The following is a 288,358-nucleotide window of genomic DNA, read 5'->3' as shown; positions in this document are numbered from 1 at the left end:
AAATAATAATACCCACTTTGCAAGGAATGAAGTGGTTTACATATAAGAGCTTTGGAAACCACATACCCACATAGGTCAATTCAGTGTGTTAATTCAGTATATCTGTTTAGATCACATCTGCTGGGTGAGAAGTGCAAACCTTTGTTTTCTCCCTTTGGTTGAATTCTATTTGTGATATGGTGGTCTTAAATCATGTCCTAAAGGGATGGTAGTTTCAGATATTAGTCAGGCCTTATATAGACCGGTGCTTTGCAAACTTCATTGTCCACACAAATAAATGGAGATCTCCTTAGAATTCAGGTCTGGTGTAAGACCTGAGATCTGCTTGTCTAACCAGCTCCCAGGAAGCCTTGCTTGCTTCTTGATAACATTAGAGGCTGCTTCAATACTTCCATACACTGAGCACACATTATTTATTGGGTCAGAGCACAGAGTTGTAAGTGCTGCTGCTGATGTCATGTTTTTTCCTTCTTGATAAATACATCCTCTGAGAATGGTCGCAGCCAACAAAGAAAACTGTAAACTGAATGACAGGGTGAAGTGAGCAAGGGGAGAGTAGTCTGCGGAAGAATCTGCGGCTTCTCCCCCATGTCTTGGCTGTCACTCATGATGAATGGCTCTATGCAGAAAGGTTGGACTCAAGTGCAGTGGTGACTTGCAATTAAAGTCCCCATATATCCTTTGCCATGCCCTTCATTAGCATACTGTCCATAACACCTACCATAATTAAGGTCCATAATAAACACCATATCAAGGTGGAGACAAACCTTCATTTTGATAGCTTGTTACATATACGAGTTTATCGCTCTTATCAGGGAATTTAATTTTATATGTTAAAGTATAATTTTTGTCTCCAGAACACTAAGAGGAAGCAATATAAGAAATATGAATGCTAAATTTGAATGAAAAGTACAAAGACCAGTGTATCATCACTAAAGTCATTAATACACCATGATCTCCGTCATTTTATCAACTAGCTCAACCCAAAAAGTATTTATTGATATGCCAGATGTTGTGCTGGGACCTGGGATGAAGTAGTGAGTAAAACATACTCCCTCCCCTGATACAGCTTACAGTTTGTCTAAACAAATAAACATAGAACATGTCAGGCAGGGATAAACGGTATGGGGTGGAAGGGGAATCAAATAAAGTAAGGAAGAAAAGGAGAGCAGATGTGGGAGTTCTACTTCATCTAGGGGGGCTGACAAAGGCGGTGGTAGAGGGCAGAGAAGACCGAAAGGAAGTGAGAACAAGAGACGTGGAGGAATAGCTGAAGAGATAACCAGACAGAGTGAAAGAGAGGATCAAGAACTCCAAGATAGTTGCCCTGAGTAACTGCAAGGATCAAGTTGCCATTTTAATGAGGACCTTATGTGAGCATAAGGAACCGAGTATTAAAATACTCTGGGCACCCTTCTTCTAAATTCAATGTTAAATTCAATTTTAAACTGATGGGAAAAAGAGGAGAAAAATATGTTCATTGTTTTTACACAAAAGTCTGATAATAAGCAATTCTCTTTAAAATACATGCCAATTACTTTTTTTAGAACTGGAAAATAGTGTTTCATATAAACAACTTTTTGCATAACATAATTATTCTTTTTAAATACACATGTTTCTTTTTAAAATTTATCTAATTTGCATATACTCATAATCACATATAAAAAATTAGTACTATACAGTTATTTTATAAGATCTGTTAATGAGCAATAATATGCACATCATCTAGTCAAATCAATACATCAAAAAGTCAAAAAGAGGCCCTGGCCGGTTGGCTTAGCAGTAGAGCATCGGCCTGGCGTGTGGAAGTCCCGGGTTTGATTCCCACCAGGGCACACAGGAGAAGCGCCCATCTGCTTTTCCACCCTTCCTCCTCTCCTTCCTCTCTATCTCTCTCTCTTCCCCTCCCACAGCCAAGGCTCCGTTGGAGCAAAGTTGGCCCTGAGACTTAGGACGGCTTCATGGCCTCTGCCTCAGGCGCTAGAATGGCTCCAGCTGCAACAGAGCAATACCCCAGATGGGCAGAGCATCGCCCCCTGGTGGGCTTGCCAGGTGGGTCCCGGTCGAGTGCATGTGGGAGTCTGACTGCCTCCCTGCTTCTCACTTCAGAAAAATACAAAAAAGTAAAATAAATTTTAAAAAAGTCAAAAAGAAAGATCCTAGCTATAGATTTAGAAAAAGCTTCTGATAAAATTCAACACTAGGGAACTTCTGCTACAGAAGTATGGAATAAACATTTTCCCTATTCTTCCCATTAAGCACAACTAAAAACCCTGTATATTATATATTAACCAAATATAAGAAGACCCTGAAAAACAGAGAGAAGGAGGCAGACTGACTAAGGATCTTGGGACCCATAGTGGTGAATTCCTGGTTTTTATTTTTTATTTTTATTTATTATTATTATTTTTTTTGTATTTTTCTTAAGTTGGAAACGGGGAGGCAGTCAGACAGACTCCCGCATGTGCCCAACTGAAATCTACCCGGCTGCCCACCAGGGGGCAATGCTCTGCCCATCTGGGGCATCGCTCTGTTGCAATCAGAGCCATTCTAGTGCCTGGGGCAGAGGCCACAGAGCCATCCTCAGCACCCAGGCAAACTTTGCTCCAATGGAGCCTTAGCTGCAGGAGGGGAAGAGAGAGACAGAGAGAAAGGAGAGGGGGAGGGGTAGAGAAGCAGATGGGCGCTTCTCCTGTGTGCCCTGGCCGGGAATCGAACCTGGGACTCCCGCATGCCAGGCCAACGCTCTACCACTGAGCCAACCGGACAGGGCCACCTGGTGTTTTTTTGTTTGTTTGTTTGTTTGTTTTTACCTCATTCATTCCAGATTTAGAGCTGTTTACTATTAAACAAGAAACACCAAGGACAGAGATGGAATAAAAGCATCAATAACGCCAGCTCTTTCTGCCTAAAAGACCAGGAAAAGGGCAGTCTTAAAAGACAGAAATTTTTAGTCAATAACCAACCAAACATGGCAGAGAACACTGTAACCCATCCCTACCCCCACCAGCAAAGATCTGTGTGGGGGACCTAGATTTCCACACTTGTGAAACTATAGCAGACATCTCAATGCCCTGCTGTGGTGGTATCAGAGAAGGCCAAATAGGGTACTGGGACTTTCATCCCCACTGCTGATAACAAAGCCTTCCTCACATCTGCTATGTCCATGGAGACCAAATGGGGAGCCTAGACTTCTACCGCCACATGGCAGTAAAGAGGACATTTTTTTTCTCTCCTCAGTGGGGTGATGTCGGAGGACACTAGCAAGATTAGGGACTCTCACCATCGCCCAGCAGTAACAAGGCCACCCAGACAGTGGCTTTACAAGCCAGAACTCCTAGCCCCTCCCAGAAGTTACAAAGAATCTTTCCAACTCTGGTTATCATCAGAGGCTGAATGGAGCCTGACTTCTACCTTTATCTGACTGTAATGAGACATCACACTCAGAGAGAGTCTGAGTGAGTAGTGTCAAAGAAACTCAGCTGTAACAGAAGATGTAACTAAGATCCAGTCTTATAATATGAAAACGAACAGGTTTCAACTAAATGTCACCCATTACACCAAAAACTAAGAAGATCACAAAATGTATGAAAAGACAATCAATAGATGCGAACAGAGCTAGAATTATCTGACAAATATTTTTAAGTGGACATGATAAAAATGTATTAACAAGCAGTTATAAACATGCTTGAAATAAAGAAAACTAGAAAGCGGCAGGAAAGAAATAGAAGATATAAAGAAGAACCAAGTGGAAATTTTAGCAATGAAAATACAATAACTGAAATAAAAAAGCTCAGTGACTGAGCTTTGTAACAAATGGAGGACACAGAGGGGAAACATCAGCAAACTGAAGGAAACAACCACAGAAATTGTTCTGAAGAATAAAAAAAAATAGACTGGGGGAAAAGAGGAAGAGCCCCGGAAACCTATGAGACTAAAACAAAAGATCTAATATTATGTTATCAGAGTCCTGGAAGAAGAGAGGGAAAGAGGGGAGGGCTGAAAATATACTTGAAGAAGTAATAGCTGAAAACTTCACAAATTTGACAAGGGACATACACCTTCAGATTCAAGAGTTTAAGTGAGGGCCAAACAGGATAAACCCACAATAAGACACATTGTAATTAAGCTTCTGAAAACTAATGACAAAAATATATAAGATATATTTTAAAATCAGCCAGAGAAAACAACACTATGCCTACAGAGAAATTATACTTTTAAAAAGTAGAATTGTAGCATATTTCTCAATAGAAACAATGCAGGCTAGAAGTGTTATAATATTTTTCAGGGCTGAAAGAAAAAAAGACTGTCAATTCAGAAACTTATACTCAAAAGAAGTTCTGTAAACAAAGAAAAAAATATCTAAGAAGGAGCCTAAGAACATCAGTAAGAAAAAAAGAAAAGGAGACTTAGAAAGTGGAAGAAATTTGTGAGGAGTGAAGCCAGGTTTTGAACTCAGGAAGACTAATCTCAGAGGATCGCTTTTTAACCATTTTTTAAATAGTGTTTAGTTATAAGAAAGAATGAACAAGAGAGTTGTTAATTGATATGGATATTCCCAGATATCTTAATTCCCAGATGTACTAAGTAAAAAAAAAAAGAAAAGAAAAAAAGGAGTTAAAGATATATTTATTTTGGCCCGACTAGATGATAGTGCAGTGAATAGAGCCTCAACCTCGGATGCTTAGGACCCAGGTTTGAGAGCCAGAGGTCCTAGGCTTGAGCACAGGCTCACTGTCTTGAGTGTAGGTCACTGGCTGGAACAAGGGGGCTTAGCTGAAGCCCCCTGGTCAAGACACATATGAGAAAGCAATCAATGAACAACTAAAGTGCCACAACTGTAAGTTGATGCTTCTCATCTCTCTCCCTTTTTTTTTGTCTCTCTCTCTTGTGCTATATATATATATAACTACATTTTGTGTAAAAAATGAAAAGACAATATATTATTTTTAGTTTAAAAAAAGAAATATAAATATTAAACAAACTAATGAGCTTGGTTTCCTATAGGTAATAAATGGGAATGAAAAAAAATGAATAGAGATAAGAGCAAAAGGGTTTTTTTGTTTTGTTTTGTTTCACTTTTGACCCATATAAATGGTTTTATATTACTTTAAAATCAATTAAATTTTAAAATATAAAAAATAAGCTACTAACATTGAAAACAGAGTTTGACCATAAGTGAAATTGATAACTAAACAGAAGAAAGAATGAATTAAAATAAATTTTATATATGGAACTCTGGTTGAAACTCTTTAGTGAAATATGTTCTAAGAGCAAACATAATTACAAAGAAATCTTGCATTTGATTCAGTTGTGGTATTGGTAGAATAATTCCAAAAATTTTGTTTATGTATAAGATACAGTGAATGAGTAAATGTTATGGGGAACATGGTTTCATGATGTGAGAGAGATACAAATACAGGATATTAGGAACTCTGTAATGTTGGATTTGAATTGATAATATTAGTATAAATTGAGTTCCAATTGCAGTAAGCACACTTAGAGCCCAGAACTTGGCTTCTAAATACCTTCCTTATACAAAGGAACCAGGGCACCTTCGGGACATGGTCAATTCTTGATCTGGGAGAGTCTGTAACATCTTAAACCAAAAAGGAAGGAGGTACACAAAGAGTTAATGGGACAAGCAAAAAAAAAAAAAAATGCAGAAGCTAACTAGTCAAATTTGGGATGATTTAAGCATCAAAACCAATAATTTTAAAAAGAATTTGTTATATGACCCAGTAATACCCACTTTGGATATGGAGAGCTTTGGGGTATATATATCCAAAGGAAACAACATTATCTTGAAGAAGTATCTGCACTCCCATGCAGATATCAATATTATTTATAATAGCCAAGGTATAGAAACAACCTAAGTGTTCATCAATGGATGGATGAACAAAGAAAATGTGGTATATATACTTTATAAACTATTATTTGGCCTTAAGAAAAAGGAAATCCTATTATTTGCAACAAAATTAGAAGGCATTATGCTAAGTAAAATAAGCCAGATAAAGACAAACTACATGGTATCACATATATGTGGGATCTAAAAATTTTTTAACTTACCAGTCAAACTCATAGAAACAAAAAGTAGAAAAGTTATTGCCCAGGTTAGTAAAGGATACAAACTTTCAGTTTTAAGATGAACAAGTTCTGAGGAGCTAAAGTATAACACGCTGTAGTTGATAACACTGAATTGTATAATTCAAATCTGTTAAGAGAGCAGAACGTAAATGTTACACACACACACAACCAACAGGTAAACATGTGAGGTGCTAAATGTGTTAATTAAAACAGTGTGGAGAATTCTTTTACAATGTATATGTATTTCAAATCAAATCATCACATTATATACTTTAAATATCTTACAATTTTATTTATCAGCTACCTCTCAAAGAAGCTAAAAAGAAAAAGAATTAGTCTATAAGCAAAAAGGAGAGGTATGAGGTAAAGAATTTCTTTAGAGGAGAGTGCCAACTAGCATATGTAGAAATAAATGCAGAATTAGCAAACCACCATTATGCAACCACCTACATAATAACTAAGCCAAGCAAAGACCATGAAAGAATGCTAAAAACAAATTTGGTGAATGATTCTTAGGGAACAGGATATCCACACAGTCTCAAAGTATCATCCTACAGAGACCTTATTAATTGCAAAGGAAAATATACATGTATGTATCTTCACAGTGGAAAAATCTCATGCAAATCACCTTAATCAAATGATTAAACTTGTCATTATCAGTGATGGGAGAAACTGGCATTATGTGTCTTCTTGTATGATATAATGGAAAATGCATATCACTTCATGTTACACTCTTACCAAAAATGTTTCACCCTGAGTAATCTTGAGGAACTAATTTTACAAATCCAGATGGTTGGATTTTCTACAAGACAACTACTCTAAATTCCTCAAAAATATCTATACCATGAAAGGCAAAAAGGGCAGAGGCTTATTGCAATAGATTAAAACAAGACTAATGAAACACAACAATGACATGCTATGTGTAATTCTTGATTGGATACTATATTTTTTAAGCTACATAGTTTATACTATATATTGGATAATATTATTTTTATAAATTTTAAATATAATACTTTGGGAGTGATGATGCTATAGTATTATAAAGGATTATTTATGCTGAATTATTTAGAGGTGAAGTGCCATGGTATTTGCAAATTATCTTCAAATGATTGAGGAAAAGAGACAGTGCATGCAAATATAGCAAAATGTTAACAGTTGATGAATATGGGTGAAGAGTATTGAGGCATCCTCTATATACCAAACAAATCCAAAACCTAGTGGTTAAACAATTCTATTATATTTAATTATTTTGATAATCAGGAATTTGGAAAGGGCTTGGACAGATGATTGTTCTGCTCTATGTGGCATTACCTGTAGTCATTCTATATGGCTGTCAGCTTGGTGGATGAGCTATACAGGGAATCCAAAACTTGCTTGGTTCTTTGATGGAGATGGAAAAAAAAAACTGAATTAAATTGAAATTTTTTTTCACATGCCATGTAATCTCAAGGCCTCTACACCAGGGTAGGTAAATTTACATAGTGGCTCACTATTTCAAGAAACCATACCAGAAATTGCCAATCCACTAAAAGCAAGGTCCAGAAATGGTACAGGGTAGGTTTGACCATTTTTTACTGCTCAAAGAAGTTCAAAGGAAGGGGAAAGAGACCCTGTGTCTCAGTGGGAAGAGTATCAAACAATGTGTGCCCATTTCTAGTCTTCCTTAATAGGTTTCTGTAGTTTTAAATATTTTCAAAATAAAAACTTGAGGTGGGGTGGGGAAGCTTTAAACAAATATATTTAGTATATTTTTGCAAGTATGTCCATATCCTAAAATCCTAAAAATAGAATTACTTTTTATTTTGATGGATATTTGCAAGTTGTTCTCTCACTCTCTAAAAAGAGTGCACCCATGCATTTACCTAACCAAACTGTATGAGAATGACTGTATACTTTATACATTGTGGTAATTTTAAAAAATATTTATAATTTGAGAAAATATGGAGTTTAATTCTCCCATTTAATGAGGACCAGACTTGGTGAATCCTTTCTAAAGAATAGACTGTGACATCGTGTGGTGTGATGTTCAATGATAGGTCCTCAAAAAAACACAGCATCCACCAGGATCTTTCTCCCTTGGAACATGCCCTTTGGGAACCTTGAACTGATATGTAAGAACCATGACTAAGAGAGTGAACAACTTTTTAGAGAGCCAACCCAGATATTATACTAGACTAAAAGCAAAAACACCATAATAGCATAGTATGTAATAAGTAAGTATACTCCAGTGTGTCATTACTTCAACCTAAAAATATTTTAAAAATAGGTGTTAAGTTCTCCCAGGAAGAAATGCAAATGGCCAACAGATATATGAAAAGATGCTCATCTTCATTAGTTATTAGAGAAATGCAAATCAAAGCTACAATGAGATACCACCTCATACCTGGTAGATTAGCTAGTATCAACAAGACAGGTAATAGCAAATGCTGGAGAGGCTGTGGAGAAAAAGAAACCCTCATTCACTGTTGGTGGGACTGTAAAGTAGTACAATCATTATGGAAGAAAGTATGGTGGTTCCTCAAAAAACTGAAAATAGAACTACCTTATGACCTAGCAATCCCTCTACTGGGTATATACCCCAAAAACTCAGAAACATTGATATGTAAAGACACATGTAGCCCATGTTCATTGCAGCATTGTTCACAGTGGCCAAGACATGGAAACAACCAAAAAGCCCTTCAATAGAAGGCTGGATAAAGAAGATGTGGCACATATACACTATGGAATACTACTCAGCCATAAGAAATGATGACATCGGATCATTTACAACAAAATGGTGGGATCTTGATAACATTATACGGAGTGAAATAAATAAATCAGAAAAAAACAAGAACTACATGATTCCATACATTGGTGGGACATAAAAACGAGACTAAGAGACATGGACAAGAGTGTGGTGGTTAGGGGGGGGAAGCATGGGAGGGAAGGAGGAGAGTGAAAAGGGAAGGGGGAGGGGCACAAAGAAAACTAGATAGAGGGTGACGGAGGACAATCTGACTTTGGGTGATGGGTATGCAACATAATTGAATGACAAGATAACCTGGACAGGCTTTCTTTGAATATATGTACCCTGATTTATTGATGTCACCCCATTAACATTAATAAAAATTTATTTTAAAAAAAGAAAGCAATGACAATGTTAATAAAGACTTATTTACACAAGAGATAACTAAACCAGTTTTGGGAGGTTTTTGCTGGATACTCTGGGTAGTATTACCTGGAGTCACTTAACAGCAACTAAATTTCTGTTTTACAATAATCATTCACTCAGTGTTCATTCTCAATGTATAAATATTTTCAAAGTAGATGAGGACATGCTACTTACCTCATATTTTGAATATGTGTTTTTATTCTAAGCCAACATTTTCATATCTTTCCTGTGGCCAACACCAGTGACAGCCGTCTTGTGGGCATGTGTCTCCAGAAGCTGCTAGCTTTTTCCATTTCTATGAAGCCAAAAATCTCATTAAGTTGAGAAAACAGAAAATGACCAAACTTTTTCATTATGAAAATTTTAATACTACAGCTAAACAAATCACAGCCGCCTTTTAGCAGTGTCGTGTCAAGATGTACAGGATATTTAGCAAATAAGATCTATTCGTTTTCTTTGGTAAGAAGTTCATAGGTTGAATGGAATTTGCCAAAATATATATACATTTGTACAGACTGCCAGATATACAGAGATGAGTAACATCTAGTTTGTTTTTAGATAAAATAGAAACAATCCTTTACTAAACATTCTCTGCAGTTTTATTAAAATCTTTGTAGAAATAAAAAAAAACTATTTGAAACTCCATTTTTCACATCAAAGTAACATAGCTAGGAGGAATTTTTGTTGTGATTCAACATATTCATTTAGAATCTATAAAGGTGTTAGGAATTAGGTAAGGATTTTGATTTTTTTTTTAAAATTTATATTTGCCTGGCCAACTGTCTCAGTATAGTTTGCTTACTAATACATTTTTTACCGACTGTGATGACTTTGTACTCTGTCAACTTAGCCAAGCTAAACTGCGAATTGTTGCTTACCATTACCCTTTTCCGCAACAGAACAGTTACCTTTCTAAAACTTTCAGTTATTAAGCTTTAAAGATTTAGACAACACAGCGTTGAATCAGATGTTCATTAAACACTAACATTTTGCCATGTTTCTTTACCTTTGATACTTTAGCTATTTTAGTACTTATTAGCTACTTACAATCTTGAGGCACAATCTTCCAGCAGCAAACAGATTATGACTCACTGAAGCCTCAAGTAATGGTTAGCACTTTTTTTTAGCAATAAAGTATTTTTTTACTTAAGGTATGTACATTGTTTTTAAGTCTAATACATTGCACACTTAATAGACTACAGTATAGTAAAACATGACTTTTATAAGCACTGGGAAACCAAAGAATTTGTGTGACTTATTTTATAATGATACTCACTTTATTGTGGTGGTCTGGAACAGACTATAATGTCTCCAGGTTATACCTGTAAAAGGATTTGAACAAAGCAGATCAGTTGTAACACAGTCTGCCATGCAGTGGAGGCTCGATATTTGCCAGTTTGTTCATTTACTTGAATTTAGAGGAAAGATTTGTTGTTCAGAGAAGTTGAATATAATAGTGAATGAGAAATTTTGGTTTAGCTCTAGTTTTTGATTTTCTATTTTTTCTTTGTTTTGCATGATTATGGACATACCTAATTTAGATCTGGCTTCTTCACAAGTGACAATCGAAAACCTGAGTTTAAAACATTACATTTATTTCCAAGGCAACTAGTTTATTATCAGTAAGAAGAGATAGCTGTTGATGTGTTGGTTCAAGTGATGTAATTGTCACTCTCATCAAAGGAATTGCCTCTCATTAGACTTAGCCTCATTCTTGAATAAGACATCATCATAAATATGATATAGGATTCATTTCAAAAGATCAGACCTATTAAATCAGTACTGGAGACTGCTGGAAGATATAATTTTTAAGTACATTAAACACTCTTAAACACATGACCCTCCTTCCCCCAGATACCTCTGAGAAAATGTAATTAAAATGCAGTCTGTTTTGTGGTGTTTTTTAAAAGGAAAACTCATCAGACCTTTACAACATTAGAATATTGCATACCACAAGTGTTTGACTTTATTCCACTGGATTCAACAATAAGTGCATAGTACTTATCTCTGCTTATAATGGAGAACATGAAATGTGTGAAGACATGCTTCAAATGATGAAGAAAATGTAAATGCATCTAGTTTAAGGGGAAATAGACTATCAGCTAATTGCTTCAAGAATTGAGTGATTTGGAAGACCTCAGGAGAGGGTTCATTTCTCTGATTTGCATACACTTCGCTTATGCTACCTGGCTTACTACAGAGGCCTTGATGATGTGTGTGCGGAGTGTTCCTCATCAACACCAGAGATGGAGAAGCATCCAGTGGCTCTGGGGACCAGAGAGCTTCTTCCTGCTAAAGAAGCCACCCCTCAGTGATATCCAGCCCTTAGGAGGGCAGACTTCATGTTTGATAAATGATCTGGTTTTCTTATAATCCATTGTTACTATTATTTTTGCCCAAAATTAATTGGCTTAATTTTCATGGTGACTCCAGTGAGCTTATTAGTTAATGTGGCATTTTATGCTCTCATAGAGACTTCCTTGTAGTCTAACAAAAAGAGTAGAAAAGAAGTCATATTATAATTTTTATTCCCTTCTAGAGATTTTAACACCTAGTAGTGTAAATAATTGAGGATTCTTGAAACTATAAAAATCTAATGCAAAAATGGCTTACAGCCTGCCTGTTAGGCAGGAGAGGAATACGGACTCCATTGAGGGTGGTGAATGAATGGCCTGGGAAGGGTGGGAGAAGAATAGGACAAAATGGAGGATGGAAATGCTATGAATAATGTGTCTGTGGAAAATGGGGAAGAAGGACTGTGGGGAAAGAAAGAAAATGAGAATGGAGAAACAATTAAAAGAAGAGGGAATAAAACGTGCACAGAAATTAAAACAAAAAAAATAAGTAGGAGAGGGGGGAAGGGATAAAGGAAAAGAAAGAAAGAACTTAAAAAGAAGAGATATGTCACAGATAACACATTATAATCTGATATGGATTGTACATTGTTATACCACTGGGGGGGGGGAACCCAACAACAAAAATCTCCTTATTGACCACAGTTTATACTACGTAGACTTCAAAGGAAAATCTGCTCTTGTGGTTCTAATACATAATTTTTTGAACTTTATAAGCCTGGGCCTTCCATGTTTGAGTATTGTAGCAATGCTTGAGAGAATTAATGTAACCCTTTTCATAGCAGATAAAAAAAATTTTTTTAAACAAAGCCTCAAAGTAGCAGCTTCTAGATATAGAAGAGGATAATCAAACTGTTAGGATTTTTCATTTACCTTGAGTACACAACCATGATTTGAAACAGTATGAAGAGCTGAAAAGCATGTCAAGGATAAAATGCACTTTGAAAATTAAAAGATTCATAAGGTTAACTTTCAGGAAAATGTGCTTAATACGAATGTAAAAATGAATAAAATATAAGGTCATAGGCAGATGACCTTGTTTTCATGAACCTTGATCATACAATAGAAGTTACATTTGTTACTGAAATGTGATTGAAGATGGAATTCAAGATAAGGTATTAATCATAATTAGAATGACGATGACAGGTCTGTGGTGACAAATACTTAACAAGTAGTAAGAATGCTTATTCATAACAAACCTCTTAATTCATTAAATTTTTCATTAAAAGGGCAACCTCTTAATAAGTTCAACATAAAGTTGGTATAACATGCTATTTGCATTTTCTCTCTTTTTATTTCCATTTTAGGGGGTATATTGTTAACAAATTGAGATAAATCATTTAAAACATATAATTACTTGGATATAGTCGCAAAGTAATTCCCTAAGCAATTGCACGGTTATAAGTTGTCAGTGTGCATATTAATTTATCATACCCACCAGCCTCATCTTCATTGATTTGCTACTAGCTGTTAGAAAAACAGATTAAGAAGCACATGCTGCCCTTCTCTGAAAGTTTCATTGAGGCACAAGGAGGGCAAACACTGCTTTCCAATTAGAACCCTGCTGTTTGCCAAGACTTGACAATGACTAATTACAGTCCTAAATGACTTAATATGTTTGAATGCATGATTATTTATAAATACATTTTAAGATCTGCATAAAATAATCATTTCTGGTTTAAATATAAAAGGCTACTTTCTATGCAAAGAGCAAAGACCTGTTGAATACCTGAGGTGAGAGGTTTTAATGTTAAGGTTATAGTTTGCTTAGGCAACCATTACCTTACAAAGGAAAAACAAAAAGTGAGTTGTTTATTATAATAAATTTGCAAGAGAAGAAATGTTAGATTTAAGTCTTAGCTCCACTGACTATAAAACTTATTATCACCATAGGATTTTTGAAGGGCTTCACTGTTCTTAAAATATTTAATTGCCTCTTTAGGGTTGTAAGAATTAAACAGTAGTTAAAATGTGTACCGTACTTTGACCAGCACCTGGGATAGAATAAGCACTCAATAAATTTTAGTTTTTACTATTTTCTTCTATTTGAGGACAGTAGTAATCCTCGACTACATGACACATCCTGACAGTGTCAACCTGGGGTAGAATTTGTGGATATACAACTGATTTTGGAATTTTTAAAACACTTTAAGGAATTCATTTTATTACCCATCATTCACTGATCAACTTCAATGAGTCAGACAGTGTGGTAGGCATGAGAAATAAAATGAACACCATGCACAACCATTGAATTGGGTTCCATTGTGGTGCGAGTCAAATAGAAAATGAAAATAGAGCAAAGTGAAATGGTAAGTTGTTTTATAAATAAACTACTTTTGAACTTTAAAGTTTTTAAAATTTTTGTGAGTAGAGAAATTATGTTAAAAACCACATCTGCCCATCAAGGTTTAGCAATTGTTAACTTTTCCTATGTTTTTTATATACTTCTATAGAATATAGACCTAGCTAAGGTGGTCCCACTGAATTTCCACCTCCTGGTGTTCATCCCTTTGTGCAATCCCCTCCCTTCAGTGCAGGCAGGATCTGTGACTCACTTCTAACAAATAAGATATGATTATGCTGCTTCACATAAGATTCCATCTGAGCTGACTGAAGTAAGTGATGTTTCTTCCTGGCAGGATGAAGTAAAGAGTCATGTTGAGGAAGCCCACATGGCAGAGAACTTCAGTCAGCCTCTTTGACCTGGAAGCGACCACCAGCCAATAGCTAGAACAATACTGGAGCCCTCAGGTAAGACACCCACAGGAAAATAATTTCTGGTAACACCTGCATGAGCATGGAAAAAGATTCTTCCCAGTTGAGCTCAAAATGAGAACACAGCCCATCTGACACCTTGATTGCAGTCTTGTTAAACCCAGAATAGAGGATCCAACTAAGCGATGCCCATACTCCTGATCTGTGGAAATTGTGACTATAAATTTGTTATCTTATGGCACTAAGTTTGTGGTCATTTTGTTACATAACAATAGAAAAGGAATACAACTTTTAATGATATACAAATGATTCAAAAAACAAAGTGGTTCTTAATGTGGCTATACATTGGGAAAAAATTAGAACTTCAAAAAAGTTATTTAGTACAATACATCATTTTTATCTTCAAAAGGGGAAAGATTTTAATAAACCTCAGAGATATTTGTCAGTACAATGAGAAAAGGCCCAAGAGTTCTCCAAGGAATCATTCAAGTGTTTAATGTGTCTTGCTGACATAGATTATTATTCTGCCTAGTCTACAAAACTAATACCCATTTCATTATATTCCAGGATTAAAGAAAAAAAATTTAAACAGCTATTTTCTCATCTAGAAACTTAATATTCTGGAATTATTGTCAATCATTTTATCCTCTAGGATTAAGAATTCAAATTATTTCAATATTTTATGCTCCTTTTTATGATTTTCCCCATTTTCTCTGGAACTGTGTGTGCTGGATGTCTTCTTCCCTTTGCTCTTCCAGATTCACTCTTTCATCCTTCTTCATTCTACTACTCTGGGCCCCAGGAACTGACTTGTAAAGACTATAGCAATGGGTGGCCTTCCCCAATGATAATCATTTTAATTTCTTAAACTCTTTCTTCTAATATTTCAGTCTTTAGATACTATCTATTGATACCCTACAAATTTTGATTCTACTGTATACAGCTGCCACAGCACATACATATACTTTTATCCCCCTACCCAAACAAATTATGTATAACCCTGTTTTTATTAGATCAGTATTTAATGTTTACATGATTATTACTCTGTCAATATCATTCGCAGTGGAGTATATCAAATGCTTTGATTACTTTTCATGCTTATCCCCCTAGGCTTAATGATTATATTATTTTTGTCTATATTTTGTTCATTTTTATGAATCCAGCATCAGTTTATCCCCAAACACCACAAGGGGAAAAAAAAAATTTTGGATGTATTCAAATATATCAAATACATATAGTTTATCATATTTTTTTCTGGGATATGTCCTTCCTAGATTTCACTTCCCTCCTGCGTCCCTTGGGACTACTTTCTAGGCTTGTTGCAGAGCTGACATCCTGGGAATCTTCTTTTGCCATCATCCTGGGGATTTCTTTTACCCTTCTATATTTTGTATTCCCCATTTTTTAGATCCTATACTTTTTTCTCAGTTTTCTTTCTTGTTTTAGTGGAATACATTCTCTAAGAGCTTTTTGAGAATGGGTATATGATAATAAATTTGGGGGACCTTAAATATCTGCAGCCCTCTTATCTAATGGATCATTTTTCTGGGTATAGAAATATAAGTAGGAAATCTTTTTTCCTCAGAATTTTAAAGACATTCCTGTATTGTGTTCTAGTTTCCAATGTTGCAGTCATGAAATTTAATGCCATTCTAATTATTGATCTTTTGCAAGATGTTTTTGTTTGTTTACATTTAAAAGTTTTCAGAATCTTTTCTTTCTTTAGTGTACTGAAATATCGAAATTGTGTCCTTGAAGTGGGATATATGGGTCTTTCATCACTTTGCTGTGCTGGATCTTCAATAGACTTTTCAATCTAGATTTTTGTTTTTCTGTTCTAGAAATTTAGAGAATGTATTTCTTCAATGATTTTCTCCCATCTCTTTTCTTTATTCTTTCAAAAAGTTTTTAAAAATTATTTAAATATTGTACCACATGGACTGATGCTCTATATTTTTTCTTTTCTCTTTTATTCTATCATCTAAAATGTTTTCTTGGCTATACCTTCAAATTCTTTTTTGAATTTGTAATCTCTCCTATCCTTTTAATGTTTAATATTCTTGTTGACAGAATGCTTTCTTTTTATAGCTTCTTGTGCTTGTTTTATGGATTATCTTTCTTATTTATCTGAAATAAATGTATGTCTTTGAATGCTGTTTCTACCAAGACATTTTTTTATACTTTTTTTTTTTTTTTTTTTTTTTGGTCTCTGGCATTTACAATGAAACTTTCCTCAGTATTTGATGATTTCCTGCTGTCCAGCATGAGGCTTTACAATGCTAATTGTAATCTCTGTATGCGTGGGTGGAGCTTGTCAACTGATGGGTTTCACTGTCCAGTGATCAGGATTTGGGTAAATATAAGGACTCCCAAATATCAGTATGTGTAAGTTTTCCCTTGGCAAGTTTGTTCCCTTAGAAAAAAATTTGTCAGCATTCTGTATTGGGATATATACCTGTATTCTAGAGTTCACAGATCTAGTATTTAAAGGGGATTAAAGGGTTTTATTATTTCATATGCCAAATTTTTCTGAATCTCTCTATTTTTATTATAGCACTTCATTCCTGATCACAGTTGGCCTTGATGCTTCTAAATCCAGAGCTTTTCTGACTCAAATTCTTCATAGAACATGCTGTCTTCTGCCAGTATGATGGGGGAGTAGTTGTCTGGCTACTTGGGGCAGGTAAAAAATGTGATAAGTGGCCTGACCAGTGGTGGCACAGTGGATAAAGTGTCAACTTGAAATGCTGAGGTCACCAGTTTGAAACCCCAGGCTTGCCCAATCAAGGTACATACGGGAAACCACTACAAGTTGATGCTTCCTGCTCCTCTCCTCCACCTATTTCTCTCTCCTAGATCTAAAATGAATAAATAAATATCTTTTAAAAATTTTTTGAAAAAAAGATGTAATAAGTGAAATGAAAGGTGTCTAATCAGCCCTCTCTGGTAGAAAATAATTGGTACTACAAATCAGTTTCTTATGTCATTCTAAGTGTTCTAGCTACATTTTTAAAAGTTTTAAAATAAAATAAAATAAATGAATTTTGTCAATATATTTTATTTAACCTAATAAAAATTTGCCATTTTTATAATCAATATAAAAATGTTATTGCCTTCTCTTTTTCACATATTTTATACTTCTAGAATTTGTAGTACATTTCAATTTGGACTAGCCACATTTTAAGTGCTCAAGAACTACATGTGGCTAGTGACTACTATAATACACAGTCCAGTTCTAATGGGTATGATGTAAACTATAAAACCTTTAACAGAAAGCAGGACAAAATCTGTACAACATACACAAAGATTTTTCAGATAGGCAATACAATGCAAGTCCACCACCAACAAAAACAAAAACATGTAAATGAACCTCACCAAAATTTTAACCCTCTGTTCTTCAAAAGATGGAAATAAGAAAATGAAAAGGCAAGACACCCACTAGGACAAAATATTCACAACACATATTTTGACAAAAGGCCTGTTTCCAGAATATACAAAGAACTCTGTAGAACTCACTAAGAAGACAAACAACCCAATTAAAGTTTCCTGTTGCCTGTAGTTTCTGATCTTTACAGAGTTCTCTGCTGGTCTTGGCCTGCTTTGGGGAGGTTTCCATTCATTTAGTCTTAGGCTTCCACTTTTCCCTGGTCACCTAAATCATGTGTTATCTCTTCTATGTTTTTTCTTCCTCTTCTCTTTGTCCTTATGAGTTTATTCAGTCTTCACTCCTTTATTCTCATTTTCTTGAGGCTTCATGAGAGAGTGATATGATAAATGTACATGGTGAATTTACCATGTTTAACTGGAAGTCTTATCTTAGATGTAGCTTTAATAAAAGATTTGTCTATCTGTTTCCCCAACAGTTTGTGAACTCCTCAAGAGTAGTGATGATATCTCATTCTTCTTTCTACCTCTGGTATTCAACACAGAGTGGTTATATGATAAATGTTTGTTGATTTAATGAATTAATGTTCATTTAGTAAGCACATGTTTATTGTCCTCTTCTCCCTTTAAAATGTAAGATCTATGAGAGCAAGGACCTTGTAGTTCTAGCTCACCACAAAACCCCTGATGTCTAAAACACTGCCTGTTAATAGTAAATGCTAAAAAATAGTTGAAGGATGAATGAAAAAATGAATGAATAAATTCATATAATTTAATAAGCTTGAGCGCATATATTTATTTGTTCTATTATATTTTATCATTTTATATAGTAGGAATGTACACAGTATGCACAGCATATTTCTAGAGGTTTAAATTACATTACTTCATGCAATTTGCGGCTCAATGGCTGTGTTTGTATTTATGTGCATTGTTGGTTTGACTATTTAGAAATTATTGTGGTGCCCTCAATGACAGTAAAGTAGTCAATGCAATCAGTTCATTAACGTGATTCAAATAATTAGACATCAAATGATCAAGACAATTCAATTTTTACAGAAATCAAAAAAAGAAGAAAGGAAAAAAATCATTACATAGATATGGCCTTAGTTATTCTGAGGTACTGAAGGACACTTAAAGTCATATACTTACTTAAGACATTCAATTGCTATTTCAGCACCTACTACAGTGTAATAGAACACATCTTATCTCAGCTATACTAAATTTAATTCATCTAATTATTATTAAGAATTCCACCCCTCCACCAGCCGTTTTGCCACACCCAACTATGAGTTTCTTCTTTCAGTATCTCTCATATTGAGAAAAACTTCCAAGTATTGCAAATTCACATTTAATCTCATTCAGTTGTTTCTTTTGCAAATTAAAACCTTTTCATTTCATTTATTCACATATACAAATGCCAATTTTTTTTTCAAATGCCAATTTTTTATTTTATTTTATTTTATTTTATTTTTAATTTTTTTTTTTCCATTTTTCTGAAGTTCGAAGCAGGGAGAGACAGTCAGACAGACTCCCGCATGCACCCGACCGGGATCTGACTGGGATCCACCCGGCACGCCCACCAGGGGGCGACGCTCTGCCCACCAGGGGGCGATGCTCTGCCTATCCGGGGCGTCGCTATGTCGGGACCAGAGCCACTCTAGCGCCTGAGGCAGAGGCCACAGAGCCATCCCCAGCGCTCCGGCCATCTTTGCTCCAATGGAACCTTGGCTGCGGGAGGGGAAGAGAAAGACAGAGAGGAAGGAGAGGGGGAGGGGTGGAGAAGCAGATGTGCGCTTCTCCTGTGTGCCCTGGCCGGAATCGAACCTGGGACTTCTTCTGCACGCCAGGCCGACGCTCTACCACTGAGCCAACCGGCCAGGGCCACAAATGCCAATTTTTTTGATGATTTAAATATTGTCACTTAACTGTAACAAAAATTCCCAAATTTTTTTAATATGACTAAAATGACAAATAGTACATATTGTAAATAAACACTTAGAAGAGTACCTTTCAAACAGCAAAGGTATTCAGAATTTTGCTATTTTAAATTAGCATATGTACATAATTAGCATAAATTAAGCTCTAAAATCCCATAAGGTAAATTGGCCTGGTAGGTCAGGACAATTGAAGTTGCTATTATGTAGCATTTTGTTGGTTTTATTTCTCCTAAGAAACCAGTAATGTGGAACTTTTAAAAACATGGACCAGGGTATCTTAGAAACTTATTAAGATATTTCAAAGATTCCCAAGACTACTTTGGAAACTATTCTTCTCTTTCTTTATGGAATAATTTCTTCACTGAATTTGACTATGAAGTCATATATGATAAAATTTGATGAATTGCATTCAAAGAAGTTATCAATCAAAAGATGTTTTAGGAAAGCTGTTTCAAAACAAAGGTAATTTATAATCCCACAATATTGTAATTCTCACAATTTTGTCTTTGTTAGAAAATGGTCAAAATTGGCCGGGAATAGATTATACCTCTAAAGTGCTTCATTATCAACTCTAGTTACTTAGGATTTTAACTTTACTGGCAATTCTAGTAAATAAGAAAGCCTTCTAAATAGAATGTAGTCTATGGAAACACATTTCCTATAGTCTAGGGAGACACATCTGTACTTCAGTTAACAAATGGACCACAAAGATACATTCCTGGTCCTTTTCTTTACACAATTATTTAAATTTCAGTTTCTTCTTTCAAAGTGGGAGTTTTTGGTTTTGCAGCTTTGCTATGTGACTTCAAGAACCTAAGGTAGAAATGAGCAAGTTTGGCTTTGGTTGAAGGGGAGGAACCCCGAGTTTATATATGTCTCAGGTATTTCCAATAAATTGGAGGTCACCAGAAAAGATGTTAGGATAATAAATCTAGCTTCTAAGTATACACTCCCTTTACCCAGCGGGCAGCCTCCTGGGATCATTTGTCTGCTGTTCATTATCTTGTCTGCATTATTCAACAGCTCTGTTCTTGCTCAATGGGCTTCAGAGAGCTTTTAACAGCTGCAGCAACCTCCAATTTTTACTTATGGTAAGTTCTCATTCTCTTTGTAATAGAAAAAAAACTCTAAGAAAAGGAAAAGAAAGAAAACCTGTCTTTGATGCCCAAGACCTACCTACATAATTGAACCCAATGCAGAACTGAAATTGTTTACTTATTTCTCATTAACTGCATCAGTGTTATAATGTAATATTTGTGATGTCAAAGAGAATATTACAATCAAATATTAAGAACACGAGGGTTTAAAAAAATCACAAACCATCTACATGATTTAATGAAAGGCAAAAAATCAATTTCTTAGAGATACTGTTTAAGCTCTATTTTCAGAAAAATTCCCTTTTGCACATGACAAAGTAAGAAAGCCTTTTAAAATCACTAAAAAATTTATTACAACATTGGAAGAGAAAATAAACTCTGAAGGAAGGGAGGAGCCAGTTTATTAGCTTACTCAGGGAAAAGCCTCTGCATTTGATTGTTTTAACTAAGACATACTGAGCTGCTCAGGTAAGTTGATTTTCAGGAAGGTTGGCATTATTCATGATCATACTTTAACTGAATAAGACACTCTTTTTTTTTCTCCAAAGTTAGAAGCAGGGAGGCAGTCAGACAGACTCTTGCATGCACCTGACTGGGATCTACCTGGCGTGCCCATCAGGGGGCGATGCTCTGCATATCTGTGGTGTTGCTCCCTTGCTGCCAGGCCCATTCTAGCACCTGAGGCAGAGGCCATGGAGCCATCCTCAGTGCCCTGGCCAACTTTGCTCCAATGGAGCCTTGGCGGTGGAAAGGGAAGAGAGAGATAGAGACGAAGGAGAGGAAGGAAGGATAGAGAAGCAGATGGGCACTTCTCCTGTGTGCCCTGACCAGGAATCGAACCCAGGACTTCCACATGCCGGGCGGACGCTCTACTGCTGAGCCAACTGGCCACAGCCTGAATAAGACACTCTTAAACCAACTGAGACCTATTATAGTAAAATAGAGTATGGTATTGTGTTTATCAACCAGATGATGGGTAAGGTAAAAATACAGTAGTTTTTCCAATGACCAGAAGAAGGGCTTCTACTTGAAAATAATAACTGATAGCAAGAACTGCTAAAAAGAACTAGGAAAAATGGAAGCTAAGGAAGCACTTGAGGGACTTACCAAATGCTGACTGTTTCACTTAAGTTATGTGAGATTCAAAAGTCTCATGAATATTTTCTCACCAACACTGTAAAGACCCACTGTGATGTATTTGTCCAGGTCCCAACATCTAAAGGTAAAGAATATAAAAAGGCTGAAGTAAATGGAAAGTTTCTAAACAAGACAGCATTTAAAAATCAATCCACATTGTGTCATTTATAAGGAATTCTTTAGTTATCCAATGACAATGTGATTTGTGGTTAAAACTACACGAACCATCATTTTGCAATGTGGGCTATGCTTTGGACTAAAATGTGTTCGTTCAGGTTGGGAGTGGGAATAAGGAATACTTGTGGGCAAAATAAAGACAGTTAAGCTTGCTCCCGTGGCCCTGAGATTCTCTGATCTTCAGCAAGAGAATAAGGTCTGCAGAGGTGACAGTCAGTGCCCAGAATGGAATGTCTTGATCTATGTATGATTACAAGGGACTGCAATTTCCTAGCATTAGATCATTATGTTAAAAACCAAGGGAGCTTTTCAGTGCCACCATTTGATCAGATTAAGAACCTTAGTGTTGTACAAAACACAGCTCGTTAGCCACCCAAAGTCTGAAAGCATCTCTAAAGTGGCATAGAAATGCTAAGTAGTTTCAGACACCTGGACAATGCCTGACATCGGAGTGAATACCAAAGACCTCCTCAATTATCAGTATATTTGTTACTGAGAAAAATCTAGATAATAAGCTGACTCTGTGATTGGCAAATATGTATATAACTGCCTGAAACTTTTATCCAAATCCTTGGTGTAGTTTCATCTGGACCTCCCAAAGCACACTAAATACACTAAATACTATGAAAGCAAATATGACTTTTGTCACTTGTTTTATAAGATGTAAGAATAGCAGCACAGCAAAACTGTAAAAGCTATATACTGCTCCTCAAAATTATTTTCTGAATTATTAAATACTACAAATCTAAAGCTGCTTCCTTGAACCATTAGAATTTAATATGTAAAAGTAGCCCTTGTGAATATATTAGTTCCAATTTGGCATTTGCTTTGCTTTATATAGTAATTCCCTTTCTTCGACAAACTAGACAATCATACAATTCAGGACATTTGATTCACATCATCACCACCCTTTGTTACGCAGCCAGCACAAAATGAAAGGTTTAAAATGGGACATCATTAAAGCAGCTCCAGTGTCACAAGTGGGCACTCAAATGGTAAAAATAACTCCAATGACTTGTTTTGTTTTTGTTTCTGTTTTTAACTTCACCACTGCTAAAATCTCATGTTTCTACTCTTAGGGAAAAGAAAAATAATTAGTCAAGATTTTTTTTCAGCTGATTTCCATATTGTCTGCCAACCAATACAATTTACATTACAATAAAAAATAAAACAGACTCTCCCAAATGTATCATTTATATTCAAAATGTCTTTTTAGAAACTTCCAATGTTAGAAAAGGTCTGCTAATCAAATATATATTATTAAGGAGAAAAGAGGGCAGTAGGTAGTGTCACCGTTTCAGTATAAACAAGCCATATGATGTTCAACTAAATTTTCAGATTTATAAAATGCTCTCCAATCTTTATTGTTTGCTCTCTTTAAGAAGGTACACTGGCTTCAGGGTAACTGAAAACATCTTCATTCAGTTATAATATTCCTTATCATAGTGGTTTCTGCTTCACTCTGATTTCCAAATTAGTCCAAGAGAACCAAAGTGGTTTTTTTATTTTTGGAAAACTGAGGGTGGGAAATAAGGGGATGTCCCTGACACAATTCATACTTCCTTTTGCCTATTAACTTTGCCTGGATACTTTTCTGTGTGTGGAGAAATTGTTGATAAAAACAGACATCACTATGAGTAGAACAAAGCCCATCCCGGTGTCCCCAAACTCCAGCCCACGGGCTGCATGCGACCCCCTGAGGCCATTTATCCACCCCCGCCGCACTTCTGGAAAGGGCACCTCTTTCATTGGTGGTCAGTGTACTGGAGTACTGTATGTGGCGGCCCTCCAATGGTCTGAAGGACAGTGACCTGGCCCCCTGTGTAAAAAGTTTGGGGACCCTTGGATAGACCATGGGCATGAAGTGCTAGCTAAAGACTCTGTCCACATAGGTGGCTTATCCATGAGACATACTGTTTTCTAAGGGACACCAGCACTGCTATGGAGCATCTACCATGCATTATACTTGAGATCAGCAAACTACTGCCTATATACGTCAAATCTACCATATCATCTATTATATGTCACATGAACTAAGAATGATTATTTTTTTAAGTGAGAGGAGGGGAGATAGTGAGATAGACTACCGCATGTGCCCCAACAGGGCTCCACCAGGCAACCCCCACCTGGGGCTGATGCTCGAAACATCCCAGCTATTTTTAGCACTTGAGGCTGACACTCGGACCAACCAAGCTATCCTCAGTGCCCAGGCCAGGGCTGACGCTTGAACCAATCAAGCTACTGGCTGTGGGAGAGGAAGAGGGAAAGAAAGGGGAAAGGGACGGGGAAAAAAGCAGACGGTTGCTTCTCTTGTGCACCCTGACCAGGAATCGAACCCAGGAAGTCTGCATGCCAGACTGATGCTCTATCCACTGAGCAAACCAGCCAGGGCCTAAGAATGATTTTTTTTACATTTTTAAATAGTTTAAAAGAATTTTAAAATTTTGTGACAAAATAATATAACATTTAAATTTTAGGGTCCATAAGAAAAGTTTTATCAGGACACAGCCATGCTCACTCATTTACATATTGTCTATGTCATAGCAGTGCCAGAGTAGAGTATTTGCTGCAGACACCATCTGGTTGCAAAGCTGAAAATATTAACTCTCCAGCTCTTTACGGAAAAAGGGCTAGACTCTGTACTAGGGGTAATCCATACATTATTCCATTTAAACAACTACAGTTCCAAAACATTCCAGGAATTGAATTTATTCTTCACCACTTTTTAATAATTTGTATGTTTTCATTTCATATAAGGAACTCTTTTTCCTCTCAAAGAATAATATTGCCAACGTCCTTTTTGTTTTCTTAAATTTGGGATTGCTAGAATAGTAACACAAAGATCAGTGCCTTTTCTTTCCTTTCTTTTGTCTTAAAAGAATTTCTGTCTCTTTATCAATCACATAAATTGATCTTTATAAAAGTTTGAAAATTCCACAATCCTTAGACATAATAATAATAATAATAATATTAACAATAATAAGCCTAGCTTCTTCTCAGGCAGCGCTGAGAGTCCTGTAATATATACACTTCCCAAACAAGGCTGATAAAGTTGGCCACTGAAGCAGCTGTAAAAATGGAAATGCAATCACAGAAGGAGTTATCAGTCTTATGAATTGAGGTGTCTTGATACTACTTGACATTCATTCTCAATTACCAAGTTCAGGCTTCTTGCCTTCATTGAACAGCACTACAGAGCACCTCACGTAAATGAGTGGATTCTGGGTAGCCATGATAATGTAAGTAGCATGCTTCACTTCTTCAAAGGACTTGGGTCAGCCAACAAAGCACTAAGCATTAAATTATTTCTGACAGCAGCCACCGGCTATTAGAATGTAACCCGCCTCTCAGTTTCAGATGTTTATCTTTGAAGAAACCACTCACATCTTTATTGCAGTCATAAAGTCTGTTGTAATGATAAAAATAAAAGACATTTAACCTGTACCTACACACTGGAGCACTGCTCTGGATGTATTAATTGCCTCCTCTCACACTTTCTGAACTTTTAAGTTATAAGATAGGACTTGTGGAGAGTTCAAAATGGAGAGGGGTTGCTATGGAGTGAACAAGACAGGAGTCTGGGATATATCAGATAACTTGTCTCCCTAAGAATATGGATGGAAATGAATACAGAAAGCTAAGTTCTGTCCAGACATGTATGCTTTTGTTGCAAACTGTGTATAGCAACCTCAAGAATTGTAAGATACAGAAATATCTATAGTTTCTTTGGAATTTGACATTTCATAAAATTGTGCAATGTTAGAACTCAGGGGCACTTATATTTTATATATTCATCGTTTTCATATTGAGGTATAATTGACATATAACATTATAATAGTTTCAGGTGTGCAACAGAATGATTTGATATTTATATATTGCAAAATGATCACCACAATAAGTCTAGTTAACATCCCTCACCATATATATAGATTTTTTTGTGATAAGAGCTTTTAAGATGTACTCTCTAAACAACTTTCAAATATGCAATATAGTATTATTAAATATAGTCACCATGCTGTACATTACATTCCAATCACTAATTATTTTATAACTGAAAATTTGTATCTTTTGACCCCCTTCATCCACTTCCCCTATCCTTACTCCCCTATATACAGGGTTGGGGCAAAGTAGGTTTACAGCTGGAGTACGCAAAACAGTTTACTATTATATTATTTATAAGTTTTTGTATTATTTTCTATACAAACAACTGTAAACCTACTTTTCCCCACCTGTGTTCATCTCTTTATTGAGCATCTAGCATGTTTCAGACATTGTCTTAAACAAATGCATATATGACTGCCAGTCATGTTCAATGCTACTAACAGAAGGAACAGAATACGTTTAGAACCTAATGGAAGTGGTCTACATTAGGTGAGGGGATGAGTGTCAGGCAACGTGTCTCTGAGGTTAAAGTATTTAAACTGGAATGAGAAGGAAGAGAAAAAGCCAGGCAGGGAAAATGTTCCATGACTAAATGTCCATTAGTGTGAAGGAGTGTGGCCCTTTCAAGTATACAGGTCACTAAAGTTTTGAGATATGTTCCATAAATTTTATTCTATCAACATGAAAAACATGATGATTCTAACTTTCTTGGCAAGTTTACTGATTGAAATTGAAATTTTAATTTTTAGAATAAATATGTTATAATCTAAATTAATTTAATTTGTAATTATGTACTCAGTTTACTAAGTCATGTGGTTAGTAGAAAAATTAAAGTTCTAGAAAGTGCCTGACATGGAATCAGTGAATGTGTTTAATATCTGAATATTCTCAACTTTTTGGCATTATCCTAGTTATAATGAGATCTTGTAAAGTATCAGGATGGAAATTTCCTTCCTATCTGTGCCTGCACTACAATGATCAAGAGCTGTGATTTTAGAAACCATTTGCCCAGGACGTTGTACAAGACAACAGTCCCGGGGCAATGTTGCAACCTGTCTCCCATACAACCACATAAGGCAGGAGTCACTCCTTTCTTATATGTAAAGTATGACAGATAAATCTCTAAGAAAAAGTCTCATAATCTCACAGGAAAAAAGTGGATAAAGAATGTAAACAGGCAGTTTACAAGAAATATAGACAGCCTCAAACATGAAAAGATGTTCAACCCCCACTCTCAGTGAAAGAAATTCAAGTTAAAACTACACTGAGATATTTTCAATGACTCATGAACAAAGATGAAACCATCTGATGATGTAGAATCATGGCAAGCGTGTGGGGGATTTTTGCTTGCACTGTTGACCAGAGTGTAAACTGGTACTATCTATTTGTGGAACAATTAGCACTAGCTATTTAAACGAAACTTTCCATACCTCTTGACTGAACAGTTTTCATTCAAATGTACCTCATAGCTATCTCTCCACTTGTAAAAGAAAATATAATTATAAAGATATTATGGTATTGTTGTTTGTAAAAGAAATTAAAAGTGGAAGCAGCCAAACTGTTCAACAGTTGGGGTCAAGATAAGTAGTATACGCTATCTTTCTAGACAATGAAACACTATGCAGCCATTAAAAGAATGAGGTAGGTGTATCCTAGTTTGCGGATATGAAAACAACATCAGCATATAGTAAATGAAAAGAGCAAAGGACAGTGTGTTTAGTAAGCTTAATAAGTATTTTTCTAAGGTATATGCACAGATGTGTTATGGGCTGAATTGTGTCCCCCAAAATTCATATGTTGAAACCCAAAACTCCAGTCTCCCGGAATGTGACTGTATTGGGAGATAGAGCCTTTAAAGAGGTAATTAAGTTAAAATGAGGCTATGAGGGTGGGCCCTAATCCAATCTGTATAATGTCCTCATAAGGAGAGACTGGATATACAAAGAGACTCCGGGAATGTGCAGGTGCAGAGGAAAGACCTTGTGAAAACATGAAGACAGCCATCTGCTAGTCAAGGAGAGAGGCCTCAGGAGAAACTAAACCTGCTGACACCTCCATCTCTAGAACTGTGAGAAAATTATTTTCTGTTGTATAAGCCACCCAGCCTGTGGTGTGTTATTACAGCAACCCTAGCGGAATAATACAACATGTGTGTGCATGTATGTATGGTACATGGGACATTTATGGAGGTATACCCAAGAAACAGTTGATAGTATTTACCTTTGGAAAGGGAGACTAGAGGTCTGAGGAGACTGACTTGTACTGCTTAAACTTTTTTCTTTTTTAACACATCTGTATTGAATTTGATTTTAGGGATAATCAAGAGAAAGCCAGGACCACAAGATGGCACTATTGCACAACAAGCTTTACTGGGCAGAGCTGGGACAGGCTTGCACAGGAGAGGAAGTTGCTCACAACAGGAGACCTTCCCAAGACTGTGGTGCCCTAACCAGATGGGGCATTCTGGAGAGAAGGTGAAATAAAGAAGGGATTCACATGTCTAAGCAATGTTGCTCTGTTTGGGATGAGGAGTCTCTGGATGAGAGAGCTTCGATGGACAGCTGTAGTTCGAAGCGACAGATCTTGTCTTCCCTATGGCTAGCAGATGCCAGGTGCGGCTTCATAAGGTATGCACAGCAAACAGATTGTAAGTGCCTAAAAAATCTGCTTATTTGGGCTATATTTAAAGCAATTAGATATGTAAAACTTTGAGATTGGCATCAGCGGGCTTGAGCTAACAGTCCTAGCTTGCTATGAAAGAAACAACATAGGAACTAATACACTGGGACCATCTTTAACCCTTTAATGTAACATCATCATCATCATCATCATCATCATCATCATCATCACCAAGGCTTTAGTAGGAAAAGAGAGATCTCTCCATCTAGAAGTGTCATTTCTGAAATGTATTGATAAAATAACAGACATTTTCACTTCTAATCTTCTCTACTGGGAGACCTCAGACTAAAGATCCTGCCACCCATCTATCTTTCCCTTATTCTGAATACACAATGCCATGTCCTTTACCTAAAGCTGACAGTCTGGTGTGTTCTGAGCAGCAGGATTTTTATCTCTCTTGTGAAGTCATTTTACATTTTCTCAAAATGAGTTGATACACATTCATTGGTAATATCCAAGAGTCAATATGTCCAGTAAAGAAAATAATATCTGCCATATCTGGTTTATTCCATAAATAGAATATCTGTTTTCCCAAGCAGCAGAATTATCCCAACTAAGGCTTGCTGAGGAATATCAGTGAGTGGAATTTTGCATTGTATAATTTGACTAAGTGGTCTCTAAGTTTACTTAAAAAAAACTTATGATTGGCCCTGGCCAGTTGGCTCAGCAGTAGAGTGCCGGCCTGGCGTATGAAATTCCCAGGTTTGATTCCCGGCCAGGGCACACAGGAGAAGCGCCCATCTGCTTCTCCACCCATCCCCCTCTCCTTTTTCTCTGTCTCTCTCTTCCCCTCCTGCAGTCAAGGCTCCATGGTAGCAAAGTTGGCCAGGGAGGTGAGAATGGCTCCATGGCCTCTGCCTCAGGCACTAGAATGGCTCTGGTTACAGCAGAGCAATGCCCCAGATGGGCCAAGCATCGCCTCCTGGTGGGCATGCTGGCTGGATCCTGGTTGGGCACATGAGGGAGTCTGTCTGTCTGCCGCGCCCCCCACCTTCTCACTTCGGAAAAAAAAAAGTTATGATTTAGTACCAAACATGATGCCAGCAGTAACTGTAATAGTCCAAAATATAAAGATTAATGATAGCTGATATACAGTAAGTCCCTGAGTTACAAACATTTGACTTACATACAAGTCATATTTAGGAATGTAGCACCATAAGAGCTATTGGTAATCAACTGCAATTGGACATCAGTAAAAATGATGTAGAGTTACTCAACACCCATGGCAAAGAACTAACCAATGAAGATTTTACAGAACTAGAACAGCAGATGATATCATTTAGGGAAGAAAACACAGACTAGAAACTCCAGAACCAAAAAAGTTTTCTACAAAACAGTTAGCTGGTGTTTTCTGTCTCATTGAAGCAGGAATGGCAAAGTTAAAGGAGCAAGATCCTGATACAGAGAGGTTCACCAAAGTTTACCATCCAGTTACCCAATGCCTGAGATGCTACAGGGCCATTTATGATGAGAAGAAGAAAAATCTCTGTACTAACCTCCCTTGATGCCTCCTTCAAGAAACTCACTCCCACAGCAGAGTCAAACTCCAACTCTAACACCAGTCTCGTTCTCTCCAACAAGTCTATCTTCATCCAAGATTCTTTATAGTTGTATTTTAAAATGTTTAAGTATTTACATGGACAGAAAGGTAAAAATAAATATTGTGTTAAGACAAACATCTCTGTAAGTTGCATTTAATAGGTAAATGTACCTGTTCCAACTTACATACAAATTCAACTTAAGAACAAACTTACAGAATCTATCTCGTTCATAACCCGGGAACTGCCTGTAATAAGGATAGGGAACTCTCATAGAATTGTTAGGACTTGAGCTGAGCCTAGAAAGATGAAGGGCATTTGCATAAGAAGCAGAAAATGTGTAGCAAGAGAAACATAGAATCATAGTGCCAAGTTCCCACTTGGCAAGGTGAAGCTAGCAAGGGCATCAGCTCTAAGTGCTTCTGCCAAAGGTGCAAGGTCAGAGACCAGATGAGTGGCCATGACAAAATTTTTAGTCACGGAGGCCACAGCAAAGAATCAAGAGGGTAGCTGATCATTTGGAGGGAGACCAGAGTTAAAGCCAGAGAAGCAGATAAACATTTCAGGACTGAGAGATGAGGCAAAGCTATAAATAAAACAAATCATAAAGAATGCAAAGGAAATGGCATAATATTTGGGAAATGACATGCAAATCAATTTAAGATTAAAAGTTCAAAGGGAGGCCTGACCGGTGGTAGCACAGGATAAAGCGTAGACCTGGAAATGCTGAGGTCGCCGGTTCGAAACCCTGGGCTTGCCTGGTCAAGGCACATATGGGAGTTGATGCTTCCTGCTCCTCCCCTCCTTCTCTCTCTCTGTCTCTCTCTCCTCTCCCTCTCTCTCTCCTTTCTAAAATGAATAAAAAAAAAAAAGTTCAAAGGGAGGTCATGAAAATCTGAAGGTGCAGTAACCCCACTTTTACACAGTGCTCTGGGGCAGGCTCTCAGGAGTAAGGGGCTATGTGGGTAAAACAACATTTCCCAATCAAGTGAGGCCTTTTAGCAATTGTTTTACAGAAGAGAAGCTGATGCCCAGAGGCCGGCTTGCTCAATATCAAGCAACTTCTAGCCGACAGTTTACAGAGCAATAGCAAAGAAGATGGAATGATTAGTTTTGGTTTTTTTTGTTTGTTTTGAAAATTAAGAAAATTAGTAAGCATGTATAGAAAAACAAGGGGGGAAGTAAAGTGGTTCCTGACCATGAAAAATGGCAGAGGGCAGAGATCTGATGTTATAAGAAAATATCAATTACTTCGAGCCTAGAAGATGAATATATCTGTAAGAACAGATGGGAAGATATAGATACGACGTTGTGTTGTGTGTGTATGTGTACATTTTTTTTTTTTAACGAGAGACAGACAGATGAGAAGGGAGAGAGATGAGAAGCATCAACTTGTAGTTGTGGCACTTTAGTTGTTCAATGATTGCTTCTCATATGTGCCTCGACCTGGGGGCTCCAGCTGAGCGATTGATCCCTTGCTCAAGTCAGCAACCTTGGGGTCATGACTGATCCCACACTCAAGGTAGTGACCCTGCACTCAAGCTGGTGAGCCTGTGCTCAAGCTGGTGACCTTGGGGTTTCGAACCTGGGTACTTAGAGTCCCACAGGTCGACGCTCCATCCACTGCGCCACTGCCTGGTCAGGCCGTAATTATTTTTTGATATAGACAGTGCTGATATATTCACTGCCAGAGATAAACCCCTGAAGGGGGAATATGCAGAGGGTAGAAAATAGCCCCACCTTGATAATCATTTTCTTGAAAAATTGAATCATTTCAGATGATATGTATTATTAAAACTGCATTATTATGGTGTGTGTGAATATGCATAAATGATTTGGTACGTTTCAAAGAACACATAAAAATAAAAATTGTATGTGTATTTGGATCAAGATGGGTGATCTAATAGGTCTCTTTAATGTCATATTGCTTCAATGCTAGAAAAATAACAAATTCTTATGAAAAGAGCCACTTGAGGATGTAAAATATATATTTGCCCTAAGTAATAAATGAACTATAATTGACACAAATAATTTTTAAGTCGTAGGGTTTTTAGGACAATATTTTGTTGTTGATAAAATGCTTAGGGCAAGATTTGGTTTAATGGTTGGGACAAATAAACATTTTCTTTTTCCTCAGTCTTTATAGGGTATTCAAAAGTGTCTTTATTATTACAACTACTACTCTGTGCCCAGGACCATTACTATGTACATAATTCTATGCCTCCAACTAGAGATGATTTTTACCTTGTACTTTTTAAGTGTTGACACTGATAGTGTTTTATATAGTGAGATAAGAATTGTATGAGTTTCTGAACACTTGCTTAAGTAAGCTTTCTGAAATTTATCTCAGATATTTTATAACAAAGTTTAATAAAGTGCAAAAAATCTTTATGAAGATTTTGCCTGAACTACTGACCATTTACTTAAACAACATAACTTAAAACATTGGAAAGGAAATAAAAAGCATAAAAGTTTTTAGAAGTTTTAGAAAAATAAAAGTGCTTTATCTGTGTGTAAAAAACCCAGAGACTCTATTGTTGTTGTTTTTTTGTTTTTGTTTTTTTATTCATTTTAGAGAGGAGAGAGAAAAGGAGAGAGACAGAGAAGGAGAGAGAGAGGAGAGAGAAGGTGGGGAGGAGCTGGAAGCATCAACTCCCATATGTGCCTTGACCAGGCAAGCCCAGGATTTCGAACCGGCGACCTCAGCATTTCCAGGTTGACGCTTTATCCACTGCGCCACCACAGGTCAGGCCGAGACTCTATTGTTGACACGGCACAATGAAATATCATAGATGATGTCAAAACTGGAACTCCACTACAACATAGTGGGGCAGAAAACATTGAAGGAAGAAAAAAACGACTGGAAATTGGGAGGGGGGAGAGCAAAACTCCATCAGATTAATAAGGTATTGGCACTATTTATAAATATTCAGCAAAGTACAATCAACCCTACAAATCAACATAGGAAAATGTGTTAACTGTAAGCCTTGTGACAGTGTGTAACACACGCTTCTCAAATCGCAAATTCGGCTTTTGTCATTTAAAGAAAAACAACTTTCTATACATTTGGCAATTTCAATTATTATTCATAATTCACAAGGACCGGTTTTTGACTGGATCAGTGCTTATCATCTGAAACCTGTATTCTTTAGTCAGAATTCAATTACTGGACTTAATAAGTGATATAAGTTAGAACGAGATTGCCCATTGTGTCTACAATATGCAGGTAAATAAATAAAATGTGTTAATATTTTATTGATTACTGTAAATATCTCATGGATTCTACTGAGCTCTAAAATTTACAATGTTTTCCCAAATTTATTATCTTATCTTTTCAATGGTTTGTTTTTATTGATACAGGAAATCAGACTCACAGGGAGTTGACAAAGTTGGAACTATAACCTATGCTTCTCTTTGCAAACCATATGGGTTACTCATCAAACGATGTTGCTATCCAGAAATACAGAGTTCCTTCCGGCCTGTTCTAGAAGCACACCATCACTTCTGTCCAGTGGATATTCGGCCCTAACACTTGCGTGTGGCTGTGTCTGTTTTGCTTGTTGATTGTCTTTCCTCACTAATTTTTTTAAACATTTTAAATATCACCTTTGTTGCATCCACCTATTCAGGACCAAGATTATTGAGAATACAGGGAATAAATACAATCTGAAGATTAATTGCATAATACAAATATTTATGAAGTGACTATTACTGATTTTTTGTTTAATGAAAGTATAACTATTGAATTATTGAATAAACATTGGACTTCTGCTACTGTTTATATTTATTACACAGAAATTTTTAATGAGAAGGCACTATAATAACAAGATGAAGAAAAGTTTACCCTAAAAATAGAAGGTAGTTATTTTTATTGGGTTCTGTATATGAGCCTGAAATCATATTTTAGTGTTATGCTTTTTTCACTTTACATAGTTATAAATATTTTCTTGTCCCTACATAGTTTTTCTGATCATATTTCAATGGCTGCATATTGTGTTAATGTATATAGCTTTTATTTTAACTATGACATTATCATTTCCAGATTAAATGTAATGGTGGTAATGTTTTTGGCAAATTTCATATATTTGAACATATATGATTCTAGCCACTAAAAATATCTTTTTAGTTAGTTATTATTTTAATGACTCAGGCTTCCAAAAACATTGTCACTCTATGTTTTAAACTAACTTAATTCAACTTGGAAAATGTGCTAATGTAATTTAAAGGTACAAATTACTTTTATAGTAAATAATAAATGATTTTGATTTATTTAATATAAAATTTAAATCACTATGTTACATTCCTGCTTAGGAGATATCTCTATATATTATTTTTGTAGAAGATAAGGGAAGATATCAACTTTGGTAAAATTAGAATACAATGAATTTGGGATAAAGTGAATGGAGCCTTATTTGTTACCATTATGTTATTATAATATACTATCATAGTAACATATCTAAAAATACCACTTGGATATTCATGCTATCCTCATTGTTTAATACTTTGATTGCCACTTCTGCTTTGGTCCATACAACAGTGTAATTTATTTTGAGGACAAATACCATATAAACACAGTTTACCGAAGCAAATTTTCATTTCACCAAAGCATAACACATTCTGCCAAGCCTGTTAACACAAATGTAGTTTATTTAAGGTATAATGGGCTGCTACTGGCACTTGCAAAAGCTGTGACAAAAGCTATCAGCAATAAGCAGTATCTGGAAAGCCAAAGAGACAATTACATGCTGCAGAAGATAACTTGATTTGGGAAGGAAGGACATATAAATCCATCCAGCTCTTCTTCACTTCAAACATGTAGTGAGGAAGTTCATCCTCCCTCTTTTACAAAATGTGAGATGTTGGGGAGAGAGAAGACATTGACTTGACTAATTTAGGATGAAATCATTCAGAGTCTCCTGGTTAGAAGAGACAAATAAAAGAAAATATTCATTAAAGGGACCTAAAAACCACTCAGTATTAAGGGAGGATGAAAAATAACATTAACTTTAAATATATCATTCAACTGATAAATCAAGGAGAGTCAGAAAATCAGAAAGTAAATGGAAGAATAAAAGGAATAATGCAAGGGATGGCAGTGGGGGGGGGAATGCTTTAAAAAGAAAATACACCAGGTCCTGGCCGGTTGACTCAGTGGTAGAGTGTCAGCCCAGCATTTGGAATTCCTGGATTTGATTCTCAGCCAGGGTACACAAGAGAAGCACCCATCTGCTTCTCTACCCTTCCCCTTCTCTTTTCTCTTTATCTCTCTCTTCCCCTCCCACAGCCAAAGCTCCATTGGAGCAAAGTTGGCCCAGGCACTGAGTATGGCTCCATGGCCTCTGCCTCAGGAGCTAGAATGGCTCTGGTTGCAACAGAGCAATGCCCAGATGGGCAGAGTATCGCCCCCTAGTGGGCTTGCCAGGTGGATCTTAGTCAGGCGCATGCGGGAATCTTTCTGCCTCTTAGTTTCTCACTTCAGAAAAATGAAAAAAAGAAAAGAGAAAAATAAAAAAAGAAAAGAAAGTACACCAGGACCATTTGAGAAAATACAAAGATAAATAAAAACTATGACATAGATTATTTAAATGCTTTCTTTCTCTAATAATTAAATAAATGCAAAATAATATAACAATGATATATCATTTGCCTATCCCATTAACAAAATTTTAAAAATAAATATTAATATCTGATTGGGGCAAGTATATGGGAAACAGTCTCCTCACTATGAGTTGATATATTGTTTTAATTATTTATAAAAACAGAAACTGTGTGGAAATAACGGGAAAAATCTTATGTGATTAAATCTTATATTAAAATATTCATATGTGCCTGACCAGGCGGTGGCGCAGTGGATAGAGCGTCAGACTGGGATGCGGAAGGACCCAGGTTCGAGACCCCAAGGTTGCCGGCTTGAGCACCTGGCTCATCTGACTTGAACAAAAAGCTTACCAGCTTGGACCCAAGGTCACTGGCTCAAGCAAGAGGTTACTCAGTCTGCTGAAGGCCCGCGGTCAAGGCACATATGAGAAAGCAATCAATGAACAACTAAGGTGTCGCAACGAAAAACTGATGATTGATGCTTCTCATCTCTCTCCATTCCTGTCTGTCTGTCCCTATCTATCCCTCTCTCCGACTCTCTCTCTGTCCCTGTAAAAATAATAAATAAATAAATAAATAAATAAATAAATAAATAAATAAAATATTCATATATGTCAACTCAACAGTTCTTTTTATCAGAGACCTATACAAGTAGAAGGGTATATGCACAAGGCTATTCCCTGCGGGATTGTTTATGATCCTGAAAGACTGGCAGGTGAAGGGGAACTAAATGTGAGTAGGACATTGGTTAAATAAAGGACTAAACATTCATATAGTGAAATACTATGTATAAATGTAAAAGAATTAAGAAAACCTTATATTAACAGATTGTTCAATATATTAGGTAGAAATGCCTATAGTATTAGCAGTTTTGATAGCAGTAATAAGGAGAAGAAGGAAAAAAAAGTTGTTGATATTTATTGAGAACTTATTTTATTGTACTAAACCCTTTATAAGCATTACCTCATAATTCTCATAAGAACCTGATGATGTCGGTAGGATTTTTATCTGCCTTTAATGAATAAGAAGACCCAAGACTCAGAGAAGTTAAATAATTGACCCAAGGATGCTCATAAGAGTCAGAGCTGGGTTTCAAACCCAGCTAAGCCTGGCTTCCAAGTCCAGGCTCTTAGTCTAGACTCCCAAAGTATAGAATAATTCAATTTTTTCCCCAGAAAAAGTAACCTAGTAAACATAAGGAAAAAAAAGAACAGAATATTCACTAAATTATTTGTATTCTTTATCTACTTAGGGAATTATGAGGTTATATTACATTCTTTTTATTTCTACAATGTTTGCAGTTTTTAATAACATTTATTGTTTTATAATAATGAGACAAAGTCAGATTAATAAAGTGCTTGTTTATGGCAGTGAAGTACAAACTAGAACTCTAAAATCACTGAAAACGTCTTTAATCAATGTTGTCAGAACTTCCTAATCAAGGATTCCCAAATGCCAGTCTATGAACTGAACACATCACAATCAGCCATCCCTTGGCCCCAAATGGTGCATCCTACCCAGTTCAGTACGTCTGGGGTGGGGCTCTGGAATTTACATTTTCAAAAAGCTCCCCAGGTGATTCTGATACCCAGACAGGTTTGGGAATCACTGTCTGAGAGACTGTGATTTATGTAGATCAAAAGAGTAAAGAAAGTACATCATATGGTATGTTAACTATTTCTTTAATTTCATTTTAGAAGTGGTTTCACAGAGAAAGGGTTTCTAACTGACCAATATATATAATCCAGTACATACCTATAGCACTGAAAATATGCCAATATGACATATAATTTTCATCTCACCAAAGCATAACACATTCTGCCAAGTCTGAAATGTGACACCTGAAATATGACAACAATTTATACTTACAGTGGAATAGATGGAGGGGGGATATTTGACTTCCTTCTAACTTGTGTAACCTGATTTGCTCATTTGCTACATTCTTTTTTTGCTTCCTGAGTTATTGAGATATTAGTTTACATTGTATAAAACTTTGAACATAAGTGTAGAAATATTTTTCCTATAGACCTAATCTCCTCAGATACGTGATACTTGAATTACTTTATTGAGTATGTTTTTTTCTCCCCAAAGATATTTGCTTGGCCCTGGCCAGTTGGCTCAGTGGTAGAGCGTCGGCCTGGCATGCAGGAGTCCCGGGTTCGATTCCCGGCCAGGGCACACAGGAGAATCGTCCATCTGCTTCTCCACCCCTCCCCCTCTCCTTCCTCTCTGTCTCTCTCTTCCCCTCCTGCAGCCAGAGGCTCCATTGGAGCAAAGTTGGCCCGGGTGCTGAGGATGGCTCTGTGGCCTCTGCCTGAGGCACTAGAATGGCCCTGGTTGTAACAGAGCGACGCCCCAGATGGGCAGAGCATCGCCCCCTGGTGGGCATGCTGGGTGGATCCCTGTCGGGCGCATGCGGGAGTCTGTCTGACTGCCTCCCCATTTCCAACTTCAGAAAAATACACACACACACACAAAAAAAGATATTTGCTTATTCCATAATCACTGATGACAGAACAAACACTCTGAAAAATATTTACATTGCAACTCACAAAAAAAATGATACGATGAGAATTGAATTTAATGACAGGAGATTTTTCTAGTACATTTTCCTGACATATATCTCATTATTTGCATCTGAAGGTAATTAAAATAATGCAGTACATTTAAAAAGAGGTGGGTCTGCATAAATGTAAGTTATTCATAAAATAATAGTAACTATTTATCGTTTTGTTCATGTCCTGAAGTTATTGTATTCTATTTAAAAACATAAAGAAAAAAATATTTTTAGTCCTCTACAATAATCTTAAATAAAACCTTGTTTGGTGATATATATGAAGTTTTATATCCTTACATTATCAAGGAATAAATTAACCTTTGTTTCATTATTCCATATAGTCAAATTGTTACTACAACCCTTTCAAAAGATAAACCAGGTCTAAAATAAGGTGACCTTCTGCCTTCTCATTATGAGAGCTAGTATATGAGGCAAATGTAAATGACTTTCATTGTTTTTGTTGACACATGTCAAGGAAAATACATCAAAAATAACATTAAGTCTGAAGGTGTAAATTAGTGCCTAAGTCTGGTCAATATTTGCTGCCATCTTCTGGTCAAAGAGAAAGATGCAAGAAACGGACAAATGTGTGGAGGGAATTTGATCAGGTTTGTGCTTGTCAAAGTACTGCAGATCCTGGCTTCAGAGCCAGCCCTTCTGAATGGCAGAGGGAAAATGAAGGCCAGGTGGCTGATGGGCTGCCTGCCCACAGGACCAGTATTTGCCCTGGTCCACGGATCTGGTCATCTAAACCTTCATTACAAGCTCCTCCTCCCTCAACTTTGATTGCAAACCAGTGGAGTCTGTTTCTTATTGCATTAGACATTTCCTAAAATGTAGTCCACCCACTCCAGGATAAATAACTCTTTTTGGTCAGAGATTGCAAAGTGGAGACTAGATACAAATTACAAAATTTAGACATAGAATTTTATAAAAATGTGAGTGTTGCTTTTAAAATAGATAAATTCACATAAATATCTGGATTTCCAGCTTCCCTTGGAGAATTCGACCATCAGACCACACTGGACTCTATTCCCATCAAATTTTTAACACCTGGTATCCCAATTTTCTGATAAGTAGGGTTTACTATACTATTAACAGAAGGAGTATGCAAGTTAGCTCAATAAAATTCTCGTCAATGAATGCCTTTTGCTCCCTCTGGACAGATTCTGTCTTAGGTCAATTCTGGAAAACAGGAGTCTGAGGTGATTTGCATGCAGGACTTTCACAGGGAAGCTCTTGGGAAGAGTGGCTGTGAGGGAGTTGAGGAAACAGGACTGGGCAGAGAAGCTGTGTGGCAGAGCCGCTGCAGCAGACGGCTCAGCTGATCCTATAGACAAATCCGGAGCTGAGAAAGCCGTCTGGAAGATGTCCTCTATCGAGACAAGGGAACTGAGTCTTTGTAGCCCTACAGGAACCGCTCACTGGAGGTGGACTACCCCTGGAAAGGAGACATAAGCTTGCAGGGAATGTTCTCCTGACCATGCCAGTGTTCAGAGAGGGCTATGAACCATCAGCAAGCTATAATGTAAGGGAATGACCCATGGTTTTGAAGGGAGGCAGGAAGGTGGTGCCCTTACAGCCTCATATATATATGGATGTAATTCATGTACTTTAAGTTTTACATATACTCTTATTGGTTTCATTTCTCAATGAGTCAGAACTAAAAATATTCCTGCTCCTTCCTTGTGTATTCTTAGATCAAAGATAGGGCAGGTTTACAGCATTGCTAAGATTAGTGGCTGTGAACAGCCACGCTGAGTAATAAGTTCAATATGTTCCGTTCTTTCAGGTGAAGAGAATGCTGGCTGCTGGAGTGAATAAACAAAGATGATTCTAAGTATTGTATTGGAGGGGCAGGTGTTCAAGGCAAACAGATACCAGTAATAGGAAACAACCAGGGATAAAGGGGTAGGTCTTTTCTAGAGACAGGTGCCTCTGGAGTTTTACTAAGACCTTCCTAATCCTAGACTCGTCCCTTACCTCCCATCAGTGACGACTGGCATGGCGCCCCTCTGGCTCTCCCTGCAATGCTCTCAGCTGCTCTGCCGTCCCGCTGCCCTAATGATTCTGGCATCAAGATAAAAATCACTATTGACTTTCATTAGTTTTGAGATCAGAGCTAACAGAAGTAGCTTATTTTCTAATCAAGGTGAGCCTGTCTACCATATGGTGTTAATCACAGATCTGTGTTAGTTCACTGATTTAAAACAAGGGCAATTGAATATATCTATGCTTTCTGCTGATCCTACGCAATGCTCTTTAATTGCTTCCATAGACCTATTTAATGGCATCTGTAACGCTGAAAATAAACCTTTAAATAGGTCATCGGGGAAAACAGAAACTTTGAGAGGAAATTATCATTGAGTTCATAGTGATTAAGTACCCAGTTTCTTAAACCATATTGAAAAGGGAAATTTCAAAATAATTTATACATTAAAATATGTCTATACATATACAGACATATATGTGTGTATGTATATATATAATACACATAAGTTAACCCTTTACAAAGATTGAGCTCTAGTAAGACTGAAAAATAATCTTAGTTAATAGAGTTCCTTTATACTAACTAGGTGTAAGTGCCTTCTCAGATTCACGTGGTGTTGAATAAAATTTTAGAGGGAGAAAATATCCAGATGGGTTAAAATGTATTAAAATCATCATAATTCTGACAGCATGTTTTCTTTTTATTGGTTCCTTTTAGGTATTATTAAAAATATATAGGAATGTATGAGAGTTAAATGTGCAAAGATTATTGATTTTATAATCTGTCAGCCTTTTCTGACTAAGTGAAATCAGGGTAATACACCTCATAAAATTGAGTGAAAATGCTCCCTGAGAACAAGGACTACGATTTCTATACTCAGCACCCAGAACAGTTTCTGGTACATACATAACTGTAGGTAGCAAGAAGTATTTGTTGAATGAATAATAGATGGATGATGAAATCAGCTACATGGGGTCCAAAACACTTTGAAATATCTCATAGGGCTCAGATCACAGGAAGTCAGTGAAAGCTCAAAGCGAAGCTGGCTAATGAGATGCTATTTAGACACAAAGTACATGGAACTGAAGGAGCACCAAGGAGGCTCCAGGCACAGGGAAGGTTTCCTTTCCTGAGGATAGAGAGTCCTGGTCCCAAAGAAGAGTTCCTTGAATACTTCTGAGAGAGAAACATATTCACCAAGCAAGACTCAAAGAAGTCATACTTGAGTCTGCTCAGTTAATCCAGTCCTCAAGATAGAGCTTGCTTTTTATTCTTTAAGGACCTGACTTTCACATCCAAAAAACTTCCTAACATTGAGGGCAGGTTTCTCTCTATCTGGGCAGGATATCTCACGGCTGGAATCCCAGCGGAGTCCTTTTGTGCTTCCTTTGGTAGGGATCAAATCCCTTCTTGCCATTACCATTCACCCATGATACAACTACCAGCAGCATCAGCTATATGTGATTCTTATAATGCTGAAGAATGCCCAATTCTGACCAACCATCTATGAGAAATCACGTGGCAGAGATGTTTGTTTATATCTGTTCTTCCACAACCTGAGTCAACTCTGAGCCACTCCTGTGAACCCTTCCTGACTTCCCCAAGTAGTCATAGGAGCTCCTGCTCCTGGGTTTCTGTTACACATTGAATACACACCCATCATGACATATTGTAATATAATTGGTTGTGTTCCTTCCTCACCACAGAGTCAATGTTCTTAGATGAAAAAATGTGTCTTTCTTATCTACATACATAACTTGACACAATTGGTTCTTGGTATATAATTATTAAAGTAGAGATGAGTGGGTTTACTGGCTTTCTGGAGGATTCATGGACCTCAACATGCCTGCCAGTATTATGAGGGAATATTGGACATGTGAACCAGCACTTGTAGAAGTTACACAAAAATTCCTTTTCCATTAAAATACTTTACAAATCCCTTCCAGATCATCTTTCCTCACTCTGCCAATCAACCCACATTTCATTGTTTTAGCTGAACTCATGGATAATCAAGTATTTGGAGGGTCAATGGTATAATGTGGCTCAACACAATAGCATCAGGGAAGATAGGAGGTACATATAAACCTGTCAATTCACCTTACGTCTCCAGAGAGACCATCTCATCCTCTTGTGAGCTTTTGGTGTCTTCTAACATATAGCACCTTCCCCTCAGAACAGAAAAGTTTCCACATGTCTCAGGTTTCCTCAGCATCTTTGCACCAAGAACGTCACTTGTCAAATATCAGTAGATTACCAAGACTACAAGGCAGAAACATGAAGGATAAATATTCTGAAACAAGAAAAAATGCAGATTATCACTTTGTTGATTTGTTTAAAAGATAAAGAATTTGATTATGTCAGAGGTCTGCTACCATTCCTAATCCAATGAGCATATGTGGGAAAAATATTAATTAGTATTTTGACATTAGGTTATTATACAAAAACCAAAGTATTATGTATGAGTATCTTTATTTCAATCATCTATTTTATAATTTCTGACAATTATAATTTATTTTGCAATGAACTTAACTTGCAAAAAAGAGGAAGGAATAAAAACAGAAGAAGCAGCAGCAAGAATCTCTTTATTAAACAAATTTTAACTCTTCATTTGTGTTTAATGCAGCAGAGTAGCTGCTAGGACCCTTGAGAGAAAACCAATTCCACTAACATTTCTCTGAAATAACCAAATTGATAAGTGGCAAAGTCAAGCATGGAAATAACAAGTGTCTGTCTTATTCATGAACCTCAAAGACACATCCCTGTTACCAGAAGCTACATCCTGCAGAGAGTGGTAGTCAAAGCATGGGGCAGGACAAGAAGGTTTAGTGCCAGGACTTTGACAAACAAGTTGTCAAAGAGAGAGCTTGAGCCACCTAGGATCCTGCCAGGACCAAGGAGGCACTGATGTGCTGGGATATTGGGATTTAGCAGGAGAGGTCTCAAAGGAAACTATTGTCATTATAACCTTCATCCTTTGGACTGTGTCCATATTCAAGGAAGGAGGAAAATAAAGATGCATGAGTTATTTGTAAATCTATGAGAAAAATCAGAAGCCTCCTGTTGGCTTGTATTTCATTTTGTGGTCTTCTGAAATATTTCAAATATTTTGCAAACTAAATCATGACTACAAAGACTTTCTTAAAAAATCTTCAATAGTGAGCTGATGATCATCTTTGAAAACACTGTACTCTATTTAAAAAGGGAGAAGACTGAGGAAGATGGAAGCATAGCACACTCTCCTGGCTCGTGTATATCAAAACACCATGCGCACACTCCACTCACTTGTTTCTCAATGTACAAGATATTTCTCTCTCTCTCTCTCTCTCTCTCTCGGTGAAGCTTTCTTCTTTTTCTCTTTCTGTTTACAAAATAAATACTGCCCACTGAAACAAATTTAATAATTTTTTTTTTAAAAATCAAAGACTCAAAAATTGTCCCCTAATTCTATCACCAGTAGACAACCACTGTTACATTCTAGTAACAGTGAATAAAGATTCAGAATATCAGGAATCTTTATTCCAGGCTATTTTTTATGCAAATGCTTTTAAGAGTTGAACAAATATTTGAATGTAGCAAATGTTCAGAAAAGAGGCCAGCTATTTTTATGAACACTGTTCTACCAATCTTTTAAATTTAGCTACATATTATAAATGTATTTTCTTTCAAAATTTATATATTTGAGTAAATGCAATTTATTGAGTAATTCCACTATTAGTAAATAATGGATACTATAATATTATTTTATTATAAAATTTGCTATAAATATTCTTATTCTTATTCTTACAAATATGCATATATGCCCATTTTCTTCTAAAACTCTTATAGACTTATATGTAACTCCTATTCCAGCTGTTTGATCTCTGGCTTGTCACTTAAACTTTCTGTGTGTTAGTTTCCTCTTCTGCAAAAGCTGATAATAACATTTGCTTATATGGTTGTTGTAAGGATTAAATACTTATGTTTATAAAATGCTTACTATAGTGCCTGGTTCAAAGGTAGAATTCAATAAATGGTATATTTTATTAAAAGTAGCCCAAGTTTAAGTACAAGTTAAAGCCTTTTTATATACTTTATCAAGTGGCTGTCCAGTAAGATTACACCAATTTCTATTATCATCCTGGTATCTGAAGTTACCCATTCATCATTTCCTTCCAAACACAGGGTACCATCAGTATTTTTTAAATTTTTGTCAATTCTGTAGGTGAGGAGTATTTTTTCATTTTTCTTTTTTTTTTGTATTTATTTCTATTTTCTGGAATCTTGAAAATCTCATATACTTATAAGCCATCTACATTACTCCTTTCATGAATTGTCTATTCAAGTCACTTGTGCCCTTTTCTATTGGAGAGTTTCTTTATGTTAATAAGAGAATCATGTATTTTAACATCATGGCTTGAAAACTTTTATGTCACTTTATCAATTTCTTTTAATTTGCCTTGGAATGTTTGGTTTTAGTGTCATGCTTAGAAAATCCTCCAACATGCCAAGATTATTTGTTTATCTACATATCTGTTTGTATATCAGTGGTGGGATTCAGCCGGTTTGCACTGGTTCAGCAGAACCAATACCTAATTTTTTGTTGAGTTTGGCAGGCAAACTGGTTGTTAAAATGACGCCTGTAAAATCAGGATTCTCTCTAAGGTGGGCACCTGGGCAGTTGCTCAATGTGGATATCACAAATTTACATTCCTTACTTTTTTTTTTTTTTTTTTTTTGGTGACAGAGACAGAGAGACAAAAAGAGGGACAGAAAGGGACAGACAGGCAGGAAGGGAGAGAGATGAAAAGCATCAATTCTTCGTTTTGGCACCTCAGTTGTTCATTACCTTCTCATATGTGCCTTGACTGGAGGGCTACAGTAGAGCAGTGACCGCTTGCTCAAGCCAGGAACCTTGGGCTCAAGCCAGTTACCTTGGGCTTCAAGACAGAGACCTTTGGGCTCAAGCCAGCAACCATGGGGTTATGTCTATGATCCCATGCTCCAGCCAGCGACCCCGTGCTCAATCAAGCTGGTGAGCCCTCACTCAAGCCTGCGACCTCAGGGTTTTGAACCTGGTCCTCTGTGTCCCAGTCCAATGCTTTATCCACTGCACCACCGCCTGGTCAGGCTCCTTACTCTTTTTTAACATTCATCTGTGCAACAGCGTATTCTAAGCACACATAGTAATAATGTTCATTCTGTCCATAGGTGAAAAAAGTTTGGTGGAACTATGCTTGTACAATTTATTTATTCATTTCATAAACCTCATTATACCTTTAATGAAATATGACATTTTAATTCCTTCATGTTTGTTACTTCAGTAAAGAACATACAATGTAAAGAGAAAAAGTGCCAAACAACCAGGGGTGACAAGCAATCATTGGAAGTATCTTAAATAACAGTTTTATTGGTTTTTGTCACGTATTATTTAATTTTTTTTCATTAATATTTTAAAATCCTTTCCTGTAACATAATCTAGTTTGTATACCTCTTTTATTATTCTTATTTTAGTATTAAATGCATGAAATAATAAACTACCTTTCAATATATTGTGTTTATATATATACTTAAAACGGTCATTAGGGCAGTGAACTGGTTGTTAAAATATCTGAATCTCACCACTGTGCTTATGTGTAGATAGATAGATAGATAGATAGATAGATAGATAGATAGATGATAGATAGATAGATTTAACTATATAATCAATTTTCCCAATCATGATATAGATCTTCTGAATCTGTATTTCTGAGAGAAGTGTGTTAAAGGTTTTCATTCTGTTTATGGAAATGTCAATTTCTCCTTTATTTCAAACAGTTTATGTCTTATGATCCTATATGGTTTGGTGCATAAAGTTATATAACTGCTGAAACTTCTTTGTAGATTGTACTTTTTAATCAATATAAATACTTCTGTTTGTCCTATTAATTTTTTTACCTGACCTCTAGTTTATTTTACATTAATAGTAGCATCTTGATTTCTACTTCTGAGTTTTCTTATTTTAACTTTGCCTATCCTTTAATGCCAATCTTCTTTTGTCTTTTTTTGTTTAGAGGCATATCTTATAATACCGTATAACAGTTTTGTTCTTGGAGTCAATTTGAGTCTAATAAAAAGAAATTAATTCACTCACACTTATTATAATAACTGATATACTATTTTTAGTCTTGTTATTTCATATTTTGGCTTAGTAAGTTTTATTCTTTTAAAAATTCTATTTCCTTTGATATATTGCTCATTTGATTTCTTCACCTTTTACTTTTCTATAGAATAATTTATATATATTCTTTTTCTCTTATTTACTCTACTAATGGATACTTTAAGCTTTTTAAAAATATATTTGGCCCTATATTTCTTACTTCATTGCTATTATTGCTACAGAAACTAAATATGATCTTTCATATTCAGTGCAGTGTTTCTGGAATTAAGCAAACTAGAACAGATTTTTTTTTCTTAGAAACAATATTGTGGCCCTGCTGGTTGGCTCAGAGGTAGAGCACTGACTTGGTGTGTGGATGTCCCAGGTTAAATTCCCGGTCAGGGCACACAGGAGAGGTGACCATCTGCATCTCCCCTCTATACCTCCCCCTTCTCTGTCTCTCTCTTCCCCTCCTGCAGCCATGACTTGATTAGATTGAGCAAGTTGGCCCTGGGTACTGAAGATGGCTCCATGACCTTACCTCAAACACTAAAACAGCTCAGTTGAGGAGGAATGGAGCAACGGCCCCAGATGGGCAGAGCGTCACCCAGTAGAAGGCTTGCTAGGTGGATCCTCCCAGTCAGGTTACATGTGAGAATCTGTCTCTCTGCCTTCCTCACCTCTCACTTTATATATAAAGAAAAGAAAGAATATTGTAAATAGCAGTTTACCATAATGATAATAATAACAACTAATGTTTTTATAACATTTTCTAGATATCAGGCACTCTGCCAAGTACTTTACTCATTACGTCGTTTAGTCCTCAATAAAACCCTGTGAGATATATGCTATTACTGCCCTTATTTTATAGTTAAGGAGACAGAGATATGAAGAATTGTAATTCAAACCTATATATCCAGGTACACTATGAGACTAATTTGTATATCTATCTACTACTACTTAGATCATTTCTTTTTTGACAGTGATATTTTACTAATTTTTTGCATGCTTGGCAATTTTTAACTGGATGTTGGACATTGGATGTTATATTGTTGCATTTTAGTTTAGTTTTGTTTTTGTTTTTTTGTAATTTTAGAGTATTAGAGAGCCCAGAAATAGATCCACACAAACATGTTCAAATGCCTTTGACAAAAGTGCATATACTAGAACAAGAAGAGCTTAAATATTACAAAAATACAAAAAATAATGTGAACATTTATTGAATTAATGAACCCTCACTGACAATGAGTATCATGAATTTAATTTTCTAACAAAAAAGCATACTACTTATAAATGTAAGGTTCAAATTTGCTACTAATCCTTTGATATTAAAATCTCTTTTAAAATGACTTTGGTTAGGCATCTCTTAGTTGGTGAATCAAAAGACTTTGCAAGTTCTCCCTAGTAGCCACTTTGAATGACTTTTGTGAGTGTTTATCATTCTTGACATCTCTACAATTTTGATGTTGCTGACCACCTCCTATAAATCCTATGTCATCCCACTCTAAATACACTGACTACTGTACTGGCCTCTTCTCTCACATCCACTTGACTCTCCCCTAAATGAGAATGTTGCTTCACTGTTCAATCTTTGGTCTGCTTTTCTCTATATATATTCCTTTACTCCCAAGTGCTATCCACAGATGGAGTATGGATAATTGCTCCTTTGTACGGAACTCTCAAGAATTCCACCTCTTGTCCTAGACTCTCACTGCAACCTCATTTCTCAATTTTTATCATTAGACAAATTACACTGTGTTCTGAAATTTCCCCCTAGATTTCAAATCTCATGGATCCAATCCATATCTGACCTACTCTTCATCTCCTATAAAACTAATGCCTTGTTTTTCCATTCCAGTCACTATGAATGACATATTCTTGGGATTATTTTACTTATGTAATTAGTTTCCAAAGCTCATAAATTATACCTTTAAAAGGGCTCCACTTACATCAACTTTCACACTGATCAGTGCCTCCTATCTGCATGTGTCAGACTATTTGCATTAACAGATGGGTTGGGTAGAGTAGGTAAAACAGAGTGACCGGGGCTGGCCTGAGAAGTACACACTGAGATGTTCAATCTCTGTAGAAAGTCTTAATGGAAGTGCGCACAGGTGCACACACACACACATACACATACACATACACACAGTCCCACAGCCTTCATTTATGTCAGTGGTGCACCAAGAGAGGAAAGAGAATAGAAGCAGGAAATCAAGACAGTGGTCAATATTTAAAAGTTCAAATAGGCAGAGTTCATATCTGGGAGGACTTTCAAATTCCATCTAAATCAAGAGTGGCTCAGGAATTGGGAACTGAACTGAAGAAACAAGGAGGGGCTAGTATCAATGGATTCAGTTTGTAGTAAGCCACCTGACCCACTCTGCGCCACAGGACCATTAAGCACAGACCCCCAGCACGTCATATTGGTAGCCGATCTCCTGCACCCCTCATTGTGTGCATCTCACACTTTGCTTCCTGATCTGTTCCAGATTATCCCAGCCCTTGATCCTTGGACTCATTACCTATTTATAGACTACTGCTGCCAGTCCTGACACATAATTTGATCTCTGGCCCTGAGTCTGGCTTCTGTCCTCACCCACAATTCGCTTTTACTCCCTTTCATTCTCCTGCTTCCTTCCTCAGCCCAACATTTCACCTCACTCGTGCTGCTCATACTTAATCGCAGATCCTGACTCTGAGAGGGATAAGTACAAGCAAACTGCTAACACGGTATAAAGTTGCCAAGTAGTGAAAGAGTGAAAAAAAGAGTAAAATGAACTAACAAGCAAAATAGAGAAAGACAAATTGATAAAGAGCAGGCTGACAGTTATTGGGGGGGGGTCTAGGTAAGGGAGGGCATGGAGGAATTGAGCAAAAAAAGATTTAAAAAACCTCATGGACATGGACAACAGTGAGGTGACTGCTGGGGGTGGGGGAGGTGGAGGTGGGAATGGGGGGATAAATGGTGATGGACAAAGACTTGGAGGGGGATGAACACACACTACAGTGTACTACAGAAGATACATAGTAGCATTATGCAACTGAAACCTGTACTGTACACTTTGTTAAGCAGTGTCACTCTGTTGGTCAAATAAGTTTAAATATGATATATATGTTTGCTTGCTTATAGTTTGCATTGCATTGGATGTGGAAGACAGGCAGGGTCGCTATTGCCTGAGGCTTAGTTTTAAGACTAAGCTTTTCCCCACACCCTTGACTGATTGCATGATGTGGGGTGGTGCACTCTCATGAAGAATCCCATCATGCCTCAAATAAGTGTCTTTGTATCAGAGACTTTCTTATTTGTATATTGGAGCATTAAAGGTTTTGATTTCTACACTATAAAATGGGGGCAGACTGGGACCTTGCTCTCTTGGTTCCTGAGATTAGCATTAGAGAGGAGACCAGAGAAAGGCCACGTGGAGGAGGCCAGGAGAAGCAGCCAAGATGGTAGAGTGCTGAGGGAGAAGCCAGTTTGTGCAGAGTTTGTGCAGGGAGAAGGAAGGAGATAGGGAACAGAGGTGAATAAGTCTGGTGAGCTAGAAACCTTTGATTCTAGGAAACTGGATAAGTCAAGTAGCTTTGTGAGCGCTGAGTGAGTGGGTTATCGAGCCCAGTGTGTGTTTTTACTTGCCCGCCGAGTGCAAGCTAGGATTAAAGATGATGGCCCACCAGTTCTAGGTTCCATTGTTTTCATTACCGTCTGTCCGAATCCAATGCGAACCTACATGTATGTGAATGGCCACGATGGTGGCTCCTGGCCTTACACACCCCAATAAATTCAGTTGAAAAAAAGACAGTGAGAACTTTAATGTATTGCCCAGGTAGTTATTGCAGAAAGTGAATATAACTCCAAGGGTTGAATGAGCTAAGCGACAGACTTGGAAACTTAGAAGAGAAGTCCTTGGGCTGAAACTCAAACCTCTAAGGAGATGGCTGCTTGGCTGGGTGTCTCTATCAGGGGAGACGGTGATGTTGGTTCTGCTGTCTCTGAGATGGTACAGTGATGCTAATTGTGCAAGTTGGGGGAATGCAAGTCCGATTCAGGTGCTACTAAGGAACTGCGGATGTCTGGGTGGGTGCTGAGGTGCTGCTCACAATAAACGGAAGTAGACAGGAAAGCCCCAGAAGGAACAAACAGAAAGGAGCAAGTCCTTTCTTCCTTCTCCAGCCCCTTCACCACCCCCTCTTGTCAGAACCCAACTAGGAGCCAGCTGTGGAAGATGAATGTGAGCCCCAGCATCATAGAGCAGAATATATGTAGAAGGGTAAGTTTGGCGCTGAGCAACAATAATTCAGTACCCAGCTGGTATGCTTTTCCTGCCTTCCACAAATATGTGAGTGCTAACCATATTCTAGGATAGAACCATGAGTAAAACAATAATATTCATTTCTCTTTGAGTAGCTTACATTATATTATACACATTATAGTGGGGGGAGATAGATAAGAAAGAAATAAAAAACATAGCATGGTAGGTGGTAAGTGCTCTGAGGAAAGATAAAGCAGGGAAGGTGACAGTGCTCAGGGGTGGAGAGACAGCAGGTATCAATTTGAACCAGGCAGTTCAAGGAGGAGCTGAAAAAAAAACAAGAGAGCAAAGACAGAGGAAGTGAGTCATGCAAATTGAGGAAAGAGCATTCTAGATAAGGTTAGGGTAGAGGGAAAGGAGAGCCTTATCTACCATTGTCAAGGCTGTGCCCATTACCAGGGTGATGGGAGCAGTTCTAGAGCACAGAAGTGACGTGATCTGACATGTTTTTGAAGGATCCTTCTGGGTGCTCTTTTGAGATTAGACTGGCCTTCCTGGATTCACTCAGTCCTGCCAATGGGACTTTGATTCTGAATCTAGAGTCTTGCCTTCCACATGCACTGTTTCTCTCTCTCTGTACCTGCCTCTCACAGCACTGCAGTGGTAGGCTCCAGCCAAGGCTCCAATCCCTCTGCTCCTGGGGCTGGAACTTCACTCTACATTCACAGCCTCAGCTTTTTGCTTTGTTTTGTTTTTTGCACCTGATGAATAATCTCCCCTGGAATCAGTCTTGATATATTAATCTACTTATCTGGTGGTATGTTTGGTCTTCTGAGAGTTGAGGGTGCCTTCATATACAACATTTGTTCTTTCTTTCAACAGCTATGTGTTAAAAACCTACTATGTGTCAAGTGCTCATGTAGATACTGGAGCTACGACAGTGAACTAGACCCATTATTAGCTTCCTGTTCTAGAAGTGGCAGTGGGGGTTGACACAGAATTTATTTTTCTTCTTTTCCAAGTGAGAGGAGGGGAGACAGAGAGACAGACTCCCACATGTGCCCCGACCAGGATCCACCTGGAAACCCCTCTCTGGGGCTGATGCTCTACCTATCTGGGACTATGCTCGCAACCAAGCTATTTTTAGTGCCTGAGTCAGAGGCTCCACAAAGCCATCCTCAGCACCTAGGGCTGATGCGTTCAAACCAGTCAAGCCATGGCTGCAGGAGGGGAAGAGAGAGAGAAAGAGCCAAAAGAGGGGGAGGGCTGGAGAAGCAAATGGGTGCTTTTCCTATGTGCCCTGACTGGGAATCAAACCTGGGACATCCACATGCCAGGCAGATGCTCTATCAAGCTTGTGACTGAGCAAGCTATGACAGAAAATTTTAAAATCTATTTGGAATTTCACACAGTGATAAATGAGATGAAGATCATAAGGTGAATATGACAATGTGATTGCTGGCTGCTTGAGACTGAGAAGTCAGGGAAGAACTTTTTGATTAGGTGATATTTAGATAGAAACCTGAATGACAAGCAACCAGTAAATCTGGGATCAGCAAACACTGATGGACATCAGCATTTGGGACTCCTCTTTATGTGAGGAAGTTGCTTAGTCATTTTAGATACTTGGAGCCAGAGGAAGGTGCTTGAAAACTGCTTATTATATACATCTCTCTCACTTATAATTTACTGAGGATCACAGAGTAATTGATCTTTTAATATGTATGTTCTGATAAGGTATCACATACAGGTACCTCTTGAACATTTTACCAAGTATCATACACAGGGATATTAAAACATCATGTAGAATTTCAACTCTCAGGCTCATTTCATGCTCAGTGGCACCCACTATAAGGCCCCAAGTTAGAAGAACCTTTAAAAATTATTTAAAAATAACTATAGGTTTATAGAAAGTTATAAAAAAATTTTACAGGGAGATCCCATGTACCTTTAATCCAGTTTCCCCTAATAATAACACCTTGCATAACTATAGTGCAATATCAAAACTAGGACATAAAGAGATAGGTACCATCTATGGAGCTTATTCAAATTTTACCAATGTATATGCACTTATTTGTGTGTGTGTATAGTTTTATGCTTTTATGCAACCACTGCCACAATCGAGAAACAGAAGTGTTTCATAAACACAGGGCTCCTCCCTGCTATCCATTTGTAACTACAGCCATCCTTCCTCCCATACCTAACCATTGACAACTGCTAATGTTTTTTAATTCTATAAATTTATTTTAAGAATGTTTTATAAATAGAATCATACAGTTTTCACTCGGCATGAGGCCTATGATCCGCCTAAGTTGTTGTATGCATTGACAGTTCATTCCTTTTTATTGCTGAGTAATATTCCATGGTGTGGATGAATTATATACAGTTGGTTTAACTATTCATCTGTTCAAAAACATTTCGGTTTTTCCCAGTTTTTGCCTATTATGAATAAAGCCTCTATAAACATTCATGTGCAAGTTTTGTCTGTATACAAGTTTTCGGTTCTCTGGGATTTTCTTCAGGAATTCAATTGCTGGTTTTTATGGTAGATACATGTTTATTTATTTTAAAGAAACTGCCAAATTGTTTCTCAGAGTGAATGCCAAACCATTTCACATCCCCGTAGTGCATGAATCATCCAGTTGCTCTGCCTCTTCACCAGCATTTGGTGTTACCACTTTTCCTTTTTTAGCCATTTTGGCAGCTATGTAGTGATAGTGCTACCTCATATGTGGTTTATTCATGTCCTAAAATAGGTAATAATATTGACGATATTTTCATGTGCTTATGGCCATGTGTTTATCCCTTTTAGGAAATGTCTGTTCACGTGTTTTGGCAAACTTTTGAAAGTCCACAAACGTTTCTCTGTCAATTCTCCACCAAGGTTGGGACCTTGCTCACAAAGTTTAGTTAGCTCTAATTTTTGGTTGACCCTCTAACTCTGAATCTTAAGGAACTCTCTTTGGCATTTTTGATCAAAAATGAGTGCCACCTCAGATGAAAGGAAAAAGGCGTAGAATTGCAACCCCGAACTTTTCACGATATGCAGCCGTGTGCCCCAGCGCTGGAAAGGGGAGGGATTTCTACTCCTCGGGAAGAGGTGGGCTTTCCCTTGCTGGGCGTAACCGCCTGCCCCGCCCACGGTGCGGCCTAGACACCGGTCTCCAGGTGGGGGCGGGGTCAGAAAAATCCAGCCGCTCGGGACACTGGCCGCGTTGCCAGGTGATGGGGGACGAGGCGGGGCCCACCGGGAAAAAGAACCAGGCCCCGCACCAAAGGAGCGCGCGTTAACGGAGCGGTGGCGCAGCCCCTCTCGCTCCTTCTTGGGCTGGCGCGCCCGGGTCTGCGCCTCGCTCCGCCCCCACTGTCCGGGCCGAGCTGCGCACGCGTCAATCGAGCGGCCGCCTCCGCCCCTTGCCCGGCGGGAGGCGGGAGGCGGGGCGGTGCGTCCCGGACGGGTTGCGCTACTATCGGAGCCGCCCAGGGGCCGGTGAAGCCAGCGGTCTCGAGGGAGGCGTGCGGGAGGGCTAGCGCAAGAAGAAGGCGCGCGGGGTCCGCCCTCCGCGTTCACCGCGCGGCTGAGTAAAATGGTGTTCGAGTCGTTGGTCGTGGACGTGTTGAACCGGTTCTTGGGGGACTACGTGGTGAACCTGGACACGTCCCAGCTCACTCTGGGCATCTGGGGAGGTAACGAGACCGCGCTGTCCCTCAATCCTGACTCCCTCCAACCACTCATTGCCGGAGCCGGGCCCTGCCTTGCTGGGCCCAGCTTGCCTGGCGGAGCCACCTGCCACCGCCCCCCTCGGGGTCAAGTTACGTAAAGCCGGGCGGCCGTTCCAGGCCTCCGCCCGGCGGTTTATATTTTGGCAAGGGGATAGGCTATGTCTTGGGTGAAAAGGCCCCCTTTTCCCGAGCCTAGCAGCTGAGGATCCCTACTGGACTCTAAGGGTCTGGAGTTCAAATTCCTGCAATCATGGTTCGGCCTCGGACGTGCTGGGCGAGGGGCAGCGACAGGGCGCACCTGGGCTTGGCCTTATCCTTGTCATTTATCCCCCTTTGGGTTGAGAGCTCGCGGAGTGTCGCACGCTGCGTCGCACGTGAAGGCGAGACGCTGTGAGCGAAGACGCCCACTTCCTTCCCCAGCCTCTGGGTGCGGCTGGGCCGTGGTGCGAGCTCGGGCCGCAGGGCCACCCCACCTGGACCCCGGCTTGCTCGCCTGCATTCGGCTGATAACGGAAAGCGAAACTCCTGTGTGTAAGCAGTCAAACGGTTGACTGTGTTACCAACTCACAGCCCCAGCCAGGAATGTGTTGCATTTGTGAGGCTTTGGGGTTTTGTCGGTCAGAGTGAATTGCTGAAATTTTAAAGAAACGAGGTGCAGCTGTGTAGCATCGCGGACCTGCAAAAGACAGGGATGAACACGCGTTTAACATTGTTTAATAGTTTTAATACAAGGAGCGAAGCTTTACTTTGTATCTGTTTACTCTAGTGTTCTACCTTATTTGGAGCCTCATTTTTAGTGCTTCCGTTTTTGTATTATACTTTAAAATTTTTTTTAAAACACCCATTAGAAATTAGATTTCTTTTTTTCATGAAATGAATTTCCCAGGCCAAAGTTAAGGTTAATTTTTGTGTGTGTGAATAATATGTATATATGTATATGTGTGTGTATACCGCGCTGTTCCTCAATCCTGACTCCCTCCAACTACTCATTTATGAATACACACACATATACATAAATACGAAATAATTGAACTACTTTTGAATATGCATACACTGTCACAGTACTTCTAAAATATTTATTTTGTTTTTTTTTCTACTTTATGACACAGTATCAATAGGTAATTTAGTTGATGAAGAAGACCTCTTGTTACTTACTAATCTTGGTACCTAGTACCATGATTGAGAGTGCGACTACAAGAAGTAGGGACATAAGTGCCAGGTCAGCGTCTCTGACTAGTACCAGAAACTTGCATATTGTTTAAGCTGTGCTGCTGCTTATTTGCAAGGTTAAAATAATAAAACGTGTCTCCATGTCTGTCAGAAGGAAGCCTTGAGAACCTTTTGTGGTGTACTTTGGTTTATAGTGGAAGTTTGCTTGTACATACAAGGTGGAGGTTTGTGTGATTTATTCCAGAATTTGTTTTAAAATTTACCTAAGTGAAATTCACTCCAGCTGTCTTGACAAATGCAAAGAGGGGTGTGTCTACCATCACAGTAACCATACAGAAGCATTCCAATAAGACCCCTGAATTCCCTCTGCTGCCTCCTTGCAATCCATTCCACCCAGCTCCCACCCCTTTTCCCGGAAACCACTGATGATGTTTCCATCCCTACAGTGTTGCCTTTTGTAGAGTGCCATGTACGTGGAATTAAATAGTATGTAGCTTTTGTGGTCTGGTTTCTTTTATTTCGTTTCACTCCTTTCACTTCAGTTCTTACATAAAATTATTTTGAGTCACTGATGTGTTGCATATATCAGTATTTTATATATTTTTTTAGTGTTTCTGTTGTATGGTTGGACTATAAGTGTTTATCTGTTCAAGGGTTGAAGGCCATTTCAGTTTGGCAATTATGAAGAGCTGCTATCAACCTTCATGTACCGGATTTTGTGTGAACATACATTTTTATTTTATTGGGTAAACACCAAAGAGTGGGATTTCGAGGTCTTATGATAAGTGGTATTTAATTTATGTGAAGCAATGGAACTGATTTTCAAAATGGCTCTACCATTTCTCAATCTCACCAGCTTGTGTGGGTGCTAAGTTGCTCTGCACCTTCTCACTAGCACTTAGTATCCTCACTTAAAAACTTTTTTGGGGGCCATTCTAATAGGTATATAAAGATAAAATATTTATTTTCTTAGTTAATTTTAAAGATGTTGAACTTCATGTTCAGAATCTTTGCTGTTTGTGTATTTCCGTTGAAGTATCTGTTTAGATCTTTTGCTTATTTAAAAATTTTTCTTTTTCTATTGATATTTAATTCACATTAAATTCACCCTTTTAAAATGCTGTGTGTTTTTTTAGTATGGTTACAACATTGTGCAACTGTCAGTACTAATTCTAGAACATTTTCAACACCCCCAAGATAAACCTCAGACCCATTAACAGTCATGACAAATTTTCACTTAATATTTCTGTACCCCATCACCGCAGCCACTAAATTACTTTGTTTCTATGGATATGTCGGTTCCACACATTTCATTTGAGTGGAATTATACAATATACTTGGCCTTTCATTCCTGGTTTCTTTCACTTATTTTCGAAGTTCGTCCATGTGGTAGCATATATCCATATTCATTTTTATTACTGAACGATATTCCATTGTACAAATACATTCATTTTGTTTATATTTTATTCAGTTGATGGATATTTAAGTTATTCCTACTTTTTTGCTTTTATGAGTAATACTGCTATGAATGTTCATGTACAGGTCTTTTTGTGGGCATATGTTTTATTTATTTATTTTTTGTATTTTTCTGAAGTTAGAAGTGGGGTGGCAGTCAGACTCCCACATGCACCCCTGGGGGGGGGTGCTCTGTTGTGGCTGCAACCATTCTAGTGCCTGAGTCGGAGGCCATGGAACCATCCTCAGTGCCCAGGCCAACTTTGCTCCAATGGAGCCTTGGCTGCGGGAGGGGAAGAGAGAGAGAGGAAGGAGTGGGGGAAGGGTAGAGAAGCAGATGGGCGCTTCTCCTGTGTGCCCTGGCTGGGAATCGAGCCCGAGACTTCCACACACACCGGGTCGATGCTCTACCACTGAGCTAGCCGGCCAGGGCCCTATGGGCATATGTTTTAAATTACCTTGGGTATACAGTATACCTAGAAGTGGAATTATAGTCATATACCTTTTAAGGAACTGCCAGACTGTTTTCCAAGTCTTTTGTTCTATACACTGTTGAAACATCTTTAGATGTAAGGCCTTTGTCAAATATATGATTTGAAAATATGTTCTCCCACTCTTATCCAGTTTTGTCTTTGCAAAGCAAAAATTTTAAGTTTTGATCAAGTCCAGTTCATTAAAATTTTTTTGAGTCATGCTTTTGATGTTTTATCTATGAAATCTTTGCTTAACCTGAAATTACAAAGATTTTTCTCTGCTGTTTTATCCTAGAAGTTTATAATTTTGTTTTACATTTAGATTTTTTATCTATTTTTATATAAGCTGTGGAATACATTTTGTATAAGCTGTGGTTGACATTCATTTGTTTGCATGTAGATGCCAACGTTCAATTGTTCTAGCACCATTAAGTGAAGAGAATATCCTTGGTCCATTCAATATCTTTGCACTTCTGTAATATCAGTAGACTTCTCAGTGGATTTATTTTTGGAATGTACTCTGTTTCAGTGATCTTTGTGTCTATCTTTTTACCAATACCACACTCCATCTTGATAACTAGCTTTATAGTAAGTATTTAAATCAGTTACTGTAATTGATCCCTTTTACTGAAGTGTTTATCAGATTTTAAAATAGGTCAGTGTTTTATGTATAAAACTTGGTTATATTTTGACAAATAAAGCTTTAAACAATAGCTGGAAATTAAAACCTTTTGAGAACTTAAAAAGTAATGTTTTATAAGCTTAGAGGAGTTTTAAAAAACAGTCTTTGAAAATTAAAATAATAGAAACTAGATGCTGCATAGGAAAAATGCTAAGGTTATGGATGTAATATTTTATGGTCTAATGCAGAAAAAGCTATTAGTTTTAAACAGATGCTTTTGGTAAGCTTTTGTGTAATAATCCAGCTGATTTCACTGGTAGTATATTAATGGTGTTAATTAATATTCAGAGGTTATAGGGATGGTTTCACATTTAATAATGGATAGTGCTCTGAAAATTTGTTTTTGAGATGGTTCTTTGGGACTTAGAATTCATTTTCCTTAAAACCATTGTTATGTATGAGTTAAAAAAATTTTAAAAACTGTAATGTAGCAGAACAGTGTTACTATACTGAGTCCTATAGATTAAGTAGATTAAGTGCACCTAGCATCTATTTTGTGGGAGGGGAAAGAGAAATTGAGCTTCATCTTAACTCGGCAAATTTTGATATTGGTAAAGTATCCTTTTTCTATACTACTATTTACAAATCTTCACTTTTCTTATATATCAACTATTTAGAGTGGTGGTATTGCTTCATAGACTCATCTGAGATTCATCTTTTTTTTTTTTTTTTTTTTTTTTTTACAGAGACAGAGAGTCAGATAGACAGGAATGAAGAGAGATGAGAAGCATCAATCATTAGTTTTTCGTTGCAACACCTTAGTTGTTCATTGATTGCTTTCTCATATGTGCCTTGACTGTGGGGCCACAGCAGACCCCTTGCTCCAGCTAGCGACCTTGGGTCCAAGCTAGTGAGCTTTGCTCAAATCAGATGAGTCCGCGCTCAAGCTGGCGACCTCGGGATCTCGAACCTGGGTCCTCTGCATCCCAGTCTGTCACTCTATCCACTGCGCCACCGCCTGGTCAGGCTCATCTTTTAACTTTCCAAAGTGGTCTTAGAATTTCACGTTTCTTTCAAGAGCTAGTCTGCGTTAGAATCAGCCGCAGAGGCCTACAATTTGATAAATGTTGACATATGTATTAATCTGGGAAACTGTCATTATGATCAAGATAACGAACATATATGTCACACCCAAAAGTTTCCTTGCCCCTATCCCAGAAGCATTCAATATTCTAATTTTTTTCCTACCATATATACCCCTATTTCTGGTTTGCTGAGATATTTTTTCAAGATTGTTGAACTTTGTAAAGTGAATTTTTTGCATGTATTGATACGATTATCAGATTTTAGTCTTCAGCCATTGATATGATGGATTACATTAATTGATTTTTGATTAGCCTTTCATTTCTGATAATTTGTGTCTCTTATTTTTTTCCTTATTTAACCTGATTAGAGAGTTATAAATTTTGTTGATCTTTTCTTTCTTTCCTTTTCTTTTTTTTAATGAGAGGCAGAGAGGGAGAGTGCCAGACTCCCACATGCTCCCCGACCAAGATCCACCCAGCAACCCTGGTCTGGGGCTGATGTTCTATTGCTTGGCAACCGAGCTATTTTAGCACCTGAGGTAAGGCCTTGAAGCCATCCTCAGTGCCGGGGTCAACTTGCTTCAACTATTTGAGCCATGGCTATGGAAGGCAGGGAGAAAGGGGAAGGGAGAGGGAGAGGGAGAAAGAGAGAGAGAGGAGAGGTGGGGGAGGGATGAGAAGCAGATGGTCACTTTTTCTGTGTGCCCTGACCAGGAATTGAACCCAGGACTTCCACATGCTGGGCCGATGCTCTACTGCTGAGCCAACTGGCCAGGGCTCAATTTTATTGATCTTTTTAAAGAACTAGTATTTGGTGTCATTGATTTTTCTCTGTTGATATTCTGTATTGAATTTCATTTCATTGATTTGTGGTCTTTTTATTTTTCTTCTGTCTACTTTGAATTTAAGTTTCTCTTTTTCTAAAATCCTAAGGTGGAAGCTTTGATTATTGATTTTAGACTTTTTCTAATATATGCATTCAATAATGTAATTCTTCCTCTGAGCTCTGCTTTTGCTACATATCACAAATTTTGATAAGTTGTATTTTTATTTGATTCAAAATGTTTTAAGTTACTTTTGAGATGTCTTCCTTGACCTATGTATTATTTCAAATTAGTGTTTATTTAATAATCTTCACATATATTAGGATTGATCATGCTTTCTGTTACCAATTTCTAGTTTATTTCTGTTGTGGCCGAAAAGCAAACTTTGTATGACTTCTATTCTTTAAATTTGTTAGGATATGTTTTATGGCCCAGAGTATGGTACACTTTGGTGAATGCTTCATGTGAGCTTGAGAAGAATACATACTGTGCTGTTGTTGGATGAAATGCTCTATAAGTTTTAATTAGATCCCTTTGTTTTTAATTGTGTTTATTTTTAATGTAGGTTTCTTTTTTAAAAAATTTGGTTAACATGTATTTAATTTAATTTTTTTATGTATTTATTCATTTTAGAGAGGAGGGGGGGGGAGAGAGAGAGAGAGAGAGAGAGAGAGAGAGAGAGAAAGAGAAAAGTGTAGGAGCAGGAAGCATCAACTCCCATATGTGCCTTGACCAGACAAGTGCAGGGTTTCGAACTGGCAACCTCAGCATTCCAGGTCGACACTTTATCCACTGTGCCACCACAGGTCAGGATAATGTAGGTTTCTTGTAGACAACTTATAGTTGGCTTTTGTTTTCTTATCCACTCTGTCAAGTCTCTATTTCTTAATTGTTAATATTACAGGGAGAGTGACAAGAACTGGATTCTTTTAAGTTTTTTTTAAACATATTTATATTATATTTTATTTATTTATTTTAGAGAAAGGGGACAGAGAGAGAGAGAGAGACAGAGAGAGAAGGGGAGAGGAGCAGGAAGCATCAACTCCCATATGTGCCTTGACCAGGCAAGCCCAGGGTTTCAAACCGGCGACCTCAGCGTTTGAGGTCGACAATTGACCCATTGCATCACACAGGTCAGGCCAAGACCTTGATTCTGATCTTGAGAGAATTCAGTCAAGAGACAAAATGCAGCAAGGAAGAATTTATTGTCTGTGCAAGAAAAACGTTAAGAGAAAGGAATCTTGGAGACAGGTTCAGGGGGTTAGTCTGGGATGAGCTGTTGCTGCCCACTGCTTCCCTGGTTGCAAGTCTTGTGAGGTCCTTTAGAGTTAGGAGAAAGAGAAACACAAGAACAAACGTCCCTGGGAGGGAAGACGAGAAGAAGAAGGAGGAGGAAGGGAAAGGCATGGACTACCTGAAAGGAGAGAGCTCTGGAACCTCTGTCTTAAGGGATTTTAAGAGGAGGGATTTTAGGGGAGGTCCTAGGGGAGGATCTCAATAGGATATTCGTCAGTTTTCCAGGTGTGTTCTTTTTAAGGTCATGTTCTTCACCGACTGGAGGTCTCCACTGACTGGTCATTGATCAGTGTAGCTGGACCTGAGGTCAGCTATGGTTTTCCTTTGTTTGGTTTTGCTGCTTTTCTGGACCTGGAGCTAAAACACAACTGAGTCCCAGATTTTATCTCTAGGCCAGGGGTCCCCAAACTTTTTACACAGGGGGCCAGTTCACTGTCCCTCAGACCACTGGAGGGCTGGATTATAAAAAAAACTATGAACAAATCCCTATGCACACTGTACATATCTTATTTTAAAGTACAAAAACAAAACAGGTACAAATACAATATTTAAAATAAAGAACAAGTAAATTTAAATCGATAAACTGATCAGTATTTCAATGGGAACTATGCTCCTCTCACTGACCACCAATGAAAGAGGTGCCCCTTCTGGAAGTGCGGTGGGGGCCAGATAAATGGTCTTGGGCTGTAGTTTGGGGACCCCTGCTCTAGGCATTAATGCTTAAGTGCTCTTATCTGGTTTTCTTGTTTACTCCTCCTCTAAGTGGGTCTAAAGCCCACATGACTAGTGATATGCCAGGGTAGGAAAGGTCAGGGGAGGGTCCAACTTTCATGATCAGCCATATGAAATCCGGGGCTCCACACCTCATGACCAGCTACGGGAGGAAAGGTCACCTGGGGGTAAGGTCTTTGTTTTCCCAGTTTTTCCCATTGCTAGGCACCTGGAGCTTTGTGCTCTGCGGTCTTTTTGTGCCTGGCCTATCATCCTTGCTCTGCTCAGATCTAACTGCCTACCACATCAACACCATTAATATTTAAAGTGATTATTGATATATACTGCTCACAAAAATTAGGGGATATTTCAAAATGAGTGTGAAATGATAGAAAAAAAGCATTTGATTTTTATTAACATCAGAAAAGCAAACAAGTCAAAGAAAGTTGTTCGATTATGCAAATGAGTGGAAAACCAACTTTTATTTCATTGGTGAAAATACAAAAGGCTGGAAGTACTGTAGTATCTTCATGTTCCGTGAGCGCGTAATTTTTGTGAGTAGTGTAGTTAGGTTAATGGATTTAACCTACGATAGCTATCGTATCTTTAGCTCTTTTCGATTTGTATCGTTTGCTTTTTTAAATTAATTTTTAAAATTTATTGTGTTAACATGGATGTTTTATTTGCTTTCAAAATCCTTTTTTTTTGCCTTCTCTGGTTTTCATTGAGTATTTTGTATGATTTTCTCTTATAATATCAATTTCACTTTAAAAATATTTTTAATTGTTGCCAGAATTAAAGTATACTTTTAATGTAATTCTACTTTATTTATTTATTTATTTTTAGAGAGAGAGAGACAGACAGAAAAGGAATAGAGATGAGAAGCATCAAATCGTTGCGGCACTTTTGTTGTTCATTGATTGCTTTCTCGTACATGCCTTGACTGGGAGCTCAAGGCAAGCCAGTGCTCAATCCAGCGACCTTGGTGTTTCGAACCTGGGTCCTCAGTGTCCCAGGTCAACACTATCTACTGCACTACCACCTAGTCAGGTTAATTCTACTTCTAAATAACACTAGACTGCTTCATCCTTATAACAGAATATTGCAGTCTGTTCTTTCTGCCTGTTATAACGTTGCTTTCATTCATTTCACTTATCTGTAAACTGTATTCAGTGCACTGTTGCTATTATTGTTTTGAACAGTTTTTCACCCATTTTGAGTTAATTTTTGGATATGGTGTATGGCTTTGTATTGAATTAATATTGATTTTATAGATTGATTTTGGAAGTATTCCTTTCACTTCAAATTTTTGGAAGAGTTTGAGGAAGATTGGCATTTTTTTTTAAATGTTTGGTAGAATTCACAGTGAATCCGTGTGGTCCTGTGCTTTTTGTTGTTGCTAGGAGGTTTTTGATTACTGATGAAATCTCCTTGCTCATTTTAGGTCTGTTCATATTATCCAGGGGTAGTCAACCTTTTTATACCTACTGCCCACTTTTGTATCTCTGTTAGTAGTAAAATTGTCTAACCACCCACCGGTTCCACAGTAATGGTGATTTATAAAGTAGGGAAGTAACTTTATAAAATTTATAAAGCAGAGTTATAGCAAGTTAAAGCATATAATAATAATTACTTACCAAGTACTTTATGTTGGATTTTCACTAAGTTTGGCAGAATAAATCTTTATAAAACAACTTAACTATAGTTAAATCTATCTCTTTATTTATATATACTTTGGTTGCTTCGCTACCGCTCACCATGAAAGCTGGAATGCCCACTAGTGGGCGGTAGGGACCAGGTTGACTACCACTGATATTATCGGTATTTTATATTTTATTACTGTTAAGGTTGTGTTGCTAGGATTCTATCCATTTCATCTATGTTATTCAATTGTTGATATACAGTTGTTCATAGTACTCTCTTATAATCTTTTTTGTATATGTAAAGTGGATAGTATTGTCCAGTTCATTTATTATCTTAATTTGACTCTTCTTTCTTAGCCTAGCTATAGATTTATCAATTTTGTTGGGTTTTTTTTTTTTAATAACCAACCTGTGATTTCATTGATGTTCTCTATTGGTTATCTCTTCTATATTTTGATTATCTCTTCTAATCTTTATTATTTCAATGTCTGGTAGCTTTAGGTTTAATCTTTTCTATTTCTTTAAGGTGTAGATTTAAATTGTTAATTTGGCATATGTATTCCTTTTTAACGAAACATTTATACCTATAAATTTCTCAGGACTGCTTTTGCTACATCCCATAAATTTTGGTATATTGTGTTTTCATTTTAATTTTTAAAAGAAATTTTCTTGTGATTTCTTTAACTCATTGCTTGTTTAAAAGTATATTATTCTTTTTGGATTTTTCAGTTTCCTTTTGATTGATTTCTAGATTCACTCCATTATTATTAAAAACGATAGGGTTTTAACTTTTTAAAATTTATTCAGATTTGTTTTGTTGCCTAATATGTGACCTATCCTAGGAATGCTCCATGTGTACTTGAGAAAGTTGCATATTCTGCTATTGTTAGGTAGGATGTTTTGTATATTTATTAAATTCAGTTCATCTTTTTCCTTGTTAATATTCTGTCTGGTTTTTCTATCCATTAGTAAAGTTGGTTATTGAAGCCTTGTAGTATTGTAGAGCTATTTGTTTCTCAGTTCTATTGTATGTGTCACGTTTTTATGCTCTGATGGTTTGGTGGCTATATGTCTGCAATTATGTATTTTTCATGAATTGACCCTTTTATTATTACAATCATCCCTTGCTATATTGTGTTTCACTTTTTGTGGTCTCACTGTATTGTGGATTTTTAAATTGTGTATATCTAATTTCGTATTGCAGATTTTTTGCTATATTGTGGGATTTTTCAGTATATACGTATTTATATATATCATTTTAATTATTTCTGTGGTAAAATAAGCATTTTCTAGTCTAAAAATTAAAAAGTTTTATAAGAGTATGGGGAGAATATAGAAAACCTTAAAATATAAATAATAAAATAAATATAAGGTTGCTACTTCACGGATTTTCGCCTATCACGGGGGGTTCTGGAACCTAACCCCGGTGATAGACGAGGGACCGCTGTATATAATGTCTGTCTTTGTCTGTTGTGATGGCATTGACTTACAGCCCATTTTGTCTAATATTAGTATAACTATCTCTGCTGCAGGGGCACCTACATTTTGTACGTGTTTGGTGATTGCAATACCATGGACCCAAACACATATGGTTTGGCCCCATACACTGCACAGCAGAAGACAATGGTAAATCACTGCTGCATTTTCTTTTATTTATTTTTTATTTCATTTTACCCTGAAAACCCTTTGACGAAACAGTCCAAAATGAAATATGAAAAAGTGCTGAAAGAGGAGATTCTCAGGTCAGAAAGTACTCAAACAGTTCCTGGGAAAGAGCAGACAATGAGTACAAATAGCTTGGTTGTTAATGACATAGCTAAACCAAAGTGAGAAGCATATCTAACAGCTGATGTGCACAAAGGCAAAAGGAAAGTACAATACAGTGCTGCACAACAGATGCAGTTAGAACAGGTACTGTAACAAGCATGGACCAAGGTAAACTGGAAATTGTAAAGCAAGAGATGGAACATCTAAACATTCCAGTACTTGGTGTTAGTGAACTAAATGGACTGGAATGCAACATTTATAGTGAGGCTGCTATAAGGTGTTCTACTCCAGAAATGACAAACTCAGAAGAAGTAGAATGGCTTCACTACTGAGACGAGATGAAGTGCAGCCCATTAGGGGCTACAGTGCAAGGTCTGACCGAGTAATGATGAGACTTCTAGGAAAACCTAATAATGTAAGCATCATAACCATCATTCAGTTCTCCCAGCTACAGAAGCTGAACAAGATGAAATCAAAAGTTCCTGTAAATATCCAAGAAAAATTTGATCACACTTCAAACCAAACATGCTGAAAATTATAGGTGATTGGAATGCAAAAGTAGGAAATTAGGGGTCATAAATGAAGCAGGAAATTGGCTCATGGATTTCTGTGCAGCCAGCAGCTTGTCAATTGCAAACACATGCCTCAAACAGCTGAACAGAAGACTGTGTACGTGGATGTCACCAGATGGTTAATACCTAATCATATAGACTATGTAATTGGAAGCAGGAGATGGAGAGGTTGCATTCGCTCTGCCAAAGCCAGAACAGGAGCAGACTGTGGTGCTGACCAGCAACTATGAAACATTAGAATAAAGCCAAAGAACACTAAGAATTGTAGTGCCAAAATATAATGTAAATAACATTCCTGATGGATTTGAAGTCCAAAAAAAAGAGACTATTAAACTTGATTGACTGAGAACCAGAAGAACTGTAGATTGAAACTAGAAATCTTATTAGAGAAGATTAAGAAAAAACAATGCTAGAAGGAAAAATCAAGATGGATGAAGGAAGGTACACTAAACAATTCTTAAAGACAGACAAAAGTAAAAAGGTGACAAAAGCAAGTTGAGAATGTTGAATGCAGTTTTTCAAGTACTATCATGTAGAATGAAGAGCACTATTACAGTAGTCCATGTAACGAGATAGAAGAGAATAATAAAAAAGGAAAAACAAGTGACCTCTATCAGAAGATTCAAGAACTAAAATGAAATTCAAACTGAAAATAGGAAGGCAGAACTATCACCAAGGAGAGAGATTATCTGACCAGAAGAAAATAAGGGAAAGTGGCAACAATATATTGAAAAATCCATACAGAAAAGACAGATGACAGATACCTTTAGAGAAGATTCTTAAGAGGAAGAACCTGTAATTCTAGAAAGTGAAGTGAAAACTGCTCTGAAAGTATTGGGAAAAGTAGATTACCAGGGTTAACTGGGATACCTATAAAACCACAGAGACTGATCTCTCAAAAATCCTAATGTGGATATATCAAGAAATAATGGAAAATAAAACAGAGGCCTACAAACTGGAAATGGTCAATATACATCCCAAGTTTTAAGAAAGGAGAGGCCAAGAAGTGCAATAATTATAGGACCATCACCTTAATTTCACACACAAAGTGATGCTCAAGGTGATATAACAAAGATTTCTACATTAGGTAGAACAAGAAGTGCTGGGTGTTCACCCTGGTTCAGTAAAGGAAGAGGTACTTGAGGTCTAATTGTGGACATTCTTTGGATACTAGCATGCTCCAAAGAATTTCGGAAGAAGGTTAGTCTATGTTTTATAGACTACAGTAAAGCCTTTGACTTTGTGGATCATGAAAAGCTGTAAATATCTCTTAAAGAAATGGGTGTGTCTCAGCACTTGAGTGTTTTGATGTATAACTTTTGTTGTGCGCAAAAAGCCACTCAGGACAGAATATGGTGAGACAGAATGGTTTCCTATATGTAAAGTTGTCAAACAAGGGTGCATTTTCTCTTCCTGTGTTTAAAATCTGTACTAGGACATATATATGGACACTGGACTAGATAGACTCAGAGGTAGGAGGAGTGAAAATTGGTAGAAGAAATATTAATAACTTAAGATATGTAGATGACCATCTTACTGGCTGAAAGTAGCAGTGGTTTGAAATAACTTTTAGAGGAGAAATTGCCAAAGCATTAGTGATTTGAACATCAAGGAGACAAAAATCATGACTGTAGAAGAAATACACAACTTTAACAGACTATGAAGATATTGACATTGTTAAAGATTTTGCATACCTTGGTGCAGTCAACATTTCAAATGGAGACAGCACCAAAGAAATCAAGAGGAGGCTGAGACTTGGCAGCAGTGGAAGAATTAGGAAAGATCATCAAGAGCAAGGATGTGTCATTAGGGACCAGGGCTAAGATCATCCACACATTCCCAGTTGCTGTGTGTGGATGAGAAAGCTGGACAATGAAGAAGGCTGATTGAGGGGGGAAAGATTCATTTGAAATACAGTGTTGAGGGAAAGCTCTCGGAAACCCTAGACCAGTGGTTCCCAACCTTTTTTGGGCCATGGACCTGTTAAATGTCAGAAAATGTTTTCACGGACAGGCCTTTATGGTGGGATGGATAAATGTATCATGTGATCGAGACAAGTGTCAAGAGTGAGTCTTACAAGGATGTAACAGAGGGAATCTGGTCTTTTTTTTTTTTTTTTTTTTTTTTGTATTTTTCTGAAGTTGGAAATGGGGAGGCAGTCAGACAGACTCCCACATGCGCCTGGCCAGGATCCACCCAGCATGCCCACCAGGGGCGATACTCCACCCATCTGGGCCATTGCTCTGTTGCAACCAGAGCCATTCTAGCGCCTGAGGCAGAGGCCATAGAGCCATCCTCAGTGCCCGGGCCAACTTTGCTCCAGTGGACCCTTGGCTGCAGGAGGGGAAGAGAGAGACAGAGAGGAAGGAGAGGGGGAGGGGTGGAGAAGCAGATGGGCGCTTCTCCTATGTGCCCTGGCCAGGAATTGAACCTGTGACTCCTGCATGCCAGGCCGATGCTCTACCATTGAGCCAACCGGCCAGGTGTGGTCATTTTTTTTTTCACAATTCACGTAATATTTAATATGAAAGATATTTCTTGTTTAGATATTTGCAATATATTGTTACAAGATGATACATTGACAAAAAATATTCATTCAATGGAAAAGTAATGGAAAAGTACTCGTTTAGATATTACCTAAATGAGTACTTTTTTATTACAATTATTAAAAATTAATAGGCATGTAAGCATAATTACAATATAAAATATTACAAATGTTTTAAGCATTTATCATATTATAATGTATTATTGTTGCAATTGATAAAATGTTTCTTTTATTTACGATATTGTTTTCAACTTTTTTAATTTAATTTTATTTTTATTAAATTTAATGAAGTGACATTGATAAATCAGGGTACATATGTTGAGAGAAAACATCTCCAGATTATTTTGACATTTGATTATGCTGTATACCCCTCACCCAAAGTCAAATTGTCTTCCATCACCTTCTATCTGGTTTTCTTTGTGCCCCTGCCCTCCCCCACCCCCTCTCTCTCCTTCCCACCCCATCCCTCCCCGCCCCCCCCCGTTACCATCACATTCTTGCCCATGTCTCTGAGTCTCATTTTTATGTCCCATCTATGTATAGATTCATATAGTTCTTAGTTTTTTTCTGATTTACTTATTTCACTCTGTATAATGTTATCAAGGTCCATCCATGTTATTGTAAATGATCTGATGTCATCATTTCTTTTGGCTGAGTAGTATTCCATAGTATATATATACCAAAGCTTTTTAATCCACTTGTCATCTGACAGACACTTGGGCTGTTTCCAGATCTTCGCTATTGTGAACAATGCTGCCATAAACATGGGGGTGCATTTCTCCTTTTCGAGCCGTTCTATTGTGTCCTTGGGGTATATTCCTAAAAGTGGGATAGCTGGGTCAAAAGGCAGTTCGATTTTCAGTTTTTTGAGGAATCTCCATACTGTTTTCCACAGAGGCTGCACCAGTCTGCATTCCCACCAGCAGTGCAGGAGGGTTCCCTTTTCTCCACATCCTTGACAGCACTTATTCTGTGTTGTTTTGTTGATGAGCGCCATTCTGACTGGTGTGAGGTGATATCTCATTGTGGTTTTAATTTGCATTTCTCTAATGATTAGTGATGTTGAGCATTTTTTCATATGCCTGTTGGCCATCTGTATGTCCTCTTTGGAGAAGTGTCTATTCATCTCTTTTGCCCATTTTTTGATTGGATTGTTTGTCTTCCTGGTGTTGAGATTTACGAGTTCTTTATAAATTTTGGTTATTAACCCCTTATCAGACGTATTGTCAAATATGTTCTCCCATTGTGTAGTTTGTCTTTTTATTCTGTTCTTATTGTCTTTAGCTGTGCAAAAGCTTTTTAGTTTGATATAGTCCCATTTGTTTATCCTGTCTTTTATTTCACTTGCCCATGGAGATAAATCAGCAAATATATTGCTCCGAGAGATGTCAGAGAGCTTACTGCCTATGTTTTTCTTCTAAGATGCTTATGGTTTCACAGCTTATGTTTAAGTCTTTTATCCATTTTGAGTTTATTTTTGTGAATGGTGTAAGTTGGTGGTCTAGTTTCATTTTTTTGCAGGTAGCTGTCCAGTTTTCCCAACACCATTTATTAAAGAGGCTGTCTTTACTCCATTGTATGCTCTTACCTCCTTTGTCAAATATCAGTTGTCCATAGAGCTGTGGGTTTATTTCTGGGTTCTCTGTTCTGTTCCATTGATCTATATGCCTGTTCTTATGCCAGTACCAGGCTGTTTTGAGTACAATGGCTTTGAAGTATAACTTGATATCAGGAAGTGTGATACCTCCCACTTTATTCTTCTTTTTTAAGATTGCTGAGGCTATTTGTGTTCTCTTTTGGTTCCATATAAACTTTTGGAATATGTGATCTATATTTTTAAAGTATGTCATTGGTATTTTAATTGGTATTGCATTGAATTTATAAATTACTTTGGGTAATATAGACATTTTAATGGTGTTTATTCTTCCTAACCATGAGCACGGTATATCCTTCCACTTGTTTATATCTTCCTTGATTTATTTTATCAATGTTTTATAATTTTCCGAGTACAAGTCTTTAGTCTCCTTGGTTAAATGTACTCCTAGGTACTTTATTTTTTTGGTTGCAATGGTGAAGGAGATTGTTTCCTTAATTTCTCTTTCTGACTGTTTATTGTTGGTGTACAAAAATGCCTCTGATTTCTGAGCTTTGATTTTATATCTTGCCACTTTGCTGAATTCATTTCTCAGATTCAGTAGTTTTTTTTTTTTTTTTTCCCCTGTACTTTTCTGAAGCCGGAAATGGGGAGAGACAGTCAGACAGACTCCCACATGCGCCCGACCGGGATCCACCTGGCACGCCCACCAGGGGGCAACGCTCTGCCCACCAGGGGGCGATGCTCTGCCCCTCTGGGGGGTCGCTCTGTTGCGACCAGAGCCACTCTAGCACCTGGGGCAGAGGCCGAGGAGCCATCCCCAGCGCCCGGGCCATCTTTGCTCCAGTGGAGCCTCGGCTGTGGGAGGGGAAGAGAGAGGCAGAGAGGGGGAGGGGTAGAGAAGCAGATGGGCGCTTCTCCTGTGTGCCCTGGCTGGGAATCGAACCCGGGACTTCTGCACGCCAGGCCGACGGTCTACCACTGAGCCAACCGGCCAGGGCCAGGTCCAGTAGTTTTTTGACTGAGACTCTAGGGTTTTCTATATACAATATCATATCATCTACAAATAATGATAGCTTTACTTCTTCTTTTCCAACTTGAATGCTTTTATTTCTTCTTCTTGTCTGATTGCTGTGGCTAGGACTTCCAGAACTATGTTGAATAAGAGTGGTGAAAAAGGGCACCCCTGCCTTGTTCCTGAACTTAAGGGGATTTCTTTTAATTTTTTCCCATTGAGTATGATGTTGGCTGTGGGTTTGTCATAGATGGCTTTTATCATGTTGAGGTATGTTCCCTGTATTTCCACTTTGTTGAGAGTTTTGATCATGAACGGGTGCTGGATTTTATCAAATGCTTTTTCTGCATCTATTGAAATTATCATGTGGTTTTTCTCCTTTTGTTTATATGATGAATCACATTGATTGATTTGCAGATATTGTACCAGCCTTGCCTCCCCAGAATAAATCCCACTTGATCATGGTGTATGATTTTTTCCATATATTGTTGGATCTGGTTTGCTAATACTTTGTTGAGGATTTTAGCATCTATATTCTCCAGGGATATTGGCCTATAATTTTCTTTCTTTGTGTTGTTTTTGCCTGGTTTTGGAGTCAGTATTATGCTCACCTCATAAAAGGAGCTTGGAAGTCTTTCTTCCTCTTGAATTTTTTGAAATAGCTTGAGAAAGATAGGAGTCAGTTCTTCTTTGAATATTTGGTATAATTCACTTGTGAAGCCATCAGGCCCAGGACTTTTCTTTGTTGGGAGTTTTTTGATAACTGTTTTGATCTCATTTGTTGTAATTGGTCTGTTTAGGTTTTCTGATTCTTCCAGATTGATTTTTGGAAGATTGTATGTCTCAAGGAATTTGTCCATTTCATCTAGGTTGTCTAGTTTTTTGGCATACAATTCTTCATAGTATTTTCTTTTTTTTTTTGTATTTTTCTGAAGCTGGAAACAGGGGGAAACAGTCAGACAGACTCCCGCATGCGCCCGACTGGGATCCACCGGGCACGTCCACCAGGGGGCGACGCTCTGCCCACCAGGGGGCAATGCTCTGCCTCTCCGGGGTGTCGCTCTGTTGCGACCAGAGCCACTCTAGCGCCTGGGGCAGAGGCCAAGGAGCCATCCCCAGCGCCCGGGCCATCTTTGCTCCAATGGAGCCTCACTGCGGGAGGGGAAGAGAGAGACAGAGAAGAATGAGAGGGGAAGGGATGGAGAAGCAGATGGGCACCTCTCCTGTGTGCCCTGGCCGGGAAACGAACCCGGGACTTCTGCATGCCAGGCCGACGCTCTACCACTGAGCCAACCGGCCAGGACCTCTTCATAGTATTTTCTTACAATATTTTGTATTTTTGTTGTGTCAGTAGTTATTTCTCCACTCTCATTTCTAATTTTATTTGAGTCCTCTCTTTTATTCTTGGTGAGTCTACTTAAAGGTTCATCGATCTTGTTTGCCTTTTCAAAGAACCAGTTCCTAGTTTCATTGATCGTCTGTATTGTTTCTTTAGCCTCCATGTCATTTATTTCTGCTCTGATCTTTATTATTTCCTTCCTTCTACTACCTCTGGGCTTTACTTGCTGTTCTTTTTCTAGTTCTTTTAGATGCAGGGTTAAGTTCTTTATTTGAGCTTTTTCTTGTTTCTTAAAGTGTGCCTGTAGTGCTATGAACTTCCCCCTCAGTAGTGCTTTTGCTGTGTCCCATAAATTTTGAATTGTTGTATGCTCATTGTCATTCGTTTCTAGGAATTTTTTTATTCTTTGATCTCATTCTTAATCCATTTGTTATTTAACAACCTGCTATTTAGTTTCCATGTGTTTGAGAATTTTTGAGCTTTTCTGTTGTGGTTGATTTCTAGTTTCATGCCATTGTGATTAGAGAAAGTGCTTGATATGATTTCAGTCTTCTTAAATTTGTTGAGACCACCTTTGTGCCCTAACATGTGGTCTATCCTAGAGAATGTACCATGAGCACTTGAAAAGAATGTATATTCAGCTGCTATAGGGTGAAAGGTTCTGAAGATATTTATTAAATCGAGTTGATCTAGTATGTCCTTTAAGTCTGCTGTTTCTTTGTTAATTTTCTTTCTTGAGGATCTATCTAGTGATGTTAATGGGGTATTTAAATCCCCTACTGTTTTTTTTTTTTTTTGTGGGTTTTTTTTTTTTGGTGTTAGGCCACCATTTATTTTTCTGAAGTTGGAAACGGAGGCAGTCAGACAGACTCCTGCATGCACCTGACCGGGATCCACCTGGCACGCCCACCAAGGGGTGATGCTCTGCCCATCTGGACATCGCTCTGTTGCAACCAGAGCCATTCTAGCGCCTGAGGCAGAGGCCATGGAGCCATCCTCAGTGCCTGGGCCAACATTGCTCCAATGGAGCCTTGGCTGCGGGAGGGGAAGAGAGAGACCTAGAGGAAGGAAAGGAGGGGTGGAGAAGCAGATGGGCGCTTTTCCTGTGTGCCCTGGCCGAGAATTGAACCCGAGACTCCTGCACGCCAGGCCGACACTCTACCACTGAGCCAACCGGCCAGGGCCGTTAAATGCCCTACTATTATAGTATTGCTGTTGATCTTGCTCTTTATATCCATCGAAGTCTGCTTTATATATTTAGGTGCTCCTATATTAGGTGCTTAGATATTTATAATAGTTATATCTTCCTATTGTATTGCTCCTTTTATCATTATGTAGTGGTCTTCTTTTTCTCTTACTATAGTCTTTGTTTTAAAGTCCATTTTGTCTGATATAAGTATTGCTACCCCAACTTTTTTTTTCATTTCCATTTGCATGAAATATTTTTTCCATACTTTTACCTTCCGTCTATGTGCATCTTTTGTTTTAAAGTGTTTCTCTTGTAGACAGCATATGTACGGGTTCTGTTTTCTTATCCATGCAGCTACCCTATGTCTTTTGATTGGATCATTTAATCCATTTACATTTAAGGTTATTATTGATATGTAGTTTTTTATTGCCATTTTATTCCTTAAATTTGTATTCCTTTTTTGCTATGTTCTTTTCCCACTGTGATCTGTTTACACCATGCCACTTAACATTTCCTGCAGCATTGGTTTGATTGTAATGAATTCCTTGAGGGTTTTTTTTTTTTCTGGGAAGCTTTTTATTTGTCCTTCAATTTTAAATGATAGCCTTGCTGGATAAAGTAGTCTTGGTTGTAGGTTCTTGTTCTGCATTACTTTGAATATTTCTTGCCATTCCCTTCTGGCCTCAAATGTTTCTGTTGAGAAGTCTGATGTCATCCTTAAGGGGGGTCCTTTGTAGGTGATAGCCTTTTTTTCTCTAGCAGCTTTTAATATTTTCTCTTTATCACTTAGCTTTGGTATTTTAATTATGATGTATCTTGGTGTAGGTTTCTTTGAGTTTCTCTTTAATGGAGTTCTCTGTGCTTCTTGAACTTGTGAGAGTTTCTCCTGCATTAATTTAGGGAAGTTTTCAGCTATGATATGATTGAGCAAAGTCTCTATTCCTTGTTCTTTCTTTTCTTCTTCAGGAACACGTATGATGCGGATGTTATTTCTCTTCATGTTGTCACAGAGCTCTCTAAGAGCTTCCTCAGACTTTTTGAGTCTCTTTTCTTTTTTCTTCTCTGCTTTCTTGCCTTCATTCAAGTTGATCTTCCAACTCACTGATTTGATCCTCAGCTCTATCCATCCTGTTTTTAATTCCTTCCATTGTGGTCTTCATTTCTGATATAGTGTTTGTCATCTCCGACTGATTCTTTTTTAATATTTCAGTATCCTTTTTTATACTTGCTATTTCTTTATTTAGGTGTTCGTAATGACCATCCATTGTTGTTCTAAGATCCCTAAGCATTTTTACAATCATTATTTTGAACTCCGCATCCAGAAGTTTGGTTATTTCCATATCACTCAGTTCAATTCCTGAAGGTTTCTCTTGTGGTTTCATTTGGATTGCACTTCTTTGTCTTCTCATTTCTGTGTTTGGGTGTTTTACTTGTAGAGCTGGTTGAGTATAGGCTTGGTGTTGTCTGCCTCCAATTTTCAAATGTGTTATTTCTAGGTCTTCTTGGGTTGGCATCAGCTATTATTTGTAATCCACTTTCGGTTTGGGTTGCTTTGAAGTCTTGATTTGTTTGTTTTCTTAACAGGTGATAATCTTGTTTACTGATCTCAGCAGGGAGCTTCCTTGAAACTGTATCCAGGAATGCCGATGGGTGTAACCTGAGACTCTGAAGGCCTCTTCCACCAATTAATCTCCCTGGGGGCATGGTGTTTTCTCAGCTTCAGTAGGGGGAGGTGTATCTCAGATCTCCATGGAGACCTGAGTTACTGCCCCTCCTCCCCACTTCTTGTTTTCAGCTGTTTCTTGTGCTGATTTGAGCTGGAGAGATGTCTGGAGATTTATGATCTGGAAGCAATTCAGTTCTGTTCTTTGCAAGGATCAGTCCCTCCTCCAGCTATGGCTGACTCTAGTACTGGATGAGTCAGCTTTTTTAGGTTGTCCCCTGCATTCCTCTGCTCCTCACCATCTGTCCCTCTCTCTCCCCTTTCCACTTGGAAGATAAGCCAGTCCTTTCAACACACCTCGCTCCCTGGTCGCCAGGCAAGTGGCTGTGAGCATTATTTTCTGCTCTTTTCTCTGAAGTGAGAGCCTCTCTGGGCTCTTAGCCTCACCCTCCCCTCCGTTCCTGTAAGCAGGGGAGATTCAGGCACTCCCTACCTGGTTTGTTGTGGTTTCTTCTTTGCTCCTTGGTTTTTGAGAGCTGTTCTTGTAGTCCAGAGTTGGTTTTTCATGCTGACTTTTCCTAAGTTGATTTGTATTATAGTTTGGTGGTGAGAGCTGGGAGTCTGTGCATCTGCCTACTCTGCTGACATCTTCAGGCCTCCGAATCTGGTCATTTAAAAAAAATAAAACATCGTTCAGACTTAAATATAAATAAAACGGAAATAATGTAAGTTATTTATTCTTACTCTGCAGACCGGTACCAAATGGCCCACAGACTGGTACTGGTCCGCGGCCCAGGGTTTGAGGACCACTGCCCTAGACCACCAGAATGATGAATAAGTGGGTCCTTGAGCAAATTAAGCTTGAAACATTGCTGGAGGTAAAAATGTCAAAACTGAAGCTGTCCTAATTTGGTCATATCATAAGAAGGCAGAGTTCTTTGGAAAAGACAATTCTGGAAAAAAATAGAAGGTAGCAGGAGAAGAGGAAAACCACATATAAGTGGATTGACTCCACAAAGAAGCTACAGGTATGAGTCTTCAGAAGCTGAGCAGGGCTGTTGAGGACTGGACAATGTGGATACCATTCATTCATGTGGTCACCAGGAGTGGGAGCTGACTCAATGGCACGTAACACATGCATACATCTCTGCCTTTTGATTATTGTTTGCACAGGAAATCTTTTTTCGTCCTTTTATTTCAACCTATATGTGTTGTTACAGCTAAAGTGAGTCTCTTGTAGACAGCATATAGTAGGATCCTATATTATTTTTAAAAATCCATTGTGCCCAACTTTGTCTTTTGATTGGGGAGTCTGTATACATTTAAATTAATTATTGATAATCCCACAGGACACCTTCTACATAAGACCACCTACCAAGACTGAGTCATAGCAGCTCTACCTAATACATAGAAACAAACAAAAAGAAGCAGCCAAAATAGGGAGACAAAGAAACATGTTCCAAATAAAAGAACAGGAGAAATCTCCAGAAAAAGAACTAAATGAAATGGAGGCAAACAACTTATCAGATATAGAGTTCAGAAAAATGGTTAAAGGATGTTCAAGGAACTTAGAACTACAACAGCATGGAAGAGGACATAGAAACCATAAAAAAGAACCGGTCAGAAATGATAATAACTCTCAGTAAAGTGGGAATAGAGGGAACATATTTCAATGTAATAAAGGCCACATATGACAACCCTCACCAACATCATACTTGACAGGCAAAAACTAAAAACATTTTACTTAAGATTGGGAAGGAGACAGAGATACTTGCTTTCATCATACTTACTCAAGTCCTAGCCTCAGCAGTCAGACAAAAAAGGTATCTGATTTGGAAAGGAAGAAGTAAAACTATCATTACTTGCAGATGACTTGATATTGTCCATAGCACACCCTAAAGATACCATCAAAAACTACTAGCGTGGATAAATTAATTTATAAAGTAGCAAGATACAAAGTAACCAAAAATCAGTTGCATTTTTATATACCAGTAATAATTTATCAGAAAGGGAAACAGAAAACAATCCCATTCACAGTTTCTTCAAAAAGAATGAAATACCTAGGAATAAATTTAACCAAGAAAGACCTGTACTGAGAAAGACTTGTACTTAGAAAATTATGACACTGAAGAAAAAAATTGCAGAAGATACAAATAAGTGGAAGCATATATGTTTTTCATGGATAGGAAGAATGAACATATTCAAATGTTCATACTACCCAAAGCAATCTATAGATTCAACACAATGCCTATCAAGATACCAATGGCATGTTTCACAGAACTAGAACAAACATTCCAAAAATTTATATGGAACCTCAAATGACATTGAATAGCCACAGCAATCTTGAGAAAGAAGAACAAAGTTGGAGGAATCACACTCCCCAATATAGCTAACTATACTACAAGACCATAGTAATCAAAACAGCATGGTGCTGGAATAAAAAAAACATACATACAACTCAATAGAACAAAATAGTCCAGAAATAAACCCACTCGTTTATGGTCAGCTAATATTTGACAAAGGAGGCAAGAACATTCAATGGGATGAAAACAGCCTATTCAGTGAATGGTGTTGAGAAAATTGGACAGATGAAAGAAAAACACAAAACTAGACCACCTTCTTACAACAAACAAGAGTAACCTGAAATGGATTAAAAATTTAAATGTTAGTACCAAAACCCTAGGGATTTTAGAATAAAACATAGGCAGTAAAATCTCGTACATTTCTTTTAACAATATATATTTTTTCTAATCTGTCTCCTTGGGCAAGGGAAATAGATATAAAAGGGAGGACTACATCAAACTAAAAAGGTTTTGCAAAGCCAAGGGAACCATCAACAAAATAAAAAGACAGCCCACTGAATGGGAGAGCCTACATGCCAGTGATACATCTGATAAAGGGTTAATATATATTATACAAAATTTATAGAGAACTTATACAATTCAACACCACAAAAGCAATCTAATTAAAAATAGGTAAAGGACCTGAATAGATACTTCTCCAAAGAAGACATACAGATGACCAATAGTCATATGAAAAGATGCTCACTCTTAGTAATTATCAGAGAATTGCAAATTAAAACCACAGTGAGATAACATCTCACTTGTCAGAATGGCTGTCATCAATAAATCAACAATAAATTTTGGTGAAGTGGCCCTGGCCGGTTGGCTCAGCGGTAGAGCGTCGGCCTAGCGTGCGGAGGACCCGGGTTCGATTCCCGGCCAGGGCACACAGGAGAAGCGCCCATTTGCTTCTCCACCCCTCCGCCACGCTTTCCTCTCTGTCTCTCTCTTCCCCTCCCGCAGCCAAGGCTCCATTGGAGCAGAGATGGCCCGGGCGCTGGGCATGGCTCTGTGGCCTCTGCCTCAGGCGCTAGAGTGGCTCTGGTCGCAATATGGCGACGCCCAGGATGGGCAGAGCATCGCCCCCTGGGGGGCAGAGCACCGCCCCTGGTGGGCGTGCCGGGTGGATCCCGGTCGGGCGCATGCGGGAGTCTGTCTGACTGTCTCTCCCTGTTTCCAGCTTCAGAAAAATGAAAAAAAAATTAAAAAAATAAAAGAAAAAAAAAAAAAAAATTTTGGTGAAGATATGGAGAAAAGGGATCCCTTGTCCACTGTTGGTGGGAATACAGACTGGTACAGCCACGTGGAAAGCAGTATGGGATTGACTTCAAAAAAATTAAATATGGAACTGCTTTATGACCCAGCGATTCTACTTGTGGGAATATACCTGAAGAAACCCTGAAACACTAATTTGAATGAATATCTGCGCTCCTATGTTCATTACAATGTTATTTACAATAGCCAGATGAGTAGATGAGTGGATACAAATGCTGTGGTTCATTTACACAATGGAATAATATTAGGCCATAAAAAAACAAAAACAAAAAAGGAAATCTTACCCTTTGCAACAGCGTGGATGGACCTTGATAGTATTATGCTAAGTGATTTCACTCATATGGGGAATCTAATGAACAAAATAAATTAAAAAACAGAATAGAGACAGACTTATAGGTAGGAACAGACTGACAGCTGTCAGAGGGGAGAAGGGTTGCAGATCTGGGTGAAAAGGTGAGGGATTAAGCACAAAAATAAACTCATAGAGACACTGGTGTGGTAATTACCAAGAGGATTGGGAGGAGGTAGAAGAGGGTATGGGGAGATAAGTGGTGTTGGAAGGAGACTTGACTTGGGGTGTTGAGCACACAATACAGTATAGAGATGATGTATTATAGAATTGTATGCCCGAAACCTATATAATTTTATTAACTGATGTCATACCAATAAATTCAATAAAAATTACTGAGAAGGAAGTTACTATTGCCATTTTGTTAATTATTTTTAAAATGTCTTTTAACTTTGTCATTTTTTCCTTACTCTTGTGTTCAGTTTTTTATGTAACGACACATTTTGATACCCTTATTTCCTTTTGTATATATTCTATAGATATTTTCTTTGTGGTTCCACAGGGATGACATAATATTTTAAATTTACAACAGTATATTTTAAAGTGATGTCAACTTTAATCAAATCAGTAGCTTTAGTCATTTCTAGTTCACCTCCCCAACTTTTTTTTTTCTCTTTTTTGGGCCTCAATCAGAAGGACTTGGGCCTGCCTCCCCAACTTTGTTATTGATGTTATATAACATTTTTATACATTATGTATCTATTAACATGGATTTATTCTTTTTTTATTCCTTTACCTTTTAAATTCTGTAAAAGAACAAAAGTAAAATTACAAAATAAAATTATACTAATACTGTTTCTTTTATTTCTCCATGTATTTACCATTACTTCAGAACTTTATGTATATTTTTTCATATGGTTTTAAGTTACTCCCTAGCATTTTTTCAACTTGTTCTCCCTTTAAAATTTCTTGTAAGATTTATCTACTGGTAATGAGCTCCCTCAGCCTTTGTTTATCTGAGGATATCTTAATTTTTTTACTCATTTTTGAAATAGGTAAGATATTCTGCTGGGTATAATATTCTCAGTGGACATTTTTTTTCCAGTACTTTAAAATTTTGAACTATCTTATTTCTGTGTTCTGGCTTGCAAGGTTCTGCAGATAAATCTACTGATAATCTTAGAGGAATCTGTATATGTAATATCTATTATTTCTTGCTGCCTTTGTCTCTTGGATTCATATGTCCACATCTTTCCTGAAATTTGGGGATTTTGGCCACTATTTCTTCAAATAACTTTTCTTTCCCTTATTTTTCCTCCTTTTGGACTTCCATAATGCATACATTTGATGATATCCCATGGGTTCCTTAGGCTTGTTTCACTTTTCTTTATTTAAAATATTTGCTTCTCAGTATTTCTGAATAACTTGTTTTCAAGTTTTCTGATTCATTCTTTTTCAGTTTGAGTCAGCTTTCGACTTTCTCTAGTGAATTTGTCAAGTCAGTTATTTCTTATACCTCTGTTGGGTTGTGTGCTATATGTATATATGTGTGTTTCTCTGTTTTCATTTGAGATTTTTCATTTTTTGTTGATCTAATTTACATATAACATTGTGTAAATTTAAGGTATACAACATGTTGATTTGATACATTTTTATAACGGTTGAGCAAAAGTAGGTTAGTGGTTCTGCATATGCAAAACACAGAATTTATTCCTGTTTTGTTTATTAATTATCGTATACTATATTCCTTAGGAACAACTGTAAACCTCCTCTTACTCCACCCTGTGTTGTAGTATGATTATCACTGTAGCTTTAGCTAACACCTTTATCACACCACATAATTATCATTTTTTTTTGGGGGGGGAGAACATTTAGGATTTAGTCTCTTAGCAGTTTTGGCGTACATAATGCAATATTATTAACTGTAATCACTATGATGTACATTAAATCTCCAAAACTTACTCATTTTCTAGTTGCAGGTTTAACAGTATCTCCCCAATTTCCCCACATACCAGCCCCTGGTAACAACCATTCTACTCTATTTCTATGAGTTTGACTTTTTTATATCCCACATACAGTATTTGTTTTTCTGTGTCTGGCTTATCATTTTCTTTTTTTTAAATTTTAAGTTATTGTGTTTACATAGATTCTAGTGTTCCCCCAAATGCACATTATGCACGTATTACAACTATTACAATCCCCCTCCCCCCGTGTTCCCCTCAACATTCCCCTTTTCCCCCTCTACACAACGCCCTCCCTTTGTTTCTCCAGGATTAGCTTTTCTGTTCTCTATAACGCTGTGTTATGTGTGTAAAACTTTACCAATCTCTTTCCCTTTTCTGATCCCTTCCTATCATCCCTTTTCCCTCTGTCCGCTTTCCCTCTGGACCCATTGATCCCGCCTCTGTCTCTATTCCACTCCTCAGTTCAAATTGTTCATTGGATTCCTCAAATGAGTGAGGTCATATGATTTTTTTTTTTCTCTGCCTGGCTTATTTTACTTAACATAATAGTTTCCAGGTTCATCCATGTTGTCTCAAAAGGTAAAATTTCCTTCTTTTTCATGGCTCCATAGTATTCCATTGTTTATATGTACCATAGCTGTTGAATCTACTGGTCCACTGACAGGCACTTGGGCTGTTTCCAGATATTGGCTATTGTAAACAATGCTGCCATAAACATGGGGCTGCATTTCTTTTTTTTGAATCATTGATGTGGTGTTCTTGGGATATATTCCTAAAAGTGGGATGGCTGGGTCAAAAGGCAGTTCCATTTTTAATTTTTGAGGAATCTCCATACTATTTTCCACAGTGGCTGCACCAGTCTGTGTCTGGCTTATCTTATTAAAGATAATGCCCTCCAAAGTCCATCCATGTTATGGCAAATGGCAGGATTTCTTTTTTTGTCATGGTTGAATATTTCACTGTGTGTGTATCACATCTTTATCTACTAATCTGTTGATATACACACTTAGGTTGGTAACATATCTTGGCTGTTGTGAATAATGCCGCAATGAACATGGGAGTGTTCCCATTTTCCTTTCCTTTGGATATATAGCCATAAGAGGAGTTTCTGGATGACTGTCAAGATATTTCTTAATCTTTGGCTTTTCTTCAGTTTAATTATGATATGCCTAAATGCAGATTTGTGTGTGTGTGTGTGTGTGTGTGTGTGTGTGTGTCAGAGGGTTATTCTACTTCGTGTTCTCTGAGTTTGCTTGAGCTATGGTTTATCACTAATTTTGGAAAATTCTCAGCCATTATTACTCCACTGTTTTTGCTGCTCTTTTTTTTTCGTCAGTTATTCCCATTATGTACATATTACAACTATTACAATTATCCTACAGTTCTTGGACATTTTTTATGTTTTATTTTTCTCTTTGCATTTCAGTTTGGGAACTTTATTTTATATATCTGGTTTATTTGGGATTTAAAAAATTCTCTCCAGTTCATACCAAGTATATTTAAATACAATTCATTTTTCATATATTATTCTTAGATCATGTTACATTGCTAGATTTGTATTATTTGTGTAATTTTGATTAAAATGTAAAAACATGTCACTGCAACTGTGCAGAGGTTATAACTTGCAATAAATGATGTTTTAGTTAAAATCTTAGACAAATTGAAGAATGAAGGTGTACTAATATAATTGTAGTTGGATTCTGTTTTCTGTTCTGTACATTTATTTGTAATTTTTTTTACTTAATATATCATTTTAGGAATAAACTATACCTAACTTTTAAAATGAAAAATATTTCAATAGTTCAATTTAATTATTATTATTATTATTTTGTAGGAGCTGTGGCCCTAAAGAATCTTGAAATTAAAGAAAATGCCCTGGTAAGTTTTGACTATAAGAACTTTGTTAGTGCATTTATATATACACTTTTTCCTGATTTACTTTGTCACTTTAAATCATTTGAGAAAAAATTTTGATCATAAATTTTGTAAAATGTGAATTTTGCAAAATGGATTCTTAATATCCTTAAAAGCACAAACTGACAGTTTAATTGCTCCATTTAAAAATACTTCTAGTATTTATTTCTATGTGTTTTTATTTTTATAAACTTATTTATTGAGTATAATTGACATACAATTATATAGGTATGTTTTTATGTTTTCTATATATTTTTAAATTAATTTCCCCAGTCATCTTCAGTTTTTTATACCATTTAAACCATTTTTTACTGTAGAATTGAGTGGCATTAATTACATTTACAGTATTGTGCAACCACTACCAGTATCTGTTTCCAAACATTTTCATTATGCCAAAGGGGGAACCCTGTAACCATAAAGAAAAATAACCTCTCCCTGTAGACCTTGTAACCTCTAATCTATTGTCTGTCTCTTAATTTGCCTATTCCAGGTACCTCATATAGGTGGAATCATGCTATTTTTGCCATTTTTTATCTGGCTGGTTTCACTCAGTGTTAATTCCTTCAAGGTTCATCCATGTTGTAGCATGTATCAGAACATCTTTTCTTTTTATGGCCGAATAATAATTTATATGTGTATGCCACATTTTGTTTATCTATTGATTGGCACAGTTTTTGCCTTTTGGCTCATTTAAACAATGTTGCTATGAACATTGGCACACACATATCTGTTCTAGTCCCTGCTTTCAACTTATGTGGGTAAAAACCTAGGAGCTGAATTATATGGTATTATATAGAATAGATTATATGGTAATTTTATATTTAGCCTTTTCAGTAACTACTAAACTGTTTTCTATACCAGTTGAACCATTTTATGTTCCCACTAGCAGTCCACGAGGGTTTCAATTTCTTCACATTCTTAATAACGTTTATCTTCTGTTTTTGTTAATACCCATCCTAATGGGTGAAAAGTGGTATCTCATTTTGTTTTTTCTTAGTATTTCTCTCATGGCTAGTAAGGTTGAACATCCTTTCATGTGTTTTATTAGCCATTTGTATATGTTCTTTGGAGAAATGACTATTGAAAACCATTATCAATATTTTTATTGTTTTTTTGTCAAGTTATGTAGTTTTCATATTTACCTTTATCAGATACATGATTTGCAAATATGTCCCTGCATTCCATAGGTTATCTTGTGTCTCTGTTGTCATGTCCTTTTTAATGCACGAGAGTTTTAAATTTTGATGAAACTGCATTTTATCTCTTTTTTTCTTTTGTGCCTTTGTGTTTGGTGTGATATTCAAGAAATTACTGCAAATGTTACCTCATGTTTTCTTCAAAGGATTTTTACAGTTTTAGGTCTTATATTTAGGTATTTGGTCCATTTTTAGTTAATTTTTGTATATTGCATTCTTTTGCAAGTGGGCATCCAGTTTTCCAAGCACCATTTATTGAAAAGGTTTCCCTTTTCACCATTAAAGTAGAGAATATCTTTTTGCTGATATTCTTTGCAAAATGGACTTTTAATCTCTTCACAAGTACTTGTTGACAGTGGAATTTCCCATATTTTTTCCCCCAAATAAGGTAAAAGTGGTAGTGATTCTGGTATGGGTAACTTAGGTAATCATTATTACTGTAAAACCTTTTCCCTATTTATTTTCTTTTGGTATTTTTCTGAAGTTGGAAACGGGGTGGCAGTCTGACAGACTCCCGCAACTCCCGCAAGCGCCCGACCGGGATCCACCGGGCATGCTCACCAGGGGGCGATGCTCCGCCCATCTAGGGCACTGCTCTGTTGCAACCAGAGCCATTCTAGCGCCTGAGGCAGAGGCCACAGAGCCATCCTCAGTGCCAGGCCATCTTTGCTCCAACGGAGCCTTGGCTGCAGGAGGGAAGAGAGAGACAGAGAGGAAGGAGAGGGGGAGGGGTGGTGAAGCAGATGGGTGCCTCTCATGTGTGCCCTGGCCAGGAATCGAACCTGGGACTCCTGCACACCAGGCCGACACTCTACCACTGAGCCAACCGGCCAGGGCCCTTATTTATTTTTAAAAGATCAGTCTTGAATTTTATGGACTTGAGAATAACCCAATTTGTGTGTGTATGTGTATTTTATATATTTATATATATTAAAAAAAATTTTTTTTTTGCAATAGAGAAGGACAGATGGGGACAGACAGGAAGGAAGAGAGATGAGAAGCATCAAGTCTTCGTTGCAGCGCCTTAGTTCATTAATTGCTTTCTCATATATGCCTTTACTGCGGGGCTCCAGGAGAGCGTGTGAACCCTTGCTCAAGCCAGAGACCTTTGGGCTCAAGCTAGTGACCATGGGGTTGTGTTTGTGATCCCACGCTCAAGCTGGTGAGCCCGCACTCAAGGCAGATGGGCCTGTGCTCAAGCTGACGGCCTCAGGGTTTCAAACTTAGGTCCTCTGCATCCCAGTCCGACGCTCTATCCACTGTGCCACCAAATATAGCTTGGTCAGGCTATATTTATAAATATAAATAAGTGTTGAAGGTAAAGGAAAGGTGTAAGTTAACTTAAATCCTTTAAATAATTCTAGGAGAAAAAAAGTCATCTGTTTTGTTGAACTGTATATGTACTAATAATATTTTACATCTGTACTTTTTGTAGAGTCAACTGGATGTACCATTTAAAATTAAAGTTGGTCATATAGGTAAGCTATGTTTATTTGAATATTCTTGCTTTATATGCAACCAGAATAATATTTAGAATCTCTATAATGTGATATTGTTAATTATCTGAGCATTAATTGAAAATAATCATGTATTTTCATCTAAGTAGAGCTTAATTTTATGACTTAAATATATTGTGTGATCCATATATTCTTTGAATATTATGTATGAAATTAAACATCTTATTAGGTGTTAAAAATGAGTTACTTTAGAGCCAAAGGATTAATAGAGAGCATAACCCACTTAGTTTCTTAATTTCTGATGAGTTATCATTGTTCTGTTTGTATAATAGTGTAATTGAGACTTGAAAGTATATAGATATACTTTGTTGTATAGTTTGTGTAGTGGGACTTATATAATGTTATTGCAATATATTTGTGTCAGTAGGGAAACAAGGTATTTTAAAAGCTTATCTATGTTATGTGATTAATGTCTCTGATATTTTGTGCACTTCCCTCCTGCAGCCGTAGCTCAAATGGTTTGAGCAAGTTGGCCTGGGTGCTAAGATGGCACCATGGCCTTGCCTCAGATGCTAAAATAGCTCTATTGCGGAGTAACAGAGCAATGGTTTCAGATGGGCAGAGTATCACCCCATAGTGGGCTTACTGGGTGGATCTCTGTCAGAGCACATGTGGGAGTCTGTCTGTTTGCTTCCCTGCCTCTCACTTAAAAAAAAAAGTAGATTTAATTTCTTAAAATTTTTTGGCTTAATGTTTCAATTTTATTGTTTAAATTACTATTTGAACTTTACTGCTTTAAATATTGTACAGGATAATAGTGTAATTGAGACTTGAAAGTATATAGATATACTTTGTTGTATAGTTTGTGTAGTGGGACTTATATAATGTTATTGCAATATATTTGTGTCAGTAGGGAAACAAGGTATTTTAAAAGCTTATCTATGTTACGTGATTAATGTCTCTGATATTTTGTGCACTTATGGTTAGTGTTAGACCATTTGCCAAAATTTTCATCATCTTACTTTGCTAAGACTAAAATTATTTCTCTCCTGAATCAATTTAAGACACTTTAGTATAAATAATAGGGGAAAATATGATTTTTTTTCATGTGTACATTTTAATTACTTGTAATCATGGCATATTTACTATTTCCTATTCTATTTCATTTAGTTAACATATAATAAAGATTTGTCATAATCCATGTGGATTTGACCTCATTTATTTTTATTTTATTTTATTTTTGATTAATTTTAATGGGGTGACATTGATAAATCAGGGTACATATGTTCAGAGAAAACAGCTCTAGGTTATTTTGCCATTTGCTTATGCTGCATTCCCATCACCCAAAGTCCAATTGTCTTTCGTCACCTTCTAACTGATTTTCTTTGTGCCCCTCTCCTCCCCCACCCCCCTCTTTCTCCTCCCCCATACCCCGTAACCCCCACACTCTTGTCCATGTCTCTGAGTCTCATTTTTATGTTCCACCTATGTATGGAATCATATAGTTCTTAGTTTTTTCTGATTTACTTATTTCGCTCAGTATAATGTTATCAAGGTTCATCCATGTTGTTGTAAATGATCCGATGTCATCATTTCTTATGGCTGAGTAGTATTCCATAGTATATATGTACCAAAGCTTTTTAATCCACTCGTCCTCTGATGGACACTTGGGCTGTTTCCAGATTTTCGCACCTCATTTATTTTTATGGTAGTATTATCCAGTGAATATGGACATCGTAGAGTAATCCTGCAATTTCAAAAATATAAAAACATTACAGTAAACATTTTCATGTAGCTTTAAAAATTTTCCCAAAAGTAATTGAATTATATAATTAGGATCATTGTATTTCGGTGTTTATAATTTAACATGGTTTCAAGAAAAGAGATAATGTATAAGGAGAGTAGATAGACATGATTTTATATAGAGCCTGCCTTCTTTTTTTTTTCCTCTTTTTCTTACCTCACAATGTTTAACAATGATAATAAAGTAAGTTTCACTGTTAATGTAAGATAGTGGAAAGTACACTGCATTAAGTACCCAATACACAAGATAATTTTGAGATTCATTTGTTTTTTGCATACTTCTATCATAGCACTTATAATTCTTTAATATCATTATTTCATGAGAAGTGGGTTTAATTTTTATTGTATCTACACTATTTAGCACAATACTTAGCGTATAGCAAGAACATAATTTGTTGAATGAAAGAAGTGCATATTTCCAAATGAGTGGTACAGTAGTACAGCGAGATTTATAGGAGCATATTGTTCTCTTACTATTATTGGAAATTGTTAATCTTACTGACGTTTGAAAGTTTTGCTCATTTAGAATTCCACATATCAAATATGAATATTCATATTTACATATTTTAAAAGTAATTTTTCTTCAAGTTGGAGAGTTTTGGAATTACTTTCATTTTTATTTTTATGAATTTTTCAAACTTCTATAAAAAGTCTATACCTTATAATGAGAGAAAAGAGTTGGTTAAAAAAATTTAGTGGTAGAAATAATGCATTATTATTTTATGTTTTTCTTTTATTTCTTAATGCTATTTTGTTACTATTCTCTGTCCTTAAGTTCATTTACTTTTTTTGATTATTAGTATGTATATGTGTGCATATGAGTGTACTCAGTCAGTTTGATACAATTATAAATAAATTGTCTAATTTTAGGCCTGGCCGGTTGGCTCAACAGTAGAGCATCAGCCTGGTGTGTGGACGTCCCGGGTTCAATTCCGGGTCAGGGTGCACAGGAGAAGTGACTATCCGCTTCTCCACCCCTTCTCCTCCCCACCCCCTTTCCTCTCCTGAAGCCATGGCTTGAATAAATTGAGCAAGTTGGCCCAGGGTGCTGAGGATGGCTGTATGGCCTCATCTCAGGTGCTAAAATAAGTAGCCTGAGCAGTGGATCAGGGGACCCCAATGGGCAGAGCATTGCTCCATAGGGGGCTTGCTGGGTGGATTTCAGTAAGGACACATGGGGAAGTCTGTCTGTCTACCTTTCTGCCTCTCAGTTAATAAGAAAATAAATAGAAAAATAAACTGTCGAATTTGTTGCAACTCATTTTATTTTGGTTACATTTTGTACTATACAGAAATTTGAAATGGGCACTGCACTGTCTTCTCTGATTTCAAAAGTTATATCTGATTAGAAACTTATCCCCTTTTTAGAAATCTGATAGTTTGCTTTTCTCTAGATAATTGTGTGCTAAAAATTTTTTTTTGTCAATTTGGGGTATTTTAAGCATGGGTTATGGAAAGAGAGTGATCTAAGTAGATATTTTTTCTTTCCCAAATTACTAACCAGTTAATGGAATAATAGTATATTTAATAATCTTTCCCTTTCCCAATTATGACAAGTATTTCTAAATACAGGAACTAATACTTCCTAAGAATGTAAAAATATTTAAAACTCTTTATTATGGAAATTTTTAAAATATACAAAAATGAATCAATAGTATAAACAACACTTTACATAATATATAATATTTTTCATTCAAGAACTGAAAGTATTTTGCTAGTGAATTGTAAAATATTTTCATTAGTTTGAATAATTTATAAAACATTTTATGATTCTCATTATTTCTGAGATATTTGTGCTTACATAGCCTTAATGGTGATAATGATCCACATATATATTACATTCATGCACTGCATACAAACATTTTGATCAGCACACCACATAAACGCTGTGGTCCTATTAGATTATTATGGAGCTGAAAAATTCATACTGCTTAGTGATGTCATAGCTATTGCAACTCAACACATTTCTTATGTGGTTGTAGTGGTGCTGGTGTAAACAAACCTGTACTGCCAGTATAAAAGTGTAGCACATAAGCCTATGTACATAATATTTGATGACTGTGATACTGTTTTATGTGTTTACTATATTATATTTTTTACTTTTGTTATTTTAATAAGATTGTACTTTTCTACTTTAAAAAGTGGTGCTGTAAATCAGTAGGCTATGTGATGCCCGCTGAAGCCTCATATGTCTTGGGCTTACTCAGACTCCTGATTGCATCATTTTCTCTTGTGCTTGATTTAATGTTTTGTACAGTAACATTGCACATAGGTTTGTAGCCTAGGATAATAGGCTATACCAGTGTTTTTCAACCACTGTGCTGTGGACCGGTCTGCCAGAAATTTCATGTGGTCCATAAAAGGGTTGACCACCCCTATGTTATATGAAGATTATAGACCCAATGATATTAGTCAATTTTGCTTATGCTCAGGGTGATTTCTGCCTTAGCGGTCTCTGAAATTATTCTCCATTTTTTCACCATAAGTATGAAAAGTGTAAAATCCAGGTTTGTGTAAGTATACTTGACGTTTGTACAATGACAAAATCACCTAATGATGGATTTTTTAGAACGTGTCCCTGTTGTAAGCTGCACAAGACTGTATATATTGATATAATCTCTGTATGTGAAAAATAAACTCATAAAGTATATAATTACTTTTTTTTAAGTATAAGAAAAGCTCTTATAGAGATTTAGTTTTAGAGTAAGAATGGGGAGATTCCTGGTTATAATATCAATGGTTGTTGGGTAATAGAAGATGAATATTAATACATTTGTGGTACAGATTGCCATAAGTAAATATTTAGAATATCATTTAGTAGATTTTCCAATAGTGCTAATTCAAATATTTTCAAATTTTCACTACAAAGCCTTGTTGGTTTTGGTTGTAAAATAGCTTTTTATAAAGTGACTGAGCTTGTAATGTCAGAGGCTGGGCACTTTTATCTCTTCTAATGTGTGACAGAAAATAGGCTGACAGTAAATGTAAGTTAAATGAATATCTTTTGTCTTTTTTTTTAATGTAGGTAATCTTAATCTTAAAATTCCATGGAAAAACCTTTATACTCAACCAGTTGTAGCTGTATTAGAAGATATTTATTTACTCATAGTGCCTTCTTCTAGTAAGTAAAATTTTAAACATTCTAAGTTACTCCTTTTTGTGGATGGAATGTCTTTATATTTTATTATTTATATATGTATTCAAAATACTTTTGCGGAATTTTTTGTGATATTTTTGCTATTTTGTGATATTTAAATTTGGTACTAGGTAATATGTATAATTAAATATACATTGGTTTTTATGCTAAATTTTTACAGACTTAGGCTTTGGAATTATTTTCTACTATATTTTTGGAATGATTATATTTAAATTTAAGGTAATTAAGATTCTTTCTTTTTATGCTTCCTTAGTAATAAAGTATGATCCTTTAAAAGAAGAAAAGCAACTGTTGGAAGCAAAGCAACAGGAACTAAAAAGAATAGAAGAAGCAAAACAAAAAGTAGCTGATCAAGGTAAAGAAAACACAGATACAAGAAATGGGGAAAATACTAAATATTGACCACATTTGAATATTTTTCTCTTGGAAGCACTGAGATTACTTAACAAAAAAGAATCTTTTTACTTGGAGCATTTTAATGTAGTGTGTTTTATAATGTTTGTAGAAATTTTACCCTATAGAAATTTACCTTAGGGCAAAAAATACAAGGGTAAGTAAGGTTAGTATTTAAAATGACAGTAATTAATTTAATCAAGCATATTTTCTCAACTTTCAAGATTTTTCTTTTTTATTCTCCTTATTATCAATTCTTCACTTTTTGGATCTACCTAGGCCCTTGACACATTTATATTTTCCCGAAGCTGTTTACCCTCTGGCTTCACATCCTTTCCTATTCAGCCTAGACCAAATGGTCCATTACTTCAATCCCTTCTTTTGTTGGTGGAAGAGATGTCCTGCAGAATTCTAATCCCTTTCTACTCATGCTGCATGCAGTGTTAGCAGCTGCTTTTTGTACTCAAGACTCTTCTCCCTCTAGTGAATTTTTCTTCTTAGCATGTAAATATACTGTAGCCTCTCTTGTCTTCTAACATAAAATTATCTTCCTCACCTAGTCATGTGTTTATCTTCTCCTCTGTCTTTTATTTAAAGGTTAAGCATATTGAAAGAAAACTACATACATGCTGATTTCACTATTCTTGAAATACATTAATTTTTTAAAATAAAAATAAAACCCAATAATAAGTGTTTTGCCTGTTGACTTTCTGTCATAGTTCTTTCATATCCTGTGTAGTGATTTATACCTACCCTCAATCCTTTATAAAAAAATTTTTATTGTGGCATACAACAAAAAATCATCTGTCATTTTTACATGTCCAGTTCAGTGGTGTTAAATACACTTATGATGTGCAACCATCAGCACCATCTTCACATTTCTTTTCATCTTGTAAAATTGAAGGAGAGTACCTGGAAGTCTCTAACTGCTCATTATGTAGACTTTAAATCGCTCTGTGTATTATCATCCTCTCCCTCTTCCATTCTCACTTTGCTTTTCATGTTTTCTGAGGCCTTCAGTAACTGAATCTTTCCAGGTTTTTTTCTTTTTAGGGAATAAATTTCTTCTTTGCTAAGTTGGGTAAGTCACCTGCTTTACAGCATCTAACTTTTTGAAGCTTTCTCTTTTCTTTGAGAAAGTGACAGGAACATCAAGCTGCTCTTGTATATTCCCTGACGGGGAAATCAAACCAGAAACCACTGTGCTCTGTGATAACACTCCACCTGAGCTATCAGCCAAGGCTTAAGATTTTACTGATTTTTAGAAAGACAGATAGAAGGGAGAGTGAGGGGAGAAGGAAGGGAAGCATTTATTGTTCCACTCACTCATGCATTTTTTTTGGTTGCTTCTAGTGTGTGCCCTGACCAGGGATTGAAGATGCAACCTTGTTGTTCTGGAATGACACTTTTTTTTTTTTTTTGTATTTTTCTCAGGTGAGAAACGGGGAAGCAGACAGACTCCCACATGTGCCCTACCGGGATCCACACTGCATGCCCACTAGGGCACGATGTTCTGCCCATCTTGGCCATTGCTACAATGTGACCAGAGCCATTCTAGTGCCTGAGGCGGAGGCCTTGGAGCCATTCTCAGTGCCTGGGCCAACTTTGCTCCAGTGGAGCCTTGGCTGCGAGAAGGGAAGAGAAAGATAGGAAGAAAGGAGATGGGGAAGGGTGAAGAAGCAGATGGGTGCTTCTCCTGTGTGCTCTGGCCAGGAGTCGAACCTGGGACTTACACACGCTGGGCTGACACTCTACCATTGAGCCAACCGACCAGGGCCACACTTTTTTTTTATTCATTGAAAGAAGGGGAGGCAGACAAACTCTGGCAAGTACTCAGTAGGGGGCTATGCTGTGCCCATCTGGGGTGTTGCTCCATTGCTTGGCAACTGAGCTCTTCTTAGCACCTGAGAGGGGAGGCCATGGAGCCATCCTCAGCACCCAGGGCCAGTTCACTCCTATTGAGCCATGGCTGCAGGAGGGGAAGAGAGAGAGAGAGAGAGAGGAGCGAAAGGGGGAGGGGTGGAGAAGCAGATGGTCACATCTTCTATGTGCCCTGAGCAGGAATTGAACCTGGGATGTTCAGGATGACACTCTTAACCAACTGAGCTACCCAAGGCCTGAAGCTATCTCTTATATGTTCTTTCTCTTACACTCTTTCTTTTAGCCTTGGGGATTTATCTTTTTTTTCCTCTTTTTGCAGTAATGGAGTTTTTCTGAGGAATAGAGAAATAGATGTAATCCACAATGTTTAATTAGATGTCCCTGCTATTTATTCTTAGGTCTAAACTACATCTGTTTAACTATACTTAACATTCATCAGAGATACCTTATTGTTATTAAGTTGGAGTTTAAACTCTTCAGCAAGATATATAAAAGCTCATGATGTGAATCCTCTCTACCTCTCTATCCTCATTATTAGCTCTTTCATGTTTTGCTCCAGCCATACTGACCTATTTGTAGTTTACTGAATGTACCAACTCTCTATAATTGTATATCACTTTCTACTCTATCTAATGTACATTTGAGAATTATCAGCAATAGGATGATATTTCAGACTATAAAGTATGAATGATATTCCCTACAACAGCAGTGTATAATGAGAAGAGAAACAGTCCTAGAACTGAACCCTAAGGAAATTTAACATTTAATGATTGTATAGTGGAGAATAACAGAAGAAAATTATTAAGGAGGAGTGGTCAAATAAGTAGAAGGTAATTTGGAGATTGTGATTCAATGGGAGAAGGATATTTAAGGAAGAAAAGAATGTATCAGATCCTAGTAAGATATTAGGTAAATTGAGGATTTGGAAATAATCATTTAAGATATGGATATCATTAGTCACCTTACGTATTGATATTTTGATTGAGTGATGATTGCAGAGAAGAAGCTTGTATTTCTCTCAAAGTTGGAGGCAATGTCATGTGCTAAGAGTGAAAAGCAGTGGAAAGGCTTTGAGGAGAATCAAAAATAATTTTAATGTAGTTGTTTTGGAGAGGGTGAACAAGTTGACTGGAGAAATATAGTAAGGTTACTGCTTGGTGAAAGTTGGAGATGAGTAATTTACAGTAATTTCAATCTGGTTGTGATTTTTCTCCCCCAGTACTTACCTGGCAAGACATAGGCATGTTTATATAAAAAGGAGAGAGTTGGGGCCCTGGCTGGTTGGCTCAGCAGTAGAGCATCGGCCCAGCATGTGGAAGTCCTGGGTTTGATTCCCGGCCAGCTTACTCAGGAGAAGTGCCCACTGCTTCTCCACCCTTCCCCCTCTTCTTTCTCTCTCTCTCTTCCCCTCCTGCAGCCAAGGCTCCATTGGAACAGAGTTGGCCTGGGCGCTGAGGATGGTTGCATGGCCTCTGCCTTAGGTGCTAGAATGGCTCTGCCACAATGGAGCAATGCCCCAGATGGGCAGAGCATTGCCCCCTGGTGGGCATGCCAGGTGAATCTTGGCCCAGTGCAAGCGGGAATCTGTCTGACTGCCTCCTCACTTCTAACTTAGGAAAAAATACAAATAAAAAAGGAGAGTTGGTTTTATTCAGGGTTGAAGCTGTATTGATGGAGGACAAATGAGAAAAAGAGCAATGTTGGTGAAATGAATTATGGAAAAGAGCAGTGTTGGTGAAGTGAATTATGGAATCTGAGGTGGATAAGGAAATAAGGAGAAAATTAATGGATAGAGAAAGTTTTTGCATTTAATTGAATGACAATAAATTTATAGAGCAAAGGATTTTGTTAGGTAGTTGTATGATTTAAAGATTAATAACCTCTTGTCTTCAAAGAGCTGAATGTTTGCTTATTAATTCTAATGTCCTTTTATATTCAGATATATTTACTTATGTTTCATTCACTCTTACTTGCGTTTGATGTACATATGACATCTTTACATTAACTTTTCCTTTAAGTCCTCCTGGGCCAGTTGAATTAGGGAGTTGTTAGGTCATTAGAGGAAAAAATAGATATATATGCAGGTGGAACAGGCCTAGAAGCAGGAAAGGTAGTAGCTTTCAATGGTATTTTTAAGTGTGGGAGGAAGGGGTACTAACTAGTAGCAATAAAAGGCATATGGAAAATTAGGAATCTAAGTTTTTTTTTCTTTTGTTCCCTTGAAAAGTATTGAAAATGGAAATAGTAAATACAGTTTTTAGAAAAAGAAACAGTTGATCAACGTCATTCTTGCTGGAAAGAAGGAAATGATCTCATATCTTCCTATTTTGTATTCATAAGGAGGAGGGTCATATTCAACTATTTTATACATCTAACCGCAGCAGACTTATAATAACTCTAATTTTAATGGAGATTCCTTCTTTGCTGCTCTTTCTGTTTTTTTTAAAAAATTATAATTCTCATTATAATTAAGCCTATTATAATTCTTACCTAATTTTATTGTTTTCCATGTGAGGTAAAATTAGCAAAGAGAATTTACTAAATTTAATGCCAATAAATTCTTCAAGGGTGACTTTAGTTGTACTGAATAAGAAACTACTTTTTGAAAACTGTGTATTTAGTTACCTTTGAAAGTTTTTTGGTATGGAAGGCTTTCGGTATAGAAGACTTTCGGAAAGCAAATCTACAAATACAGATCTTTTTCTCTAACAAGGTAACAATTTTGTTACCTCAATATGTGGATATTTATATTTTACATTCAAATTAAAAAAGGAATATTTGCAATTGTAGAAAAACAGCTGGTGGAGGAACAGGACACTTTCACAGAAAAATTAATTACTCAGATAATAAAAAATCTTCAAGTGAAAATTTCCAACATCCATATTCGTTATGAAGATGACGTAAGTATTTCAATAGATTTTAAAAAATATTTATATATATTCCACTGTTTATTGACACCTGCTCTGTAGTAGCCAACCTATTAGATGCATGAAAGTGGAGGGGCAGAGATTGAAGATGACATATCTTTCTCTTCTATAACTATGGTTGTAATTTTCAATCCTTACTGCCTTGATTACACTTTCTAAAATGTTCAAACATCAGTTAATGAAGGAAAATGCCTTTAATACCTTTTATAGATGGGAGTTACAAATTTAGCTATTATGTATTTTTAAGATACTTTAAATCATGTGATATTTATCTTCTGGAGAGATAGAGCAAAACTAAACTAATTTTTCTTAAATAGGTCATGTATTCTCTCTAAAATACATAATAATTAGCTTTTTCTGATAGTACTGTTGTGAGGGTCATTTTTTTAAGCTTTTTTTTCTAAACTGAAAAACATGCAATGTATTGTTATTGTACAACACATACATTGATACTTAATATTTTAATTAGTACTGTATTAGGAAAAATGTAGGAATATAACTTCTGGAAAATATTGAAATGTTTTTAAGTGTTTGAAATTGCATACTTCCCAGAAAGTGAACATAATTTGAGTTTTGCCCAACTACTAAAAATTTGAGTAAAATTTATTGTGTTTCTTTTTTAGATCACAAATCGAGAAAACCCACTGTCATTTGGTATTTCCCTTCAAAATCTCAGCATGCAGGTAATTTGTTTAAAAATAAATTTAACAATATTTAAGTGTGTAATATAGTTAATCAGACTACTGATTACTATTTATTTATGCTAGCATCAGAAGTAGGTACTTACACAGAATTGGTACAGAAAGTGCATAGATTGGATTGGAACTGAGGATAGGTAATTTCACATTTGAAAAAAATGGTTGAGAAATTCAGGTTAAACTACAAGGACATTATTATTTGCTAATTATGACATTTGATACTGTTTTACTTTAAAAAAATCCATTTCTGAGAAGTATAAAATAAAAGCAATAAATGTTCATTTCTGAAACTTTGACAAGTCATGAAAGGTGTAAAGAAACAAACCACCATGTCCTCGCCACCATTAATAATGTGGCATAATTTCTTTCTGTCTAATTTCTCAAATTGAGGAATTTTTCAAGCATAGGAGTGTATAGAGGATTATGAAACACACATGTTCCACCAGAATGAACCATTGTTAAATTTGTCATTTGGTTTAGCTTTTAAATACTTCAAAAGAATAAACTTATGAATAAAGTTTAAATCCCATTGTTCTCTACTCTTACCCTCCCCTCCTACCCTAGAGATAAACATCCTAAAATTTTAAACTTTTATTTAATATAGTCATTAAAATTGTATATAATATTTGATAGATTTTTAAAAGTTTACATAAATATTTTATGTGATTCTTTTATAAGTTCCCTTTTTCTCTTCACAATGGTTTTGACATCTATGTTGCCACATGTAATTCACTTTAACTGCTGAATAGTGTTTCATTACATGGTTTTATTTGATATATCCATTGGGTTTTTTTTTTTTTTTTTTTTCATGACTTCTATTTAAAACATGTGTCCACTACAAGCAAAAGAAAAAGCCAAATGAGACTTTATTCAATAAAGTTGGGTGGGGTAAAATGTCAAATGCTGCTCTTATGTTGAAAAATAAGGTTGTTAAATTAGCTACTGGATTTGGCATTGTGAAGGTCATTGGTGACTGTGACAGCAATGGAATTGATCACCACTTTTGGAGGTCCTTGCAAATTTGCCTCTCCGCCCACATCTGTTCACTTAGATGATCAGGTATGGGCCCAGCAATACATGTTTTAAATTGCCCTCTATATATGATCCCATAGCTTACTAAAGTGTGAAAACCACTGTTCTAATCTATTCAATTTTCTACAAAAAAATGAAAACCACCTTTTTAAATAAGCATCCAATCACTTTATTCTCCTCAGTGGCTTTTTATTGCTTTTAGAATAAAATTCATAGTTTTGTCTTCAAGATGTTTACAGTCTTTATACAGTCTGATCTCAGGCGGCAATCTGATTTTTTTTTTAAATTAAGTGAGAGAGGGGAAGGCAGAGACAAACTCCCACATGCACCCCAACCAGGGCCCACCCAGCAATCTCCCTAAGGGCAAGGCTCTGCCCATCTGGGCCTCTGCTTTGTTGCTGGGCAACCAAGCTATTTTAGCACCTCAGGTGAGGCCATGGAGCCTTCCTCAGTGCCCTGAGCCAACTTTGCTCAAGCCATCTGAGCCATAGCTGTAGGAAGTGAAGAGGGAAAAAGAGGTAGAAAGTGGAGAAGGGAGGAAAAGCAGATGGTTGCTTCTCCTGTGTGCCTTGACTGGGAATCGAACCTGGGACTTTCACATACCAGGCCAACCACAGAGTCAACTGGCCAAGGCATATATCTGATTTCAGCTCTTTTCTTTATTTTGCATTATGTTTTCTGGCCATACTGGGCCACTTTAGTTCCCTGACTAGGTCATATATTCATGTATCTTACTAGAATGAATCATATTTCCTACTGATCTTAGAATGTCACATATTAGGTTAGATATCACTTTCTCCATCACAGTACTCCCTGAGTTTGGGGCTCCTACAGTATTCCCCCAGTATGTATATTTAACCTCTATATTAGCACTTACTTGTTTGTAATTGCTCCTTTATTTGTTTGAATTATCAGCCAACAGTGAGTGAGCTCCTTGAAAGCAGAGACTTTCATGTAGTTTGTTAACATTCTTTGAAAGTTAAGTTTTCAAGGACATTTTCATGGGAAATTGGTCTAGGGCATGATATGATTTATCACTCTGACACATATCACATGGAAATAACAGCCTTTTTCCTTTTCAGACAACTGATCAAAACTGGGTTCCATGTTTACATGATGAAACTGAAAAACTGTTTCGTAAGGTAAGATAAATATTGTATTTGTTCATTGTAAGATAAATACAATGAACTTGACAAAAGAGACTTTTAGAAAGGGTAATGGTAATACATAATACAGACTTATGAAAATTGTGTTTACTTGCTTAACTCTGTATGACTCAATTTTAGGCTTTTCAAAATAATACATGCTAAAGATCCTTCAAAGAAAACAATAATAAACTGCGTATTTATTTTCAGTTAATCCGATTGGATAACCTTTTTGCCTATTGGAATGTGAAGTCTCGGATGTTTTATCTTACTAATTATGATTATTCATTGGTAAGTAAAATTTTTATATGTATATATACACATTTGTTGATATTTCGCATAAAGTTTTATGCATTGTCATCTAGAATACTGTAGTCAGTAGTCATTTTTTTTTTTTTTGTGGCTTAAGTATTTTATTAAGTATGCAATTTACAAATAGTCATTTTTAAGGCAAAATCTAATAGCAGAATTTACAGAAATAGAGGAATAGATATGTACCTGTATACAATAATGTATAAACACACACCTTGTTTTTAATAATGAACATAAAGCATTATATTAGTTTCAGGTGAATGACATAATGATTTGATATTTGTATATATTAGAATATGATCACCACAGTAATTCTGATAAGATCTGTCACCATACATAGTTACAGAAATCTTAATCTGAGATGGAAACTGAAGATTCCTGTAGCCACTTTCAAATAGTAATGCAGTATTATCAACTATAGCTACATGCTGTATATTAAATTCTCATGATTTATTTGTTTTATAACCAGAAGATAGTACATTTTGAGTTCTGTCACACACTTTGCCACCACCCCCCTCCTGCCTCTGTCAACCACCAGACTGTTCTTTGTATTTATGAGCTTTTTTTTTATTTCACTATTTTTTTATTTCACATAAGTCATACAATATTTGTGTTTCTCTATCTGACATATTTTACCTAGTGTACTGCCTTCAAGGTTCATCATCTGTGTTGTCTCTAATGGTAGATTTTCTTCTTTTTTTATATGGCTGAATTATATTCCATTGCATATACCTCATTTTCTTTATTCATTCATCTGTTAGTAGACATTTAGGTTGTTTCCTTATCTTGACTGTTGTAAATAATGCTGCAGTGAATATAGATGCACATGTCTTTTTAAGTTAATGTTTTTGTTTTATTTGAGTAAGTACCCAGATACGGAATTGCTGCATTGTAAGGTACTTCTGGTTTTATTTTTATTTTTTTATTGATTGATTTTAAAGAGATAGGGAGAGGCAGAGAGAGAGAGAGAGAGAGAGAGAGAAGCATTAATTTGTTTTTCCATTTATTTGCGCATTCATTGTTTGCTTCTCGTTACGTGCCCTGCCTGTGGATGGAACCTAAAATCTTGGCGTTACAGAAAGACACTAACCAGCTGAGCAAACTTGCCATGGCAGTAGTTCTATTTTTAATTTTATGAGGAATCTCCATAATGATTTATTTTTAAGATTTATTGATTTTAAAGAAAAATAAATGCTGTGAGAGGCGGGTAGCAGGAAGCATCAACTCATAGGTAGTTTGCTTCTTACATGTTCCTTGACTAGGCAAGCCCAGTGTTTCAACCAGCAACCTCAGCATTCCAGGTCAACACTTTATCCACTGCGTCACCACAGGTCAGGCCATAATGTTTTCCTTAGTGGTGGGACCCAATTTACATTCCCATCAACAGTGCACAAGGGTTTCCTTTTCTCCATATCCTTTCCAATGATTTGTAATTTCTTGATTTTATGCTAATGCTCATTGTAATGGGTTTTAGCTAATATTATATTGTCATCTGACTTGCAAGTGAGATTGAGTATTTTTTCATGTATTCGTTGTTTATCTGTATGTTTTCTTTGGAAGTTGGCTGTTTGTATGTTTTCTTTGAAAAAATGTTTATTCAGATCATCTGCTTATTTTTAGTGCTTATTTTTTAATGAGATTGTTTTTTATTTTTGAGTTGTATGAATTCTTTGTATATTTTGGATATTGACTCATCAGATATATGACTAGCAAATATTTTCTCCCATTCAGTAGGTTGCTTTGTTACTTTGTTGATGGTTTCCTTTGCTGCACAGAGGCTTTTTACTTTCATGTAGCCTCAACTGTTTTTGCTTTCATTGCATTTGTTTTTGGTGTCGGATCCAAAAAATGATCAGTTAGACTTATGTAATGGAGTTTACCATGTATATTTTCTTCTAGAAGTTTTATGGTTTCAGGTCTTACATTTAAATCTTTTATGCAATTTGAGTTAATTTTTGTTTTTGGTATAAAATAGAGGTACAGTTTTATTCTTTGGCATGTGTCTACCCAGTTTTCCCAAATATAATCCTTTGTCAAAAATTAATTGACCATATATGCACGGGCTTATTTCTGGGCTCCCTATTCTGTTCCACTGATTTATGTGTCTGTTTTTATTCTAGTACTATACTGTTCTGATTGCTGTATCTTTGTATTAGAGTTTGTAATCAGGGAATGTGATGCCTCTAGCTTTGTTCTCTTTTTTTTTTTTTTTTTTGTAATTTTTATTAATTGATTTTTTAGAGTGAGAGGAACAGAGAGAGAAACATCAGGTTGTGGTTCCACTCATTTATGCATTCATTGTTTGATTCTTGTATGTGCCCTGACAGAGAATTGAACATGCAACCTTAGTGTATCAGGACAACATTTTAAATACCTGGCCAGGGCCAATCTAGTTTGGTTCCTGTTTCTCAAGATTGCTTTGGCTTTTTGGGGTCTTTTGTGATTCCATATAAATTTTATGATTGTTCTCTTTCTATGAAAAACACCATTGGTAATTTGATAGGGATTGCATTGAATCTGTAGATTACTTTGGGTAATATGGATATTTTAACAATATTAAGTCTTTCAGTCTTGAGTGTGGAATATCTTACTGTTTACTTGTGTCTTCAACTTTTTTCATCAAAGTTTTATAGTTTTCAGTATAGGCCTTTCCCCTCCTTATTTAAATTTATTTCTGGATATTTAATTTTTTTGATGTAGTTATAAATGGGATTATTTTCTGACAGTTTGTTACTAATGTATAAGAAAGGCAACAAGTTTCTGGATATTACTTTTATATTTTGCATCCTTATTCTGTTTTTTTGTTTGTTTGTTTTTGGTGGAGTCTTTAGGGTTTGCTGTAAATAATATCGTGTATTCTAGAGGTAATGACAGTTTTATTTCTTCCTTTCCAATTTGGATGGCTTCTATTTCTTTTTTTTTTTTTTAATTTTTTTTTTTTTTAATATTTTTCCGAAGCTGGAGACGGGGAGAGACAGACAGACTCCCGCATGCGCCCAACCGGGATCCACCCGGCACGCCCACCAGGGGCAACACTCTGTCCACCAGGGGGTGATGCTCTGCCCCCCCCCCCCCCCCCCCCGGGGCGTCGCTCTGCCGCGACCAGAGCCACTCCAGCGCCTGGGGCAGAGGCCAAGGAGCCATCCCCAGCGCCCGGGCCATCCCCGCTCCAATGGAGCCCCGGCTGCGGGAGGGGAAGAGAGAGACAGAGAGGAAGGGGGGGGGTGGAGAAGCAAATGGGCGCCTTTCCTATGTGCCCTGGCCAGGAATCGAACCCGGGTCCCCCACACGCCAGGCCGACGCTCTACCGCTGAGCCAACCGGCCAGGGCCGGCTTCTATTTCTTTTTCTTGCCTAATTTCTCTGGCTAGGGCTTCCAGTATAATGTTAAATAAAAGTTATGACAGTGGGCATCCTTGTCTTATTCCTGATCTTAGAGGAAGATCTTTTAGCTTCTTCCTGTTGAGTGTGATATTAGTTGTGAGTTGTCATATTTTCTCGTTACTGTGTTCAAGTATAATTGTACCTCTATACCCATTCTTGTGTAGAGAGTTTTAATCATAAGTGGATATTGAATTTTGCCATATTTTGTATATGTGCCTGTATATAAACATGTTTAAATATCCACATATATCTTAATATTTCTTAGGTATTCTTTTATGAGATAGTCTTTAAAAATTAAAAAAAATTAAATTGATTTTAGAGAGAGGGAGGAGGGAAAGAGAGAAAGAAAGAAAGAAAGAGAGAGGAACATCAATCTATTCTTCCACTTATTTATGCATTCATTGGTTGATTTTTTTGTGTGTGTGTGACCAAGACAGAGAGTCAGAGAGAGTGACAGATAGGGACTGACAGAGAGCAAGGGAGAGAGATGAGAAGTATCAATTCTTTGTTGCGGCACCTTAGTTGTTCATTTGATTGTTTTCTCATATTGCCTTGACCAGGAGGCTACAGCAGACTGAGTGACCCCTTGCTCGAGTCAGGAACCTTGGGCTCAAGCTGGCAAGCCTTGCTTCTACCAGATGAGCCCACACTTAAGCTGGTGCCCTCAGGGTCTCGAACCTGGGCTCTCTTGTCCCAGTCCGACACTCTATCCACTGTGCCACCACCTGGTCAGGCTTATTGGTTGATTTCTTATATGTGCCCTGACGGGGGGATTGAGTCTTTAACCTTGATGTATGGGGATGACACTCTAACCAACTGAGCTACCCAGCTGGAGCTCACAATACTGTCTTTAATGAGATATTATCTATTTTAACATTTTTTCTATCTAAGTCCTCCTTAGTTTGAGTTACTTATTTTTCAAATTGTTTTTACACTTTTTTTTTTTTGTATTTTTCTGAAGTTGGAAATGGGGAGGCAGTCAGACTCCCGCATGCGCCCGACCGGGATCCACCTGGCACCCCCACCAGGGAGCGATGCTCTGCCCATTCAGGGCGTCGCTCTGTCGTGACCAGAGCCATTCTAGCACCGGGGGCAGAGGCCAACGAGCCATCCTCAGCGCCCGGGCCATCTTTTTGCTCCAGTGGACCCTCGGCTGCAGGAGGGGAAGAGAGAGACAGAGAGGAAGGAGAGGGGGAGGGGTGGAGAAGCAGATGGGCGCCTCTCCTGTATGCCCTGGCCGGGAATCGAACCCAGGACTTCCGCACGCCAGGCTGACGCTCTACCGCTGAGCCAACCGGCCAGGGACCTTTTTTTTGTATATAAAAGGATTTTGTCAAATGAAGGTATGTTAACAATGTAAATAAAAGCAATTTGTCTTTTAATAGGAGAGCTTAAAGAATGGTGTTGTTGATGAAAATATTATTCCAGAAGGTTATGATTTTGGTAAGTATGTTTTATAAAATAAAAATTACTATTTTCATTTTCTTAATAAGCATCCATTTTAAATGAACATTTTTATGTCACTGATATTTCATGTTAATTTTCTCATGTAATTAAATGTATTTATAATATATATATGCCAAAGCAAAACGCATATCATTCATTGTTGGTGAGCTTTTGGCTATATATCAAAATCAGGAAAGAAAAATGTTCAGTAAGAGAAGTTGTTAAAACATTGTATAGTCTCTAAAGATTATTCAATAACAATTATAATTTTTAAAGACATTTTGACATGGCAAATATAATTTAATAAGGCTAGCTGTTACAGTCTATGGTATGATCATACTATTTTAAAAATGTTTACTTAAAATTTTTCTTCTTTATGTTTATTCTGGTTTTAAACTCTCTGAAATGGACACATAGTATTTTAATAATGAAAATAAGTTACTGAAATATGCAGAGAAAAAGAATGCTGTTCTTCTACCATGAAGACACTCAATAAACATTGACTGGTGATGTATAACTTAGTTTGTGGATCAGCTGACAACATCATTAACCATAGACGACTCTTTGAAAGTATTTCTTTTTTTTGGCTTCAATGATACTTGTCTGTATACTTCTACCGTTATAAATTATTCTTTATTAATTTTTTGAAGTGGCTCTTCTTGTGCTCACTCTTAAAATGTCATTTTTGTGGTTTTGATTGGTTTCATTTTCTTGATTCTCTCCTCAAAGGAAACATTAAGAACAGAAGGGATTGTCTGTCATGTGTGTTGATAATTCTCAAATCTGTCACTTTAGAGTTGACTTATTTCTCCTTTGCTCTTCAGTCATTTCCTGTAGCATCAATCAGTGCCCATGTGGAGAGAGAGAAATCACTTAGCATTTTAAGTAGGGACAGTTTAAGGAATTTTAACTATAACAGGGGATTGAAGTAACAAGGGAATATCTATTAAAAAGTAGAGGGAAGTCTAGAGAATCTAGGAATAGTAGTTGGAAGGAACAGCTCCTAACCTATGACTAGGATGGAGTATCCAAAGAGGAAGAGTCTGCCTCTCTCAGCACTGAGATACTGAACTTGCTAGAAAGGGCATGACCATGGCTCACTGGTTGGAATGATTGAAATGACTCATCATGGAATTTAAACAGGGCAGGGAGGGAATTGAGAACATGAAGCAGAGGTGAAGGACAGACAGCGGATCAATGAATGGTACATTCCGTAGGACTTGAAGTTTTGGTATTGGAATACTAGAGAGAAAGCTAATGGTGGTAGGAGAGTTGGATGCTTGAGGTACAAGTTTATAGAGATGTCAAGGATATTAGTGCAATAAGGGTCTGATCGATGAGGTAAGGGTGGAGGAGTCCAAGGAACTGAGAGGCCATGGTTTTAGAATGATCATTCGTATCTTGAAATCAGTCAGAGTTGGCAGGAGCTAAAAAGTCTGGGAGAGGTAGGAGAAGGTGTAGCACAGGAGGGATGGATGATTGCAACTAGGAATAGTATAGTGGGTGGTGTATCTTCTATGTAACACAAGAATTAAAGCTGGAAGAAAGAATTTTTTTTTTCAAATACTGATGTTATTGTTTTATACATGTTCTTTTTAGACTTACTATATCTTTTTAATTATGTACATATAAACATTTCTTAGTTTTAACTGTACAGTGTTCTATAGTATAGAGGTACAGTAATAAATTTAACCAATGGTCTGTTAATGAACTATTCCTGTTCCATTCAAATTAAAAGTATGTTTGGCTGCTTAATGTGTAAAAAATTAAGTGCTAGGCCTACAGGATGATTAAAATGAGAGATATGGTATCTTTGTATATAAATTAGCTTATAATTTAATAGTTAATCTCTATCTAGATTCTACTATTATTGGCTGCTCTCTGCATTATTACTCTTCTTGGCAATCGTACAAAGGGTTGAGAAAAATCTGTGTTAGATTATGAGTTGAGCCAAGGAGGTTATCCTGAGCAAACTCATTTATCTTCTCTCTTCTCCTTTTACAAGTTAAAAGGGGGAGCAGAAAGATACAGAGAAACTGATCAGAAATTCAAAAATTATATAATGGAAGGTAGTAGTTAAATATAGGGATAAACAAAAGTAGGTTTAATGTTGGGAGTATGCAGAACAGTTTATTCTTGTATTTTTTTATTTATTATTTATTATTAACCTACTTTGGCCATCCCTGTATAATCTCTTTTTTGTGCATTTCTAATGTATCTTCATTCATTAAAACTGTGTTGTTATTAAAACCACTGGACTAATTTTCCTTTTAGAGAATGTTTCTGCTTTTATGGGTTTATTGAGGATGGGGAGTGTAGTTAGCCTTTGCTGTACTTATAGACAACAATATGAGTTTTTGGTAGGAAAAAGAAGAAACTTTCTCATCAATTAAGTTACAGTTCATCTGACCATGTTGTCACATTAAGAAAATATGGGAACTGGAGAAAGGTTATATAAGAAATGAAAATCAATATTTTCAACTTGATCCCTTCACTTTGAAATTCTTGAACTCTGTAACGCAGTTAAATTTATTAAATTTTGTACTCTTTTCCAGTATTTCGCCCCATATCTGCAAATGCCAAACTTCAAATGAATCGCCGATCTGATTTTGACTTTTCTGCTCCCAAAATAAACCTGGATGTTGAATTACATGACATAGCAATTGAATTTAATAAACCACAGGTGATTTTTTAAATGGTATTTTAAATTGTGACTTACAGTTTGATGAAAATAAACTAAGATTTTAAATGTTTTTCAAAAGTTTATGTTATATGGTAAAAGTTCCTTTAAAAAGTTAATTTAACTTTTATCTTTAACAATTGGAAAAATATCTGAAACATGTAAGAGCCTTAATTTTTTTTATTCTGCAGTATTTCAGTCTTATGGAGCTTCTTGAATCAGTTGATATGATGAAGCAAAATCTGCCATATAGGAAATTCAAACCTGATGTACCTGTTCATGACCATGCCAGAGAATGGTAAAATGTCTTACAGTTTTTTTGTTTGTTTTTTTGTATTTTTCTGAAGTTGGAAACGGGGAGGCAGTCAGACAGACTCTCGCATGCGCCCGACTGGGATCCACCTGGCACGTCCACCAGGGGGTGATGCTCTGCCCATCTGGGGCATCGCTCTGTTGCAACCAGAGTCATTCTAGCACCTGAGGCAGAGGCCACAGAGCCATCCATCCTCAGCGCCCGGACCAACTTTGCTCCAATGGAGCCTTGGCTGTGGGAGGGGAAGAGAGAGAGAGGAAGGAGAGGGGGAGGGGTGGAGAAGCAGATGGATGCTTCTCCTGTGTGCCCTGGCTGGGAATTGAACCTGGGACTCCTGCACGCCAGGCCGATGCTCTACCACTGAGCCAACCGGCCAGGGCCTCTTACAGTTTTTTAATTAAGTATAATTGATAGAGAAAATTATATTAGTTTCAGGTGAACATAATAGGTTTAGCTACCATTCATATCATATATAGCTACAAAATTTTTCTTGTGATAAGAACTTTTAACATTTGCTCTTTTAGCAACTTTTGACTATGCAGTGCATTAGTATTAACTGTAGTCAACATGCTGTATGTTACATCCCCAGGACTTATTTATTTTATAACTGAAACTTTGTACCCTTTGAGCCACTTCTTTCATTTGCCCACCCAAACCCCCACCTCTGTCAAACCACCAGTCTGTTCTCTGTATCTGTGAGCTCAGTTATTACTATTTTTTTAAGAGTCTATATATACGTGAGATCATAGAGTAGTTATCTTTCTCTTACTTATATAACTTAGCGTAATGCCCTCAAGGTCCATTCATGTTGTTATAGCGGCAAGATTTTATTTTTTTATGACTGAATAATATTCTGTTGTGTGTGTGTGTGTATATATAATACTAAATTTTCTTTAGTCATTCTTCAATCAGTGGACACTTAAGTTGTTTCCATGTCTTGTCAATTATAGATAATGTGGTAGTGATTTAGTCTTTTCATTTTTTTCAGGTAAATACCATGACTAGAATTGCTCAAACTAAAACTTTTTTTTTTAATTAAGTGAAGAGTGGGGAGGCAGAGAGACTCCTGCATGTACTTTGACTGGTATCCACCTGACAAGGCCCCTCTGGGGTGATGCTCTGCCCATCTGAGGCTACTGCTCTGTTGCTCGGCAACTGAGCTATTTTAGTGCCTGAGGCAGGCCATGGAGCCATCTTCAGTGTCCAGGGCCAACTTGCTCTTCAAGCCATTGCTGCGGGAGATGAAGAGAGAAAAAGAGAGAAGGGAAAGCAGGGGGGGAGGAGAAGCAAATGGTTGCTTCTCCTGTGTCCCCTGACCGGGAATCAAACCCAGGATCGCCACACACTGGGCCAACACTCTACCACTGAGCCAACTGGCCAGGGCCAAACTTTTTTTTAAGATTTATAAAATGTAGCATAAAAGTGAATTTCTTGACTTTCTTAAGAATAATTTTTTAAGATAATCTCTTTAAAGCCTAATACTTACTATTATTTGATTTACAATTAGAAATTTATTATATAGCTGCTTTTGCTTATTATACTAATAAAATTGACTTAAAGTATTCTTTATAATGGAATTTATAACTGGAGACACTAGAGTACTAGTTATTTACTGTATTTTTGGAATTATTAAACTATATTTCAGTTTGTTGTCTAGCAGTGCCTATTTAAAATTTTTTTAATTTCTCTATTATACACATTAAACATTATTAAACCTGAAAAGGTTATGGTGGTATATAAAGTGCTATCTTCTTTTTAATTTAAAAGTCTTGTTATTCTAGTTATTAAACTTTTGCATATTTTCTAGAAGATGCAATTACTCTTTTACTTGACTGTTTTAATTACTATTCAAGGGACTTAAGTGCTGGTTTCCAATTAATACTTTAATAGTCTTTCTGTAGACCTATATTTATTGTGATAGCATTCAAGGATTTTGCTTATTTTCACTAGGAAGAGGTAAAAAATAATATTAATTATTGTGGAAACTAATAAGATGAAAAAGCAGGAGCTCAGGTAATATACCATTTTTATACTCTAAATTATAGTTATGTATGTGAGAGTAGAAGCAGTATCAGTTACACTTCATACGGTTTGTTTGAGGGTGTTAAGTGTAGGTTTTTGCTTTTTAACTAGGTGGGCTTATGCTATACATGGTGTTCTTGAAGTAAATGTTTGCCCCCACTTACGGATGTGGTCATGGAAACATATTGGAGTACATAGACAAAAAATGAAGCACTACAAAGAACTATATAAAAAAAAACTAACAAGTAAGAAGCCACCTGGTGAACTTCTCAGCGTTTTGGAGGTTAGCATTTTTAAAAATTGTTGAATATTTTGTGCTATAGAACTCCTCAGTCTTTAATAACTACCATTTTCTAATTACTCTTAATTTTGACCATTCTCTTTTACTGAGATTTTTTTATTAAACTCAGTTGAATGATAAAAGCTTTGGTGTTACTGTTCTGGGAGCTTTTAGAATTTGATATTATTCTCAATCTGGAGAGATTTGGGTTCATGCAAATAGTAACTCATAGCCTTAATTATTAATGACCCCCCCCTTTTTTTTAAGTGAGAGGCAGGGAGGCAGAGACAGATTCCTTGCATGTACCTCTACCATGATTCACCTGGCAAGCCCTACCAGATGGTGCTCTGCCTGTCTGGCTGCTGCTCTGTTGGTTGGCAACCAAGATATTTTAGTGCCTGAGGCAAGGCCATGGAACCATCCTCAGTGCTCAGGGCCAACTTGCTTCAACTGAGCCATGGCTGCAGAAGGGGAGGAGGAGAGAGAGAGAGAGAGAGAGAGAGAGAGAGAGAGAGAGAAGCGATAGAGGGAGGGGTGGGAAGCAGATGGTTGTTGCTGACCAGGAATCGAACCCAGGACATGCACACGCTGGGCCAACTATTACTGAGCCAACCGGCTAGGGTCATAAGTAAATTTTTTTTTTTCTGAAGTTGGAAACGGGGAGGCAGTCAGACAGACTCTTGCATGCACCCAACTGGGATCCACCCAGCATGCCCACCAGGGGGCGATGCTCTGCCCATCTGGGGCGTTGCTCTGTTGGAACCAGAGCCATTCTAGTGCCTGAGGCAGAGGCCATAGAGCACTCCTAGCGCCTGGGCCAACTTTGCTCCAATAGAGCCCTGGCTGTGGGAGGGGAAGAAAGAGACAGAGAGGAAGGAGAGGGAGAGGGGTGGAGAAGTAGATGGGCGCTTCTCCTGTGTGCCCTGGCCAGGAATCGAACCCGGGACTCCCGCACGCCAGGCCGATGCTCTACCACTGAGCCAACCGGCCAGGGCCTCATAAGTAATTTTAAACAAGCATGTTTTAATATGTATCTGTAAATTTTATAGTTGTAACTCTTAAAGGCATGACATGTAAGATTTCTTTGTTCAGAAACTTTTCCATTACTAATTTCCAAGCTGACATATGTATAACCTTTGCTTCTCACAATTTAACAGGAATATTATGGTGATGGATGATCTGTTTTCTGCTTTCTATCTCTTTTGTGTAGCAGTTTGACAGTTTATATGTACTCTATTTACATAAAGTTGTTTATGTAAACACATTATCTTTTATATTTTTAGGAATTGGAAAAGACCCTGGATGTATTTAATATAACAGTAGTGAGACAACAGGCAGAAGTTGAGGTAACTCCAGATTATCTTTCAGTTAGTAAACATGAATCTAGATTCCGTATAGACTTGACAGGTACTGTGATGTTATTAGTTTTGTGCTGTACTATATACTCTTCCTAAAAGGGATTTAAATTTTTTTGTGTTATAAGAAAATTTGATTCAATATTTTGCCACATCCATTTAAATCAGATAGGTTCTATCAGAAAAAGATTTTTTCTAAATTATTGGATGTATCAAATACACAGACTTTATGTAAAAGATGGAAAGCCAATTTTTTTTTTTTTAGTGTGCTTTGTTTCTTTGGAATTACCTTTGCTTGTAAGACAGTGGGCTTAAGTGGCTGGTAATCCTAAATTCTTACAGGTGGCCAATATTGCAATTACTTCATTCTGTTGTCAGTTTGTATATCGTTTACATTTACTTACTTCAGTAAACAAGTTTTGCCAGTTAGGCTTCTACTTCTTTAGATTGTTAAAGAATAATTTTCATTTATTTGAAATTTATTTATTTTAGGTAAAGAAAGCTGGATACAAGATTTACAGAGAAGGAACAAAAGATTCAGAGGAAAATAAAGGATGGTTTAACTGGTTGTGGACGTGGTCAGAACCGAAAACTACAGAACAGCAGCCATATGTTAAATCTGGAAGTATGTTCAATTTATTTTATAGTAGTGCCATTAATTATCCGGTGTGTTAAAAATATAGCTGATCATCGGGAGTAAAAATTGTTTTGCAGAAAATTTTCTAGTTAGAAATTGTAAGATTGTATGCATATGATATATACTTTATCCTTGTCATCAATAAAATTACTATTAAAATGTTGTAAATATATGTCAAGGAAAAATAAAATAAAATACATGGGTTTGTTTTTTTTTTTTTTTTATATTTTTCTGAAGTTGGAAATGGGGAGGCAATCAGACAGACTCCTGCATGCGCCCGACCGGGATCCACCCGGCACGCCCACCAGGGGGCGATGCTCTGCCCATCTGGGGCATTGCTCTGTTGCGATCAGAGCCATCCCAGTACATGAGGCAGAGGCCATAGAGCCATCCTCAGCGCCCGGGCCAACTTTGCTCCAATGGAGCCTTGGCTGCAGGAGGGGAAGAGAGAGACAGAGAGGAAGGAGAGGGGAGGGGTGGAGAAGCAGATGGGTGTTTCTCCTCTGTGCCCTGGCCGGGAATCGAACCCAGGACTCCTGCAAGCCAGGCCAATGCTCTACCACTGAGCCAACCGGCCAGGGCAAATACATGGTTTTTAAATCTTACTAGTGTATACAAAAGAGGTTTATGCCCAGGGAATTTAGTAAATGCATGTAGCACAATAACAGATAAATGACAATTCCAAAAGTTTTTAAACCATTATAAATTTTTATTGAAATTGTTTCTTGGAAAGACTTTTGTTTTCCAACCAAATGCTTAAGATTATAACTTTGAAGTCTTAGGGGCTTAGGTTTACATCATGGATTGTCAGTATTGTCACCCTGGCAAATTATTTAAGCTCTTTGAATCTCAATATTATTGTTTGTAAAATTGGGGAAAATTGTGATAATAACTATTTAGTGTGCTAAATGTGTTGCCTAGCACAATGCCATTAAGTACCTTGTACAGGTAAACATTTTGCAAGCTCTTGCTTAATAACAATATTTAGAAATTTACATTGCTGGCCCTGTCCAGTTGGCTCAGTGGTAGAGCATCAGCCCAGTGTGTGGATTTCCCAGGTTCAATTCCCAGTCAGGGCACATAGGAGAAGCGACCATTTGCTTCTCCACCCCTCCCTCTTTCCCTTCTCTTTCTCTATCTCTCTCTTCCTCTCCTGCAGCCATGGCTCTGTTGAGCAAGTTGGCCCCAGGTGCTGAGGATGGCTCCATGGGCCTCGCCTCATGTGCTAAAAATAGCTTGGTTGCCTAGCAATGAACAGTGGCGCCAGTTGGGCAGAGCATTGCCCCATAGAGAGCTTGCCAGGTGGATCCTAGTTGGGGCACATGAGATAATGAGGTAGTCTGTCTCTCTACCTCCCCACTTCTCACTTAAGGGAAAAAAATAAAATAAAATTACTTTGCTAAATATATATTTAGAACTTTGTATTTTTGGATAGTAATTCTTCTTAAATTTCCAGTGCCATTCTAACGTTGTGCTTATAATTTCTTAAAAGTGTTATATAAAGACATAAAATTTACATTTACTTTTTTTTTTTTTCTTTTTTTTCATTTTTCTGAAGCTGGAAACAGGGAGAGACAGCCAGACAGACTCCCGCATGCGCCCGACCGGGATCCACCTGGCACACCCACCAGGGGCGATGCTCTGCCCACCAGGGGGCGATGCTCTGCCCATCCTGGGCGTCGCCATGTTGCGACCAGAGCCACTCCAGCGCCTGGGGCAGAGGCCACAGAGCCATCCCCAGCGCCCGGGCCATCTTTGCTCCAATGGAGCCTTGGCTGCGGGAGGGGAAGAGAGAGACAGAGAGGGAAAGCGCGGCGGAGGGGTGGAGAAGCAAATGGGCGCTTCTCCTATGTGCCCTGGCTGGAATCAAACCCGGGTCCTCTGCACGCTAGGCCGACGCTCTACCGCTGAGCCAACCGGCCAGGGCTACATTTACTTTTTAATGGCAACTAAACTATAGGTTACTAGTTAAAAACGCAAAATACTTTTTTAATAATTTGTAGGTCTTGAAGAAATCTTGACACCTGAAGAAAAAGCTTTACTCTATGAAGCAATTGGCTATAGTGAAACCGCGGTTGACCCAACCTTGCCAAAATCAGTAAGAAATTTTCAAGTTTTATGTCTCAGAGTTTAATGATATGGATAACTATTTTTAATCCTTTAGGAATTATATATTATTGACTTGTTCTGTGATCCTTTTTTGTTTTTACTTTCATTTCCTAAGTAATTTCAAGGGGTAAATATTGTCCCGTACTTTGTACAGTGCTATGTGGTGATTCTTTAAAATATAAAAGGATGCTTTTAAAGTATTTTCTGGTTTTTGGAAAAAACCTATATGAATAGGATATGAATAAGAGTGCTTATATTTATATATATATATATAATACATAAGTACATATTTTTTAAGTTTTATTCCTCTGACTATACTCTAGTTCGAAGCCATGAAGTTTTATGTGCACTTGAAGAGTATGTCTATTGTTCTAAGAGAAGAGCAATGCAAACCTGAGCTGTTAGCTGTTGTAGTAGAGGAATTTAGCACTTTGATCGTACAAAGACCAGGAGCACAAGCAATTAAGTAAGTATTAATTTATTTTATACATAAGAAAAATTTCACTGTAAATTTGGAAGATAGATTACAATTTCACAGTATTTTCCAGAAAGTACTATGATTTAATGTATCCTTTTGTATTTTTAGAAACTTAGATTTTTTTTAATAATAAATATTTTTTATAATTATTAAAATAATACAGAGTTGAAAGCTACCTCATCAGGAAACATAGAAGGCCACTGAAGTATAATACAGAAATCTCAGCAGTCACACAATATAAAAAGAAACAGCATTAACAGTTTGGTTTTTATCTGGCAATGTCTTTACCTTTGTTTTTAAAAATAGCTTTACTAAGATATAATTCACTATACAATTCATTTATTTAAAGTGTACAATTCACTGAGATATAATTCACTATACAATTCATTCATTTAAAGTGTACAATTCATTTATTTGTGACACTGTATAGTATACCAAATTTCATTGACATATTTATCACATTGTGCAACATTTACTATTAGCTAATTCCAGAACATTCTTAAGCCCTAGAAAGGAAACCAGACACCCGTTAGCTGTCACTCCTCATTCCCCTACTCCCTTGTGTCTGGCAGTAACCAATTTACTTTATTTCTAAGAATTTGTCTGTTTTGGGTATTTAATATGCATAGAATCATACAATATGTGGACTTTTCAGTCTGGCTTCCTTTACTTAGCATGGTATTTTCAAGGTTTGTCCATGGTATAGCATGAATTAGTTAGTGCATCATTCATTTTTATTGCCTAATATTCCATTGTGTGGATACACCACATTTTGTTTGACCATTTGTCAGGTAATGAATAATGGGTTGTTTTCACTTATTGGCTATTATGCCTAAGACTTCTGTCAATATTCATGGACAATAGTTTGTGTGGGCAATAAATTTTAACTTATCTTGGGTATATACTAAGAATGAAATTGGTGTCTTACCTGACCAGGTGGTGGTACAGTGGATAGAGCATTGAACTGGGATGCAGAGGACCCAGGTTTGAAACCCTGAGGTCGCCAGGTTGAGGGTGGGCTCATCTAGTTTGATCAAGACTCACTAGCTTGAGCCCAAGGTTGCTGGCTTTAGCAAGGGGTCACTTGGTCTGCTGAATCCCCCCAAACCCTGTCAAGGCATTTATAAGAAAGCAATCAGTGAACAACTAAGGTGCTGCAACGAAGAATTGATGCTTCTCATCTCTCTCCCTTCCTGTCTGTCTGTCCGTATCTGTCCCTCTCTGTCTCTTAATGTCTCTGACACACACACACAAAAATTGGTGTCTCATGTGGTAACTCTGTTTAACCTTTTGAGTAATTGCCAGATTTTTCTATTTTCCATTTCTACTGGTAGTGTATTAGGTTTCCAGTTTATCTGTAACATTTGCAATACTCATCTGTCTTTTTGAATATAGCTATCCTAATAGATAGGAACTGATATCTCACTGGGTGTGATTTGCATTTCCCTGAATGCTAATAAACTTGAGCATCTTTTCATGTGCTTAGTGTCTGTAGCTCTTATTAGTCTTCAGGTTTCAACAGGCCAGGCGCAGAATATTGTCCACTGTCTTCATAGTTGCTGCTGTGATGGGGAATAGGTTGATAGGCATTTAAACACATATGGCCAAGTGCTTTCTTTCTGAAATTCAGCTGTCTTTTCCTTCGCTTAGCACTTTCCTGGTTTCTCTAAGTTTTTTATTAAATTCCAGTCTTGCAAAAAAGTTGATACTGGCAGTTTTTGTTAGCTTAATAGTTTGGTTGTTTCAGGGGAAAGAATGATTCTTTGAGCCCCTTATTCTGCCATTTACAATACAAAACTCCATTAACTTTTTTTTTAGGCCATTTCTTTAGAGCAGTTTTAGGCATACAAAAAAATTGGGAGAGGGTTCAGATGTTTCCCATGTAGCTGCTGCCCCATACACATATGTGCTCTTCTCCATTATCAGTCTCTCTCACCAATTTAGTAGTTTGCTTTTTTTGGGGGGGGGTGTATTTTTCTGAAGCTGGAAACGGGGAGAGACAGTCAGACAGACTTCCGCATGCGCCCGACCGGGATCCACCTGGCACGCCCACCAGGGACGATGCTCTGCCCACCAGGGGGCGATGGTCTGCCCCTCCGGGGTGTCGCTTTGCCGTGACCAGAGCCACTCCAGCGCCTGGGGCAGAGGCCAAGGAGCCATCCCCAGCGCCCGGGCCATCTTTGCTCCAATGGAGCCTTGGCTGTGGGAGGGGAAGAGAGAGACAGAGAGGAAGGAGGGGGTGGGGGGTGGAGAAACAAATGGGCGCTTCTCCTATGTGCCCTGGCCGGGAATCAAACCCGGGTCCCCCGCACGCCAGGCCGACGCTCTACCGCTGAGCCAACCGGCCAGGGCCCAGTAGTTTGCTTTTTAGCCAAGAATGAACCTCTTTTACATATCACGATCACACGGAGTCCGTGGTTTACACTGTGACTCACTCTTGGTGGTGTACAGTGTATGGGTTTGGACAAGCATAAAATACCATCTATTCATTCTTATGGTGTCATGCAGAGTCTTTTCACTGCTCTAAAAATCCTGTTCTGGCCTGACTTGTGGTGGCACAGTGGATAAAGTGTCAACCTGGAACACTGAGGTCACCGGTTTGAAACCCTACACTTGTCTAGTCAAGGCACATATGGAAGTTGATGCTTACTGCTTCTCCCCCCTTTCTCTCTCTCTCCCTTTCTCTCTCACTCTCTCTCTAAAATGAATAAAAAAATTTAAAAATCCTGTTCTGCCTATTTATTCCCTCACTCCCAACCAATGATTTTTTAAAACAATTTATATTTTAAAAAAATTTATTGATTGATTTTTAGATAGAGGAAGGAGGGAGGGAGAGAAAGAGGGGAGAGAAACGGGAAGCATTATCTTGTAGTAGTTGCTTCCTATATGTGCCTTGATCAGGCAAGCCCAGGGATTCGAACTGGTGACCTCAGCATTCCAGGTCGATGCTTTATCCATCCACTGCACCACCACAAGTCAGGCCCAATGATCTTTTTAACTGTGTCCATAGTTTTGCTTTTTCCAGAAACTTGTATAGTTGAAATAATATGCTGTCTTCTCAGATTGACTTTTTAAATTTTTTAATAAGTGTTTAAGCTTTCTTTGTCTTTTATGTCTTTATAGCTCATTTGCTTTTAGCATGTACTAATTCCCATTGTCTGGATGTACTTCTTTATTTCTAAAGGACATCCTAGTTGCTGCCAAGTTTTGAAAATTATAAAGAAAGCTGCTCTGAACATCCGTATGCAGGTTTTTTATAGACAAGTTTTCAACTTCTTTGGTTAAACACTAAGGAGTATGATTGCTGGATCATACAGTAATAGTATATTTAGTTTTGTAAGAAATTGCCAAAATGTCTTCCTAAGTATCTGTACTAGTTTGCATTCATCAGCAATGTATGAGAGTTTCTCTTGTTTCACATCCTTGCTATTTATTATTTGATGTTGGTCAATAGTCCAGATTTTTGGCCATTCTTATAGGTGTGCAGTGGTATCTCATTGTTTTAATTTGTAGTGATGATATATGACATAAAGCATCTTTATCTTTCCCCAAGTCATTTTGGCTCTGATAATAGCCCAATAGGTTAGGCTCTGGTTATTTTCTAGAGCAGGGGTCCCCAAACTTTTTACACAGGAGGCCAGTTCACTGTCCCTCAGACCATTGGAGGGCCAGACTATAAAAAAAACTATGAAAAAATCCCTATGCACACTGCACATATCTTATTTTAAAGTAAAAAAACAAAACGGGAACAAATACAATATTTAAAATAAAGAACAAGTAAATTTAAATCAACAGACTGACCAGTATTTCAATGGGAACTATGGGCCTGCTTTTGGCCAATGAGATGGTGGTGCCCCTTACGGAAGTGCGGCGGGGCCGGATAAATGGCCTCAGGGGGCCACATGTGGCCCGCGGGCCGTAGTTTGGGGACCCCTGTTCTAGAGGAAAGGCTTAATTAAGAAGAACAGATAACTCTGGCATTTATTTATTTATTTATTTATTTTTTGACAGAGAGTCAGAGAGAGGGACAGACAGGGATGAGAAGCATCAATTCTTTGTTGCGGCACCTTAGTTGTTCATTGATTGCTTTCTCATATGTACCTTGACCAGGGGGCTACAGCAGACTGAGAGACTCTTTGCTCGAACCAGCGACCTTGGGCTCAAGCTGCTGAGCCTTGCTCAAACCAGATGAGCCCACGCTCTGCCAACCTCGGGGTCTCGAACCTGGGTTCTCTGCATCCCAGTCCGACGCTCTGTCCACTGCGCCACTGCCCGGTCAGGCTCTGGCATATTTTTATTTATTTATTTATTTATTTATTTATTTATTTATTTATATTTCTCTGAAGCTGGAAACAGGGAGAGATAGATAGACTCCCGCATGCGCCCGACCGGGATCCACCCGGGACGCCCACCAGGGGCGACGCTCTGCCCACCAGGGGGCGATGCTCTGCCCCTCCGGGGTGTCGCTCTGCCGCAACCAGAGCCACTCTAGCGCCTGGGGCAGAGGCCAAGGAGCCATCCCCAGCGCCCGGGCTATCCTTGCTCCAATGGAGCCCTGGCTGCGGGAGAGGAAGAGAGAGACAGAAAGGAAGGAGGGGGGGGTGGAGAAGCAAATGGGAGCTTCTCCTATGTGCCCTGGCCGGGAATCGAACCCGGGTCCCCCGCACGCCAGGCCGACGTTCTACTGCTGAGCCAACCGGCCAGGGCCTCTGGCATATTTTTAAATGGTTTCTTTCTCCTCTCCTTGCCTGAAGCATGAGGGGATTTTTTTCTGCAATATTTATTATGGAAACTTGGTCAAATTTTGGAGATGTATCTCACAATACTGTGGATCCTCCCTCTGACTGGATCTGCCTGGAGTTCTCAACTCTCCTGAGTTCTCATCACTGAGCCTCCACCAGTTCATCAACTATATATTATAGTTCAGGTGTGCCACCTGGAGCACCGGTGTCAGTACTTTCCTTTTTTGAGTCTCTCCTCTGGTGAGCTGTGAATCCCTGTATTCACTTGTCTGCCTTTCCAATGTTGGGGCAGCAAGTTGCTCTGTCTTGCTGCCCTCTTTTACATATCCAAGAAGAGTTGTTGACTTTTCAGTTTGTTCAGTGTTTTACTTGTTGTTAGTACCAAGTGGTGACTTCCAAGTTCCTTTCCTGGTGAACCAGAGACCCTTAACTTTTCATAGCTTTTTTTTTTTATATAGAAATCAACATGTAAGTAGGGTTCTCAGTGAATTAGTCTATTTCAAGTAAGATCTAATAGTTATATGTTTTGTTTGATATGTGTGGACTGGAGTAGCAAGAATGCAAAGTAAAATTGTTTTCATTAATTTTTATGTTCATTGAAAAATACTTTAAAATTATATTGATTGCTAATATTTATTCTACCGTTTTTCGTGCAGATTTGAAACCAAAATAGATTCCTTTCATGTAACTGGCCTACCAGACAGTTCAACAAAACCCCGCCTCCTGTCTTCATTGGATAATGCTGCATCACTTTTCCAGATTACATTTGAGACAAATCCATTGGATGAAACTGTTGCTCAGCGGTGTATTATAGAAGCTGAACCTTTAGAAATGATATATGATGCAGTAAGCATTTTTTAAATTTCTAAGTTTTAATATATTTGAACTTGCTTTGTTTTTGTTGCCTAATTTTAATGATACTTACTTTGCCAGAGAACAGTGAATAGCATAGTGGAATTCTTCAGACCCCCAAAAGAGGTAAATCTAGCACAGCTCACTTCAGCGACTTTGACAAAACTTGAAGAATTTCGTGATAAGACAGCAACAGGTAAAAATGCCAGTATTAATCCTGGTGAATTAAATATTAAATTCTATACTTAACTATTAGGCATTTAAAGCTGATTTTAGTAATGTATTTTTTAAATTTCTGTCTAGACTAGATATAGTTTAATTGAAACTAATATTGTACTTTTATATTTAAATTCAGCTAAAACAATAATAATTTCTTACACTCAGGTCTAACCCATTAACCACTTTCAAGTTAATTACAAAAGTTTGTTAGAATTTTTCGAATTGGCCCTAGCTGGCGGCTCAATGGATAGAGTGTCAGCCCAATGTATGGACGTCCCGGATTTGATTCCCAGTCAGAGCACACAGGAGAAGCAGCCATCTGCTTCTCCCTCTACTGCTCTCCCTTCTCCCTCTCTTTCCCCCACAGCCAGTGGCTCAATTGTTTCAAGCATGGCCCGGGATGCTGAGGTTGGCTTGGTTGGTCACAGCATAGTTAGCCTCAGGTGCTAAAAATAGCTTGGTACTCGTATCGGTAGGTGAATTCTGGTGAGGGTGCATACGGGAGTCTGTCTCACTATCTCCCATTCTCTCAAAAAAATTTTTTTTTGAAATTTTGTTTATAGCAGAAGCTGGCCTTTGAATTCTTTTATAAAATAATAGGGCCTCTTGCAGTGGTCTTTTTGGTTTAATCATTGTCCTTTTACCATTCAGCTCTCTTGTGATCTTCGTAACCTTTACCTATTCTGAACAAAATGTTCAGCTAACTGCATGTGCTTTTGACTGCAGCATGAGGTTATACACGTTATATAAACTACATCACTTAATTTTTTTCAATCTAGCCATTCAGAAATTTGCATATTGTCATTTTTAGTTTCTTATAATTCGTGTTAAAAAAAGTATGGTCCGCATTATAGTTCTTGTGTGGGTTTTATTATAATTGCTTATATAAACTAAGGTACTTTTTTGTTTGAATATCAGAGGCCTTAAACTTTATAAATTAACATTGTTTATTGATTCAAACTGATTCAGGGCTGCTTTCAGAATTTCATCTTTAAGAAGTAGTTCCCATCTCATAGGGTCATTATAATTTTTTTTTTTGTATTTTTTTTTTTATGAAGCTGGAAATGGGGAGAGACATGCGCCCGACCGGGATCCACCCAGCACGCCCACCAGGGGGCGATGCTCTGCCCACCAGGGGGCGATGCTCTGCCCCTTCGGGGGTCGCTCTGTTGCGACCAGAGCCACTCTAGCGCCTGGGGCAGAGGCCAAGGAGCCATCCCCAGCGCCCGGGCCATCTTTGCTCCAATGGAGTCTTGGCTGCGGGAGGGGAAGAGAGAGACAGAAAGGAAGGAGAGGGGGAGGGATGGAGAAGCAGATGGGCGCTTCTCCTGTTGTCCCTGGCCGGGAATCGAACCCTGGACTTCTGCACGACAGGCTGACACTCTACCACTGAGCCAACCGGCCAGGGCCGGGTCATTATAATTTGATAACTGATAATAATTTTAGATTTAAAAGCCAGTGCTGGACTTGGGACCATAAAATAGATTAATTTGGCATACAAATTATATGAAAGTAAATGGATTAAATTTATTAGACTAAAACACCTCAAGTGAATGAAATACATAAGGAATGGAGAATTCTAGTCTGTTGCCTTTTCTGGTTTACATATGATTTTATTGAAGATGATTTAACAATCCAGGTCACTTCTCTTGTGTGCCCTGGATTGTTAAATCATATTATGATATGTCAGTAGTACTGTAAGGACTAGGAATCATTATTCAGTATGGTAAATGTAGCTGTGTTAAGTTCATGATTTAGAAAGAATTGTGTAGATTCTAATAAAGCAGTTAGTTATGAATAAATGTTTCATAAAACTTAATTTGATGGGGTGACATTAGTCAATCAGGGTACATAGGTTCAGAGAAAACATCTCCAGGTTATTTTGACATTTGATTGTGTTGCATACCCATCACCCAAAGTCATATAGTCTTCCGTCACCTTTTCTTGTGCCCCTCCTCTCCCCCACCCCTTCTCTTCCTCTCCCCACCCCCGGTAACCACCACACTCTTGTCCATGTCCCTGAGTCTCATTTTTATGTCCCACCTATGTATGGAATCATATAGTTCTTAGTTTTTTCTGATTTACTTGTTTCACTCAGTATGTTATCAAGGTCCATCCATGTTATTGTAAATGATCCGATATCATCATTTCTTATGGCTGAGTAGTATTCCATAGAATATATGTACCACATCTTCTTTAATCATTTTTGAAGGGCTTTTTGGTTGTTTCATGTCCTGGCCACTGTGAACAATGCTGCAGTGAACATCAGGCTGCATGTGTTTTTACGTACAGTAAAACTTATTTTTTTAGATGTATTATCTTCTTAGTTTTACCCAAATTGATTTTGTGGGTTAAAAATATTTATTTGAGGACACGTTCTAATTTTGTATTCAGTTTTATTTAATTAGGAGTATACACATCATTGACTAACAAATATTTTTATTTTATATTGAAAATATTTTGCTCAAGTCATTTTAAAATGAATTTTGATTTCACATTATTTTAAGACTATGCTACCAATTCATACATTTAATAATTTTATATTTCTTGAGTAATTTATGAAAAATATTAATTATGAATAAATTTTTTACAGGTCTGCTGTATATTATTGAAACACAGAAAGTTCTTGATCTCAAAATTAATTTGAAAGCTTCATATATTATTATCCCACAAGATGGAATTTTTAGCCCTACATCAAATCTGCTTCTTTTGGATCTTGGTCATTTAAAGGTACATACTAATAATAAGGCATTTAGGGTATATCTTTGTCTAAAATGTATTTTGGTTTTTAGACTATTTGATTTGGTATATTGGGTTTTAAACTTATGGTAAATACTAGGATTTCAGGAATCTTCTTTTCTGGAGAATGAAGTGAAGTTTTATTTAATTAGTTTTACTACATTTCTAAAAAATCAGTTTTCCTGCATTTCTAAAAGCAAAATGAGCAGTTGAACTCTGCAGGTGAGGGGTGAGTCTAAGAATTACATTTATATGGAGAATTTGGGAGTAATGTGTACGAAGTTTTTTTCTTTTTCAATTTAACTTTATTACTGAAATAATTACATTATATGGAGTGTAAGGGAGTTTGGAAGTAACCAAATAATCTTTGTCCTTCAAGTTTTTTGTGTATATAACATTAGATATAATATTTCTATTAAATAATCCTAAATTGAGAGATGGTCATCTTGCATTTACATAAGTCAGTTCACTTTCTATCCAGTTATGTATATTTTTCTTCCTTAGTTTTGAGTAGAGAATATTTTTTTTTGTTTCCAGATCTGCACTGTTCATATAGTACTCACTGACTACACATGGTTAAATTGGTTAAAATAAAGTAAGATAAAAATCTAGTTCTTTAGTCATAGTAGCCACATTTAAGAGTTTACTAGTCATAAGCAGCTAGTGGCTACTGTATTAGACAGCACAGATGGAGAACAATTTCATCAGTGTAGAAAGTTCTGTTGGATAGCACTACTCTATATCATTAAATATGGAGGAATAGCTATAACAATTTAAAGATCCAAGAAAATGCATAATGTTAGAATGCTCTATCTGGCTACCTAACAAATATGTGCCTTTCCTGGATATTGACATTCTCTTTTATTCTGTGTTGTATTCTTCAGTTGGTTATTATATAAATAACTGCTAGATTCAGTTATTTATACAGCTAATTGTTTTAATTTCATTATGGATTTGATTCAAGGCAGTCTGGTAGTGTGGAAAGAACATAGAAGTAAGGGTATCAAACTAGTTTTGTGATCTGAGGCAATTTGCTTAATCTTTTGCTTAAAATTTATTACCTTTCAAAGAGAGATAAGCAGTTTTGATTGTGTATATATGGGATATATAAAATAGAAGGGAAAGTTAAAAATATATTACGACATACACACGAGTAAGTAAGATTTTTATATACTGCTGTGGCGTGATCTCCAGGATGTTTATGTGAAAAGCATTGTGTGATTAATACATCAGTGAAGGGGGAGATATAAATATAACTTGCTTGGGTTGCAAAAATGACAGAGCTGGGACTAAAATGCAGCTATTTTAATATTTAATCTTGGACTTTTAGTTCTTATTATAAAACTAAATACATGTCATCATGCCAAATAAATGTTTTTTTTTTGTTTGTTTGTTTGTTTTGCATTTCTCTGAAGCTGGAAACAGGGAGAGACAGTCAGACAGACTCCCGCATGCACCCGACCGGGATCCACCCGGCACGCCCACCATGGGGGGACGCTCTGCCGCACCAGGGGGCGATGCTCTGCCCATCCTGGGCATCGCCATGTTGCGACCAGAGCCACTCTAGTGCCTGAGGCAGAGGCCACAGAGCCATCCCCAGCGCCCGGGCCATCTTTGCTCCAATGGAGCCTTGGCTGCGGGAGGGGAAGAGAGAGACAGAGAGGAAGGCGCCATGGAGGGGTGGAGAAGCAAATGGGCGCTTCTCCTGTGTGCCCTGGCCGGAAATCGAACCCGGGTCCTCCGCACGCTAGGCCGACGCTCTACCGCTGAGCCAACCGGCCAGGGACGCCAAATAAATGTTTTATAGGCTATATTTTTCTCTTATTTTTAGTAAAAAAGGCTTCTTACCAGATTTGAAAATAATTTAGATGTATTATTCTCCAGAACTGGCTTGATTCCCTTCTTTTAATATAAATAATTAGGAAATACAATGTGATATATAAAAATTCACTTTATACCTAACTTTTGCATCATACATGCCATGGATAGAGACATTTCTGATAGCCTTATATGTCAGCTTGTGAGTTTATCCTCTTCTATTAACTTTTAATACTATATTCTGAAAGACAAAAACCTTATTTTTTCATTTTGAAGTATTTTGCATAGTCTGAACTATTAATATTAACTTCAAGGTGACAAGTAAAATTCGTTCAGAATTACCAGATATGAAGCAAGGTGGGGCCAGGCTTGAAGAGATAATGCATAGAGCTTATGATTCCTTTGATGTTCAGCTAACGAGCGTACAGCTGCTGTACAGCAGAGTCGGTAAGTATACAATGCATTATTTAGTGTTCATTTGGTGAAGTGTTTCATTAGCTTTTTAGACAGCTTTTTTGAAGACCTTCATTCTAAAGATGGTAAAACTTATAGTTTTTTAAATTAGAAATAAATTGTAGATAGGAGCAACAACTCATCAAGGAGCGATTTTACCTCACAAGAAGCATTGTCAATGTCTGGAGACATTTTTGGTTGTAATACCTAGACAGTGGGGGGGCACTACTAGTATCTAGTGGGTGGAGGTCAGGGATGCTACTAAATGTACAATGTAGAGGAGCATCAACAAAGACTTACTTGGCCCAACTGCCAGTAATGCTGTGATTGACAAATCCTGATCTGCAGCAGTGTTTTTCAACATTTGAACAAGGTTGGAAATCATTGACATATTTTTAAAAAGTTTGTATTAAACAATGAGATAACCAGAGGATACTGTTCAAGGACAGACACAACCAGCCTTGAGGCTCTGACAGCCCCAGCCTCAACGACAACGAAGGGATCACAGTCTTAGGCATAACATTACCCTATTCACTTTGTTGTGCTAATATGGCGTCTCTGATCTAGATCTAGTCCACAGAGCCAGAAATTCACTTGTCAGGAGCCACAAAAGGATAGTGAGAGAACCCTGAGTACCGTAGCCCTCTTTGCATTGTTACATTGCTTTTGAATACCTGGAGTGTTAATGAACATTCACTAATTCAACAAAGGTGGATTGGTGACTTTTAGAGATCACTATGTATGTATATGGTCAAATTTTAATTCATTAAGCTACCTAATGAAAGGAGAAGCAATAGTGAACTCAAAAAGTAACGGTTATTAAAAGGTTTATATAGGACTAAACATTTTGATTTTATTTCTTTATATTTCCTTTAGGATAATGAAATTGATATTTGTTTTTATTATATTGCATTGGTGTAGAATGAGCCCAGAAGTATAGTGGGTAGCACATGTAAATTGTTTATATTTTGCTATGTTTGATACATTTTGGTCACTAGTTTTTGAAGCCCATTAACTATACATAATATTTAAGATACTGAGATGTTTTCTGAAAAAAAAAATTTAAATATATCTCTATTGCCTAGAAATTATTGAAATTCTTTAGAATGTTTTTGATAAGCATTAATTAAATCCTTTTGGAGCAAGGTTTTTTGACAGTGGGTTACTTTATATAATTGTCATAGAGTCTTTTGATAAATTCTAAAGTACAGCCTTCTAAATATCTTACTTTTTTATCTGTAAATTGAGAAGTGAAGAATATATTTCTTTTATCTCAGTGCCGTTAAAAATTGTAATGAAATCCATTTTGCTACTTCCCTCCCAAGAATCTAATAGTTTGTTGGCTTGGTTTTTCTTGACTGAGGATTTTATCTGACTCCTGGAATTAATTAGATCAAGTGAGATAATGTGTGTAATGTTTTCAGTGCATACTCTTTGGTGTTTTTTTTTTTTAAATGTGTGTTGTAAGGCCAGTGGCAGAGCCTTGTCTTGTGGGTTCTCATTGGATTTGGGCAGACGGTAAAGGAACAGTGGAACCAGAAAATGGTGGGCCGTTCCGTTTATTAACGTCTCGTAATGGTGGACAATAAACAGGCAGGGGAAACCACTGCCCTCTCACTCAGGGCTCCCAAAGCCCTGACTCATTCTCCGGACTCTCCCGGACTCACAGGCCCCCACAAGCAAAACAACACTGCCCAGCCAAACAGGCTGGGCCCAAGTCAGGGCTCCCAAGCCCTCCCTTTCTTTCTCTCTCTCTCTCTCTCTCTCTCTCTCTCTCTCTCTCACCCCCTCCGGATCCCAGCATATGTGCCTATGAGTATAACGGGTCTCAAACTCGCGGCCCGCCGAACAATTTTGTGCGGCCCGCAGACTAATCCACAGGCTTACTTAATTTTATCCAAAATATTTTGAACTTCGTGGATTAGTCTGCGGGCCGCATGTGGCCCACGGGCCACGAGTTTGAGACCCCTGATATAGAATGTGCCTGTGTGGTATTTATGAGTGATGGTATTTATGAGTGGGAGTATTTGCAAATACATTTTTTACAAATTACAAAGTTTTATATCCTGATTTTTTTTTGCTTACCAGTAATATTTTGGGCACTTGAATTCATGATTTTTATTGGCTGTTTAATGTTCTAAGGCTACACTGTTAGTTACTTAGCCATCGCCTTACTGAACGGTTAGCTTGTAAGACTGCAGTGAGTGTTGCCAGAGGGTCACATGTTAGCAGACCTGGATGTAAATTTGAGCTTTTATCACTCACTAGCCTTTTGGCTTAAGCAAGTTATAAATTCCTTTGTGTCTCAGTTTTCTAAAATAGGATTATTATACCTCATTTTGAGAAATAAATGACCATTTAAACATTACTGTTGTAGAACAGTGCCAATTATAGATCTTGAATAAATGGCAGCTTTTATTAATTAACACTGGAGAACTGTGCTCTCCCCTACCATATTGTCTTAGAGCCCTTTAATTAAAAAAATTTTTTTTTCCACTGATTTGAGAGAGAGGAAATGAGAGAAGGGGGTTGAGAGAAAGAAGCATTAATTCATTGCTTCTTTTCACTTAGTTCCATGTAGTTGTGTACTCATTGAGTGCTTCTCTTACATGCCCTGATGGGGGTCGAACCTGCTGCCTCTGGCACACTGAGGTGTGACGTTTTCTCCAATGAGCCACCCAGCCAGGGTGAGCCATGTTGCTTTCTTTGGGTAAGGTGTCCAGTAGAAGTGACAGTGAGTGCACAGTAGATTTGATTAAAACTATGTTGGTTTTAATAAGCATTTTTCCTATTAAAACATTGAGAGTCATGTGAAGCATCAGAAGGAAAATGTGAAATGGGAAAGAATCTACCTGCCAATTGGATGTACCTTGGCATGTAGTATTAAGATGATGTAGATGTGGGAAGATTTCCTGTATCATGCAGTGTGTGACTGTGGACTATTAAAACTCATTTTAGGTGTCTTTCAAATTATACTGTGTTAAACATACTGTTTTCTGTAATTAGGTGATAATTGGAAAGAAGCACGAAAACGCAATGTATCTCCGCAGCATATTTTAGTACCTCTGCACTTCAATGTGGAATTCTCTAAGGCCATGGTTTTCATGGATATAAGGATGCCTAAGTATGTATCATCTCTTTCAGGTGATAATAGATTTTCTTAGTAATTCTGTAGCTAAGGAAATACCATATTTCATTGATTCTTTGTGTGTGTGTGGTGAAGTATATAACATGAAATTTACCATTTTCAACTGTATAATTCAGTGGTACTAAGTACATTCATATTGTGCAACCATCACCATTATTCATCTCTAGAACTTTGTCATTTTCCCAAACTGCAACTCTATACCCATTAAACATTCATGCCCTCTTCCTCTTTGTTTCTGCCACCCCAGCTTATGGTAATCACCAGTCTATGTTATATCGCTGTGAATTTGACTGCTCTAGGTACAGTTGACTGTTGGACAACATGAGGTTGAACTATGTGATCCAATTATATGCAGTTTTTTTCAATAAATATACAATTGGTCCTCTGTATCTCTTGTTTTGTATGGCTGTGTTCCAATACTTTATTTACAAACCTAAGCAGTAGGGCTGGATTAAAGAATGACCACAGTTTGCCAGCCTTTTGTTCCAGGGCATTACAGCCACACTTGATCAATTAAAGGGAAAAGACACCAGGAAAGCCATTTCAACTAATATTCTAATGAAAATTAAGTGACTGTAGGTGAGGATTAGAGAAGTGTACTGAAAATAATCACAGGCAGAAACTATAATAATTTAGAAAGATGAAATTTGAGGTTTTAATAACAATTTTATAAGCTTTAAGCAGTATAAATATGCTATAAAATCCTGGAACTCGACACATTAGAATTTTTTTTAAGTTTGAGCTTAGAAAGTTTAAGGCTAATAAAAGGAAGTTCTCTATTATTTAGAAGGTAATATATTGATGCCCATCACCTTCAAGTTGTACAGGCATATTTAAAGAAACTGAAAAGTTAGATATACTGCTCACAAAAAGTAGGGGATATTTTATAGCTTCATATTTCTTTTGAAATATCCCCTAATTTTGAGCAGTATATATAAATAAGACCACTGCATAGTGTGTTACTAAGTTAAACTAGTATGTATGGGATTAATTACAAATATTTAGTCTATTGGTAGTAGACAAAGGCTTATAATTTTCTCTAGAAATTCAGGTAGCCAATGTGTGAACTGAAAAAGTTATAGGAAAAATGCAGGAATAAAAGTGCAGTGGATGAAAATTTACTTTCTTTTGGATATGTCTCTAGTATTATTTTTTAAAGATTTCATTTTAGAGCAGTTTTAGAGTTACAGAAAAATTGATAGGAAGATACAGAGATTTCACATAGACCTCCTGCATCTACTTACACATAGCTTTCCCCAATAACAATATCTCACACCAGAGTGGTATATTTGTTAAAGTTGATGAACCTACATTAACACATCATCATCACCCTAATTCCATAGTTTATGTTGCAGTTTACTCTTGATGTTGTATATTCTATGGGTTTGGACAAATGCATAATGCCCTGTATTCATTTTTTGGTGTCATATAGAGTGTACACATGGAGTATCTTTTATGATCCACCTATTTATTTCTCCACCATCCCTGAGTCCTGGCAAGACTGACTTTTTTATTACATCCATGGTTTTTCCATATTTTCATGTAGTTGGAATCACACAATATGTAGCCTTTTCTGATTGGCGTCTTTTACTTAGTAATACTCTTTTAAAGTTCTTTCATGCTTTTTCATGACTTCATAGGTCATTTTTTTTTAGTACTGATAATATTTTATTTTCTGATAAGGCTCATCTTATTTGCTTCCAAGTTTTGGCTATAAAGCTTATGTGGATAAGCTTTAGTCATATAAAATTATGAGTAAAGATGCTTTAAACATTTGTGTGCCATTTTTTGTGGGGACATATATATGTTTCACCTCCTTTGGATAAATACCAAGGAGCTCAGTTGCTGGGTCGTATGGTTAAACTTTGTTTACTTTTGTGAGAAACCACCAAACTTCTTACAAAGTGGCTGCATCCTTTTGCATTTACAACAGCAATAAATGAGTTCCTGCTGTTGATGCCCTATGTGGTATTATCAATATTCCAGATTTTGGTCATTCTAATAAGTGTGTTTCAGTATCTCGTTTTAATTTGTATTTCCCTGATTATACATGATAGGAATCAGCTTTTCATATGTTTATTTGTTATCTTTATATCTTTTTGATGAAGTATCTGTTAAAATTTTTATCCCATTTCTCAATTGAATTGTCTTACAAAGTTTAAATAATTTTTTGTATAATTTTGAATAACAGTTCTTTATGACATGTATCTTTTTCAAATATTTTCTCACCATCTGTGGCTTGTTTTCTAATTATCTTAACACTGTCTTTTGCAGAGTGGAAGTTTTCATTTTAATGAAGGAGGTCTAGCTTATCAGTTTTTTTTATTCTTTCATGAATTGTGCCTTTTTATCTAAAAAAAGTCATGGCCATACCTAACATCATCTAAGTTTTCTTGAATTGATCTTTTTGGAGTTCTATAGTTTTGCATTTTACGTTTAAAGCTATGATCACTTAGAATTTTTGTGATAGGTTAAGGTTTGTTGTTTAGATTAATTTTTCTTACATGTGAATATCCAGTTATTTCAGTATCATTTGTTGAAAAGAATGTCTTTGCTCCATTGTATTGCCTTCCTTTGTTCCTTTGTCTAAGATCAGTTGACTGTACTTATGGAGGTCTATTCCTGGGCTTTCTAGTCTGGCTGATTGATCTATTTGTTTATTCTGTCACCACTAATGGTATCTTACTGTAGCTTTATAGTAAGTCTTGAAGTCAGGGAGTGTTAATCCTCTAGTCTTGTTCTTGTTCTTTAAAATTGTGTTGGCTATTTCGTGCTTTTGCCTCGTCATATAAATTTTAGAATTATATTGTTAATATCCATTAACTAAATTGCTGCGGTTTTGTTTGTGATTGTATTCAATCTAAGATCAGTTTGTGAAGAATTGACATTTTGACAGTAATGAATGAGTTCTCCTATTCTTTTTTTTTTTTTTTGAGTTCTCCTATTCTTAAAAAGGGAATATCTCTGTTTATGTAGTTCTTTGATTTTATTCTTTAGAGTTTTGAAGGTTTTCTCATGTAGATTTTGCATATATTTTGTTAGTTTTATAGCTAAGTATTTTAAGGGGTGCTAATACATAGTATTGTGTTTTTAATTTCAATTTTCACTTTTCCATTGCTGGCATATAGAAAAGTATTTGTTGTATATTAACTTTCTATCCTGCAACCTTACAATAACAGCTTCTAGTTCCAGGAAGTTTTTTTTATTTTGTTTTTTTTGTTGTTTGTTTATTTTAATTCTTTGGGTTTTCTATGTAGATGATCATTTCATCAGCAAATAAAGACAGTTTTATGTTTTCTTTTCCAATCTGTATGACTTTTTTCTCTTTTCTTGACTTATTGTATTGGCTAGGACTTTTAGTATAATCTTGAAAAGGAGTGGTTAGAGGAATATCTTTGCTTTGTAGCCAATCTTTGTTGGAAAATTGTGAGTTTCTTCACCACTAAGAATAATGTTAGCTGTAGGTTTTTCAAGTTGAGAAAGTTCTTTTTTATTCTAGCTTACTGAAAGTTTTTTAAATTCATGACTGTATGTTAGATTTTGTTACATGCATCTATATGATCATGTGGTGATGGTATTTTTTTAAGATCATATTTTTAGACATGGTTTTAGAGGTATAATCTTTTAGACAAGTTATTTTAGCTTCTCAGTCCTTAGTTAGGAACTATGTACATATGGGAACTTGTAAGAAACAGGGAACAAAAATAAACTGTACCTATTACATTATGGGGACTATTTAGCTAATGCATATCAAATGCCTTCCTTAACACCTATCATGTAATTAATACTTGATGAGTAGTAATTTTCAACTGTTCTTGGCATTTAATAGAGGGAGATATAATATTAAAAAATAAGCCTCTGAAAAATGAGATTATTTTATTTTATGAGACTGGTTAATCAGGTTAAATGTAAATTTGAGTGGAGATTAGGGATAATTTGTCCATGGACTATGGGTAATTTTTAGTGCTAAAATAGCATTTGATTATTTTTGGATAATTTAAGGGGAACAGTCATCTTTTTAATTACTGTACTTCAATCAGAATGAAAATTGCTTTATAATGATTCCTATCTTTCTGAAACAGGTTCAAGATTTTTGGAAAGTTACCACTGATTTCTTTACGAATCTCAGATAAAAAACTGCAAGGAATTTTGGAATTGATTGAGAGTATTCCCAAACCCACACCTGCAGCTGAAGTACATGCCCCTGTGAAACCGTTTCAGGTAATCTTCTTTACAAAATTAATAAAGCACACATTACAAATTCACAAATAGTATTTTAACAACCACAGAAATTTTGAGGAAAAAATCTATTTTAAATAGACCTTTAAAAATTACATTTTAAAAGACTAAGTGGTGATGTAGTAAAACTACATACAGTAAAGAAAAGAGTAAACTGATGTCTACCTTTCTTCATTCCAGCCTTCAGTTCTTCTCCTCAGTGGTAACACTATTAACCACTCCATCTCCAGTTTTCTGAAAACGTTTATGACATACACTCATACGCACACACAAACATATGTGCCTGTGTTTATGTACATGTGTGTGTATATGTGTGTGTGTGTGTGTGTGTGTATATTCCAGTGTTCTTAACATTTACATAAGTGGGATTATACGTACTGTTCTGAATGTGTGTACTTTTACCATTGTTGTCTATGTTACACACCTTAGAGATAATTTTATGTTAGCATAGATCTACCTTGTTCTGTTTTATGGTGATATACATAGTATGCTGCTCACAAAAGTTAGAGGGTCAGGGACTGTGCAGATACTCCAGTACTTTCAGCCTTCTGTATAGTGCATTTTCACCAATGAAATAAAAGTTGGTTTTGCATCTCATTTGTATAACCATACAACTTTCTTTGACTTGTTGTTTGCTTTTCTGATGTTCTTATTTAATAAAAAAAATCAAATGCTTCTTTTTTATCTCTTCATATTCATTTTGAAATATTCCCTAGTTTTTTTGAGCAGTGTGTTAAATTACGTGAGTATACCATCCTTTACCTAATTCCCTTTTGATTGGCACTCATTTTTATGAATGTTCATAGTTACAAAAATATGACTTTCAACTTCCTTATACATATATTTGGGTATATTTTTATGCATTAGATGAATTTTTAAAGGTAAAATTGCTGAGTAAAAAACTGTGAATTTTACAATTTAGTGAACTTTGCCAAATTTCTAAATTGTGTACTAATTTATAGTCCCACCAATAGTAAATGAAAGGCTATTTCTCTGTTTTCATTCATCTTGAATATTAACAAATGTTAAAATTTACCCATTAAATGAAAAATGTTATTTTATGATGTTGATTTGCATTCTTTATGAATTAGATGGAACCTATTTTTATAAATTTATTCAGTATTTTAATTTCTATTTTTGAAAACAGCACTTTATGTCTTGTGTTGGATTATGGTTTTACAGTTAAGGAAACTATTGTTGTTTTTATTTACAAGCACTTTTTTCCCCCAGTTGTTTTCAATCTATTTAAAAATTATTTTTTGTTTTTGTTTGTTTTAGCAAGGTAGAGAGATAGACAGGGACAGACAGTAAGGGATTGAGATGAGAAGCATCAACTCAATAGTTGCAGTACCTTAATTATTCATTGGTTGCGTTCCCATATGTGCCTTGACGGGGGTTAGGGGGTGGCTCCAGCTGAGTCAGCAGCCCCTTGTTCAAGCCAATGACCTTAGGCTTCAAGCCAGCGACCATTGGTCATGTCTATGATTCCATGCTCATGCCTGCAACCCAGCCTGGGTTGGCTATACTTTTAAAATGTAAAAACAAATTTTAATTGGCCTGACTAGGCACTGGCACAGTGGATAGAGCATTGAACTGGGATGCAGAGGACCCAGGTTTGAAAACCTGAGGTCGCCAGCTTGAGGGTGGGCTCATCTGGTTTGAGCAAGACTCATCAGCTTGAGCCCAAGGTTGCTGGTTTGAGCAAGGGGTCACTTGGTCTGCTGTAGTCCCCCGGTCAAGGCACATAAGAGAAAGCAATCACTGAACAACTAAGGTGCCGCAACGAAGAATTGATGCTTCTCATCTCTCTCCCTTCCTGTTTCTCTGTCCCTATCTGTCCCTCTCTCTGTCTCTGTCATAAAAAAAATTTTTAATTGATTTTAATGAGAGAAGAAGGGTGAGAAGAAGAGGGAGTTAGAGAGAGGGAGAGGGGGAGAGGGAGACGGAGAAGGAGAAAGAGACAGAAACATAGATCTGTTCCTGTATGTGTCCTGACTAGGGATCAGTCCAGCAGCCTCTGTACTTCTGGATGATGATCTAATCAACCAGCTCTTCAGTCCAGGCTGATACATTTTTTATTTTGCCATGCCAAACTTTTTATTTTTATTTAGTCAAAGTTATTAGATTTTACCTTCATGATTTCTGGGTTTTATATTATGTTTCTTATCAGCCGAATTTCAAAAAGAAAATAACCATTCCCATTTTTTTGTTTTTAAAAAAATTATTTTTCTTTAACTTTTTTTCTTTTGAAATAATCTCAAACTTATGGAAATGTTGTAAAAATACTGAAAAGAAGTTTTTTCCTGATGCTGTTTGTTAATAAGTTGCTGATGTTATACTATTACCCAAACACTTTAGTGTTTTACAATATTTTTTTGTATCTGTTGTTGAGATTTTTCTTTTTTAACAGTCTCTTTTTAAGAGCAGAGATTTTAAATTTAAATGAAATTTAACTTATATAATGTTTATATATAATTAATTTATATAATGTTTATAAAACCATTCTGAAAAATATTAAAGAAGACCTAAATAAGTGAAGTGGTATATATAATCAAGGTTAGAAGACTGGCTTTATTAAGATGGTAATTCTAACCAAACTCTACAGGTTCCTTTTTCTCCATTTATTTATTTTTGAGAGAGAGAGACAGACAGACAGACAGGAAGGGAGAGAGTGAGGGAAGATAGTGATGAGAAACATCAATTCATAGTTGTGTCACTTTAGTTGTTCAGTTATTGCTTCTCATACGTGCCTCGTTGAGGGAAGGGCAGCTTTAGCCGAGCCACTGACCCCTTGCTCAAGCCAGAGATCTTGGACTTGAAGCCAGCAACCTTTTGGCTCAAGCCAGTGACCTTGGGATGATGTCCATGATCCTATGCTCAAACTAGGGAGCCAGTCAAGCTGACAAGCTTGCGCTGAAACTAGCAATCTCAGGGTTTTGAATTGGGGACCTCAGTGTCTAGGTCAATGCTCTATCCACTGCACCACGACTGGGTAGTGACAGTAAATGTTTCTTGAAATCAAAATAACCAAACTATTTTTCTCCTGGAAACTAACAAGCTTATTATAAAGTATGTATGGTAATGCAAAGGTTAAATATTAGCCAAAATAGTTTTGGATAAGTATAATGTTGCAGGATATCTAATATTTGATTTTCTTGTTTGATTTGTAGCTGCTTTATTCAATATACTGCTGTAGTGATATAAGAATAGACCTATAAGTCAATAAAGTAGAAGGCAGTCCAGGAATAAATCCATAATGTAATAGATGGTTAAAATATATTTGATTTCTTACAAAGATGCCAATCCAACTAATGTGGGGAAGGATAGTCCTTAAAACAAATGGTCCTGAAATAACTAGATTATTTTGTGTAAAAGAATTATGTGATAAATAAGTAACCATCAACTCTTACCTTAAACTGAAATTTTTTATGTGGCTTCAAAATGAAAATTACTTTCGACCCTGGCTGGTTGGCTCAGCTGTAGATTGTTGGCCTGGCATGTGGAAGTCCCGGATTTGATTCCTGGATGGGGCACATAGGAGAAGCACCCATCTGCTTCTCTGCCCTTCCCTCTCTCCTCTCTCTCTCTCTCTCTTCCCCTCCTGCAGGCAAGGCTCCATTGGAGCAAAGTTGGCCCTGACGCTGAGGATGGCTCCATGGCCTCTACCTCAGGCACTAGAATGGCTCTGATTGCAATGAAGCAATGCCCCAGAGGGGCCGAGCATCACCCCCTGGTGGGCATGCTGGGTGGATCCAAGTCGGGCACATGTGGGAGTCTGTCTATTCTGCCTCCCCGCCCCTGCTTCTCACTTTGGAAAAATAAAAAAATAAAAAATTAAGAAAATGGAATTTAACTTGAAATAGAACATAGACCTATATATAAATGCCCAAGGGTATAAAATTTCTTTAACAAAAAACATAAGAGAAAATCTTTGAGTCCTTGTGGTAAGTAAAGATATCTTGGATTTTAAAGAGTACAAACACAAAAGAAGAAAAATGAATTAGATCTCATGCAAATTAAAATTTTCTGATTTTTGAGAGACACTGAAAAATAATAAAGGCAAGCTGATCAATTGGGAAAAATATTTTCAACACATATAACTTAAAAGACTTAAGTCTTTTTGGAAGGCAGCAGCCAAATAAGAAATGAGCAGACAGACACGTGACTAGGTGTGTGACTTCATTACTCATTAGGAAAATGCAAAACATCTTTTATGGATTTAGGTGTAAAAGTTTTAGTACATTAAAAGTTAATATTAGGGCAGCATGGTCATTACCTTTTGGTAGTATGCTTAATGATTCTGAAGAGCATGAGGGAGGCTTCCGAGTTGTTGGTCATGTTCTGTTCCTGGATCTGGATTTTGGGTACATGAGTATGTTTATTCTTTCAGGATTTATTGAACTTTATATTTACAGTTACGTACTCCTAGGTACTAGGTTATATTTTAATAAAAATGTTTTCCCAAACGAACAGGATTCAGAGAGGGACAAACACAAATAACCCATGAACCTATAATATGATGTATAACTATTACACGTTTGTGAAATTTTTAACAAGGTTAAAATTAGCATGAAATTATCAATGACGTTGGTAAAATTTGAAATATCTGAAGACATTAAACATTCTTGAGGATATGGTACCATACAAACTCTAATCTGCTGACATTAATGTAATGTGTTGCAACCACTTGTGGAAACAATTTGATAAGTACTTAGTAAGGTGAACATATGCATTTCCAGTCTTGGATATATACACCACGAAAAGTCTTACATGTGAGCACCAAGGGCAAAGTTCAAGGATGTTTATAGTGCCACTGTGAGTAAAAACAAACGTCTGTGAACAATACAAATATTTATCAACGGTGTACAGGACAGAAAAGTAGTGATTTATTCATAAATGGAATACAATATAGCAGTGAGAATGAATAAACTATCAATATTGATAAAAATAAAAGATTATTTGTAGAATAATGTCACTGGAAAATATATATAATATATTCTTTTCCTATATTATAGAAAGATGCAGAAGCAAATGCATTATTTAGAGAATCATTCATAGGTTTAAAACAAACTAAAATAAAGCAACATCATGATTAGTGGTAGGGAATGTGATCAAGGGGGAGCCTATAAGGTGCTCTAGGTAAGCTATGGTACTGCTTTGTTTCTTGGCTTGGGTGGAAGATTCAGGGTATCTTGTATTATGGTTTTTTGCTGCATTAATGTTTTTGTATGCCATATAGCCCCAAACAGTTTACAAGTACATTTGCTGAAATATCTTTAAAAATTAAAATAAAACTGAAAACTCCTCAACTGTAGAGGCTTTAAATATTTGAGAGTTTTGGTTGTTTCTCATGGATATCATAAAGTGGCTTCCTTATTTTGTAAAATGTTGAGTTTAGATATATCTAAGATCTCTTTAGACTCAAAGCCTGTCAACAAAGAAATTATTGTAGTTGTACAATTTATATTTAGCCCTAAAATGTACGATCACTTCTTTAAATACACATTTTATAATTTACTTGTCTAATTCAGACTAGGTTTTTTTCCAGTCAAAATTGTCTTTGAACTTTCAATAAAAGTCTTTGTGCTAATTAGCCGTGAATCACTTTCCTTTCAGATCCAAAGGTCCTCTTCTTTGGGAACATCACAAATTGCACAGAAAAAGATTCCTCTCTTGGAGCTTACATTTGCTGAAGATGGTAAAATTAGGACATTTTCCTTATTATAAATATCTCATGGAAGTAATTTTTATTTTAAAGCCATATAAAAAATTTCAGACAATAAATTTTTGCATATTTTTTAGAAATTTTACTTAAATTTCCTTAAAACAGTATAATTTGAATGTTCCTTTTTTTTTTCTTTTTTTTTTTTTTAAGGAAGGTGGGTGGAGGGGACAGGGAAGGAGGGTGGGTGGGGGCGGGAGGAGCCACCCTTCCTCCCCCCCAGGGAGGGGGAAGGGGAGAGAGGAGAGGAGGAAGTAGAGAAGTGCTGAAACAGATGGGGCGCTTCTCCTGTGCCCACCTCCTGTGTGCCCTGGCCGGGAACTGAACCCAGGACTTCCACACTCTGGACCGATGCTCTACCGCTGAGCCAACTGGCCAGGGCTTGAATGTTCCTTAAAGTTACTTTTGCAGTGGGATTTTTGGTACATAAAAGTTTAACTTAATCACAAGGACCACTAGTAATTTACTCTTTTTTTGTTTTTGTTTTTTGTTAAGTCAGAGGAGGGAAGATAACGAGATAGACTCCCACATGCACCCTGACTGGGATCCACCTGGCAACCCCTGTCTGGGGCTGATGCTTGAATCAACCGAACTGTCCTCAGCAACTGGGGCTGATGTGCTCCAATCAGTTGAGCCACTGGCTGTGGGAGGAGAAGAGAGAGAGAAGGGGAAGAGGATGGGGGAGAGAAGCAGGTGGTTGCTTCTCTTGTGTGCACTGACCGGGATCAAACCTGGAGCATCATTATGCTGGGCTGATGCCCTATCCGCTGTGCTACCAAGTTTTTCTTTGTGTGTGATGACCAGGGAAGGAGGGTTATTAGGGATATGCTTCAGCTGGTTTTATTTTTTTTAACATTTTTAAAATGATTTTATAGTTTTCTGAGTTCTTTTTTAATAGCAATTTTTAGGAGTTTATTATCATGTATTTACAAGTATATATTTATATATGAAGTAGTACTGCATCTCGGTTTCTTCATTCAAACTTCAGGACCTGCCTCTGCTTTTAATATTGCAGTTTGTAACTAAGTCCTTTTCTCTCCAGATAGAGAGAGCATATTACTATGTTCCTTTGAGTATTTAGAATGTGGTAGTCATTGATATTGGCATTTAGTATAAAATTTTCTTTAGCCATTATTAAATGGACTGATGATTTTATTTTATTTTACTTTATTTATTTTAGTGAGAGGAGGGGAGGCAGAGAGACTCCTGCATGTGCCCCAACTGGGATCCACCTGCCAAGCCCCCACTGGGGGTCGTTGCTCCTTGGCTCAGCAACGGAGTCATTTTTTAGCGCCTGAAGCAGAGGCCACAGAGTCATTCTTATCACCTGAGGCCAAGTCACTTGAACCAATTGAGCCATGGCTGCAGGAAAAGAGAGAGAGAGAGAGGGAGAAGGGGAGGGAGAGAGTTGGAGAAGCAGATGGTCGCTTCTTCTGTGTGCCTTGACCAGGAATTGAACTTGGGATATCCATATGCTGGGCCAGTGCTCTTCCACTGGGCCAAATGGCTAGGGCCAATAGACCAATGATTTTAAGATAAAGATTGCATTTTGTTAAGTTTCAATACTTTTGTGGTCACGAAGAATGTTATTTTTTCAGATATAATATCTGTATTTTTTAAGATTTATCTTCTCATTTTTACATTATATTTTTGAAATAGCCTGCTTTTAGTGTTTTAGTCTTCATAGTTACTTTAGGAAATTATAAATATGTTATTAAGTAAGTCATTTAGTTGTTGACTTAAACAATATTTTATGATATTTAGATTCAGAGGAGGAATTTTATGATGCACCATGTAGTCCCTTGGAAGAACATTATCAGTCAACAGATAGAGTTAAAAGTTGTCAACAAAAAAAGGTTCAAAAGCCGGATTGTTCAAAAAATATTATTCAGTATAAAGTAAGATTTGAAGTGCCAGAGGTATGTACTATTAAAAAATTGATATGGTTTATTTAAATTGTTATTTTTGCTGTTCACAGCTTTATATTTATATAGTGTCGTTACTAATAGGCACTGTTCTTTCATCCTATATAAGCTGAATCCAAATGTTGTTGCACTGTTTTCTCTTCCTTTACTTTGTGTATTATAGGTTTGTGTTTTTATAAAATCTTTCCTAAATTTTAAATACATACCATTTATATCTTATGTAAACCTCATATATCCATCCATATATCATCATCCACACAAGCAATTCTTTGATTTAGATAACGATAGTTTTTATTTTTCTTTATTTTCCAGGTATTGGTTCAGTTTTATCACCTTGTTGAAGATTGTGAACTGCCCGTGGTAGAAATTGTTGTCTTAGGATTGGGCACAGAAATAGAGCTTAGAACATTTGATTTAAAAGCCAATGCCTTTTTGAAAGAATTCTGTTTAAAATGCCCAGAGTACTTGGGTAAGAATCTCTGTGTTTTAAAATTATTAATTTTATTGTTTGACTACCTAATGTAAAGTTTTAAATTCTCTAGGTATTATATAAGTACATTTGCTGAAATATTATTATGAATTAGTCTTTAGTTTGTATCTTACATCTGGGAATCTAGGTAGACCAGATAGAAGGTGAAGATATATGTATTTTTTTATTATGGACAATAAAATAGTCAATTTTAAATTGATTTAACTGAATTCTACAACACTGAATTTGTTTTGTATTGATACTATAACAATTTAATACAAACTTAGTGCCTTAAAACAATACAGATATATTATTTTAATTTTTTTTTTAGAAAAGAAACCTGCCATAAGTCTCAACAGGCATAAATCAAGATGCCAAGGGGAATTCTTTTTGGAATCTCCAGGGCAGATTCATTTTCTTTCTCACTCAGGCATTGACAGAATTCACTTCCATGTGGTTTAAGTCTGTTCCCTGCTATTAGGAATGTCCTTAGCTCTTAGTGGAATCTCTGGCTTTTTATACATTGTCTTCTATAGCTCAGTATGAGTGTAGGGCATTAGGTCCTTCTTATGCTATCATCTAACATCTTCTTTTGCCTTTTGATTCCACTCTTAAAAACTAATGTGATTAGATTGGGCATCTGTGGACAATCCACACTAATTTCCCCTTTAACAACCTCTGCAAAGCTCAGTTTGTCATAGGAGAGAACATATTTTCAGGTTTGGGGGATGAGAGCATGGACATTCTTGGAAAGGAGAGCATGATATTAGTCTGCTTACCATGAACACTTTAGGTCCCGTAACCATATAGATAAATGACGTGATATTTTAGAAAATATTTCTGTTGTAGGCATTTAGGAGGATATTACTCATATTTTCTTAAATTTTGGATTTTTACATGAAAGGTAATTCTGAATGGTTGGTGGAATGATCAAGACACACTTATTTCCAATTTGGGTGCCTTTAGAGTTTAGACTTTTTCTTTATCAGTTACTCTGGTGAGGACTTCAAATACCATGTTCAATAAAAGTGATGAGAGTGAATCTTTGTCTTGTTTTTTATCTTAGTGGGAAAGCTTTTAGCTTTTCACCGTTGAGTATGATGTTAACTGTGGTCATGTAATATATGCCATTTACTGTTAAGGTATGTTTTCACTTTATTCTGTTAATGAGGTAGATAACATTGATTTGCGGATATTATTGAACCATCTTTATTACATTCTTGGAATGAATCCTATTTGATCATGATGTATGATCATGAATTTGCTATGCTAATATTTGATGAGGATTTTTTGCATCAGTGTTCATCAAGGATCCTGCCTGTAATTTTTATTTCTTGTGGTGTCCTTGTGTGGTTTTCATGTGAGAGCAATGCTAGCCTCTGAAAGTACTTTGAAAATGTTTCCTCCTCTTCTTTTTTTTCAAAGATGTTTAGTAGAATTCACAAGTGAAGTCATCTGGTCCTAGGCTTTTGTTGTTGGAAGGTTTTTGAGTGCTGATTGAATCCCCTTATTAGTAATTGGTTAACTTAGATTTTCTGTTTCTTGATGATTAAGTCAGGAATTTATCCATTTTTTCTTGGTGTCCAATTTGTTAGAGTACCTTTTTCATAGTAGTCTCAAGATCTCTTGTATTTATGAACTATATGGTATAATGTCTCCTGTTTCATTTCTGGTTTTATTTATTAAGTGCTCTCTTTTCTTCTTGTTGAATCTAATTAAAGGTTTGCCAACTTTATGTTTTCAAAGAACCAGCTTTATTTTTTTTATCTTTTCCATTATCTTTTACACTCCATGTATTTCTTCTCTGATACTTGTTATTTCTTTCATTCTACTAACGCTAGATTTCATTTATTCCTCCTCCTCTGGTTCCTTCAGGTATAAAGCTAAATTGCTTACTTGAGACTTACCTTGTTCCTTGAGGTAGGTGTTTATCACTATGAACTGCTCTCTTATTGCTTTTGTGCAGCCCATAAATTTTTGTATTTCCAATTTTATTTGTTTCAAAGTATTTTTTAAAATTTCTCTTTTGATTTCTTCATTGACTAAATACTGAAACTGTCACTGTTTGCAGATGACATGATATCAAATAAAGAAAAACCTAAAGTCTACAATAAAAAATCTTTTAAAATTAATAAACAAATTAAAGTTGCAGGATAAAAAATCAATGTACAGAAATATGTTGCATTTCTATACTTTAACAAGGAGTACCAGAGAAAGAAATTTAAGGAACAATTCTACTTATAATTGCATCACAAAGAATAAAATACCTACAAATAAATTTAACCAAGAAGGGACTGGCAAATAAATAGATATAGATTAGTAGAACATAGAGAGTCCAGAAATAAACTCACACATCTGTGGTCAGTTAGCTTATGACAAAGGAGTCAAGAATGCACAATAGGGAAAGTACAGTTTCTTTAATAAATGGTGTTGGGGAACTGGACAAACACATGCAGAAGAATGAAACTCTACCACTGTGTTACACCATATATAAAAATTAACTTGAAATGGACTATGGACTTCAATGTAAGACTTTTTTTTTAATTAATTGAGAGACAGGGAGGCAGAGGCAGACTCCCACATGTACCCCGACCAGGATCTACCCAGCAAAGCCCCCCTACCCAGTGATACTCTGCCCATTTGGGGCTGCTTCTCAGTTGCTCAGCACCCGAGCTATTTTAGTGCCTGAGGCAAGTCCATGAAGTCATCCTTAGTACCTGGGCCAGCTTGCTTGAACCATTTCGAGCCATGGCTGCAGGAGGGGAAGAAAGAGAAAGAGGAGTGGCAGGGGTGGGGAAGCAGATGGGTGCTTCTTCTGTGTGCCCTGACCAGGAATCAAACCTGGGACTGCCACACGCCGGGCTGACACTACTGCTGAGCCAACTGGCCAGGGCACAATGTAAGACTTAAAACCATCAAACCTCCAGAAGAAAACATAGGTGGTCTTAGTGATTGATGATTTTTTTTACTATGATGTCAAAATTAAAAATAACCAAGTGCGACCACGCTAAACTGAAAGGTTCATGTGCAGCATTGGAAATTATCACCAAATGAAAAGGCAACCTATTGGATGGGCGAAGACATTTTCTATTCATATATCTGATAAGGGGTTAATATCCAAAATATATAAAGAATTCATACAACTTAAAAGCGAAAAACAAACAATACAATTTTAAAAATGGGTGGAGAATCTGAATAAACTTTTTTTCCAAAGATGACCAACAGTTATAAGATGCTCAGTATCACTAATCATCAGCACAATGAAAATCAAAACCACAGTGAGATACATAACCTTATACCTGTTAGAATGGCTATTACAAAAAAGACAAAAAATAAGTATCAGTGAGGATGTGGAGAAAAGGAAGGAACCACTGTGTATTGTTAGTAGGGATTTATTTATTTATTTTTGTATTTTTTTTTTGTATTTTTTGTATTTTTCTGAAGTTGGAAATGGGGAGGCAGTCAGACAGACTCCTGCATGCACCCAACCAGGATCCACCCGGCATGCCCACCAGAGGGCGATGCTGTGCCCATCTGGGGCGTTGCTCTGTTGCAACCAGAGCCATTCTAGCACCTGAGGCAGAGGCCATAGAGCCATCCTCAGTGCCAGGGCCAACTTTGCTTCAATGGAGCCTTGGCTGCGGGAAGGGAAGAGAGAGACAGAAAGGAAGGAGAGGGGGAGGGGTGGAGAAGCAGATGGGCGCTTCTCCTGTGTGCCCTGGCCGGGAATCAAACCCGGGACTCCTGTACACCAGGCCGACGCTTTACCACTGAGCCAACCGGCCAGGGCGTTAGTAGGGATTTAAATTGATGCCATCACTATGAAAAAGAGCATAGAGATTTCTCAAGACATTAAAAATAGAACCACCATATGATAAAGCAATTCCATTTCTGTGTATTTATCTAAAGAAAGTGAAAACACTAGTTTGAAAAGTATCTGTACCCTCTAGTATTATCTACAATAGCCAAGATAGGCAAGCCACCTAGGATCCCGTCAATAGATGGATAAGGAAGATGTGGTGTATATACATATATACACACGTGTACACACACACACACACACAGGAATATTATGCAGGAATAAAATGGAATGAAATCTTGCAATTTGAGACAACATGAATGTATCTAGAGGATGTTATGCTAAGTGAAATAAGTCAGACAATGAAAGACAAACACTGGTTTCACTTATATGTGGAATCTAAAAAAACAAAAAACAAATGGACAAACAAAACAGAAACATACTTATAGAAACAGATCAAAGTGATGGTTGCTAGAGGGGAAGCAAATGGGAGTGTTAGATGAAAAAGATGAAAGGAAATATAGTGAGTAATATTGTGATGTTTGGTGACAGATGAATGCTAGAGTTAGTGATAACATAATAGGATATAAAAATGTGAAATCACTGTTTAACACCTGAAACTAATATAAGTAGTATATAACATTATATACCAACTAAACTTAAAAAAATCAGTTGACACATTAAAAAAAAAATAAAGTAGGTTTCTTGTAAAAAATTTATAGCTGGGTCTTATTTTGATCCACTCGGGTAATCTCTGTCTTTTAACTGTCAGATTTAATCTGTTGGCATTTAATGTGATTATTGGTACAGTTGTCTTTAAAAATTTTTTTAGAAGTTAAAGGTAGTAATTTTCTAACTTTATTTTTGAACACATAAATATGTTCTGCTTATTACATGTGTGTAAAAATACTTTGCTTTTGGTCATCCTGGAATTTGATCTTCTTTTGATGATTAACTTTTAAAGTTAATCAGTGATTCAAATTTTAAATTCAAGCTACGTTGTGAACTACTTTAAACTCATTTAGGATTTTTTCCCCCAGTAAATTGAGATACTGAAAATAAGGGAGTTACAGAACTTTAAAAGTGAAAATTTAAATCTTAACTGCTATCTGTGGGAATTAAGAAAGGTACCAAGTGTGCTTGTATACATCTCAAGGATATAAGAAAGTCATTTTATCTAGGAACTCTTTCTCAGGCAAAGGTGTCAGTTAACTAGTATCATGAAAACTTTATGTGTTTTTGAGCCCTGGATTAAATTATATTTGTATTTTGGGAGGCAAATTAAGTATTCCAGCCTGGCAGCTCAGTCATTGGATATGATTTATACAGTTTAGTTCCACACTATACTTGTTCGGTAGCCCTTGAGAACCTGAATGTGGTAGATGCTGTTATCCTCTCTTGCTGAGAAAACCATCATATGTAGCTGACACAGAGTTTTGTTTTACTATGCTTTTTACATCAAGAAACAGTTTGCTCTGATAATTGGAAAGATAGTCAAACCAACTTGCAGTGTGTTGTGTTAATCCAGAAGTATGACACTAGTTGTTAATTTTCATGTTTATTTTTATTAATTTCTTTTCTCAAAATCAAAAAATAAGAAAACCCTTTCACACAAAATACAAGATACACAATTATCACTGCACCTGTTTTTGTATTATTTTTGCTTTTGTTTTCTTGGAGTGGGAAGAAATGAATAGTAGTTTCTTACACAAAGCATATGATCAGCAAATAGTTGTTCAATTAATGCATAAATATGAGAAAACTAGGGACCTTTTTAAGGGTTGAAATATAAATAGAACCTGGAGAAGTCCAGCTTAACTACTATTAAGCTTTTAAATTTGTAAGATTCTATGGAATATTTTCTATTTTTTTTTTTCTCAAGAGTAGTACAATTGGGTTAGTCCTTTGTTTCAGTATCTAGATGTTAATTTCTAGTAGCCATATGTAATTTGGTAATGGTAGTTTTAAGGGCTTTATATAAATACTCTTCTACAGGAGTTTCCCCACTTATTTTCCTAGGTTTTGAACAGAAGCAGTAATACAACTAGTAAAGACTGCTTGTATGGTAATAGGGTTTATTTTAATCTATATTAATATACAAGAAGACTTTGTTTCTTATCATATACCTAATTGATTTCTTCTCAACACTTAGGTTTTCAGGGAGTCTGACAATTTTTTTTTTAGATATTTCTATGGCTCAGGGCCAGAATTCTCTTTATATCTTTTCATTGTTCCTATTAGCCATTTTTTTCTTTAGCTGATTACTACTCTTTATTTTTTAAACCTTACCTCCTATCTTGGCAGGGTAAGAGTTTTAAGCATTTGGCATAGGAGAAGGGAAGGGAATTGTGAGGAGAAGTTACATTTTTAGAGTTTAAAATAAAAGATGATGGATCTGACTAGGGTAAGATGGAATCCAAGGCTCAAAACCGATACAGGAAATCCTTCTTTTCCAATTTTATATTTAATAACATTGCCTGTATTTGTTTTCACTTTGTTTTACTATGAAAAAATAATTATAAAAATTATTTTTAGATGAAAATGAAAAGCCAATTTATTTGATTACAACACTGGATAACACAATGGAAGATCTGTTAACACTGGAATATGTGAAGGTAAGCCATACCATTTATATCTGGTTGCTATGATAAATGGATGGCTGAAATGTTATAATCAAGTTTTATAAGTTTAGGAATATTCAGTTCAGTCTTGATTCTGTTGAGATCTCGAGAACACCTAAAACTTTTAAGATTTTGTTTTATCCTTTATTAGATAGAACACTTCATTTAGCAAAATAAAAAGCCTGTGTTCTAAGTAGAAATAACCTGCAGTTCTTTCCCCTATCAAGGTATCAGAAAGAAAAAAACTCTTTAATCTTGATTCTATTTAATACAATATATGATGTGAGGTGAAGCTTTCACTGATTTCCTACAATTGTCTGAAGTTACCTAATTTCCTGTCACCTACTCCTGGTGTCATATCTTTTATATTGATTTATGATATCCATTTTATCATTTGTTAACTATGGTATACTTATGATTTATTCCATGTTTTCATTGACCTTTCTTCATGTATGTGACACATTATTTTATGCTAAGATAATGCTGAAAGAGCTTTTTATCACTTTGAAGACCATTTTTACTATTATGTAAATATGATATTTTAGGTTTTTTGTTGTTTATGCATTAAATAGATGTTCTGCATATAAAGATACCACAGAGTATTTAGATACTTGATAGACAATTCTGTCACAAATTTTGTTTCCACATACAGGGAGAATTAGGAAGGACCTTATAGGGTTGTTGATGACTGAATGATTGTTCTTTACACTTGATAATATTTAATTTTCTACTCTTGATAATTTATCGAACACTTGCTAGGTGCCAAATTTCTTTTGTTCTGTGGAAGCAGTTCATTTAGATAATTATATGTATAAGTAGCTGGAAATTTTCTACACATGTTTATTAGGACCATTGTATATATTAATTGTATTTGTTATGTTTATTAAAAATTTTCTAACAGATTTTTTTTCTCTTTAAATAGGCTGAAAAGAATGTACCAGATTTGAAAAGTACCTATAATAATGTTGCACAACTGATTAAGGTACCAACGAATAATAATTCGTTTTCTAATTAGATACTGTATTTCTAAGTTAATAGTATATTATGAAAATTACTTTATAACTAGAACGCAGGATCCTTGAGGATAAAAATGGAATGTGGCCCTGGCTGGTTGGCTCAGTGTTAGAGCATCAGCCTGGCATGCAGAAGTCGTGGGTTCGATTCCCGGCTAGGGCACACAGGAGAAGCACCCATCTGCTTCTCCACCCCTCCCCCCCTCCTTCCTCTCTGTCTCTCTCTTCCCCTCCCGCAGCCAAGACTCCATTGGAGCAAAGATGGCGCAGGTGCTGGGGATGGCTCCTTGGCCTCTGCCCCAGGCGCTAGAGTGGCTCTGGTCGCAACAGAGCGACGCCCCCTGGTGGGCGTGCCGGGTGAATCCCGGTCGGGCGCATGCGGGAGTCTGTCTGACTGTTTCTCCCTGTTTCCAGCTTCAGAAAAATACAAAAAAAAAAAAGAAAAAGGAAAGGAATGTTATAAATTCAGTCCTTTGTACCACAAGACTAATGCCTTATACAGAGCAGACAAACATATTTATTGACCTATTAAAATCAACTTTGTTTTTTAGGTGAATTTTTCCTCTTTGGATATTCATTTGCACACTGAAGCACTTCTGAATACAATAAATTATTTTAATAATATCCTTCCACAATTAGAGGAAAAATCAACCCCAGTGTATGTTGCAGAGACTGAAGACAAAGGAGACGTCATTAAAAAAATACGTATGTTTCTTTAAAATTTAACTCCAGGTTTTTGTGTTTTTTTTTAAAGCAAATTATAATTTATTGCAAATGACCAATAACTCCGTTGAAATTGTTTCCACTTAAGTAATAATCAAAGGCCCTCAGTTAAATAAAAATGAGATGAAATCTTTAATCTATTAAATAGGTGAAGGTTTAAAAGATTTCATAATCGCCACTGTAAGCAATAATAGAAACAAACAATTTTATCTCATTGCTGTAGATATTAAACTGGTATAATATTTAAACTCCAGTTTTTTTACCAAGTAGATTGATTCTGGCCTTATTAATTTATAATACTGTCTTTCAAATTTTGTTGCTTAGTTTAAAGTCTAGATTCATTATATGCTAGGTTAATTTTAAAAAATAATAGTAAAGTGATTATTGCTGAAGAAAATGTGTTTTTTATTTATCATACCATTCTTCTAAGTTGAAGATTATACTGCATAAGTATTTGATTTAGATTAAAATTCATGCATTTAAAATCATTACTTTAGATTAGGAAAATAGAACAAAATTTGAGTAATATATATTTTTAATTAGAGTACTTTTTAAGCTGTGAAAAGTTACAAGTTTAATGACAGGTATCACCTAGTAATTACCGACTCTCAAAAAGATTTATGATTTTATAATTAGCAATATCTTAATTTCAAATGTTAGCCTAATCTAGCGACCATTTTTTTTTGTTTTATCTGTTCGCTTTTGTTTGGCTTTTTGTTTTCATTAGATTTGATTGTTTTTTGGAATTCCTAATTTTAGCAAATATCTTGCTTGTTTTCAGTTGAACTATAAATCAAATTTTTCTCTACTATTATTATTTGTTGTGATATTTTATTTAATTGATGAGTATAGTGAGGTAATTACAAGGTTTTCCTTTCCACTGTGATTTTTTTTTTTTTTGCAGATTTAAAACGATCCAAGAATGAAGATATTATTACCTTGCAGATTTTAGCAGAGTTATCATGTTTACAGATCTTTATTAAAGATCAGAAACGTAACATTTCTGAAATTAAGATTGAAGGTAATACAATTTCAGAAAAAATAAATTCAAAACTATTACATGAAAGAAAAAGCATTAAATATTCTTATTTTTTTAGGGCTCGATTCTGAGATAATTATGAGACCTTCAGTAACTGAAATAAATGCAAAGCTTAGGAATATAATTGTTTTGGATTCTGACATAACAGCTGTATACAAAAAGGTATGAATTTATTAATTAATAGTATATTTTAAAATTTGATTGCATTTAACAATTAGTCATAGGTATAACTTAGTTGGCTGTTGGATTTTAGCTGTGTGGTTTATTATGGTTTTGGAGTTAGGCATAATTGGGTTCTTATCTTAGTTCTGCTCCTTAGTAGTTTTATGACCTGATCTTGAATTCTGTTTCTTTATATGTAGAATGAAGATAAGTGTCTTGTAAATGAAATAAGTATAAATAATCATTCCAGGGAACATAGTAGCAAGAGAGTTGGGGGGACTGGAAGAATGGGGTACAAGTAAATGCCGTTTTCATCTTTTTTCCTTGTTTTCTCTTCAAATACTGTGAACTTTGCAGTGCATTTCAGATTTCAACAGCAGAAAGTCTGAAGTCAGATTGAATAAATGAGTTTTTTTTTTAAAGTTTATTTTCTTATAAACAATGCTTATTAGAGTAGCTGTTACAACGTTGAGTCCTTACAACTGGATGGCTAGAGGATAGCTAGATATTTTGTTATTGGGTGTAAGACCATAAGGTTCTTGGACTAGATACTGTTTTATAGATGGACATTTAATGTTTGAACAATGGAACATCCAGGTAAGGTGGTATATTTAAAGTACTAAGGAGTGTCAAATAATAGGGTAAGAAATAGACTGAACTACTTGAATTGGAAGTGTGGAGTGTGACAGACAGGAAGAAAGGAAATAGATGAATAGGCTTAGCCAATAATACTGATGAGATAACTGTGATGACCTGATTTTTATGCTAAATAAAATGACTCATTCCTTACTATGGCTTGCTAGAGTGAGATAGCAAGAGTCCCAAAACATTATAGGTGCCTGACTCATAGAAACAAGGAACAAAAGTGTTTCAGAATCTGTGGTTTGGTTAGCTTCTATTGCTTTTGTTTTAAAAATCATAGTGCTCGACAATTGTATAAGATATCCATTTCTTTTTCTGTATTTAGGAAATAAAGCTCACATAAATAAGTACATCTATTAAAAAGTCAAACAAGTAGTAATGGAACTGATACTATGACTCAAGCCTTTTACTTTTTTTCCTATATAATTTTATTTTTAATGTGTCTAGAAGGTTAAAAATCCAACTTGCAAAACTGCTAAATGAAACTTTCTCATTTCTGTCTTTGTGCCAGCCCTATCTTCCTCTCCTTATTGCTTGACTATTCTAATGTGCGTGATTTTCTAAAATTTATTTTTAAATTAAAAAAATTTAAATTTATTGTGTTAACTTGGTTTCAAGTGTCCCACTCACCTTAATACCCTCACCCCCCAGCATCGTGGCCCCCCATGCTCCATGCAAAGTCTCTTTCCATTGTTCCTATTTCACGCCTCTGTTGTCACGAAACCAGAAGGACAAGCTTTTTGTACTGGATCACAGCCTCCTAGTTATTGTGCCGTGACACATTATATGCCCTAAATGGGTTTAGGTATAATATACTAGAAAACCCGGCAGTCATACGAAATGACCGCTGTTCTAGATGTTATAAATTGTAATTAAAATGATTTGTGCAAAGGTGTCTGCTAATTCAAACTGAATTACCCAGGGCAGGCGGCGAGGACTCCCCTTTGCTTAGTGCCCCACGGGGTTTCCCCCTTCTACTTGCTTAATTGCTTAAAGTAGAGTGCAATGAAGGAAACCACTGGTGGTACATTTCTTAAGAGCCACCGCTAGCTCAATAAATAAAGGTGATTTAAATAATAAAATGTTAATTCACATGTCAAAGATCTCTTTGTACACAACATTTCTTGTGTAGATCTTTCCATCATTTGAAACTGTTTTAATCCTTTTTGCGTTTTGGTCAGCATTACTCTGTCATTTTTTTGCATTTCTCTCCTACCTTTATTCAAGGGACTCATTTTGTCGAGACAGGCTTTTTTTGTCTTGCATCTGAGGCAAGCCTTGTTTCTCTATGGTCATCAGTCTCATTTTGCCGAGAAGGACGCATTTGCTCTACTACTGAAGCAAGCCTTGTCTTTCTCTGCTCAGTGGTTTCTTTTTGTCGAGAAAGCCGTTTTTGTGCAGCTTTAGCTCCTTTACTCTCCTCTTCAGTGCTGTATTTTCTAGGAGGCATTCTTAAAAGAAATTACGTTAAGATGTAGTTTTTATGTAAAACAGATGATTGCCAATGCAAACAAATGTTCACCTTCCCCCTGACCCGCTCAATTTGCATTCAGCCGTGGCAACTTCACCCCGTTGGCTATTACAGTTACGCAAGCAACCAATAAGCCATCGGCGACAAACAGACACTTAAGCCGTATATAATAAAGATATTGAGCACCTTAGCTTTCTGGACAGCAAGGTAAAGGAAGGACATCTGGAGTACTCAGACTATATGACTGTCCTGGACAGCATCCTCCATTTCCCCTAGTACCAAATTACAGATCCTATTGTTACTGACGTGTGCCATGGCCAAAAAGGAGTCTAACTGATCATTGTAAATTAGTTTCTTATATTTCCTTTATAGAAAAGTGTTTTACAAGTGAACATTTAAAAAAACATTCAGTTATTAATACCTGTTAATTCTGGGTGGTAGGTACACAGTATATCTAACTATTCTCTGGTTCTCTGGCTTTAGTGTCAGGCTAATACTGGCTTCATAAAATGAGTTTGGAAGTGTTTTCTCCTGCTCTGTTATCTGAGAAATTTGTGTAAAATTGGTATTATATGTTCCTTAAATGTTTGTTGGATTTTACCAGTGAAAATATTTGGCTTTATGTTTTTTTTTCAGGTAAAGATTCATAATTATTATTCTATTTCTTTATTTGACATAGGTATAATCAGCTTTTCTTTTGAGATATATTACAAAATGTTATATACATTTTATGTCCTTGTCTTTTTTCTTTCTTGCTTTCATTATAGTTTTTAGCTGCATATATATATTTGCATCCTTAAACAATTTTTTTGCTCAGTTTTGTGATGCTTTGGAAACACATATTTCAATTTTAAATATCATCTACACACAAAAGCATGTAATATAATTTAAGTACAACAGTAAAACAAAGACCTTTATACCCAACTCTGAAGCCAAGTAATAGAACATAACTTCAGAAGTCAGCACTATATTCTAACCTGACTGTAATACTGTTTCCTCACAATTATGTCTTTATGTCCTGATTTTTGTTAATAAATGCTACCTACTATGTCTGAATCCTTAAATAATACATTGTTTCATTTGCACCCCCCCCTTTTTAAAGAATATCACATTTTATGTATTTGAGCCTTTTTTCTTTTTTTTCTTTTTTTTCTTTTTTATAAATTTTTATTAATGGTAATGGGATGACATTAATAAATCAGGGTACATATATTCAAAGAAAACATGTCTAGGTTATTTTGTCATTAAATTATGTTGCGTACCCCTCGCCCAAAGTCAGATTGTCCTCCGCCACCCTCTATCTAGTTCTCTGTGCCCCTCCCCCTCCCCCTAACTCTCTCCCTCCCTCCCTCCCTCCCATGTCCTCCCTCCCCCCACCCCTGGTAACCACCACACTCTTGTCCATGTCTCTTAGTCTCATTTTTATGTTCCACCAATGTATGGAATCATGTAGTTCTTGTTTTTTTCTGATTTACTTATTTTACTCCTTATAATGTTATCAAGATCCCACCATTTTGCTGTAAATGATCTGATGTCATCATTTCTTATGGCTGAGTAGTATTCCATAGTGTATATGTGCCACATCTTCTTTATCCAGTCTTCTATTGAAGGAGCCTTTTTTCATTTAACTGTTAGATTTTTGAGATATATCCACATTGATGTGTGTAGGAATACAATTCATTTATTTGTATTATTGTGTACTATTCCATTGTATGAATGTAACGCTAAGTTTCTCTTCCACTGTTCCTTGGAGAACATGTGCCACTAAAAATAGATTCTCTCAAAATACCTGCCTGAGGTCAAGAATATACTCACAGACATGTACAAGACTAGTTACAGTAGCAATGTTCACAAAAGGAAAACAGCAGAAACAACGCAAATATCCTTAAAAGAATCCTGCATGTACCCCTAAACGGGATTTCCCAGCAACTCCATCTAGGGCCAGTGCTTGAGTACCAAGCTATTTCTAGTGCCTAAGGCTAATGGGTTCTGCAGCTGAGCTATCCTCAGCACCTAGGGCCATGCTCGAACAAATCGAGCCACTGGCTGCTAGAGTGGAAGAGGGAGAGAAGAAGATGGTGTGGGAGAGAAGCAGATGGTCACTTCTCCTGTGTTCCCTGACTGGGAATGGAACCTAGGACATTCATAGGTCAGGCTGACATTCTATCCACTTAGCCACCAGCCAGGGCCTGCTGATACTCCTTATATCTCTATGTATATTTTCCACCTTTTCACCTCTATCAGAAGCATTTACCATATCAATCTTAGTAATTTAAAGTTCACTGGCTGAAAATTACATCTGTGTTATAGGCAACTCTAGTTATATTGATTGATTTGTCATTTGTTGGGTTTTTCTTTTTCTTCCATTTTAGAGTGTCTCATAATTATTGATTCAGAATCATATACAGGATAATTGAGACTGAAGTGAATAGTATTTGTCTGAAAATGGGTATACCTCTTTTTTCTGTTAGGTCATTAGCATGGGAGGGAGGGAGTCAATTGGATTTGAGTTTTTCTTATTTATTATGATCCTTTTAATACACCACTGCTTTGGATTCCTTCAGCTATACCTTGTGCAATGAGGAGGGGTTCTGTTGCTGGAATGCTGCTCCATTTTTTTTGCTTTTCACCTTCCCTCTACATGCACCATAGAATGTTCTCTGGGCTCTTTTCTTGATGTTAGAGGCTACTGCACCTTTTACTGATGGTGAGCATTTGGAGGGAGTGGTGGGATGAGGAGGGTGAAAGGCAGGTGTTTTGGGTAGGCTTGTCATTTGTCCTAGTCCAGTTTCAGTCCTGTTGGTCTCAGAAATGGTGGTACTTGGGGCTTTTTTGGAATGGAAGCTACTCCCCTCTTCCAGGGTTGTATCCAGGAAAGCTTGCTCTGATCTTCCACTCTGCTCCATTTTTTCATGAGCTCGCAGCAGAAAACTCCCAGTGAAGTGGTTCTAGCTGAGGGTGAACTCCTCTTGTGTGTGTGGCTCCCAGGAATTCTATATTCTACATAGATGTGTATCTCACATTAGTCCATAGTCAGCCTTTCTCATTTTAGCTGAATTCTTCTTACCTAGCTTGTACGGTATCTGACATATCTTCTTCCTGCGCTTAACCTCAGGTTAGCCAGTGCTTATGTTCTCTCTTGAAGCTACTTTTTTCCTCCACAGATTTTAGGCTGCTAGGTGGGCTTGTGGCCGCAGCTTTCTAATCATTTTAAGAAAAGTCATGATTTTGTAATTAATCTGGTTAAGGCTTGAATTGGCCCTGTTTCTATCATTCTACATCCTAGACAGAAGCAGAACTCCTATAGATTACTTTACAGCCTCATCCTGTACCTTAGCCTTCACAGGCCCTACATATCTTTGGTTTCTGAGGTTTTCTTTGTCCTATGGTTGGAATTTATTTGCTTGTTGATGGTTCTTCAGCCCTTTGCCTTGTGTCTAACACTTAAAAGGGGCAAGAAAGCTATAAACTAAATGCTCTCTCCGTCTTCCTTTTGTGTGTGTGTATGTGACAGAGACAGAGAAAGATTCAGAGAGAAGGACAGATAGGAACAGACAGGCAGGAAAGGAGCAAGATGAGAAGAATCAGTTCTTAGTTGTTCATTGATTGCTTTCTCATATGTGCCTTGACGGGGGAGCTATAGCAGAGCAAATGACCCCTTGCTCAAACCAGCGACCCTGGGCTTCAAGCCAGCGACCTTTGGGCTCAAGCCAGCGACCGTGAGGTCATGTCTATGATCCCAAGCTCAAGCCAGCAACCCCCACTCAAGCTGGTGAGCCTGCGCTCAAGCTGGTGACCTCAGGGTTTCTAACCTGGGTCCTCTGCATTCCAGTCCAATGCTCTATCCACTGTGCCACTGCCTGGTCAGGCCCATCTTCCATTTTTTTTTTTTTTTTTTTTTTTTCAGAGAGAGAGAGGGATAGACAGGGACAGACAGACAGGAACGGAGAGAGATGAGAAGCATCAATCATTAGTTTTTCATTGCGCGGTGCAACACCTTAGTTGTTCATTGATTGCTTTCTCATATGTGCCTTGACCGCGGGCCTTCAGCAGACCGAGTAACTCCCTGCTGGAGCCAGCAACCTTGGGTTCAAGCTGGTGGGCTTTTTGCTCAAACCAGATGAGCCTGTGCTCAATCTGGCAACCTCGGGGTCTCGAATCTGGGTCCTCTGCATCCCAGTCCAACGCTCTATCCACTGTGCCATCGCCTGGTCAGGCCCCATCTTCCATTTTTTAAAACAATTCACATCTTTTGTTTCCAGCATTTTGTTTTATTTTTTAATTTAAATCATTGTTTTCTTTCATTTTTAAAATTGAATTTTTTGGAGTAACAGTAGTTTGCAAAACCATACATGTTTCAAGAGTACAACTCAATAAAACATCATCTGCACACTGTGTTCTATACTCATTGCCCCAAATAAGATCACTTTCTGTTCCCATTTCTGACCCCTTTATGCCCACCGCCACCTGCCTCCCCAACCCCCTTTCCCTCTGACTATCACCACACTGTTGTCTGTGTCTCTGTGTTATGTGTGTATATGGTTTTTGGCTAATCCCTTCACCTTCTTTCATCCAGTCTCCCACCCCACCCCCCGACAGCTGTCCTTTTTTTCTTTTTCTTTTTCAATTATAGTTGAAATACAATATTATGTTAGTTTCCAGTATACATTCCAGTGACTAGACATTATATAACTTAAGTGATTATTCTGACAAATTTCAGACCCATCTAATAACACTATACGAAGTTATTAGAACATTATTGATTATATTTCCTATGTTCTTTACATCCCCGCGACTATTCTGTAACAACTAATTTCTACTTTTTAATCCCTTCATCTTTTGCACTGATTCTCCTCTCAACCCCCTCCCAATTGACAACTATCAAAATGTTCTCTGTATCTGTGAGTCTATTTCTGTTCTGCTTGTTTGGTAATTTTGTCTTTTAGGTTTAATTGTTGATAAATATGTATTTATTGCCATTTTATTGTTCACATGTTTTATCTTTTTTCTTCTACTCCTCATCCTTATCTTCCTCCTCCTCACCCTCCTCCTCCTCACCCTCCTCCTCCTCCTCCTCACCCTCCTCCTCCTCCTCCTCACCCTCCTCCTCCTCCTCATCCTCCTCCTCCTCCTCCTCCTCCTCCTTCTCCCTTTAAAATTTCATGTAATACTGTCTTGGTGGTGATGAACTCCTTTTGCTTTTTCTTACCTGGGAAGCCCTTTATCTGTTCTTGGTGGGTTCTTGCTTTTCATCACTTTGAATATTTCTTGTCAGTCCCTTTTGGCCTACAAAGTTTTTGTTGGGAAATCAGATGACAGTTTTATGGGACTAACTACCTTGTAGGTAAATATTTTTCTAAGATTCTCTGTCTTCAACCATTTGCATTTTAACTAAGATATGTCTTGGTGTGGGTCCCTTTGGGTTCATCTTATTGGGGACTCTCTTTGCTCTGGGCTGTATGTCTATTTCCTTTACCAGGTTAGAGAAGTTTTCTGTCATTATTTATCAAATAGGTTTTTGATTTTTGCTCTCTCTCATCTCCTTCCAGTACCCCCACCCATGATGTGAATGTTGGTACACTTGAAGTTGTCCCAAGAGGTTTCTTTTACTACCCTCATTTTTTCTTTTGGATTCTTTTTTCTTTTTGTTCTTCTGATTGGGTATTTTCTTTTCTTTCTTTTTTTTTTTTTTGTGGCAGAGACAAAGAGAGTCAGAGAGAGGGACAGATAGGGATAGACAGACAGGAAGGGAGGGAGATGAGAAACATCAACTCTTCGTTGCAGTTCCTTAGTTGTTCACTGATTGATTTCTCATTTGTGCCTTGACCAGGGAGCTACAGCAAACCGAGTGACCCCCTGCTCGATCTAGCGACCTTGGGCTCAAGCTGGTGAGCCTTGCTCAAACCAGATGAGCCTACACTCAAGCTGGCGACCTTGGGGTCTCGAACCTAAGTCCTCCACATCCCAGTCCGACGCTCCATCCACTGCGCCACTGCCTGGTCAGGCTGATTTGGGTGTTTTCTGTTTCCTTATATTCCAAATTGCTGATTTGATTCTCAACTACATCTACTTTACTGTTGATTACCTGTAAATTATTCTTCATTTCGGCTTGTGTATCCTTCATTTCTGACAGTGTCCTTTTATATGCTGTTGAAGTTCTAAGTTCATTGAGCATCCTTGTAATCAGTGTTTTGAACTCTGCATCTAGTAGTTTGCTTGTTTCCATTTTTTTCTTTCTTTGAAGTTTTGTTCTGTCATTTGGGACATGTTTCCTTAAATCCTCTTCTTGCTGGCCTCCCTGTATTTGTTTCTAGGTATTATATAGAGCTAATACATCTCTCAGACTTGGTAGAGTGGCCTAATGTAGTAGGTTTACTGTAGAGTCCTGTGACAGCATCCCTGATCACCCAGGCTGGGCATTGGGGTCTCCCAGGAGATGCAGGTAGGATCAGCTAGCTGCTACCTGTGTTCTGCCTAGGTCCTCCTGGTATAACCTAAAAAGAATCTTTAGATGGATGCTAAATGTGCTGGGCTGGGATGTGGCCAAGCTGCAAACCACGGTCGGCTGCTTCTAGTAGTGCCAGGCCTGGGGCTACGTAGTGAGAGGTATGGGGCACACAGAGGACAGATGTTGCTTGTTTGAGAAATTGTGGGGAAGTCTGAGCATGAGCCAAGACAGGCCATTTGTATTGGAAAGCCGCTTTTAAGACAGCTTGAATGAGCCCCCAAATTGGGTGAGACAGGTTGTCAGGGAATCACTGGGACAGGCTGAACAGTGTGAGCCAGGTTGATCCAACTCAGATGTGGCACCTGCCTGCTGGCTCGGGAAGGGGGGGTCCAGAAAAGAAACAATGGCCTCTTCCAGCACATTTTTTCTGGCAGAAAGCTACCTCTCTAGCTTTCAGCTTGATATCAGACAGTTGAGTTCCTCCCTGTATGTCCCTGATGCCTTTTGAGCTTCTGCCCTAATACTACACCTCAGAGGGAGTGAGTCTGAGTAAGTAGTGGGCCCTTTAAGACGAACTATTTGGTACTCTAGCAACCCTCTGTCTCAGCCACAATCCCCACTGGATTTTGCAGCCACAATTTATGGGGCCTGATATGGGGTTGGGGCCCCTTGCTCCTTGGGGGATTTTCTTCAGTTGACATATCCCTCCCAATTTTTATCAATTATATGTGGTTGTGGGGCCAGTTTGTTGTGCCTCTCCACTCTGCCCCTGCTACCCACCAGTCTCAATGTGGGTGGCTCCTTTATTAAATCCTTAGTTGTAGTACTTCTATTTAGCTAGATTTCAGGTTTTTCAGAATGATGGTTGCTCTGTAGCGGTAATTTTGATGTGGTTGTGGGAGGATGTGAGTACCATGTTTACATACACTGCTATCTTGAGTGGAAGCTGGCTCCACCATTTTAAACTGGTATTGGAAACTTTGTAATTTTAATCTTCTGTAGGTAATTATTGGTTTGCGGTTGAGATGACTTCAGAAACTAATAACAAAAATAGAGTGATAGGAGACTCCTTGGAAGAATCTGGAAAATCTATTCATGTACCTCAAATCAAGAAGCACATTTCATTGAATTGTGGGGATACAGTTTTTCAAAGTTTTGATGTTGACTAAAAATATATTTACATGGCAATTCTTAGTGCACAAGTAAACATGCTGTGTGAAAATGTTTATTGTGAACAATTTTTTTTTGTTCTCCCCATTTATGAAAGTTGGGCCAGAACTACTAAATGGACGTCATCGCCCACAAAGGGTACTGCCACCACCAATTTGAAGTCTGCAATGTAGGATCTAATGAAGGAGTTATCTAATGAAGGAGTTAGAATTGTTGCTTTCTTGTACTTGGCTTGAATATTTGGAAGATTTTCCAAATATATATGTATTGCTTTGTTTTTGTACTGAAAACATATCATTTCAAAAATGGATTTTGATGTTTTAATTTTCTCTTTTTAAGGCTGTGTATATCACTGGAAAAGAAGTTTTCAGCTTCAAAATAATTTCTTATGTGGATGCAACTGCTGGTCCTGCGTACACAGATATGAGTGTGGTTGACATTCAAGTTAATCTGACTGTTGGTTGCATTGAAGTAGTTTTTGTCACAAAATTTTTATATTCTATATTGGTAAGTATGTTGATCAATTTTTTAATTTATTCATTCCTGCTAGTTGGATATTGCTGTGCATCAAACATAGATGGAGAATAATAACTTCTTGCTTGACTTTTTCCCCTGGTTTTTCATAATTCTTTAAGTACCATTTACTATGATTGAAATGTATGACACTTTATTTATGTGACATTATTTTCACGTGAGAATACCCAGTTAATTGAAATATATATTTTATGTATTAATATTAAATATATGTACATTATATATCATATATATGATATATATTAATTAGATTTAATCTTATACATCATTAGTTTACATTTTTGTTTTACCTGAGTTCCAATTATAATTAAAAATACTAAACACATAATTAAAGTTTGTTTTTGTCTGAGGTTATTATTTTAAAAAAATTATATATTCTATTAATATTTTGTAATAATTCTGTGGCTGGGGCTTTAAGGACTTTTGATATAGTCCCTCTGTCATACAGCCTCAGCTTCTGGAGTTTTAGTGCTGCTTTGCATATTTCCACCCCCTGTGGTTTCCCATTCTGTTACCTGATGTTTTTTCCTGTGAGTGTCATTCCTGTCTCTGTGACTTCTCTTAGTTTTGTTATCTAAACTAGATGATCGGTTGATCCTAAGTAAATAATGTTGCTGTTTTTATTTATCTTTTTAATTGAGGTTATCATACAAGTATTTGTATACTCATGAAAATTTTTTTGTATACCAAAAGTATAGATGAACAAGATTTCTTCTCTAATTAATTTTTTCCTAATTTCTTTTTGGAACTCAAAAGCATTATGTCACTGAACTTGTTGTGATAGCCTTTAATAGAATTTACTGAAAATGAAATGTTTTTTTTTTAAATACAAAAGTTAAATATAATTCTAGGTATATTTTATACCATTGAAGTATGTTTTCGAGAATTTAGAAATTTTAAAATTTAGCATTCTTAAGGAAACATTTTATTTTATTTTTTATCTTACAAACATAAGTAAGCTCTGTGCCCATTAAGGTTGCATAGGGAAATACAATGTAATTATTCAGCAATTAGGGAAAGTGAGATAATGAGATGAGGGAAGTAGATATCAGTAAAGATTGTAATATTCACAGGGTACTTTTTGTTCCAGGGACTAGATTTTAATTTTTTTTATGAATCTTTGTATTTCTCATTTTTGAACACAGAAAATTAAGATTTAATATAAACAGCTAGATTTTGAATAAATAATGCTTGCTTGTACCAAGAAATTTTTTTTTCTTATGGAGGTAAAATCATAAACCTCCATATACATTTAATAAGTCTTATTCGTTAACGGTAACCTTGTGAATATAATTCTGTTATCCTTACAGGCTTTTATTGATAATTTTCAAGCAGTTAAAGAGGCCTTGGCTGAGGCAACTGTTCAGGCAGCAGGAATGGCTGCTACTGGCGTAAAAGAACTGGCACAGAGGAGTTCTCGCTTGGCATTAGATGTTAACATCAAAGCCCCGGTGGTGGTCATTCCACAGTCTCCAGATTCTGAAAATGTTTTTGTTGCTGATTTTGGACTAATTACAATGACCAATACATTCCATATGATAAAAGAGAGCCAGAGCAACCCCCCACCCATTATTGATTTGATTACAATAAAGCTGAGTGAAATGCGATTGTACAGGTAAGCTTTTAACAGGTATATTAGTGTAGAATGCAGTTTTTTTCAAACTTTTTACATTAAAGGCTTTGTTATTTTTAGACTTCCTTTTACAGTGAGCCTTTACTTCATTATAACTATACTTATGTGAAGCTCTCTGCCCCAAGTATTTATTGGCAAGATCAATTATATTCTTCTAGCTTTTGAAAACTTAGTATTTGAATATTATTTCTTAGATAATTAGGAACACTCAGATCAACGATCTGAGAAAGTATATTTGTGTGTTTTATTTATAGTAGTTTATAAATTTTAAGATTATAGAAGAATTGGAGGAATTGCTAATGTAATATATTTATTCACTTCACAAATGCAGCATTATTCAAACTATTTGTCAGCTTTGTGCTGTGGCCCTGATGTTCTATTTAAAATAACAAACAAAACACACACAGTAGAGTACAACTTTATGTAATCATTGGGCATAGGATTGAGTTAGGGGAATAAATAAACATTCAGATATTTCCAGAACTTTTCACCTTGTTTCTATATTATTTCTTATTAGTGCTCTATTCCTTTTTTTAGCTTGGATCCATTTCTGTTATACTTCCCACTTGCCCTCTTCTTTCTTCTGTCATTTTTCTTCAACTTTATTCTCTGGTCTCTTGCTGGCCTGTCTCCTTCAACCTATCTTTCCATCAATTCAGTACTTTTTTTTTTTTGGTATTTTTTTGAAGTTAGAAGCTGGGAGGCAGTCACACAGACTTTTGCATGTGCCCGACAGGGATCCACTTGGCAAGCCCACGAGGGGGCGATGCTCCGTTGTGACAGAGCCCTTCTAGGGCTTGAGGCGGAGGCCTTGGAGCCATCCTCAGCTCTTGGGCCAACTTTGCTCCAATGGAACCTTGGCTGTGGGAGGGGGAGAGGTAGGAAGGAGGGTGGAGGGTGGAGAAGCAGATGGGTGCTTCTCCTGTGTACGTGCCCTGACCAGGAATTGGACCCAGGACTTCCACATGCCAGGCCGATGCTCTACCGCTGAGCCAACTGGCCAGGGCCCCATCAGTTCAGTACTTTTAAATCAGCTTTATTGAGATATAATTGGCATAGAAGAAATTGCATATCTTTAAACTATACAATTTGACAAGTTTTGACATGTATATACTTGTGACAGTTTGTATAGTATATTGTATTATATCTTCCTTAAATATTTGGTAGAATTTACCAGTGAAGCATCTGGTCCTAGATTTTACCTGGTCCTAGAGATTTCAAATTACAATTTCCATTTCTTTTTTTTTGGGGGGGGGGGATTTTCCTGAAGCTGGAAACAGGCAGAGACAGTCAGACAGACTCCCACATGCGCCCAACCGGGATCCACCCGGCACGCCCACCAGGGGCGATGCTCTGCCCACCAGGGGGCGATGCTCTGCCCCTCCAGGGCATCGCTCTGCCGCGACCAGAGCCACTCTAGCGCCTGGGGCAGAGGCCAAGGAGCCATCCCAGCGCCCGGGCCATCTTTGCTCCAATGGAGCCTTGGCTGCGGGAGAGGAAGAGAGAGACAGAGAAGAAGGGGGGGGGGGGGTGGAGAAGCAAATGGGCGCTTCTCCTATATGCCCTGGCCGGGAATCGAACCCGGGTCCCCCGCACGCCAAGCCGACGCTCTACCGCTGAGCCAACTGGCCAGGGCCTCCATTTCTTCAATAAACTTCCGACTGTTCAAATTATATTTTTTCTTGAGTGATCTTAATTTTTTTCAAGAAATTTGTTGATTTTATCCAAATGTAGAATTTTATTACATAAAGTTGTTTATAAAATTTTTTTATTTATTATATCTACAGGGATTTTGTCTTCCTCATTTTTGATATTTATAGTTCATGCATTTCTGCTATCAGTTTAGGTAGAGGTTTACCATTTTATTGATTTTAAAGAATCAGTTTTTGGTTTTCATTTTTTCTTTTTTCTCTTTCATTGATATTTTTAGTTAGAGAGATAGAGACAGAGAGACACAGAGGGAGGGACAGATAGGGACCGACAGGCAGGAAGGGAGAGAGAAGAAAAGCAGCAATTCTTCATTGTGGCATCTTAGCTGTTCATTGATTGCTTTCTTATATGTGCCTTGACAGGGGGAGGGATGGGCTACAGCAGAGCAAGTGACCCCTTCCTCAAGCCAGTGACCTTGGGCTCCAAGCCAGCGACCTTTGAGCTCAAACTGGTGAGCCTGTGCTCAAGCTGAATAAGCCCACACTCAGCCGGTGATCTTGGGGCATCAAACTTGGGTCTTTTGCATCCCAGTCCTATGCTCTATTCACTGCGCCACCGCCTGCTCAGGCTTTGATATTTATTATTTCCTTTTGCTTACTTTGGGTTTAATTTTTCTTTTTTAAGTTTCTTTAGGTGTAGCTAATATTATTTATTTGAACATTTCCTCTTTTTTAACACAGTCATTAAGTGTTAAAAGTTTAGAGTTTTTCTCTGTAGCTCTTTTCTCTCTGGCATTTTACCCTATGAACTCTAGCTGCCTTGGTCTCACTGAACAGTCACTACCATGGTCTGTAAATTATCTCAAAACAATAGCTGTTGGGCAGTAATGGGGCTCACCTTGTTTATTTTTTTCATCTCTCATGAATCACTGACAGATGTCCATTGCTTAATGTTTTGTGTCTTCAAAACCATTTTCAATATATTTTTTTTGTGTGTATTTTTGGGGTTGTTGGAGTCTGGAGGGCAACTCCAACTGATGTTACTCTTAGTTGAGTTGTACAACTTAACTAAGAGCCCGAGAAAAATCTTGAATAGCTGTAAAGGGACGCTTTCCTAGACCTCGTGTTACAAAGATGTCAGCTTCTTATCACTTATATATTTAATCCAATCAATAAACCACAGCACAGTTTTTAAAACCTTTATAAATGGTTAGGTTTTCTGGAAATATAAATAGGAAACAAAATATTAAAGTTTTTTGGGCCTGACCTGTGGTGGCGTAGTGGATAAAGCGTCAACCTGGAATGCTGAAGTCGTCAGTTCGAAACCCTGGGCTTGCCTGATCAAGGCACAAATGGGAGCTGATGCTTCCTGCTCCTCCTCCCTTCTCTCTCTCTCTCTCTCTCTCTCTCTCTCTCTCTTTCTCCTCTCTAAAATGGTTAAGTAAAACCTTAAAAAAGTGTTTTTCTGTAATAAATTAAGATGGGCCATGGGAGAATCATAACACTAGAGATACTATTAAAATATATCAATTGCATTAAATACTACTAAATGTAATATAAAGCTAAAATAATTCAAATAGTGAAACAATAAAAAGTTCAGCAATTGACCATGTGTATTGTATGTATTCTTATTATTTGTGTGTATATACATATATGGTCAATTCTCATTATGCACAGATTTTGTATTTGTGAACTATCCTACTTACTAAAACTTATTTGTAACCCAAAATCAGTACATTGTACTTTTGTAGGTATGCACAGAGCTGTGAGAAATTTGGGTCCCTCAAAGCCTTTGTTTCAGGTTGAGGTGTCAAACAAGTTGACACTCTGCATTCTTTCATTTCTTATATTGTAATCAAGTGTTCTTTTTGCATGCCATATTTTTTGCATTTTGATGCTTTTTGTTGGCAATTTTGCTCTTGAGAATGGCTGCCAAGCATAATAACAGTAATAACCATAAAAGTTTAAAAGTGGGTAAATTGGCCCTTGCCAGGTAGCTCATTTGATTAGAGCGTTGTCCCAGTACACCAAGGTTGCGGGTTCAGTCTCCAGTCCGGACACATACAAGAATCAGCGAATGAATGCATAAATAAGTGGAACAACAAAGAGATGTTTTTCTCTCTTTCTCTTCTCCTTCCTTTCTCTCTCAAATCAGTTAATATAAAAACACTTCGTATAAAAGTTAGGGGATTAGGGAACGTGCAGATATTCCAGTACTTTCAGCCTTTTGTATAGTGCATTTTCACCAATAAAATAAAAATTGATTTTGCATCTCATTTGCATAATCAAACAACTTTCTTTGACTTGTCATTTGCTTTTCTGATGTTCTTGTTTTTTTTTTTTTAATTTTTTTTTTTTCTGAAGCTGGAAACAGGGAGAGACAGTCAGACAGACTCCTGCATGCGCCTGACCGGGATCCACCCGGCACGCCCACCATGGGGCGACGCTCTGCCCACCAGGGGGCGATGATCTGCCCATCCTGGGCGTCGCCATGTTGCGACCAGAGCCACTCTAGCGCCTGAGGCAGAGGCCACAGAGCCATCCCCAGCGCCCGGGCCATCTTTTGCTCCAGTGGAGCCTTGGCTGCGGGACGGGAAGAGAGAGACAGAGAGGAAGGCGCAGCGGAGGGGTGGAGAAGCCAATGGGCGCTTCTCCTGTGTGCCCTAGCCAAGAATCGAACCCAGGTCCTCTGCACGCTAGGCCGACGCTCTACCGCTGAGCCAACCAGCCAGGGCTGATGTTCTTGTTTAATAAAAAAATCAAATGCTTTTTTTTATCGCTTCTTATTCATTTTTGAAATATCCCCTAATTTTTGTGAGCAGTATAAAAAAGTGAGTGAATTGTATGGATATGAATTGCCTTAACACTAGAAAGCTAAAGGAAAATAACATGTAAATATCAGTAATAGAGTAGAGAACAACTTTCCAATTTAAGCATTGAAGAAAGAAGAAAAATGATAAGGGAAGAATATTGATTGGCTTTGACTGTACAAGAATTTAAGTTTCTGAATATTAACTACTAAAACAAAATTATAAGGGAAATATGGGGTAATTAGCAGCATCTGTATTAAAGGATAAAAATCTTTAAATAGTTTAAACCAGTAAGAAAAAGATAATTTGAAAAATTAGTAAAAAACATGAGTAGATGGTTTTTTTAAAAGAGCAATGATAGCCTATAAAGAGCTATTAGAAATGTTCAATCTCATTAATAATCAAAGGAATAAAAATTAATACAGTAAAATGTTTGCCCATTCATTTTGAGAAATTTTAATACTCAACATTTCTTAATTAGGATACAGGGAGATGGAGCTCTCATATGTTGTAGTTTACATATTTACCCAGTTTCTTTTTTTTTTTTTCCTTTGTATTTTTCCAAAGTTAGAACCCGGGAGGCAGTCAGACAGACTCCCAAATGCGCCTAACTAGGATCCACCTGGCATGCTCGCCAGGGGTGATGCTCCACCCATCTGGGGTGTCGCTTCTTTTTTTTTTTTTGCATTTTTCTGAAGCTGGAAACAGGGAGAGACGGTCAGACAGACTCCCGCATGCGCCCGACCGGGATACACCTGGCATGCCCACCATGGGGCGACGCTCTGCCCACCAGGGGGCTATGCTCTGCCCATCCTGGGCATCGCTGTGTTGCGACCAGAGCCACTATAGCGCCTGAGGTAGAGGCCACAGAGCCATCCCCAGCACCCGAGCCATCTTTGCTCCAATGGAGCCTTGGCTGCGGGAGGGGAAGAGAGAGATAGAGAGGAAGGCGCGGCGGAGGGGTGGAGAAGCAAATGGGCGCTTCTGTGTGCCCTGGCCGGAATCGAACCCAGGTCCTCAGCACGCTAGGCCGACGCTCTACCGCTGAGCCAACCGGCCAGGGCCTGGGGTGTCGCTTCTTTGCGGCCAGAGCCATACTAGCACCTGAAGTGGAGGCCATTGAGCTGTCCTCAGTGCCCGGGCCAATTTTGCTCCAATGGATCCTTGGCTGTGGGAGGGGAAGAGAGAGACACAGAGGAAGGAGAGGGGGAAAGGTGGAGAAGCAGATGGGTGCTTCTCCTGTGTGTCCTGACTGGGAATCAAACCTGAGACATCCATATGCTGGGCTGATGCTGTACTGTTGAGCCTACCAGCCCGGGCCATTTAGCCAGTTTCTTGATTGCAACTTAGCAAATAATTGTATAGTACATGACATGGTAATCATCTGAGCCAACTGCTAGCAATACAATAAAGAATAAGGTAAACAAGCCCTGCCCTCATGAGATTTTCGTGCTAATTGATACTATAGATAAGAGAATAAACTGTTAAAGTACTGTATATTAATAGATTATTAGAAATAGTTTGAGTTATTTATGTGGACACATAAGAAGGCTATCTATCTCAGATATAGGGTAGTACTGATAAGGGAAAAGTTTCCAGAGGAAGTTGTCTTTTGACACAGCAATTAATGCTTCTTGCAGTTTGTCCAGAAGAAACTTAATCAAAGATAATGATCCCAATATATACTACAGTCAGAAATTAGAAACAGTATAACTCTTTAACAATAGAAAGTTGATTAAATGACTTACAGTATAGCGGTATAATATAATATGTCCTATGGGGCTTTTCAATTTCATTACTTATTACCAGTAAGTGGAGATTGTAAACAGCCATGAATGGTAAGTATAGTGTTGATCTATGTCAATTCATGAAATGATATGAAATGCAAGGCATGCAGAAAGATCCTTGATAACTCCCAGTGGAGTAAGTGATATTTGAAATTCTACAGTCATAGCTCATACCCTGGTTGAAGGACTTGAGATTTGTTGTCCATTAAAGTAGAAGTTAATTATTCAGGAGTACCACTTTGAGATTGTAATTTGAAGGTACAGTTTGAGGTTTCTATAGTCACATTTGTTGTATCGGAACAGGAGAAACAAACGTCTTGCCACACAATCAGCCAAATTAGGGAGTCTTTAATCAACTGGCTGTGCGACCACACAGGGACTTAAGTTGTTCAAATCAATGCAGCCCCAACTGCAGTTTGGAATTAGGTTTTATAGGCAGAATTACATACTGATTGAGGAATGGGGAGGAGAGAAAGCATAGCAGTAAAACAGAGCAGTGAACAAGCTTCTTATAATGTTTATCTATAGGGTTAATTCAGGGAGAAACATTCTGAGAACACCTGCAACTTTGCAAAGCTAGCCCAAGGCCACAGTCTGGGAAACCAGCCTCAAGGCCAGGAATAGGGAGTCTTTTCAGAAAAAGTAAGTTCTGCTAAAAGTCTCTTTGTTTTAGAAAAAGTAAGTTTTGCCAAAAATTATTCATGTTAAGAGCCTTTCTTTTCTATACTTCACATTGACACCTGAAAGGGTTCAGTAACCTACCACACTTTTCATCATGTCTTACCGTTATTTCTACTCTTCTAAGGCAGATGTGGTTCAACTTCAGTATTCAACGACTGTTGATCCACAGGGAAAAGAAATTCATATGATGCAACTTTGTTTCTTATAAAGGTATATGTGTATTCTGCTACATATCTACATCAGTGAATTAAAATGTTTTAATAAGAGGTCTTAAGGGCTTACTATCCAACTTCTCTATGTTTGGCACTTTTAAACATATTTCAAACTTCTAATTTAAAAATTCATAGAATATTTCAGCTCAGAGAAAGTCACTTAGTTTTTAGTGTGATGGAGGAACATGGCTCATTTTGACATGGAAAGCCTAATGGATTTTATTTTCTCTTCACAGAAAATACTTTTCATATATAAAATGATGAATTTAATTTTTTGTTACTGAGTATATATGAAACAGTTCAGAGCAATTTTATTTCTCCTTATAGGTCTCAATATATTGATGATGCATATCAGGAAGTACTGGATCTACTACTGCCATTAAATCTTGAGGTGATTGTTGAGCGAAATTTATCCTGGGAGTGGTACCAGGAAGTTCCTTGTTTCAATGTAAATGCTCAGCTAAAGCCCATGGAGGTAATGTTTTAGATACTTATTGAATCCTCTTTTGTTGGTTAAAAAATACTGCTGGGGGACATAAGACATTTAGGGTGGAGAACTTACATAGTTATTATCTTTGTCAAAATTGACCTAGAATTCATTGACTGTTTTACATTTAATCATTCAACAAATATTTGAATGCCTACTGTATGTTAGGCCCTGTACTAGGTATTGGAACTACAGTGGCCAAGAAGCTATAACCTTGTTTCTTGCTTTGTGGGTTTACCAGTCTGATGCAGGGGTTGGTGGTGTTGGTAGTTTAGAGGCATCACAGATAATAAAAAGTACCATAGGTACATTATTAAAATAGTTTTAAATTGTGGCAAATTCTGTGAAATAAAGATATACTAGAATGCCAACAGTAGTCCGCTGGCTATAATAATATAGAACTTAGTGGAGAGGTCTAGTCTAGAGATAGTGATTTTGAAGTCATCAGCATATACGTATAGTATTTAAAGCCATGAATATGTGAAAAGTAACCTAGAGAAAGTCCTAGAAGAATGGAGAGGCTAAAGATGAAAATTGCAAGTATGTCAAAACCTTAGCTATAACTTTACCTCCCTGTTGGTTGATACTGCTTCACAGATCTCTAATGTAAATATCGTCAAGTTCATATTTTTCCCTGTTGATTGGATAGAAGTTAAAACTATATCAAATGCTTTGCTAAAGTGTGAAGTGCTGAAAGGTTTCTCTTCCCAGCCTTCACTTCTAGTTTCCTTTTCTATTTCTTCCAATAAAAAATGTGTTCAAAAAGAGAACATAATTATTTTATAGATTTAAGATTTTTAACTGAAAAGTATTAAAGTCCCTGGCCAGGTGGCTCAGTGGATAGAATGTCGGCCTGGCATGTAGACATCCTGAGTTTGATACTGGATCAGGGCACATATGAGAAGCGACCAGTAGCTTCTCTTTGCCTCCCTCTTCCCCTTCTCTCCTTCTCCTCCTTTTCTCCCTCTTCTCTTCTCACAGCCAGTGGCTCAATTGATTCGAGCATTGGCCCTGGGTGCTGAGAATAGCTTGACTGATTTGAGCATTGGTCCTAGATGAGCATTGCTGGGTGGATCCTAGTTGGGGTGCATGCGGGAGTCTGTCTATTTCCCCTCCTCTCACTTAAAAAAAAAGTATATTTAAAATTTAAAACATAATCTTAACTGAAAGAAAAAATTTAAATTCTTAGTGTATAGGATCATGTGAACTTCTTAACTTATAGATAAAAAGTGACCTCTTAAGACAAATAATGGAAATCTCTTCATACTGGTAAGACAATAGATAGAAACTTATAAAACTTTATAAATAGCATGCTGGCAATCCTCTTCCCACTGGTCATAGTCATTAGGCAGATTTATATGGGGTGATGGGACACCCTTTTCCTTCACTCTTCCCCGGGAGAATCCAGAATGTTCAGGTGATGTTGCAGATCATCTGTAAATGCTTGGCTACCTTCTGGGGTGGATGAAATTGGGCTTTCCCTTACCCTGATTTACATGAATAGTTAGCAGTTATTATAGCTTACCCTTTGGTCAACATATTTGACCCCTCCTGGACATCATCATGCTCTGCATCAGAGAGAAACTGGAATCCACTAGTCTAATGCATCCAGACTAAGTGCTGCAGCTTGTCATTTCTGACTTGTCAGATATTTGGGGATAGCACACACAGCCTGTCCTGACATGTGGGGGCCACAGAGCAACAGTGTGGGGTCCTTATAGTTTTTCCAACTTTCTGCACTGAGCTGTTGACAAGAGGGAAGAATGGTAATTAATACCAAGGTTTGACAGGCATTCAGTATACATGTACTAATTGAAAGATATTGGTTTAGAAATTGTAATGTTAAATTTCAGTTTATAAATTATATGAACATGCTGTTTTGCAATGATTATAGCATATTAATCACAACATAAATGTCATGAATAAATTAAAAAGTTTTTAAAACCTAAGTAGTGGGTATATATTAATAAAGCAACACTAAGTAGTACGAATAAGGTACAAATGGACTTAATCATAAAACACTTGATTAGTATACAGGCATATCTTGTTTTATTGTGCTTCACATATTTTGCATTTTTATACAAACAGAATGACAAACCTGCTTCAAGCTACAAATCTTTTTGTACCATTTTCCCAACAATGATTGCTTACTTTGTGTCACATTTTAGTCATTCTCTCAATGTTTCAAGCTTCTCTATTATTATTATATTTGTTATGGTGATCTGTGGGCTGTGATTTTTGATCTTACTATTCTATTGTTCTGGGCACCACGAACCACACCATGTAAGATGGCAAACTAAATAGATAAATGTTTTATCTGTTCTGACTCCTCAACCAACTGGCTCCTAGTTGGGCTGTTTGCTCTCTCTTTTCCTTCTTTGGGCCTTTTATTCCTTGAGACACAATAATATTGAAGATCAGCCAATTAATAATCCTACAGTGGCCTCTGAGTCATTGGTTTTTAACCACTGGTTTGTGAAGCTTATAGAGTCTGTTGGGTCTGTAATCTTCATACAGCTCAAAATGGTTAACATTTTTGCAAACTGGAGTTTCTGGCAGACTGGCTTTGGTCTGCAGATCAGAGATTTAAAACTACTGCTCTAAGTGTTCAAATGAAAGGAAAAGTTCTACCTCTCTCACTTCATATCAAAAGTTAGAAATGATTAAGATCAGTGAGTCAGAAGACAAAATAGGCTAAAAGCAAGACCTCTTGCAACAAACAGCCAAGTTGTGAACACAAAGGAACCCTCTTGCAGGAACTTAATAGTGAACTCCAGTGAGCACATGAAAGATAAAAGTGAGACAGCCTTTTTGTGGATATGGAGAAAGTTTCAGTGGTCTAGATAGAAAATTAAACCAGGAACAGCTTCTCTTAAGCTAAATTGTGCTCCAAAACAAGGCCCTAGCTCTCTTCAGTTCTCTGAAGTTGAGGAAGCTGCAGAAGAAAAGTTTGAAGTTAGCAGGGATTGGTTTCTGAAATTAAGGAAAGAAGCTGTCTTCATAACATGAAAGTATAAGGTAAAGCAGTAGATGTTGCTATAGAAGCTTCAGCAAGGTATTGAGAAGATCTAGTTAAGATATTTAATGAGGAAGGTGGTTACATTAAACAGCAGATTTTCAATGTAGAGGAAACAATCTACAAACAAACTTTAATAGCGAGAGAGAAGTCCGTACCTAGTCTTAAAGCATCAAAGGATAGGCTGACTCTTTTGTTAGAAGCTAATGCAGCTGGTGACTTTAAGTTGAAGTCATTGCTTATTCATATACTATTCTGATTACCTAGGGCCTTTAAGAATTACGCTGGATCTACTTTGCCTGTGCTCTATAAATGGAACAACAAAACCTGACTAAAACACATCTGTTTACAATATGGTTTACTGAATATTTTCAGCCCACTTTTGAGACCTGTTCAGATAAAAAAAGATTTCTTGCAAAATACCACTCATTGACAATGCGTATTGCCACCCAGGTACTTGATAGTGAGGTACAAGATTAATATTGTTTTTATGCCTACTAATACATTCATTCTGCAGCCCATGGATCATGGAGTAACTTTGACTTTCAAGTCTTATTATTTATGAAATACATTTTGGCCCTGGCTGGTTGGCTCAGTGATAGAATGTTGGCCTGGCGTGTGGATGTCCTGGGTTCTATTCCTGGTTAGGGCACACAGGAGAAGTACCCATCTGCTTCTCTATCCCACACCCTCTTGCCTCTCTCTCTTTCTCTCTTCCTCTCTCTTCCCCTCCTGCAGCCATGGCTTATTGTGGTTGTCTGGAATCAAACCCACAATATATGCAAGATATGCCTGTATTATCTTCACATTGCAGTTAAAGGAAGCCTGATGAAAATGAGATTGTTAATTTTTGTGGTATTTAAATATTTCCCTTGAGGTGATTAAATATATCAGTTTAAAACTCATAGGTCTTTTTATTTTTTGCATAATGGCTTCTGTATTAGTGTTGTTCTCCAGAGAAATAAAACAAATAAGATATATGCATTTTTGTGTGTACTTGACGTGAGTGCATTAGACTTCTTTCTTTTTCTTTAATCTTTTTTTCTACATGAGAGGAGAGATAGGCAAACTCCCGCATGTGCCCCAACTGTGATCCATTTGGCAACCCCTGTCTGGGGCTACTGATCTAGTACCAAGCTATTTTTAGTGCCTGAGGCTGACATGCTTAGACCAACTGAGCTACCTTAGAGCCCAGGGCCGTCCTTGATTCTGAGCCACTGGCTTCGGGAGGGGAAGAGGGAGAGTAGGGGGGAAAGGAGGCATAGAGAAGTAAATGGTTGTTGTGTGCCTTGACCAGGGATCGAACCTGGAATGTCCATATGCTGGGCCAACACTCTATCCACTGAGCCACTGGCCAGGGCCATAGACTGACTTCTTGAAGACTTGATTTTAGCCTCTTCCTAATGCTAAGGTTGAAGTACAGGAGGGGTTAAATATGTGGTCTGCCGAGGTGGCCTATAACATCTGCTAGCTAATAAGTGGGTCATGTAGAGATAGACCTAATTTCAGTCTGCTGGGTCTGCCTCAGAAGGCAGCTGGGCATTTTAGATGGTCTGCAGCATTGTATATATGGGGGGTATGTAAAACACAAGTATAATATTTGACCAAATATCTAGATACCGTGACCCAGAAATGACATAAAATTAACCATCACAGCTTTTAAGACAGGTCCTGTGCTGGTGATTTTAAGCTAAATTCCCAACATAGGGTTTTTAGTTACTATGTTAAGTAAGTTAAGTGCCCTGAAGCATAATACTAAACCATTTACATCTCACCCTTTTATAAAATCAGGATTATATTCTTTATACCTAGGACTTGTGAAGTTTCAATAAAGTAATTCATGTAAAACACATTATGAACTGTTTTCATTATACAAATATTTTTATTATCCTATCATTATAAATTGAGCTGCTTATTAACCAAAAAAAAGACAAAGTAGCTAGATGAATACTTACACATGTAAATTTATTTTAAAGTTTTAAAATTACTAGGTGGTTAGTACAATTGTAACAAGCATAGTTCATCATTCATAGCTTTATCAGTACTGGCATCTAATTTAGTTCTGTATTTCACAAGGTACTGAAGATCGCATGGTCATTTAAGACTGAGTATTCAGTTAGTAGAAATATCTAATGTGTTAACAAGTTGGCTTTATAGATGATTGTAATAAAGCAATTTTATTGTATAAGAATTTTTTACTACATGAAATAGTAATATTAAAATAAGCAAATCTTATTTTTTAACAGTTCATTCTTAGTCAAGAAGATATAACAACTATTTTTAAAACTTTATATGGTAACATATGGTATGAACACGATAATAGTGTCTCACCAGCAAGAATAAAAAATCAAAGTAGTGTTACTAGTGGAATTACTAGTGCTTCGCATCATTCAGGAGGTATGTTCTTGACCTTAAATTCATTCCTCGTCCACACCCCCCCACCTTTCTACTTTCCTCAATTCTCTATTTCTAGTTTTGGGTAAAATAGGATTTATAAATCTTTCAAATTATCTAATCCCATTCAGGTATCTCTTTTAGTCATTTCATTAATTTTTTTAAATTCAAAATTCTTAGTCCTATTGTAATAAAGTTCCATAGTATTTATTCTTGTTACCCCAATTTCTCTCTAGGTCTTTTATTTCAGTTTTTCTCCCCTTACCCCGTCTCCTCCCTTATGCCTAGTGCAGCATCTATCCCAGATGGGATATTTTATATTGATATTAGAGTATAAAAATATTAGGGGTATCAAGAAAGAATGAACACTAATAAATTATGTATTTCAACAAATATTTGGAGGATAGATGAAGGAACAGAGCAAGGGAATCGCAACTCAGAAAGGCCAGGCAGCCAGTGCTGGCTCTAATTTGCTATGTGGAACCTGACTGGGTTCTAAATTTATCACCAGCACAGAGAGGGAATTTGGTTCAGTAGGCCTGCTGGGATGATTTTACTTCACAGGAACAAGTTCTCATTCTGTTATTGGGAGATCCCCAAACCTACCTGTCTTAAAGTGCAGCCTACTAGTTCATAAGATCCACTCTTATAAAGCCCTGAGATTTTTACAGAGCTTTTTCATTCAAAGAGAAGCCTAACACACAAACAACCCTATATATCTAACATTATAGGAGACAACACCCTTACTTGCCAGACTAACCAACCCAGTCCTTGACTCTTAAATTGTAATGGACAGATAAGAAAATCGCAAGAACCTAAGCATGAATGAACCAACATAAACAATTAGTAATTGGAATCGGATTTGTCAACAACAAAACTGGATGGGATGGAATGGATGGGTTATAAAAGATAATGGAGCCATGTAATAAAATTTCTAAGGAAAATTACTTTGAAGTTAGGTTTCTGTATATGGCCAAATCCTCATCCAAATGTGAAAACATAGTAATTCTCAGCTTTTTAGTCCCACAAAGTTTACTTACTTAATACCCATTCCTCAATTAATTAGTTTTGAAATATATTCTAGCAAAACAAAACATGGGAAAGGAGATAATATGGGATCCAAAAACACTGAGCCTACCCAGGAGCACACTGAAAAGGAATCCCAACATTTTCTGTTACTGGGATCTAGGATAAAAAGTACTTTATTTTCATTAAAGAGGGATTCATAGTACTTTAAGAAAGAAAGTGGAAGTATGTCTCAAAGAAGAAAAATAGCATACTTTCCCTAAAATATGTAGAATAAGGAATTAATTTCAGCAATTTCCACCCTATCCATGAGGAGTACTTTCCAGAATTGAGGGTGGATGCCTGAAATTGGGTCGAACTGAATGCTCTCTATATTATGACTTTTCCTAAGTATATATACCTATGATAAAGTTTACTTTATTAAATTAGGCACAATAAGTGAATAACAATTAATAATAAAGAACAATTATAACAATAGACTGTAGAAAAGTTATGTGAATGGCTCTGAGGCCATTATTATGTAAAGTAAGGGTTACTTGAACACAAATCTGTGATACCACAACAGTTGATCTGATAACTGAGAGGGCTGTTTATTTAGTAACAGGCAGATAGCATATACAGAGTGAACATCCTGGACAAAAGGTTGATTTCACAACCTAGCCAAGATGGAGTGGGGATGGCATAAGATTTTATCATGCTGCTCAGAATGTTGCACAATTAAAAACTTATGAATTATTTCTGAATTTTCCAATAAATACTTTCAGACCTTGGTATACCGTGTATAGCTGAAACCACAGAAAGTGGAAGGGTAGATAGGGTGGGACTACTGTAGCTACCTTACATAAATGATATAGGAAGGAAGACGTTTTCTGTTCCTCAGAAGGGAGAAATCTTCACAGTAGTCTGATGCAGAAGTGAAGTAAATTTTGCATGATTTTGAGGCATTGTTAGAAAGTGAAAAGAGATTCTTTTTTTTGAGGGATGTACTAGTTGTAGTAACAGAGGGAGTACTATAATAAACTATTAGTCTCTTCACTGAAAATTATTACACAGCCATAGTTAAACATGGAAGACTTACTCTGTAACTAAGAATGTAAATATTATTAGCCATGTTAACACAGTTATAAAGACTTAAGTGACCAAAACTGGACAGAGGAAAGTGGGACAATAGAGGAAATGGTAAAGAAAATAGTGGGGAGTGCAAAGATAATGTCAAAATGGGTGGAATGAAAAATAGACATTTAAATATATTATTATTTTAATCATTGTCTTCTAGAAATTTTTACTCATACACCAAAGTAGAAGGAATTAGGTATTGGACCCACATGTACCAATTACCCAATCTTAATAATTAATATCATGTGGCTGCTTTATTGCTACTATAACTTCCCCTCTTCTTCTATGCCCATTTAATTTAATTATTCTGTTAAATCTATTTCAAGGCCGTTTTAATGAGTTCTGTCTTTCATTTTTTCTTTTATCTAATAACTTGTTTTTCCAAGGAACAACTGTAGTGACAGCTGCTGTGGTAGAAGTACATTCACATGCCTCTCAAGTTAAGACAACACTAAATATGAGTTTCAGAACTGATTACCTCACCATGATACTATATAGTCCAGGTCCTGAACAGGTAAGTTGAGAGAAAAAAGAAAATATATTTTTTACTTGAATGTTTATTAAAATAGCAATTATTAATATTTCATGTATATTTTTGAGTATCTGTTTCTATAAAAAATAATTATTGATATTTTCACTTTAATAATAAAATAACTTTAACCAGTTCTTTTTTAAAATGAGTTATCTTTCCTGTAGCCAGTGAGGTAAAAAAATAAATTTTTAAAGTCAGTATATTTTTTGGTCTTTCATTAGTGAGCCCTTTGGAGATAGAGAATGTGGAAGTTCATATCTTAAAAAATGCATTTGTATTTATGTTTTTGTGTAAAATTTGGGTTGATTTTCTCTTCCACAGACTTCCTTTACAGATGTTCGTGATCCTTCTCTGAAACTTGCTGAATTTAAGTTGGAGAATATAATAAGTACTTTAAAAATGTATACCGATGAATCAACATTTTGTGCCTTCTCATTAAAAAACTGTATTTTAGATGATAAAAGGCCTCATGTCAAGAAGGCTACTCCTAGGTAATAGTGTTCTGAATTTTGCTTGAGAAAGGATTAACATATTGTATAAAACTTATTCCCAAAGTTCTGGATACATGTTTATTTTATTTTGCATGTTTATTTTCTGGATACATTCTTAAGATCTTTAGAGCTTCAGTTCAGTTGAGTAATTAATGGTTTAGTCAATATTAAAATGTCTTAGTTTTAAGAAATGTGCTCTTCTTACTGAATGGTTGAAAGATTGCATAAATTGGTATAATTACTTTTTTAATCTGTATTACCTAAATTATTTTAAATCCATTCAAATTGTAAATGGAAATACATAAAAGTTTGAGAGGAAAACTATGCTGAGATTCAAAATTCTGATAGTTCTTAAAGACACACTTTCTCATTTATAAAACAGTTATGCTCCAGAAGTTTGTAAGAATATTATTTGGAGTATTTTTGAGATATTCCCATGAGAATTATTTCAGATGCTGGATGGCTGTCAGTGAAAGGGATAAGAGATATTATTTTTTATTGGTATATTTGGTTATTTGTAAGATACTCATAGAAATTGCTCATTGTATTTTTTCAGAATGATAGGATTGACAGTTGGATTTGACAAGAAGGACATGATGGATGTAAAGTATAAGAGAGTCAGAGATGGTTGGGTGACTGATGTAGTCCTTCAAGAAACATATATTTGTGCAAGTGTGGAATTTCTGCTGACAGTTGCAAATGTCTTTTTTGAGGCCTACACCACAGGCACTGCTGTAGAAACCAATGTTCAGGCATGGACTGCTAAGGAAGGAGGTTAGTCATTAACTAAAATATTTAATATCTGTGTTATTGAAGTGCTGCAATAGCACTTACCTTGATTACTTTTCTAGATCAGCAATTTTCAACCAGTGTGCCTCAGGAACCTTTATAACATGCAGGACCTGACTAGTATTTGGTCAGGGCACTGACCTATTTTCCTTTAAATTGTCAAAAAAAACAAAAAACAAAAAAAACCCAGCCAACAACAATTACTGTTTAGTGTTAATTACGGTAATCAAAATTCTTTCTTTTTTTAAATTTTTTGTGTGATCTACAAAAAATATATTTTTGGTGTGCTACAGAATTTTAGTAATTAGTTTATGTGTTCCTTGAGATGAAATGATTGAAAATCACTGTTCTAGTTGATAAGATTAATGAATTAATAAATTAAAATCTTAGTTGTCAAGAAGAAAATGTGTTTTGTACTGGGATGTACGATTTTCTTATTTTTCAAGGTGTTGAATATATATATATATTTGAGTTCTATATTAGAATAAATAGTTGTACTTCTTTGTAGACAGTAATTTTAAAGACTTTGTTGGGAGAAAACCAGCAGGAGGAAATAATGAACCAACCACTCCTTTTTATTATTAAATATAATTCTTTAACTGAAAGTACTCTTACTTTTGTTTTATTTGTAGTATTCTATTATCTTTTTTTTTTTCATGACAGAAAGAGAGAGTCAGAGAGAGGGACAGATAGAGACAAACAGAAAGGAAGGGAAGAGATGAGAAGCATTAATTCTTTGTTGCTGCCTCTTTAGTTGTTCATTGATTGCTTTCTTATATGCACCTTGGCCTGGAGGCTATAGGAGAGTAAGTGACCCCTTGCTCAAGCCAGTGACTTTGGAGTTCAAGTCAGCGACCTTTGGGCTCAAGACAGTGACCTTTGGGCTCAAGCCAGTGACCTTAGGGTCATGTCTATGATCCCACACTCAAGCAAGAGAACCCACGCTCAGGCTGGTGAGCCCACGCTCAGGCCTGTGACCTCAGGGTTTTGAACCTGGGTCCTCTGTGTCCCAGTTCAAAGCTCTTATCTACTGTGCCACCATCTGGTCAGGCAGTTTTCTACTATGTTTCACATATTTCATTTACTGTGGAATAGTGGAAAGAGTGTCAAGTTGAGAGTTAGAAACTGGATTAGTTTTCATCTCTGCTGTTACATAGTGGAGATTTTTTCCACATTTTTAAATGTACTTATGGGTATAGTTTCTTCAAATCTTACTCTAAGAAAGTTGTTACAGATTCCTTTGGGATCTAAGATTCCTTTATTTTACCTTTTACTTAGAATAAAAATAATATTTTCCCATAAATAATAAATTTTGGGGGAATGTGTACAACAAAGATTTAAAATATTTTAAATTCACTTATTTTTATTTTTATTTTAGTACCTGCACAGGAACAAGATAAATGGGAAATTAATATTCTTATTAAAAATCCTGAAATTGTGTTTGTGGCTGATATGACAAGAAATGATGCTCCTGCCTTAGTTATTACAACACAATGTGAAATTTGTTGGAAGGGTGACCTTGAAAACAATACATTGACTGCTGTTATTAAAGATCTCCAAATGAGAGCATGTCCATTTCTTCCAGACAAGAGAAAAGACAAAATAACTACCGTGAGTTTACTGTTTTAACAGGAAAGACGTGGGAGTGTATTTCAGGATAAAGGAAATATGGAAATGTGGGTTCCAGAGAGCACTAGTTCACACCCCACATCTAAACCACATGCCAATGTCTATACTCATAATAGTCTTTTATTTTCTTGTTATTCAGTGGTGCTCATCTTGGGGCAGTCTTTCCAACAACACAATAGTGTTTGTAAAGTTTGGAATTTATAGAGTAGTCTTCTGTAGATGTTGGATAGCTTAGATTGCTTCTTTGAAGGGGAAGCAGTAGCAGCAGGAAATAATGCATCAGTAGTGCAAATCATATAAAATGGAAGCCGGATGGTGAGATTTAGAGAGTATAAAGAAAAAAATTAAATTGCACTGCAATTACAATGGATGTAGTTGGATACAATAAAAATAATACTAGTAGGAAAATAATTTTATTTAAGATATGTTTCTGTGTTTTTAAATTGATCTGTATGGGCTATATTATGGACAGCTTGACTATAATGTAGTTTTGTCACTAACACGTTGGACTGGCTGCATTTTAAATCCTAGGTAACTTAATTAGACTTGAAACTATAGGAGTTGGATGAGGAGTAAATCATATATTCATATTTAATTTTGGAAGGGGCTAGAAAAAAAGTCGATTAAAAAAATTCAATTTAGAAATTATTATATGTATTTATAATAGTGTTTTTTGCCTTCCCTAAGATGAAGAGATAACACAGATTTTATGTTGAAAAATCTTGGATTATGGATTTTAATGTGGTTATAATTTCCTATCCTTGAATTTTCAAGAAATAGTATGCTTATATTTAAGTCACATACTAGTTTTTCTTGCTGATATATCAGAATAATGGTAAATTTTAATGTGATTTCTTTGGAGAATGGGTTTGGTTGTCATTTTTTTCTGATTTATTTTTCATTGATAATGTAGGCAGAATTCTAAAATGGCCCCCAAGATTTCTACCTCCTGTTGCGTGTGCCCAGTACAGTCTTTTCCCATTGAGTATGGACAGGATCAGTGAATATATTTAAGTTACTATTCAGTTTGTACCAGAAGTAAGAGGTTGTAGCAATTATTTAAAATGTGGTAGCAGTTTTGGAACTGGGCAGTACTCAGAGGTATACAGAAGTTAGAGGAATTTTGAGGAGAATGATAAAGTCTATGAATTGTTTAGAACAGACTCTTGGTAGAAATGGTCATTCAGGATGCTGCCAATGGGGACTCAGATAGAAAGCAAAAGGCATATTATTGGAAGCTGGAGGAATGGCTTGATATATAGTCCAAAAAGCTTTGCAAAATTGTGTCTTACACAATTATATATAAAACAGAACTTGTAGTCTAAGATTTCCAAGCTGACTAATTTGAAGGTGGTGCCTGGTTTCCTACTCTTTATAGTAAAATGCTAGAGCAGAGAGAGAAATTGTGGGGATAACAGTTAAACAAAAAGAACAAAGACTTGAAGGTTTTGATAATTCTTAGCCTTCCAAATTACATAAGACATTAAAAGCCAAAATTGGATGTCACAGTGTAGCATAGAGAAAAGCCTGTGTAATTATAGAACTTTTTGCTAAACTTCAGATAAAAAATTCGCGTTCAGTCACACAGAGGGCCCTTTGAAGAGAGAAGTTTGTGTTTCTTTAAACCAGAGGAACTGTAGGAATCATAATGGTGTTACCCCTCAGCTATCTCAACAGGAGTCCATGATTATCTTAAAAAGATCTGTGGATGTGGCTTTTGCCTAAAAAAGTGGTTCTCAATCTTTCTAATGCCGTGACCTCGTAAAACAGTTCCTCATGTTGCGGTGACCCCAAACCAAAAAATAATTTTGGTGGCTACTTCATAACTGTAATTTTGCTACAGTTATGATTCGGAATGTAAATACCTGATATGCATTATGTATTTTCCGATGGCTTTAGGCGGCCCCGCTGGGGTCGCGACCCACAGATTGAGAACCACTGGATTGAAACCTCATGAAATATACAGAAAAGACTTAAGGTTCTTGAGAAAATTATTTTAGCAGAAACACCAGCAACAGGGACTGAGAGGGATGGGGAGTACTGAATGAGAAGAGTCTCTTGAGCGCCCACCACTCTACTGGCAGGAATCAGGATGACAAAACTCTGCTGCAAAATAACAAGACAAAACAAAACAAAAAAACAACTACTCAGCTGCAAGTTTGCGCTACTTTTTATAAAGAACAAAGAATGATGACTCAGGGTTGAGCTGAGAGCCCCTGAAAATTGTTAGTAGGTTTTGAAACCTAATCAAGAAACTCACTTACCTGGTTGCATTTCAGAATTGCTTTGAACCAGTGGCTCCTTTTTACCTTCCATTTTGCCCACTTGAATGGGAATATCTGTAATTGTTATTCTGTGTTTTCCCACCATTCTATTTTGGGAATGGTGGGAGCAAGTAACTAATCTTAGTTTTACAATTCCATAAAAGAAAGAGAAATAAGTGTCCTAGAAGCTAGTACTAATTTAATTTTAGATTTTGAGCTGGTAAGAGATAGGTGAGTTTTTGGATTTTTGAATCAGTGAAATATATAGATGAGATAGATGTGTGATGCGATGTAGACTTAATGTGATTTTGGACTTTGGGCTATAATGGGATGAGACTTAGTAACCTTAGGAGGTTGTGAATATATTTTGTGTTTGGAAGAAGTATGAGTCACTGGGTACTAGAGGGAAGAATTCTGCTTACTACAGGTGGGGAAAAATAATTTAATTTATAATTACATTAAGGATTATTTAGTAAACCTAATAATGTATTTATAATTTTTCCATCTCATCTTTTGTAGCTTTTTCTATATAATTTATATTTCATTGTAATTTTATAATGGAAAAAATACCATGGTAAAGTTTTTACTTTAGTAAAATAAAATATGTAACACAAGTTTTAATATATTTATATATTTAAGCATATTTAAGAAATTCTTTTACTATCAATATCTTATTACTATTGCTAATATTGATTCTTGCTATTATAAATAATGAGTAAGAAAAGAGGACAAATAAGTGTGTTTTTGAGTCACTTATTTTTCAACAGTTTTGACAAACTTGTTTATTTAACATAGTTATTACTAGGAAAATTTTCAAATAAAAATGTTTTAAGAACATTGGTAATTTAGTGGTATTCATTATTCTCTCTTAGGTTTTGCAGCCCTGTGACTTATTCTATCAAGCTACTCAGATAGGTAAAGATCCACAAGTGATTGATATATCAGTAAAATCTCTGACATTAAAGGTAAGTTAAAATGTAGTATCATTTAGAGTTTTTGTAAATTTAAAAAAAATTAATGAAAACTAGAAATAAGGAATTATAGGCTCTGGCCTATAATTGCTTATTTTTAATTCTCTGTTGGTTAGAGTATTGTTCTGATATGCCAAGGATGAAGCTTCAATACCTGGTCAGGGCACATACAAGAATTAACCAGTGAATGCAAAAATAAGTGGAACAACAATTTAGTGTTTCTTTCTCTCTCCTTCCACTCTCTCTAAATTCAATAATTAAACTTTAAAAAATAATTTAAAACTAAACTAGAAATAAGCAATTATTATACCAAGTTATTAATTGTTAAATAAAAAGGAAGCTGTTTTAGGCCCTGGCCGGTTGGCTCAGTGGTAGAGCATCGGCCTGGCATGCAGGAGTCCCGGGTTTGATTCCCGGCCAGGGCACACAGGAGAAGCGCCCATCTGCTTCTCCACCCCTCCCCCTCTCCTTCTTCTCTGTCTCTTTCTTTGCTCCAGCAGCCAAGGCTCCATTGGAGCAAAGTTGGCCCCGGGCGCTGAGGATGGCTCTGTGTTCTCTGCCTCAGGCGCTAGGATGGCTTGGTTGCAACAGAGCGATGCCCCAGATGGGCAGAGCATTGCCCCCTGGTGGGCGTGCTGGGTGGATCCTGGTTGGGCACATGTGGGAGTCTGTCTGACTGCCTCCCCGTTTCCAATTTCAGAAAAATTACCCAAAAAAAAAAAAAAAAAAAAGCTGTTTTAAAAATATTTTTATGGCACATTACTTAATAAAATGATAGTATTTAATATACATTTTTGTAACAAATGTTATGTAGTACATATTTTATTATTGGCATTTGACTGCTTCTGTGGTTAACATCTAACATCCCTATAATATGTATAGTTGAAAATTTATACTTGCTCAGTTTCATAGCAATAAGATTCATGTAAATATCTTAATTGAAATTAGTTATGAAAATCAAAAAATTTTGTAGTCCGTGAATTGTATTTGCTATTTTATGGTAGTAATATTATTTCAACATTAATTATTCATGTTCCTTCAGCAAATACATTTTAATTTTTTGAAGTACTATGTGTTTTTAAAAGTGCTATGAGTAGATCTTTATATTAGTTCAATTTTTTTCTCTTAGGTTTCACCAGTGATCATAAATACTGTGATTACCATAACTTCAGCACTTTATACAACTAAGGAAAACATCCCACAAGAAACCACTTCTTCTACAGCACATTTATGGGAAAAGAAGGATACGAAGAATTTAAAAATGTGGTTTCTTGAAGAGCCAAATGAAGTTCAAAACATAGCTCCCACAGCTGAATTAGTACCCCATGGAGAGATAATAAAAATGAACATTGATTCTATATTTATAGTTCTTGAGGCTGGAATTGGCCATAGAACAGTGCCTATGCTTTTGGCAAAGTCACATTTTTCAGGAGAAGGCAAAAACTGGAGTTCCCTCATAAATCTCCACTGTCAGCTTGAGCTAGAAGTAAGCATATTTTTCTGATTTTATAACAAATAATGCTAAATATGGAATATTTTGAGAATCTTATTTAAATATTTAAATTAAGCACATTACAAATATGTTAGCTTACAAAACTTTTGGAAGAAATTTTATAAATTTATGGCCTTTGATAAAGTTTTATGTGTAGAGGAGGTCCTCATTTAATGTTACTGATAGGTTCTCAGAGCGTTGGAGGGCCGCCACATACAGTGCTCCTCTCACTGACCTCCAATGAAAGAGGTGCCCCTTCTAGAAGTGTGGTGGGGGGCCGGATTAATGACCTCAGGGAGCCTCATGCTGCCCACGGGCCGTAGTTTGGGGATGCCTGGTATAAAGGATTACAAGGCTAGGCTTTTTACTTTTATATAATGCAGATTTTTAGTGAGAATCCACTAAGATCTTTCAATTTTTTGTGAGAGTACTTTATATAAGAAGTATTTGCTTTGAACCAACATATGTTGTTTCCGTGTTTTCACTACCCCTCGTCTGGCTGTGCTACTTCTGCTATATGGAAACATGCTACATGCCGTTCATTAGTTTCCTGCACACACTCCTTCAGTGCTTTCCTCACTTGGTTAACACCATAGTTTAGTTTTCATAATTTAATCCAGGTAAAACTCTCATTTTATCATCTTTCCTTGACTTCCAGGCCAGACTAAACATACAAAACTGTGTGTGTCTATCATATATTATTGACTTTTTTTCTTATTATTGACATTTTTAACTTTTCAAAAGCCTTTAAAGGCAAATAACATAGGATTCAATGAGTGTTTATTTATTTGAATTCTCTGAACTTCCCGGACACCCTAGATAAAATCCTCTGCAAAATATACAGAATTCTAGTCAGAATTTGAACATCTGTACTAAGTACTAAGTCTCAACCTCTATTAATATATAACTATAACAATACAAATAATATAGCAGCTTATAAATCTCTATATATTTTGATAAAAGGTAGATTATTAGATCAGTTTACACTAGACATAACCTCCATAATTTAAACTACAGTACCTCTGGGGGTGGAAAATTATTTTAGCAAATAATAGAATGCCTTATTAAAAATTAAAATTTTTCTTTATAGGTGCATTATTACAATGAAATGTTTGGTGTCTGGGAACCTTTGCTGGAACCCTTAGAAATTGATCAGACTGAGAATTTTAGACCATGGAATCTTGGAATCAAGGTATATTTGAAGTCGTAAAATTTTCAGTGTCTGTCTGAAGAAGACACAGTTTTCAACTTCATTCTAATGTGCGAGAGAACTGATAGCAGAGAGGGTCTTCACTAAATTAATAGTACCTTCAGTATTGAGGAGGTTGAGGTGCAATTCTGACGGCAGGGACCCCACTCATATTAGAATGCCACTTGTATCTTGTCGGTTGTTATTTATTCTGAGTTTTCTTTGTCTTCTGAAGGATGTGTAAATGGAAGAGAATATGTTATTTGTTTGAAATATGTTGTGAATTTAGGTAATGATAAGAATCAAGACCTTTAGATGGATAAAATTGTGCTTCTGAAGCAAGAGGCTACATGTTTCCTCCCTAATGCAAATTCAGTCAGTCTGCAGATAGGTGTTCAGTTGTTTAAAGCCAATGAAAGTAACAACAAAGGTGACTAGCTTGGCATGTCCAGCTTTTTGTATTAGATCACTATATTTGATTTTTCACGTATTTCAAATAAAGGATTTTGGTAAAAGAACTTATGTGGTGGTTTTTAGGTTGGAGTATACATGGGCACTAGATCTGTGAATCTTAAAAAGATGTAGATGGCATTGTTTCTCATGAGTTCTGGGTTCTAGTGACACTGCTTTGCAGCTATTGTTGGACTTGTTAAGTCCCTGATTTTCTGCTCTTTATTTATAGCATGACCAGTAAACTAAATGACTTTTCTTGTTCTGAATTCTCATGTGCTATAAATGATGTGCTTTTCATTTTCGTTCTGAGGCCGCATGCATTTAGTAATTTGAATTTTTTTTTCCTTTCTAAAATGTACCTGTCATTTTAGTATCAATGAGGATGAGAAGAATTTTTCCTATAATACTGCTCTGTGCTATGTGACCTTAGTTGGCTGAAGTCCAAGTAATTCCAATAAGGCAGTGGAGCTGATAAAATTTTTGCTCTTTCTAATGTTACTGGGATTTGTCTAAAGTTTTTCCTTTTCAAAATGAGTTATGTTGTGCTTGTAGGAGCACATTTTCCTCATATTTCTATAATTTATATATCATTTTAGATGAAAAAGAAAGCGAAACAAGCCATTGTTGAGTCAGAGTCTGAAGAAGAAAATTACAAAATTCCAGAATATAAAACTGTCATCAGTTTCTATTCAAAAGACCAACTAAACATTACATTATCCAAATGTGGTCTTGTAATGTTAAATAATTTGGTCAAGGTAAGAAAAGACATTTGAAATTTTAAATGTGCTGTACTAGTCTGTATTAACCACTTTTCTTGAATAAAAAAATTATTCACATAGTTACTCGCCATATGTTTATTAGTGTTCTGCTTGTCATTTAGTGCCCCCATTTCATTTTACTTTACTAATGATAACTCTTCCTTATTAGGCATTTACAGAAGCTGCCACTGGATCTTCAGCTGCTTTCATAAGGGATCTAGCACCATTTATGATTTTCAATTCTCTTGGACTTACTATCACTATTTCACCGAGTGATTCTTTTAGTGTACTCAACGTTCCAATGGCAAAGTCCTATGTATTGAAAAACGAGGAGAGTTTAAGTATGGATTATGTCCGAACAAAAGACAATGATCATTTCAATGCAATGACCAGCCTAAGCAGCAAACTTTTCTTCATTCTTCTTAGTGAGTAACAAATTACCTTCCTGGGCTTTTTTATTTCTTTTGTTATATTTTACATATCATTTTACTCACTTATGATATCTTACAAGTTTTTTTATCTCCTTCCTAGTAAGTTTTGTTTCTTCCCTTACAATGCTTTGGTTGCTTTTGTTCCTAAGTGTTATGAAACTTTTTTGTATAGTTTTGTATGTTATATTCTAACTTTCTTTATTCACCGCTTTATTTAGAGTGGAGTAATTTGCTGCTTTACATTATTGAGAGGGAAAATACTAGATCATATTCTTACTCAGCTTTTACAGACCATAGCTATTGGTGGGTGGTGTTTTAACCACATTTGGTATAACTCATTGATATTCCACCAGTGTAGCTGAATGAATTCAAAATAAGGTTTGCATTTATGGAAATGGCAAATTATAATGGTTTGGGAGGTTGTAAATGTTTTTTACGTTATGCTTATTGAGGTGAAATTTTTTTTGTCCTCTCTGCTTCTCAGAAGCTTTTCATTTTCTTGAGGAGTAAAAGTAAATAATTCTTAAATTGTCATCATACAGTATATACTTATTGTGAAGTTAAATAGTCCCGGAGCCTCACCCACACCACTTTCTGATACTTTGATATTTAAATAGTTATTTGAAATGTTAATTAGACATTGGTTAGGAGTGCCAAAACAGATAGCTAGTGCTTTCTCCTAGCCAGGAAATGATGCACAGTAGTGGCAATGTTTCAGATCTTATCTGACCTTGTCAGTGAATTGTTCTCATCAGTTTTGCCTCTTATTTGTTCTTGAACTAACATTTTTATGGAATGAGATAAGGGAATTGATGTAGATAACAATTCTCCCCCAATAAATGCAATATACGCATTTATATTTGTAAGGTGACCAACTTTTTTTACAATAAAAAGGAGGACAAAAATAAATTGAGAAAAACAATATCGTAAATAAAAGAAACATTTTATTCATTGCAACAATAATACACTATAACAGCGGTTCTCAAACTTTTTGAAGTAAGGGCGCATTTAAAATTCTACAAATGATTGTAGGCACACTATATACAAATTTCTGAGAAATATGTTATAATAATTAAGTCAAATATTAAAGAAAAAAGTATAAAGTCCAAGTGTGCTTTTACAGTAAACGAAATAAATACAACAAAATTAAATTTATTCTGACATTAGAAAACATTTTTATGTTACATTTTTAGAGTTATGCTTTTTAGAATTCATAAGAAAAAGGGTTAAAAAAATAAAACCACAAAAAAGTTATCTCTCTCTCTCTATATATATATATATAGATAGATAGATAGATAGATAGATAGATACATTCTTAGTAAGATTTAGTAAATTCGTCAGGTCTCGGTGTGAATGTCTTTAGTTTTTTCATTCTGTGTTTATGAGAAATATGAGCCTGATGTGTCCTAGCAATATCTTCATTGTTTAGACATATATTTGAAGGCAAACTCTCATTTCCTTGTCAATACATTGAAGAATTCCTCTCTTTTTACTCTTTTTTCTGAAGTTGGAAACGGGGAGGCAGTCAGACAGACTCCCACATGCACCTGACCAGGATCCACCCAGCATGCCCACCAGGGGGCGATGCTCCGCCCATCTGGGGCATTGCTCTGTTGCAACCAGAGCCATTCTAGCGCCTGAGGCAGAGGCCATAGAGCCATCCTCAGCACCCAGGCCAACTTTACTCCAATGGAGCCTTGGCTGTGGGAGGGGAAGAGAGAGAGAGAGAGAGAGAGAGAGAGAGAGAGAGGAAGGAGAGGGGAAGGGGTGGAAAAGCAGATGGGCGCTTCTCCTGTGTGCCCTGGCTGGGAATCGAACCCGGGACTCCTGCACGCCAGGCCGACGCTCTACCACTGAGCCAACAGGCCAGGGCCTCTTTTTACTCTTAATTGTGTTGAGTGCAGAAAACTCCCACCATACATATTATCTTAACTTGACACCAAAAGATAGAAGAAACTTGCCTCCAGTCTTTCTGGGGAATATGGCAGGTAGTGTAAACCATCCAGCACCACAGCTTAGCAGCCTTTTGCAACCTAATCAGTCTAGTGAGGTGTGTGGTTGGGCAGACTGTCAGCTTACAGCCAATTCCCCAAACCTTTGTCCCCCAAAAATCTAAACTCCAAAAACCCTGTTGGTTATTTGGTCCCCAACAGGCACATATTTCTCTGGAATACCATAGGGTGCACCTGGAAATCTTCTAGGGTGCACCCTTTTGATTTATAGCACCACTGCGCTATAATATGATAAATGCATAATAAAAATATTTTTAATATTTTATATTGTAATTATGCTTACATGCCTATTACATTTTATTAATAATTGTAAGAAAAAAGTATTCATTTAGATACAAATACGTCACATCACATGCAATGGATCAACTCTGCATTGATCGAATACAGACATTTACAGATCAGTCTTCCAATATCAAAAAGGAGGACATGTAGGAGGACACTTTTCAAGGGAGGACGGAACTTACGAAAGGACTGTTCTCCCTAACGAAGGACAATTGGTCACCTTAATACTTGATGAATGTGTATAAAATTTTGCTTAATCAAATCTTAGATATAAAAAGTGTCACATATTTGAAAAATTAAGAACAGAGAAATTGCAGCTACCTTGCTAATTGCCAATGACTGCCTGAAGGTCTTGGCTCTCGCTGTTATAACAGAAGATAAGAGATTATGTTTTCTTGTATTTTATAATTCTTCTTATTAGTTATTTTGAAAGGTTTATGAATTTATTTGTTCCTAAATGTTATGAAACTTTTTTTCATAAGTGTTGTTGTCTTAGTTCAAACCACTGTGACACTTTTTTCAATTAAAAAATTTTTTTTTGGTAAAATTTTTGAAGCTTTTAGATGAATGTTGTGAAAATGCATTGTGGTTTCTTACAATATCCCTTTATATACATTATGTCTATACATAGAAATACTCTTTCTATAATCCCTTTGTATAGTCCAGGGGTCGGGAACCTATGGCTCGTGAGCCAGATGTGGCCCTTTGATGGCTCCATCTGGCTCACAGACAAATCTTTAATAAAAAAAATAATAATGTTAAAAAATATAAAACATTCTCATGTATTACAATCCATTCATTTCCTACCACTCATTTTCATGGTTGCGGGTAGCTGGAGCCAATCACAGCTGTCCTCCAGGACAACACCAAATTTTTATTGGATAATGCGTAACATACACAGGTCATTGTGAGGTCAGGAAGTAAACTTCCCTCCTTTTAATCAAGTAGTCAGCTAGCTAATTGCAGAAACCCTTTTTACAAAGAAGATGGCTAAAAGAAAAAAAGATGAGAAGTATCGTACTTTTCAGCAGGAATGGACAGGAGAATTTGCCTTTGTAGAGAGAGCAGGTTCTGCAGTGTGTCTAATATGCAATGATAAAATTGCATTGATGAAACAGTCAAATATAAAGCAGCACATTAACACACACCATACTACATTTGCATGAAATATCCAGCGGGGGACAGCAGGAGGAAAGCATGTCAGGAGCTAATGTGCAAGCTAGTCAGCAGCAACTCAGTTTTTGGACCCAACAAGGTGACTGGAATTCAGCTAGCTTTGCTAGTGCTTTAGCAATTGTGAGAAACGGAAAGCTATTCACAGATGGGGAGTATGCCAAAACATTCATGCTTGATGTTGCCAATGAACTTTTTGATGATTTTTTTGGATAAAGACAAGATAATCAAACGAATAAAAGACATGCCTCTGTCGGCAAGAACTGTTCACGATAGTACCACCATGATGGCAAATCAAATTGAGGCAACACAAGTGAAGGAATTAAATGCAGCATCATTCTTTTCTCTCACTTTGGATGAGTCAACAGACGTAAGCCATTTATCCCAGTTCAGCGTGATTGCAAGGTATGCTGTCGGTGCCACACTACCTGAGGAAAGTCTTGCTGTTTTGCCTATGAAACAGACAACAAGAGGGGAGGATTTATTCAAGTCTTTCACTGAGTTTGCTAAAAAAAAATTACCAATGGATAAAATTATTTCGGTGTGTACTGATGGTGCTCCGTGCATGGTGGGGAAAAACAGAGGATTTGTAGCGCTTCTTCATGAACATGAAAAGAAACTCATCCTAAGTTTTCACTGCATCCTACATCAGGAGGCACTTTGTGCTCAGATGTGTGGCGAGCAGCTTGTTGAGGTGATGTCGCTGGTCATTCGGGTGGTCAACTTTATTGTTGCCCAAGCTTTAAATGATCACCAGTTTAAAACACTGCTGGATGAAGTTTGGAATAATTATCCTGGTCTGCTTCTGCACAGCAATGTGCGTTGGTTGTCAAGAGGGAAGGTGCTCAGCTATTCCGCGGCTTGTCTGAGCGAAATCTGTACTTTTCTTGAAATGAAAAATGTCAAGCATCCTGAGTTAGCTAATACTGAGTGGCTTCTGAAGTTCTACTATCTTGTGGACATGACTGAACATCTGAACCAGCTCAATGTGAAAATGCAAGGCGTTGGAAATACAGTCTTATCCCTTCAACAAGCAGTGTTTGCATTTGAAAACAAGCTGGAACTCTTCATCGCCGACATTGAAACAGGTCATTTACTACACTTTGAAAAACTGGGAGAGTTTAAAGATGCATGCACAGCAAGTGACCCTGCTCAACATCTTGATCTCCAGCAGCTAGCGGGCTTCACATCTAATCTTCTGCAGTCAATCAAAGCGCGCTTTGGAGAATTTCATGAGCGCACTCATCTTTTTAAGTTCATCATCCATCCACATGAGTGTGCAGTGGACAGCGCCGACCTGAGTTACATCCCCAGTGTCTCTGTCAGAGATTTTGAGCTACAAGCTGCTGACCCGAAGGCCTCAGACATGTGGGTGAATAAGTTCAATTCACTGAATGAAGATTTGAAAGACTTGCACGACAGCAAGCAGAGTTGGCGAGCAAACACAAGTGGGGAGAAATGAAAAAACTTCAACCCGTGGACCAGCTGATTGTCAAAACTTGGAACACGCTTCCCATCACATACCACACACTGCAGCGTGTGAGTATTGCTGTACTGACAGTGTTTGGCTCTACGTATGCATGTGAGCAGTCTTTCTCACATCTAAAGAACATTAAGACCAACCTACGATCACGTTTAACGGAACGGATGGAAGTCTCAACGCCTGCATGAAGCTTAACCTCACTATGTATCAGCCAGACTACAAAACCATGCAGCAAAATGGTGGGATCTTGATAACATTATACGAAGTGAAATAAGTAAATCAGAAAAAAACAGGAACTGCATTATTCCATACGTAGGTGGGACATAAAAGTGAAACTAAGAGACATTGATAAGAGTGTGGTGGTTATGGGGGGAGGGGGGAAAGGGAGAGGGAAAGGGGGAGGGGGAGGGGCACAAAGAAAACTAGATAGAAGGTGACAGAGGAAAATCTGACTTTGGGTGATGGGTATGCAACATAATTGAAAGACAAGATAACCTGGACTTGTTGATCTTTGAATATATGTAACCTGATTTATTGATGTCGCCCCATTAAAAAAATAAAATTATAATTAAAAAAAAAAAAACCATGCAGCACTAGAAGTCGCATTAATGGTAAGTATTTTATTCATCATTGGTTAGCAACAGCATAACAACATTATTAAAAAGAATTCAGAGACTTATTGTACTTTAAAAGTGTTGGCCTTACATAAAATGCACACATTTGCTTGTATTTAGTGTTAAATATATTGTATGGCTCTCACGGAATTACATTTTAAAATATGGGGCATTCATGGCTCTCTCAGCAAAAAAGTTCCCGACCCCTGGTATAGTCTTTACTCCAAAGAGATGAGTGACTTCCTCATAACTTTAAAAAATCATATCTGATGTTTCAAATATTTCACATCTATTTAAACTTAGTACATAATGACTTATAATAAAAATTTTCTAACATGTCTATTCAATTTAGCACCCGCTAACCACTCAACTGCTGATAAAATTCCTTTAACGAAAGTGGGACGACGACTATACACTGTAAGACACAGAGAGTCTGGAGTTGAAAGATCTATTGTTTGTCAAATTGATGCAGTTGAAGGAAATAAGAAGGTAACAGTTCGTTCCCCAGTGCAGGTATGAAATATGATTTTTTATAGGGTCATATGCATATTTGTGTGCTAATAAAAAAAAAAAGTAAATTAAAGCAAAGTACTACTAAAGAATACAAATTGTAGTAGCCATACAGATAATATCAAAAAGAAGAATCATTACCAGTAATTGTATTACTCTAATAAGAGCAGTGATAGGATTTTGTTGTAATTTTTTTTAGAGTACTTTGTAAAAAGAAAACCCATCAATATTTTGCTGGGGTCTTTGTTTTAATTAGAGAATATGGTGAGAAAAAATTTTATAGCTCTAATGAAGTAAAATTGATAATACAATGAGCTGCGTACATTTAAAGTTGAGGAGTTTGACACTAGAATACACCCATGAAACCTTTATCAGAATCAAGGTAGCGAACATCTTTATCTCCTCAAAACATTTTCTCTTTCCTTTCTTTCCCATTCCCAGGCATCCACTAACACAGTGGTCAGCAAACCACCGCTCTCAGATTGAGGACATTTTTAGCAAAGGCCAGTTTAGGAGTACCCTAATTAAGTTAATAACAATGTACCTACCTATATAGTTTAAAAAATTTTGCTCTCAAAAAATATTTCAATCGTTGTACTGTTGATATTTGGCTCTGTTGACTAATGAGTTTGCCGACCACTACACTAACATGTTCTCATTGTACATTAGTTACCTAATATAGAATCTTATATAAATGAAATAGAATACACAATGGAATCTTAATTCTTTTACTAGACATAATTTCATATGTATCAGTGTTGTTGCGTTCAGTTGCATGTTATGGTTGAGTAGTAATTTGTTATATAGATATACCACATACTGTTTTGTCTGTAATACAAGGTAAGGGATGAAGTTCATTTTTTTCCTCATATGGCTGGCTAATCGGTTGTTCCAAAAAGATTATTCTTTTTTCATTAAGTTTCCTTGACACTTTTGTCAAACATAGTTGACCATATCTGTGTCAGTTTATTTCTGAACTGTTTATTTGGCTTTATTGCTCTGCTTGCTTATCTTCATGGTAATGCCACACTGTCTTTATACTTTACACTGACTTTTGGGTAGCACAGGTTGTTCCACTTTGTTCTTTCCAGATGTTGTTTGGGCTATTTTCAGTCCTTTTCATTTCCATTTAAATTTCAAACTCAGATTTTCAGTACGTATTTATGAAAAATTTTGGATAAAATTTCAGTTTTACATATTTCTGATTTTTCATTGCTAGGGGAAGAATAGTTGATTTTTATATTAACTTGTCCAAACTTCATATATGCACATTTTAGTTCTAGTAGTTTTTTTATATGTATAGTTACAGTGTCTGTAAAGACATTTTTACTTTTTCCTTTCTAGTATGGATGTGTTTTATTTATTTTGTTTCATTCAGTCAGTCAGTCAGTTTTGCTGGCTAGAACCATAGGAATCACAAAAGCAGATGTTTTCACTTTTAAAGGAAAAGTTTTCACTACTTAACTGTTAAGTATGTTTTGAGGGTTTTTTGTTTTGTTTTGCTTTGATTTTTTGTAGATGCCCTTTCTCAGGCTGAAAATGCTCCCTTTGTTTATAGTTTGCTAAGAGTTTTTATTAGGATTTTATCAGATGATTTTATGCATTTATTGAGAGGATCTTTTTGAAACATGTGTTTATATGGTGAATTACATTGGTTGATTTTTTTTTTGAGAGAGAGAGAGACAGATAGGAAGAGAGATGAGAAGTATCAACTCATAGTCGCGGCACCTTACTTGTTCATTGATTACTTTTCCATATGTGCCTTGACCAGGAAGCTCTAGCCAAGCCAGTGACTACTGGCTCAAGCCAGTGACCTTGGGCTTCAAGCCAGTGACCACAGGGTCATATCTATGAGCCCACGCTCATGGTGGCGACCTCATGCTCAAGCTGGTGAGCCTGTGCTCAAGCTGACAACCTTTGGGTCTTGAACCTGGGTCTTCAGTGTCTCAGGCTGATCCTCTACCAGTGGTTGGCAAACTGTCAGTAGAGCCAAGTATCAACAGTATAATGATTGAAATTTCTTTTGAGAGCCAAATTTTTTAAACTTAAACTATATAAGTAGGTACATTCCTTATCGAGGTAACACCAGCACATGGTATTTTGTGGAAGAGCCACACTCAAGGGGCCAAAGAGGTGCATGTGGTTTGCCGACCAGGGCTCTGTCTATCCACTGTGCCACTGCCGGGTCAGGCACATTGGTTGATTTTTAACTGTTATGGTAAATAAGATTTTATTGATCTTTAAATTTTGACTTGCATTGCCAGTATAAATCTCACTTGGTAATGAAGTATTATTAACCATTTAATGCATTGTTGGATTGATTTGCTAAAATCATGTTAGAACTTTTGCACTTATCTTCATGAGTGGTATTGGTCTAGAGTTTTCTTGTAATGTTTTCCTTCAATGAAGGTTTTAAAATATAGTTTCACTTTATTTTATGTTTAAGGGTTATTCAGGTTATTTGTTACTTATTAAGTATACTTTTCTAGTAATTTCATCTTTCATGAAATTTGTCCATGAATTATTTTCATTTTTATTTCACTTTTTTTTAACATTTTTTTTTTTTTACAGAGACAAAGAAAGAGAGAGAGGGATAGATAGGGACAGACAGACAGGAACAGAGAGATGAGAAGCATCAATTATTAGTTTTTCGTTGTGCATTGCGACACCTTAGTTGTTCATTGATTGCTTTCTCATATGTGCCTTGACTGTGGGGCTACAGCAGACTGAGTAACCCCTTGCTCGATCCAGCGACCTTGGGTCCAAGTTGGTGAGTTGGTGAGCTTTTGCTCAAACCAGATGAGCCCGCGCCCAAGCTGGCGACCTCGGGGTCTCGAACCTGGATCCTCGGCATCCTAGCCTGACGCTCTACCCACTGCGCCACCGCCTGGTCAGGCATTTTTATTTCACTTTTATATTTTAAGTTACTTTCACTGGGTATAGAAATCTAGATGGATAGGTTATTTTTTCCTCATACTTTTAAGAAGTTGTTCCACTGTTGACTGGATTATATTGTTTCTGACAGGAGTCTGCTATTATTTTTGTCTTTGCTCTTTTATCAAAGGGTTGATTTATTTTATATGCATTTAAGATTTTTTGCTTTTTATCACTAGTGTTAAGTAATTTAATTGTGATGAGTCTTAGTGTAGTTTACTTTGTGTCTCTTGTACTTGGATTTATTAAGTTTCTTAAATCAGTAGATTTATAGTTTTTATCAACTTTAGAAATTTTTTTTGGCATTTTTTCTTCAAATATTTTTTCTGCCTTTTCCCTCTTTTCTCTTCATTGATCACAACTAGATATGTATGAGAGTGTTTAAATCTGTACTTCAGCTCACTAATGGTCTGTTTATTTTTTCTTTCAGTTCTCCCCCCCTTTTGTTTCTGCATTGATAGCTTCTTTTGTTGTCTTTAAATTCAGTTATTTTTTCAATGTGCAATCTTTTCTCAAGTTCATCCAATGTATTTTTGTCTCTAGAATTTTTATTTGAATTTTTTTTCATTTTTCTGATATTTGAATTTTTAATCCATATTTTACATCTTTTATTAATACTCTCAGTCTTTCCCTTACTTTGAATATATTGGATATAGTTATATAAATGTTTTAAAATACTTGTGTATTATCTCTCATTATGTCTATTTTTTGTTTTATTTCATTGTAGATCATTTAGAATTTTTTTATGTCTAGTAATTTTTTACTGGATGTCTAAAAGTGAATTTTACCTGACTAGATGTTTTATATACATTTGTATTTCTTTATATATTCTTGAATTTTATTCTCCAATACAGTTCTGTTAGTTGGAAGGTGAACCTCTCAGTCCTTATTTTCAAACTTTTTATGTGGGACTCAGGCAGCCTTTTTAGTCCATAGATAATTTTGTCTCACTAGTAAGGCATTGCAACTGATACCTTCTATACTAAATAAAGTTTAACCACTTTGACTGTTGATAAAAGGAACTATGTGTCAACAACAGAGATTGTTTTGTTTGACCCTTTTGGATAAATCTTTACCAAGCCTTAGATAGTTGACTAAGGGGCATGTGCTGATCAGTACCGAAATGAAGTCTTGAGAATGGGGTACATTAAATACCAAGATATTTAACAATTCTTACATCTGCATGCAGCCATCTCCTCTCATACAATGTGCTGTGAGTTTAAACCACGTTAGCTTTCCAAAATTTTCATATCTCTCCTCAACTCAGGCCACTTTAGCTCTGTTTGACTCTTCATTGCCTATAAGTAGTCTGGAAACACTCCAGGCAGCAGGCTGGAGCTATTGTAGAGCTTTGTTTTGTAGATTAAAAAAAATTTTTTTTTCCTTTCCTATGCTACTTATTACCCAGTGTCTGACAATCATTGTTTAATGTGTATCCCTGCCCTGCTGTGTTCAGTTGTATAGGTTGGGAAAGTATGTCTGGTACCTATTATTCCATCATGGCTGAAAACAGAAATTCCTTTTCTTTATGACTTATAATGAACTGTTTTAAAAAAACAAGTGTTGAGCTGTTCTCATTATTATTGATTTTTAAAATTTTATTGCATAAACATTAAGTTTCATACATGTATTCTTTCTAGAAATCAAAATGTATTTCTATGGCTTTAAATAGGTGATACAAAAAATATAACTAGAAATAAAATATAGTGAAGTTAAGACTATCCATTTGTTCTTAGTTCTCAGCATGTTTTATATTTCAGTGTGGTTTTCTTGTTAGAAAGTTCTTAGTAAGATATAGAAAGATAAGAAAATGATCTTGTTAACCAATTTGTTTTCATTCATCCAAAGGTAAATATAACTGACGTTTATCTGATAATTTGTAATAATAAAAATTACGTTGCCTTTTATGTTACCTCAGAGATATATCTCTGAAATATGTCTCATCCAATAAGTAGCATACAACAGCAATCTAAAAAGGTGGGCATTTGTATGCTGAGGCTTGTTCTTTATTTTGTCATAGACATTTAAATTTTTGATGTAATATTTTTTCCTGTGAACTTTTCCCAATATTCTTATCTAAGCAAGATGTTATTCCTTATCTCAAAGTCAAGAAGATATTACTTACTTTCTTTTTTTAGGATTTTTGAAGTTATTGGAGGTTGTTTTATTTTAATTAAAAAAAATTTTTTTTAAATTTTAGTGAGAGGAGGGGAGGCAGACTCCCACATGCGCCCTGTTTGAGATCCACTTGACAAGCCCTTGTTCATCTGGGACCATTGCTCTATTGCTCAGCAATGGAGCCATGTTTTAGCGCTTCAGGCAGAAGGCCACAAAGCCATCCTCAGCACCCAAGGCCAGCACGTTCAGACTGATCAAGCCATTGCTGCAGGAAAGGAAGAGAAAAAGATAGAGGGAGAAGGGGGAAGGATGGAAAAGCAGATAGTCACTTCTGTGTGCCCTGACCGGGAATTGAACCAGGGACATCCACATGCCAGGCCAACACTCTACCACTGAGCAAGCCAGCCAGGGTGGAAGTTTTATTTTTGAGATTCTTTTTCAATAAAACTGTAGAAACTTTTCTCGTATTTTTAGGATAAATAATTACATATTTGTGTCTTTTCTAACTTATATAAACAAGGTAACTATTGCTTGTGAGTTCTTCATTGGGATATGTAGTTGAAATGTATTTTAGCTATCTTTATTAGTTTAATGATACTAAATATTATTTGTTTTTCTTTTCTAGATTAGAAATCATTTTTCAATTCCACTTTCTGTTTATGAAGGGGAAACTTTATTGGGAATTGCTTCACCTGGAAATGAATTTAACATACCATTATCATCTTACCGGTGATTCTGCTTTAACTTTTTTTTTGGTCTCTTATAGAACTTAGTTTCTAATTTGATAGGGATAGCTGTCTTTAAATTAACAAACTTTGATCAAATCTATCCTATATAACTATGTCAGTTTCAGGGCACATAGAAGAGTTTTGGTTTTTTAAAAGAAATACTGTTTAAGTTAATGTATTTAATTTATACCATGTAAATTATGTATGCTTTACCAGTAAATACAGTTATTACATGCTTGCAATATAGCCATCATAACCATAATCATATACAACGTAGGGCAAAAGTAGATTTATAGTTGTGTGTGAAACACTTTATTCTTATCTTATTACTTATTATTGTCTAATTTTCCATACTGTACATCTACTTTTGCTCCACGGTATATATTCATAGTTTTTAAAAATGTCTAAGCATGACTGGTAGCTTATGGATGTATATACACTATTAGGCAAGTGATTTTTACTTTTCAAAGGTTTTGTAATAAAATTATTTTGGAATTCCCTTAGAAAACATAAGATTTTCTTGGCTGGTTGGCTCAGTTGTAGAGCATCAGCTCAGCATGTGAATGTCCTGAGTTCAATTACTAGCTGGGATACAAGAGAAGCACCCATCTGCTTCTCTACCCCTCCTCCTCTTCTATCTCATTCTCTCTCTCTCTCTCTCTCTCTCTCTCTCTCTCCCTCCCTGTCCCCCTCCCCCCTCCCCTCTCTCTCTCTCTCTCTCTCTCTCTCTTTCTCTCTCTCTCTCTCTCTCTCTCTTCCCCTCCAGCCATGGTACGATTGGAGCAAGTTGGCCCCATGCGCTGAGGATGGATCTATGGCCTCTGCCTCAAGCACCAAGAAGAGCTCTGTTGCTGAGCAATGGGGCAGTGTCCCAGATGGGCAGAGCACTGTCCCCTAGGGGGCTTGCTGTGTGATCCCAGTCAGGGCATGTGTGGGAGTCTGTCTCTGCCTCCTGTCCTCTCACAGAATTAAAAAAATGATTTTCTGTTTGTTCATTTATCTTTTGATTATTTTAGAATTTTAGTCAGTCTTAAATATTTAAAGTAATCTGACTAAAATTGATATGAAATCTTAAGTTAAGAAAGGCTATATTAAAATTGTTACAAAATAGTAATGATGGGCTTGTCTCAAAATAATAAGTTTATGACATAACAAACAAGTATTCAGGATATTTAATTTGGAGTTGAAAATTAAAAACAAGGAAAAAGGGAGATTAAACTCTTTTGAAGAATAAAATCTTCCTTAGAATTAATAACTTATTTTTCCAGGTACCATTCAGAACCCATGCTAGACATGGACACTTAGACCTCTGCTACAGAAAGATGGAGCCAAAATTACAAGGATTGCTTAAATATTCCTTCCCTCTATTCATTCTGACCCATGCCTAGGAATTCAAGATTGGATCCCTGATGTTTAGAAGACAGTGCAGCTGTTTTAGGCACAAGGAGCCATCCCCAGCGCCCGGGCCATCTTTGCTCCAATGGAGCCTTGGCTGCGGGAGGGGAAGAGAGAAACAGAGAGGAAGGAGGGTCGGGTGGGGGTGGAGAAGCAAATGGGCACTTCTCCTATGTGCCCTGGCCGGGAATCGAACCCGGGTCCCCCGCACGCCAGGCCGACGCTCTACCACTGAGCCAACCAGCCAGGGCCTATTCTGTTATTTTTAATAAATTATTGCTATGTTTTGTGACTGTTCATAAAAGAGAAAAGTTAGGCATTTGAGTATCTTTACACTTTTTTTTGTTCAAGGCAAATTATTAATTTGTTACATGGAAGTTAATCAATTTTTATTAGAATTATTAGTAACTTACATGGAAGTTAATCAATTTTTATTAGAATTATTAGTAACTAATATTGGATTTTATATTAGATACTCTCCTGATCCAATGTTTAGATGTAGGTATACTTACATTTAAGTTATAAAGTCTTAAATTTAAAAAATAGCTCTTTTTAACTGTAGAATTTACATAAATTAATTCTTATATTTAATTAATTTATCAGGTGTTTTTGTTGTAAGGTGTTACTGTAGGATAACAAGGTGAATTGATATGATCTTTCACCTTTGGAGATTAATATATTATGTAAATACAGAAGATAGAAAATGATGGATTGTAGATAGTTACAGAAAAAGCTGTAATGGAAGAAAACTATGGAAAACAAGAGATTACCTGCATGAATTACAAGTAAAATATAGTAATGTGCAGATGAGTGAGGAAGGACAATCTTAAGTGCAAGGAATTGCATGAACAAAGATGAGGCATGAAAACACAAAGTTTGTGTAGGTCTATAAAGAATAGTGGATAGAGCCTGACGAGACGGTGGGACAGTGGATAGAGCATCATACTGGGATGCAGAGGACTGAGGTTCGAAACCCTGAGGCCGCCGGCATGAGTACAGGCTCATCTGGTTTGAGCAAGGCTCACCAGCTTGAGCCCAAGGTCTCTAGTTTGAGCAAGGGGTCACTGGCTCGGCTGGAGCACCCTCCCCCCCATCAAGGCACATATAAGAAAGCAATCAATGAACAACTAAGGTGCCACAATGAAGAATTGATGCTTCTCATCTCCCTCTTCCTGTCTGTCTGTCCCTCACTCTTTCTCTCTGTCTCTGTCACAAAAAAAAGAAAAGAAAAGAAAAAGAATAGTTGGGATTTTATTGGAGAGTATTATACATGTTGGAAGATTAAATTTGAGGGATAGTTTTAGTTCACGTTGAAATAGTTTCTCCCTCGTTTTCTTGCATCCATTATGAAAATTCTGTCTTCATGTTTAATGTCATCTGTTTTTTTTCTCAGAACATGTGTGGTGTTCCATTTCAAAACCATTCACTCCATCAGTCCTTCCCTTCCAGAATCTCATGCCATTAATCGTATTTCTCTGATTTTTTTTCATTTATTTGTTAAACTTTCCTTTAACCATTCATATTTTTCTTATTCAAGTCTTCTTTTCAGAACAAAGCTTTTTGAGAAAGTTGTCACTTCTCTAAAATAGTCCGTAGCCAGTCTAAAAAGAGCTAATCACACCCTCACACCCTTAGTCTGCTGTGTACACATGTGTTTGGTACCTATCACAGTGCATTATTTATCTTTTAACATGACATTTCCTACCTGATTGGAATATCTTTAAGAGTCAAGAATGACATATTCATTTGTTCATTTCCAGATTGACCTTTAGTAAATAATGGGTCAGTAGTGATAATCTGGAAGAGTATTGGCATTAGTTTAATTAGAGAAAATTAAGATTTTATTTTTAAGTATTAGAAATATTTAAGAAAATGGAAATTATAGAAAGATTATGAAGAAGGATGGGCTAAATCTTATGACTGATTTGACAGATAATTATACTTATGTGTATGTCAGGAGAGAAGGAAGAGTCTAATATCAGAATCTAGAGTGCCGGTAGCTAGAAGTTCTGAGAATGGACATACAAACAAGTGGGTATGGAGGGTTGAGAGTTCAGTTGAGCAAATTTAAGGCGCCATCAGACATCATTAGAGAAGTATGTGTAGACATTCAAAATTTTAGGACTAAAGCTTACAAACGTTAATTAGGGTTGAAGATAGTATTGACAATTCACCTATAAGGAATAGTGTTACATCATTGATTAGTTTTATAAGTATAAAAATATTTCTTAACTGTTGAAGATAGTATTGACAATTCACCTATAAGGAATAGTGTTACATCATTGATTAGTTTTATAAGTATAAAAATATTTCTTAACTGTTTATACTTGGACACAGCTTAAATTTTGAAAATTATTAAACCTTAAGTATAGTTGAAATGTAAACAGAATGTGATATTTTAATATATAAATTAATCATATGCGATGCCTAATGATTTTGTCACTATCATCTTATAACTACTTCTACAACTATACCCTACATCAGTGGTAGTCAACCTGGTCCCTACCCACTAGTGGGCATTCCAGCTTTCATGGTGGGCAGTAGCGGAGCAACCAAAGTATAAATAAAAAGATAGATTTAACTATACTAAGTTGTTTTATAAAGATTTATTCTGCCAAACTTAGTGAAAATCCAACATAAAGCACTTGGTAATTATTATTATATGCTTTAACTCGCTGTAACTCTGCTTTATAAATTTTGTAAAGTAAAGTTACTTCCCTACTTTATAAATCGCCATTACTGTGGAACCGGTGGGCGGTTAGAAAATTTTACTACTAACAGAAATACAGAAGTGGGAAGTAGATATAAAAAGGTTGACTACCCCTGTCCTATATTTTCATAAAGTTAAGTATTGATAGCTTTCTTTTCATTAATCTTATAAAGCTGGTTATTAATTTTTTCAATAATAATTTTTTCATTAATAATTTTTTAGTTATGACTCACTTGGGACATTTACTTAGGACATGTACTATTAGGACCACATATTCAGGAAAGCCAACTTATTTAAGTTAAATATACAAGTCACAGATAGTGTGTATATGATGTATATGGTTATAGATTTTTTTTGTAAGGCTCTAGTTATCTTATAAATGTATATTTTCCCATTTCTTTTCTTTGCTCTATTTTTTCTAACTTTTTAAAAATTATTTTGAAATTTTCATTTACAGTTGACATATTAGTTTCAGGTGTACAGCACTGATTAAACACATATATCTTATAAAGTTATCACTCTACAAAGTCTGGTGCCCACATGACACCATACATAGTGAATTGTAAACATACATTTAAAACAGTAAGTTTATAAGAAAAATATCTTCTTAAAAGCTAAATAACTTAATTATTTTCCTGAAAGTTAAGATGAAGATATCTGTTTGTTGTCTATCTTACCTATCTCAAAGAATGTGAAAATATAAAAATATATTAGAATAATATGGGGATTTTCTTTTAAAGCATTTCAAAGCATATTTAATTTTTTATGCAGATCTCTCCTTTCTCTGAAGCCAGAAGATGAGGACTATCAAATGTGTGAAGGAATTGACTTTGAAGAAATTATAAAAACTGATGGCACTTTTCTAAAGAAGCAATGTAGACCTATAAACCCCTCCAAGAAACCATTTATTATTAATGTTGTCCCCGAAAAAGATAATTTGACATCTCTGTCAGTGTATTCAGAAGATGGTTGGGACTTACCATACATAATACATTTGTGGCCACCTATCCTACTCCGAAATCTTCTTCCTTACAAAATTGCTTATTATATAGAGGTATTCTAGAATTTTCTAATGCTTTTGTGTCTTTGATATTGTAGCTTTAGTTATTTAAAATTATGAACAATAAATGTTTTATAGTTATAAAAATTATAGTACTGAAATAAGTAAATACTTCAAATGAAAAAGGTATGTTTCAATCATGTTTTATAAAATGTGGGTTAAAATATATTTTCTACTATCTTGATATTTGGCTACTAAGTTGAATATAAATCAGACACAAAAATGTGATGTCATTTTAAAAACATTTATTAGAGTAATATAAATTCCATTAGAATATTTAGAAAATAGAGATAATACAAATTGCCCACAATCACATCATCTGAAGGTAGCACTTAAGGTGAAAATAATCATGTTAGTTTTAGAATATGTATTTTTAATTTTTTCCATGCATGTACATTTCATACATAATTCATTAAAAAGATGAAGTCTGACTTTTGAAAGAAGTATAAGAATTAGTATTAAAATAATATGCAAGCACTAGCCTTAAATAGAAAAGCCCTGCTACATTATATTATCCTCATGGTAGTTCTCTAAAAGGCTGTTAACGAAAGTTAGGGAAAAGGGGGTGTAGGTGGTTCTTGGTTTCCCCTCCCCAGCCCACCCCCCATGTTAAATGTTTGCCGATACTAATCTAAAAGTTCTAACAAAGAATCTAATTTTCCTAATAATCAAATTTTTAAATAATAGAAGGATTTTAAGCTCTATAAAGATGCTTTTTTAAAAAATACTGTTTTAACAAATTATGTATGATTCCATCTTAAGATTTTAATGTATTTGCCATGCTTATTAAATATAGCAAAATTCTTCATTGTAATCTAATAAGTTTTGTTTTTGTTGTAATCTTATTAATTATTGGGATTTACTATATGTATATACTTCTTTGATAATTTTTGGGGGGTGTAACATTCACACATCTATGACCTAAGAATACCTGTTTTTACTTGACAGGTATAATGGTGGTTAAGAATTTGCACTTTGCTTTCAGATAGATTTGAGATTTAATCATAGCCCTATCACTTACTAGCCTAGCCATATATCTTTAGGCAAGTTATATTATCTTTCTGAATCATTTATCCTAGGTTATAAAATGGGATTAATAATAAAACTTGAATGATTGGGATATAGGAAAAATTAAATTAGATGATGTATGTAAAGGATTTAGAACAGTGCCTGACAGACACTCGGTTGCCATTCTCTAACACCTCTCTAACACCACCACCACCACTACTATTCTGTTTTGTGCATATTAACGTGTCAAGTATAAATAACTTAAATTATTTTAGCTTGATTGGATTTAAAATCTTAGGATGAAGGGATTCCTATGTTATAACAACAGGAAGGAACCAAGTTAGAGATGCTGGAAAAACTGGTGAATTATCAGTGTATCAGATAGATAATACTATCTATCAATGTTCCATTCTTGTAAAACTTTTAATTTGATGCTTTTAGGGATCATGTTCTGTTTGCTGGTTCCCAAAGGGTACAATCAATTTTTAGAAAGACAGTTTAACTATGGTATGGAGAAAGGATTAGAGGAGATAAGAGCAGTGGAGACTTAAAGTGAGAGGTCACAGTGACATGAACTAAGCTAATGAAAGTGTGAGTGGAGAGAAATGAATAGCTTTGAGAGATGCATGAGATGCAGTACTAGAAACAGTAATTGAAAATGGATAATGAGGGATTGTTAAAAGTCAAGAATGGGAGTTAGTGGAGATTACTTATTTTGGACTACTATTAGTTTTCCCTTGCATTTTTAATTATTTTTTAGTTTTCAAAACTAAAATCACCAATGGATAAGATTTTTTAAATGACTGATTATAGTGTTTTATAGTGTTTATTATTTAAAGCAGAGTTTCACATATTATTTTATTTTATCCTTATATTAGTCCTTTGAAGTTGATTTTTAGACCATTTTACAATTATGATAACTCATACCTCAAATAATTTATGGACATTTACATAGTTGGCAAAGTTTGAACTTGAATATGTCTTCTAATTTGTTCTGACAGAAGTATATATCAAAAGCATTTTGTATAGCATTTGGAATCATTAAATAGAGTTTTCTGGCATATTATTCTGAAACATTAAAAAATTTACTCTACTTTTTTTATTACAGGGGAGTGAACATAGAGTTTTTACCCTAAGCGAAGGATGTTCTGCCCATATTTGTACTGTGCCATTGGATAAAGCCAGACTACATTTAAAACTACTTGACTATCTTAATCATGATTGGAAAAGTGAATATCATATAAAACCTAATCAACAGGATATTAGTTTCATCAATTTTACCTGTGTTACAGAAATAGAAAAGACTGATTTAGATATTGCTATCCATGTGACTTATAATCCTGGCCAGACAGTTGTAGCATTTCATAGCCCATATTGGATGGTCAATAAAACTGGTCGAATGTTACAATATAAAGCTGATGGAATTCATCGAAAGCATCCACCTAATTATAAAATGCCAGTTCTCTTTTCTTTTCAACCAAAGCACTTTTTTAATAACAATAAGGTATGTAAAGTTTTATTAATTTTAATTGTTTTAGCTATTTATCACTTCTTTTTAGATTTGAATTTTAAAAAATAAAATATTATGAAATACAAAGAAATAACATCTGTTAAATATTTGAAGTTGCAAGGATTAGAATTTCTTATGGAAAAGGTTTAGTGCATTAACAGCATAATATTATTTATTCAAAAAAGCATAAAACTTATCAATTTAGGTTGGAATTTTTAAAGGTACCTCAGGTATAATATGATTGAAATATTTTTTTTCTAGGTTCAACTTATGGTAACTGATAGTGGATTGTCAGATCAGTTTTCAATTGATACTGTTGGTAGTCATGGAGCTGTTAAATGTAAAGGCTTGAGAATGGATTATCAAGTAAGTTCATTCTATGCTCCTGAAGAAACTTATTTAAACTGTGTTTATTGACTACTTAGTTTTTAAGGATGTTATGATAAATAACAGTTTTTGAAATGTTAATATTTTTTCCTTAGGTTGGTGTCACTATAGACCTCAGCAGTTTTAACATTACCAGAATTGTGACATTTACCCCTTTTTATATGATTGAAAATAAAAGCAAATATCGTATAGCAGTGGCGGAAGAGGGAAATGATAAATGGCTCTCTCTCGATTTGGAGCAGGTGCGTAGATGAAGTTCGGTTATACAGCTTTTTGGATTTTTATTTTTCCTTGAAGTTACGTAGCTGAAATTACTATGTAATGTTTTAACTGTCCACTCTATGCCTCTAATTTTGTTTCAGTTCCATGAACATTTATAGAGTGTTTGCACCAAGCCCTAGATATTTAATTATTAAAACCCAAAACTTGCCATCTAGGAATACATTGCTTGATAAGGGAGGTAGACATTTAAAAATTACCAACTAAATAGGGTCAAATACAGCAGTAGAAGGCTTAGGAGTATGTGCAGGAAAGAGAAGGAAATGATTTATTCTTGCCAGGAAGCTATTAGGATGGCCTTTAAAGAATAGGTAAAGCAGGTTATTTTAAGGATATGGTAGTGACTTAGGACTATTTATTTTACTTCATCTTTAGCTATTAGACCTCTAGATCAGAGCTTTCTGAAGAACTGCCCCGAGATTCATAGAATATTTTACTTTTGAAGAAATTTTATTCTAAATATGTTAGGATTTTAAGAGAAGTATTTGCTATTTTTGTTCACTATTTCTTCTTTTAAGCCATCCTTCTGGATCATTCTTCTTGATATATTCTTTAGAATTTTCTTTAGTGCTGATTTTGGAGGAAAATATTATCAGTTTGTATTTATTCATAAAAGTTTTTATCATCTTTCTTTTATGATACTTTTTCCATAATGAATTCTGTTTTTTCTCAGCATGTTGTATATTTTACTCCATTGCTTTTTGGCTTCCAGTTTTGTTGCAGATTTGGTTGTGATTCTGTTATTTCTTTGGAGGTCATCTTTCTCCTCTCCTTCAGTCTTCCTTTTGTGTTTAATGTTCTGCAGTCATGCTACTATTTATCTACGTGTCGGTGCCTTTTTTCTATCCTGTGGGAAATGCCTTACTGCTGAATCTAGGGATTAATGACGTTTCATACTTTCTGTAAAATCAAAACTATTGTCTCTTTAAATATTCTCTCTTCCTTGGTTTTTCCATTTTCTCCATCTGAGCCTTTAATTAGACATATTCTAGAATTTTTTTTTTTGTATTTTTCTGAAGTTGGAAATGGGGAGGCAGTCAGACAGACTCCCGCATGCGCCCGACCAGGATCCACCCGGCATGCCTACCAGGGGGCGATGCTCTGCCCATCTGGGTTGTTGCTCTGTTGCAACCAGAGCCATTCTAGCGCCTGTGGCAGAGGCCATGGAGCCATCCTCAGCGCCCGGGCCAACTTTGCTCCAATGGAGCCTTGGCTGCAGGAGGGGAAGAGAGAGACAGAGAGGAAGGAGAGGGGGAGGGGTGGAGAAGCAGATGGGTGCTTCTCCTGTGTGCCTGGCTGGGAATCGAACCCAGGACTCTTGCACGCCAGGCTGATGCTCTACCACTGAGCCAACTGGCCAGGGCCTCTAGAATTTTTTTAAGTCAGAGAAGGGGAGGTAGAGAAACAGATTCCCACATGTGCCCCAGCTTGGATCCACCTGGCAACCCCATTGGGAGCTGATGCTTGAATCAATCAAGCCACTGTCTGTGAAAGGAGAATAAAAAGGGGGAGAGGAAGAGGAAGAGAAAGAGAAGCAGATGGTCATTTCTCATGTGTGCCCTGGTCAGGGATTGAACCCAGGACGTCTGCACACCGGGCTGATACTCCACCCACTGAGCCAGCTGGCCAGGCCCTACTCTAGACTTTCATATTCTATCTTCCATGTCTCTTAATACCTTTTTATATTGTCCATGTGTATAACTCTCTGTACTGTAATCTGGATAAATATTACATATGTATCTTCAATAACTTTTTGCCGTTACTGTGTCTATTTTATTGTTATTTAAGTCTTCAACTGAGTTTTTTAAATATTTCTCATTTCCAGATGCTGTACTTTTTTCAGATCTGCCTGTTAATTTATTCTTCAGCGAATACTTATTTTGTGTATTCCTATGTGCCTTACAAAACAAAACCACAAGTTCCTGTTCTCATGTAGTTTATATTTCAGCAGAGGTGTAGGAAAACATTGCATTAACGATACCATAGCTAATTAGTAAAATATATAATATGTTTAAAGATGTCAAATCTAATGGGGAGAAAGGATATAAGACAGGTAAAGAAGTATTATGAGGCCCTGGCTGGGTTGCTCATTGGATAAAGTGGCATCCCTTGCACCAAGGTCATAGATTCAATCCCTGGTCAAGGCACGTATGAGAAGCAATCAGTGAGTACACAACTAAATGGAACAACTAAGTGGAACAGCAAGTTGATGCTTCTTCCCTCCTCCATCTCTTCCTTCTGCTTTCTATCAATACAATAACTTTAAAAAGAGAGAGAACGAATGAGAGGTGAGCTATAATTTTATGTAAGGTAGTCAAGGATAAGACCCATTGAGGTCACATTTTGAACAGACTTGGAGGAATGTGAGAGGTAACAATTGTTAGGAGCTCACCTGAGCTGAATGAAGCTGAGCCTCCTGGTATTGGAGTAGCTGATTAAGACAACAAAGCAAAATGAACGTAATAATCAAGCCTTTAATAACTGTGATAGCATAAGCAAGAAGCAAAACTAGAGAAAGCCCCACCTTTGCCCTCTTCCATTTTTGCTGTGGAACAGCGTTGGTCAGCAGTCAGGTAGATCAGTACAGAGCTGGAGGTTGTGTCACTGTCAGGGGAGACCGAAACAAAAGGCTCTTACATTTTTATGGACCTGAGGGATGGAGGAGTACAAGGAGAAAAGGTTAGGGGTGGAAAGTCCTGACCACTAAGTCAGAGTAGAGAGTAAGTGGCTTCAAGGTTCCCCATCTCCTTGATAAAGAAGTTTTACAGAGGTTCCTGAGAAAGGCCTCTGAATGAAGGAAGGTGTCTGGTGTTGGACTGCAGATACGTGCAAGAGTGTGGCTAGAGGTAGGGCGAAGTCCTTGACAATGCGAGGCGCTGGCTCTGCCCCTGGTCCGGTATGAGGAGAACAATTTTCCCCATGAGGCCTGCCAGATAAAATCGCCTTGTAACTGACTTCTGACCTGAATAATTGCACATAACTTTTTAGTCAGGAGTGGACTACTCGGCAATGTGGATATCTGGTAAAGAGCATTAGAGACAGAAAGATCAGCCAGAGTAGTGCCGTAGGGTGGGAGAATATTTGGCATGTTTGAGGCAGAGTGAAAGTGCCCGATATTACTGGAGGAAGGAACAGTAGCAGAGAACAAGGTATGTTGGTAATGAAGAGTAATCATGCAGAACTTTCTGAGCCATTGCAAGGATTTTAACATTTGCTCTGAGTGAAATGGAGAGCTGTTGGAGGGTTTGAAATAGTAATTAAAGATAGTATGCTCTCAATAAATATTTGTTGAGTGAATATATGATTTATTTTGGCAAATGTTCCATCTGTTCTCATTAATTCTACCAGATCTTTCTTGGGTGTAGAGCTCTGTATTAGTTGCTAAGATTATAACTCCAGCTTTGCTTTGCTTTGCTTATAGATTTTCTAGGTATATCTTGTTCCATACTTTTATTGACAACAGTTCCATGTCTTGATTTATGTGGCTATTGCTGATAACATTATTGGGTTTTATCTTTTTAAAAAATCTAATCTATGGCCCTTGTCTTTCAACAGCTGGTTTATATTTACATTAATTGCAATTACAAGTGCATAATTTATTTTTTACTTTACTCTGTTTATTTTTAATTTCCATTTGTCTTTTCTTCGTTAGTCTAAGTTTTACAATTTGGCTTGATGGCCAACCTTACCTTAAGGTTTATATTTATAATTATTACCTATGTAGAGTTGTTAAACTTATCTTTATTTCTGTTTTCCCACCACAAAAGCCAAGTACTTTCTTACTTTTTCTAGTATCAAGAGGTGAAGCACATACTATTTTTAAAAGACATACAGCAGGCCCTGGCTGATTGACTCAGCGGTAGAGCATCGGCCTGGTGTGTAGAAGTTCCAGGTTTGACTTCTGGTCAGGGCACACAGGAGAAGTGTCCATCTGCTTTTCTATTCCCCCCCCCCACCCCACCCCGCTTCTCTCTCTCTCTCTCCACCTCCAGCCATGGCTCGACTGAAGCAAGTTGGCCCCAGTCTCTGAGGATGGCTCCATGGCCTCACCTCAGGCTCTAAGAAGACCTCTGTTGCTGAGCAATGGATCAACGCCCCAGATGGGCAGAGCATCGCCCACTAGTGGGCTTGCTGTGTGGATACCGGTTGGGGCACATGTGGGAATCTGTCTCTCTGCCTGCCCTTCTCTCACTGAATAAAAACTAATAATAATAAAATAAAATAAAAGACATACAGCATATATCACTAATCATGAAAACGTGTATTTTTAAGGCTAGGCTACCAGAAAATAGCAGGCTAGGGAATGTTCAGAAAGAATATCAGTTACTCATGGAAAGTATACTTGAATGAGTATTGCTGCTCTTTTGACTTTTCCAGGTAAGTTTCTGCTAGGTTGTAAGAAACACTGAGAGGAACCTTCTAAGCTTTAACCATGTACCATGTCTAATTTTGTTAATTATCTTTTATGGTTCAATAAATCTTTTTTTTTTCTTGGAGAGTGAGAGAGACAGAAGAAAGGAAGAGACATGAGAAGCATCAGTTCATAGCTATGGCACTTTTAGTTGTTCATTGATTGCTTTCTCATACGTGCTTTGACGAGGGGCCTACAGCCAAACCAGTGACCCCTTGTTCAAACCAATGACCTTGACCTCAAGCCAGAGACCTTGGCTTTAAACAAGTGGTCTTTGGGTTCAAGGCAGCAAATATGGGGTCATGCCCATGATCCTATGCTCAAGCTGGTGAGCCCACACTCAAATTGGTGACCTCAGGGTTTCGAACCTGGGTCCTCAGCATCTCTAACATCTCAGTTCTGTTGTCCCCAGGTCATATGGTGATGATCAGGTATCACACATGAACAGCCTCACTGAAATATGTGAAGTCATCAATTTGGTTGGGGCCTATCACACTAAGACAGGGTTTACATAATAGCTTACAGACAAGTTTGCTTTCCCATTCCTATTCTTTTAGCTCTTTTCTTTGTTTCCAGTTCCGGCTGTTCAGACCTCTTTCTGGGGATGCTGTCTCCTATTCATTTAAATTTGGTTTCCAGATCACTGATGTCCAGATGGTTTTGAGCCCATTTTCTACTCCGAACTTTGAATATTTTATTTTTCTTACCCTTGTTTGACTTCCCTGCCTCTGTATTTAATACAGATCCTGATTCAACATTTGTGTGTACTTTGATTACTGCTTATGTACAAATATTGCCTACAACCTGATTGATTTTTAGTAACTGAATATACCAGTGTTTTAAATGGATCACTTCCTTCACAGCTCTCTGCTCAGCTTACTTGCTGATTTTTCAACCCTTCTGTAGATCTGGACCACATTAAAATCTCTGCTTATCATAACTTTTCAATTGATTACCCATTACTGCTTATATTCATATTGCCCACAAGTGGCAGCCCATCTCCTAAGTAGACAGTTTATAGCTGTTTAAAAGGTAAGCAACCTAATAACCAGATCAGCGTTGAAAGAGATATTAATTTTAAGTCTACTCTGATAGGTTTATTAAAATAAAGTTCTTTATGATGCAATCTGTTGTTTTTTAAAATAAATCTATGTATGTTTTAGTGTATCCCCTTTTGGCCTGAGGATGCTTCAAATAAACTTCTTATTCAAGTTGAAAAAAGTGAAGGCCCTCCTAAAAAGATACATTTTAACAAGCAAGAAAATTGCATTTTATTGCGTCTGGATAATGAGGTAATTTATGTATGTGTGATTAGAGAAGCTAATGTTACTTACTAGGACTTAATTATTTTTATATCAGATAATTTGTTCATGATTTCTTTTCCTTTTTGTGAAGGGAAAAAGTACTAAAAGGAAACATTCATAAGACAATTTAATTGTTATAAAGAAAGTTGGTTGAAGTGCCTAGAATATACACCTGCAGCTTGACCCATCTATATATAATAATTGAGAGCATGGTATTCCAGACATGTAGTGTAAAACCCAGAAAAATTGTGAATATTTTTATTATTAAATGTTGTTAATATTCTTTGGAAATGATCATAATAGATCATTTTTCCCTTTTTTCTAGCTTGGAGGTATTATAGCAGAAGTTAATTTGGCTGAGCATTCTACAGTTATTAGATTTTCAGATTATCATGATGGAGCAGCTACATTCCTGTTAATAAATCACACCAAGGATGACATTGTTGAATACAAGCAAAGGTAAGATTATCACCAATATAATATCCCTTGATCTGAGCAAAGTGTAGATGATGAGACACTGACTTTATGATGATTTCTTAAGAATATAAACACTGATAATGGCATTTTGGCTGTATAAAACAGTATGCTCACTTTTTAAAAAATGTATACTGAAATACATTGTGTCCGTAAGGTCATGGTGCACTTTTGACCGGTCACAGGAAAGCAACAAAAGACGATAGAAATGTGAAATCTGCACCAAATAAAAGGAAAACTCTCCCAGTTTCATACCTATTCAGTGCAGTTCGATGTGGGCTCACGCACAGAATTTTAAGGGCTCCTTAGGTAGCTATCCCGTATAGCCTCTACAGACTCGTCACTGATGACCTACCAAAACAGGGTTTCTCCACCAAACTGCCAGTTTCCTTCAACTGCTTATCCCACCAAGTAATGTTATTCCTATGTGATGGTGCTTCATTATAAACGTGCCGATATTCACATTGCACTTTGGTCACAGATTCGAATTTAATGAGCCACAGAACACACTGAACTTCCTCTGTACTGTCCACATCTCGACTGGCATGGCTGTGGGCTGCTCCGCTGTATACATAGTGTTATGTCATCATCTGCACATGCACACATGCTGCCACATCATCCTACAGAATCTGGGAGGGTTTTCCTTTTATTTGATACAGATTTCACATTTGTCTTTTGTTGCTTTCCTGTGACCGGTCAAAAGTGCACCATGACTTTACAGACACACTGTATATAGGGATAAAACTGACTTCATAGCTATACTTTTATTAAATTATTATATATTTGATATATAACATTGTATTAGTTGTAGGTATACAGCAGATACTTGTATATATTGCAAAATGATCACCACAAATCTAGTTAACATCCATCACCATACATAGTTATAATTGTTTTTGTGATGAGAACTTTTAAGATTTTACTGTCTCAGCAATTTTAAAATATATATTATTAATTATAGTTATCATGCTGTGCCTTACATGACATTTATTTTAGAACTGGAAGTTTGTATCTTTTGAAACCTTCACCCAGTTTGTCTCCTTCCCAGCCCTACCATTGGCAGCCACCATCTGTTCTCTGTATTTAAGTGTTTGGGTGTTGTGTTTTATTTTTTAGATTTCACATGTAAATGACAGCATATGGTATTTGTCTTTCTCTGACTTATTTCACTTAGCATAATGCCTTTAAGATGCATTCATCTTATCACAAATGGCAACTTTTCCTTCTTTTTTATGACTGAATAATATTTCATTGTAAATTTTGTTTACCTATTCTTCCGTCATTGGGCACTTAGATTTTTCCAATGTCTTGGCAATTGTAAGTAATGCAGCAATGAACATGGGGGTCACATATATCTTTAAATTAGTTCCCTCCCTCCTTCCTTCTCCCCTCCCTCCTTGCCTCCCTCCCTTTCTTCCTCCCTTCTTCCCTTCCTTCCTTCCTTCAGTATCCAGAAGTGAAATTACTGAATCGTATGGTAATTTTATTTTTAATTTTTCAAGGAACTTCCATACTGTTTTCTGTAGTATCTATACTGAGTTACATTCCCACCAGCAATACACAGGGTACCCTTTTCTTCACGTTCTTACTAATACTTATTTCTTTCCTGTTTATTTTTGGTGTTATTGTGTTTTTTTATTTTGTTTTTTGATATAGCCATCCTAATAGGTGTGAGGTGATATCTCACTGTGATTTTTATTTGCATTTTTTTTCCTTTTTTATTGGATTTATTAAGGGGACACTAATTAATATAATTATGCAGGTTTCAGATGCCCAATTCTACAGCACAACTCTTTACACCATATTGTGTTCACTCCCCCCAGTCAAGTCTTCACCCATCACCATTTATACCCCCACACCCACCTCTACCTGTTCCCCTCCTACCAGTCACCACACTGTTTTCTGTGTATTTTTTTGTCCTTTTCTGTTCTATTCTTCCACCTCCCTTGACCATTCTCCTCCTCCTCCCACCTTTTTCTGAGAATTACTTGATGATGAGCATCTTTTTATGTATCTGTTAGACATCTGTATTCTTTTTTTTTTTTTTGGTATTTTTCTGAAGTGAGAAGCGGGAAGGTAGAGAGAGACAGACTTCCTCATGCACCTGACTGAGATCCACCCGGCATGCCCACCAGGGGGCAATGCTGTGCCCAACTGGGGCATTGCTCCATTGCAACCAGAGCCATTCTAATGCATGAGGTGGAGGCCATGGAGCCATCCTCAGTGCTCGGGCCAACTTTGCTCCAGTGGAGCCTTGGCTGCAGGAGGGGAAGAGAGAGATGGAAAGAAAGGAGAGGGGGAAGGGTAGAGAAGTAAAATAGATGGGCGCTTCTCCTGCATGCCCTGATCAGGACTCAAACCCAGGACATCCACACGCCAGGTCGACAACTGGGTGGTGCACTCTCATGAGGAATCCAATTATGCCTTGGATAAGTGACTTTGTATCAGAGACTTCCTTGTTTGTATATTGGATTAAGGGGTTTTGGTTTTCTACACTATAAAGTGGGACAGACCAGGAGCTTGCACACACAGTTCCTGCTATCACAATTGCAGGGGCTTCCCTGATCCCTTGCCCTTCATGGGAAAAGCTGGTTTTCTGCTTTTCCCTTGTCTTCTTTTGTGGTTTGCCTGTCTTGGTGAGACACCAATAAATAGGATGGCCCACCATCCTCCGACTCCGCCATTTCTTTATCGTCTGCCCGAATCCAATGGGAACCTTCATGTGAATGGCCACGATGGCGGTTCCTGGCCTTACAGTAGTTATTAAATCAACTACTGATTGAATTTAGATTCCTAGGTGCCAGTGTCCCCCAGATCTTTAACATAGACTTCTTTTGAGTTTCAAGCTGCCCCTACTTCTAAATATCACACAAAAACCTAAAGTAATTGAAAGCTGACCTCATTTATACTGCAGAATCTCCTCTTCCATATCCTTCTCTCTGTGAATAGCAGTGTCATCTACTGCTGTCAGAGGGTTCTCCTACTTCACCACACAAACCAGTTAAACATAAGTTTTTTAATCTTTTTTTTTATTTATCTAATCTCTGCAGTCATTTCAGGCTCCTTTCTTACCATTTGAATAGATTTTTATCTCTGTCTCTAGTCTTATCTCTAGTAAATCCTCTATTTGCCACTGGAGGTAGGTTTCCAAAAGTGCTAAATATTATCATATCTCTCTCCTGTTTAAAGCTCTTTAGTGACTTTCTATTTATTTCTTTTAACATAAAATGTTTCTAGACTACCTTTGTAAGCGTTTCTGTTTTTGTTGCATAACTTTTAATCTATACTTAAGACCAATGAAGTCTTTTTTCCTGAATACTCTGGGTCCTCTGTGTCCTTGCATTTGTTTTTCTTTTTTTTTATATAAATAAATTTGTATTAATTTTAATGGGGTGACATCAATAAATCAGGGTACATATATTCAAAGAAAACATGTCCAGGTTATCTTGTCATTCAATTATGTTGCATACCCATCACCCAAAGTCAAATTGTCTTCCGTCACCTTCTATCTAGTTTTCTTTGTGCCCCTCCCTCTCCCCCTTCCCCTCTCCCTTCTCCCCTCCCCCCCCAGAACCACCACACTCTTGTCCATGTCTCTTAGTCTCGTTTTTATGTCCCACCAATGTATGGAATCATGCAGCTCTTGGTTTTTTCTGATTTACTTATTTCACTCCGTATAATGTTATCAAGATCCCACCATTTTGTTGTAAATGATCCGATGTCATCATTTCTTTTGGCTGAGTAGTATACCATAGTGTATATGTGCCACATCTTCTTTATCCAGTCATATATATATATATATATATATATATATATATATTTTTTTTTTTTTTACAGTGACTAAAGCCTTTAAGCAAACTCGTAGCCAATACAACAAGAATTCGTAAAAGAGTAGTGTCCTTAACATGTTCACCAAGTCCAAGTTGGCACCAACACCATTCCAAATCCCTGTGAATGCAGCCCAACCCCAGTTCAGTCCGTTAGGAGCTATCACAAGGAGTAGGAGTCCAGAAAAAGTCCACATCCAGGAAAAGTCTGCATGGCACTGGAATTGTTGTCACAATTCTATACGTTGCAGCTCACGTCCAAGTCCCAATGACTGCTGCTTCTAGGTGGTAATGATTCAGGTAGACTGGAAAAGCCATCTGCAGCATGTGTGGAGATGGAGCTTCTGTTCTCCTCTGCCTGGAGAGATGAGACCAGGGTGCTTTTCCCTGGAGCTCTGCGACTGTGGCTTGGTAAAGAGAACCTTGGGATACACTAAGCAGTCTCGGTGTGGCTTCTTCAGTGTTCCTTGGTTGAAGAGTCCTCTTAGTTTAGTCCAAAGTTGGTTTTTCCAGATGATAGTTCTTAAAATTAGTTTGTAATCCACTTTGGTTCTGGGAGGTGGGAGTTGGTACGTCCACCTACTCCATCACCATCTTGTCTTCAGGAGCTTAACCACTATTCTTTTTTCTCCTTGTATTTGTTTTTACCTTTATAAGTACTCATTTCTTTTGGAAAAACTCCACTTTCATGTTATCCCTGCCTTCAGCACCTAATATATATACCCAGTGTTTTATTGCACCTTGACATGTGTAGGTTAAAGCATTCATCACATTGTATAGTCATTTTCTTATGAGTTGAAGACATGTACATATATATAGTTAACATTCTGAGGACTACTATTTTTATCTGATCAAAATATTTACATTTGGGCCTGACCAGGTGGTGGCACAGTGGATAGAGCATCAGACTGGGATGCAGAGGACCCAGGTTCGAGACCCCGAGGTAGCCAGCTTGAGCGCAGGCTCATCTGGTTTGAGCAAAAAGCCCACTAGCTTGAATCCAAGGTCACTGGCTCCAGCAAGGGGTTACTCGGTCTGCTGAAGGCCCGTGGTAAAGGCACATATGAGAAAGCAATCAATGAACAACTAAGGTGTTGCAACGCGCAATGAAAAACAAATGATTGATGCTTCTCATCTCTCTCCGTTTCTGTCTATCTGTCCCTGTCTATCCCTCTCTCTGACTCACTCTCTGTCTTTGTAAAAAATAAATTAAAAAAAAAAAAGTTAAAAAAATATTTACATTTGGTATTTTTTTCATGAAAAATATAAGAAATAAAGGCCCTTTATCTTTTCTGCTTTCCATTCCCTTGGCATTGTTGTTGGTAATATAGTTATTCATTGTTTCCTGCATGTAAAAATATTATCTGCCAATTTTTTTAAATTGTATAGAAAACCTGTGAGAAAACTATAATTTCTTGAATCCCAATATTGTCAACATTCTGATGCATTTCCTTATGCTATTTTATCTTTCTGAATCTCTTGTTTTTAACAACTACTATGAGCCTGTAAATTGCTTCAAAAACAATTTTTAATGAATGCATAATAGTCCATCATTTAGAATCACTAACAAATAGTCCTCTATTGATGAGAAGTATATTTCCAAATTTATAACCTTAGAATCTGTTTATCTTTTAATAAACATCTTTAACCTTTTTGTAATCCCTATCATAACTAATTTTTATGATTCACAACCATATTTTTTTGTAATATAGTTTATTTACTTCTAGTAATTATTTGAAAAATTGCACATTCTGTTTCTGGTCTAGATAATTACATTTTTGTTCTTGAATATTTTGATAGATTTTCTTTTTTTGGGAGCGTTAACTTACCCATGTAAAATTTGGAATACTTTTACATTTCTTCAACTCCTCTTTCCAAATTCCTGTTTTCTATGACTATAATTTGGGATTTTGAATCAGTTCAATATAAAATGGTTAGTTTTTTAAAAGTATGTTTATTCAAGTTTTTTTTTTTCATTGATTTATAACATTGACAAGTTGATTTTTTGACTGGCATAGTTGCTTAATATTTCTACATCTCAGTTCTTTAAATTTTATTTTGAGTCATCTCTGGCTTGTTTGGAAAAAAAGTCTTAAGTTAGTTTTTCAGTAAGTTTTTGTGGATACTATGGTATGATATTGCTTGTTTAAAAATATCTTAATCTTGCAAATTAATGACAATTTGATATAAAAATTTTAAGTCATGACTGACCTGTGGTAGCTCAGTGAGTCAAGTGTTGACCTGGAATGCTAAGGTAGCCAGTATGAAACCCTGCGCTTGCCCAATCAAGGCACATACTAGAAGCAACACCTACGAGTTGATGCTTCCCGCTCCTCCCCTACCATCTTTCTCTGTCTTTCTCTCCTCTCTCGAAAATCAATAAAATCTTTAAAAAAGTTTTTAAGTCTTTTTCTCTTAAAATTGTTATTATTGCTCCATTGTTTTCTGGCATTCAGTATTAGAGAATAGTATGAGACCAGTCTTGTTTTTATTATTTTGTGAGTACTTGATTTTCCTAGATATTTATAGGCTGCTTCCCCTTTATTTTCTTAAACTAATAATAATTATTATTTTTTAAGTGAAAGAGAGACAGTAATGGAGAGAGATGAGAAGCATCAGCTCTTAGTTGTGTCACTGTAGTTGTTCATTGATTTCTTCTCACATATGCCTTGATGGGGGTGCTCCAACCAAGCCAGTAACCCTTTGCTCAAGTCAGCAACCTTGGGCTTCAAGCCAGCGACCATGGGATCATGTCTATCATCCCATGCTCAAGCCAGCAACCCTGTGCTCAAGCTAGTGAGTCTGCACTCAAGCAAGTAACCTTGGGGTTTCCAACCTGGGATTTCAGCATCCCAGGTTGATGCTCTATCCACTGTGCCACCAACAGTTAGGCTGTTTTCTTAAAATTTAACTATTTTACAAAAATATGTCTAGGATGATATTCTGTTGTTATTGTGTCTCATATCCAAAGAAGTATTTTAATCTAGAGAATCAACTTTTTCATCTCACTAAAGTTATATTTTATTATTTTTTTGGTTTCTAACTTTTTTGATTCTTTATTCTAATAATCATTTTGTGAATAGATTGAATTTCATAGATTTATGTTCTATGTCTTATGACTTTTAAAAAAATAATTGAACTGTTTTATTTTTGCCAGACCAAGGCCAATACTTTGGAAAGAGTAACCAACTAAATTAAATTCTCTCAAATTTAGAATAGATAAGATAATTAGGATAATTTTTTTTCATAATTAGTTTGTGGTAACACAAAAATTGAACAAATAGTTTATTTGTAAGACAATAATTTATTTTTATTTCCTATGTAAGACAATATTTTTCTTGAAGTATTCTCGTTATTTTCTCAAAGTCTCTTTTCCATTGAATAAGGAAAAACTTTCAGTCTACTCTTAATAGTAACTATTACAAATCTCAGTTAAGGAACTTGGAATTAACAAGGTATTATTTTAGGTTTTTCATATATTTATATACTTGCACTTACTGCAAATATTTACTTTTTTATGTCAGTTCTCTCAGTGAAATAGAAGATTGTCTCCCTCCTGGAAAAGCAGTATTTTATACATGGACTGATCCAGTGGGCTCTAGAAAGCTGAAGTGGAGTTGTGGAAGAAGCCACGGTGAAGTAACACAAAAGGATGTATGTATTGGGCTGATTATCATGGTGTTCTCTGCACCTATTTTTTTAATGGTATCTCTTTTAGCCTTGCCAGTTTTTAGGCCACACTTCTAAAAGAAACTACCAAAGATTTTTTTTAATTTTTATTAATTTTAATTTATTGTGTCAACATGGATTCAAGTGTCCTACTCAATAAGACTCCCTCACCCGCACACCCTTGTCCCCCATTCCACCCCCTTTGCCTCCACCCTCCCCCCTCTCTTCTTCCCTTCCCTTTGGGATATACTGTCCTGTCTAAGGATTTTAAAAGTAGTATTGAGACTTTAACTTAACAAAAATTGTATAAAACTGGAAGTAGTTTGTCTTATTTTATCTGCATCATTGTGTGTGTAGAGAGGTGCTTTCAGCATTCACGTCATAAACAGATAAATTCTTCATTGACGATCATCTTAGTCATTTTACTTCCGTGAGGAACATCTAGGGATCTACTAACAAAAGAATTTATTTCTGTTAACAACCTATTATTGATTTGTTTTTTCATGATGATAAAGTTAACGTAAACATTTTTCAGTAACATTTTCAATGGCTTTCAGAAATTGTTTTATTAAAATTTTATTAGTCTTGCAAAATATGTCTTACTCAATCTCCATTCCAATGTCTTATTTGGTCTGTATTTGATCTGTTGATTGGGAATTTTGCTTATTTATGTCATAATGATAGTTGAATTTTATAAAACTAAATCTGAAATCCACTACAAAATATAGAAAGACTTGAGAAATATTTGAAAATAAGTTAGTTTCTTATTTCTCAATGTAGTTTACTGCTATATATTTTATTTTGGAAAGAATTATAAGTAACATGAATGTCCCTAGATAATGATTTTATGGTAACAACTCCAGATTTTAATTTCAGTGGACTACAACATGAATGAGTACCATATATTAATATTTCTTCTTATCAGAATATTTACTTAACTAGAAACTCATGGATGGCTGTGTTAATTATTAAAATTTTCTATATTTATCTTGACATTGAAATTCAAGACCCTGGTATCAGCACAATGCTTATATATCAGGGCTTCCTGCAGAATTATTCACTTGTGTGGTGAATATCCATGTTTTATAGAGCATGCAATTGAGATGTCAGATATGTTTTATCTTAGTTCAGCCCTATAACGAAGTACAAATTTGTGACATAATGCTTTGGTTAACCTTAGAATATTGGAGAAAAAATATTATACTTTGTGTTATTGATAAACATATGCAGGAAAACAAATTAGATTTTATCAAGATATTAAATAAAAGAACAGTGGATATATCTTCCTGACTAATAACTTTATAATAATAATGGTAGAAGCTATTATCAGTTGATTCTGTTTGTGTAAACTTGAAATGTTACACAAATATTTATTTAGTTTGTTCAACCCTATGAAGGTGGTGACATTACTATTCTCATTTTTTAAATGTGAATTCTAACTTTCATATTAAGTGGGATCAAACTCTTACTAATTTTTTATTTTTTGATTTTATTTTAGGATATGATGACACCTATAAATTTGGGGAAAAAGACTATTTATTTAGTTTCATTCTTTGAAGGCTTACAGCGCATTATTTTATTCACTGAAGATCCAAAAGTATTTAAAGTGACATATGAAAATGAAAGAGCAGAACTAGCAGAGCAAGAAATTGTGTTGGCATTACAAGATGTTGGAATTTCTCTTGTCAACAATTATACAAAGCAAGAAGTAGCCTATATTGGCATTACAAGGTTAGACACATTAAAATTTGGATAAATTTAAATGATCAGTACTTAATTATCAAGAATAGTGTTTGTAAATTCTAAAATAGTTTAACTTCTTTGTTTTGATTAGCCATTGATACTAAGGTAATGCTAATTTAAAATGCTGGTGAGATTCGTTTTTTCTCTGAGGGATACAGTTATAGCAAAAATCAAATTTATAAACCCTTCTTTGTATTGTTCATTCTCTCAGCTCTCTATAAAGTTAGTTTTATTCAACATATCAGAAGTATACTTTCTTTCTTTAACATGTCACAAAGTTATTCTACCAAAATGCAGGGTAAATTATAGAAGCTCCTTAAATAATTGTTGAAGGAATAAAGACCAATTTCATTCCAATTTGACCTTGGCACTTTAAGATCTAATAAGATGAAGCTATATTTAACATTTCCCATGTAAGTCATCACTAGTTCATAAACACTTAAAGTAAAATTAATTGATGTGGATTAGTAGCTAATTTGAGAGCATTTCTGAATTTCAGTCTCTATAACCAGGATAATGTTTCAATCTTTTAATTTAAACTACTAAATAAATATATATATTAAATGTGTATAATACAGATTCAAATTTGTTTTTCTCTGTAAATGCATCCAGAAATGCCCCTCACTCCTCATTAAATGGAATCCATTTTAAAAGGAATATTAAAACTATTCTGTTAGAATTCTTTATTGTTCTAAAAAATGTGTTTATTATTTAGACAAAAATGTCAAGTAGACAACTAATTTTAAGCCTATTATACCTGTCATGGGCTATGTCCTATGCTGTGGTATGAATGCAAGTGAGAATAATATGTCTCCCTACCTTTCTTTTTAATAAGTGAATATAAATTTTAGAAGGAATAAATAGACTACTTAAATAAAATTAAATAACTTACATTCTAAAACAGAAACACTGAAGTAATTTTAGAATGAGGTTAAGTTTTTTTCTGTATTTAATTCTTTCAGCAATTTTCAGTGAATTAGATTTGTTACATTCACTCTCCCATAGGTTATTGTTTCATACTTTGTCCTTTTGTAAACCTCCATTCCCTCTCTTGGCTCACTGCCTTGCATCCCATTGCACTGAGAAAGTTGAAGCAATCCAAAACAAGCTTTCAAAGGTCTATCCCCTCAATATCAACTTCCTACTCATCAGCGTTGATTACCTACATACTGTGCCAACATATTTACCCACAGTTATCATAGGTATATTACCCTGTTCCCCCAAAATCAGACATCCCCCCAAAATAAGACCTAGTGCAATTTTTTTCAAGCTTAGAAATATAAGGCCGGCCCTGGCCGGTTGGCTCAGTGGCAGAGTATCAGCCTGGCGTGCAGGACTCCTGGGTTCGATTCCCCGCCAGGACACACAGGAGAAGTGCCCATCTGCTTCTCCACCCCTCCCCTTCTCCTTCCTCTCTCTCTCTTCCCCTCTCGCAGCCAGGCTCCCTTGGAGCAAAGTTGGCGGGGCGCTGGGGGTGGCTCTGTGGCCTCTGCCTCAGGCGCTAGAGTGGCTCTGGTTGCAACAGAGTGTCGCCCCCTGGTGGGCATGCCCCGTGGATCCCGGGCAGTCTATCTGACTGCCTCCCCGTTTCCAACTTCAGAAAAATACAAAAAGAAAAAAAAAAGAAATATTAGGCCTCCTTTGAAAATAAGACCTAGCACATCTTTAGGAGCAAAAATTAATAAAAGACATTGTCTTATTTTCGGGGAAACAAGGTAACCAATTGTTGTACATAGAAATAGTCACAAGAAATTCTTGATGGAATTCAGAGTTTGGCTGGTTATGCTGATGTTTGTGATGACATGAATACAGTATATTAATAAATGTTGACTTTTTGTTCAACAATAAATGTGAATTCTTGTTCATGGAAAAATAGACATCCCCTGAAAATAAGACCTAGAGTGTCTTTAGGAGCAAAAATTAATATAAGACACCGTCTCATTTTCTGGGAAAAACGATATATGTGCTCCTATTTAAACAAAATTTTCAACCTTTGCATTGTATTCTGTTCCTTCCTACCTCTTGAGACACTGATCCAGCACTTCTCTTCTTGTCTCTCCTGTGTCAATAGTTTCTGGCTCTCTTCTGGATTGTTCCCATTATATTATTTCTCTAAACAAATACATTTGCTTGAGCCTACTTTCCCTGCCTGTTTCTTTGTTTCCTTTTATAGCCAAACTACCAAAGTATTAGTATTGTCCTTTACAGAAGAGTTAAACATAGTCATCATGTTTAATTCTTTTTACCCGTTTTTGTTTTTTCTTTAATCACTACAAATAGGCTTTTGCTCTCAATATACCATTAAATGGTGTTGTCAGGATCACCCTACAGATCTGTGTATTGCCAGGTTCAGTGTACAACTCCCCTGATGTTTAAGTTCATAACATTTAACACATCTTTTCTTTGACTTAGCTTCCAATAGTCCTCACCATCTTAATTTTTCTTTCTATCCCAGCATGCTCAGTCTCATTAGTTTATTCCTGTCTTTTCCACTGCTTAATATTGGGTGCCGTGCGGCCCTCAGACCTTAGTCCTCGTCTCTGTTTCAGATTTATGATTTCAAATACCACATATATGCCAAACATTTCTAGAAATACATCTTCAGCCAGATTTCCCCCCCTGAACTCCAAGTTTATATATCCAACTGCCTACATAAAATTTCTACTCATATAACATAAGAGACTTCTCAAACTTCATATACTTAAAACCTAAACTGTATTTCCCCACATATAAGACAGTCCCATGTATACGATGCACCTTAATTTTGGGGCCCAAAATTTGAGGAAAAAAGTATTACATAAAGTTGAATTCAAGTTTTATTCATCATAAAATTTATACAACTCCCCATCACTGTCAAAACTCCTATCCATTAGCTTGTCCTCATCTGTGTCTGATGACGAATCACTGTTTTCAACAATGATTGCAAAAACACATGTGAAAAGCAGGAAATGCAAGTAAAAAAGTCTACAGCCACTGTATAATACGCACCCAGTTTTTAGACCCCAAATTTTTCGGAAAAGGTGTGTCTTATACATGGGGAAATACAGTAATTCTGATCTTCTACCGAAACCAGCCTCCCATTGAAGTTAATGACAACTACATATCCTTCTAGTTGTTCAAGCCAAAAACTTTGGAATCATCTTGATTTATCTCTTTATCTCAAACCCCATATCTAATGCACCTAGAATTTCTGTGCTGGCTCTGCCTTCAAAATACACATAGAATCTGACTACTTTTTACATCACTGTTATCACTCTAGGCAAGGCCATCCCCATTTCTCTCCCAGCTTACCATCTCAAACTCCTAGCCAGCTTTTCTGCTTCTAGCCGTTATCCCGTTTTCCTTTCCCCCATCCCAGCAGTATATTCCTAACAAAGCTTCAGTCAGGACATGTCACTGATCTATTCATAATCTTTCAGTGGTTCTAAACTCAAAGTCTTTCCAATATCCCAGAAGTATTTCCCATTATTTGAACTCTCGCTATCTGACTTACTCCTCTTCTACTCTTAATGTGTTCCAGGTATGCCCGCTTCCTTGCTCTTCTGCATGCACTATAGGTGTGCTCTAACTGATCCCTCTACTTGAAATGTTTTCCTTGTCTTCTGGATAAACTCCCGCTCTCCTTTAAGGTTGTTGAAATCTCAACAACCCATGACACCCCTGTTGACCTCTCTATTTTAATACTGAGACCCCACAACCTTGCATATCCCAGTACTCCGTATCTACCACCATCTACTTTTCCTTTCAAAAGCATTTCAACTCCTGTGTTAAAACATGCTAATTTACTATATTTGTCTACCACTCTTCTGCTAAAGTTCCAGAATGGCAAAGACGTTCACTGATAAGTTTTTTTACCACCTGGAATGGTCCCGAAGTGGGAATTTAATGATTGTTTGCATGAATTCATGTTTTTTAACTTGTAATGAGCTTGTTTATAATTGAGGATATTGCAAATTTTTTACTAAAGGTTTTGTAATTGATGTAATAAACCAGTTGAAATGAAAATGTATTTTGCTTTCTTGTAAGTTCTGATGTGGTTTGGGAGACAAAGCCCAAGAAGAAAGCAAGGTGGAAGCCAATGAGTGTAAAGCACACTGAGAAGTTGGAGAAAGAATTTAAGGAATATACTGAATCTTCACCTTCAGAAGATAAGGTTATTGAGTTGGACACTAATACTCCGGTAATACTTTTTAGTACTGATATGAAGCTTTAATTTTTAACTGTTGTAATTAGGTTAATCATTAGTGAATTTTTAAGGAAAGCCTTATTTCCCTATAAAAATGAATGCTATCATACATACTTTACATGAAATATTTTATTTTTTTAAATGTCTATTGATTTTAGCAAGAGGAAAGGGGGGGAAAGAGAAAATGAGGGAGGGAGGGAAGAACAACAATCTATTTTTATATGTGCCCTGACCAGTGATTGAACTGGAACTCTGTGCTGTGAGACCATGGTCTAACCAACCGAGCTATCTGTCTAGGGCTATATAAAATATTTTAAATTAATAGTTATGTTTTAAAAACCTAGACTTTCTTTAGAGATACTAATGATCTATTTCTTGGGTAACAAGCCAATACATTTTATTTATTTGTTTAATTGCTAAGGTTATTTTATCTTTTATCAATTGTTTTTGGTAAATTTTAGTAAGTTTACATAAACAGTGAGACAAGCTATAAGTAATATCTAAATACTTTTGTGAATTCTATGGATATGGGTTATAAAGATCTGAATCTAAACCTAATCAAATGTTTAGCTTGTTATTTTAAATATTTTAAATTTTTTGGGTACAGATTCTAATTTTAATCAATTATGAGTAAAGAGAAATTCTATGGTTTTTTTGAGGGGAATGGTATATTTTTCAGGTTCGCTTTACACCTAGTGGTACAAACATGAAAATTCTGCAGCCACATATAATAGCTATACGAAGAAATTACCTACCGGCATTAAAAGTAGAATATAACACGTCTGCACATCAGTCATCATTTAGAATTCAAATTTATAGAATACAGGTGAGTCTGAGAAGGTAAAGGACCATGGCAATACACTAATGTATTCCTGTGGTCTGTTTTAGCACTTCCATTTACGTGTGCAACTGTATTATTTTACTCCTCTACTTCTTAAATCTTGTTATTCTTATCAGGTTCTATAATTAAGATAAATATACTGACCTGTTTTTGTTTTTTTAATTTTCTTAGATCCAAAACCAGATACATGGGGCTATATTTCCATTTGTATTTTATCCTATTAAACCTCCCAAGTCGGTCACAATGGATTCAGGTTTGTTGATATTTTTAGATTGCCATAAAATGGTTCTATTTGCTGTTTGGTATATTCTATAAAAATATGAAATGAAACCATTTTACTCAGCTAACCTCAACAAAACACTGAGTGAATATTAGAGAAAAGATTAATAAGATATATATTTAAAATTTTTAGAAGTATTTTTAAATATTATGAATTTTAAATCTCTGATTTATAAGCCGCTCGGACCTTTGAATAAATTGTAAGGAAGTTCAACTTCAGATTGTTTTCTGACCACAGAAAGTATCTTATAATCTCCAGATGAGAATGCCTGAGAGATCCTTTCTTCCATCTTCTTCGCCTTCACTTTCATCTTTCTTTGCTGTTCTCCCCCTCACTTTCTCTTCCCTTTCCACTACCCTGCTTCCCTCGCCTCTCTTTTTGCTTTCCACCCCCACCTCCATACCACTGACTGTATAAGGGAAAATTCATAGTCTGCTTGGAAGCTTTTTTACCGGTATACATGCCCATGTCCTTCCATCTAGAAATTCGGGACAAGATCTTGAAATTTATGTTTTCACAAAATTTCCCCGATGATTCTAATGCTTGCTTCAAGGGGAAGTGGGGCTGGCTGAGGGGGTGGAACAAAAAAGGACAAAAAAACAAAACGAGACGCTAATGGACACGGACAACCATGTGGTACTTTTAAGGGTAGTATAGGGGAATACGGGGTGGGGGATAAATGCTGATGGGCGGAGACTTGACCTTTGGGTGTGAACACAATATATATTGTACAGAGGATGTAGAATAGTGCACCTGAAACCTGTATAATTTTGTTAACCAGTGTGACACCAGTAAATTCAATTAAGTAAATAAAATAAAATCACCAATTTAAAGGATTAATAATCCTTAGAGTGAATATAATTACAAAAACAATCCTGGAGTCTGAAATTAAGATTGTAATGGATCATACAAATGTTAGTAATTTTTAGATACCCATAATTTAGTAAATAATTTAGTTGGCCATTGTGATGTGTGTTACATTGCAAGAAAATGTTTATTATCTTTTGTTTACAGCATCATGGCATTAATCATATTGTTAACCCCTACAGCACCAAAGCCCTTTACAGATGTCAGTATTGTCATGAGATCTGCAGGGCATTCCCAGATAACACGTATTAAGTAAGTGTTTTAAGATGATTCTTGTGTGTTTATATAATGTTTAGGTTTAAAAATGTGAATTTTTTTTAAATGTGAATTAATTGTACTTTTAAAAAAAATAAATTTCGGACCCTGGCCATTCTGCTTAATGGATAGTGCATCAGCCCTGCATGCAGATATCTGGGTTCAATCCCTAGTCAGGGCACATAAGAGAAGCAACCATCTGCTTCTCCCCCTCTTCCTCTCCCCCTTTTTTCTTTCTCCTCCTGCAGCCAGTGGCTTGATTGGTTAGAGCATTGGCCCTGGGCACTGAGGATAAGTCAGTTTTGCAAGCTTGTCAACCTCAGGCACTAAAAATAGCTCTGTTGATTTGAGCATAGGCCCCAACAGGAAGGTGCTGGGTGGATCCCAGTCAGGGTGCATATGGGAGTTCTGTCTCCCTATCTTCTCTCCTCTCACTTAAAATAAAAAAATAAATAAATAAATTTTAGTTGATTCAGAGATTTATGTGTAAAATAATGAATTATAGGCCTGACCTGTGGTGGTGCAGTGGATAAAGCGTCGACCTGGAAATGCTGAGGTCGCCGGTTCGAAACCTGGGCTTGCCTGGTCAAGGCACATATGGGAGTTGATGCTTCCAGCTCCTCCCCCCTGTCTCTCTCTCCCCTGTCTCTCTCTCTCTCTCTCTCAAATGAATAAATAAAATAAAAAAAAATTTTTTTAAAAAATAATGAATTATAAAGGTCATAAAAAAAGTCTTTTTAGAAAAAATTTTTTAATGATCAAGAGAGAGACACACAAAGAGACAGAGACAGAGAAGAAAGAAGAGAGATGAGAAGCATCAAGTCATAATTTTGCATCACTTTAGTTGTTCATTGCTTGCTTCTCATTCGTGCCTTGACCAGGAGCCTCCAGCTGAGCCAATGACCCCTTGCTCAAGTCAGTGACCTTTGGCTCAAGCCAGCAATTTTTGGGCTGAAGCCAGTAATTATGGAATCATGTCTATGATCCCACAGTCAAGCCGGTGACCCTTGCACTCAAACTGGTGAGCCAGCACTTAAGCCAGCCGTGCTCAAGCAGGTGACCTCGAGGTTTCAAACATAAGTCCTCAGCATCCCAGGTCAATGCTCTGTCTATTGCATCACCACCTGGTCAGGCTAGAAAAGTTCTATTAATTATTTTATAATTATGGAGAATCAGAAGACTCTGAATGAAATGCACATAGGTGTTAACAATAGTCATTTCTAAATTAAGGGAGTTTTATTATATTTTTTATTTGTTTTCTTTCCTAAGTTCTCTGTGATGGCTGCATATTGGTTTAGAAACAAGAAAGAAGATAGTATTTTCAAATTCAGTCACCACCCAGTCCAAGAAATACAACATTTACAGAAACAGTCATCTATATAGTATTCCCAATTTCTTATTTTCTTTACCTTATCACCAGGACAAGCACTATTTTTATTCCTTTGCTTTTTAAATAATAGTTGTATATGTGTGACTAAACATTATTATAATAAGTTTTCCTTTTTTCCCCCTAATTAAAAAAAATTCAAACTGTACATATTTTCTTGGGACTGGCTTTTTTCATTAAACTTTTTATTATAATTTATTCATTTTGTTATATGTAGCTAGAGTTTATTCATAATCATTAACAAATAATATTTTATCTGTCTATCAAGTTTACTTACAGATTTCCTCTCTGTAGGCATTTTCATACTTTAGTTTGTTGCTATTTATGAACAGTGTTGCCATGACAGTTATCTTTCCAGAGAATTATTCTCCTGGAAAGTTCTAAGTTTCAACATTCTAATATTTAGTACTTATTTCTCATCTAATTTTCTAATTGATGATCTTTCATGTTTTCTACTGTGTAATATAGGTACTTCAAAGTGTTGATCCAAGAAATGGATCTCCGGTTAGATCTTGGGTTTGTCTATGCTTTAGCAGAACTTATGACGGAAGCTGAAGTAACTGAAAAAACGGAGGTAAGACTTAAAATAATAGCACGGATAGGAAGGATTAGGAAAATAAGACTTAGAAAAAATAATATCCTTATAAATTCTTAAAAGTATTAAAATTGTTTCATTTTTTTTTCTTTTTTTTTTTAATTTTTCTGAAGCTGGAAACGGGGAGAAACAGACTCCCGCATGCGCCCAACCGAGATCCCCCCCCCCCCCGCACGCCCACCAGAGGGCGACGCTCTGCCCCTCCAGGTCGTCGCTCTGTTGCGACCAGAGCCACTCCAGTGCCTGGGGCAGAGGCCAAGGAGCCATCCCCAGCGCCCGGGCCATCTTTGCTCCAATGGAGCCTTGGCTGCGGGAGGGGAAGAGAGAGACAGAGAGGAAGGAGAGGGGGAGGGGTGGAGAAGCAGATGGGTGCTTCTCCTGTGTGCCCTGGCCGGGAATCAAACCTGGGACTTCTGCACGCCAGGCCGACGCTCTACCACTGAGCCAACCGGCCAGGGCCAAAATTGTTTCATTTTTAAAATATGATTTTTATTATACTGCTGTGGTAAATACATTGACAGAAAACACATTTTCAAATTATACAAGTCAAGAATTATCTTGGCGAGATTACATACAAGCAAGCTAAGTTAAAATAGCCTTTTTAAAGTGAGTTAGCAAATAGGAGGAAAGTTTTAAGGCAATAGTAGAAGAAAGGGGATAGTCAATCATGTTCACATTACTGTTATTTTTCTATTACTGTCTTGGATTACTTTTGTTTAGATTGATAAATTTTGTCATGACCAAGATATTAAATGAAAGAAGAGATGAGGCAAATAAAAGGTAGTATCTTGTTTGTGACTGTGATTGGAAGGCTATAAAATCACAGTGATAAGGTAGATCAGATATGGTATCTTTTATTGTGCCCGTCTAGAAAGAATTCTGAAGATAAGACAAACTACATGGATAAAGATAAAGAAAAAGGGCAACGATGCTTTTATTTTCTTTTAATACTTTTATTATGATATAGTTTACATACCATATATTTTATCCATTTAAAGTATTCAAATCAATAGTTCTTAGTGGATTTACAGAGTTACATGACCATCACCACTAATTCTAGAACTTTTTCACCACCCCAAAAAGAAATCATTCTAGCCCCGTGCAACCACTGCTATACAGTGTGTTCGTAAAGTCATGGTGCACTTTTGACCAGTCACAGGAAAGCAACAAAAGACAATAGAAATGTGAAATCTGCACCAAATAAAAGGAAAACTCTCCTAGTTTCATACCTATTCAGTGCAGTTCGATGTGGGCTCACGCAAAGATATTTTAGGGCTCCTTAGGTAGCTATCCCGTATAGCCTCTACAGACTCGTCACTGACTGATGGCCTACCAGAACGGGGTTTCTCCACCAAACTGCCGGTTTCCTTCAACTGCTTATCCCACCGAGTAATGTTATTCCTATGTGGTGGCGCTTCGTTATAAACGCGCCAATATTCACATCGCACTTTGGTCAAGGATTCAAATTTAGCGAGCCACAGAACACACTGAACTTTCTTCTGTACTGTCCACATCTCGACTGGCATGGCTGTGGGCTACTCCACTGTATACACGGTGTTACGTCATCATCTGCACATGTGCACATGCTGCCACATCATCCTATAGAAACTGGGAGGGTTTTCCTTTTATTTGTTGCAGATTTCACATTTTTATCATCTTTTGTTGCTTTCCTGTGACCGGTCAAAAGTGCACCATGACTTAAGGGCACATTGTGCTTTCTGTCTATAGGTTTTCCTGTTCTAGATATTTCATATTAATAAAAGCATACACTGTGTAGTCTTTTTTGATGGGATTCTTTTGCTTTGCATAATGTTTTTAAGGTTCATTTATATTGTAGCATGTATTAGCACTTCAATTTTTTAATGGCCAAGTAATATTTTATTGTATGGATATGCCACATTTTGTTTTTCCATTTATCAGTCATTGGACATTTGGGCTGTTTTTACACCTTGGCTATTACAAATAGTGTTTCTATGAGTATCTGTATACAAATTTTTATGTGAACATATGTTTTTATTTCTCTTGGGTGTAAACCTAGGAGTGGAATTGGTAGAAACATGGCAGCTCTGTTTAATATTTTAGGACTGCCAGGTTTCCGTAGTGGTTGTACCTTTTTACATTGTTACCAAAATGTATGAGGATTCTTATTTCAGTAAACACATCCTTACCAATACTATTATCTGTCCTTTTGATTCTAGCTGTCCTTGTGGGTGTGAAGTAGTATATTGTGGTTTTGATTTGCATTTACCTGATGAATCATGATGATGAGCATCTTTTGATGTGTTAATTGACTATTTGTTTATCTTCTGTGGAGAGATGTCTATTCAGATACTTTGCCTATTGTTTAATGTGTAGTCTCCCTTTGAGTTGTAAAAGTTCTTTATATATTCTGAATTCAAGTCCTGTATCAGATACATGATATGTAAATATTTTCTCATTTTTTGTATTGTGTTTTATTTTATGGTGTCTTTGAAGCACAAAAGTTTTAATATTAATAAAGTCCAAATTATTTCTTTGTTGTTGTTCATGTATTGCTGTCATTTCTAAGAGTCCTTTGTCAAATCCAGGGTTATGAAGATTTAGCCCTATATTAAGAGTTTTAAAGTTTTAGCTCTTATAAATAGGTCTTTCATCTATTTTGAGTTAAGTTTTATATATATATACGATGTGAGATAAAGAATACCACATCAGTGTTTAGCATTTGGCTATCAGTTGTCTCAGTACTATTTGTTGAAAAGACTATTTATTCTCCATTAATGGTCTTGATACCATTGTCAAGACCATCAGTCGATCATAGATACATGATTTTATTCTAATGATTTATATGTCCATTCTTTTGCCAGTACTACATTGTCTTGATTATTGTTATGTGGTGAGTTTTGAAATTGAAAAGTGTAAGTCCGCCATTTTTTTTATTTTTCAAGATTGTTTTGCCTATTTTGGGTCCCTTTGTAATTTCATATGAGTTTTAGAATCAGCTTGTCAGCTTTTTTAGAAGTCGGGGATACGACCAGGATTATATTGACTCCACAGATCAATTTTTAAGGGGTATTGCCATCTGAACAGTATTAAGCCTTCCAATCCTTGGACATGAAATGTTTTCCATTTATGTAGATCTTCTTTATTTTCTTTTAATGATGTTTTATAGTTCTCAGTGTATGAGTTTTATATTTCTTTTGATATAATCACTTCTGAGTATTTTATTCTTTTTAAGGTATGATGAAGGAAATTGTTTTCTTACTCTCATTTTTGGATTGTTCATTGAAATGTAAAGAAATACAATTGATTTCTTGTTTGTTGATCTTGTATTCTGCAACTTAACTGAACTTATTAGCACTGATCGTTATTTTGAGGAATCTTTAAGGTTTTCTGTATATAAGATCATGTCTGAGAATAGAGGTAGTGTCACCTCTTCCTCTCTAATCTGGATACCTTTTGTTTCTTTTTCTTTCCTAATTCCCCTGCTAGAATCTATAGTACAACATTGAATAAAAGTGCCAAGAGCAGCCTGACCAGGCAGTGGCACAGTGGATAGAGCATCAGACTGGGACACGGATGACCCAGGTTCAAGACCCCAAGGTTGCCAGCTTGTGCATAGGCTCATCTGGTTTGAGCAAGGCTCACCAGCTTGAGCCCAAGCTCACTGGCTCAAGCAAGGGGTCACTCAATCTACTATAGCCCCCCAGTCAAGGCACATATAAGAAAGCTATCAATGAACAACTAAGGTGCCACAACGAAGAATTGATGCTTCCCATCTCATTTCCCTTCCTGTCTTTCCGTAGCTGTCCCTCTCTCTGACTCTCTCTGTCTCTGTCACACACAGAAAAAAGTCCCAAGAACAGACACTTTTGCTTTATTTCTGATCTTAGAGGGAAAGCTTTCAGTTTTTCTCCATTATGATTTTGATGATGGATTTTTTGTAGATGCCCTATTTCAGGTTGAGTTCTCTTCTGCTTCTAGTTTGTGTAGCATTTTTATGAAACTGTTGAAATTTGTCACATGCTTTTTCTGTGTTTATTGGAATGATCTTGTGTTTTTTATTTTTATTCTATTGATATATTTTATTATATTGGATGTTAAAACATTTCTCTATACTTGATACTTGGTCATGTGCATAATATATATATATGGCTGAAGTTGGTTTGCTAGGATTTTGTTGATGGTTTTATATTTATATTCATAAAGAACCTGGTCTGTCATTGTAGGCCCAACAATATAGGATATATATTAGTCAATCAGTTGCTTTTTAAACTAGTCAAAAGAAGAAAGGGAAAAGATTATGTATTGATAGTGTATTTTATAATTGCATAATTACTTTTACCAGTGCTTTTTTTTTTGAATTTGGATTCTGATTACCATTTGGGGTCACTTGCTTTCAGCCTAATGAATATCTTTATATTTCTTGTAAGGTAGATCTGCTACCAACAAATTATCTCAGTGTTTTTAAGTTTGGGAATGTCTTTATGTCCTTTCATTTTGAAAAATAGCCATGCTGGATATAGGATTCTTTGTTGACAGGTTTTTCTTCTTTGAGCACTTTGAATGTTATTTTACTTCTTATCTCCTTGTTTCTTCCATACATATCTGTGGACATCTTTGCATTTATTGCACTTGGAGTTTATTGAGCTTCATGGATATGCAGTTTAGTGGTTGTTGTTCTTTTAAAATAAATTTGGAAGTTTTTAGCCATTATTTCTTCAAGTATTTATTTCTATTCCTTTCATCTCACCTGTCTGAAAATTCTATATTGTAAATGTCATATGCTTAATGATGTCCCACATTTTTCTGAGACTGTTCATTTTTCTTCATTCTTTTTTCTCTGTTTTTCAGATTGTATAATCTGTAACAATTTATCTTCAAGTTTATTAATGAAGTGAAGCATTTAATTTAGTATATATAAAGCATTTAAATATTTTCTACCAGTTCAAATCCACCGTTGAATCATTCTAGGTGATTTTCCACTTTTGTTACACTTTCCAACTCCAGAATTTCTGTTTGGTCCTTTTATATGATTTCTCTCTCCATGTTGATATTCTCTATTTGATGTGACATTGTCATCATACTTCCCTTTATTTCTCTAACTATAACCATATTTTGTTCCTTCAGTTCTTGGAAAATATTTATAATGGTTACTTTGATGTCTTTTTCTTTTAAATCCAGTCTGGTCACTTTCACAGGCAGCTTCTATTGCCAACATTTTTTTCTAGTAGATGAGTCGTACATACATTCCTGTGTTGTTGCATATTTCACAATATTTGGTTGACACCGGACATTCTTGATAATATACTGGATACTGGTCCTCTCCCCCAAAGCTTATATTGTTATTAGTTTATTTATTCATTCAGTGACTGGGTGAATTATTTTATTGAAGACTTTCTGCCTATAACCTTACCTTTTCCAGAGTTTAGCTTTAAATATTTTTCCTCAGGGAGGTAAAGATATGGGGTACCCATGGTTACCCTGGGATAACAGTGGTTTTGTCATGGCTCTGTTATCTCTTTTCATGACCCACACTGTTAAACTTCACCAGTGTCTGGCTGATTGCTTTTTTTCAAAATGTCTGGGGCATAAATTGCTCTATAGGCTAACCTAATCAATTTGATCTTCTTTGAAGAGATTTATCAGGAATTAGTGTTTGATATTTGTTCTGACCCCAAGGGGACTCCTAAATTATTCCTTTACTCAATTTTCCCATGAACACTAACAGGCTTACTGTTTAGCTTGTATCTTTATTGATTTTCCTCCCAGATGTCTTTGACCACAACATCCACCATTTTTAGAGCAGTCTTAGGCTAGAACTTCACACTGTTGTAAATAAAGTCAGTTTCTTTGAGATTAGAAACTATTTATTTAAAGTCTGTTTCTCCCCCAGGTAAAATCTCTAAACCAGAGTTTTGGGGCTTGGGGTGGGACCCCAGTGTTCTTAGTGGTGTCACACTGAAGTAGACTGTGCAGGAGGAAGAAGCGCTCCCCTCCCTCCCCCATTATTTAACAGCTGGTAGCTAGGGCAGGGTGAGAATCCTGGCATCTGTGTCTTCCAGGAAGAATGTTCTCCAGTTGGAGTCTGGGCAGAGAGGTAGCCTGTGTTCTTGGATGTACCAATGTAGAGTGGGATTCTAGCTTATTGAGCCAGAAGGGAAAATTGAGACCCCAGACTCACATTTTTTACCAAACTTTTATAGATTTTTTAAATAAATGTTTCATTTGCTTATACCCTTAAGACCATTCATAGAAACCTTAAATATTTATTTGGTTTTTTTAATAAATTTTATCAGTTTTACTGGGGAGCTAGTTTAAAGAGCTTCTCACATTGTCATCCTAGAAGTCAATGTCTATATATACTTTTAATAAGGCTCACATTTTGATGTTTTTGTTAATAGACTAAAATGTGAATGTTGGGCCATTTCTCAACACACAGATATAACTTAGGTTTATGTTTAGAAGAGAAGTAGTGTTGATTAGAAAGAATGAAAGTACTAATTAATCACTTTGTGAAAAATTATTTTTAATACGTCCCCCTTTGGATTATATTAATGGCCTCTATAGTATATGTCAGTAAGGCATTAAGCAAAAAGCCACACACGGACAATGTATTTTTAAAAATATTTCTAAAACAGTGTTGATGGATTGGATTAGTGGCCTTTTGGAATAAAATCTACAGTCACATGAGGTAAAGCTTAGTGTGTTTTAATGGATTGGGTGAAAACATAGAAGATATGCTTATCAGTTTGTGAGTGACAAAGATAACTTTCCTAGCAATAGAAATATTAGTTTCTCTCCTGGGGCAGTAACTTTCTAATTATGAATAATATTGAATCTGAATATTATAGGGGAACGTTCTGCAGTGTGTGAGCTATTGGCTTATTCATGAAGATAAGGTTCCTTGAGTTTTTAATATCTTATATTCCTTTATAGGTTGAACTTTTTCATAAAGATATAGAAGTTTTCCAAGAAGACTATAAAACAGTTTCATTAGTAGATTCATCACAAGTCAGTCTCTATGAGTACTTTCATATATCTCCTATCAAGGTAGGGCAAAAGAAGTTCTTTTTATTATCTATGATAATCTAGGTAATAGCAAATTTACTGGGTCTGTTGGGTAGATCGTCAATAGCTATAAATTCTATAACTCCACAGTTATAAATATAAATAAATAACAAAGTAACAATCCTTTCAAATTTTTATTCTTACAATACTTTCCACCATGTGAAAATAGTAGTGGAGCCACCTACAACATGTGTTTATATTTATGTCCTGACCTGACAATATATTACTGTAGTGTCAAGATGTTTAATGACAGTTTTCCAAATGTTGTGTATTATGTGTATATATTTTTCTTTTAATTGAATTATAATTGACACAAAGCATTATATTCATTTCAGGTGTAGAGTGTAATGATTCAATATTTGTATACACTATGAAATGATCATCACAGCATGTTACCACCTGTCACTATACAGTATTATACATTTTCTTCTTGTAATGAGAACTTTTAAGATAAACTGTCTTAGCAACTTTCAAATATGCAATACAGTATTAACTATAGTGTATAAGTTTTAATTTATAAAATATTAAGATTTGAAGAGTGAATGGTACTAAACTTAAGTTCTTAACAGAAAGTTTCTGTGAGTTACTTACTGAATAATTGATGAATATTATTGTATAACAGTGTAAATAGTGTGTATAGCACATAATTCGAAAGTACTTTTTAACTGGCTTCATTCTGCTTAGTTCTAATAGTTGAAACATTTACTTATGAAGATAATTATTTTCAACAACTCTAAACTTCCAGATTATTGTCACTAAAAAGTGTAAAAATTAATATTTCCCTAGGGTTACCAAAAGAATTGGATTGAACTAAATATCGTATCATCTTACATTGCCAAATTTAAAATTTATAAAGCAGTGGATTCGATTTTAAATTTCTTTCACTTTTCACTTATTAATTTTGCCATACTCCTGGTAACTTTAAAGTATTATTTATGGTGTAGTGAATTTAAAATAAAATTGAATATTAAAAGTTAATTTTGTCATTATGAAGATACTGATTTAAATATTTATCTCTTTATCTCACTAGTTGCATCTAAGTGTTTCACTGAGTTCGGGTAAAGAAGCAGCTGAGGATTCTGAACATGAAGGACTGATTGCAATTCGTTCTTTAAATCTTTTGCTGAAGAGTATCGGTGCCACTCTTACCGATGTACAAGATGTCGTCTTTAAGTATGTTTAATATTCAAATCTATAAATTGATGAATAGTCCATCTTATATTTACCTAAAAATTATAAGTGAAAAATGTGTGAAGTACACTGCAGATCTAAGGCACAATATAGTTTTTGTTATTAAAAGGAATATAATTTAGGTAATATACACCACTAACCCTTACCTATTAAGTAAGAGATTAGTTGTTGAATAATTTCCTTAAGACACAGGTGTTTTGGCCTAGGAAAGAATTCCTAAAAATCTTTGTGTGTCAAAAGATTTGGTACTTCAAAGATGTGGCTTCAAGGCCTTTGGGATCAAGAGTCTTCAAAGTATATGTTAATCATAATGGCACTATTAGAGTATCTGAACAAAGAGATAGTCTGAGTGGAGACTTTAAATGAGAATACACTTTTCAGGTGGCCCCTAATACTGTTACTAAAATAGTAGTAACAATCAGTGAGTCCAGTAAAAGGTAACTCTTGGACTGAATAAAGTTACGTTTAACAGTTTAACTAAAGAACATAGGTTTGAAGACATCACATCAGGAATAAGATGAGATTTCTAATCTTGCTGCTATCTTATTTGCTAGCATAGAGCTTCCCAATTACTTGATTGGGTAGATGCTGGGGACAGGTTATAAATAAACTAACCTTGATTCCTTAGCTCTCAGCTGATCAGGCAGGCCTTGCAGCAGCCGAAACCTAGCCATTCTTGATTAACCTATTCTGCTTATTTCAGTGTGTCAAACATTTTCTGTGTGGGCCATGATAGAGCAGAGTAGACAAATATAATAATTTCATGTCCATGAGTGGGATTCCAGGGGGTCTTTGAGTCCTCTTAAGTTATTTGGTAAAGTCGCTAGCAGAGTGGCGCAGCAGAAGCGTGCTGGGCCCATAAATTATTTGGTAAATATGTGTATATTGGTGGCTTTTAGGACAATAAAATTCATAGCTTTATCAGATGTTTAGAGCCTTCTTTGACCAGAATGTGCAGAGATGTATGTAAAAGGGTTGATTTTCTGATAGGCATGGGAAAATGTACTAAAAGGAAATATTTGGAGAAAAATTCTAAAGTAAATAAAACCTTAATATTAAAAATTCTATCTCTTCCTCCCTCTTTCCCCTTCCTTCCACACATACACACACATTTATACATTTACATGTCTTTTTTTCCAGGCTTGCATTTTTTGAACTCAACTATCAGTTTCATACAACGTCTGAACTACAGTCTGAAGTAGTTAGGCACTATTCAAAACAGGTTTGTCTGAGATTATTTTACAAAGGGGCCGGGTGATATAAAATAGTGAAACTGTGTGTATGAGTGTATGTGTGTGTACACACACACTTGGCAAGGAGTTAATAGCCATATGAAACATGTTTTATATTTTCAGAATTGTTGGAAGAAATTGAGACTAATTAAAATTTCAATTTTCTATCCTAGTTTTTAGTAATGTACTGATTGATATCTTTTTAGATCATTGTGGACTAGACATAAACCTTTAAACAAAATATTAAGTATTTTATCACACTTCAAAAAATAGGTTCAAGGGTAACTATTTATTAGTAACTAACTGCTGAACACAGGGTATTTTTAATAAAATGAAGTTGTTGACTGCTATACACACTGCTCACAAAAATTAGGGGATATTTCAAAATGAATATGAAGTGATAAAATATCCCCTAATTTTTGTGAGCAGTATACATTATTTTAGTGGATTTTTTTCGCCTTTGGAAAAACACCAGTATTTTCATATCACACACAGAGCATCTGACTGAGAAGCTGTTGTAGAGTGGATGGGTCCCTGACCATGACTCACAAAGTCTGGGTTTGGATCCTAGTTTTGCCATTTAACCCGTGTGGCCCTGAGCATCCTTTGACCTGTATGTTTCTCCAGTCTATAAAATGATGGTAGTATTAGCAATTGTCACATGTAGTTGTAAAAGTGAAAGCATTTTGAATATTCTAAATCCTTATGTAAATATCTCATATTATTTCTAATACTCTAATAGCAAATTACTTTTTAAAAACTATGATTAGTGATGAATAAGGTGACATATGGTTTAGGTGTTGGAATTAATGAGAAGGCTTTTTGCCTGAAAAACTGGATGTGTGTACTGAATGCAAGAAAAAATATTAAGTCTGATTATTCAAAATGACTAATGTTTATATTTTATTTTTAGGCCATTAAGCAGATGTATGTACTCATTCTTGGACTTGAAGTTTTGGGAAATCCCTTTGGCTTGATTAGAGAATTTTCTGAGGGTGTAGAGGCATTTTTCTATGAACCTTACCAGGTAAATAGTTACTTTTACACTGTATAACATGTACCACTTTTATACAGTGTAATACTTTTGAGTCAATAGGTATTTCAGTTGTTAACTTGAGTTGTAGGTGGAAATAGATTTTGGGAGACACTACAAAGGGACATTATTTTGCAGCAAACAATTGCTGCTTTTGAGCAATTTTGAGGGGAAATTTTTACCTTTTCCCTCAAAATTTAAACTTAAGGCTTTACAAAAAATGCACTGACTTTTAAGTGTTCTGTTGGAATATTAAAGATGGATAAACTTCACATTATAATAGAAGGAAGAATATCATGGCCAAGCAGTCTTGCTATGCACAGTAGTGTGGAGTATAAAAATAACCCTGCAAGCTGGCCATATACAAAGCAGTCTTAATCAATGGCAAAAATTATTTTTCTCTTTCTGTCAGAGGCCCTGGTTGGGTAGCTCAGTTGGAGCGTCATCCTGATGCCCAAGGTTACAGGTCCAATCCCTGGTCAGGGCACATACAAGAGTCAACCAGTGAATGCTCTCTCTCTCTCTCTCTCTCTCTCTCTCTCTCTCTCTCTCTCTCTCTCTTCCTCTTCCTCTCACACCAATAAATTAAATAAAAGCTTTATCAGAGCATTCAAAACTCTACTATCATGCATAAGACTAGGGTAATGAAAAATATACTAAAATTCATTTATTTCATACACTATATTAAAACATATTAGGAATTAAAGTGTTTTTATTTATTTTGTAAAAAATTATCAAAAGTAGTGTGTGCTCACCTTCTCATCTTAAAACTTACAATACAGAACAAACATCTTTTATACACTGGTGAACAGTCATACTCCTTTATAAGTTTGGATTAACTTCCAACATTGAAACCTTTTTACTTGCAATGTCATGAGATATCTCTGAAACTTCTATTAATGTGAAGTTTTTCTTGGGGACATCTTTATTCTTTTTGTCACTACTATTTTTCTCATTTATATAAATTAGTTTGTCTTTAAAGGTAAACGTAATCTTATTTGTTCTTATTATTTTTTACCCTTTAGGGGGCCATCCAGGGTCCTGAAGAGTTTGTGGAGGGAATGGCCCTAGGACTGAAGGCATTAGTTGGTGGAGCTGTTGGTAAGAAACAGAGTGCCTCCCAAGTATGATCATGCTAGAAAGTAATGATATATTTGCTCTTATTAAAAATGATAATTTCTTCTAGGTGGATTAGCTGGTGCTGCTTCCAAAATCACCAGTGCTATGGCTAAAGGAGTAGCAGCCATGACTCTGGATGAAGACTACCAACAGAAGAGAAGAGAAGCCATGAATAAACAACCAGCTGGTCTTAGAGAAGGCATCACTCGTGGCGGAAAAGGCTTAGTTTCGGTAAGACATTTCCCAGTATAGTGAACATTATAGGAAATATCTTTTAAAGCCACATTCTGTGAATAAGGAAATAGACCTATAACTTTCAACTATTATTTGGATGTTGGCAAAACAGTAGGTTGTAGCCTATATAAAATATTTCAGTAGCTTCCAGAAGCATTGTGTTTAAATAAAATGCTTAGGAAATATATTAATCCTTATGGTATCTAGAAAGCAGAGTTCTGTATTTTTTTATTTAATCAGACTTGGTTCATCAAAGTGTCTGAAAATATTACAAATTTTCAATTGTGCTTTCCTTCTAGGGTTTTGTAAGTGGCATAACAGGAATTGTTACAAAACCAATCAAAGGTAAGAATGATAGTTCCTTTGGGTGATATATTATTACCAAATCTTTCACAGATTGATTCAGTTTTTATTCTTGAGCTAATTATCTGAAACTTTGCCATTCTTCTTACTAGGAGCTCAAAGAGAAGGAGCAGCTGGTTTCTTTAAAGGTGTTGGGAAAGGCTTAGTTGGAGCAGTGGCAAGGCCAACTGGAGGCATCATAGACATGGCTAGCAGTACATTTCAAGGAATAAAAAGGTAAATTTTCTTTGATGTGTAGGGTGTGAGTAAAATGCTTAAACCGTGAGAACTGAAATAAACATGCTATTTGGCACAAGGCACTTTGTTATGAAACTTATAATATGGCAAAATCCATATGTGTCGCAGAGACAGTGAACTTCTCGGTAACCAGATGAAAAATAGGACAAGGAACATGCTGACTTCTAATCTCTATTCTGAGAGCTTGAACATTTTCTGTTACTGAATCTTATCCTGCTGTTTTGCTGTTGTTTCCAGCATGGGTCAGAGAGGTCCCTGGACGCTCATCCACTCAGGGCTTCTGCTCTGGGCACCTGTCTCTAGTTCTTCACAGCATATTCCTACACATATTATCCTCCTAATTCTTTTTGATATATTTTTTAAGGCGTTGCCTTTGCATTATCTCAACTTGATAGAGTTTTCCTTTAGTACTCATTCATTCCCAGCAGCCTTGGCAGGAAAGGTTTGACAAGCAAATTTTTTCGTTATCTTGATCAAAATACATTGCAGTAATGTAATGATACATGTCAGCTATAAAATTAGCAAATATAATATTGTTTCCTTTTTGGGGGAACAAAAAATGACAATTTCTACTCTGGGTTCAGACTCATTGGTTTTCACCTTTCCTTTATGATCTCATTTTTTTGAAGATGATTACATCCATTTCTGTTTCTCTTCAATTGCACAAATTTTAAAACATGTACTCTCTTTCTCCAAATTAAATTTAGCTTAAGATTGAAATTCAGTATTTCCATTATTGTCATCTTTGTTCTAGAAATATTCAACACACACTACAATTGATTAAATTTATTTAGAAAATTAGGTGGATGGATATCTTCCTAATCTGTTTCCTTTTATATTTTCTTTTGCTTCCTGCTCTGTAGAGATCAGTATTGTCAGTTATGAGTTGCTCCTCTTAACCCTTTGAGTAGTAAGTTTTTTTCATGCTCGCTGACCCCTGGGAGTGAGGTTTTTTTTTTTTTTTTAATGAAATTAGTTCCAGTTACAGTTTTATTAACTTAAAGTCATGTTTGTTTGATAACCAATTTATGAAAACAAGAAGAACAAACATTTTCCTTTTTTTAATGTTGCCTTACACACTTTAAAAATTTTTTTTTACTCTGGATAGAGTGGAGACACGAGGACATACATGAACGTTCATACTACCCAAAGAGTTAAGTTAAAATAGTTAAGTCAGTATTTCATACTGCTTTACCATAATTGGAGGTGTTGCCAGTTTTCTAATTTAAAAGATTGGAAAAAAAGGGTTCAGTGTCTTCTACCTGTAACTTTACTTTCACAAATATAATGTGTGGAGTCATAGTCATGAGAGATCAAAAGTCAGTGCAACATAAGGAATTCAGTGCTATTGAGACCTATGCAGGTGCCTATCCAGAATGGCTAGAATAGCCTTAGATTAATCTAAAACCTTGTAATCTATACCTAGCTACATTCCCTTTAAGCAAAATAAAGCATTAAAAAAATAAGACTAAAAACTAATTCAGGATGTACTTGTGAAGAAAGACATTGAAAGCAGAAAGGAGCCCTGGCCGGTTTGCTCAGTGGATAGAGCGTTGGCCCAACGTGTTGCTGTCTCAGGTTTGATCCTTGGTTAGGCACACAAGAGAAGCAACCATCTGCTTCTCTCCCTCTCGCTCTACCTCTTCTCTTCTCACAGCCAGTGTCTCAACTGGTTTGAGCATTAGCCCCGGGCACTAGGATAGCTCAGTTGATTTCGAGCATTGGTCCCAGGTGGGCGTTGCTAGATGGGCCCTGATCAGGGTGCATGTGGAAGTCTGTCTCTCTATCTGCCCTCTTCTCACTTAAAAAAAAGAAAGAAAGAAGAAGTGGGTTATAAGAATAAAAGGTAAGAATATAAATTAGTGGATAAATCTAATTGAACTATATAAAAACTTTAGAACAAATTATTAAAAATAAGAATTCGAGAAGGGTATGATTGGCATGAATCATTTTAATATCATTATTTCTGAAGAGATTACTATATAATATTTGATAAAATAGACCTTAATGCCAAAAAAGTATTGTTTTGGATAAATAAGATAATTAGCTAATGATATAAAGGACAATTAACCAAGAAAATAATAACAATTTTGAACTTGCATTTGCACTCAACTCACAACAGACTCAATCTTTTTTTTTTAATTTTTTTAATAATTTAATTTTTTTAATGGGGCAACATCAATAAATCAGGATACATATATTCAAAGATAACAAGTCCAGGTTATCTTGTCGTTCAATTATGTTGCATAGCCTGACCTATGGTGGCGCAGTGGATAAAGTGTCGACCTGGAAATGCTGAGGTTGCCGGTTCAAAACCCTGGGCTTGCCTGGTGAAGGCACATATGGGAGTTGATGTTTCCTGCTCCTCTCCCCCTCTTCTCTCTCTGTCTCCTCTCTCTCTCTCTCTCTCTCTCTCTCTCTCTCCCTCTTGCCTTTCTAAAATGAATAAATAAATTAAAAAATTAAAAAAAAAACACAATTATGTTGCATACTCATCACCCAAAGTCAGATTGTCCTCTATCACCTTCTATCTAGTTTTCTTTGTGTCCCTCCCCTCCCCCTTTCCCTCTCCCTCTCCCTCCTCCCCCCATAACCACCACACTCTTATCAATGTCTCTTAGTCTCACTTTTATGTCCCACCTATGTATGGAATAATGCAGTTCCTGTTTTTTTCTGATTTACTTATTTCACTTCATATAATGTTATCAAGATCCCACCATTTTGCTGTAAATGTTCCGAAGTCATCATTTCTTATGGCTGAGTAGTATTCCATAGTGTATATGTGCCACATCTTCTTTATCCAGTCATCTATTGACAGGCTTTTTGGTTGTTTCCATGTCCTGGCCACTGTGAACAATGCTGCAATGAACATGGGGCTGCATGTGTCTTTGCGTATCAATGTTTCTGAGTTTTGGGGGTATATACCCAGTAGAGGGATTGCTGGGTCATAAGGTAGTTCTATTTTCAATTTTTTTGAGGAACCACCATACTTTCTTCCATAATGGTTATACTACTTTACATTCCCACCAACAGTGTATGAGGGTTCCTTTTTCTCCACAACCTCTCCAACATTTGCTATTACCTGTCTTGTTGATACTAGCTAATCGAACAGGTGTGAGGTGGTATCTCATTGCAGTTTTGATTTGTATTTCTCTAATAACTAAAGAAGATGAGCATCTTTTCATATATCTGTTGGCCATTTGTATTTCTTCCTGGGAGAAGTGTCTGTTCATGTCCTCTTCCCATTTTTTTATTGGATTGTTTGTTTGTTTGTTGTGAGTTTTATGAGTTCTTTGTATATTTTGGATATTAGGCCCTTATCTGAGCTGTTGTTTGAAAATATCCAGACTCAATTTTTATAAAGCAAAAATCGACAAAATTACAAAATCTTTCCAAATCTCCCATAATGAAAGAATTTAACATTTCCTTCAATGATTGCTATATGAGGAAAACAAAGTTAAATGGTTTGAACAGTTAACAGACTTGATCTAGCCTTCAGTTCCAAGCTGACCCTGAGGGAGGGTGGTATCATCTGGACAGCACTACGGAGACCCCCACCCAGGAGAGCTCCCCCTCCCTGGGTCTCTGCCCTGTTGCCCCCAAGTCCTCTTACCTCATGGACCTCTCGGATCTGATAGTATGGGCTGAGGTGAGAGCAGGCCCACGGAGAGTGATTCCAGCGAAGGAGACACATTTGCAATCAAGATGTTAGAGGTACTCACAACTGACTTTCAGAAACTGCTACACCAGCTGAATGCCTTGTTGGAACAGCAGCCGAAATGTCAGCCAAAGGTCTGTGGCTTGAGACTAATTGAATCAGCACATGCTAATGGCCTCAGGATGACTGAAAGACTCAGGGACTTTGAAGTAAAAGATCTTCTCAGGCTAATTCAGTTCTTTGGCTTCAACACAGAGATGTTTTCTCTATTTGTGAATTTACTGGACAGATTCCGGTCCAAAATGAAGATACAGCCCAAGCCCCTTGGGTGATTTGAACCAAGCTGCTTCTGCCAAGCTGCACAATCAATAGACGAGAAAAGGAGCATCCCATTGGCCAAGTGACTTGATCTGAATAAGCCAGTATAGGTTCACAGCTTCAGACCTGATGAGAATGGAAAAGATTGTGTTGGAAAGCCAAAACTACTACTGCCTTTCAATTCCCACAACTCTCATTCACTTATTCAAGAGAACTTACCATTTGAAAGAAGGAATAGCCTTAATTTTGAAAGATTAGAAGCTCAATTTAAGGCATTCCACTGCAGGATCGTATTTTCTAAAACAAAGCTTTCTGTGCTAGCATTGTCTATCATTGCACTGGAGATCCAAGCACAGAAGTGTGTAGAGTTAACAGAAGGCGTTGAATTCTTCAGAAACATTCCAAGATAAATGGCAGAGATTTGACCATCTGGCAAGAGCTCGTATCCAAGTGTTTTAACTGAATATTCATCAAACAAGTGTTCCAAACCAAATATTCAGCCGTTGAAATGGATTGTTGCTGGACAAACTGCATGGCAATTGAAGCATAGATACTACAGAATAACCCACCTTACAGAAATTCCTGAAACGGTTCCTTAATTGAATTATTAAAGCAACAAAAACTCTTTTCTGAAGCCATTCTCTATAATCTGAAATATGGGTTCCATAATGTAATAGTGGATTTAAGCTGTGAATCTTCAAAACATCACAACTCAATTAGCATTGATGTTCTCAAATTTGGGAAAACTGCCTGACATGCTGGAGTGGAATTATGCTTAAATTTGAATTCATCTGAGACATACAAACAAAGCCAAAAAGTAATGTGAAATATTAATGACACACCTAGGAAGGTAAACTGTGAATCTTCACTTCTAACATTGATCCAGCTTTCTATATTGGGTCAATATATTTAGGTGGTATTTAAAGCGGTAACCCACTTAAATTTAAATTTTAAATTATGAGGTTAACATCAAAACAAACATTTGATAAAGCACTTTAAAACATAGTAAGGGTCACTATTTTAGGCAGTGAAAATGGTTTCTTAGCACCCATAATGCACATAATAAGGTCATCCCGAGATGCGGACTTTATTTCTACATGGCAATTTTATTTAAATTTGTGGGTATTAAGGGTGATGGATGAAGACTTGACTTGAGGGGGTGAACACACAATACGGTGTATAGAGATGTGTTATAGAGTCGGGCACCTGAAACCTGTACAATTATGTTAACCAGGCTCACTCCAATAAAATTCAAAATAAAAGTTAAAAGTGAATAAATTTGAGGACATTTTATATAAATCAAGATTGAATACCTGGTAATTTTTGCATAATAATTTATCTTTAATATGTTTTCTAGAAAAAGCTGATGTTTGTGTCCAGGAAAAACGGATTTTATACAAAATCTATTGTTTCAATATAGTCCCATCCACAGAATTAGTTGTAATGTATTACTGACTCAAAATAAATTAACATCACTCTGAAAACTTGCTGATTTAACACTCCAGAAGTTTTTACTAAGAACTGTTTTTATAAAACTGCCATTGCTTCTAATTTAGAATTTTGTTTTAAATGAAAGGGATATACTTTCATTAATTTCTTCTACTGTGCCAACAATAGAGAGTTTCTCTTAAGAAAATATGCATCTTTATAATCATAACATTGCTGAGGTAGTGTTCAGTTTTCTATGAAAACAGTGAATATAAGGAAACCTACAGTGTTAGTGTTACAAATGGTTATTCAGTGCAGTGGGCAGCCTGAGTCCATCCAGGATGACTGTACCCAATTTTGACATCATGTTATAGATAAAATATACACTGGAAAATAAGCCAAAGAGCCACACTTTATATTATACTTTTGTAAAAATGTTCTGTACATAACTTTTCAGTTTTCCCAAAAGGCTGATATCTTTCAAATATATTGATTACATCATGTTAATTTTGAGTTGACAGAGGTAACCTAACCAACTACCATTATGGGATATATATTTCAATAAACTTATTGAAATGCAAAAAAAGACTTGATCTAATATGCACATATAATTATTTATAGATTCAACTAATTTTAGAGAACATCTTGTGTGTTCTGACACTTTTAATCACTCAGGGAACCGGAAGTGAACACTTTCACAAAGGTCCTATCCTCATACTGCTTATATTCTAGTGGGAGAGTAATAGATGGAACTAAGTAAACTGATATATATGTGATTTACTAAATAGTGACAAATTCTATGAAGGAAAATAAAGCAGATTAAAAGATATAAGGAGTTCCAAAGTGGTGGGAAGGAAGGTGGCTATCCTGTATATATGTTCAGGGAAAATCCATTGGTAAGATTAAATTTGAGGAGAGAGACATGAAGGAAGTAAGGTAGTGAGCAGAAAGAATATTGAAGGCAGTAGGAACATCAGGTTAAAAAAAAACCTGCCTGACCAGGCGGTGGCGCAGTGGATAGAGTGTTGGACTGGGATGCCGAGGACCCAGGTTCGAGACCCCGAGGTCGCCAGCTTGAGCACGGGCTCATGTGGCTTGAACAAATAAAAAAAAAAAATGCTCACCAGCTTAGACCCAAGGTTGCTGGCTCAAGCAAGGGGTTACTCGGTCTGCTGAAGGCCCGCGGTCAAGGCACATATGAGAAAGCAATCAATGAACAACTAAGGTGTCGCAACGAAAAACTGATGATTGATGCTTCTCATCTCTCTCCGTTCCTGTCTGTCTGTCCCTATCTATCCCTCTCTCTGACTCTCTCTCTCTGTCCCTGTAAATAAATAAAAAAAAAAACCTGATGCAGGCCCTGGCCAGGTAGTTCAGTTGGTTAGAGTGTTGTCCTGATACACCAAGGTTGTGGGTTTGATCCTCAGTCAGGCACATACAAGAAGGAACCAATCAATGCATAAGTAAGTGAAACAGCAGGTTGGTGTTTTTCTCTCTCCCTTTCTCTCTTTATTTCTAAAATCAATAAATTAAAAAACAAAACAACAAAAAAGCCCCGTTGCAGAAGTAAGCTTGGCCTTTTGGCCTGTGTAAGAACGAGCTAAGCCAGTACACCAGAAGTAGAATGAGCAAAGGCGAAGGTTGGAAAGTGCTACAGAGAATGAGCAGGAGATAAGATCATATAGGGCTTTTAGGCCACGGTAAGGACTTTGGCCATTTTTTTAAGTAAGACAAAAAAAATTTGAAGATTTTAGACAAGTGGAATGACATGAACTGGCTGCTATATTGAGAAAAACCACAGGCAGATCTGTGTAGAAACAGGAATACTAAAGAGGCTTTTGCAATAATCCAGATGAGACATGATAATGATTAAACCACTATAAACTAGTTGTAACAAGGGGCCATGCTCTGCAAGTGTTTTGAAGGTAACAGGATTAATTGATCAATTGGATGTGGCATATGGAAGAGAACCATCAAGGATAATTTGAAGGCTTTTGTCTGAAACATTGGAAAGTTGAGGTTGTTACTTGTTTTAAAGAAAGAGGAAATGAGAAGTTTTATTTTGAGTGTATTAAGTTTAACTACCAGACATTCAAAGGGCAACATCAAGTAGTCACTGAGTACAGGAGTCGGAAGATCAAGTAAAAATGCCTTAAAAAATTTTGAGATTCATTAGTCTATAATAGGGTGGTTAGAACCATAAATTAGTTGAGATTGTTTAGGGAATGACAGTGGAAAGAGACAAGACCAAAAAAAAAAAAAAAAAAAAAAGATGTCCAAGGTAACTCCATATTGCTTTCTTCAAAAAAATTGAAAATGGAACTACCTAATGACCCAGCAATTTCTCTTCTGGGAATATAGCCAAAGAAACCAAGAACACTAATTCAAAAGACTATATTCACCCCTACGTTTATTGCAGCATTATTTTCAATAGCCAAGATATGATAGCAGCCCAAGTGCCCATCAATAGATGAGTATATAAAAAAGCTGTGGGACATTTACGTAGTGGAATACTTCTCAGCCGTAAAAAAGAAATCTTACTTTTTTGCAACAGCATGGATGAACCTGGAGAGTATTATGCTAAGTGAAATGTGATGGATGTGAGGGTATTTGAACATTAGAAAACCAGGTGATGTGATTTATTACATTTATATTGAAGAAAATAAATCATATATGTAGTCACAGCAGTGATCAGGAAAAAATTCTTATTTAAAATTCATCACCCGTTCATAATTTTCAAAAACCATAACCAAATAAGGACTATAAGCAAACTAAGAGGAGAAATGACCATCCTTGGCTTAAGGAGAGGTGTCTTTAAAAATCAAAACAAAACTGTTGCTAATATCTATACCTCTTGGTGAACTCTTAGAAGCTTTCCCTTGTATGATAGGAATGAGAAAGGACACCTGAAATCTTTTTGTATTGAGCATTGTACTGGAGGAACTAGATAGTATCATAGGAAAAGAGAAAGAATCTAAAGGTCTTAAATTGGAAAAGAAAAAGCAACACTCACTATTTGTGGAGTCTCTGATCTACAAAGATTAAGACACGCTTATAAACAAACCTCTTTACAGTTCTACATTTTTCTTGAGTACTTAACATTGTAATTGTCATAAAGACAAATTTTGGAAGAGAAGTGATGTATTAGTCTTATTTTATCCAAAAGAAAGTTGTTTTTAGTAATTACATTGTAAAGACTACTTAAGAACTTTGGAAAAAAATTTTAAAACAAGTTATATTTTTCTCCTCTAGGGCTACAGAGACTTCTGATGAAGTGGAGAGTCTGCGACCCCCTCGGTTCTTTAATGAAGATGGAGTTATTAGACCTTACAGGTTGAGAGATGGCACTGGAAATCAAATGTTACAGGTGGGTGAAGGAATATCTTACAAGTTAAAATTAATTTAATCCAGTTAGCTTTATTAAAAGTAGCTATATAATGCTTTAAATATATACAGGGTGTGGCAAAAGTAGGTTTACAGTTGTATGCAAACAAAGTTTCTTCTTGTATTATTAGTTATTATTTTATTTTCCATACAAACAACTGTAAACCTACTTTTCCCTACCCTTTATTAGATTATTTGAATTTCTGTATGTTTTGCTTAATTCCCTTTGTAAGTTTCTTATATTTACTAAGATTTTATGTACATTTATTTACTATAAGATTTTTTTTCTTTTTTACAGGCATCAAAAAGTTTGCTATGAAAACATTTAATGCATGAATTTGCAAGTGAAAGCCAACAGTAGATTTTAGTCTTAAAATTTACAACCTACGTACAGCTGTTTCAGTGTTATGGCTATAAAGAAAAGCTTTTGAATTGGTAACATTTGTATAGAACTTTTAGTGAATTTGATTCTTTTATAGGATATTCTTAGTTCGGTGCTGGATTTGCTAGATTTGTTGAAAGCCATTGTGCCTATATACTCTCATAGTTGGTGGTACTTTTCAGCCAATTAGACCATTTCTGTTTACAGCACTTCCTCTCTTTATCAAACCAGTAGGAGCTTTTATACCGGATATAATTCTCATGTCCAATTAGGCATTGATAAGGAAAAGAAGGCAGGACCATTGCTATTTGAATTCCTGGGTTCCCTTAAGCTTTTCTTTTGAAGATGTTCAAGTGGCCAAAACCCTCTTTCTGTTTTCTGCTTGTGTAGTCCATTTAAAACCTTGTGGAATTTGATAAGTAGTTCACAAGAAAGCCAACATCTTTTAGTAAGGAAAACAAGTTTTTGGAACAATAGATATTTTAAAGGTAGAATATTTTATCTGTTTAGAATTATCTTTCTCACTAGTAAATTAGACTTTAAAAATCTGGATTATGGTGTAGGTCAGCGATTTTCAGTCTTTTTTTATCTCATGGCATATTTTTTTCAATCTAAGGGAAATGAGGTCAGTGTCCCTGACTAAATAGGTATTATATGTTTTTAAAAATTCTTCCAGCACACCACATGACATGCTGGTTGAAAATCACTGGTGTAGGTAATATACACCATAGTAGGCTGTACCAATTTAAAGTAGTTTTTGTGGGTTTAGATGTAGAATACTAAATTAAATTATATTTTAATTAAAACAAGGAGTCATTATGTTGTATAGACTTGAAAATATTCAAGATATTAAAGTATGTGAATAAGACTTTTTCTTTATAGCCTTAAATTTTTAAATATTGTCATGTTTAAAGTGATTAAAGATTTAAAACTTTATTATTTTGCTCACTACATACAGAGTATATAATTTTGCATAAAATGTGCTTTCATCTGATATAGTAAAACACAATCATTGAATTAATGTGCAATAGTAAGTAAAGTGATTTTACATAGTATTTAAAAAGTTTTAAACCATCAAAATAATTCCATATTGAGATGGAACTGGCAATTAAGGGAGAGGCTTTGCTGTCAAGGGCATTTTGTACAATCTACAACAAGAGTTTATCATTCTTTGTAAGATGGAGAACTGTTGCAGAACTAACCTGTGATTCATACATTTGAAACATGTATTTCTATCCAGTACTTGCCTCCCCTTTTTAGAATACAATACAATTAACAGGTTACTAACATTTGACTAGACTATTTATCAAGTCATTTTTAGAAAACTAAAAATATTTCTTGAGAAACTATTTTAATAAACTTAATAGGAAGAAAGAATGAACAGTAAGGAGAGTTTAGAAACACATTGTCATTATTAGAAAACAGATTATAATACATAAGAAAGCTATGAGATACCAAATGTTCCTTTCAGTTGATAACTTGATTGCATTGTTATATTTTCATTGTTTTCTGAAGCTTTAAACTTTGGAATTTATAGTCCATGGCGACTGTATTTTTAAAATATGCATATTTTTAGTAGGCAATCTTAGTATTCATTGCTAAAAAAGCTACTTAAATGACTATAAACTTAAGAATCCTTCTGAGCCATTACTTGTTTTTTCAACAGAAGTATTAAATACAGTATTAACCGGAATACCTATAGAAATTTACCAGATGTTTGTGGATAGCATTATTCTCTTACAGATATAAGAGCTGGGTTATTGCTCTGGTGGTAACAGGACTTCTTTGAATCAAAACTATGTATTATTAGCAACTGCTTTAAAATGTACAAGTACTGTAGTAAAGAATTAGATGACATAGAAACAGTATTTAAAATGTCATCAGCTTAGATTTAACAATGGTACTCTTAGAAAATGTTTAATACTTTCAAATGTTTCTCCTATTTTCTAATTTTCTAAAAATAGTGCTCTGTGCTCACTAAATTATTATTATATATACCTATATAATAATTAAAAATAAAATACAGTTTTGTTGTTCGTTTCTACCTAGAAAGTAGCACAGTATTATAATGCTTCCTGGTAGTAAGTTGAAGTTGCCTACTAAAGAAATAGAATAATTCTAATATACCTCCAGAATACCTTATTGGAATCACCAAACTCTTTTGTACATTAACTGTAGCAAACAGTAGAGTTTAGTCTTAGTCTATTAAATTATGGAATATTATATCCATAATTACTGTCCTACTCAGAGCTGAAGTCTGCTTCAAAATTATTCTGACTCCTTGAATATTTCATAAGTTTGCAAGTTTTCCAAGGAATTTCTCATACTTAACTAACCATTGTGCTTCTTTTTTCCTTTACCATGCTTACAGAAAATTCAGGTCTACAGGGAATGGATTATGACTCACAGTAGCAGTAGAGATGATGATGATGATGATGATGATGATTAGTCAGATCACAGATGTTAAAATTCATATGTTTCATTAACATGTTTTGTATGACTGCTACCATAGCACCCATTTGCTCATTTTTAGTGAGTTAATATGCTTTTTCTTTTAAAAATATTTTTCTACACAATATCAAAACGCAAAATAATTGCATTATTTAAGCACAGAAAAATGTATTTTACATCCAAAGTAGGACCTACTGTATATTATATAATTTGTCTGTATATATTTTGTAGTTTTGTAATAGTTTATCTTTAAGATTTACAGTTAATTTTTTGTTAATGTTAACTAGCTTTATTTAATCTTAAATTGCCTGTTAGCAAAATGTCATTTTTAATGTTCTTTGTATATGTTTGGGGCTAAAGGTAATGTCACTGTGTTAAAATAAAAAAAAGGAAGGAAGAAAGAAAAAATACTAATAGCTACTTAATATTTTACATTTTAAATGTATTTTGTCAAAATTCGTTTAATAATAATAAACATACATAACTTGAAGCAATATGAATTTGTTGTTGTATTCTAAGATCAGCTTGAACTACTATTATAAGGAACATTTATGATTTGTCATAGTAGCAATGCTTTATAATCTGAGAATGAAAAAAGTGTTCTTTGGTTTACTTTTTATTTCATTATATATATAATATATATAGTGAAACAATGAACAAAGTTGGTTTTACAGTCATGATATTTACATACATATCCATGTGCTGTATCCCTGTTATAAAAATGATACAAATTAATTCAGGACATAGAAGAATTTTTATAGTAAGCAAAATTTTTCTTGGTAATGTTGGGAAAATGTTATCTATGTCTATGAGCAAATGCTTTATGTTTTGTGTACTGAAGGATTTTGTTTTGTTTTGTTTTTGTAATTTCAACTTACTGACACTGTCTTGTCCTGTTGCCTAGTATATCAGATTTACTACCAAAAGGAAAACCAAAAACCTCTGAAAGTGAATGAGTATTAGTATCAATAGTATGATGTTTAATTCCTTATTACAATGCTTTTGTATTCACAAAGGAACACTTACCTTGATTTATGTTAAGCACTTTGTTCTTAATGACTTATATTGGATTCCTGTAAATAATTACTTTACTTCACCTTTTGATTTGATTCAGCCTATAATATCTGAATTTCTTCTAATTCTTAAGTTTATTGGGATTTTATTTCTGTAAATCAGTGTTAATAAATGACTATTTAAATTTTTTAGTTTTGAGCTAACAGAAAAGGAAGCTAAAAAATTATCAGCTCTTTTAAAATTACTACCTGCCTAGCTTTCATTCAAATAAAGTAGAAAAGGTCGTGTTTACTAGGACTAAAATATGTGAATGACAAAGAATTTATTGTTTTCATCAAAGTAATGTTCTTTAAGGAATAAGTGAATAAATGAAAACAGTGTCCATTAAAATAGTCACCTCTGGTATCAGACAACTTGTATTTGCCTTGCACCCACTGCTCTGTCACCTTTGGCCAAAATCAAAGCCTGCTGCTTCTACAAGAAGCCTACTGTTATGTGTTGTCTATGCCTGAGGAATGCTTTCACTGGCTTCTTACATTTCAACTTTGTTAGATACAAGTCCTTTCTAAAAGGGAAAATCTTAAACTACTTGTTAAATGAGTTTCCTGTGGTTGGTCTGTGACACATAATTTTATGATACAGGTTTCATAAAGGTCCTTAAGAATACAGTATATCTGGAGAAAGTTCTGGATATTTCAGCAGTGACTTGCATTTTATTGAAAAGAAAAGTGAAAGTAGGATTACATTTATTTAAAATGTCTTGAACAACAAAAAGATTTAAAGCAATATTCTAGTAACTAGTAAACTTTGTTCTTGTAGTCTTAAGGATTCATCATTCTTAAATTTTTAGCACTTAGAAGTGAAATATGTTTTCTGATAGTATAATTGCCCATGTTCTTTCTGTTTTCCTGCCACAGAAAATAATATTTGTAATACCTCTTTACCATCGGTATTATTTTTTCAGTTTCTTAAAAAAATATTATGCTCCTTTTTTTGGAGAAATAAGACTGAGGATAACAGTAGTGTTTTACACCAATGTGTTCTTGATGGAGATTTAGGACCTGAACAAAGTATCTTTTACTTCTTATCAAATACATAGAAATTGAGTTTTTTGTTTTACACCAGTGTTTTCTTGGTGGAGAATTAGGGCCTGGACAAAAATCTCTCTTTATTCCTCACCAAATGTAAAGAAAGAGTTCAACTTTGGATTGTAATGAGATGAACAGATCTTTTGTTTATTAGTGGCTGTATAAATAATCAGAACTTTACAAATAGTTCAAAACACCTGTTATCGATGCAATGTTGAGTGTTGATTTTAAAGTCATGTTATTCAAATTTACAAATGAAGCTGTTATCTGTCACTAGGACATCAATGTTCAACATAATACATATGCTCTTGAATGTACATCTGAAGATTGTGTACACTAAAGAAAGATGACTGCTATGGTAGCTACTATACTAGTCTGTGGTGAAATTTTGCATTATACTTTTCTATATTGATAGAAGGAGATTAGAAACAACCATCCCAAATGATACTTGAGTACCTTTTTCTGCTGACCCTTTAAGCCTCTGTGTTTCATTTTATATATTTGCTTGCAAATTTATAATTTATTATAATAAGTCCAAAAATATTAAAGTCCTATGAGGTCTAAAGATACACAGATTTTTCATTTAGATCGAGTAATACTTTTGATGGCAATTTTAAAAAAATGTCAATTTATTTTATTTTTCAATTATAGTTGACATTCAATATTATTTTGTATTAGGTTTAGGTGTACAGTATTGAATGCTTTACAAAGTGTTCTTGATATTTTCAGAACCCACTTGGCACCAGACACTGTTATTATTATATAATTTATATTATTGACTGTATTCTCTATGCTGTACTTTACATGCCTGTGACAGTTCTGTAACTGCCAATTTGTACTTAGTCCTTTCACCTTTCTCACCCAGTCCTCCAACCCCTTCTGACAACCATCATTCTGTTCTCTTTATGAGTCTGTTTCCATTTTGTTTGTTCATTTATTTTGTTCTTCAGATTCCACATATAAGTAAAATAATTTGATATTTGTCTTTCTCTGACTTATTTCACTTAGCACAATACCCTATAGGTTCATCCATACTATCACAAATGGTAAGATTTCATTCTTTTTTATAGCTGAGTAATATTTCATTGTATATATGTACCACAATGTTTTTATCCACTCATCTATTGATGGGCACTTGGTTTACTTCTATATTTGGCTATTATAAGTAGTGCTGCAATGAACACAAGGTTGCATATATATAAAAGAATGTCAATTTTATTTATCATTCTATCCCTGCACCTTTGAGATACATGGAGATAAATTAAAACTATTTAGATCATTAATCTTTCATTTTAGTGGATGAATGTTTGAGTTCATGAAGTACAGTGAATACAAGCAGTATTATACAAAACATTACAGAAAATCTTAAATCAAAGAAAAGTCAAATACATGATTTCAAATAGGTCTGTTAGGGAGGTAATTCGAATAATTTATGATTATCATATTTAGGGGTTTTTATTTGGTTTGTATTAATGTGGTAGACCATTTTCATGTTCATAATTTACTAATCATTGTGCTAAATTTATTTAGCAATTATTTTATATTCATCTATATATTTTTATATAGCAACAGTATACCTCCAAATATCAGTTTTAAAATAAATGTTTGATAATTTTATAAAATTGGTTTTTAATGTAACCTTCTTCATTGCATATACATATTCTAAACAGTGAAATGGTAACAAATATCTATTAAATTGCAATATGTCATTCCTCTGGATCTTAGAGATGCTTAAATATTGGAGCATTCAAAATGTTATAATCATTTGTGTTTAAAAACACAGCCAGAATTAGAGATTTAGCTAAGTATATTCTTAATTAGGCATGCTGTTTTTCTAGCATAAATTAGCATTTATCAAAAACCTGTTAACTACATGTCTATAAAAAATTTTAATATATTCAGTAAAACTTGAGGTTTTTATTAAAAATTTAAAGACCCATACGTCATGGATAAAACTGAATTTCTTTTATGAATCAGCTAATATTTAGTGTCTATCTTCAATTTTAGTATTTTACAGGAGACACAAAAATTATCAAAAAATAAAGATTACTTTCTACAATTTTAAAGAAACTTATGCTCAGAAAAGAAAAAAGTTATCCTGTCTTCCCACCACTGATGGCATATTTTCCTTTTAAAATGTTATTTATGTGATTGTGATCCAAAATAAATGTTATACATTTTTGTAATTTTTATCAATACAGTCATTATCTTGTAAAGATTTTTAAAGTGACCCATATATAAAATCATCTCCAATATGGAAAGCCTGGTATTATTTCTGGAATTAATAAATAGCCAGCAAAACCTTTTCTTTATTTTTATAGGTGATATAGAAGCTTTTTTCTTTTCGATTGAACATATTTCTGCCTTTTGACTCTACCTTTTAAAAAAATTTCCACCCCTTAAGTGTGTTTGTGTGTGTGTGTGTATGTGTGTGTGTGTGTGTGTGTGTGTGTACACATGTACATATACCACTCTTGTGTTCATCCTTCATTGTGTGTGAGTACTGACAGCTGGGTTGTCCCATGGGGGTAGTTTATTCTTAACCATTTCAAATATTTTTAAATTTTATCTATGTTGTCTTTGAACCTTTTACTTCTCTTAACAAAAATATCATAGTTGCCACAACGTAAGTTGTAGAAGGGAAGCTGTTTTTTGTTTGTTGTATATTTCTTTTCTTTCAGAAATTACAGATGTTTTTAATTAGCTTCAAACACTGCCTTACTAGCAGTTGGATGATAACTACCTTCAGTCAACGTGGTCTTTCCTTTTCTGGAGGAGAATTACAACTGATCTGGAAGAAAGGGCTTAATCATAGGCAGTCAGATCACCAGAATAGTGCCGAACACTCTTCCTGGCTCCATCTGAAACTTTGAGTAAGTGCACAAGAACTAGGATACAGAGGGCTTATTGGTTTTCACTCTTCATTTTGGAACTCTTCCTCTCCAGAAGCATACTTCTGAGTGGGATGAGAAAACTGAAGAGAGCCAAATTCTGTTATCCAGGCACATTGGAGTTCTTAGCATCTGTGATAAAACAGATCTCTAGGGAGTGGAGATTACCCATCCAGCTTGGTTACAGTTCTCATACCTCATTTATTAGTTCAGCAGAAATTTCGTGGAGAGTCCTTGGCACTTCATTTCTGAGGACCCATACTTTTGAATATTTAGAAGTAAGTCCCACTAATTTTATTTTGGATCAATAGAATACTGCTTCACACGGAGAACCTTCCAGTATTACATTAAATACTTTTAAATAAGACTTTGAAATTATCTTTTTCTAGAGGCAATAGTTCCACTTAGAGGAGGTTCTAGTTTTCTCTGTCTCAAGTGTAAAATGAAATTATTAATTCTCTTTATAATCAAGTAACTTTAATGAAACTGATTTGATTCCTAATTCTTTTTCAAAAGTTTGTGATTATTGCATTTCTTAAATGTATTAAGGAAGGATAAATACTATTACAATAGAAAATTTAGTACATTTATTTAACTTGAAAAGAAATCCTGAAGTATTAAGCTCAAGTAGATTCAACTTGAGTCTTTCTTCATACTGAAGATGTGCAAATAGAACTAAAACTCTGCGTAGGTATTTGCCTCTATTTAGCTAAAGGAGCTAAATTGTAACCTGGAACTCAATCTACAGCTCTCTGTTGAAGTGTTAGAGCTCTGCCTGATGACTTCCCATGAACAGATCAGAGATTCTCAGCATAAGTTGAGTTTAATAAAGCTAGCTCAGATTTTTTTCTAACAATATTACCATAGTGTTGTTAGGAGATTTTAGTGTAGATATGAAAAGTTTATTTTTATTGGCCAGATGTCCTATAAAAAGGTTATTCTGCCTTACCTATAGTGGCACAGTGGATAAAGCATCAACCTGGATTTCTGAGGTCAATGGTTCAAAACCCCAGGCTCGCCTGGTCAAGGCACATGGGCATTGATGCTTCCTGCTTCTCCCCCGCCTGCCTTCTCTCTCTCTCTCTCTCTCTCTCTCTCTCTCTCTCTCTCTCTCCCTCTCCCTCTCCCTCTCCCTCTCCCTCTCCCTCTCTCTCCCTCCTGTCTTTAAAATGAATAAATAAAATCTTTAAAATAAAAGAACTTTCCAATTGAAACCAAAGCAATTTAAAAATAAAAAAAATATTTTTGGCCAACTGAAAATTCATTTTTATGCAAAATTTGATTGCAGACATTTTTCATTCATCTAAAAACAAAAGAAGCACCATGTATACTTTGTCAGTTATATGAGTCTTTAGTTATAAATTCAAGTGAAATTAATTTTCTAGTTACTATTGATGACTGATGAACTGTAATGCCCTTAAAGACCCCATAAAAACTGATGTGGAGAAATGTACATTTAGGTATTTGAGGTACTTCAAGTCTAGTTAGGTTTTAGTTAGAGATCTTGTGAAGCTAATACAACTATGGGTGACTGGATATTTCATGTAAAGTTAACCTTTCTGGAATAACTTGCCAGTCTAATTTGAATTTTAAAATTGCTAAAAGAGAAAGTATATAATTATACATATATCATTGAATTTTTGCTAAATTTATTGGTAGCATCGCTTATATGAATAAAAAGAATAAATTTAATGCCATGTATTTATTTTTTATACAAATATTTGTTAAACTCCTATTAGTTATGTATTAGACATTTAGATCTTAAGGTTACAGCGCTGAAGAGAGTAGCGAGGATTCCTGCTCATCGCATGAGATTATAATCGTAATGAGCTTTATTATTCTGGCAATGGAGAATAACACACATGCTGTTAGAGGCCAGCGTTGTCATGTTGGATCTTCCTCATCTCATTCCCACGTGTTGATTAACTGCTACATGTGTGAGGCTCTGAGGAATGGTAGGAATCAGTACACATAAGAAGATACGCCTAATCTTCCAAAGAAATAGGTATTTCCCTAGGTACTTCATGAAATTGAAGCATTGCAAGAAATGTGATACAGCTTATGGGATATTTGAACCTGTACTCCAATTAATTGCAAAAATGGAATCTCACTGCATCTACTGGAATATGTAATTCTTCTCTGCTCATCTTGACAAAATTATCTGATATGCAGCAATATCCTGTGTCTCAGGGCTGGATTTGGGAACCAAGTCAACTTGAGTTCACTTCCAACCTTTCCTTTTATTAACTTTATAATCTTTTATTATGCTTGTCTGACTTCAGTTTTCAGACTGTAAAATAGAGATAATTATAATCCCTTGATGATGAGATGCATAACACCAAGATAAGTATACCTTGGTGCTATTACTGAGATTCAAACAAGTGAAGTAATGTATATGGTTATCAGTGTCTGATAAGAACTTGTTATATTTTCGCTATTCCAGATGAATACCAGTTTATGCTTAGCAATTCTTGGTCATCAGTATAAAATTTTAGATTCTGCATTTGTCTCCTCTTCAAGATAAAAGCATCATTAAATCTTACCCTTCTTTTCCCTTTCAAGATTAATAGAATACTTTAGTTAAAATACCAGGACAATTTTCACACACTAGTTGGTGAGCAATAGAAACAATAAAAGAGTTATTTGGACTGCTCTGAATTATATAGAATTTTATAAGATGTTTTCAAGTATATATTGTATCATGGGTCATAAACATTACTCATAGAGGTCCTGCTAGAAATGCATTAGAGAGACTTGTAGCTACTCACTGACATGATTATTTCTAACGCAATAGTCTGGCCCTTTTTCTAGAGTGTATTAGGTAGGTTAATTAATGGTCTTGTTGTCAATGCACATAATTATGTCATGACATATTTCTGTCTTCTCCAGACTGTTTTAGCTGAACCAGTTGATAACAGCCCACATTTCTTAAGGAATAGTTTATTTGAATTGATTTTATGTCACAGGGTTATGCTCTGTTTTCCTGCCCTATCTATGCTGTCAGCATAGTTCATAGTTTGGCTGACAAATGTTCTAGCTCATTAGTAAGGAAAGAGTCAAAGGTATGGGGGATTAATTAAGGGCTAATTCCTCTTCAGATTTGGTGACAGTGAGATTTTTTTGTTTTTAACCAACTTGCCTCACAGAATAAGTTAAAGATCACTTTTTCGCTCTTGCCTGTATTTATTCTATTATATATATATATATATAAAATTGAGCTTTGATGTGATGAATCTCTATAGCTGATCATGAAGGTTGGTTGAATGCCTGTTTTTCCTGGCTGTGGCCCTAAAAGTCTTTTGCATTTGAAGTTAACTGTAAGCCCTTTTTCATCCATAACCTTTAATCACATAGCTTATTGATTACACCTTCTCTAAAGATAGGATTGTTTTTAACAATTTGTCTAAATAAGAAATGGCAACATTTGCTATTTTAATTTCTAATTACCTACCTGAATATTTTTGTTTTTAAAAGTTTAGTGTTTTGCTATAATCTGTTCCTAAACCTTTTCTCTTTTTGCACCATCTCCTGAATATTCAAACTAACCAATCTGTAAAACCATTTATTTGTTGTCCAGTAGATTTTGTTTATAGCATTCTTGCTTCATCTTTCATCTAGATGAATTTCATTTTCCTTTTATCCCCCATGATCTTTAAGAAAAGGAGCTAATCAAATTTTGTTTTTGTTTTTAGCCACACTATTCTTATTCTTTATTCAATTTTCTTAAATATATTTCCCAGTAATATTAGCACTTTAAAGTGATCCCTTCAGATCTGCTGGCTCCAGCAACCAGGTAATGAATTGAGTGCAAGGTTATGGAACCCACAGATATGGAAGGCCAATGAAGTGACTTGCTCATTGGTAGGTGTTGGCATTGATGGTGGAAGGGAATTACAGAACCAATACCCTGTGGATACCAAGGAACAACTGGATATTGTTTGGAATTTAAAGCCTTCCATGTTTGTGATTTGTTCCTAATATCTGTTTATTCATATTTTAATTTTTTCAGAAATATTTTTGTTACAAAACTCTCCTACTTTATAGCATTTGTATAATTTGGGAGTTAGCAGTGTTTTCTACATAGTAGTTTCTAGCTTTTGTTCTCTTTCCAAAGTTTTGGGACATACCTGACAGGAATGACAGATATTAGTAAACTCTGACACCATTGTCTTTCAAGTTCCTACTTTCTGTGGGTTTCTAAGTTTGATCAAAAGGGTGTAAAGTTAAAAATAAAGCTTCATGCCCACCCCCACTGTTACTCTTTCCAAACCCAGAGATAATGAACAGATCAGTGTGTTACCACCAACCCTTCCAGAAATTTTCTGTGCATATATAAGTATACATGTGTTTCTGTGCTCCTCATTCATTCTCAGTAATCTCACTTAATATGTCTTAGAAATTCTCTTGTATCTGTACACGTCTACCTTTTTTTTTTTCCTGACTGCAGTGTCCCATTATATGGCTATCGTATAATTTACTTAAATATTTCCCTATCAATTAACATTTGCAATTCTTGCCTTTAACACAATATTACCATGAAGATTTATAAATGTGTAACTTGTGACAATTTTTCATGAGATGAATTCTAGCAGTGGAATTGCAAGCTCAAAGGGTATGTTTAATTTGTATTTTCTTGATTTTGAATTAAGTTGAACATTTTCTCATATGTTTATTGGTCAGATTTTGTTTTGCTAATCTACCTGTTCATAAACTTCACACATTTTTCTATTAATTTACTCATTTTTATATAGGTTTATTCATATTCCTAGAATTCTTTGTGCTATGAAATTAGCTCTATATCTCTGTATTGACAAATATTTTCCAAACATTCTTTGGTTTTTATGTTATTTTATCTCTGTTATTGTTTTACCACTTAATAGTGTTTAATTTTCATGTACTTAGGAATTTTTCACATTAAATTTTGTTGACTTTGCATTTTATATTTAAGCCTTTCCCAATTTAAGATTATTAAAATGTTATATTTTAGTACCTCTGCGGTATTGTTTTATATACTTAAATAAGTGATCCATGTGGAATTAATTTGATATAGAGAGAGAAGTAGGGATCCAACTTTAGCCAACTAGTTGTCTGAAACATCATTTATTTGATAATACACACTTTTGCCCAGGAATTTGAAATGCTATTTTGATTTCATAAATTCCTATATTTGTAAATATAGGATTTTATAAAGTCTTATGTGCATTTTGGTCAATTTCTGGAATCTGTATTCTTTCTGTGATGTGACTGTATATAACTTCTACCAGCATCAAGCTGTTTTACTACTGTGTCCTGATCTGTTTCACTACTGCAGCCTGACCTGTGGTGGCACAGTGGATAAAGTATAGACCTAATGAGGTCACTGGTTCGAAACCCTGGGCTTGCCTGGTCAGGGCACATACGGGAGTTGGTGCTTCCTGCTCCTTCCTCTCTTCTCTCTTTCTCTCTCTCCTTTTCTCTCCTTCTCTCTCCTTCTCTCTCCCTCTCTCTCCCTCTCTCTCCCTCTCTCTCCCCACTTCTCTCTCTTCTCTCCCCTCTCTCCTCTCTAAAAATGAATAAATAAATTTTAAAAATCCACTGTTTTACAACTGCAACTAGTAAATTGTATTAATGTCTGCTGGAGTACTTATTTTCCTTTTGTAACTTACTGGATAGTATCACTTTTTTTCCTAAATAAATTTTAGTAAAATTTTTCCAAATCACTGTTTCCCTTCCCTAAAACAAATAAACACCATCTTAGAATCACATTGACTGTATATGTATATAAAAATGCAAGGATAATGTCTTTATATTATGAATTTTTCTATCCAAGAATAAGACATTGATTTCCATTTTCAAAATTTGTTATTAGTCTCAATAGTATTACAGGTTTTATCGGATAAATTCTGCATGTTATTTTTTAAAACTTATGTGTAAATTTTTTTATTACACTGGTAAAACAATTTTTTTCCTCCCATTTTTCTTTTTTCTGCGTGTGTGTGTGAGACAGAGAAAGGGATAGATAGGGACAGACAGGAAGGGAGAAAGATGAGAAGCATCAATTCTTCATTGTAGCACCTTAACTTGTTCATGGATTGCTTTCTCATATGTGCCTTGACCAGGGGGTTACACAGAGCAAGTGATCCCTTGCTCAAGCCAGCAACCCTGGGCTTCAAGCCAGCGACCTTGGGCTCAATCCAGCAACCATGGGGTCATGTCTATGATCCCACACTCAAGCCGGATGAGCCTGCGCTCAAGCCGGTGACCTGGGGATTTTGATTCTGGAGTCCTCGGCATCCTAGTACGATGCTCTATCCACTGGTATGAGCCACCATCTGGTCAGGCTCCTTCCATTTTTCAAGATGATTACTGTGTTTATAAAATAATGATACTGAATTTTATGTACTTGGATTACTGTGTTTATAAAATAATGATACTGGATTTTATGTACCTGGATTTATCAGATATATCTCATCTGCAAATAAGTTCTCTTTTTCTCCACAATTTGATGCTTCTTTCTCTTAATAATTTATATTTTCCTAAAACATGACCCATTTTACCTAGTTTTTCAAATTTGTTTACATAATTTGTGATCTAATAGCTCTTACTCATTTCTTCTGAATCTGTGGTTATATTCCTTCTTCATTTTAATTCAAGAAATTTGGGTTTATTTGCTCTACCTACTGCAGGAAATAGTGAAAATACCCATTCCTCGTATTATAATCTTTGAAGTTAGAAAATTCTTCCATGAAATTAATTTGTATGCCTCCCCTGCTGTTTTATTTGGCTTTTTTTGTTTTGTTTTTGTTTCTGTTGTTGTTTTAGCTTCCTTCTGCAATAGAAATGAAGACTATTCCATCAGAATTCTCTACAAGATTATGAAGTCATTTGTTACTTTTCTTCTAGGCAAAATAATTTTAGTGTTTTTGTTTTGATATAGCCTCATGGAACATAAGTTTTTGAAATCTTTATATCCTCTTGGGATTTCTTCAAGAAATCTAACATTTCAGCTAAATTTTTAATTTCTTCTTAAGGGATATTAGTAACAATTACAATGCTTGCTTTTAAAAAAACAATAGTCTCTAGACTACTATATTTTTTAAATAGCCAAAGTAACTTCATCCTCAGAGAAAATAGTATTTAGAACAGAATTTAAAATGATCAAATTTCTTGTTTATATAGTTACCTTTATGTATTTTGGGACAGATGATTGTTGACAATGTCATGGATAAGACAGTGTTTCATCAGTTTTCAAAATAAACTTAAAGGCTACTGCATAGGTTAATTAGGTGTTTGTCCAGAAACACTACTTTTTTTTTTTTTTTTTGAATGAGTTGTGAGATTTACAGAGGGAAGCATATTTTAGAAAAATTCCAAGGAAGAGATGAGGTGAAAGCTAAAAGTAGTTTATATGATACATATGTTTAAATATGTGTGTTTACATGTGATCAAATATTAATATATTTTCCAAGACAAAATGAATGTGATAGTTTAATAGTAAACTTACTGGCTTAATTTAAACTTTGTACAGTGTTAATAATACCTTCTAAAAATCCAGCATTAAAGATTGGTATAGCTGCAATTGAGCAATCTGAATGAAGCAAATAGGTGCTTTTTAAAAGAAAGCAGCAATAATTTTATAAATATTCAATTTTCTGATTATTTATTTGCTCTATAAATATGTTAATGACTTACCCCCACTGAGAAATGATTTTAGAAGACCATAATGTATTATTTACATTACAATTGGAATAATTGCTGATTTTCTCTCACCTTTTTTAGGTCATGGAAAATGGAAGATTTGCAAAATACAAATATTTTACCCATGCTATGATCAATAAAACAGATATGTTAATGATAACCAAAAGGTAACTTTCTTTCTCTGATGTAATTTGTAAGGGGTTAACTGACAGCCACTCATGAAGTGAAGCAGGTGTTGCTCAGCTTTTGTTCCAGATATTCACACTGAGTCCTGCTAACTCTGATCCTCTTTACTCTCAAACCTAAAACCGTACATAAATTCATGTTTAGCTTTGTGCTTGAATACAGATAAATATATAGCATTGTACAGACCTAATTATTAATTAGTAATTTAGAATTTATTTCAGCCAATTCAGACTGATACAGATATTTCAATGAAACTATTCTCAAAGGTAGGTCAGTACTGTTCTCTCTGAAAAAGAACACAATTTCAAGTTAGCCCAGAAGTCAGTAGTCTATCGGTGGTGTCTTTTCATTAGGATACATATGGATTCACTCACATAAGTAGACATGTTAGTAGCAAAGTCAGCTATCAGTTCTTGCACTTGGCAAAGAAAGAATTCAAAGTCAAAAACTCTTGTGCAAGCCTGACCGGGCAGTGGCACAGGGGGTGGAGTATTGGACTGGAATGCAGAAGACCCAGGTTCGAGGCCCCAAGGTTGCTGGCTTGCGCACAGGTTCATCCATCCGGCTTGAGTGCGAGTTCACCAGCTTGAGCATGGGGTCGGTGTCTTGAATGCGGAATCGTGGACATGATCCCATGGTCACTGGCTTGAGCCCAAGGTTGTTAGCTTGAATGGGGGGTCACTCACTCTGCTGTGGCCTGTTGGTCAGGGCACATGTGAGAAAGCAGTCAGTGAACAACTAAGAAACTGCAATGAAGAACTGATTATTCTCATTTCTCTCTCTTCCTGTCTGTCTGTTCCTATCTGTCCCTCTCTCTGGTGTGTCACAAAACAAACAAACAAAAAAAAAAAAACCTCTAGTGCAAGAGGAAGAGTATTTAGCATGCAAAATGAAAGTACACTCAAAAAGAAGGTTCAGAGAACTGCCTTGGCCTTTTAGAGAGAGCATCACAGAGACAGAGCAGCGAGCCGCTGGGCTGCATGGACTCAGGAAACAAGTTACAGGTGCAAAGAAGGTGCCTTAGAGATTAGGAGATAGAAAGCAAAAATATACACCTGAAGAAAGATGATATTGACATGTTCTAGAGAGAGGGTGCACACTGGCTCTTTGGTCTTAATGATTTTTTAACTATTTTCTAAAGGCACAAATTTTAAGAGAAGTCCCGGGAGGATCTCAGTACAATATCAGCTTTCCAAGTGTGTTCTTTAATGTGCTGAGTCGTCAGAAAGTGCGTGTAGGATCAAGATCATGGTATCTACTGATTGGGGAGCACTAGGCTAGGGTAGGGGTCATTGGTCATTGCATTTGGTCCTTATGCCAGCCATGGTGGGGCTTCATCTGGTTTTGCTAGTTTTCTGGGCCTGGAACTGAAACACAACTGAAGCCTAGATATTATTTCTAGTTTAACCAAAACTCTGTCTCTGTGATCAACAGACCTGAGGCTTTGTTCTTAAGATTATATGGTGCTGATCGAACTTCAGTGTCTTGAGGGTTTAATGCTTAAGAGAGTGTTATGCAAGGGAGGAAGAAGCAGCTAAGTCAGGGTGCTGGGTGAGGCCAGTTGAATTATCTTTCTGTCTCAGTTTCCCCATTCCACTTGTCAGGCATTTTCGTGGCTTCTTACTGTCCTACCTCAGCTATATCATTGGGGTCAGATCAGTTTTTATATGGATGTTCCCAGCTACAGCCAGACCCTCAGATCTGTAGATAGTTGAAGTGCGCATGCAAAAAGACACTGCCATACCTTGAGAGGGCCAGGTTTTTGCAAGTCTTTTTTATTTTTAAAGAATGAGCAAGTACAGTATTAATATGGAGATTTCTGTGTAGCAGAGAGTGAAAATGTGGCTATGGGGCAGAGCTTATGGCTACATAAAAAGGAGTGGTCTATTAACTTTATGTGGTTTTGTGCACTTTCAAGAAGGTGAAGTTATATAAAAATCTTGTTAATTCAAATTGATTATTGAACTTAGTCATTTTTAATGTTTTTAATTTTAATAATTTTTTGAGTCTAAAATTTACAGTCTTACCTTACTTTTCTTATACAAAAGTAACACAAAGAAGAAAACTCACACAGTATTAAAAGGTATTCAAGTAAAAGTCAGTCTTCATTCCATCCCAAAAACCAGCTCCTCTATTCCTGTTCCAAGAAACAACTACTTTTACTTGTTTCCTTCAAATCCTTCCTAAAATATTCTTTGCCTATGCCAGCATACATACATATATCCATATTTTAATGAAGTAAATGGAAATCTATTATACATATAATTCTGAACTTTGTTTTAATATTTTACTTAAGATCTTTGTCTTGAAGATTATTCTTGTCAGCAATTAGAAATCTCTTATTTGTAAATGACTACCTAGTGTTGATTTAGTAGTCTGTACTGTCATTGACATCTAAATTGTTTCTAAACTTTTTTATTTACAGCCAATGCTTGAGCAGTTATTTTGTTCATAGCAGTTTTCAATTAATTTTTTAACCCTCTCCATTGATTAAAGGAAGGGTAATTCATTAAACCAGAGTCGGTTGCATCATGAATTAGTTTACGAATCTTGTAACATTTTTTAAAAATTACCCTCTTTTGACATAGTAGAACTCTTTCAATGAGTTCACATAAACCTTGACAGAGTAAGAGAAGTGATTTTGTTGTAATTGATTGAAAGATAATCTTTATTCTTAGGATTTTCTTTCCAAGTTTCAGATTTGAGGATATAAAGGTCTTTGACTCGGGAGAGGGAGTACTAGATACCTGCTATAGGATTAGCCTAACTGATTATTCACATGCTTGGAGATATTCTAAACTAGAGGACCAGTAAGTTTGTTCCACAGCCCCTCTCATCCAGGATTGGTTGGAGGGCATCAGACAGAAGATTGAGGTGAGAGTTATAAATCCTGATTAGTTTTCTTTTCCGTTCCAGCCAGGATCTTAATTTTTCTTTAACTCAATCCCTTAACATATATGCTACTTAAAGAAACCTCTGGTTATACCTACAATTGATGTCTCAGCAAGAAGAAAGAATTGGGAAAGAGGCCTTTGAAGGGAGGATTAAATAGAATTATTAAGGCAATGCATTTTTACTGCTTTATTTTTTCCCTTATAATGGGGGAAACAATAATTAATTTTAAAAGCCTCCTGCCTGACCAGGCAGTGGCGCAATGGATAGAGTGTCAACCTGGGATGCTAAGGACCCAGGTTCAAAACTCCATGGTCACTGGCTTGAGCACAGGCTCTTCTGGCTTGAATGCAGGCTTGAGTGCAGGGTCGCTGGATTGAGCATGGGATCATAGACATGACCCCATGGTTGCTGGCTTGAGACCAAAGATCGCTGGCTTGAGGCTAAAGGTCACTGGCTTGAGCCCAAGGTTGCTGGCTCGAGCAAGGAGTCACAGGTTCAGCTGGAGCTCCCCCCCCCCCAATCAAGGCACATATGATAAAGCAATCTGTGCACAACTAAGGTGCTGCAACTATGAGTTGTTGCTTCTCATCCCTCTCCCTTCCTGTCTGTCTGTCTGTCCATCCCATCTGTCTCTATTGCTAAAAAAAAAAAAAAAAAAAAAAAGCCTTTCTGATGTAGGTTGGTAAGCATATTAAATGGAGCCTTAGTAATAAAAGCATTTATTCTAAAGTATTAATTACATAAAAGTTCCCCAAAATATTGGTTGATTGGTTCTGCAGTTTTTTCTTATTTCTTATAAAGTATGTTATATACATTTGACTTAATAACTACTTAATTTTTTTCTAATATTGTATATTGTGCTATAAATTCCCCACTAACATTGCTTAAGCTACTTCCCACAAATTTGATTATGATATATTTTCATTCTCATTCAGTTCTAAATATTTTTCAGTTTCCTTTCAGATTCTTTGACCCATGGATTATTTAGAAATACACTAATTTTCAAGCATTTAGAAATATTCTTATTTTTCTGTTACTGGTTTCTGGTTTAATTTCATTGTGATCTGGAAACAGAGTTTGTGAGATTTCAGTTCTTTTTAATTTATTAAGGTTTTTTATGATCCAGAATATAGTCACAGTGAATGTTCTATGTGTACTTGCAAAGCATGTGTGTATCCTGATATTGCTGGGTGTGCCTCAGTTTTTAAGTGGGGTTTGTTGTTTGGTTTTTGTTTTTGCAGTGGTGTATTGTTTGTAACGAAAGGAACATTTGGACAGCTTACATGTGAATGGCAGTACAGTTTTGATGAGTTCACCAAAGAGCCATTCATTGTTCATGGGAGAAGATTGCGCATTGAAGCAAAGGTATGTTGAATAGATTCTTTTTGAAAACTTAGAACTGAAAATAATACATTGAAATAGTCCTCTTTACTTTTATAAGCTTTTTCTCTTTTATAGATGTTGTTTTGTCTACGTTGGTTTTCCTTTATACCTGCTGTCTTACACAGGTTTAAAGAAAAGAAAGGGCAAGAAAAAATATGCTATGTTATGTGCTATGACATTGACAAAAACACTCCTGGTGTCCCAGTAATAGAACCTTACCTTCTCACTGCTGTCCAAGGCATTAACATGAGAAAATCATGTGTATACTTCAAAATCCCTCAAGAATGTTTCTCCTTGAAAATATCACAAAGGGACACTTGAAAATAACAGCTGATAATTGATAGTATCTTCTCTTTTTATAGATATTGTCTTCCCAATTCAGTTATAATCTTGAAGTTAGAGACCATTTCTGTATTTTAATTACCAGCAGCTAGCACAATGCCTGGTATGTGGACATTGATATAAAATACAGTGAATTTCTAATCATTTGGTAAATCAGTAGAGACTCAATATCTGTTGTAAGTTGTAATGACTGTACTAGGTATTATAGGATGTAGTTGGATATAGGTGTAGTGATATAGTAGGTATATGTGGTAATGTGTTTGGCCTCAATATAACTGACCAGATAAATGTATGTATAGGGCCACTTTGGAAATATCTATATTAGGAAATATTTGTATTAGGAAATATCTAGGTTTTATGTATACATGTAACTTCTGACATTTTAAACCAGGAAATATCTATATTATGACTCAACTGGGTAAGTTTATTCTTTGTTATTTTTGTTTTTATTTTGGGAAATTCAATTGATTCCTGTAACTAAAAAGTCTAAGTCTACATTTTATAACTAGATATGCTCAAATGATGTCATTTGCAATTATTCTTCCTCCCTTCCTCACCTCCTTCATTACCACCCTCTTCTTTACCACTCCCATCTCGAGGTTACACTTTCTTCATTGTTGGCTTCATTCTCAGGCAGGCTATTCCTTGGTGACAAGATGGCCAACAGAAGTTCCTGAGAGCTTCTCATTGGGCCACCTTTGTTCACTTGCTTATTCCTTTATCAATCACTATGGTCACCATGGTGCTTCTGACAAGGAAGGGTCTGTTGTCTCTGATGTATTGGAGTGAGAGAAGGGGAAAAATAGTTACCTGAAAGAGATTCAGAAAGTAGCTACTGGAGTAAGGGACATTGGACACAAGCAGGCAGAAACAATAGATGTCTTCTGGGCTAGCCTACAGAGCAAGACTTGTAACCACTGCAGACCGTTTTTCTAATCTTGCCATTCATTCCATAGATATGAAGGAGTTGACAGGATTTTAGTTCTTGGGGATGTTAGACCAACTTTTCCCACTGAGAATTTCTCTAATTCACTCAGAAAATGAAAGGCCCTGTGGCCAATACTGTATATGAAATCATGTATGGTGGCTGTCAACTTCTGGTCTGCCCTAGACTGCTTTCCTGCTTCTTTCCATACATGTTTCTCTCTCCAAGAATAACCTTCTTATCTTTTTTTTTTTTAACAAAGACAGCTTTATTTCTTAGTGTTTTTTTTTTTTTATTTATTCATTTTAGAGAGGGGAGGGAGGGAGAGAGAGAGAGAGAGAGAGAGAGAGAGAGAGAGAGGAGAGACAGAGAGAGAGAAGGGGGGGAGGAGCTGGAAGCATCAACTCCCATATGTGCCTTGACCAGGCAAGCCCAGGGTTTCGAACCGGCGACCTCAGCATTTCCAGGTCGACGCTTTATCCACTGCACCACCACAGGTCAGGCAACCTTCTTATCTTTTTTATTTCTTTCCCTTCTACTTATTCTTGAGACATTGTATTAATAGTTACCTTTTTTTTAAATAAAATAGTACGATTTCTTCTGGAGTCTATATTTGCAATGATATTGGAATGACTTGTAGGAATTGTTAGACTAGTAAAAACCTCCACATTGCATCTTCTGTGCTTCTACCCATAGTTAATAGTGGTAAACACCACCCTCTACCATGAGACAGTTCTCACAAATGCTGATCAGAATACTGAAGAAGTGTAAAAGTGGAAGGCAATCATATAGGATCTAGGACCCACCCTGATTTCATTGATCCTTAAGCTACATTCTTACTGAAGGCCTGGTTTAAAATGTCAGAAGTTACATGTATACATACAACCATACACAGCCCCCATAAACGTGTGTGTATGTACACACATACATGTGTATTGTTTTTGAGCTTAAGTCATCATTATTCCATGGCCAGATATCAAGAACTATATGGGAAGTGTTTTGAAGGGAAAAACAGTAGGACTTCCCCCACTTATCTCCTTCCATCTTCTGTATAAACCTTTTATAGCTTTAAGCAATAAAATTCACCTAAAGTGAAATTTTTAAAATTATTTATTTATTTTAACAAGAGATGGAGGTGGAGATGGGGCAGACAGGGACAGACAGGAAGGGAGAGAGATGAGAAGCATCAACTTGTTGTGTCACTATACTTATTCATTGATTGCTTTCTCATATGTGCCTTGACTGGGGTCTCCAGCCAGTGACCCCTTGCTCAAGCCAGCAACCTTGGGCTCAAGCCAGTGACCATGGAGTTGTGTCCAATGCTCAAGCAGCAACCCCACATTCAAGCTGGTGGGCCCATACTCAAACTGGTTGAGCCATTGCTCAAGGCAGCAACCTCAGGGTTTCAAACATAGGATCTCAGTGTCCTAAGTCAATGTTCTATCAGCTGTGCCACCACCTGTTCAGGCAAGTGAATTTTAAATTAACTTAGGTTTAGTGACAATTGATCTGTTAGTATAGTCTTTTTCTTTTCTGTTTCTATTTGGTTCTTCTTGGTTGTCAATTCTTGGCTTTTTTTAAGGTGTATGATTTGTGTGAAATGAACACCATAAGCAGTGATGTCCAAAATCATGTGCCTTTTCTTTATCATATTTCTACAACTGGATTTTCATTTTTATGAAGCAACTTATTTTGTTCATAGGAACGGGTGAAGTCTGTATTCCATGCCAAAGAGTTTGGAAAAATAATTAACTTCAAGACCCCAGAGGATGCTAAGGTAAATATAATGAATTTTTACAGAAACAGAGAGCAGCTTCACTTTTCAAAGTCATGAAAGTTGGACTGTTGTTTAAGGCAGATAAATTTTGTTTTTAATTATGTTTTTGTGTTTTGGCAGTTTTAATATATGTAACTAGATAATATTTTTCAAAACTACTTTTTATTAGCTTGAATTCAACACACCTAATTTCTTTTCATATCCAATGGCTCCATCTTATTTTAAATTCTAACTATAATACTTTTAAAATAATAAAAGTCAAACAAAAGAAATTATTTCATTCTAATGCTAATCTGCCAGCTCTAGCAGGGAAAGGATAGGCCCACACTGTAGATTTCTCTACTGTATAGATGATTTTTTTAAATTACTATAGCCTGGCATACAACGAAAGGAGCCAAGCCTACAGTCAGAAAATCTGGGTTTGAACACCGATAGATTCTGTTTCTGACCTTGGGGAAGTCAGCTTAACCTCAGTTTCCTTAAAATGTAAATGATGTAAACTGAAAGATCATGCATACTTTAAGGGTTGTGGCAACTACAAAAATGTGTACTGACAAGAAAGGGAAAACTAGGAACTGATTATCTTACCCTGTTAATCACAACTTAGATGCTATTTCTGATACTGAATTGTACTCCCTGTGTCATGAAACTTATAATAAGAGCACAAGGCTCCTTTACTGAACCCTTGGGCGTCCTGCGCTCATACTGTGTTGGTGCTGGCTGGGTATGACTATTTCCCAGTTGATTTGTCACATCTGGACCCCAAACCAGGAACCTTGGATCATTTAGCATGTGCCATGCAATTTTCTATCCAGATACTGTGATATAAGGCAGCACTGGCTACTAACGGTAGAAAGTGGACATGTTACAAAGAGGAGGAATAAAGTGACTATGTGCTTATTGCCTGGAATAGGGAGATAGGCTGGAGCATGATAACAGTGTGGCTTCCAAGCCATCTTCTTTGATGTTGCTGAAGGACATTACAAGCTATTTCAGTTTCTCTGTAATAAGTTTTCCATTTAATCTCTGGCACGTGTTATTTTATCCCAAAGGTTTGTTTTTAATCCTCATGCTCTGCCAGAAATACCTAGAGATGGCTACTGAGCTTAGTTCTCTTTCTATCCTTAGCCTAGAGCTATTCCCATTAGGTTCTTCTTAAGTTAAAGAAGCACAGAAAACTCTGCCAAAGTTTTTCATGATGGGAAAATCCCTGTATCACCTCCAAGGCTTTCATCTGTCATACAGGCCCAAAGATGATAGACATTATTGATAGAAAGATTTACATTACACTTGCATTTTATGTTTGTGATTTCAGATCTTTTCAAAATAGAAAATACTTTATTATGAGAACACCTAAAATGCTCAAGAATGTTGCTATTGCTATGCACTGTAGAAAATATAGTTGTTCCTACTCAGTCATTTATGGAATCATAAAGGTTCGTGATACAGAATTGGCATAGGTTGGAAGAAATTTTGCGTAGCTAATTTTCACACTATGCTAGAGTTATTCAGTACCGCTGCCAAATTACCCTTTCTCTCGGGATGGGTCATTTTACTCTTCTTGTTCTGAAGATGAACATTCAAATTCAATCACCTTAGAAAAACATTATTCTTATTGTTGAGTAAAACTCAATAGCATTGACCCTGAGCCATCTAGGCCATTTAAGCAAGTTAAATCTCTTATGCAGGATGAATTTAATTATTGACTGTGAGTATACACCTAAGTAAACTGAAAAGCCAACTTCTAGATTTCCATTCATTACATTTTGAGTTTCCTTGCAAGTTCATTGAAGTAAGCAAATACTTGTTTCTTTCCTTATAACAGTGGATTCTCACAAAGCTAGAAGAAGCAAGAGAGCCTTCCCCAAGCCTCTGATGGAGAACACTGCCTGAAGACACACAGTAACTAATCATTACAGTTTCCACCGTGTACCCCCCAAACCTGTTTGGGAGTACTACAGAAGGAATTTTAAGTGTATATGTGTATGTATGTATGGATCAGTTAGAATCAAGTAACAGCTATGTGATTAAAATATTTCAACTCTTTGGGGCTCCATCTGGTTTCTAACTTAAATTATGCATCAAGTTAAAATTCTAATTACTTTATAAAAGAAATATGTCTTTTATAAATCTTAAATATTTGTTCCAGGTGACTGTGCAATGGTGGACAAATTGCTCATATTTAGCCTTCTTATATGGAGCAAAGTTTAATGTTCCTCGTTTACACTTGAAATTTCTGAAGCTCACTTCAAACTCCCTGAATAAGTGATGGGACCGATCAAATCAGTGATCAAATCAAACATTGTCTCAGTGGTATCAAGAGAACTTTCATGATGGTTTCTTTAGAAACATGAAGTTTTTATAGATAAATATTTTGATATTATTTTCCTTATTTTTATAAAGGATAGGTTTGAATTATACTTCAAATGCACAGCATGAATATAAAAAACAATCTTTTTATATGTAGTATAATACAGATTAAATAATACCCTTTCAAGCCTCATCTTCAGAAAGGCTTGCAGAATGAATGTCAAACCCCAAAAGAGAAAAACCCTTCTCATAACTCTGAAGCCTTAGAAATACTTCCTCAAGCCATCTTCATGAGATCTGCTTAGTTTTCCTAGGTCATGTTTTAACAGATTGCTTACTTTAGAGGAAAATTCCTGAAGCCTTAACAATATCAGATTTCACTCACTGGCAATATGAAATAAAATTCCCACCATCTTAAACAGGAGTTATGCTTCAGAACAGATAGCCCTTTTCATAATAAATGTGTGTACCCCAAGGCAGTGGTCCCCAACTTTTTTTTGGGCCACAGACCGGTTTAATATCAGAAAATATTTTCATGGACTGGCCTTTAGGGTGGGATGGATAAATGTATCACGTGACCAAGACAAGCGTTAAGAGTGAGTCTTAGATGGATGTAACAGAGGGAATCTGGTCATTTTTAAAAAATAAAACATCGTTCAGACTTAAATATAAATAAAATGGAAATAATGTAAGTTATTTATTCTTTCTCTGCGGACTGGTAAGGGTCCGTGGCCCGGGGGTTGGGGACCACTGCCCTAAGGCATAACCCAATAACTTGTCGTGTAACAGATTGGGAATTTCTGGTTTGCTTTCTCTACAGTTACTCAAATGAGAATCCTCTTTTTTAATGTATAGCTCATCAGAACAAAATCACGGGGCATGTTAGTAAAATTAAGGTTGTGGGGTTTTTTCCTTTGGTTTTTATTTTAAAACCTTAATATTAATGGACTTTCTCAAGTGAAAGAAGATGAATATATGATTGTGAATCATGAAGAGGATGATGTTGTATCTTATTTAGTTATTAAGTAATAGAGTACTTGATGCATGTTGTATGTGCCATAAAATTATAAACTGTTTTTGGAATTGGAAACTCTATAGTAAATGGTTGTGAATTGCTCCTCAGGTTCCTCAAACCTTTGCTTTGTTGTAAAAGCTAAAATAAACAGCATGCAAGACTGTAATTATATTTCTTCCTGACCAAGTCCTGCTACGCACTACTTTTGTTTTTCCTTGGATTATAAAAACACATTGTTTCTTATCAATAGTTGCGCCCAGAATGCTTTTTCCTTTGGGGAACATAAATTGAATCAGAAGGTGACAAATTTCATGTGATACTCTTTGCTCTCCCTTCTGACCTTTGTTCACGGTGACGTACATTTTCTTTGTTGCTGAGCTCCTCCAGTTTTGCACATCGAATTAAACCTAAGAGTGGAGGCCCTGGCCGGTTGGCTCAGCGGTAGAGCGTCGGCCTAGCGTGCAGAGGACCCGGGTTCGATTCTCGGCCAGGGCACACAGGAGAAGCGCCCATTTGCTTCTCCACCCCTCCGCTGGGCTTTCCTCTCTGTCTCTCTCTTCCCCTCCCACAGCCAAGGCTCCACTGGAGCAAAGATGGCCCGGGCGCTGGGGATGGCTCTGTGGCCTCTGCCTCAGGCGCTAGAGTGGCTCTGGTCGCAACATGGCGACACCCAGGATGGGCAGAGCATCGCCCCCTGGTGGGCAGAGCGTTGCCCCTGGTGGGCGTGCCGGGTGGATCCTGGTCGGGCACATGCGGGAGTCTGTCTGACTGTCTCTCCCTGTTTCCAGCTTCAGAAAAATGAGAAAAAAAAAAAAAAAGAGTGGAAGTATTCGGAAAACTCAACCAGTTGTCCTTATCCGAAATGTTACTGTACTGGACTTCCATTCAATGCCATTAGCTAAATACTTCATCACCTACTCCAGTTTCATGATTTTATTCTCAGAAAAATAATATATAGGCGCAAAAATCCTTGGGCGTCCGATGGTAAAAGGGAAAAAACCTAAGAATAGCTCAGCACTTCTTCCAGTATCTGTGAAGGCTAACAGGAGTGGGCCTGGTAACTTCCTCATCCAGAACCACTACGCCTATCCTCCCTGTTTCCTCACCAACACAAACCTACAAATGTCTGTTCTTTGTCTTTCTCTACAGTCATCTACCTGCCAGTACCTCCCGTCACTTCTGTTTCTAAAGTAAAACCCACAGTGGCAAGAGCAGTAGCTTTCAATTGTCTTAGAAGGTTGTCTTCATCAAAGCAAAGAATATCAGTAGATAAGATGTGTCAGTCTTTTTAGCATTTTTAACATTTTAGAATTATGTGTTTGATTCTATATTGTTTTCTTGAATATTACAGAGTCCATAATGTTATTTGAAAACAATCTGCCCTGGATTATATTTTACTTAATTTAATGACATTCTGCTTGAGAACTTTAAACTTACTGTTTGGTAGTTGCTATGGAATGAGGTCCTGTATATTATGTCACTGTTTTTCTTTGCATTACTTGTTAGCTATAGCCCTAGGACCTTAATTTTAGCACAGCATATATAATATAATGGTCTGTGATTATTGTGTAAAACACAAGGCAGAGTGTCTATTACCTTCCAACTCTTCTCCAGAAAACTATGATCATTAGAAATAGCAACCTTGATTTCTGGTACCAAAAGAAGCTTGTGATTTTTCACATTTACAAAATACTCTGAACCAAAGAACATGTGCACTTTTACAGTGACTTCCCTATTATAATATATGTATTGGCTGCTTCTAGCCTACTGTTGCAAAGACTTTGGAATATTTCCTGTCCTCAGCTGAGTACACCTGAAGAATTTTCTGATCCCTAAAAAACCATTACCAGTGATACGTGGTTCTTCCCTGGTCCTTTTTCCTCCATAGTCCCAATCCATTCCAACTATCCTGTGGCCTCAAATAAGAAATTGTTCTTATCTTTTTCTATCATGATTAGTTCTCCTTTTTTTTTTTTGATGGTAGTAACTAATATTATGCCAGTGACTCCATATGCACCTATGGAAATATCCTACAAATAGTATTCTGTTTCTGTCTGGTAAATGTTGGAGTCCATGGGAGTCTGAAAAGACCAGAGTAACAGGCTTTATTAAAAGGAAGAAAGGAACCCTGCCGGGCTGACTCGTAAGGGAGAGTTGTGCGCCAGACACAGCCTGGGACTGGGTTTTAAGGGTTTGGGGAGGGGGAGTGGGAAGGGTCGTGGGGCATTAGCCCATCAGCTGCTGGACCAAGGAGGGTCTTTTATGGAAGTTTGCCAGGACTTTTTGGCTTGTGACATCAGACATTCCTTTATGAGTAGTCATTTGCTGCGAGCCCAGAAAGGAGACTTACTGGCAGGGTTAAAGAAATGAGACCTAAGAGTAAAAAATGAAGAGTGTATGCAGTGCTGAATTTTCTGTACCTCAGTTATCCGATCATCGGTGGACCCTGTGGGCCAAGCGGATTGGGGGAACATGCTAGGTTAGCTTGCCTGTTGTAGCTGACCAGTGTGCACTGAATATCCTGAAAGAGGAAGCGCCATGTGGGACTGTTTCCGTGCCCCACCCAACACAATTCAGAGAGATCTGTTGGGGCTCCAAGGCCATTACTGTTTACCTTCTGTCAATATCAGCCAACATCCTCAAGGACAGTGTGTTTCAAACTAAGTCTTAACCAATTAGTGGGCCATGAAATCAGTTTAACAGCTCAAGACCAGCATATTTTAAAAGTGGAATAGAAAAGCAAGTTAAGAGAGCAGTGTATATAACAAGGTCAAATGTTTCCTGAAATAGTGTTTCTGTTAAATACTGGATATACTGGGTCATATAAAATGTTATTTCCCATTGTGTATTGTAGTTTAAAAAACAACAAAGCATCAAAGCCATTGCTGTAGGAAGCATGGGCCAGCCTGTGATTGTTGGAACATTCTGGATTACCTGGGGTCTGACCTTAGATAAGTAGCAGAGATCCAGAACTTAAGAGTTTTTTCAGATTGTGAGCCCTACCTTTTTCTTTAGAGTGAAATGATAGGATAGCTCTTGTTTTGGTATGCAAAATGTTTTCCTTTTATGATGTGGGATACCAGATATCCGCAGAACCAGAAACAGCTTAGAAAAGTTAGATCCGCAGAGAGCTCTCAAAAAAGACCACAGGGTATCATTTAACTTGATGTGTTCCAACCTCTCTCCCACTAAGCATTTTACTAGGGTGGTGGACAGAAGTTCTCCTTAAAAATAAGTTGAATTTACTTCATCTACCTTCTGTCTCAATCATCACATAGGTTAAAAAAAAAAAAAAGGGCCCTGGCCGGTTGGCTCAGCGGTAGAGCGTCGGCCTAGCTTGAGGAGGACCCGGGTTCGATTCCCGGCCAGGGCACATAGGAGAAGCGCCCATTTGCTTCTCCACCCCTCCGCCGCACCTTCCTCTCTGTCTCTCTCTTCCCCTCCCGCAGCCAAGGCTCCATTGGAGCAAAGATGGCCCGGGCGCTGGGGATGGCTCTGTGGCCTCTGCCCCAGGCGCTAGATTGGCTCTGGTCGCAACATGGCGACGCCCAGGATGGGCAGAGCATCGCCCCCTGGTGGGCAGAGCGTCGCCCCTGGTGGGCGTGCCGGGTGGATCCCGGTCGGGTGCATGTGGGAGTCTGTCTGACTGTCTCTCCCCGTTTCCAGTTTCAAAAGAAAAAAATGCAAAAAAAAAAAAAAAAAAGGCCCTTAAAAATGGGGAGCTCATGTATAGGTTACATTCTTTTTTTTTTTTTTTTTTTTTTTTTCATTTTTCTGAAGCTGGAAATAGGGAGAGACAGTCAGACAGACTCCCGCATGCGCCCGACCGGGATCCACCCGGCACGCCCACCAGGGGCGAAGCTCTGCCCATCAGGGGGCGATGCTCTGCCCATCCAGGGCGTCGCTATGTTGCGACCAGAGCCACTCTAGCGCCTGGGGCAGAGGCCACAGAGCCATCCCCAGCGCCCGGGCCATCTTTGCTCCTATGGAGCCTTGGCTGCAGGAGGGGATGAGAGAGACAGAGAGGAAAGCGCGGCGGAGGGGTGGAGAAGCAAATGGGCGCTTCTCCTATGTGCCCTGGCCGGGAATCGAACCCGGGTCCTCCGCACGCTAGGCCGACGCTCTACCGCTGAGCCAACCGGCCAGGGCCTAGGTTACATTCTTATAGGACCAAAGTACTCATTCATTGTAGAGTGCTATAAAAGGCCGATGCAGTTTAGCTGAAAATAATTGGATTTCCTCATTTCCGTAGGATTCAAGTTGAATGTAGATCACCTGCATTCCTTATGCAATATTCAATACAAAATTTATTCAGTCTAATTTTCTTGGGTGCTAACCTGTTATCGCTTGTAGTTCCTTTACATACTCGCAAGGGGACTGTTCACCCTCCTGCTCAATCCTTTGAAATTATACCTTAATTTTGATGCTAACCTCATTAAGTTAGTATTAATTTAAAATTTTATGATTCTTGTTATCTATTTTTAGTAATTGGCCAATATAGTTATTAGTGCAGGCTTTTATTTATGCTTTTCTTTCTGCCACAATTGGTGTGAAGTAGTACTTGATTCAGGGCTATCATAAATGCAGGTCAGCACATGTGCTAAAATGCTGGAGCTTCTGTGTAAGTTACTTACCTGTGAGTCAGCTGTGACTCGTGACATCTCTGTGAATGAGTGATGTCCACAATGGCCTGTCCTCAGCAGCTCTGCTCAGCTCCTGTAGACTCCTCCTATGGTTTTTGAAGGAATTGACCCATCTCATTTTTAGTCTTCCCCTCTTCCTGCTGCGCTGTGTTTTCCCAGCATTGTCTTTTCCAGATAACCTTGCCATCTCATCATGTGCCCCGAGTAGGACTGTCCTACTCTGTTACAGACCTCCTGCATATTTCTTTACTTGAAACATTCTTTTACTTTATTTTCTCCTTTGTAAAATAAACTGTTCCATATTATTTTCTAATTTTACTTTAGAATTACAGATTAGTTCTTTTTTACAAACATTATGATGTTTTTCAAAAAAAACTAAAATGATAACTGTGCCCTGGCTGCATGGCTCGCTTGGTTAGAGCATCCTCCTGATGCTAAAGGTTGCCGGTTCAGTCCCCGATCAGGGAACCTACAGAGGTAGATCCATGTTTCTGTCTCTCTCCCCCTTCCTCTCTCTCTGAAATCAATAAATAAAAATATTTTTTAAAAAAAAGTGTAACTTCAAATTTTATAGGTTGATATGAGTGTATTTTTTTTTTACTTTGACAGATACAAATTAATGTGCATTATAGTTCAACCCCTGCTATGATAGACATTTGTTAACCTAAAAAAATCCCTGTCACAAACACCATTCACTTAAGTGTTATTGCTCTGATGTTTTAATAATGTGTTTGTTCTAATGGCATCCTTGTAACAAGAGACCCTGTGAGAATGGAATAATGAAAGGTCTAATGATCAGAACTGTATTTAAAATAGAACATGTTGGAAAACGCCAACATTTCTTACCAGGCCATCATACCACCACTGGCCACGCAAAAGTTCCCAATTTAGGAACTCTGAAAAACATTCAAGTGAAAATGTAGGATTACACTGAAATGTTCACAATGTCAATAACTTTCTATCCACACTCACAGACTTTAGAAATTGTATCTGGGGCTTGTTGCAAGGTCAGATTGTTATAGACTTTTCAAAATGAGCATCATGTATATGAATATGTATATTACATATAAAAATGGATTTTTCAGGGAATGTGCATTTAAAAAATACTTTCCTACTAATTTTTGTATTGACCAAATAGTGCTTTTTTGGAATGCTTATTCTTTGGTAAAAATATGGTCCTTGATGATGATAATTAGCTCTTTAAATATCTATTTCTCTCTCACTGCACTATTTCCTTCACTTTGTGTTCTTTTTATTTTGGCCCCTGGCCCAGTTGCGTGTTACACAGTCTCTGCCTTGCTTTTGCGTATTCTCATATGATAATTTATAAACAAATGTTTACAGTGAAGTTCTTTCTCTTGAAATTGACTGTAGTCTTTTTTTTTCCTGACAATTGGTTGGCCATGCTAACTGATGACTAACTTTTTTAAACAATAATTGTTTCTTGCTATTGGTAGAATTAACTTGCTCGGTCAGATGATTGCCCAGTTTAATTATATATACCTTTTTCAAATAAATTAAATCCAATAAAGATATCCGATTTTCAGTGTGCCTCTGTTTTTATTTAACTGGTTTGAACTAAAAAAAATTACCAATAAGCCTTCCATCATCTATTTAAACTTGACTGTCTTAGGGGCCTAAAAAATTGTGGATAATAACAGATTGCCCAAGGTTCTGACCTTTCAGCGCAAGCCAGCCCAGCCAGCCCAGCACGATCATTGCTAACCAAAGTGATAATACTTACTAAATTCTCAAACAGCAAGACTGTGCCTCTCAACGTCAGAAAACTTCAAATGACTCATATTCGCAGTAAGTAATGAATATATTTTGAAAGACAGGCTAAGAGAGAATTTTCTACTTGCAAAATTTATATTGACAGAAAGAAGTAACCTCTGATATGGAGAGTTCAACCTTTTCCTTTGTTAAGAAAACACTTTTGTAATGATTTATTTGACAGCCCTCCTGCAACTAGAAGTAATTGAAAGCCATCATCTTCTTGTATGCTTTGTCAGCCAAAGGTGAATTAAAAAGTAACACTAACTCAATGCTAGAAAGTGGTTTAAAATTTTTTAATCCCACATTTTTTAATTCCCCTGCTTACTGATTCTCTTCAGCCCTTTTCCTGTTAAGTGGACAACCAGAAGCAGTTTGTGATATTTAGTGCATGGTGCCCCCTTTCCAGGTCTTTCTTTTTGTTTGTTATGTTTCTAGATATCTTTAAGAGCTGCTTCCCCATCTCTTTCTCTCATGCAAATTTTCCTGGCTATTTCTGGATCTTTACTATTCCAGGTAAATAGTAAATAAAATTTTAACATCAGTTTCTCAGGTTCCACAAAAAGCTATTGCTTTTGCATTCATTTCTTGAGTGCAAGTTAGTTTATAAAGCTGACCATTGTTATGGTAGGATCACTCGCTAGTAGCACAATTCCTGTCTTCCATCATTGATGCTCTTTAACAGCATCACACTTACAAGTGTCCCAACAGACTGAGAACCTGACTGTCCTAACTGGCTGACAGGAAGGCTTAGTGCAGTTTCAGGAACTTAGGCACTGGGTTCCATGGCATACCTAATTAATCGGGGGCACAATTTCTAGACTTATTGGACATGAGACAGGTCACACCTTATAGCCCTAAGTGGTGTCCATATCTGTGTGTGCACCTATACTTTCAAATACAAATATAAAGCAGAAGTGAAACTACCGTGGGCCTTTAATATGAAGCACTCTGCACTTTCCAGCTGACTCTGCTCCTGCTTTTCTGAGCCAACTATTGAATAACTTGCACTCAATACTAAGAGAATTCCAGCATAACACGATGAATGAATACAGACTTGCCCTGACAAGGAGGATGGATGGAGAGGAGAAGAAAGTATGCCTTTTTAGCATAAATGTTTTTTATGCTGGAAAGCTCTGAAAACCTAGTAGAATTTATCCTTTTGTAAGGGAAATTTATATTTATAAGAGAAATCTCATTTGTAAAGGTGCCTCCTCTCTGTACCAGGAAGAGCAGGATGACGAAATCACAAGAAACTCTCATCAATGAAGAAGACTCAAACTTAAATCTGCGAAACACCCTACCCTCGATCACTGTACTTTTCCTGGTAACCTCCCTTAACTGGCCTTTCCTAGCCCCCAACATCCTTCTTGTGTCTTGAGCTGAAAGAAGGTATTTAAGGAGATGGCTTGGGCCATTTACCAGCGAGCTACTCAATTTCCTGGGTATCTCTCGTGTTCAGGAGGTGTGGGTGTATATACCTATACTATATAACACAGGTATACATGCTATTAAACTTGTGTTTGTTTTTCTTGGTTATTCTGTCTTTTATAGGGGTAGGGTTTCCGTTAAGAACCTAGAAGGCTAGAGGGAAAATTTCTCTCGTGCAATTTGGCAGCTCATGATGGGACCTGCTGAAATACCGTTCTTGCTCGGAGCCTGCAAATAGGATCCTGGAAACCTGGCAGAAGCCAACAAAGGGTAGGAATTCTTACCAAAGTCAGCTCTCCCAAATCTTTGGGAAAATGTCACTGTTTATTCCTTTCCATAATTTAGATAAGCAGGAGAAATATTTGTATGAACTAGTTCCTTGGATGTAGAGATTCTGCTAAAGATTTTTTACTAGTATTCTTGTTTTCTATTGATCTGTTTCCTCCCAGAGATATTTTTTGTCATCTGTCTTTTGGGTCATTTTAATAAGTAGGAAAACCATAGGCCAGATGAGATTTTCCTTGTGTCTTATTTTCTAAAGAGCTTGGCTTTTTGACCAGTTCAAGAATTCTCTGGTCTCTTCTAGCCAGAAGAAGCAAGTATGAACTTGTCTTTGGCAGCCAACCAAATAGGCTTGGAGTCTGAGCCACAAAGTGACAGGCAGCATTGTTTGTCCCATAGTGCCAGCTCAGGAGAGTCTGTCTTATGGTGTCCTGGTGCTTACAGGGCCTTTTTGTCTCTGGGAGTGAACTTACTGGATCTTGTGAGGGCTACATATTTTGCAACCTCTGGTGTCCATGGTTAAGTCATCAAAAGGCTTATCAGTTTGAGTTACTGTTGAAATTAATACATATACCATTGACGATCCTATTCATCAGTGGCCAAATAACGTGTCTGTTAGTGGCGAAACGACACCACAATGTTACCAGTGATTGGACCTCAGATCAGCAACCTTGGTATTTAGGGTAAGTGCTGGCTAAGGAAGAACTCAGAGCCAAGATTCAAATACCAGCCTAAGGGGTATTTAGAAAGTCACAGAGGTAGAAGGGAGCCATGTAAGAAGTGAGCCAGCTGGGCTTGCAGGCTCAGAAGACAAGTTATAGAAGCAAAAGAAGGGCCCTTGGATCTAAGGAGGAAGAAAGGCCAAGAAAATGTGCCTGGGGGGAAACAGGGATGGGGAAAGGTGCAGTCATGCTCAGGAGAGAGAAAAAGCAGCATGCGCATTGAGTCCTCTGTGTTTTTATCCCCTCCCTAAAGGTGGGGACCTTAGGGGAGGTCCCAGGGGAGGATCTCAATAGACTATTTG

The 288,358-nt window shown here is 36.4% G+C and overlaps 1 protein-coding gene and 1 pseudogene across 4 annotated transcripts; both read left to right on the top strand.

Annotated features, from left to right (window-relative positions):
- The first annotated feature begins 54,098 nt into the window (after nucleotides 1-54,098).
- VPS13A (vacuolar protein sorting 13 homolog A) lies at nucleotides 54,099-279,067 on the top strand. Of its 4 annotated transcripts, none has more exons than XM_066257049.1 (72): nucleotides 54,099-54,338; nucleotides 83,042-83,085; nucleotides 85,753-85,795; nucleotides 90,603-90,698; nucleotides 90,988-91,089; nucleotides 95,799-95,908; nucleotides 96,559-96,618; nucleotides 98,748-98,807; nucleotides 99,021-99,101; nucleotides 103,891-103,948; nucleotides 106,507-106,634; nucleotides 106,823-106,929; nucleotides 109,078-109,249; nucleotides 110,530-110,592; nucleotides 111,094-111,226; nucleotides 113,242-113,336; nucleotides 113,671-113,813; nucleotides 119,224-119,413; nucleotides 119,501-119,615; nucleotides 122,232-122,368; nucleotides 124,510-124,642; nucleotides 127,655-127,772; nucleotides 131,879-132,017; nucleotides 137,652-137,733; nucleotides 139,522-139,676; nucleotides 139,995-140,151; nucleotides 146,486-146,565; nucleotides 147,494-147,553; nucleotides 148,136-148,289; nucleotides 149,212-149,328; nucleotides 149,405-149,508; nucleotides 159,579-159,746; nucleotides 161,084-161,388; nucleotides 168,873-169,020; nucleotides 174,295-174,445; nucleotides 176,971-177,098; nucleotides 177,438-177,607; nucleotides 178,164-178,381; nucleotides 179,775-180,007; nucleotides 183,162-183,254; nucleotides 184,390-184,746; nucleotides 185,843-185,944; nucleotides 186,991-187,149; nucleotides 187,322-187,577; nucleotides 193,500-193,636; nucleotides 199,335-199,438; nucleotides 204,314-204,596; nucleotides 206,719-207,114; nucleotides 207,382-207,486; nucleotides 207,603-207,749; nucleotides 213,361-213,489; nucleotides 213,827-213,960; nucleotides 221,327-221,456; nucleotides 222,970-223,202; nucleotides 227,241-227,394; nucleotides 228,080-228,226; nucleotides 228,413-228,494; nucleotides 229,571-229,640; nucleotides 231,499-231,604; nucleotides 238,541-238,654; nucleotides 239,703-239,845; nucleotides 241,004-241,085; nucleotides 242,009-242,122; nucleotides 243,154-243,229; nucleotides 243,315-243,478; nucleotides 243,781-243,826; nucleotides 243,937-244,060; nucleotides 252,738-252,852; nucleotides 268,454-268,539; nucleotides 272,695-272,818; nucleotides 275,806-275,880; nucleotides 277,706-279,067. In XM_066257049.1, exons 1-72 carry the CDS (start codon nucleotides 54,239-54,241, stop codon nucleotides 277,754-277,756), a joined length of 9,495 nt encoding a protein of 3,164 aa, XP_066113146.1. In that variant the 5' UTR covers nucleotides 54,099-54,238; the 3' UTR covers nucleotides 277,757-279,067. The 4 variants fall into 4 exon arrangements, with proteins under 4 accessions (XP_066113146.1, XP_066113145.1, XP_066113147.1 ...); XM_066257048.1 differs by having other exon boundaries at nucleotides 193,500-193,660; XM_066257050.1 differs by lacking the exons at nucleotides 268,454-268,539; nucleotides 272,695-272,818; nucleotides 275,806-275,880; nucleotides 277,706-279,067 and adding an exon at nucleotides 255,623-256,168 and having other exon boundaries at nucleotides 193,500-193,660.
- Nucleotides 247,787-248,656, top strand: LOC136322842 (cyclin-G1 pseudogene; annotated as a pseudogene).
- Nucleotides 279,068-288,358: the final 9,291 nt, after the last annotated feature.

This window comes from Saccopteryx bilineata, chromosome 2, assembly GCF_036850765.1.
Source record: "Saccopteryx bilineata isolate mSacBil1 chromosome 2, mSacBil1_pri_phased_curated, whole genome shotgun sequence".
In the NCBI taxonomy this organism is placed as follows: Eukaryota; Metazoa; Chordata; class Mammalia; order Chiroptera; family Emballonuridae; genus Saccopteryx; species Saccopteryx bilineata.
Note: the sequence above shows the minus strand (reverse complement) of the source record. Positions and strands in the feature narration are given on the sequence as shown.

Bases quoted from the DNA above. Each gene is read 5' to 3' on its own strand.
- VPS13A (XM_066257048.1), top strand. From the start codon at position 54,239: ATGGTGTTCGAGTCGTTGGTCGTGGACGTGTTGAACCGGTTCTTGGGG. The intron at 113,337-113,670 runs GTAAGAAATTTT...ACTATACTCTAG, and splicing joins ACCCAACCTTGCCAAAATCA to TTCGAAGCCATGAAGTTTTA. The intron at 137,734-139,521 runs GTAAAATTAGGA...TATGATATTTAG, and splicing joins GCTTACATTTGCTGAAGATG to ATTCAGAGGAGGAATTTTAT.